This window comes from Lissotriton vulgaris, chromosome 11 (genome assembly GCF_964263255.1).
Source record: "Lissotriton vulgaris chromosome 11, aLisVul1.2, whole genome shotgun sequence".
Classification (NCBI taxonomy): Eukaryota; Metazoa; Chordata; class Amphibia; order Caudata; family Salamandridae; genus Lissotriton; species Lissotriton vulgaris.
Genome location: NC_141699.1, coordinates 1,041,726,372 through 1,042,014,729, shown reverse-complemented (window position 1 = coordinate 1,042,014,729; position 288,358 = coordinate 1,041,726,372). Strand labels below are relative to the sequence as shown.

The 288,358-nt window shown below is 44.4% G+C and overlaps 1 protein-coding gene and 1 non-coding gene across 3 annotated transcripts; one reads left to right on the top strand and one right to left on the bottom strand.

Annotated features, from left to right (window-relative positions):
- The first annotated feature begins 47,815 nt into the window (after window positions 1-47,815).
- KCNMB2 (potassium calcium-activated channel subfamily M regulatory beta subunit 2) lies at window positions 47,816-245,019 on the top strand. Of its 2 annotated transcripts, none has more exons than XM_086944381.1 (5): window positions 47,816-47,900; window positions 100,204-100,323; window positions 142,485-142,634; window positions 163,882-164,077; window positions 243,768-245,019. In XM_086944381.1, exons 1-5 carry the CDS (start codon window positions 47,824-47,826, stop codon window positions 244,050-244,052), a joined length of 828 nt encoding a protein of 275 aa, XP_086800507.1. In that variant the 5' UTR covers window positions 47,816-47,823; the 3' UTR covers window positions 244,053-245,019. The 2 variants fall into 2 exon arrangements, with proteins under 2 accessions (XP_086800507.1, XP_086800506.1); XM_086944380.1 differs by having other exon boundaries at window positions 47,824-47,900; window positions 142,464-142,634.
- On the bottom strand, window positions 84,520-84,710 carry LOC147684040 (small nucleolar RNA snR46). Its single transcript, XR_015302021.1, has one exon. It is a non-coding gene; the product is annotated as a small nucleolar RNA snR46 (small nucleolar RNA).
- Window positions 245,020-288,358: the final 43,339 nt, after the last annotated feature.

The following is a 288,358-nucleotide window of genomic DNA, read 5'->3' as shown; positions in this document are numbered from 1 at the left end:
CACCCCCTCAATGCAGGCACCCTTGCACCATGGTGCAAAGTTGCCTGCGTTGGAGCACCACAACCCATTGTGCGCTGGTGCAGGGGAAAAGGACAGGAATGCGCCGTATCTTATAGATACGTGTGTAGCAGTGAAGTTGGCCAGGACCTTTGTTATTTTGATGTTTCTGAGTTAACGCTAGACCAAAATATTTCTTTTCATTTGATCTGGTACTTTATTTATACCTTTTTCTTTAACTTTTTTAAAGACTTTGTTGCATATTTGAAACAGAAAGAGACCTTAAAGCCAATATACAGAAAATATTTATATACATGTGAAAATGATTAGTGTGAGAAATCATCAAAAAAACATCCTAATATCTTAGAAATCATATATTGTCTATTGCATCTAAGACAAAATCATATTTTACATATTGATATTATTTCATAAATATTCTATTTCAATTATGAAAGAATAGGAAAATACTGGGAAAACATTAGTATCAAATACATGGGACTTCTCCTCTATATACAGACAAAAACTTAATTCATAATTTCTCCATGTTCGTATCATGAATCCTAATAAAGCCTTTATTAGGATTCATGATACGAACATGGATTTTGTCTTAGATGCAATAGACAATATAAGACTTCTAAGATATTAGGGTGTTTTTTGATGATTTCTCACACTAATGATTTTTTCACATCCTTCTTTATATAGGAAAAACAATGGTTCCTGTGGAATAATACAACCTATATTTGTAAGAATATGCACAATCGTGATAAGGAGGGTTCGACTAATGTGAGAGGGGGACGAATCCACATAGATTGATGATTCAGTAGAAAAAAATGTATAAGTTTTCAGGGGAGAAAAAAGGATATATGTTCCAAATTCATTCAAAAAACACTTGTGCATAGTGTCCCAAGTGAACAAGGGACCTAAAACATAAGTGAGAGTGTGATAATTATATACAAGGTTTCCACAATTTCATAGAAGTCGACCTTTATCAATTATATTCAGTGTGAACAGCAGCTATATACAGTGATATGCGCTAGGTAATGATTCGCTTCTTCTATATGTCAATGGCGTTTCAACCCTCTAATCAATGTATGGTCTCTTCAGGACTGAATGATGTAGGGACATCTATGAAGGAAGCAATAAGAAAAACATAAGGCCCATGTATCGGCACAAATGAAAAAAATGAGAAAAAATTGTGGTAGAAAGTACCTGTTAGTTCAAGTGTGCTGCCTTGGCCAAAATGTGTGCCACAGGTGAGAAATGAAAGGGAAGTAGACACTCACATGAGGACCCGGCCGGGTACTGGTATTGTGAGGAGAGAAGAAAAGGGAAACAGTCACACATTGATTGTGATGTTGAGGGGAAAGCTGGATGGAGTGGAATAGGGGATTACAATCATTGGCATTATCGGGACAGCCCTTACCCCAATGTGAGTGAGGGAAGGCTGACAATTGAAGGATTCAAGTGGCCTGTACGGCTTGTAGACAACTCACTACAGCCGTAGTGGTCTGGCGATTCCAAATGGACTTGTTGAGGAGCGGTGTGAGGAGCAGAGATGCTTTATTGTTTAAACAGTGTTGGCCCATTGTAAATATTCCTGGGGAAAAGATTTTAAAAGGGCCGGATATCAGTAGTAAAAGGGCTTTGCGGCTAAGGTGAGTGTTGGGAAATGGTGGCGTTACGGCCATTCCTTACCAGGATTTAGAATTCTTTCCAACCAGCGTGACGATGCTACGCGTGTGCTTCCCCAAAGCTGTGTGAGTCAGCTTTGTCTCCGTAGCAGATGACAGTGATTCCCTGGGTACGCTGACGTTATATGCAGTGTTTTCCCGCAGTCATGCAGTATTTGCGATAACCACTAAAGCACTTCATCCGGTTATCGGTAAACGTGAAAAAGTGAGGAAAGACCTCAGTTTGGGATGAGTGGGTAAAAAAAGAATAGAGGTGTGTGGTACACAGTGGAGTAGGCTTGCAAATGCTTTTGAGTAGATTAATCACATGTTTACATAATGTTTCAAGGGCATGGGACTTACGCATGCATATTCACATATTATACGGGGAGCATGGGACTCTTGCGCGTGGTGATGGTTAATGTTTCTGTGATGGTGCTTACTTATTTCTTACTGTATCTTTAAATGTACCTGGAACCATTCCTGTAGTGGTTCTGGAACCTTGCATTGATTGTGTTCTCTCCTTGTCAGTTGTTATGTTGTCTCCTGTGGCTGAGGTTTAATAAATACCTCCTGACTTATGTTCCTGGTTCCTGAGCTTTTATTTATGCAGAGGACACTACATTTTTATGGCGACGATCGGGTGAACCCACATCCCACCTCAACACAGAGAGAGAAAAGAAGAAAATTTCCCCTTCTCCTCCAGCGGCTGTTAATCTAAAGAAGAAGGAAGCGGAGTCTTCCCAGCGGGCGTAATAAACAAAGACGGTGAGGAGTAAGGCGGGAGGCTTCTCGAGGAGAATAATTAAATAAAAAAAAAAAGAACAATCTTCATCTAAAATCGTCAAAACGAGCAACGCTCGCGCTTGATTTATCTTGCTCGCGCTACTCGCGCTGTGTATATGAAATTGACACAACGAGAAATGCTCGCGCTTAGTTTACTTTGCTCGCGCTACTGTGCTCGTGCAATTCTGATGTAACAGCGCCCTCTGACGTCTCGTTTTAAAAACGCAGCGCGCTGAAATAAAAGAATGTTAAACAGAATCTTCTTTGACATATAATTAGACTATTTTATGTACAAGAGAAGAAGACAGAATCTAGACAACAAGATTCTACTCTAACCATTCTGGAAGGATTCTATATTCTTCTTGGCTCAACAATCTTTTACTCCAGAGGAAAAGAACACGGCTGGAGAGAGTAAGATTCTGAGAACAAAGTCTGATTGTTGTGAACATTCTCTCTTCTAAAAAAAAAAGAGGTTCCATTCTTCTCTTAAAAAGAAAAATAATAAAGATTTTGATATAATTACAGCATAAAAGAGATAAAAAGAGATCATCAACATGCAAAATGTAACTCAACCCGCATTTTTTTTAAATACTCCAGGAGAACCAAATATAAAGTGGAAAAAATGGAAAAAGATTTTTGCCAACTATGCAAGAGTTTGTGGTACTAACCTCAGTGCAGAAAGGAAGCTAGCCCTTCTCTTACATTGCTTGGGAGGAGAAGGTCAAGACGTCTTAGAGCATCTCCCTGATCTTTCTGCTGGGGAACAGCGTAATTTAAATGAATACGAAATTGCGATTGCCCAACTAGATAAGCACTATCTTCCAAGGATAAGTACCATTATGGAACGCTATCACTTCGGATTAAGGGAACAAAAGAGAGATGAAACTGTAGAAGACTATGTTTCTTCATTAAGAAAACTAGCTTCCTCTTGCAATTTTGGCTTAACACTCGATGAAAGGATTAGGGATCAATTTGTGCTCAGATGTGCTCATGACGAAATAAGAAAAGAACTCTGGTTAAAGGATGAACCACCCCTCGAAGAAGTTTTAGCAATAGCTAAACAAGTAGAACACATGACAAAGTGCGTTGGTGAATTAAAAAAAGAAAAGGACAAAACATCTATTGTTGAAAAGAAAGAAGACACAAAGGTTGAAGAAGTTATATGTCAAGTCAAAAAGCATGAGAAGAATGAAACTCAGTCTGTTCCAGGAAAAGATGATTTTACTACAAATCCTATGTCTCAAAACTATCTTTCAGGACAAAGTAATAGATTTGCATGTTTTAGATGTGGCCAAATTGGCCATCTAGCTAATTCTCCAGGTTGTCCTGCTTTAAGAATCATATGTAATGTGTGTGGCAAGAAGGGACATTATGGTAAATGTTGCAGAACAAAAATGTTTAAACCTGATATGTCTAGAAAACGTTGGAATCAGTCCCAACCACAAGTCAGAACTGTTACATTTGAGATAAAATGTGAGGAAAGTGATCATCCAATTCATCCTGTAAAAGTAGGAAATGTAATGATTGATTTTAAATTCGACTCATGTTCTCGTATTACATTAATTGATGAAGAATTATTCAATAATCATTTTGCTGGTAAGGTAAGACTAATGAGATCGGATGTTAGGCCTCTTGGGTATTCAGATAATCCAATTAAAATGGTTGGTTGTTTCATGGCGGAGATTGAACTTGGGAGCAGAATTATTGTAGGAAAAATATATGTGGCAAAGAAGGGTGACATTTTGTTGGGTTGGGTACATCAAGGCCAACTTGGTGTAACTTTAGATCCTAATGCAGATCCTCAAGTACAGATTCATCAAGTAGATATAGTGGAGAGGAATGAGTCAAATAAAGAATTGGGAGAGGATCTAGCTAGTAAATTTCCAAAAGTATTTAGAGAGGATTTAGGTTGCTTGCAAGGTTATAAGCATCACATTAGATTAAGAGAGAATGCTGTTCCTGTCATAGCGAAAGTTAGGAGAATACCATTGATGGAACAGGATAAGGTAAAAGAAGAAATAGACAAATTGTTAAAGAATGATGTCATTGAACAGGTGGAGGCTACTGAGTGGTTGGCTCCCGTTGTCATAGTTAAGAAGCCAACTGGTGAGATTAGGCTCTGTGTAGATTTAAGAGCATTAAATAAGGAAGTAGTTGTGGACAAGTTTCCCCTTCCGAATATTGATGAAATGGTTAGTACTCTTGAAGGTGCCAGATACTTCACCACACTAGATCTTGCATCAGCCTACCATCAGGTTGTATTAGATGATTATTCTCAGGACTTAACGGCCTTTATCACTCCCATGGGCACTTTTAGGTATAAAAGGATGCCGTTTGGCCTTGTGTCAGCGGCTTCCGTCTTTCAAAGGATCATGGCAAGGATTTTAAAGGGAATATCTGGTGTAAGATGTTACCAAGATGACCTACTTATTTACGGAAATAGTTCAAAGGAACATTTTGGTCGTGTGTGTGCTGTCCTTAAACGTTTGGAGGATGCAGGTATGACACTAAAAAAAAAAAATGTAAGTTTGGTGTGAAAGAAGTAAACTACTTAGGACATAGAATAACTGACAAAGGCATTTTTCCAAAAAAAGAATTAGTTGACACCATCAACAAAATAAAAGATCCAGAGAATAAGGAGGAATTAATTTCCTTCCTTGGTATGGTGGAGTTCTTGGTATTAGAAAGAAACTTTTATCCCATGCTCACTCTGGGCATCTTGGAATTGTGAAAACCAAAGAAATTTTACGAATGCAGTTTTGGTGGCCAGGGATGGATTTGGAGATAGAAAGGTTAGTGAGAGATTGTCCAGAATGCTCTGCAAGTGACAACATTTTAAAAACTAGACAAATGCCAATGGTTAAGAGATCTCTTCCAAGGCATCCTTGGGATGAACTAGCCATAGATATAGTTGGTCCTTTGTCAGGTGTAAGTGATACACCTTATCTTTTAGTTCTTATGGACCTCTATTCCAGATGGATTGAGGTGAGCGCTGTAAGGGAGATCACATCTGAAGAGGTAATAAAGTTTCTGGATTCCATCTTTAAAAAAGAAAGCTTCCCTAATAGCCTCTTATCAGATAATGGACCACAATTTTGTTCAAGGGTTTTTGAAGAATTTTTGGAAAAATCTGGTATTGTACATAAAAAATGTTCTTTATATCACCCAGAAACCAACGGTGCTGTTGAGAGGGTCAATAAAACCCTGAAGGAGGCTATACAATTAGCAAGATCATCTGGGTTAAATTGGAAATCTGTCCTTCAAGACAGAATAAATGCTTATCGCTATGCTCCCCACACGACTACAGGTAGATCCCCCTTTGTTTTGTTTAAAGGAAGGGCTCCCAACACATATCTGTGTCCTGGTTGGATGGATCTTAATAAAGGTCTTGTCGATAATGGAATAGGTGAATGGCGAAGGAGGGAGGAGAAGAAGCAAGATGAGAGAAAGATTTATTTTGATAAAATAAAGTGTGTAAATGCTCAGAGAATTCTTGTTGGTGATCTAGTTCGTATCAAAGCTCCTGTTGGTTGTAGAACTTGGTCCAAATTCTCTGATGTGAAAGCAGTTGTGAAAATATTCAGGAATGCCATTAAAACAGAGGATGGTAGAATTTGGAATAAAAGCAGGATTGTTGTCGTTAAGTCAAGATTACCCGTACCTGATCTCTCTCATGATAAACAAGGTTTATCTCATTCGTTTTCCAATCCTGCCAATGATATTAACTTATCCTTGTTTCCCTCCAGATGTCAAAGAATACGTAGACCACCCTCTTATTTGAGAGACTATGCCTTATGACTCTTTCACCTTTATCGCAGTTATGGTTTCGTTTCCTTTTTATTCATTGTTCTTATTTTCTGTTGGGGGGAGATATGTGATGGTGCTTACTTATTTCTTACTGTATCTTTAAATGTACCTGGAACCATTCCTGTAGTGGTTCTGGAACCTTGCATTGATTGTGTTCTCTCCTTGTCAGTTGTTATGTTGTCTCCTGTGGCTGAGGTTTAATAAATACCTCCTGACTTATGTTCCTGGTTCCTGAGCTTTTATTTATGCAGAGGACACTACAGTTTCTCATAGGCTTAGGCAACAGGTTGCCAGTATCTTATCTCAGAGAGCGCTAGAATCGGGTTTTTATATTACCGCAGTCAACATATGGTTACACGGACAGTGTGTTTGGAAACATAACAACTGTTGCATCCTGTCAAACCAGACTTGTGAAATAAAGAGGCATCTTAGTATAAACGATCTTATATATCATCAATGGTATGTATACAAACATTGGAACCGAATAATACTGCAATATTTCCAAATAAATCTCTATGGGGCACATGCATCATTGTAGGAATTTGCATTTCCTAAATTGCGAAAATTAAGGAATAACAATTTAGGAATTGCAAAATCCTATGCATCAAGAAATCCTACATTTTTTTAGGATTTCTTCATTTTCGGAATTTGCGATTCCTTAATTGCGAATCGCAATTAAGGAATGGCATTACATTGATTCCTATGGGCCTAGAGGCACAAAGGAATCAATGCCGTTTTGCATTTCTATTTTTTGGAATTCGCAATTTGTTGATGCATTGCAAGGGTGCAGGGGGGGTCCAAAGGACCCCCCCCTGCACCCCTGAAATTTATTTTAAAGTGCATGTTTCACACACACATGTCCTAAGGACATGTGTGTCTGTAACATGACACTTTCCAAAATGCATTTTTGTGCTTTTTTAAAGAATTTTGCAAATTAACACGAGGGTCAACCTCGTGTTAATTTGCACTTCCTATTTCAAAATTTGCATTTTAAAAAAAAATTGATGCAGCGAATTTTGAAAAATTGTTTCATGCATCCCAAAAACGTATTTAGGAAGCGCAAACGGCCGAATTTACCGATTCGCACCGTTTGCACTTCCTAAATAGGTTGATGCATGTGCTCCTATATACCTAAGATGTATTAAAGCACGATGTTAGATACACGGGTACTGTTTCTTGACATAGCATGCCAGTCAACAAAGTAGCATTAGTGTTTCAGTGAAGTGTGGTGACATAACCTCTCCATTCTTCAGCTGAGTTGAGTCCTTCTTCTATTGAGTTAACTCTATCTATCCAGCGGCATTCGCTGCTCTGTAGTATCTGTGAGATGTCTCCACCTCTGTCAGGTAAAATGGCGATTTCAATTACTTGCCATATTATCTCTTCAGCAGTGTGGTTCTTGTCCTTGTAATGAGATACTAGGGGGGCATTGGTGACTGATCTCTGTATACAACTGCGGTGTTGGCCGATACAGGCCTTGACCGGTTGCTGTGTTTGTCCAATATAAGGGAGGTCACATGGACACCATATACAATACACCACATTACGTGTGTTGCAGTTGGAGAAAGATTCTAAATTGTGTCTGACATTACCATGTTCAAAAGTATTGGTGTTGAATGTGAAATTGCACGAGAAACAATTACCACATTTGTGGTGCCCTTTCATTTTAGGAAGACCCCATGCAGTGACTTACGTATTAGTTCTGTGTGTCCTTATATCTGTCACTGACCTGACGAGATGATCTTTAATGTTTTTTCCTTGTTTGTAAGCAAACAGAGTGGTATCTATTGTGGGATCAATGCTCTTGATTATGTTCCAGTTTTTTGTTATCATGTTGTGGACTTGGTTAGTGTGAGTACCATAGGTGGTGACACATACAATTTTTTCAAGAGTGGGTTTGTCTTTGGTTTTGAGGAATTCTTCTCTGGGGCAATGCAAGGTGCGTTTCATAGACTTCTTCACTAATCTGTTGGGGGAACCTCTTGCGACCAGTTAGGTTTTGAGTATTTCAGCTTCCCGCATATAGTCATCCTACTTTATAACCTAACCTACTATCAAAGCATGCGTGGAGTTAGAATAGTAAATACACACTTTATTATAGTCAATGGCCAGTCCTCAAAACAATAGGTATGTTATTATAGAGTGTGTGTGTGTGTGTGTGTGTGCGTGCGTGTGTGTGTGTGTGTGTGTGTACGCGCTCTGTGCATTTCTTTAGCCCGCAAGGATAATTACAGGCAATACTAATTCATTAGACACCCAGTGGATGCTATCAAATGTCTATGAAGCAGGTTACAGCTGCAGTTAACTGCTGTCTTGTCCTTAAGTGAAGATTCCTCTGTGTGCTTCCAGACTGTGATTCAGAGAACTGATTGCCGGTTGGAGCATTGGTGCCAGGGCACATTTCATCCTTCAAACTTGTCAAGAATATGTGCCATGTGGTTTAAGAAGCTCCCAGTTTCCTTGAGGTATATAAGTGGCCGCCTGCAGTGTTTGTTTACATTCCCAGATGCCCAGCCTGTCCCACACTGTCAATGTCACTCCCACACACACCAGAACGCATGCGGAGGAGGAGGGGATGGTGACATGCTGGCATTGGGAGCCAGCTGTTAATGTCAAGATGGGGAATATATAATTCATCCTCATGTTTTCAAGAAAATAATATGTTGTGGATTCCGAGGGAGTTCAGCATCTAAAATGTGAGTTGGAACAAAAGGAACACAGTAAAGGGGAGAGGCTAACAAAAAAAAGAAAAATGCATCCTTGAATCACAGACTTCAAGATCTGGCAAAGTATTTAGAGGGTGGGAAAGAAAAATGCTCTTTGTTGCTTTGGAAGTGTTGGGGCATATTTAGAGTTTGGAGGACAGGATATTCCACCACAACAGCGGTGTAACAAAGGCCCCAACATCCCCGCGGTGTGGGGGGCTCCCAAGCTCCAGAAGCCCCCTCAGCACAGTACCCTGACCTGAGAGCTCCTGATTAAGACCGAAGGGGGGACCCTCCATGTACCTTGCAGTGGGCCCCCTCAAGTTTCGTTACGCCACTGCACCACAAATGGGACGGTTGATGCAGTCCGCCAAACTTGTGGTTCTCCCGCTTTATTTTTGGTCAGGAGAACCAACATGTTCCTGTCTGCTGAGCCTTGGCTGGCTCTACTGGTGGTTCCTATAAACCACATCCTGGCTGTCTTTGGGCAGCCAGTCAAATCTATAGAAAGATCGGACCTATTGATGGCAGGTGCTCCAATATAATTTTGCCATAATGGGACCCGAAACAGGACTAATGACCCAAATGCACTGGGTACAAAAACTCCCTTCATGTCAGGCCCATTGTTTTATTGCTTTTCTGCAACAAATTTCCACCTTAGGAGTTTGTTTCTGGCATGCAAAAAACTTTGTTGTGCTGGTGCGTTGAACATGGCACCTCTACAGCAATAATTCAGGCATGTTGGATGGGCCTCCAAGCAGGAGCTCCTCTGAAGGCACAGAGATCTTAAAGAGAGAATTTAAATATGATGGGATGTTAATCAACAGGGTTGGAGCACTTCCCTCCGCTGACCTGGCAGATCAGAGGAAAACCCCCACAATCTAAGTAATCACCCTTGGTTTCTTTTTATTGAATCCAACAACTCATTTTTAACATCAGAGCTGTGCCTCTCTTCACCAATATTACATTTCCTTTAATTTATCTCACATTTTAAAGAACAAGAGAAAAGTTCATGAAAGAGTGGTCCTTAACATATTTATTGAAGCAGACAATATAAAGTTCATGACCGTGGTGGACACATGTTGCTCATGTTGGACTTGAAAGCATGAACAGGCATATGCATCAAAGTAAATACCGGGAGCAAACGGACAGATTCTCAGAATCTGGCCGTTTGCTCCCGGTATGTTTGCATTTGGGATGCATCATCCCAAATGCAGAAATCGCAATTTAAGGAATCTCTAAAAAGCGATTCCTTAAATTGCTCTTGCATTTAAGGAATCCCAAAATGAGATTCCTTAAATGCAATGCATGAAACACAAAAAAATAGTGATTTCGCTAATAGGGGCAGCAAATTACCATGAAGTTGAACTTCGTGGTAATTTGCTAAAACTTTGAAAAATGCACTTTTGTGCATTTTTCAAAGTTACATGTTGCCCACACACATGCCCTTAGGGCATGTGTGTGTGTAACATTTGTGCACAGGTCCATTTCAGGGGTGCACCAGGGTGTCCTTTAGACACCCTGGCACCCTTGAAATAGCGGAACATTAGCGATTCGGTAATAGCTAATCGCTAATAAGGAATGGCTTTCCCATTCATTCCTATGGGCCTTTAGGCCCATAGGAATGAATGGGAAAGCCATTCCTTATTAGCGATTAGCTATTACCGAATCGCTAATAAGGAATCTGCAGGAATCGCTAATAACATTGCGATTCCTACATGCATCCCGTTTTGCGAGTCTTTAATAGCGATTCCTTAAAATTCGCTATTAAGGACTCGCAAAACATAACTTTGATGCATCTGCCAGGAAGTGCTTTCTGCATTTGTAGTACATCTTATGTTTGTGACTGATACCTAAGACACACTGAGTACAATGATGTTTCTGAGGAATTCTGCAGTTGAACTATCCAGGTCATTTTGAACATTGCTTAAAAGTGTTTCATTGATTACCTGTCTGTGAAGGCAAAGATTTCCAGCTGTGCAGTTTGGCATTTAGAGCACTGTGGGCCAAAAGTCCAGATTGTACAAGAAGGATGAAACCTTCAGTATCAATCAGGAACCAAGCACATCACATCACTTATCCAATCAATTTGTTCCTGGAATCCACATATTGAGAAGGAAGGAGAATATGAGTCTTGAGCTCCCCTTTCACACTTGCAGCTAAAAAACAAAATGGCCCCCGCAGACTCTCTGGCAGTGCTTAATTTGTAGAAAAATAAATACCGGCCCCTTGTCAGAAAGCCACTGCAGTTTGCTCTACACATTGCCACGGCACTTACGTAACTAATAACCATCAGACTGCTACAAGTGTGACAATTCAGACTGTTCGAGGCCGCCAGAACTTTAAGAATGACTTGGGTGGCAGGAATTAGTTGCTTTGAATGTATATTGAATTAACAAGCAACCGTATCTGCTCATCTTCAAAGTACACAAACAGCGCCACTATGTGGAAGTTGTCATAATTGCAGGTTCCAGCAATTAAGTGCTGGTGTTGTTCACCCGAAACTACTGGCTCAAATTAAGCACTGCTCTCCAGCAACTTGGCACAACGATTAACAAATTGTCGTGATGACTCCCATAAAATGCACTCGAGGAGGCTCAAAGGGGCAGCAGAGATAGGAAACAGGCTGCAATGAAAAGGCCACCATTTTGGGGATGGTGTGTTAAAGGGTTTTATTTTGTTATTTATATTTGTTTATTTTATTAATTTTTGCGATTTTATATACATCGGGTACATTGCCCGAAGGCATCAGAGCGCTTTACAACAAGCAGGAAAAAAGCATTACAGCGGGTTACAATAACGGTAATTGAACTTGGACGTTTACATCAGCGGGAGTGTGCCAGAGTTATCACAAGAAACAATTACAGCAAATGAGTAGGAGAAATACACAGTTAAAGAATCGATTTAGATGGTGGGTTCATATACCGAGGGCAGGTCAGATCGCAGCTTCCTGGCACCCTTTTCTGGGAGCATTTTTGTGCAGATCTGGGAATGCCATCAATCGATTGTTGCTGTTTGTTGGTGTTTGGTTGACTGGTGAAACTTGAAGTGTGTGGATAGGGAACACAACACGGCACTGGCTACAGACAGGTAAGTGGGAGGCAAATGGAATTGGGGCAGTAGCCAGGATCTAGGACCAGGTCATTGGGTCAGGGATGGCTTTGTGAAGGGTAAAGATGCCCGCAAAGGAATTGGGAAGGGCCATGTGAAAGTAGGTAAGACAGGTGAGGATGGAGAGTAGAATTCATGCTGGTGGCCAAAAGCTAGGTTAAGCCTTGGAACGGAGAATTTGGACAAGACAAGAAATGAGGGGAATAAGTGGGGCAAATGGAACAGTGGAGTAGTTGTGCTGTGGATTAACCCCTTGCGCGCTAGCGGTTTTCCCGCTGTGTGCTGGATTTTTCAAAAACCCCGCGTTACATGACGAGCTCAGCTCGTCATAAGCATACGACGCCGTAGCTGATGACGAGCTGAGCTCGTCATCAGCATCAAAGGGGTTAAGATGCATGGCATGTTAGTGTGAGTTACTGGTTTTAAAATACACAGTGTAAACGGTTGTATGACGCTACAACGCATGTTTTTACCCCCGCATGCCGTTAGAATGCAATTTTTTACCCCGACTTCCTGTCGGGGTGCGCTGGAGTTTGGACTAGTATAATTTACTATTCTAACTCCAGTCCGTGCAACAGTAGGGAAGGTGTTGGAGTTAAATCCAACACCTTATACCCCCTACAGCAAGCCATTTTCGTTGTAATGGCATGCGGGGTAAAAGCATGCGTTGTAATGCATGCGTTGTAACAGTTGTTTCCCAGTTCACAGGTGGAATAATGGGGTGGGTGTGCAGACCACTTTTCACACCGTTCAAACCATGCATTCAGAAGCGCGTCTTCTGGTGGGACGTAAACCCTTTTACCCTATTCCCAGCACCACATCCTTCCAGATGCAAACACCTGGCCCTCTTGTTATGTGGAAATTGCTTCTATGATCCATACTATAAGCACTATCACTCGGAGAGATGTCCTTGGCGAGCATCACAGCAGAATCGCTGTTCGTCTTACACTCAAGACCCTAAGGTCTCATGACAGTGTTCAAAGATGCAACAAGTTAACTATGACCATAGAAAAAAAATCCTTTTATTTTTTATCATCCAAAAGAACAGGAAACAAAGATTGGATCTGAGTCTGTTCTATCCTGAGGCACAACATAGAGGGAATTATATGTTTTTTATTAATAAAAATCATTGCATCAGAACAAACTTAATACATAAATGTGTCCATCACTGATGGTATATTTGCCAGCAAGAGATGCTTTCATCAATAGTGTGATATAATGACCTGGGACAGAAAGCAGAGCAATGCAAACCACACAAGCCAGAATAAACAGGAAGGTTGCCAAGATGACGTCTGTGGTACTGAGGGCATTTAACATTGTCTGTGGCTCGGGGCAAGGTTCTGCAAGCATTTCCTGCCACCCCAGCCCTTCCTGTTACAGACACCCAATGCCACCCAGCCCTTCTTCCTGCAGATAGCCACTGCCACCCCGGCCCTTCCTGCTGCAGCCACCCACAACCACCCCAGCCCTTCCTGTTACAGACACCCACTGCCACCCAGCCCTTCTTCCTGCAGCCACCCACAGCAACCCCAGCCCTCCCTGTCCCAGACGCCAATTGCCACCCCGCCTTTCCTTTACCAAACACTGACTTCAAACCGATCACTTCTTGTTGCAGGCACCAATTGCCACCTCATCCCTTTCTGTTCCAGACACCCACTGCCCCCCAGGCCTTACTGTTCCAGACACCCACTTCCACCCCAGCCCTTCCTGTTCCAGACGCTCACTGCAACCCAGAATTTGCTATTGCTGACAACCATTGCCACCCCGGCCCTCCCTGTTCCAGACACCCACTTCCACCCCAGCACTCCCTGTTCCAGACACCCACTTCCACCCCAGCCCTTCCTCTTCCAGACACTCACTGCACCCCAGTCCTTCCTGTTCCAAACGTTCAATGCCACCTATGTTCTTCCTGTTCCAGACACCCATTTCACCCACAGCCCTTCCTGTTCCAGACGCTCACTGCAACCCCAGCCCATCCTGTTGCTGACACCCACTGCCACTGCAGCCCTTCCTGTTCCAGACACCCACTGCCACCCCAGTCCTTCCTGTTCCATACATCCACTGCCACCCCTGTTCTTCCTGTTCCAGACACCCATTGCCACCACAGCCCTTCCTGTTTCAGACACTCAATGCCACCACAGTCCTTCCTGTTCCAGACACCAATTGCCACCCCAGCCCTTCCTGTTCCAGACACCCACTGTCACCCCAGCCCTTCCTGTTGCAGACACCCATTGCGACCCCAGTCCATCCTGTTCCAGACACCCATTGCCACCCCAGCCCTTCCTGTTCCAGACACCCACTGCCACCTCAGCCCTTCCTGTTGCAGACACCCATTGCCACCCCAGTCCATCCTGTTCCAGACACCAATTGCCACCCCAGCCCTTCCTGTTCCAGACACCCACTGTCACCCCAGCCCTTCCTGTTGCAGACACCCATTGCCACCCCAGTCCATCCTGTTCCAGACACCAATTGCCACCCCAGCCCTTCCTGTTCCAGACACCCACTGTCACCCCAGCCCTTCCTGTTGCAGACACCCATTGCCACCCCAGTCCATCCTGTTCCAGACACCAATTGCCACCCCGGCCCTTACTGTTCCAGACACCCACTGTCACCCCAGCCCTTCCTGTTGCAGACACCCATTGCCACCCCGGCCCTCCCTGTTCCAGACACCCAATCCCACCCCAGCCCTTCCTGTTCCAGACGCTCACTGCCACCCAGCCCTTCTTGCTGCAGCCACCCACAGCAACCCCAGCCCTTCCTGTCCCAGACGCCAATTGCCACCCCGCCTTTCCTTTACCAAACACTGACTTCAAACCGATCACTTCTTGTTGCAGGCACCAATTGCCACCTCATCCCTTTCTGTTCCAGACACCCACTGCCCCCCAGGCCTTACTGTTCCAGACACCCACTTCCACCCCAGCCCTTCCTGTTCCAGACGCTCACTGCAACCCAGAATTTGCTATTGCTGACAACCATTGCCACCCCGGCCCTCCCTGTTCCAGACACCCACTTCCACCCCAGCACTCCCTGTTCCAGACACTCACTTCCACCCCAGCCCTCCCTGTTCCAGACACCCACTTCCACCCCAGCCCTTCCTCTTCCAGACACTCACTGCACCCCAGTCCTTCCTGTTCCAAACGTTCAATGCCACCTATGTTCTTCCTGTTCCAGACACCCATTTCACCCACAGCCCTTCCTGTTCCAGACGCTCTCTGCAACCCCAGCCCATCCTGTTGCCGACACCCACTGCCACTGCAGCCCTTCCTGTTCCAGACACCCACTGCCACCCCAGTCCTTCCTGTTCCATACATCCACTGCCACCCCTGTTCTTCCTGTTCCAGACACCCATTGCCACCACAGCCCTTCCTGTTTCAGACACTCAATGCCACCACAGTCCTTCCTGTTCCAGACACCAATTGCCACCCCAGCCCTTCCTGTTCCAGACACCCACTGTCACCCCAGCCCTTCCTGTTGCAGACACCCATTGCCACCCCAGTCCATCCTGTTCCAGACACCAATTGCCACCCCAGCCCTTCCTGTTCCAGACACCCACTGCCACCCCAGCCCTTCCTGTTCCAGACCCCCATTGCCACCCCAGATCTTCCTGTTCCAGACACCCATTGCCACCACAGCCCTTCCTGTTCCAAGTACCCATTGCCACCCCAGCCCTTCCTGTTTCAGACACTCAATGCCGCCACAGTCCTTCCTGTTCCAGACACCAATTGCCACCCCAGCCCTTCCTGTTCCAGACACCCACTGCCACCCCAGCCCTTCCTGTTCCAGACACCCACTGCGACCCCAGCCCTTCCTGTTCCAGACACCCATTGCCACCACAGCCCTTCCTGTTCCAAGTACCCATTGCCACCCCAGCCCTTCCTGTTTCAGACACTCAATACCACCACAGTCCTTCCTGTTCCAGACACCAATTGCCACCCCAGCCCTTCCTGTTCCAGACACCCACTGCCACCCCAGCCCTTCCTGTTCCAGACACCCACTGCCACACCAGCCCTTCCTGTTCCAGACACCCATTGCCACCACAGCCCTTCCTGTTCCAAGTACCCATTGCCACCCCAGCCCTTCCTGTTTCAGACACTCAATGCCACCACAGTCCTTCCTGTTCCAGACACCAATTGCCACCCCAGCCCTTCCTGTTCCAGACACCCACTGCCACCCCAGCCCTTCCTGTTCCTGACACCCACTGCCACCCCAGCCCTTCCTGTTCCAGACACCCACTGCCACCCCAGCCCTTCCTGTTCCAGACACCCATTGCCACCACAGCCCTTCCTGTTCCAAGTACCCATTGCCACCCCAGCCCTTCCTGTTTCAGACACTCAATGCCACCACAGTCCTTCCTGTTCCAGACACCAATTGCCACCCCAGCCCTTCCTGTTCCAGACACCCACTGCCACCCCAGCCCTTCCTGTTCCAGACACCCATTGCCACCACAGCCCTTCCTGTTCCAGACTCCCATTGCCACCCCAGCCTTTCCTGTTCCAGACACCCACTGCCACCCCAGCCCTTCCTGTTCCAGACACCCATTGCCACCCCAGCCCTTCCTGTTCCAGACTCCCATTGCCACCCCAGCCTTTCCTGTTCCAGACTGTCACTGCAACCCCCGCCCTTTCCTTTTCAGACACCCACTGCACCCCAGTCCTTCCTGTTCCAAACGTTCACTGCCACCCATGTTCTTCCTGTTACAAGCACCCATTGCCACCCCAGTCCATCCTGTTCCAGACACTCATTGCCACCCCAGCCCTTCCTGTTCCAGACACTCACTGCCACCCCAGCCACATGTTGTGTGTGACACGTTCAGCCAGTCCTGGTGTTTTAGCCAACTGCATATTGCATTCTGGGACTTGAAGTTTTGCTTTCAATATTATGTGTGCTCTGAAATCAAAGCATTCAAAGTACTGTATGGTAAAAAGCCAGGACTAGATGAAAGGGCCACAAATGGCATTGGGAAACCTGGCAGCTGTTAGTGGCTCAACGGTGCTGGATTACACTTGTACCTGCCCGGTATCCAGACAAACCTGTGCCACCTAAAATACATGATATCACTATATGTTTCGATCATGTGACATTGCGATTGATCAAACATTTTAAAAATATCAAATATTAAAGGACATTCTAGGAAATGTGTGTGTCACAACCACAAGGCATGCATTACAATGTGGATGGTTTCCAATGCACATATTGGTGGAGATTCATAATAGTATGAGCATAGGTTAAATACATTTACGTAAGGCACAATAACAAAATTGATTAAGCAAGAGATTAGATGTTAGAACCCTAATAGTAAGGATCAAGGACAAATGTGTTTCCTGGCATACTACCATGCCTTCCTCCATGGATTGATTAGATGAAAGAACATTAAGTTGTGCTGGCAGGCAGCCTCAGGGCACTGCTCTAAAATCCTCGACAAACTGAGATGAGCCAGAAATTGCTGAAAGGATGGAGACTCCATGAGATAAAAACTGGTGGAATCAGTATTCACATGCAGGTAGAGGTGGGAGAGGTGTGGCATGGTGGCAGGGTGACTGACGCTGGACTCTGGGGCTCAAGGTTCGATCCCTGGCTCTGGCAGCAGGGGGTCTGCCCAGCACCATGCAACTCTGGGCAATAGCTTGCTTAATCTTCCCAATGGCTCCCAGCGATGTGATACCCCTTCGAGGGTGATTTGTGCGCTATATAAGTACTGGATTTACATTTACTGAGTGGTGAGCTCGCTTGCACGTTGGGTTGGCCCCCAAGGTTACCTGTTTTGTCCTGACTCTAGCAGCTTTGAGGTGAAGGAAAAATGGAATGAGAAACTAATTCTGCTGAGAATCCCTGTTTAGGAGGGCCATTTCCTTCTAACATACAATCAATTTATTTATTTATTTTTTACTGCTGTTAGGTGTGTTAGTTTATGGCACTTACATGAATTGCACTGTAGTCTTACAGATACTTCAAATCTTGGGGTGCCCTTGAAAAGAGGAGACACACCCTGCTTTCCCTAATTACCAATCCGAGGACTGATAAGAACAAACAATTCACTATATTTCAAGGCACACGCCACAATATCACAACACAAGTGTGTATAAATTTATTCAAGACAAAATTAACTCATTTATTCCGTTCTTCTGTGTGTTCAGTTGTATTTCTCTTTAGCCACAAGCCAAGCCAACGCGTTTCCTGGCAATGGAATTACCCATGTGACTTTATCGGGCTGCCAAATGAGTAACTCTAACATTGATGAAGGAACCTCCTTAATCCTGTATTAAACTGGAGGTTCCTTAGTGCTTTCCAAAAATATGTTCCTGTCCTAATTCCAAAATTTCACATCTGCGTCTTGGGTGTTAAATCATCGTAGTATAACTCCACTAAACCGGGTAAGTCCACACCTTCGCTATAGGAGTTTACCAATATAGACCATCCCCTGGACCCTGCTTCTTATCGTAAGTTGAATAGCTCAAATCGCCACGAATATCCTGCGGTAATCCTCGAGTGCCCGAATACAGGTGAAAAGCACCTGTATTCCTGTGGAAAGCACTATGGAACCTCCAGTTTATTAGAACATGGGAATGTTGGGAGCTCCATTGCAGACAATGGAGTGCTCCCTGCTTCTACGGGCCGGTAAAGGCCTGCAGAGCAACATTCCAATGTTCTACAAAGGTATCTCGAAGCTCGAGGGGCTTTATAGTGGCTCGAGCTTCGAGAACCCTTTGTTTAATTTGTTAGAACATTCTGCCCTCTAGTGGCAGAATGTTCTAATAGCCTTATAGCCCTTTGTAGCAGGGCTATACCGGCGATTAAAGTCCCGCTGTCTCGTTAAAGTCCCTCGCCTTCGGCTCGGGCCTTTAACCACATCGATGCTAGGCATTTTCCCCTGCTGTGCTGGGGATTATCCAAAATGATGGTTTCATGACGAGCTCAGCTCGTCATCAGTGTACCAGCAGTACACTGCATGACGAGCTGAGCTCGTCATGAGTGTCGAAGGTGTTAATGATTCAGCCGGCCTTTAATAGCCGGTTTAGCCCGCTACGGGGGGCTATAAGGCTATAATACAGGATTAAGGAGTTTCCTTCATCATTGGTAGAGTAACTCATTTGGCAGCCCCGACGAAGTCGCATGGGTAATTCCATTGCGAGCAAACGCGTTGGCTTGGCTTGTGGCTAAAGAGAAATAAAAGTGAACACACAGAAGAAAGGAATAGTTGAGTTCATTTTGTTTTGAATTAATTTATACACACTTGTGTTGTGATATTGTGGCATGTGCCTTGAAATATAGTGAATTATACAATCAATCAATCATTATTTGTAAAGCTCGGCTTGTAACCCGAGAGGGTATCCATGGGCTTGCTGTAGGTCTCATTCGAAGTCGGTCAGTGGAGGCGCGGTGTGGAGGTGGAGGGAAGGGTGTTCCAGGCTTTGGAGGTGAGAAAGGAGAAGGAGTGTCCGCGGGCGCTGCAGCGGCGTATACGAGGGATCTGCACAAGGGTGAGGTGTGCAGAGTGAAGGTTCCTGGGGAGATGGTGGAAGTGCAAGCTGTGGTTCAAGTAGGCGGGTCCTTGGTCATCATAGAGTATTGTTGGCTAATTGACACATGCTATTTCTCACCATAGGCACACATATGATGGATGATTTTGACAGACCTCACAGAATGGAAATTTGTCTAAAGTAGGAAGCTACTAGAAGTATGTTTGACTTTAGCATGCAAGCCTTTACCATGCATCCTTAACTACGCATGCGTTTACCAAGCAGATGCCTTCACCTTGTATGGCTTTGCATGCATGGTGAATGCACCTGCATGGTAAGGCCATGGAAGTAAATCTATGTGGTACAGGCATCTCTGTGGTAAAGGCACTGGAGGGAGGGGGAGTAATGTTAGTAAAAAAACTGACTTACCTTTAACGGCCAGCCGTCGCCTCGCCTCTGTTCTCTTTCCTCGTCCTCATCTGTCCCGCCGGTGGCAGCAGGAAGCACCCGGGCAGACAGGCTCCCCTGGGCCAGTCACAACACTGCAATGCAACGTTATGATTGGTCTGAGCGCTGTGAATCAGCGCTCAGACTCGAACAGGGAGCCTGTGCATGTCCCTGACCAGGGTGTGCAATGCAGCCTCGTCGAAGCGTGCAAAATGCGCATTAACTCTTTGGTCGGCCCAAGAGAGCCAGCCAAACAGTTCATGCGCACTTCGGGAGTGCACAGCACTCCTCCCCTGCTCTGGCCAGCCCCGCCCGCCCCACACTGTACGCAGTCAGTAGGAAAAATAAAATGACAATAACGATACGCTAATGTCATTTTATTTTTCCTTTTTGCGCAGGGGGGCAGCGCTCCGCCACTGGTCCTTCATAACATTTCTGCTATGGTTTTCTTCCTTGAATGTCAGATTCGCTGGTTCGTGGTATGGATTCTTTTTAATTATATGAGCTTACCAGTCGTTCGATGGTTTGGTTCTGATGGTGCAAGGTTTAAAGTAATGATTTTGCTGTGACGTTGACTTGTTTCACTATTTGCAAAAGTTACACTTTTTAGTTTGATTACCCTCTGGCATTTGTTTCCGACTTGATGTACATTTTTTTGTGTTTCACATTGATCTACACGGTTTTCCCCCCATCTTTCTGATGGGAAGTAACATTTGTGTTTGCCTGTTTCTTCTGTGTTTTTACAGTCCTGTGGTATTTGATTGACTCCAAGTAATGTAAATGTGGCGTATTTGTATAGCGCGAACAGTGACCCGGAGGCATCCCACTTGTACTCCTACCACAAGGGAACCCCTCCTGGCTTTTCCTTGTGGGGTGTCCACTCCTGGGCATCCCATGGTGAAACCAGGCATCCCTTGTGTATCAGGGGCCTTTGTGGAGACTAAGCAAGCTATTGCCCAGAGTTGCAGCGTGGGACCCATGCTTAGAATCGGCACGGAGGCGAGAATATCCGGTCAGAGGAATTTAAGCCCGAAACCCGCCGAGGCAGGAATCAAACCCTGGTCCCTGGCCAGCTTTCTGCATCAAGGTCTGCCGCTCTAAGCATTGAGCCACACTTCTCCACGGTTAGATAGGAGTAGCTTTCTTCAGCCAAATGTTGCTGTACATGTTGAGTGAGTGTGTTTATTTTCTGTGAATCAGCAATTCTCTTGGCTTATTTCCGCATTTGTGGGTGTATACTCGATGCATTGTCCTTGTTTTGCTAGTCTTTGATTTTTTCCCCTATAATTCCTATTTCTGAAGTTAATTTTCCATTTCTGGTCTCACCTATGCCAAAAAAAAAACTACTGATATTCAGGGCATAGTATTACAGGTCCGCAGGTACGCATTTTAGCACCATTTATGTCTGAAGTGTATATATTTCACATACAGAACATTTTAGGCTCACATATAGGGCTTTTTCCAGGCATTATATTCCAAATGGGCCCTGTTCTGCCGCGACCTTTTGGGGCCACCAGTGGCCTTGGTGATTTGGCGCCCTTGCGCGGGGGTTGGCAGCGCCGCGGCAGCAAGGAGGCTCGGACACAGGGTCACTGTCGGAAGTGACGTGCTCGAGCGCACGCCTTCCTTTTATTCTACGCCGCAGGCCACGCCTGGCCTGCGGGTGCATGGATGCGTGTGCGTAAGATAAGCTAGAGCGTTACAGGACACTACATCCCTATCCAACTTGCAAATGTTTTTTTCAAAACAGATAACGATAGAACAGATTCAGTCTTATAACATGTAAGATGGAAGTGCCTGAGTACTTGCGTGTCCATTGGTGTGGAGCTCAGGACATCAGTCGGCAGGCATAGTCTTTGAGCATCTGGCTCGGTGGGGGATTAGGCCTCAGATTGTATTTTCGGGCGTTGCCTCTACCACCTTCATTAGTCTGGTAAGTGTCTCTGCTTGCAGCCGCCGGTGTTTGGGGCGTTGCTGCGGAGTCACGTTCTTCCACTCGACATTCCGGGGCATTGACGTTTTCTTCGCTGGTCGTTGCCACTCCAGTGGGTCGGGCTTCCTCTCCTGCCGCTTCCGGTTGCTGACTGGATTCCTGCGGAAGCGACTTGAACCATGACGCATTCCGTGATATTTCCTCTCCTCCTCTTTTGGCGGTGACCATGGTACCTTTGGTAGACGTGACGGTCCACGGACCTGGTTCGTATCGGGTTTGGAACTTTCCACCCGGACGTCTGTTGCGAATGATCACTCTGGTCCCCGGGCTGAGACTCCTCGGCTGGGCCCTCCTGTACGTGCTGGCACGTCGGTTATCTTGTCGCCTCTGTGACTGGGCCTCTTCCATGTCAGCCGGGGGTGGCGCCCATCCTGGCGCAGTCGGGAGGAGGTCCCTTCGCGGCCCTTGGAACATCAGGCTCCATGGGCTTCTTTGTGTAGCACAGTGGGGTGTGCCTCTGTATTCCCTCAGGAATTCGTGTAGTCTCTGCTCGGGATCAGCTTGTTCCACCAGAGCAATGCGGAATACCTTATTGAGAGTCCGCATAAACCTCTCCACATCTCCGTTTGCTTGTGGCCACTGAGGGGTGATGCGGCGGTGTTGAATTCCCCTGGTCGTGAGGAACGTGGCGAATTCTGCCCCTTGGAACGGTGGCCCATTGTCGCTGCGGATTTCTGATGGGTAGCCAAAAATGGAGAAGATCCTTTCTAGCGCCGGTCCCACGTGAGCGAATGCCGTGGAGGCAACTCTCTCCACTACTGGATACTTAGAGTAAGAGTCAATGGCGACCAGTGTGTGTCCTTCTCCCGGAAAACTTCCGAAGTCTATACTGATTTTGGTCCAAGGGGAGGTGCAGGCTTCTTCTGTGATGATGGGTACAGGTCTCTCCAGGTCACTGGTCAGCTGACAGGCCATGCACCCACGTACGTATTCCTCTACCCTGGTCTCCAAGTCGGGAAACCAGACCTTCTCTCTCATGCACGCCTTCATTTTCGTCGAGCCTTGATGTCCTCCGTGGGCCAATTGTATTGCCCGGTGTCTCAGGCTGTGGGGTATGACTAGTCGTGAGCCCCTCAGTAGCACTCCGTCTTCCGTGGCACTCAACTCATGCCGGATCCGCCAGAACATTGTGAGTGATTCTTTGTCTTCCGCGCCCCAGGATGTGGGCGGGCGCAGGTATTCTGTCCACGAGCCATCCTGGACTGCCTGGATCGTCCTTCGGTATACGTTGTCGTCTGCCGCGGCTTCTTTTATCTCATCTATGGTCATGCTGTTCGGGCATGACGCAAGGGCCACCCACTGAGCATACTCCTCAGGGTCATCCTCCGTTGACTCCTGTTCCTGTGGGGATGGGTGGCGTGACAGATAGTCCGCGGGATTCTTGGCTCCCGGGCGATAGGTGGCTTCCATCTCGTAGGACTGTAGTTGTATCACCCACCGTTCAATGCGAGGTGTGGGGTGTGGAGCGGTTCCTTTGAAAAGGGGCACGAGTGGTTGGTGGTCTGTGACCATTACAAACGGGTGTCCTTGTAAGTAAAGGTGGAAGTGGCCGCAGGCCCACTTGATGGCAAGAGCCTCCCTCTCGATTTGGGCATACCTGGTCTCCGTCGGGGTCAGTGCTTTGCTGGCAAACGCTAGCGCTGTCCATTGACCCGGTTCATGTTCTTGGGTCAGGACCGCGCCGAGTCCCACCGGGCTGGCGTCCACGATCACCTCTCTGCGCTTCTTGGGGTCGAAGTAGGATAGCGTGGCCTTTTCCAAGAGCGCTTCTTTGATCCCCCGGAAAGCCTCTTCTTCCCTCGGGCCCCACTGCCACGAGACATCCGTCTTCGTTAGCGCTCGCAGCGGTTCACTCCTGGTGGCTAAGCCCGGTATGATCCGGCCACAGTATGTGGCCATACCAAGGAAGCTTCTCACCTCCGTCGGAGATCTTAGCGAAGGGCGTCTTTGATGGCCTTGGATTTCTTTGGATCAATCTGAATGCCCTCCTGATTGAACACGTAGCCGAAGAATTCTATCGAGGGCTGCAAGAATTGGCATTTCTCTTTATGAAGTGTTGCTCCATAGGCGCTGAGTCTTTTCAGGACGTCTCTCAGGTGCTTGTGGTGTTCTGAGGCGGTGGCCGAGTGTATCAGGATGTCATCGCTGACGTTGATGACTCCCGGTAACCCTGAGAGGAGTTCACGAATGGTATTTTGGAATACCTCCGCCGCTGACGAAATGCCGAAGTTTAGTCGTTTGTAACGCCGGAGTCCCAGGTGAGTGCTGAAGGTGGTTATGAAGCGACTCTCCTCCGCTAGGTGCAGTTGGTGGTATCCGGCGTTTAGATCTATCTTCGAGAACCACTTCGATCCATTTACGTCAGCGACGATGTCGTCCATAGTTGGGGTCAGATGTCTCTCTCTCCGGATGGCAGCGTTTGGCAATCGCATATCGATACACAGGCGGATGGCGCCGGGTTGCTTGGGTTTTTCAACAATCACCACGGGGGACACCCATGGTGTGGGCCCCGTGACTTTCTCGATGACCCCGAGAGTCTCTAGTTTCTCCAGTTCTTTTTCCACCAGTGGGCGCAGATGAAAAGGCACTCGGCGGTGTCGCAAGGTGGTGGGAGTGACAGATTTATCTATGTGCAGTTTGATAGGCTCGCATTTGATACAGCCTAGGCCTTGGAACAGCTCAGGAAACCGCGCCAAGAGTTCATCCAACTGGTGCGATCTTATCCGGTTGGCGAAGGCGATGAGCTTCAAATCTTCTGCTGTGTGACTGCTGATCAAGGTATCGGCTTCACGGTTGATGATGTGGATTGTTGCCATTACTCGTGTCTCATCGGCCTGAATTGGTATCGTTATCTTTCCTTTTAGAGGCAGAGGAGTATCCGCTCCATAAGCAAAAATCCTGGTCTTGGACGGTAATATGTCGGGCCGTGGGCGTAGTTTGTTGAATTGTTGCAAACCCATTACGTTTACCGTAGCTCCAGTGTCAATTATGGCCTTAACTTCGTTTCCCGCCATGTGCACAATGCACGTGGGCTGAGGCCGTCGTCGCTGTTTTAGCTCTCGTGCGAACGACACTATGTACGCCTCTTCGTCCTCCGACTCTGAGTCATCGTACACCGTGGGAAGGTGTTTCTCTGCTCTGGCCGGTGCTGCCCCTTCCAACAACAGTTAAGGGACGGCTTTTGTGGGTGCCCGTGGCCTCCGAAGTGGTTTCGTCGTGTTCCTTTTGCGGCACACCGAGGCGAAATGATTTGGTATCCCGCAGTTCGCGCAAGTTTTACCTTGAGCGGGGCAGTCTTTTGCCCCATGAGGTTCATGTCCGCAGTACCCACATCGCGTCCGCGGTGGGTCTCTCCGGTATTCCCTTTGCGGTGGTCCCCTTGGCTGGGGTCGTACTGCGTCCGCCCGTTCTACTTTGATGGCCTCTGCTTTGACCTGTGGTGGGTGGAGTGCCTGTTCCATGGTGGAGGCCCTGACGCTCGAGAGTTCATGGGATCTAGCAAGGATCAAGATGTCTTCTAGCGTTATGCCTGGCTTGCGTAGGATCGATCCTCTCAGTGTTTTGTCCCGGCATCCCTGGATGATCTGCCGTCGTATGGCCCTTGGTTGGTCTTCATCAGTGGAGCTGGCCAGCTCCCTGACACGGGCATGGAATTGGTCCATCGTCTCACCTTCTCTTTGACGCGCTTGGCCCAGTTTGAAGACCTCGAAGTCTACGTTTAGCTGGGGGTCGAAATGGGCGTTCAGCGCGGCGACCGCCGTGTCGTAATCATCTACCATATTGGGCAGGTGTTTGAACAAACGGAATATCTCATCACCTGCGTAGTGTAGTAGAAGTGACCGCTTCACCGCTTTATCTGTTTCCCTTGTGACGACGAAGTAATTTTCCAATCGTTCTAGCCATATCTTCCATCTTGGGGAGGCCGTAGACGGGTCCGCCGCCTCGCTAAATGGTGGAAGTACCCCTGTCGCAGCATGCTGGAATGGGATGTTGATAACCGGCCCCGGTGCGTCTTCGTTCGCCATGGTGTAGGAACCCCGGAGTTGCTAGTAAGTCTCTCTTGCTATTTTCCTCCCTTACGCACACCCTGTGACGTTCCGCCGCTCACCTCCATGCTGCCGTCGAGGTGGTAGGCCTCGGGGCGCCTCGTGATGACCCAGCCGTAGGGCGTGACTCTCCCTTGATGACAAAGAGCTCGAAGAGCACACAGGGAATGGCGCCGGTACCACAGCTGCACTGCAGCTGGACACAGTAGGGGTCACTCAGGGACGGGGTAGGTACGCCCTCCGCAGGAGTCCTTAATCCTCTGGCACCACCGACCTTGGTTCCAGGCTGTTGCAGGCTTCACACGCTCAATGCGTGGGGAAATCGGGCCACCGGCCGGTTCACGTCTCACGCGAAATGCGTGAGAAACAGCATGCTGTCGCACCAGGCAGGCTGGCTCCGCACCCAGAAGTCGCTCTTGATACCCCTCGCTGCAGGGGGGTCCTCCGCCCCAGGTGGCCTACGCACAGAGTTCAGAGGGGGGGGCAGGCCTGATTTGAACACCCAGACAGGCACACAGGTCTCCAGCGCGGCCCGCAGCAGAAGGCCGCAGGAGCGCGGTCGGCACCGCGGGAAGGAGCGAGCCGGCTCCGAGGTGTCGCGTGTGCGCGAGCGAGGGTTGGGCCCCCTCCGCTCGTCGCCAGTGTTCTGCCGCGACCTTTTGAGGCCACCAGTGGCCTTGGTGATTTGGCGCCCTTGCGCGGGTGTTGGCAGCGCCGCGGCAGCAAGGAGGCTCGGACACAGGGTCACTGTCGGAAGTGACGTGCTCGAGCGCACGCCTTCCTTTTACTCTACGCCGCAGGCCACGCCTGGCATGCGGGTGCATGGATGCGTGTGCGCAAGATAAGCTAGAGCGTTACAGGACACTACAGGCCCCATATTTGTGTTTGGCAGGTATGCAAAATATTTATAAATCTATTATTCTGAAGTTAAAAGCTAATCCTTTGTAGGGGCCGCAGATATGAAATTGAAAGAGATCAGAAATGGTAAATAAATGTAATTTGAAATGGAAATAGAAATTTCCATAACAATTGTTTGAAGTGAGTCTGCTCAGAGCTTTCTTTGAAAGATAACGTTCCGCGCTGCAAAACAAGCAGTCGCGGGAGAGAAAACTGATGACAAGGTTTAAAATAAGCATTTTGAATATAATGCTATGCACAAACGTGTTATCTGGCTCTGAATAGAAGACGTCCTTTCTTTTTAGCAGATATGCCTGATGCGGACTTCAAGGTTGTTTCCAGGATGTTTGAAGACAAAAAACAGGTCTCCCCTTCCAGGCTCCCATGTCAACGATTTGCACCCCAGCATTTTACAAGTTGCTGTGTTTGATGACGTCAGCTTGGGTTTTGAGGTGCATTTTGCAATCATTCACGAGATGGCCACTATAAATATTATGGTTTGGTGGTAGCAGGTAGCATGGATCATAAATTAGGCTCCCGGTTTTATGGTATTTATTTTTTTTAGGATTTCCATCTGCATTAAGCCATATTCATTTTTTGCCCATTTTATTGGTATTTGACAATATTTATTGTAAGTTTAGAGACGACGTTGAGATGTAAAATGGTGTATTTCCACATTTATTTATTTAATCACCATGAACTCATACTTTGGTGCCTTTCTAGTTTTACACATTAAGCTTGCAAATATACAAAACAAAACTATAGCGTTATATACAAATATATGTGAACATATGCTGGGATTTAAGGGAATCTCATCTGTTTTTAAATCCCCATGGTGTCTATCTGCAGAGCAGTTGTCATTCAATTCATGAAAGACAACAAGGAGAGCCACTCACAAGATGCACAATTTTCTGTATTTTTCCGCTTTAGAAGATAAATACAGACGGGAAATGGATTGTTTTCTGTTTGAAGTATCTGTAAAAATCTGTAAAAATCTGTAAAAACGGAAACCTGGAAAGGACAACATGTCGAAAGATTGCAGCAGAAAAGGTGAGGAGGACCTAGGAACTGGTACCATGCAGCATGAAAGATGAGTGTTGGAGGTTGGAGCGAGTGGGAGGTGGGTTGATGCAAGGTGGATGATCATGTAGGAGGTAGTAGTAGTTTGACTGAATGTTGTAGTTGAAGGTTGACAGATGATCAAATCGGAGCGAGGAGGAGCCTACACCGTTCCGGAAGGAGTTAGTAGAAGCGGTACAGAGGCATAGAAAACGTGCAACATGTTGTCTGTGCGTATATGTGTGTATTTTCTGTTATGCACTTATTTTAGAGAGCTATCACCAGGTGTGCATGGCCTTGTATTTTGTAGTGTCTTGCAGTTGTCCTTTCTCTCCTGAGTGTGACGGTCACTTCATGCACATGTTGTGCCTTGTCTGGTTGGGAGTGGGATTTGTACAATTTAGCCACACATTCTAATGAGATTAATTTGTATTAGCTTGCATCATTGAATAATTGTCTTTTCTTATTAAATTCTGGGTCACAATACTATGTGTGTGTTAGTTATAACTTTGGACATCGGTGCTGTTGTACTGCATTTTCGCTCTTCCCTTCTCGTGTATGCATTGTGTTAGAGACAGGATCCTTGTTGCTCATGTTATGATAGACTTATAGCCCGGCGCCTAGTGCTATACCTATTGTTAAACATCCTGAACCCATTTTATAGACCTGATCTGCCGACAAGGGCCGATTCGAGGGAGCAGGCCTTTAACAACCTGAGACAAAGGGCTGTAAGGCATTTTAGAACATTACTGGTTGTTAAAAGACATGAAACCCAAGCTCCCAAGCTCCCAATATTGGTGAGTGCAACATTTAGAGGGTCATTAGGATCCGCCCGCCATCCTATCGGGACTAGGGACCGACCGCCATAAGGGCGGGGGTCCCGTGGGTGGAATTAGGATGCGACCCCCACAGTGGCAGCCGCATCCTGCATTTATAACATTGTGGCGGGCGGTGCGCTCTGCATCATCCGCCACAATGCCCTGCCGCATAATATTTGCAAATGCAGGGGGGTACCACAGGTACCCTCCGTGTGCGCCCCCCACCCCTCCTTCACTTTGGGGGCCCCCAAAGTGAAGTCCGCATGCCTTTCCGTGGTGGCCCAGGCCCATCGTAATATACCTGGCGGTGTCTAATAGACACCGCCACCATATTATTCCTGTTCCGCCTCGGCCGCAAGGCGACCGGGGCGGAAAAGCGGCGGACGGTCCTCCCCGCCATACTAATATGGCGGGGGGAAAACGAGCGTGGATGTCGGGTGGATTGCCCCCGCCAGGGCAAAATGCCCGACATCATAATGGGGCCCTTAGTATGGATGCTATTTTTTTTCTTTAACTCTCAGTGATAGCATAGCGCCAAGTGTCTTTCGCCGACTTCTTGATTGTGAATGTAGTTTGTCAAAACATAATGGTGACATGAATATCCTAATAAAACATTGGTATACAATATGAGAATACAGCAACATTCATCATTTGTTGAAATTTCCAAAACCAGTTATCAGAAAAGGGGCCAACTTTCTGAAAAAGCAGTGTATAATTTGTATCATTTTTAAAATGCCTCCTTCATGATCTAACCCCCTATTTTTTTTAAACCACAAATGTTATTGATTTTCCCCTGATTTTAATAAAAAAAGTTTGAAAGTATTAAAAGCACAGACCCTTCAATCTTAGTGGGTACCAAACTTAAAGCATACCACATTACTTGGAGACTACCCTTAAGATTGTGAAATGAAAAAATGTGATGGATGTTACGTCATAGCCAATGAAAATGCTTCCATATGTGTTTTCTTAACTCCATGTTCAATGGCTATCATTCGGTAGATGCTCAAGTAGATATCTGATCCTTGTTTTGGCACTTGTAATGTGTCCCCGACTTTACCGTCCCCGTTTTCCTTTTTTATTCTCTGAATTTTAAAGGGGTTTCCTGTTGCAATGTGATTGGTTGCCTTTTAGGGCAATACGCCCTGGGTTTTTAACTTCTTTCAGTGTTTGTTTGTGTTTTAGTTGCATGTGTAATTTTTCTCTGGAAATATCATTTAACCCCTTCGGTGCTGATGACGGCATGCACTGCGGTGGGCGTGCTGATGACGGCTGGGGGCCGTCATGAACCCGCCCACTACGGAAAACGGCGCACAGGTGCAGAATCGTGGCCGCACCCAAGGGGTTAATGGTTTTTCTGTGTTTGATGATAACAAAGCTGTTCTTGCCAAATGTCCTAAAAATGCATGTGGCTGTGATTTCCAATTCCCAGCTTGTATTGACTATGATGGTGGATGTGCTCGCTGTATAAACACAATAACGCTGGTTATAAAACAGAATGTATGTGGCTAATGAAGCCGAGGCAGTATTTACTGCATAATCTCTATCTTGATGTTAAGAACACTCCTTTGCACTGAGGTATTGTATTTCATATTGTACACATAACTACAGGTTCCCAATGTATTTCTTTTCTTCTCCCTCAGAGGGCAGATTTATGGAACTCAAGATGAGAACAGAAAGTGACTGGATGCCAATAAAATTCTCAGCAGTCAATCATTTTAATTGATTGCGAGTGGATGAGGAATTGTATCACTGAGAGCCTGGAAACCCCTTACTGAAGGCAATCTAGTACAGTAAATCTTGTGATGTGTACTTTGTGCAATGAGGTCATTTGCATAAATGATTTTATGCTCTGAAATTGATTACTAAACAGGAAGTAATAACCTGAAATGCAGCAGCCATGGATTCTTGTTTCTGGGACTCAAGCTTCTTCTTTGAGCTTCTATTAAAAGTAACAATGTTTGGCTGTGTTTCATATATCTACCATTACTTCGAGTACGATTATGAGAAATTGGCATTTATACAATTTTAAGTCCAGCTCTACATGCTTTAAAGCCCTTCCTTGGTAGAAATCGTGGATTTACAGCTACCCAGTGCTAACATAGTGTTATTGCCTTTCTAGAAGGTGAATGATTTTTTGCCAAAGAAATAAATACAACTCACATTTCAAGCCTTTGCTATATTTACTCCTCCTAGGAGTAAAATCACCCATAAAATGTCCATTAAGGATGATGTGTCCCAGGGAGCGATTCACGGTAGCTTGGCTGAATTTTGAAACCCGTTCCGCTGCCATCGCCAGTAGAGACCCATGTGGTACTTACAGCTCACTGGGGTTTCATTAGACAAGGAAATAGCTCAAATTAACCAAAAATTAGGCAGGAAGTGGGTCTTTGGGGGCATGTGTTGGAAGATGGCGACTAGAGGGATTTATGAGCTGCACTCTCACCGCGCTCTAAATGAAAATGCCAGAGTGAAAGATAGCAACAGAGGGCCATGAGGTACAATGCTTGGGCTTGAAAATCTTCATAAAATGACAGCACACGCTGAAAACCCTGGAAAGGCACTCAGACAAAATGGCCACCGGTGACCACTAAGCACCGAAGAGGCAGACATATTGTAAAGGTGTTCCGCAGACAGCAGAGGATAAAAAGCCATTTGATTGGTATTTAAGGACCTTACTGCAATGGCAGTACTAGTGCGGGAGAAGGAGAATATCTGTAGAGGAGAAAGGAAAATGGAAAATTAGCATCAAATGAGGAACCAGAGAAGAAAATAACATGTTATCCTTGTAAGTACTCTTCCCAGGTTGGTAATAAATTTGAGAAAAGTCAAAACATTTCAAATACATAGGATTATCTACCTTCAAATAATGTCTATACAACAAGTTAAGAAAAGTACTATAAGTTTATCCTTGAAAAGTTCTTTAACTTCCACTCTCATAAAATAGTGACTTTTTTGTGTATTCACAATTAAAAGAAGAGTTTAACGAAAAGTGTAAGTCTGCGATCCCTACGGAAACCGGATACTGATAGGCAAGGGCCTGCTCTCCCAAGCTCTGGAGCCAGACTTAATATTAGGAAGGCATTTATTAATTATGGTTATGTTGGAATATACGTATATGTGGATCGCACAAATGAAAAGAATAACAAAATAATGATTGCACTCACTGGCACTTGGTTGTGACAGCAGGTATATCGATAATGGAGAACATCAGTGAAGGTGAGATACCACAGCACGGTATTGAAAGTTGTAGTACTTACAAAGAAATCATAAATCCCTTTATGTTGAATATATAATGTGGCGGTACTCCAAAGGTCACGATCAGAAGCTATATAGGGTCGGAACGCTTCATTTCAAGGCATGGGCTTTTCCTGTATTCACTGTCATCACATGTGTTAATGCCATTAAAGGTCTCCAAGATCACAACTCCCACAATACACTGTCAAGATAAATGAAAGTCATGGACTGGAAACGTGGTGTCCTTGTGACATACATGGATCTGATTATCCTCAACACCTGATTATCCTCAACACAGTGTGGGTAAAAGCATAAGCACGTGCCGTTCCATCTTTTCTAATGGAAAAGTCAGGATATACATGATGTGAGCTGTCCTTGAAGGTAGCACAAAATGTGTTGTGTTCTGTAAACATCTCCACACATTTGACCACAATCGACAAGTGTTCGTAGCATACCAGTGTTTACCTTTATGAACATTTTCTTTCACTTGTATTTCTAAGACACTTTCTGGTGCAGCTAAGATTGAACATATCGGCCCAATTCACAAGGGTAAACGTAGACCTAAAGTCTAACTTTAGGCCTGAAGCCAAAGTTGAAACCTAAAGTCTAACTTTAAAACTGAGGTATAATTTTAGACCTGAAGTCTAACTATAGACCTAAAATCAAACTTTACACTAAAAGTTTAAGTTTAGACCTAAAACCTACTATTAGAAATTTTAATGTTACTTATGATATTACTGGTAGCACCATTCTTATTATAATTATAATAACTATAGTTATTATTATTTATTATTAATATTAGTATTAGTATTAATCTAATTATTATTATTACTGCTATTATTATATAACATGGAATTCTGCAATCCCTGGATAAAAACCTGTCTCTAATTTCTTTACATTAGACCAATTGTGACACATCCAGTCTCCTAATATATATGAGTTAAATTACCCACTGATGTACATTATAAGGATATTGCAAGTCTGCAAGGAGTTCCATGAAGAAGTAGAGGAATGAGGCCAAAGGCTGTGTTCCTTCATAAGGTTTTGGCACTCAAAGTTGACTTGCAAGACTTTTATCATATGCAGCAGGGGTACTTTAGTGCTTATAATACATGATCATATCATCACCATCACCCAAAACACTTAAGTCATTGGTGTAGCTCTTTCATATGAAAGGTAGAACATGTTTACTAACATAAAGAACAAAAATTAAATATCTAGTGCAAAAGTAAACACATAAAAAAGCTGTTAGATTGCTGTTGCAAAAAGATATTAGAATCCGTTTAATACACGCATTTTTTTTTTAAGGTGCAGTAGCATCCAACATAGAGTATACTGAGGATCGGTAACTTGATCTGGTTAAAAATCCACACTAACCTCTACACAATTATTTACTTTGTGACTGGAATGCTCATATTTGTGATAATACTATGGGAATGCCCAGTCCATTCTTTTCCGCAGAAGACACATTCCCAAAAAAGAGAGACTTTTATCTGCAACTTTCTTTATCCAACTCCAAGTTAATTCCACAAGAGATCTCTGGGTAACCAATTTGTTGTAAAAACTGACCTAAGGTTAAAGCAAGAATTGTCTACCTGGACACAAAAACTGGCAACATTTGACAGCCATTCAGCTATAATAACTGAGACAGGTAAATACCACCCTAGTGGGAAGTATTACAAAACCACTGCTGACATTCATCACCCACCTCCTGCAACCTAGCAAACTAGAAATATTGATTCAGAAGTAAAGGAGACTAATAAAGTCTGGTGACAGCTTCTCGAATAGGATGGTGATGTAGAACTTAAGCTGCAGAGCGTACTTGGTATGTTTCAGTTGCAAATTTAGAGTACCCTTAGTTGGCGTCTGCTGTTTATAAGGTCTTTTCTAATTTCTCTGTGGTCCGCACTTCCACAAATACGCATGAGTGAATTCGAGTACTATATTGGAACAGAGAGCATCTCCAATATGTGATTCACCCATGGTGAATAGTAATGGTATTTGTATGCAATATCAATCAACAGACAGGAACCCTATTTTGCCTGTGATACAATGTCCCAAATTCAGATTTAAGACTAGAAATTTGAATCTTTAGACTATTTTATTTTTGGTATTTTTAAATAGTGATTCAAATTTGTCAAGGCTGAGACCCCTTTAATGTTCTATTGTATGCGTTGGTTGGATATCTCCTGCCAATTTTGTGGTGGTACTAGTTGTGTCGCCCCATGAAATGTACACTACCCATAATTCATATGGTTTGGTATTTCAGTCCATGTCATCAGGAACCATAGTTTAATTCAGGGAAGTTTATCATACAAATCCTTGATATCACATGAGTTAGTCCAGTTGGTTCTGGTTCTGGTACTGGAATCAAAGCAATACGAGCAGTGGCGGCTCCTGCGCTAAGGTGGAGGAGTGTTGTCCCACTGTTTTTATCAGCAGTATAAGAAAACCTAAAATGATAATAACTCAGTTATTATCATATTATATTTTCCTTTTTCGTGCAGGGCAGCGAGGCGGGGCGGGATGACAGAGTAGCCAAGGAGTGGTTTGCCCCCACTCCTAAGTGCACATGACTATTTGGCCAGCCCTCTCGAGTCGACCATAACAGTCATGCGCACTTGCCCTCTTCTCCACCCAGGTTGCATTACGCCCTAGGTGGAGAACATGCCCAGGCCTCCATGCTCCGTCTCAGTGCCAAGGCAAGGCGCTCAGACCAATCACAATGCTGCATTGCAAGGTTGTGATTGGCTAAGGGGTTGCCTGGGTGCTTCCAGGCTGCCTCCTGTTCTGCCGACGAGAGGAAGAGAGATGCGACCAGGAGGTCATGGCAAGCAGGTACGTTGATTTATTTTTAATTTCACCTCACACCCATGTCCCCACCACCCCCGCCACTGCCCCTCCACGTCCGATCGGTGCCAGCTGAAGACGAGAGCAGGTTATCAATAAATGCTGAGGTATAGTGGTCCTGTGGACTAATGCGTCCACTCTTGACACCCTACAACCACAAGCTCAATACCTGGCATACCCACTCAGCCATTCATCCTTCCTAGGTCAATAAAATGAGTAACATGGCTTAGAAAGGAATAAACATCTGTTATTTAGTGCCAAAATACCCTTCTGGGTGAATGTGTGCTTTAAAATACTCACCTGATCTCCCTGCATTGAATTAAATGCCTTTCACATGTTAATGACCCTTCTGGGGATGACTGTAAATATTCTGTACAGAAATCATTAAAAGAGTTGACTCACATTAATAAAAAGAGATCAATCGCGCAGGAGAACCAAATGAAGTGCATTATCAGTACAGTTGGGGAATTGGAGCAAAGGGTAGATTTTCCCAACAGACACATATTAGAGAACAAAATGCTTGTCTACTCGGCCAGCCTAATAGATATAAACCCATAGGGAGCTGAGGAAATGTAATCAATTGAAACTGCAAGGCCTGTTACTTTTTTTTGTATTTACTGTTTCATTAATGTGTAGGGATTACTGGTCTACCAGAAAAGATATATGCAACAAAATGTAAAGAAAACAATTACGTACCATAAACACTGAAAATATTGAGAAGTTTTGATCAGAGAGTACCTGTCCAATGATTGATGTGCCCTACTTTTGGACGAGGTTCCAGGACGTTTGCACTGGTGCAAAAAAATGGAGCACACTATGTTTGCACTGCTTTTAGCTGCTTGCGTAAAATGGAATGGAGCAAATCCTCCAATGCTCTTTGCATAATATTTTGCACCAATTCAAGCTGAATTTGGCTCCATGTGTATATCCAAAGGAATGGAACAAACTCCTGTGTTTCCTTTTTTTAAACGTGAAAGTCTGAGTCAAAATCAGTTTGACTCATTTTCTATCACAAAAACAGAATTGGTTCTGCAATATTATGTGCCTGGTTTTCACAAAGTTTTTTTTTTTTTAACTGTAGTGCATTAGACAACTGATCAGGTGATCAATTATGTTTGAAGGGTTTAACGCAAATAGTTTCCTTCGTTTTCGTCCTGTTGAAAACCGATTTTCTATATACAGACTGTCGCAAATCTTACTTGAAACTTTGTCACACAAGCAGGAAACCAGTTGAGAATAAAGGGGGATATGTGCAAGGAAATAGCGCGGCGCTGCCCACAATTGCGCGGTGTCATTTCCAAAGCACAGGGATGCGCCGTATTTACAAGAATATGGCGTACACCTGTTTTTTCCCTAGCGCTGGCGCTAAACAAGCTGCCTAGCGCCAACAGAGACACTCTTATGCCACAGTGCAAGTGTGTCTGTGTTGCGCGTATGATTGTTTATGTGCAGGTAGGGACCCCTGCACATAAACAATCTTTAAAGGCGATTTGCTTTTTCTATGTGTGCAGCAGAATACCTGAGCGAAAGTGTACCATATTTACAAAGCAGCATTAAGCCATGCTAAGTGGCTTAACTCAGTTTTGTAAATTTGGAGCAGAGCACTGGACCACCAGAACGTCGGTAAAGTGACATTCCTGTGGCACAATACCCTTGTAAATATGACCCCAAATGTGTCTTTTTTCGTACTGCTACAAGCTTTGAACAATCATCCCTTGCCTGTTGCTTTATTTTGCACATCCCTGTCACTTTATTGCGTAATACTTCTTTGGGTGTAGAAAAATAGTTACCATTAGATTTTTAGGAACTTGAGGATTTCATAATTTGATCCCACTGGGTAAAAAAGAAAAATACGAAAATATGAGCCCTGTACAAGCAAAAATGTGTCTCGCATGACGGAGAATTGACATATGATGCACTCTTTGCCCACAAAAGTCATGGTTTTGCCTAAATCTCCTATAATCCGCCTGGCAAATGGCATAGTATATATTGGAAGGTCAGCCTTGAAGAGAGATGAGCATAACGTGGAGCTTCTCTTATTCAATAACCTACCAATCTCAGAAGAGTGTTTGTATTGCTGACTTCTTTCGAACTACAGCGCAGTGACGTAAATGCGAATCACATCATAAACTGGAATCCTAATTCGCATTATATATTTTATTAAACATATTTGCATTTTTATGTTGAATTTAATGTGTGTCATTTATTTAAGTAGTACTTTGCAGAGTCATTCTTTTTTATCTGCAGATTTATAGAGCGCAAACTCGACCCGAAGGCATCAGAGCACTTTATACGAGCACCAGTTGCGTTACAGATGGACACACTCATTTTGTGGGAGATTTAGGGCCATATGTATCATCAACCTGATTTGAGATTCTGAAATAGCGAATTTTTAGAAATCGCTATTTTAGAATCGCAAATAGGGATGTATGTACAACTCCTCAGTTTTTTTGCGAATTCTTAGTATTCCTTAATTGCGATTAGCAAATTGCGAATCGCAATTAAGGAATACTTTGCCATTCATTTCTATGGATCAGGAGGCCCATAGGAATGAATGGGAAGTTATTCTCAATTTGCGATTCGCAATTTGAAATCGCAAATTGAGAATAATTTCAAGGGTGCAGGGGTATCCAAAGGACACCCTGTTGCACCCCTGAAATAAGCATGGGTGCACATGTGGCGCACATACATGCCCTATGTGCATGTATGTGTGTCACATGGCACTTTGAAAAAAGCAGAAATGTGAATTTTTCAAGGAATTCGCAAATTAGCACCAACTTGAAGTTGGTGGTAATTTGCGATTCCTTAGGACAATTTGCATTTTTTTTTGCTTCATACATTGCATTTAAGGAATGGCAAAATGTGCGATTCCTTAAATACAATTGCAAAATAAGGAATCACAAATTTTGCGATTCCTTGTTTTGCACCAGATTTTCCTTAATACATACCATTTGGCAAATTTGCATTTGCAAACGCTGAAATTCTGCGAATTTCGGCGTTTGCGAATGTGAATTTGCTTGATACATATGGCCCTTAGTGATTTGCCAAGAATCACAGGATGTTGAGCGTCGCTGCCGAGACTCGAACCTGGTTCCTCAAGCTCCGAGGTTGACCGTTCTAGCCGTTAGGCCACATCCTCGCAGCTAGACCCAGATTAACTATGATTTTGGATAGAGATTGCATCATTATGGTGCAAGGGTGTCTGAGTTGGTGCTAGGTTCACACAGTGGGCTAGTGCAAGGAACGAACAGGAATGCTCCATATCTTTGTAAAAATTGACACTTTCTGCTTTCTCCCTTTCCCTTGCTGTGCCGTATTGCGTGAAACAATAGTAAATGTGCCCCTCAGTCTATTTCAAAAGCACTCACAGACTTTGGCAAATGTGTGATCCTTGCCAACACATCTAAATGTATTTTCCCTGATTGCTTTTGAAAGTTGAACTTTGCACACTTCTGTGGAGCTGATTTTTGTTTCCACTTTAATCATTCCTCTGGTAAGGGCGGACGGCGGACGTTTCAGGCTGCTGACTTCTGATTTTATTGCCTATTAATTTTGGTTCATGATAAATGTGAGTTCTATTAGGGAGCAGAGATTGTCCAGTACATTGCGCAACTGGGACCTTCTCGGCTAGCGAGAGGTCTAATTTCGCTCCATTGGATCTGTATCGGGTTGACAAGGCAGAAAAGGTCTGTGGTTTTGATTGAAAATATTTTTATCCAGTGTCCTAAGCTACAAGACTTGTAAAGGATTCTGCGATGCATTATGCTTACTCTGTGTGTGAGTGTATGTGTGTACGGCCACAAACCTACATTTAGATTGCGTGTATTTGTGTGTGTCAGAGGCAGTGTGTGTACAATAATGCAAGAGAGCGCACGTGTGCCCACATGTTTGTGTGTCCTTACATCAGGCATCCACTTGAGCTTTTTTAGGTTTCGCCTGGCAAACAGCTGCGCAGCAGCGTTTCGCGCAGGCGATATCGTTTGGGAATAGTATGTGGGCTTTGTCCCGCCTCTGTCTTCCATTGGCTAGCTCCATAAATGGAGGATAGCCATTGGAAGAGAGAGGCGTCCGTCATTGTGCGAGGCGATTCGTGGGCGTTCCGGCAATTTTTTCCCTCTCCACCCCTTTTAAAACGTCATGCGGCGGTGGGCGGATGTTTTTTTTTTTTTCCCCGTGTTGTTTTGTTAATTTTCGAAGTGCCCTTATCCGGAGTGGTCTGCGAGATTTGAGTTGCCAGGAAGTTGTTTTTATTTCCGATCAGGTAAGCAGCATTTTGTTTATAATTTTGTTTTCCCTTTGTACGTGTACCCCGTTTCATGTCGTCTCCCTGTTTGTTTTACGTTTTTGCGTGTTTTGTTGCTGTTCCACAGTATATTTTTATGTCCTTGTGTGTCTAGAACCCCGTTCCCGCCCCCACTCCCGCTGTCCGTGAGCCCGTTCCCGCCCCCCTCCCGCTGTCCGTGAGCCCGTTCCCCCTCCCGCTGTCTGTGAGCCCGTCCCCCCTCCTGCTGTCCGTGTGCCCGTCCCCCCTCCCGCTGTCCGTGTGCCCGTCCCCCCTCCCGCTGTCCGTGAGCCCGTCCCCCCTCCCGTAGGCTGCCACGACCGTGGTACTCCTCTGAGACCTGTACTTGCACCATCTTCGGTATCGGTAAAGATGAGGAAGGACACATTCACAACTCCTAGGGATCAGCCATTGGGTTAAAATAAAAAAAAAATCCCCAATTAGATCATTAGGTGTACCACCGCTTCCTCTTTCCGGTAATATCTAGAACTTCTCACAACTTTTCTCAGTGGTTTGCTAGGCAGTCCACAAAGTAAGCCTGTTACATCTAGAACTTGTTACAACTTTGAGGGCTACAAGTAGCTTTAACTCTTATGTGATCTCGGTCCTTTTCGTTCGCGCTGTTTACCCAGGAGGCCGCACTGACCTGATTGGAACACTTGGGCGTGCAGTGTGGAGGAGCAAGGGACACGGGAGTTGAATGATCTCGCCCGAAACAGCTAAAGCATAAAGCCAAATTGATTTGATTAGAACATGCAACTCGACCCCTTCAGTCTCTTTTGTGATTTCCTAACTATCCAGCTCTGTCCTGGGTCCCAAAAAAACAACTGCAATCAGTGATGCATGTTTTCCGGCCGATGGTATTTCGCCGTACAGATCTGAGACACCACCCCATCATTGTTGAGCTAAGCCTTTAGTTATTTTTTATTCATCAGAATTGGGTTGTTGTAAAATTGCACACTTTCCAGTTCACGAGTGACTAGCAGAAACAGAGAAATGTGCTACTTATGCTTTTACCAGCAAATGTACTTTCTAATACAAATGCAGCCCACGTGTTGGCTATATGAAGCTGCTGAAGTAATATACGGATGCCAAATCTTTTCTTAAACATAACTAAAAATTTTATTAATAAAAAGTATGTTTTATTCGTCGGATAAGAAGACTATTCTGTTCCTTACCACATACCTCCTTTCTATAAAAGAATATCTTTACATAATAACAGATGTGAAATACATTGAATCCAAAGATCGAAACCGGCATGATCATGGTTGTAAGTGACAAGGGGTTTACTCAGAAATGGGTCCCGTGGTCACTGAAAACATGCTACACTCAATGGAAAAAACCCTATTGGGCCGAACCCGGGCTTGGGTAGCCTGTGTTCAGGTACAAAGAAGACCTGGTTTATCAGTTCTGTTTGAGCTGTTCCAATTGGAGCAGGACCAATGCTGATTTGTATGTGGCTGGATCTAATCTGAAGTGAGGAAAAAACACGATGGGCTGGAATTCTGCTCGAACAATTGCCTGTAGCTGGACTTTTTGTAAGCATTCATCCATCCTCTTTTGTTCTTTAGCGTGTAAAGTTGACATTTAACAACCTTATTCACTGTTGGGCTTTATTTCCCACCCCCTTTCTTCTTCATGGTAGTCTTGTCAGTTGTGGCCAGAAAAAACACTTGTCAACCCCGACCTATACGGTAATTTAGATTTTTATTTATGAATGCATGCCGATTATCAGTTCGCTTATTTCAGTAACTGAAAACTTGACCGTAAAACCATACAGCTAGGATCAATACTGGTGCTAGACAGAAATGCAGAGCACAGAATGTGACATTTTTACTTACAAAATACTGTGACCATTGTGTTGCCTTAAAATGCATTGCCTTTGTTCTTTTTAGCTTTTCTTTCTGTTGGCATTTTAAGCGAGATTGATGTAGTGCTGCATATGTATACACAAATATGCTTTATGGTTTTGGTATGTTAGTCCTTGAGAGTACATAGAATATACTGCTAGTCCTAAGCCCTGAAACCTTTGCCTTTATTGTAATTGTTAGGCTTACCTGCCTGGGTTCCGTCACATGTAGCGTGTTCACTATTTAATTATATATTTGTCTGACTGCAGTTTAAAAATACACTCTTGATGCATCATTTTATGTGCCTAAATGGAGTATGCTTGCTTCCCTGCCCCCTGGCTGTGCTTGCTTCCCTGCCCCCTGGCTGTGCTTGCTTCCCTGCACCCTGGCTGTGCTTGCTTCCCTGCCCCCTCGCTGTGCTTGCTTCCCTGCCCCCTTGCTGTGCTTGCTTCCCTGCCCCCTGGCTGTGCTTGCTTCCCTGCACCCTGGCTGTGCTTGCTTCCCTGCCCCCTCGCTGTGCTTGCTTCCCTGCCCCCTTGCTGTGCTTGCTTCCCTGCCCCCTCGCTGTGCTTGCTTCCCTGCCCCTCGCTGTGCTTGCTCTCCTGGGTGGGTGGGTGTGGCTCTGGGTGGGTGTGTGTGGCTCTAGGTGGGTGCATGTGGCTCTATCTCTGGGTGTGTGTGGCTCTGGGTGTGTGTGTGTGTGTGTGGCTCTGGGTGTGTGTGTGTGTGGCTCTGGGTGTGTGTGTGTGTGGCTCTGGGTGTTGTGTGTGGTAGTAATTGCTGTCTGCTGAGCTCGTCCAGTAGGGTACAATAGGTCTCACATTTGCGAGAGATTAAGCTATTGGCAATGTAAATGACAATGCCATTTATTTATCTGTTTTCAAAACCAACACATAAATAAAAATGTTGTCATTTACAATGCCAATAGATCTAACATTTGCAAAGGCGAAACCATTGCATTGTCAATGCTTGTTATCCTAAGCCTTGTTCCAAGGCCGGACTGGCCATACCGGGCATTGGGCATTTCCCCCGGAGGCTGGAAGGGTGGGGGGGGGGGGGTTGTTAGTGGTGCAGCAGTTTTAAAAGCACTGCAGAGTTCCTTGTATATCCAACAGTTTTCAGGCAACAATAAAAGTGTCAAGATAACTCTGGTGATTAATGTACCTGTTGGAGAAAGATGGGAGTTCACCCAAGGTAGCGCAGAGGGTTAATCCGCCTGCTGCAAAGAGTGTGCACTATGCAGATCAAAGAAAAGTATGTTAGGTGCGTAGTTCAGAGGGTTACTGCTTTTGTAACAGAGATCCTTTTGTCACTGTGCAGATCATACATTAATCCCGGTTAGAAAGTTGTGTTTTTATCACAGTCTTTCATTATCCTAAGTTTGCTGAAAAGGGTTTGTTTGGGTAGAAATACATTCTTATTAGTAAAGTCAACCCCAACCACCCCAGCCACTGTGTTACATTCTGAACCATGAGTTTGTGCTTCCCCAGACCAAGCACTCTTAATAAATGCCTACCAGTATGGATGGCATGTGAATCCTACACCTTGTTGTTCCTTTTGTCTCATGTAACATTTTCTATACACTAATTTACACATGTATTGTTTATTGTCTCTGTGTGTGTTTGTGAAGTGAAATGCTCCAATATCCTACACTGGTATGAGAGGAGCTTTAAAACAAATGAAATACATGTGTGAGAGTTGTTATGGAGAGAAGAGAGGCACTGTTGGAGGGTGATACTGAGAGAATCATTGAAGAGCCCTAACAAAGATTGTTGTATCCTGGTGCACTGTAAGGTCATCATTTACTATGCTTTAAAAACTAATACAATTGAATGTATAATGTAAAATGTGTTGTAGAATGCACAATTTCCCCCCAGATTTTCTTGGGGGGAGAACCCCACTCCCCAAACCCCCTAGTAGAGGTCAGGCTCAATGGCTGTGGTCGCTCACAATATACCTTATGGGGCTGGTCTGACAAAATTTGCCAGGGCTGCTTTGGGTTCCCAGTTCAGCCCTTTCTCTTTCCATGCTCCCTCACTTGTCTTTTCATATACATAATTTACTATTTTACTGTTCTGCAAAAGCAAACTTTTTTTGTCCCCAGTCTTTTCCACTTAAATTTCATCCTATTTTCCCACTATGTTGGCGATGTCTGGCATACGCAGGGTGGGGTCTACTCATGCCACATGAGATAAATGTATTTGTTAATCTGATATAAACTCGTTGAGATAGTCTGTTTTTGTCCTAAGAATCTGGAGTCACTCTAGGTCCCCTGCACTTCTGTTTTCTCTCTTTTCGTTCAGCTCTCAGTCTGTTTTTGTCCTAAGAATCCTGAGTCACTCTAGATCCACAGCCCTTCTGTTTTCTCTCTTTTCGTTCAGCTCTCAGTCTGTTTTTGTCCTAAGAATCTGGAGTCACTCTAGATCTACAGCCCTTCTGTTTTCGCTCTTTTCGTTCAGCTCTCAGTCTGTTTTTGTCCTAAGAATCTGGAGTCACTCTAGGTCCACAGCCCTTCTGTTTTCTCTCTTTTCGTTCAGCTCTCAGTCCTTTTTTGTCCTAAGAATCCTGAGTCACTCTAGATCCACAGCCCTTCTGTTTTCGCTCTTTTCGTTCAGCTCTCAGTCGGTTTTTGTCCTAAGAATCCGGAGTCACTCTAGGTCCACAGCCCTTCTGTTTTCTCTCTTTTCCTTCAGCTCTCAGTCTGTTTTTGTCCTAAGAATCTGGAGTCACTCTAGGCCACCAGCCCTTCTGTTTTGGCTCTTTTCGTTCAGCTCTCAGTCTGTTTTTGTCCTAAGAATCTGGAGTCACTCTAGGTCACCAGCCCTTCTGTTTTCTCTCTATTCGTTCAGCTCTCTGTCTCCGCCTTTTACAGTCCTGTGTTCCTCTCTAATTGTTTCATACTCTTCCCTCTTGCTTTCTCCATCAGTCTGTTTCTTTCCATATCATGCAGACCATCTAACACACACATATAGGTTCTCTCCTTCACTGCTCCTTCTATTTCAGTGTTACTGTGTCCAACAATTGACTGCATGTTACTGCTGATTAAGCGAGTGTCTGCAAATCGATTTAATGGTTAGCAATTAACTAACCATTGGATTGGTGATACCTGCCTCTACAGCAGTGATTAGTGTCTAACCTATCTAGTTTTCACATTCAATACAAAGCAAGGACAAAGCCAATAGGTGTGGCTTATGTTCAATGCAGCACACAGAGATACTCAGAACACATATCCACATTTGCACAGATCACACACATACATGCACATATGTAGAAAAACAACAAACATACAAGTAATATAAAACATGTATTAGTAAAGGGCATGTTCACTCCTTAAGGCATACTGGAACTCATTTTATTCGACCTCGGAAGGATACAACATGAGTTGATTTTGGGCCTTTGGCTACACAGGTTTCTGAAATAGATGCATTAGTCTACTGAGCTGCTAGTTCTACCATGGTATCCATGCACACATAGAGGAACACCTCTACAGATGTAAACAGATGCACACAAATCACCAGCCACATAGACCCAAGTATGCAACCCTGCATTCCAAGGCACATAAGCCACCAGACAACTTAAAATGCAGACACCCATACATACAGGCGAACAGATATACCGGCTCTGAAGTACACATCAGCACACAGTCTCCTTGTCACACATGCATTTGTGCACACTCACACAAAACACACAGAGGAACACATCTACAGACATTTACAGATGCACACAGATCACCAGCCACACAGGTACCCATGTATCCAGCCCTGTATGCCAAGGCACATAGGCCACCAGACCACTTGACATGCAGACACCCATACACACAGACAAACAGATATCAAGGCTCTGCAGTACACAGACCAACACACAGTCTCCTAGTCTCTCGCACATGCATGTGTGCACACTCACACAAAGCACACAGAGGAACACATCTACAGACACACACAGATGCACACAGATCACCAGCCACACAAGTATCCAGGCATCCAGCCCTGCATAGGCCAAGGTGCATAGCTCCCCAGAACCACTGGTATTAATGCACACAGGCCACTTGACATACAGATTAACAGACATACAGGCTCTGAAGTACACAGACCAACCCACAGTCTCGCTGTCCCTCACACATGCATGTGAGCACACACACAAAACAAACAGAGGAACACATCTACAGACATTTACAGATGCACACAGATCACCAGCCACACATGTACCCATGTATCCAGCCCTGTATGCCAGGGCATATAGGCCACAGACCAATCCTCATCCTCCGGGCGGCGGAAGCAACCGCCGGCCTGGATGATGAGGATTCACCGCCGCAGACATTGGAAACACCCACCGCCACATTAGGATGACGGTGGGATCAGCGGCGGACGGCAAGTCCGTCCGCCGCTAATCCGAGGTGTATGCACGCAAATATGATGGCGGTGTCTGCAAGACACCGCCAGCCATATTAGGATGCAGGCGGAAACATGCTTTTCCACAGCGGCTTTTCCGCCGTGGAAAAGCATGTGGTCTTTTGTGTTTGGGGGCCCGTTGCGGGACCCCAGGGTGTTGGGGGGTGGGGAATGCACATGGCTTTGGCATGCACAAGGTGGCAGGCACCACGCGGTGCCTGCCAAGTTGTGCATGCCAAAGTTAAACATGCATATTTTACATTGCGGCGGGTGCTGCTCAAAGCAGCACCCGCCGCAATGTAAAATATACGGGATGTGACCGCCAGGGTGGCGGTCACATCCTAATTGCTACGGAGGGACCGCCGCTGCCCCTGCGGTCGGTCCCTCCACCTCGGGGTGGCGGACGGACGCAAGTCCAGGAAGGTGTCCCTTCCTGCACATGAACAATCATTAAATAATGATGAGTGGCATCTTCAATATGTGCTGCATTCTACAGCACACATAGACTTTACAATTCTCCATAACTAGGGACACCTTCCTGCACATGAACAATCATTCCCTGCAACATTGGCACCCTTGCACTATGGTGCAAGGGTGCCTGCGTTGGCACTAAGCAGCTAAATGTAGCGCCAATAAAAACGCATGGGCGCGCCTTAATATGGTAAACACTGCGCATCCATGCATTTTCAGAATATTGGAGAGCGGCCTTATCAATTGTGGCGTAACACCGTGCTCCACATTCTGTTGTAAATATGCCCAAATCTCCTGTAATGTCATAGGAAGCCCCAATACTGGTCTTTAGCAATTATATGGGACGGTTAATATTTTTCTTGTTTGATATTGCTATCCGAAGAATATGGCTAACATGTTTCAGCAGCAGCACGATTCCTTTTTTCTTTGTTTTTTGTGGCACACGCGTGCCATTTTTTAGAATGAACTATTTTACCAGATGCCAAGGCAGACCCGTTCCTTGCCTTTCTCAATGCTTGTATAGAAGTAGCCTTGCATTTTTACTACAAGAAAAACATAACGTTATAATGAAGTGAAATGGATTGTAATGCAGTGGCGTAGCAAACGTGGGGGTGGGGGTGGCACGGATTCTGGGGGCGGCGGCCACCCGCCTCTTACCTGCAACTGTCGCGGGGTGGCCGCTGCAGGAATCACCAGCACCTTCCACCAGGGGGCGGAAAACGCAGGGGCCGCCATGGGCGGCTTTAGGTCTAGCTATGCCACTGTCGTAATAAGTCACATTTATAGATAATCCTTACATTTTACAGGAAATGTCAATTTCTAGACTAGCAGAAACATGTATAACAAATATGGAATTTCAACAGCAGACCTCTGATGGTTAAACACTGCAGTGACAGGTTTTGAGGGTTGAAGTTTCAGACAGCATAAACAGGGGGAAAAAACCTGGGGAAGGAGCTATCGCCTGAAGTCACTTTTCACTCACTTATATCTGTGAGACCAGCAAGGATGCCCTTGAGAGACATCACAGCCCTCTTCGACCCTGTGTCTCTCGTCTGCGTTATCAGCTCGGCGCAGTAGGCCCATGGGCATGTACAGCCAGCTGCAGTGTGACCGCACACATTTCATCCCCTGTACAAGCACAGTTCAGGATATATTTAAAAACACTGGAGCAAATCATGCTTTTTCCTGGATTAGTCTCACATGAATACATTAAAAAAACAAAAATGAAATAAAGAAATATTAGACCAATTGACACTGATTGCACTGGAACTGGTGCAGTTTTGCACCAGCATTTATGTGGTACACAGATTTGCACAACAACGCCTTTACGACTGGGGTACCGGTGCAAAATTTCCCTTTTAGATTTGTCAGCGTGTGCATTGTGTTTTTTCTGCACTTGTGTTCAAATGTGAGTGCACTATTGCCCTAGTCTGAGCATTCTAAATTAGCTGACCTTAGCAGAGAATGAAAGGCCTTCTTGGTCGCAAATAATTTGCCTAAATCCAGCCTTACAATACAGGTTTTCGTTTTCTAAACCTATATATGAAATACAAAGTTCTTTCTCAGGGCCAAACATTTCTGTGTAACTTCCCTTTCCCAGCAGCACTGTGTTGTTTTAGGCATTTAAATGCCATCTGGAGTCAAACTGTCCCCTCTGTGATTCTTGGAAGAAGACATTTCCTGCCAGGAAATGACCCATGTCGGTGATTACTGCTCAAATCAGTTTAACAATTAAAGAATGCTCTTTAATCCAATGTACCGCCGTTTTCATATATGTCATAAAATGCCTGCCCTCTTGAAACAGAAATAACACTGAATCACGCAAGGGACAGGTTGATAGAGAGAAAGTAGGGGGGTCACGTGCTTATAATTCCCCCCCGGTGTTTTGGTGGGTTTTCACGTATTTTTACAGCGCTGCTGTTGTTAAGAAGTGGTTGGGCTGATTCTTGAGTGATATGGAGGCCCCGGCCAGGAGGGTGGGAAGGGGCCGGAGGGCCGGAGCTGCCTTTTCTCCCCAGCACTTGGATTCGCGGTAAGTCACGCGGCTTATGCGGGATTTTTACATTTGTAGATATAAGTAGAAGTCGGGTCTTACAGTTTTGTGCGGGGAGGGGCGCTTTTTTATAGCACCGTATTTCCTGTGCTGTTGCTACAATTCAGTTAAGGAGGAGATGTGGCCTAAAAGCCAGACCTGGCGTCTTAGGAAGTGGGGGCCCGATTCACAGAACTAATTTAAGACAAAATCCTAAACTTACTACTTTTGGTATTCACAGAAGTTAGGATTTTGTCTTAAGACAAATTTAAGACAGACTTAAGACAGACTTAAGTTAGGATTTTGTCTTAAGTCTGTCTTAAGTCTGTCTTAAGTTTGTCTTAAGACAAAATCCTAACTTCTGTGAATACCAAAAGTAGTGAGTTTAGGATTTTGTCTTAAGTTAGTTCTGTGAATCGGGCCCTGGGTGTCGAGGTTAGAGTCCCAGCGTCGCCTCAACATCCTGCGATTCTGGACAAATCTCTTAAATTCCATGTACATACATTTTTTTTTTTAAACATGCATCTGACTTGGTGTAATGTAATGCGCCGCTTTAATGGCCTTGATCCATGTTCTCACTACATAAAACTTCAAAAAATAGATAAATGAATAAAACACCTCGGTATAAGTATGCCCTTGAATTATTTGAGGTTGACATATTGAGTTGGGTCATAAGGTTTCACGACAGATGGGTGCCTCTTTCATCATCCAGTCTACAATTGTTCTCTCTGCCCTAGAAGTGGAAATCTTCATAGCATTATTGATTTTTCATCTAGCCTTCTTCTGGCTTTAACCCCTTCGCTGCGGCGGCTATTCCGCCGCAGCGGTAAGGGGAGGCGGGGCCACGCGGCGCTCCCGTGCTCATGACGGAACCGCTCCGTTACGGGCCGCGGGTGAGCTGTGCTTGTGACGGAAGTGCCCCGAGTCACCGCAGAGGAGAGCTCCAGGACGAAGAGGGAGACCCCAACCAGAACCTGTGTGCCAGCAAGTGCAACATATATGGTGAGTTTTTTGGGCATCACGCCTCACCATATTTTAATGTTGCTGGCCGCCACTGGTTCAAAGACTGAGCCTGTACCATCCATGCTTCTAGTTCCTGCTGATCTTCCAGTGCCCTTTGAACAGCACTAGTCTACATATCCCTGCAAATGTCCTGAGTTCTCAGTCCCTGTGTGCTTGTCCGAGCCTGCTGCATCTGTTCGTGTGGGCGAGAGCTCGTTCAATATGTGACTTGAGTCTGAGCCAAAGGCAGAGCTAACTATATCGTGGAACATTTTCCTGGATGGAGCCCAAACCCGATCAATCATTTCTTGTCCCACCAGCTGCTCCCCATTCCATGAGCAGCCTGTCAGACGCGAAGCAGAGGGGCTCCCAAAAAAATGGTAGATAATGTTGCTGCCTATTTCAGAAGGACCCCATAGCATTTAAAAGAACATAGAAACATGGCAGGGAAATGTGACAATCCCAAAGATTGTTCTTGGATCAACAGGATTGGTATTTAGCTGTAACAAAGCTGTCACGAAGAGGCTTCTTTACCAGGATCATTGATAATAGGTAAAGACTGAAGATCAATGTGCTGACAAAATGATTTTGATGTACACATGCTGGGTGGCGATGAGCCGGTTGGCAGAGGTACCATAGGATATAATGGAACTCGTAATACAGCGGACGGAATATCTGTCACATTTGTGATGGAGTAGCCCGTCCGCCAAACTCATAGTCTGGCCCTTAAAAGCTACTCGAATGCAAGTGTTGTCCTTGTACAACTGGAGTGTCACCATGGGCTCCAACCATAGTCAACGAAGACCAAGAGGATGCACAGTGAGTTAGACCACTGGAGTTTACCCCAATATTTCAAAAATCGTAATTCTTTTTCAATGTGCCTTGTAAGGAAGATCACTGTGTGCCGGATTCACAGAACTAACTTAAGACAAAATCCTAAGCTTACTACTTTTGGTATTCACAGAAGCCATTTAGTAGTAGTAAAGTTAGGATTTTGTCTTAAGTCTGTCTTAAGTTTGTCTTAAGTCTGCCTTAAGTCTGTCCTGAGTTTGTCTTAAGTCTGTCTTAAGTCTGTCCTAGGTTTGTCTTAAGTTTGTCTTAAGTTTGTCTTAAGTCTGTCCTATGTTTGTCTTAAGTCTGTCTTAAGTCTGTCTTAAGTTTGTCTTAAGTCTGTCTTAAGTCTGTCCTACTACTTTTGGTATTCACAGAAGGCATTTAGTAAGTTTGTCTTAAGTCTGTCTTAAGTTTGTCTTAAGTCTGTCTTAAGTCTGCCTTAACTCTGTCCTAATTTTGTCTTAAGTCTGTCTTAAGTCTGTCTTAAGTTTGTCTTAAGTCTGTCTTAAGTCTGCCTTAAGTCTGTCCTAAGTTTGTCTTAAGTCTGTCTTAAGTCTGTCTTAAGTCTGTCCTACTACTTTTGGTATTCACAGAAGGCATTTAGTAGTAGTAAAGTTAGTATTTTGTCTTAAGTTTGACTTAAGACAGACTTAAGACAGTCTTAAAACAGTCTTAAGACAAACTTAAGACAAACGTAGGACAGACTTAAGACAGACTTAAGACAGATTTAAGACAAACTTAAGACAACATCCTAACTGTACTACTACTAAATGCCTTCTGTGAATACCAAAAGTAGTAAGTTTAGGATTTTGTCTTAAGTTAGTTCTGTGAATCGGGCCCTTCCTGTTTCCCTGCCGAGAAAATGGTGATATGGAACAGTGTCTCTTGGCAATGATCCTTGTACAGCTGCGGTCCGTGCAAGTAACAGCGGTGGGGCAGTGGGGCCGGGTGGGGGAGATTTCGACGGACGATGCAGAGGGAAAATTAATTATTTATTTAATTTTCCCTCAGCATCGTTCGTCAGAATCCCCCCCCACCCGGCCCCACCACCGTGTCTTTGTAGAATATATAATCACAGTGTCTAGAAGAAAGAAGTGATTAGGCAGAATTCCTTTCAAGTGCTGGTAATAAATGGAGAAAGGGAAGAGTTAGTGCCAGAGGAAGAGAGATTGTAGTATGGAAATTTGAGTGCAAGAATATTGTGGCATACTATAGTAATAGCCAAAATACAGAGGAACAAATAATCAAAAGGTAAGTGCAAATATGGAAGTACAGATTTCCAGGATGGCAGGCCCGTTTGGCCTGCCATCCTGCGACGGATAGCTACACATGCACACTTTGAAACCTCTGACCTGGCTGTCTTAAGACAGCTGGGTTAGCCCAAGCCCATGCCACCATTGCTCTTAGGAGCGGTGAGAGTGGTTACACCCTCCAATCCTGGCGCTGCTCTCAACATGAGAGCAGCGCCAGGATTGGTTAGCGGAGGTTGAGAGCCCCTTGTGAAGAAGAAAAATGGATCAGAGCAAGGAGGATCTTGGTAAGTGAGTATTTCTTTCTTTATTTGATTTAATGTGTCACCCGCCCACCACCCATTTGCCTGCCCAACTACCAGGAGCGGCCCGTGCAGGTAAGAACGGTGAGGCAGGGTGGGACGGGGACTTGACATACAACGACGAAGGAAAATGAAATAAATAATATTTTTCCCTAGCCATCGTCTATCTATTCCCTCCCACACTGCTCCACCGCTCTCACATGCACGGGCCGCTCCTGCCCGCCACCCTCTAGTGCTGCCAGCCGCCACTGAAATGGTGTGTCATTCCCCAGTTCTCAATAGGGCTTGCCTTCTTATTGCAGAATAGGAACAAGGTGATGAGGTCGTATGCAATGGCATCCTGTACATGTGGCGAAATGCCTTCACCTGAAGCATAAAAATATGAATAACTTGACTTTATAATCAAATCTAAATGTGAGGCCCAGACGACTGCAATTTCTTTCTGCAAGTATGATAATTTCTTTTGCCCTTCATATCCCTTGAAAAGAGCCATATTACTTTGCTACATTTGGGAAGCAGCAGGCAGTTTGAAGAGTGTTTGATTTACATATAAATACTCAAAATGAGGTGCTTAAATTGAAAGTGGCAATGAAATCTTGTTTCTGAGAACATTGCTGGATGTCCCATCTAGAAAGGTTTAAAGTTACTTTCCAATCTCACATCATAACATTTGGCATTAGGCACTGGTTAATGACACTTTTTGCTAAATATATCCGCATTGCATTGCATGCGGAAGATAAAGGTTTGAGTGCCCTATTGAAAAAGAGCTGCTTCCTGCAAAATTCTGCACTTTCGGAAAAAACTAAAAACCTTTCTCTTCAGCAGATAAAATTAACCCGCCCCACACACCTGTATTTGGCTAAGCGCTAGGATGCCTGCGGGTAGCTATCGCGCTATACAAAAACCATATCCAATCCAATGTACACTGCACAGATGGAATACATTTCTGTGCCTATCACACCCTGTGCAGGAACAAAATATTACCCAATGGCACCGTTATGTGCTGTACAAGTGCCTGCTGATTGGAACCAGTCTTTGAGAGTCTTCAGGAAACAGCCCATGGGAGGACTATATAACTGGAGCAGGCCCAGGCTGAGCTGCCTCTTGGCTCTATGCCAAGGAACCACCAGCATGACCTGAGGAGTATTTGAATTGTGTTGGTGTGCACTTAGTGGCGGCTCCTCCTTTATGGCAGAAGAGCGTCGCCCCCCTACCGGCACAGATGCAAAACTTGAAAAATAAACTAATAATTACACTGGTTTATTATCATTTTATTTTACTTCATAGGACCCAGTATAGGAGTAGGGTCATTGTGATGGCGGCATAGGAGGAGTGGTGGGCATTGCTGCTCAGTGCACGTGTGGGTTTGGCTGGGGCGTCCTAGGACGGCCAAACCGACATGCGCACTGAGATGTATCCAACCCAAGCTGTTTTGCCAGGTGGGTTGGAGAGAGCAGGCACAGGCTTGCAGTCCCCGTGGGCGTGCAAATCCAGGGTGCTCAACATCCAGATTGACCGCAGGGGTGTCTGGGAGCCTCAGCCTGTGCTGCAGAGGATCAGAAGAGCGGCGATGCGGCGGACGGCAGGTAAGTTATGTTGCTTTGGTGTGCTGTTGTCGTCATAAGTCCCCCCGCCTACGCTGCACCGTCACTTTTTGTTTAGAGTATCCGCTCCTGTGTGCACTACTAGACCCCTTCCAAATAGTTGCCAGCAGCTCAAACAGTAGACATCTTCCTGACTACTCAACATTTTCCACCTCCTTCAAAGTTGTTTCAGCAGGATGCATGTTTCCTAAAGGGCCTGGATTCCCTAATGTGTGAGGCACATGCAAAGTCAGAAAAGCTTCCCTGCTCCCTTGCCCCATTCATATTTCTTATTATAGAAAATGACTTGCAACCTCGTGCCTAATAGGAAATAATAAAGGGACTATCTTTTGCATTGCAAACAACAGCCATTCTGTTAAATCTATACTTATTGATATCAATAAACGGCTAACCCCACAAGTCAAATGGCAGTCCTATTTTGCCCATAGCACCATCGACATAGAAGAAATACTATCTCCTGCAGTGGAAAAGAATGTTCTTCTTCTAAGTGCACGTTCTGCTGGGCGATAGGTGGGCCATGATGCTCTCATCCTCTACCAGATTAAAGGATAGATATTGCAGGGTGTGCACACCTTCTAGAATCATCCACATGAATATAGATGCCATGGGCAATCCCATTGCACCAGGCTCGGCTTTAGGGCAGTGCGACCAGTGCGGCCGCACTGGGCGCTGACCTATGGCAGTCTGACGAACTGACGAAGATACATTGTATGCTGCTTGAATACTTGTTTGAAAATATTGGGATGTCATCTTCCACCTGACTGATAACTTAATCGAAATTTGGCTAAACGTTTGTGGCCCGAGTTTCTCAAATCCCAGTTTTACTCCGTGGTTGACTCTGTGCCCCACGTCACTGCTGTTTCCGTGTTCATTCGGCATTCAGTTGGAAATTCAAGGGAGTCTCTTCAGCATAGAAAAATATCGTCCTGATGATGGTCTATTTGACGACTGCCCTCTAGACCGAAACGTCGACACTCCATCATCTCATTCAATGTTGTTTTGACACTAACTCACAACCATTTTTTATTATTTAATTTAGGTTGCGTGGTTTATCATTTGGAGTTGATGTTTTCAGTTATGAACTGTAGAGAAAATATTATTTATCTCTGTTCATGACTTCTTGCTCTAATTAATTTGTTTGTATTTATCTCCTCAATTTTGTCGTAGTAAAAATCTTTGTGCCGCAATACAATTTTTGCTCTATGTGTTCTCTTTTCCTTCCATCAATACATTTACTATTTTGATTTAAGACAGTTATCCTGTGGATACTCCTGAGTGTGTTACATAGGTACAACTCATTAACCCCTTCCACGCTGATGACGAGCTGGGCTCGTCATGGCGTAGCCTCCTCACACGCTGATGACGAGCCCAGCTCGTCACGTAACATGCGCTTTTAAAAATCTCAGCGTACGAGCGGAATTCCGCTAGCGCGCATGAGGTTAAACAAATCTAACCTCTCCTAAACAAGTCCCTTGTAGCACATTTTGACCTTAATGACCTCTGGAGGGGGCACTGAACTCAGAGGGGGGGTTGTCTTTAGGAATACCTTGAAGAATTGGAGAGATGTAAATGTAAATCCATATTTGTAAAGCGCAAACTACTCAACCTTATGGGTCTCAAGGCGCTGAGGGCGCTTGTGGAAATGAAGTGAGCTATTGCCCAGAGTCACATGGTGCTGAGCTGAGCTGCCACGGGGATCGAACCGTGAGCCCTGTGCTCCGAAGTCAGCTGCCCTGGCCGCTGCACCACACCGCTCCAGATGAGGGGCACTTTTGTCCGGTGGTAGTGAGAGAATCCGAGGAGGCGGTCACGGGGTTTGGGAGCACCAAAATTGATTGTCGCACCGGGCGCCACCAGCGCTAAAGCCGGCCCGCATTGTACTGGCACTTATTTGAGATAATGCACAAACTGGGCTCTGCATGGATTTGTGTACACAGTATAATCTATAAACCTGCAACTTTTATTTTTACTTGGATTTATGCATTTTGCGCAATTTTATCTTATAATTGCATGTGTTCTAAGCAAGCCCTAGTAGAACAAGCATTTGCACTGCAATAGGGCTCGCATTTACTAGAGTTTGAGCTATTGGCATTGTAAATGACAATGCCCTTTATTTATGTGTTGTTTTTAAAACAGTTAAATAAAAGGCATTGTCATTTACAATGCCAATAACTTAAACTCTCGCAAATACAAGACCCATAGAATTGCAAATGTGTTCGGTGACTGTGCTATAAAGATTTTTTTTTAAAGCATCAGGAGAGAGAGTGTCTTGGCTGCAACAGCAGGCAGGACAACGCTATTTGATACAAGGGGCGTCCAGCGCTCTTGTGAGAGGTACATGGGGAGTGCACTAGTAATGCGCACAAGGGGCGTCCAGCGCTCTCTAGTGAGAGGTACATGGGGAGTGCACTAGTAATGCGCAAAAGGGCGTCCAGCGCTCTCTAATGAGAGGTACATCAAGGAGTGCACTAGTAATGCGCACAAAGGGCGTCCAGCGCTCTCTAGTGAGAGGTACATCAAGGAGTACACTATTAATTCGCACAAGGGGCGTCCAGCGCTCTCTAGTGAGAGGTACATCAAGGAGTGCACTAGTAATGCGCACAAAGGGCGTCCAGCGCTCTCTAGTGAGAGGTACATCAAGGAGTGCACTAGTAATGCGCACAAGGGGCGTCCAGCACTCTCTAGTGAGAGGACATCAAGGAGTGCACTAGTAATGCACAAAAGGGGCGTCCAGCACTCTTGTGAGAGGTACATCAAGGAGTGCACTAGTAATGCGCACAAGGGGCGTCCAGCACTCTCTAGTGAGAGGTAAATCAAGGAGTGCACTAGTAATGCGCACAAGGGGCGTCCAGCACTCTCTAGTGAGAGGTACATCAAGGAGTGCACTAGTAATGCGCACAAGGGGCGTCCAGCACTCTTGGGAGGGTACATCAAGGAGTGCACTAGTAATGCGCACAAGGGGCGTCCAGCACTCTCTAGTGAGAGGTACATCAAGGAGTGCATTATTAATGCGCACATGGGGCGTCCAGCACTCTTGTGAGAGGTACATCAAGGGCTGCACTAGTAATGCACACAAGGGGCGTCCAGCGCTCTCTAGTGAGAGGTACATCAAGGAGTGCACTAGTAATGCGCACAAGGGGTGTCCAGCGCTCTCTAGTGAGAGGTACATGGGGAGTGCACTATTAATGCGCACAAGGGGCGTCCAACACTCTCTAGTGAGAGGTACATGGGGAGTGCACTAGTAATGCGCACAAGGGGCGTCCAGCGCTCTCTAGTGAGAGGTACATAGGGAGTGCACTAGTAATGCGCACAAGGGGTGTCCAGCGCTCTCTAGTGAGAGGTACATGGGGAGTGCACTAGTAATGCGCACAAGGGGTGTCCAGCGCTCTCTAGTGAGAGGTACATGGGGAGTGCACTAGTAATGCGCACAAGGGGCGTCCAGCGCTCTCTAGTGAGAGGTACATCAAGGAGTGCACTAGTAATGCGCACAAGGGGCGTCCAGCGCTCTCTAGTGAGAGGTACATCAAAGAGTGCACTAGTAATGCGCACAAGGGGCGTCCAGCGCTCTCTAGTGAGAGGTACATCAAGGAGTGCACTAGTAATGCGCACAAGGGGCGTCCAGCGCTCTCTAGTGAGAGGTACATCAAGGAGTGCACTAGTAATGCGCACAAGGGGCGTCCAGCGCTCTCTAGTGAGAGGTACATCAAGGAGTGCACTAGTAATGCGCACAAGGGGCGTCCAGCGCTCTCTAGTGAGAGGTACATCAAGGAGTGCACTATTAATGCGCACAAGGGGCGTCCAGCACTCTTGTGAGAGGTACATCAAGGAGTGCACTAGTAATGCACACAAGGGGCGTCCAGCACTCTCTAGTGAGAGGTACATCAAGGAGTGCATTATTAATGCGCACATGGGGCGTCCAGCACTCTTGTGAGAGGTACATCAAGGAGTCAGGGCTCGACAAATGTACTCGCCCGCTCGCAAATGCGAGTGAATTTTGTTCAGGTCGAGTCAGTTTCAAGGCCTACTTGACCGGCCTGGCGAGTGCTATCTGATAGGTGCAGTTACAGTTGAAGGCTCTAGGTGGCAGCGCATTGCGGTGCGGTGCGCGATGAAGGCTTTAGGGGGCAGCATGTTCATGCACGCACGCACGATAGGCGGAGTGCAGGTGGTGCGGTGCGCAGTTAAAGTCTTTAGGGGGCATCACACTGCCTATTGTTTGGAGGCCAGGGCCGTCAATCTTGTAGCGCGCGAAAGCGCTACCAATGACAGCCCTGGCCTGCCCCCGCGCTGTGCTGCTTAAAGTGCAGCAGTGACGTAGCACGCCACCACACGCGCTCTCCTCGGTGAAGTCGGGACTCAGTGGCAAAGTGCGGGACGATTTGGCAGAGGTGAGTCACTTTTAAATTTCTTTTCATTTACACGAGGCTCCGTCATGTTGTCTCACCTTAGGTCAGCCTCCGAGTCTACGTTTTCCTTTTCCAACAGCGTTAGCTTTCCTTTTTCAACAGCGGTAGGCTGGATGGGGTGGGGCCGGTTTTATGAGAGGGGGCCGGTTTTGTTGCAGGGACCGATGTCAGTTTAGTAGTATTAGACTGTTCCGTGTCTCTCCTCGTGAAATATTACATGACGATTTTTAAAAATCTACCTGGCAGTGCACTATTGATGAATGTCTCCGCCGCGGTCTTATGTTCACCCTTAGGGTTGGGTCTGGAGTGGACCTGGTGAATGTTATCATGCGCATTGGGGCGCGCTGAGTCACGCAATAATTTTATTATTTATAGCATGCTACCCGCAGGTGAGTCTCCTGAGTGTCCGTCCTGTTGTATGCATGTAATCCCCTGATCATGGCACTGTCTGGGGGCGTCGCGACCCGGCCGGTATCAAAAGCAAAAGGGTAGGCCCCGGCACTTTTACATTGGATCGTCTATTCTTTTTTTTGTGTTCATCTCTGATGGAGTGCTTAGTGTTTTTCAGCTGGTTCCCTTGTGTACTGTTGCTACCACCTGCCATCCTGCCATTGTCCGTGGTGTTGAGTGTTTTCCATGTTTCTTGCCCCAGCCACTCCCACCCTGTTGTCCGTCACTTGCCCCTTCACCTGCCGTTATCTGTATGTTTGCTCCCATCCCCTCTGTCCCACCCCTTGTTGTCTGCGTTGTTCTCTTGTAGGTCAGGCCTGCTGGGTGAGTCCGTGCCTGTTCGAATGCTTGGTGAGCAGTGCAGGGAGTTGAAGGTTATCATGGCTTGTTGTTTTTACGTTATAAGAAAAATTAATTCTGATCATTTTTGTGAGCCTTCATTCATAGGACTAGCTGAATAACTGGTGAAAGCTTGTGCAGCAAAATCCTCGTTTGCCCATTTCAATCGGTAGAAAATTGAAGGCAGTACATCTTACAACCACGCTCCTTCTGTGTGTTTTTCACGTCACCAGGGAACCATGTGTCTATATTTGTATTTTTGTAACTTGCATAGAAAGTTATTTTAATGTCTAGATACTGTGCTGGTGGGGGTCTGAAGTTGCTATCTGTATCATGGCAGGGCAAAGAAGTGCTCTGAAGATGGCAGACTGCCTTGACTAACTCGACTTTAATTTGGGTCCTTATTTTCAAAAGTGGTAACCTAGTTGTCCAACAATTCGTGTAGAAGAAACGTGACCTCACTTTGCAGCACCAACATTTTTAAAAATCTTTTTAACTAGAGTAAACTACTTTCTGGGCGTTGCACACCTTTAATGTGGTATACGTTTTGTAAAACGCACTTGTTAAACCTCTGCACATTCTGGTTACTCCGATCACCTGGTACTGCATTGATAGAAAGTGGTGCGCTTCTGAAGCATTACATTCCGGCACTGGGACATTAATGATTCAGACAATTGTTCCTCTTCTTTGCCGCAGACATTTTCTAGAGTATCAAGTTGACTTTCTTTGTGACCAGGGTGTACAAGTTGCGCAAATGAGCTCCTAAACTTTCCTTGTCGTCCAACCCACATTAGCAATGTGAATGTTTTTTGTATACCGTACATGTGCAAAAGGGCGTTTTTTTGGTGACTGTTCTGTAATGGTTGAGACATTGCGGTAAAAGATTGGCCTCTTTTGTAGTGTTACATTACTTTTTCTGAATGTAAGTGTGATCAGTTTCTGCCTATCTGTTGTGCCAGTTACCACCTACCCCTACATGACATTTGTATTGAGCACCGTCGCACTGCTGCTGTTCCTGCGGTTCCTGTAGCATGTGCTAGAATAGCGTGTTAAAACCTTTCTTTTTCTTTTTCTGAGTGCATAAGACGCATGAAGGTGCAAGGGTCTGCCGTACACCCAAACAGTAGGGAGCATTACATTGAAAGGTGACTGTCTCCTGCAGACGGAAAGCCGGCCACATACTTAGGGATCCATGCAACCTCACTCCTGCGTTTATTTGGGTGGCCAACGTTTTCCTGGGTTGTTGGCGCTGCATATGTTTTGAAAAAAGTCCATTATGCGATCAATTGTGGGTCGAGTGCATTGCTGTTAGGTCGAGTAGAAAAGTCTACTCACTCGACCTGCAGGTCAAGTGAGATTTTTTAGATTTGTCGAGCCCTGGGAGTGCACTAGTAATGCGCACAAGGGGCGTCCAGCGCTCTCTTGTGAGAGGTACATCAAGAAGTGCACTAGTAATGCGCACAAGGGGTGTCCAGCGCTCTCTAGTGAGAGGTACATGGGGAGTGCACTTTTAATGCGCACAAGGGGCGTCCAACACTCTCTAGTGAGAGGTACATGGGGAGTGCACTAGTAATGCGCACAAGGGGAGTCCAGCGCACTCTAGTGAGAGGTACATGGGGAGTGCACTAGTAATGCGCACAAGGGGTGTCCAGCGCTCTCTAGTGAGCGGTACATGGGGAGTGCACTAGTAATGCGCACAATGTCCAGCGTTCTCTAGTGAGAGGTACATGGGGAGTGCACTATTAATGCGCACAAGGGGCGTCCAGCACTCTTGTGAGAGGTACATGGGGAGTGCACTAGTAATGCGCACAAGGGGCGTCCAGCTCTCTCTAGTGAGAGGTACATCAAGGAGTGCACTATTAATGCGCACAAGGGGCGTCCAGCACTCTTGTGAGAGGTACATGGGGAGTGCACTAGTAATGCGCACAAGGGGCGTCCAGCGCACTCTAGTGAGAGGTACATGGGGAGTGCACTAGTAATGCGCACAAGAGGTGTCCAGCGCTCTCTAGTGAGAGGTACATGGGGAGTGCACTAGTAATGCGCACAAGGGGCGTCCAGCGCTCTCTAGTGAGAGGTACATCAAGGAGTGCACTATTAATGTGCTCTCGTGACAAGCACACCTCTGGAGGGGAAACATTAAGAATGACAGCTGGGGTTGCAAAGGAGGGGCGAAGCACAGCTGGGGATGGGTGGAGGTACTCCTGTGGTAACACAGCTGGAGTGGACGCTGTTGGTGATACGCAGAGCTGGATGTGGATGGAGGTACCCCTACTCCAATTAGCAGTACATCAGAGGATGGAGGTGGGCGAGAAACACGCTGGGGTTGATGGAGGCATGGGAGTCATGGCGGGCGAGAGGTGGTGATGCTCCAGCAGGGATTGCTTTAGTGGAGCCGCCTGCTACCTACACAAACCACTTCATGCCCTGTGATGCCATAACTATAGCATTAAGCGCTAAACAAATGCCAAGAACTAACTCTAGAAAGCAGAAAGAAGGAGAGGGCTCCAGTGTGCAGCCAAGCTGCATTACTCCGAGATGTGTTTGTAATCTCTGGGGTCAGTGGGGAAGACAGCATTATAGCCCGGCAGAGCAACAACCCCAAGTACTCGCACTGACAAGAGAACACGGTTGGGACGGGTAGAGTAGAGAGGTTATTATTATTATTATTATTATTATTATTATTATTATTATTATTATTATTATTATTATTAGTGTACTGTTAGGGTGGATGGGCTAGGAGCCAGGTGCCCAGAGGGAGGAAACAGGCTATGATTGGACGCAGCGGCAGAGCCCTCTTGCGAAGGAAGGTAAGAGGCTGGAACAGCAAAGCCAAGTGGGTGGAGCGAGTAAGTGGTTCAAACTATGGGTGCCAAGCCTAGCGCGTGCGTATGTGTGTGTGTGTGCAGTGGGGGGTTCAGGGTTACAGGCATCAGAGCCGGGTATGCACAGACATACAGTACAAGGCTACAGAGTGTTGAGCCAGGTGTGCAGAGGCAGGGGAGGGGTTAAGGCTACAGTGTACGGAGCCAAAAGTGCACAGGAAGGGAATCAAAGGCTACAGACTGCGGAGCCGAGAGAGCACATGCAGGGGAGGAGTCAAGGAAGAGTGTGGAGCCGGGAATGCACAAGCGGGAGAGGGGATTAAACTATAGACTGCGGATCCGGCTTTGCACAGGGCAGTAAGAGGGTAGAACTAAAGGTGGCAGAGCTGGGTGTGCATTGATTGCAAATCCGGGTGTGCACATATCGGTAAAGGTTAGGTGTGCACAAGGAGGTAAGGGGATAGGACTGTAGGCAGCAGGGCCTAGTGTCCACTGGGAGTGGAGGGATTAGGGCTTCAGACATCAGAGGGAAGGGACGATTTCAGGAATGCTTAGGGAGTGGCAGTGAACGATGGGTGGCACAGCGGAGCGATAAGGGGTACAACTAAGGGGGGCAGAGCTGGGTGTGTGCAGGGTTGTAAGGGGGTACAACCAAATGTGGCAGAGCCGAGGAGTGTGCAGGGTGGTAAGGAGGGTACAACTAGCCGTGGCAAAGCCGGCTGTCTGCAGGCGGTAAGGGTGTCACTGAAGGGCGGTTAGGTATGCAAAGCACGCAGAGCCTTGTCGCCGAGAAGCCCTTACCTGCTTTCTGCAGCTCTGTCCGCAGCCCCTCCGGTTTGCCCTAGCCGGGCTGTGTGTTCCGTCCCACAGAAGATCACCGGGAGCTCTCTTGCATGCTTCCCAGGGCTGCGGCAGTGCTGTGACTGCAGAGGGATCTTCTCGGTCCTGAGAACCTCGGTCATTGGCACTTCAGCGACTCATCCCTTGACCCTGGAGCGGTGAATTCGTCCTGCACCGGGTCGCCCGCCATCTCAAACTAGCAGCCTACAGTCGGCAGGGTCTGCCGAAGAGCACCATCGCCCCACGACCACAACAACTTCAAACCCGGCTCCGCCTGATGACATCACACGGGACCGAGTTGTTTTTTAGTAAACAACATTTTAAAGAAGACGCGTGGCATTGGTGAAGCGAGCGCGTTGCTGCTGTTATAAAGAGCCATGTGGGCTCTAGAAACCTGCAGATCCAGGGTAGGAGCAGATAAATGGATATTGAACAAGTTGCGTGGCGTCAGTGCAGCCGATGCGGTGCTGTTGTAAATATGCAGCCACATGGTGGAAATGAAATTTAAATATTAAAGCAGACTGGTGAAGCCAATCAGACGTGTGGCGCTGGAAAAGCGTGAGGGGTGAGCGAGCACGGTGCTGTTTTTAAAAAAACCGCGAGGGGACGCAATCGAAAAGGCAACAAAAACAAACTAGAAATGCGTATGAAAAAAATACATTCTAAAATTAACCAGCCAGTGCCTCCTCAGCTCTTCAGAGGGGAAGGGTGTGATTCTAAACACATCACAGACAAAGAGAGCATAACTTTTACTCTACATCCATGCCAACAGCCCGATTCTGGCGGGAAACACCCGTTTGTAAAGCCAACTAGTGGTGCGCACGCACCACAGAGGAGCAGGGGAGGGAGCGCGGCAGCATGGCGAACACGCGCTGCTGTGTGTGTTAGCCACCGTCGGGAATGGGCGGAGGAAAGACGGGATATGGGCCTGTGGCTTTTTTTTTAAAAAGCACCCGAAAGCCAATGGCAGTCACGGAAAGCTGCTCACACGCACGAGCGTGTGAGCAGCTTTCAAAACCCCATACAAAAGGGCTCTCACTCTGCGCGACAATGCTGCGCACTGCAACACAGGTGCGAGCCCTAAAGACTGTTTTGGGAAAGTATCCCCCTGTTCTATTAGGAAGAATCAATAGCTTTCCAAAGTCCTTAGTTTGAAAGGAAAGCATTGCAGCAAGAACATTCTGAAAAGGATCTGCCCTCTTGCTGTGACCTACAATGGATTTAGATATAGGTTAGATTTGGTGTCATGCACTAATCCTGATTCTTTCTAAAATTTAAACAGTGGTCTGGGGGACACATGCCTGCTCTCAAAGAAGTTTTCTAAAACAGAAAACATTTTTATTCCTTGAAAAAAATCCAACCTTTCATTTTGGGAAGCACTCATACGGATGGTTGTCTGCGGTGCCATGCACCATCACAATCCCTGTGATGGTGGCCAATCGCAGGGGCCACAAATGGTGACCTGACTAATTAATATGAATTAGGCAGGTTGTTGTGAAACCCCCTGTGAATGAATATTTTGTGAACTGATCTATTTGTGCAAAGGTGGTCTGCAAAATCAGATGGCATTTGCAAAAAGGCAGTGCATAATTTGCAACCACTTTTTACAATTGTGAACTTCGTACATCAGGTCCAAATCCTTAATCTTTTAAGATACATCGAAATAGCTGCAACATAATCGAAATAGCTGCAAGAGAACAGAGGCAAGGAAAGAAAGCAAAACAAAAAACTAATCAACATGAAAGAAAAAGCATCAGTTTCCATTCTTCAGCCAATGGAGTCTGAGGCATTTGACACACTTCATCCTGGATCAGCACCATCCGCCCTTGGATACCCCCACGGGTGATTAGCCACTCTCTACAAATTCACAGAGCATCTCATAGCATCCTTGTAATCTCACTAAGCATGTGAGCTTCATTAGAAAAAGATTTAACGAAATCCATGCCGTTCGTCTATTGCAATGCCCCTACTATAGCCCTGATTACACATCACACAATGAGAAATGATGACATGTTTTAACAGCGGCGGCCCTTGCAGGTAAGAGCGGTGGGGCTGGGTGGAGGGGGATTTCGACAGATGGGGACGAGAGGAAATTCATTATTTATTTAATTTTTCCTTGTGGTCCTCTGTCGAATTCACCCCTCCCCCCAATCCGGCCCCACCGCTCTTACCTGCACGGGCTGTGGCTGGTTTTATGCATTCATTTCACTCAGCATAATTAGGACCGGTTTTTCCGGGTGTGGGAGAATCTGAAATGATTTTTCCTGTCGGCAATTCAGGGCGTGAAAAATCACAAGAGGCTTTTGCTACCAGGGCAGTGAGACCAGTGCCCCTGCAGTGGGCGGCCACTTCGGGTGGGGTAGTTGTCGTGTTTGCAAGTATATTATGGTTTTAAAAGCACCTGCTGCAGCCTTTCTTGCCGCCAACAATTTTCAGGCAACAATAAAAATGTAGAGATAACTCCAGTGATTAATGTTCTTCCTGGAGAGTGATTTATCTAATGGAAGTTTTGACTGCTCATAAGGTAGCACAGAGGGTTAATATGCCTGCTGCAAAGAACGCATGTAGATCCCAACATATGATGTAAATAAGTCTGTGAGTCACTGCTTTTGTCAGAGTGTTACTTGCAGTTCATAAATTACAATCCTAATATAGAACAGTGAGCTATTAACTGTCATCAGAGAGCTGCCTTCAAACTGCAAGGTATAGGTTAGAGGTTATGAATTTTCCCCACTCTTTCATTATCCTAATGTTGCAAAAATGCTGAATTTGGGCAGAAATCAATTCTTACTATTGAAGAGAACCCCAGACCTTGGTATTATGTTTTAAATTCTGAGTTTGTGACTCTCTAGACCAAGCAAATTTGTTTAACTATGCTGCCTACTAGTATGGATGACGTGTGACTTCTACACCGTGGAGTCTTCTGTCTTATGTAACATTTCCTATACACTGATTTACATACATATGAATTATTGTTTCTGCGTGAATGTGTGTCTGTGTAATGTGTGTGTGTTTTAAAGGACTCTGACTCTCTACATAGGGATGAGTGGTACTATGAAGCTAGTTAAATGCATCTGAGCCTATGTGATAGCCTGGCAACCTTCCTTGTGGATAAGATTAGTAATATCATTGATGGAATCAAATTGGATAACACACCCAAGGAATCAACGCCTTCAAAACAGGCAGGGGTGGACAACTCTTACTCCCTATATCATTTTAACACACTCTCTGTGGAAAAGTTCTATAAAATGGCCAAGGGGGTATCTTCAGGTTCCGCTCTGGATCCGCGACCATATAAAATCTGGAAGGAGTTGGCCCCTGAACTCTTCCTGGTACTACGGCAAATTTGCAATCAATCGTTGACTAGTGGTTCTGTGCCAACTTGCTAAAACAGGCGTTTGTAACACCCCTCCTGAAACAAGCATCACTTGATCTGGCATGTTCAAAAAGCTACAGACCTATTTCTTTCCTACCCTACCCAGTTAAAATCTTGGAACGATTAGTTAGTAAAGCAGTTTCCCAGTTCTTAGACATGAACAACATCCTGGACAAGGTGCAATTCCGATTTCGCCCCGGCCAATGATACGGAGACTGTCTTGGTGGCCGTCATGGACGATCTAAATTTGCGTGCAGACAGGGGACAGTCAGCTATACTGATTCTTCTTGACCAGTCTGCTGCATTCGATACGGTAAACCATGAGATTCTTCTTTCCCTGCTGCAAGAATTGGGGGTTTTGGGCACTGCCTTAAAGTGGTTCCAATCGTATCTATTCAATAGACAACAGCAGAAGCCCTCCTCCCTTTTCGCTCCAAGTTTTCCAATAGCTTGCATGGTGTCCCACAAGGATCGGCGATTAGCCCCTTATTATTTAACATCTATATGAGCCCTTTACTTGCTTTTATAAGGGCTCATAACATTAATTTAGTAAATTACGCAGAAGACACCCAGCTTATCTTGTCTTTAGAGGGTGAGCAATCTGTATCCCTAGAATACTTCCATGCCTGTCTTCAGGACATAGCACTTTGGCTTAGGGAGAATTCTATTCAATTTAATTCTGATAAGACAGAGATCCTACACTGTGCAGCAGGTAGAATTCCCCCTACACTCCCGTCTGACTTCTGGCCTACCTTCACTACTACTTCATTGGTTCCCAGCAACTCGGTACTTAATCTGGGAGTAATGGTTGATAATAAACCGACACTTGAAAATCATGTTAACAAAACAGGTGGGAGCTGCTTTACCTTGATTAGAGCATTCCGAACAATTTTCCCAATGTTGTCAACACAGGCTAGGACACTGATAGTCAGAAGCACTATCCTCAGTAGATTGGACTACTGTAACTCTCTGTTGTTGGAATCACCAAAGTATCTGATTGAGAGATTACAGCTAATATAGACCATGGCGGCCAAGCTGCCATTGATGAGATCACACTGCTCTTCCACCTCCCAGGCACTCTCAGAGTTGCACTGGCTTTCAATCTCGCAGAGAATACATTTTAAGGCATTGTTCATAGTGTTCAAAGCCTTGCATGGCTGTGGACCCAAATCACTGCAAAAAGAATTTGCATGGTATGTCCCCTCCCTAACGCTTTGTTCCTCCTTGGCCAATCTGGTAAAGGTTCAAACAATACCTCGGAGCTCAGAGGGAATACGGAAAGGGTCGCCCTCCACTCTAAATCTATAATACAACTAAAGACCCAATCCAATGGCGTAAAGATACATCAGTGACTCAGAAAAAGGGGGGTCAAAATGTCCTGCTCCCAACTACTCTCTTATACACGTTATAAGGAGGTGATGCACTGTACTCCGCCCACATTAAAAAACCTGTTCTCCCGGACAACACTACAGAGCACCACAAATCGTGAACCAAAAACGAAGTTGGTCACACAAGTCCACACCAATTGTTGAACTACACTCTTAATAGAGGAAAAAAAAATCTGGTAAAGGTGCCTAGAGTCAGAAAAATTAAATCAGGAGGCAGGGCCTTTAGTACGGCAGCCTCACGCCTCTGGAACAAACTTCTGCCTGATATTAGACAAATAGATGATCTCATGCAATTTAGAAAAAGGGTAAAAACATGGCTTTATCCTCAAGTCGGCCTTCTCACATCCTGTAATTCTTCCTTTCAGTAAGTGCTTTCTACTGGTATCTACACTTAGCCAGGCATTCGTATCACAGCCCCAGAGTACCCGTAGGGTGTTAGTTGCGCTCTATAAATGCTGATAATACTAATAATAATAATAATGAGCGAGAGTGGTCATGGAGGCTTGAGGTGCACTGTTAAAGGGTGTTAGTGAGGGAATCTGTGGAGGAGGTGGTCACTGGGGGTGGAAACAAACCTTGTCACATAGGGGGCCACCAGCGCGAACGCCAGCCCTATTGGCTACCATAGCATACAATTTTCTTTGCTTGTTTTATTTCTAACGGAGGGAGCATAACTTGCTCCCCATCTTGAAAAATGCTTCCCTTTCCCTCTTCTACTACCACGGATTTCAGTACCCAAAATCAGTGATATTCCTGAAGCCGCTTTTCTCTAGACCTCAGTCGCTTTAATAAAATCCCCCACTAAATGCAAACAATCCCATCTACCCCGGAAGCATTGGGACATACTCCAGACTGAATTTATTGATTCTTACAATATCATGTATTCTCCAGTCGAAAATATATACTAGATATGCTGAACTCTCAAACTATGCAAAACTTTTTTACTATTGAAAACAGTCACTTACATACGTACAGTATCCCATGTTCCTTGAACCCTTTTGTATGTTGTCATGCATGTCCTTTGTTACACTGAACATGTTATTAACATTCTGCACTGACTGATTTTTGAAGAAAGAGCTCTCCACTACTCAACCTCTCCACCATCGCCTCAAGTAGCTGTATGGGGCTAATGGCGGACATGGAAGGCAGAAAAGGGACACAGTGGGGAGAGATGAGGCATTAACTCCTCTCTCACCATTGCTTTCCTCTTCTGTACACCATTTTTAGGTCGATCCTGGGCAGCGCATGCGCTGCGTGGCATTCAGTATTCAGTTTTGGACGTGAAGCTCCGCCCACTCTCCACCCATATTTTTCATTGGCTTGTGTCATTGTCCACTGTAAACTGTGGCTTTTTATTGGTCAAGAGGCTTAGCAGTCTCTCCTTAGTAACGCCTTGTCTTATTTTGTAACCTCCCTTGAGGACACCCCCTCATGAGTTACATGTGTTGTTACTCAGTAGGATTTAATTACAGCCTCTGACCATTACTTTCTCAAATCGCTTTGTCCTGCCTGCAGTTGCAGGCCGGACAAGCTCTCTCCTAATGCTTTAAAAAAAAATCTTTATAACACGGGCGCTGAGCACATTTGCAATGCAATAGATCTTTGCATTTGTGAGATTTTCAGTTTTTGGCATTGTAAATGACAATGCCTTTTATTTATCTGTTTTAAAAACAACACATAAATGAAAGGCATTGTCATTTACAATGCCAATAGCTCAAATGCATATAAATGGGAGACATAGCATTGCAAATGCTTGTTTGAATTACATTCTTTTCCCTAAGACCCACCCTCGTGCTCTTACTTTCTGCTCCCCAATGCATCCCACCCTCGCGCCATATCCCTGGCTCCCAAGTGTGCCCCTTCAAATCCAGATCATTTAGCCCATTCTTTTTTAAATAATTTTCTCTTTTTTCTGAAGACACAACAGCTGCACAGCACTTGTCATGCTCCTGCGCACTTTTCATATTTAAGTAACCATTGGCAAATGCAAAAATTAACAAGTGAAGTGTAAATCTACACCAATTAAAACAAGCATTGGCACAGCCAATAGGTCGGCAAATACCTTTTAACCCGTTTACCGCGGGGTGCGGCCGTTTTTTATCGTGGGTGGAATGTCGTCGGCCAATGGCCGACGGCAGCACTGGCGAGGTAGCACTGCTGTCGGCCATTGGCCGACGGCAGCGCTTAAAGGGTTAAAGGTGCGGCGTATTGGTTTTGTATTGCATGTATTAATAGCTGTTGATATTTTTATCTGCATATGTAACTTACATAGATTTACACTGGATGGCATTATGTCAAGGTATTTAAAGCCAGGCACATATTTGCATTTCCTCAACAACACACTCCCAGGCTCCAGGGCAAAAGCTACCCTGCTTACTCAAGTAAACAAGCATTGGACCAGCAGTCAATTAGGACAACACATTTATGTCCACCACCAATCTGTTTAATACATAGCATTCGAAAACTGGAGACTGTGGACACATTTCTAAAATCTCTTGAATCTCGTTGAAATCCTGCTGAAGCCAGGAACACCCAATTAGGCAAAGTACAGAAGACTGTGTGGGTGGCTGAGTCTCTGATCAGTTTTTGGAATGCTAATGCCATCAGTTTGAAACACAACATCAAAGTAGTTCACAAGAGGCAGGAAGTACCAGCCCCCAAGAGAAGCAGTAATTGCCTTATTTAATCGAGGCACCAGAATGTCAGACATTTTGAAACATATGTCTGGCTTGCAAAGTTGTACACATATGGCCAGATTGTTAATTAATGCAAGTGTACACATTCCAGAATTTTCCAATTTCAAGTAAAAAAAAAAAAAATCTGCATGTAGGGGCAGACCAGCAAAGGGGTGGACAGAAGATGCATCTGCCTATTTGGGGATTGTTTTTATTACTGTTTTACCTCAACACCAGTACCCTTCAATTCACATGCCGATTTTAGGGTTAACATCCTTTACGACGCGGATTTTACTCCTCAGTGCTTTTACGACGCGTCCGTTACAACGCAAGTCATAACCACGACTTGCACTGGAGGGCGCTAGAGGATTAAGAATAGTATATTTACTATTCCAACACCTTCCCTAGTGTCCACGGGGACTGGTGTTGGAATAGTAAATAATACTATTCTCAATCCGTGCCCCCAACGCAAGTCGTGGTAACGACTTGCGTTGTAAGGGACGCATTGTAAAAGCACGCGTTGTGACGGTACGCATCGTACCGTCATACATCCAGATTTTAGATCCCAATTCTATTAATTTTTGGGTCAAATGCACTTTAATGTCTTTAAGTATACAAATATTTATGTTACAAACCATGGGGAGGCTACTTCTGTTCTGAAGAAGTGAATGATGGGTTGTGCAGTGGGCAGAGACCACTAACTACCCCTAGATCCAGCTGGGCATGGCTTAAGGCACGGCACAGCAAATGCTGGAAGCATGGATGCTTTCCTCAGGGTAAGGTCCGAGGTCAAGGCGTGCACCCAGATTCTTTTGTGCAAGGCCAAAGTCTCAGCGGCGGCTTCTCTGGTAAGGCGGAGGAGCATCGCCCCACAGGAAAAATACAATTGTAATACCACCATATTATTATCCTTTTATTTTTCACTACTGTCTCTGTAGGTGCAGGGCGGCGGCGCTGGGCTGCCCAAAGAGCACTGGGAGGAGTAGTGGGCACCTTGTAAGTGCACATGATGGTTTGTCCAGCCGTCCGTCCTGTGCCGGCCAAACAGTCAAGCTCACTTGGCATTTCTTCACCCGGCTGTATTGCACAGGCTGGGTGAAGAACATGCACAGCCCCCCACTTCCTGTCTGAGCGCCAAAACAAGGGCGCTCAGATCAATCATGACGCTGCTGCCATGCTGGTGATAGCAGTGTCGTAATTGGCTTGGGGAGACTGGTAGCCCGTGCACTTCCTGTTTCCTGCATCGACCAAAGAGGACAGAGGCCGGCAGCTAAGTGAATTGTTATTTTCTCTTTTTTTAACCCCACTCCATCCCCGCCTCACCACTACTGCCCAGTTGCAGCCGCTACTGCAAAGTCCATGTCCCTGGATTCCAGCTTCGTCCATTACAAAAAGTATACCACTAAAAAAACTATTCATAGAGGAAATGTGATTCCTTTTATCAGCCATCCACATTCCTTGAAAAATTCAAATAAGATTAACAGAAAATGTAAGTTTGGAAACCATGATTTTAAGCGGTATGCAAAAGTTGTAACCCTTTCAAGTCCAGGCAGTATCTATTTTAAATACTAAGTTTACAAAAACTACTGAATGGAGTTAAGCCCACAAGGAACTGGAAAGCCATATAGATGGGAGTGGATCTATCTGACGAGGTGGAGAAGACTGTAATATGCATGGTTTTTATTACCTAAATAAATAATAATAATAATAACCATCATTATTGGCCCACCCACGCTAACTGGCGATATCTGTTTAGGTGTTCTAGTTGGCAAAGAAAATAGATGTGCCGATTTCTGATTTATAAACTGGATGGATTTTGGCAATTTTTTCCCTAATCAAAGCAAAATAAAAGAGGTGCAAACGTCTTGGGTATGAAGTGAAAAACTGCATGCAAGCTATCATTTACATTCTTATCAACCACAAGAATTATAATGCATTCGCAAAATAAAAACGTTTGAATGCCGCACACCTTCAAACAGTAAATGAATCAGGTGCGGGTGCACAGTTAAGTGGGGTGGGATGGTGGGGAGAGACACAGGGAGTCGACAGACAACAGATAGATAAAAAAAATTAAAAATTGAAATAAAACCACTTACCTTATGCTTGCCGCATTGCCAACTCAGCGATGCGGCAAGAGCAAGGTAAGTGGTTTTATTTATTTTTTGCATTTAATTTTACCTATCCCGTCGTCTGTCGACTCCCTCTCCCCTGCTGCACCCCATCGCCCCACCGCTCTTACCTGTGCCACCCGCGCCTGACTCATTAAGTGTTTGAAGGTGTGCGGAATTGAAACGTTTTTCTTTTGCAAAACAATTATCAGAGAGATATGAGCAGCGCCATACTGGCCATAGCGGGCACCGGGCAATCCCCCTGTGCGCCGCACGGGTGGAGGCCAGTTTTGGGCCCCTGAGCGCCGTTTTTGTTACCGGGCCGTTTTAGATGCAAAATCGGCCCTGTACCAAAATCGGCCAAAAACCGGCCTTGGCAAAGAGCTCCGCGGCACCTCCAAACCTCCCCGAGTGGGGAGGCGGGGCCTGCCGAGCACTTTGCCAGGGCCGGTTGTGGTTACCAGTCCGGCCCTGGATATGAGAGCAATAGTGTTGGGTGAGCCCAGGACGGAAGCTACATGTAAATCGTTGTTTGTTTATCTAAAGTAGGGTCAGCCAGTTCTTGTTAGGCTTGGGAGCCTCATTAGGCACAAACATCACTAGGGGGTTGATACACAAAATAATTTATGAGTATATGAAGTAGTACCAAAGAGGAACTATTTTACGTGCTCTTACATGTCTTGGTGAATCGCCCCAAAACATGCAACTCCGATCAGTAAAAATGTGTAAAGGGTAGAGTCCTTTCAATTTGTACTAATTGTATATAAATATTTCCTTGTTATTCTTATTTTATTCGTATTTTGTTCTTAATTTAGGTCCTTTGGGAGACAATCCAAAAAAGACATGTAAAAGTGAATAGGAAACTTTTGTTTCTAGCCTTCCAATCTAAACTACTATTATAAAGGAAGAACTTTGAACCTTTGAGGCGGGTAAACTCGGGAACCACAGCGTAATCGTCAGGGTGTGCAGATGGACATAGGCTATATAAACTTAATAAATATACATTTAAAAAATTTACCGAAAAAAAAGTAGTCCCTTGGAAGAAGCGCCGGCCGCGACGTGCGTGCTGACGACGTGAGGAGCGCGGGGAGGAGCGGCGTCCAGGAGCGCGAGGAGACCGGCGGACATGGTGCGGGGAGGAGCGGCGTACAGGCGGTGAAGAGCGGCGGACAGGCGGTGAGGAGTGGCGGACAGGCGGTGAGGAGCAGCGGACAGGCGGTGAGGAGCGGTGGACAGGCAGGGAGGAGCGGTGAGCGGCGGATGAGGTAGGTTATTTATTAATTTAGTTAGGTGCGGTGAGCGGCGGAAAAATGAAGCAAAAATGACAATCGTGAGCAAGAGGAAACAAACGGAGCATTACAAAAGTGAGCCAAACGGTGCATTACAGGAGGAAAAAGTTACGTGTGCAGGTTACAAAAGCGTAAATCGTGAGCAAGAGGAAGCACACGTAGCATTACAAAAGTGAGCCAAACGGTGCATTACAGGAGGAAAAAGTTACGTGTGCAGGTTACAAAAGCGTAGAAAGTAAGCATAGAGGTATAGGAGGAAAAAGTGACGTGTGCAGGTAGCAAGAGGAAGCAAACGGAACATTACAAAAGTGAGCCAAACGGTGCATCACAGGAGGAAAATGTTACGTGTGCAGGTTACAAAAGCGTAGAAAGTAAACATAGAGGTATAGGAGGAAAAAGTGACGTGTGCAGGTTACAAAAGCGTACAAAGTAAACATAGAGGTATAATACTGCAATATATGGAGGAAGGCTCCGGGGGACCCACGGACAACGTCCGGGCGGGCGGGGGCCCTGAAGCCTAATTGCTCCCAGACAACGTCGGGACGGGCTGCTAGTGTGAAATACAACAGAAAAATCAGAAGCCCATTACTGACCAATTGTTAATAATTTCGCATAAGTTAGACCAAGCTTCTTACTTGGCTGGTATTCCATTGCATTTTCCCCCGTAAAAGTGATACATTTTCCAGCATAGCCACTCACAGTGCGGTAGATGACACCACCTCCTGTAACTAAGTGCACAATCCCTTTTCACCTCAGTCCCATCCAGTTCCCATTATGCGGCATCTTTGAAGGTCGCTCTCCAGAAGTTAAGTATGTGAAGAGCTGATGACCCCCTACTTCTAAAGAAAGTAATTAATTTGGCAGCAGTGAAGTGACCTTTGGAGTTACTGCTATGATGTCATTAGTGTGGCAATTTTACAGAAAATTAGGCATGTAATCATGTGTTAAATGGCTGAGTTGGCAGGGATTGTCTGGTTAATGAAGCAGACAGCACTAATGATACCACTAATGGACAGCCCAAACTGGTGATGCTAAAAGAGCGTCCAACATGGTTCTACCCACCTTGAGCTAGCATTATCCGCTGCCCTTTCCCCCAAGAAACTTTTCCTTTTGGATGTTCTCCACCTCAGGCCTGCCCGTGACTCCATTTCACTCATCGCGATTCCTGCACATCAACACTCCCCACCCCCACATAATAGTAATTCAAGTGAGTAATTTTCTGTAAGACACTATACATGAGCTGCAATTTTTTTCTTAAGGTCTATTACTGTACTTGTTAACCCCTTCGGGGCTGATGACGAGCTGGGCTCGTCATGGCGTAGCCGCCTCGCACGCTGATGCCGAGCCCAGCTCGTCACCTAACATGGGATTTAGTAAATCATCGCGTAGGAGGGGAATTGCGCTAGCGCGCATGTGGTTAAATCCACATCATTACATTAGTGAGTTGATGTTGTATCCCTTGAATCTCTGCCAGAGGTTGATATGAATATTTGGATCTCTAGGATTTGTCGAGGGGCGTCCGATCTGCGCACACGTGGAATTCGCCCGCACAGCGGGAAAATCTTGCGCCAAGCAGTTATTGCAAATGATCCTTAATCATATCTATCGGATCGCACCCTTGGTCAGAGATCTACTGCTCTCTAGCAAAGTTCCCGTCTTTCAAGTACACATACACCATTGGTACTCACTGGCAACACAAGCATAACTGATAGAGGAAAGGAAAGGTCTCTGTAAAGCAAGTGCCAGGAGTTCAAGGCTAGGAGTGCCATTGAATAAACTTGTCAAGTCTGAGGGCAGCTATGATCATGAGTACAGGTCATGTTTTATGTTATGTAATTGATTATTGATTGCTAATTGCATCTTCAGGCATGATCATTGTAAAGCAATCTTTTACGCCTGTTGGTGTAGGTGTTCTATATAAAGTTGCATAAATGGTTGCATAAACACATCAGGGCTAATAAGGAGCAAAAGTGCTACTAACTGTAAATAAAACTACAACCTTACAAATAGGTTTGGGCAGTGAACTGCGCTCCATTCGCAGGATTTATTACACTCCCGGGAGCACACAGAGTTCTGCCGAGTGCAGTTTTTTCCTCGCTTGCGCTCGTCAACATTAAGTTTGCGAGTGAGGAAAATCCAACACCAGACCACCTTCCAGCGAGATTTCTCAACGTGGCCGTTGCGGATTGTCGCAATCACTCATGTTGAGAATCCTTCCATTCGCGTTGAAGTAGCTGCCACTCTAGTAGAACATCTACTTGAGTGGCAGAAAGAAGCAGCGCCCTCGTGTGCTGCAATGGTGCTGTTCGCGCTGATCTTCGCCCAGGCCTACTTGCAAAATGAAACAGTAAGTGCAAGTATTGGCCCATACCCTGTGCTTGACACAAAAGAGCTACTAATAATTGGCAAAAGAAAAACCAGAGTTCCATTAAGCATTGGAGTCTTTTCTATACTGACCCCCAGATTCATCATGCCCCTCTTTTGCGAGTCCTTAATAGCGATTATTAAGGAATCGCTATTAAAAACTCGCAAAACGGGATGCATGTAGAAATCGCAAAATTTATAGCGATTTCTACATCTTCCTTATTTGCGTTTCGCTAATTGCTAACCGCAATAAGGAATGACTCCCCATTCATTCGTATGGGCCAAAGGCCCATAGGAATGAATGGGGAGTCTATAGGAATGAATGGGGAGTCAATCCTTATTTGCGACTAGCAATTAGCGAATCGCAAATAAGGAAGCGATTTCAAGGGTGCCAGTGTGTTCAAAGGACACCCTGTAGCACCCCATAAATGGTGATTTACACTGGTGTTGCACACACACATGTCCAAAGGACATGTGTGTGTGTAACATCCAACTTAGAAAAATGCACTAAAGTGCATTTTTCTAAGTTTTCGCTATTTACCACGAAGTCAGACTTCGTGGTAAATAGCGGCCAAAAATTGCGAATTCGCAATTCTAAAATGGTTCATAAATTGCATTTAAGGAATCTCAAATTGCGATTCCCTAAATGCAATTGCAATTTGAGAAATCGCAATTATTTGCGATTTTTCAAATTGCGAGTTCATGAACCATTGATGAATCTCAAATGCCATTTTTGCGGGCGTAAACGGCTGAATTTTCCGATTCGCACCGTTTGCGCTCACAAAAATGCTTGATGAATCTACGTGTAAGTCTATTTGTTTATTAATTTGTCTGTTTAGCTATTCTCGTGTAGCTGACATGTTTCTTTATGGCCACTTCAGGGAGGAGCATGTCTATTTTAAGACGTTTGCACTGGTTAGTGATTTGTGGTTGCAGGATTTGCTAAAAGGATTTTAAATCCGACAAGAATTGGATGAGTTAGTTAAATGTGCTCCCGATCCAGTTTGCCCCATGTGGAGCTGCATGGTACTGTTCTGGGATTATAGCAATACGTGTAATAAAGAGATGTTGCTAAACAAGAGGCTTTTGGGTTATTTGATATTGCAGGTTATTTGCAGCTAGAGTTAAATCCACATGAGTAAAGGGTCACATTTCCTGCATTCTTCAACTTCTGTTTTCTTCACAGTCTCTAGCATCTTGCTTAATTTCCATAGGGTTCTCCTCTGTCTTCCCATTGTTCCCCTGTATATTGGTGATTGTTGGTTGCTATAGTTGGTCAGGGTGTTCCCTGGGGGAAGGTTGGTGGTTCAAAATCGCTTGTAGTAGGGAAAGGGAGGGGTCCTTTGGTGGTATGACATATTTGCCCGCTCTGATTATCGATGTTAAATATGTCCTCATACTTTCTCTTCTAGTCAAATCCTTGTGTTAATAAGTCATCTGTAGGTGTTTGCCGAAAAAGAGATGGTTTGATCCACCTCTCACGTCTGAACACAGGACCTTCTTAGTCTCAAATGTTAAACTCTAATGGGCCCGCCCTCAAATGGTGGTTCCTGAACTTTAGCGGATAATATGAATAGTGGCTGATTAAGGTCTTTGGGCCTGATGTACAATCCTTTTTTGCGCTTGCAGAAGGTTCAATTCACCGAATTGTACCATTTATGACTACAAAAAGCCTTTTGTTATGTATGAAACACAAATTGTGATTCAGATACACCTCCCCGAATCGCGATCAAATACCTAATTGGTATTTGGAAGAGGCATGTTTAGGGCATCCCTTCGAAATACCAACTCGAATTGCTATGTATTAATATTTTGCAACCAAAATCCTGTTGCAAATCCTTAAAATGTTGCTGACTACAGATATGTAGTGGAAACCCATCCGCAACCAGGAAGGGGTTCCCAAGGGATCCCTTCCCCTTTGTGAATGTTGACAAACATTTTTTTAAGGGTAGACAGTGATACTCATAAAAAATTTTACTTAAACTTTCCATTTTTTTTAAACATACTATTTTCCTTTATGCAAAATGTGTTGTATTTGAAAAAATTTACCCTATTTAAAATCAATCTGCTTACCTCAGCAGACTAACCAGCCCTGTGATGGCTGTGATTCATTGTGGGTCACAATTTGCGACCTACCTCATTAACATTTATGACAATTTGTGACCTACCTCATTAATATTCATGAGATAATTGTGGCCCACTACGAATCAGCTTTTTGTGAAACAACTTATTAATACATAGAGGATGGTTCGCAAAACAGCATAGATTCTGTAAAAGTCGGTGCACAATTGGTGACTAGTTTATCAAATCTATTGTTAGTACATCTGTTATTTAAAGAGGCCACAGTTTCTGTACATAACGTACCCTTGCTACGAAAGGCCTACTGTCGGTCAAGGTAAGAGCGACGGGGTGGGGCAGAGGTTGGGGGGAAGTCGACAGATGATGGAATAGGGAAAATAAAATAAAAAAATAAATAAGATTACTTACCTTGCACTCGCTGCTTCGTCGAGAGGGCGATGTGGTGAGCGCAAGGTAAGTGGTTTTCTTTTTCTTCATTATTATTTTCCCTTTTCTGAATTTGTAGACTACCCTCACCTCCCCCACACGCATCACCGCTCTTATGTAGACCGGCTGCACCTGGTACGGTGCAAGGACTTTTCATGTACACATCATCATTAAGGGAAGCCAGTTGAAGTATTTTAAGGTTCATTTTGTATGATCAAGACGTTTCATGCAAAATCACAGCCCGGTAATCATCGCGACCTTTCAGTGAAAGGAAGGACAGTGCAGACTATGTTGCCGTAAGCAAAATTAGCCTTAAACTGAATCTCATTGTAAATGTATGGAGCTTTGCAGACCGACAGGAACCTTTGCAGTTTAGATCCATTGAAGTAAATTGGAAGTATGCAAAGTTATTATCACCTGAGCAAATTGTGTAGCTTAAGATTAGTGACCGAGAAAGAGGGAGGAGAGCAGGAGGTAGAGGAAGAGGAAGAGAAAGAGAAAGCGGAAGAGGAAGAGGAAGGGGAAGAGGAAAGGGTAGAGGAAGGGAAAGGGGAAGAGGAAGGGGAAGGGGAAGGGGAAGGGAAAGAGGAAGAGAAAAGGGAAGAGGAAGGGAAAGGGGAAGAGGAAGGGGAAGGGGAAGAGGAGAGAGAGAGAGAGAAGAGACATTATAAAGAAATAGGAAAGAAAGAGACTGAAAGAGAGTTCGAGTTTGCGTTGACATTTTTTGCCATGGCTGCTTTTGGTTTCAGCCCAGTCTGATTCAGATGTGAAAGTGAGGTTTGAATTCCGCCTGTGCATAAGCTGAGTAATGTTTCCCAAATTTTTGGTGCAGTTACTCAGAAGTATGTGAAGTACCCAAAACGCGTTTGCCCCAGTTTCTTGCATGACTTTTCTATGTGAGAGCAAACGTCTCATAGAGAAGTATGTTGCACTATGTAAGAGACTGGTTTGAGCAGAACATTCACCTGAAATTTAGCATTATTTGAAATTGTGAACATTTTGCTTATTTCACATAATATAAAACTCAGAACTACACAAAATTACTCCCACATAATTAAAATTACATACAGGACTAGCCTGTATTGTAAACTATTGACCGTTTCCTTACTTTCTGTGATGGAATTAGATTTTTTTTCCGGTCTGAGGGTCAGCTAAATGGGGGAGTCTAAGCCTCTGCACCACTCTGCTCCATGAATATATAAACATCTTTAAACACCACAGTATATGATGCAAACTATTGCTTAATTTGTTGTTTTTTAAAGTGTAGTGATCCAGTGTCTTAGGAGCACACTGAATGCAGCAACTACTGAGCAAGAAGGCTGCCTAGTCTTGATCTACATCAGGGCCCTTTCCCCACCCCCTATGGCTTCAGTTGCTTTATCTCGCTCTTGTGGGTTCTATTGAATCCCGGCTCTCTCCCTTTGTCACTGTTTTCCTACACATTGCATCTTTATCATTTTTTTTTCTGTCTTAGTCAATGTCTGATGATGAAAAATAAGACTCGCCTCCCCAAAAATGAGTCTGTGCCCACCACCTAAAGCCGTGGCACAAAGCTTATGAAACAGTGTTTGATTTTAAGCTGCTTATATGGATGATAATGTTATAGTATCTATGACTGTGAATATGTGATGCTGTTCAATAAATACATTTAAAAAAAAGAAACACTGTTTGATGCTCCAGTGGCATAACGCCAAGTTGTGGGGCCCCCTGCAAATCTCTCAGATATTCATTGGCTTGGAGCAGTCATAATGCAATGCAGTGCATGCAACAACATTTTTTTATTTATTTTTATGTTTACTTACCTGTATTTGTCCGTATTCCGTAGTTTACTACCCCCCACCCTGTCCCTCCCCACGTCATCACCCAGCAGCACTCCCACTACCGGCCGCTACTGAGGTACATATATGTGGAGTTAAATATAGAAAAACTTTGCTTACCTATCGAAACTTACCTTCATAATATTTTTGTCCTCGATTCTTGACACAATCTTTTTTCCACACAATATATTTTTTCTCTGATGTTTTGCCTACACACTGTACACCCCTGCATTTCTATCATTCTGTGTTATTCCCTTCTGTGGAAATGAGTTACTGATTTCATTGTAGAGTCACTCTGTCTGTCCTATTGCTTTCATTTTTAATATCACTGTGTTAACATTTTCACAAAGCTTCTCTCCTTGAGACTACAAATGTTATCAACTGGGGCTCTTTCGGCAACCACAGATTACATGTTTTTTCCAATAGCATGAGTTGTTCATGCTACCAATGTAGCTTATATGCATATATTTTCAACTCCAGACAGTCTCATTTTCCGGAACGTGACACACAATGCTGAGGTATATTTACAAGACCACACAGAGCCACCCCGCATGGCTTTTCATGGTCTTGTTAATATGGCCCCCTTTCACGCATTACTCTGCGTGAAAGGGGCCTTCCATGGGTGTTGCTGTGGGTGTTTCCATGCAACTCCCATGGATTATGATGCAGTCCCAGATTCAAGATTTAGTAAAACTGGGAATGCGAAAGATTCTGCTGTACACTTAGGAGGAGGAAAATGCCATCAATTATTGTTTTTCAACAAGAAGGTGTGCCTTCCTGCACAAAAACAAACATCCCTGCAATGCAGGCACTCTTGCACAAAGGTGCAAGGGTGCAAGTGTGTGCAGAAAAAACAATGTCCCAACAGGTAACAATCTTAAGGCAGTTTAGGTATGCATGCATACAGCATTACATTTGAAGGAAACAAGGAGACTCAAGTGATTAGTACATGGCTTGTAATTCACCAATTTGTGGAAGAAGTTGCACATGGAAATACAGTTAAAGACAGCACTGTACAGAGAGAATCACGTGACAACCCGAAGGCACTTGGTGAAGGAGTGATATATATACAAGTGAACAGTGACGACGCAAGTAATAAAGGTGAACAGCGTGAACGGCGCAAGGAGACCAATATATGTACAATGGTGGCTCAGTGAGTAATCGTATCAGTCAGTCGAAATACATGTTATCATAGTTATGAGCCAAACGCTAGAGTGCGCCAAACGATTGCGCTGTGATGTCAACGGCGTTTCGATCCAAGGTTGATTGGGATCTTCTTCAGGACAGGGTTGTCGAGTTGGTAGTGTGCTGATGAGGCTCGGTGGAGGGGGAAATAGCTCCAGGGAGCTCGAAACGTGGGGGGTTCTGCGCTTGTTATAATGATGAAGGACGCGTGTCTCGGAGGGCTGAGATTGTCGTCAGGGGAGGCACATCTTAAAGGACGCTCGGAGCGGCGTCTGTGGCAGGGTGAACGAACAGGCAGCGTCTGAATGAATCCGAGCTCCTAGCATGACATAAATCATAGGCAGCGTCTGAATGAATCCGGGCTGCTAGCTGGACATAAATCACGGGCAGGGGTACGAATTGACTGAGCGGAGAGGCAACTAGTGCAAGTGTGGGCGTATTTTATACCTTGAAGGTGCCGAGTTTGACGTAAGGTTGGACATAATAACGTCATTAAGTGTGAGCGGGAAATCCGTTACGCTCGCGGATTTTGCGGATTTTTGGGAAATCCGCACTCCGCGAATTTTGCGGATCTCCCGCAAAATCCGCAAAAAAAATCCGCGAGCATAACGGGTTCAAAAGTTGAACCCCCACTCATGCAACTATTTTACAATGGCGCCAGCAAGCTGCCAGCGCCGTTGTAAAATAGTTATAAAGTTAGCTTGCACAGGAACCACTAGATAAAACGAAGCAGGTGCTGCTTTATTTTATCTCAGTGCTTCCTGTGCAAGCTAACTTTGTAACTATTTTACAACGGCGCTGGCAGCTTGCTGGCGCCATTGTAAAATAGTTGCATGGCTGGGCACAGGTCAGGTCTGCAGCTCACTCAAGGGACCCCTGCGCCCTTCGGGGCGATTGCATAGTAACACACACATGGTCGCTCGAACTAGTTGATGCTCAAATTCAGTGACTCATTCATTAGCCCAAAAACAATTGTGAGCGTCGTCGAGGCTGGACAGGTGTGCCTTCTTCCCAAATCTACCGTGGAAAATCAGCTGTGATGCTGGATAGGCTTTGCATCCTTGACTTTCACGAGCGCAATACCCGAGCTTCTTTCTCTTCATCTGCTGAACTGATCTTTCTCTGACCTTTTATTCACACAAGAGGCACATACCCTACTGGGCACATTGTGTTCGCACGGGTTTCTGCAAGTTCGCACGCGTTTTGTACAATTTCGCAATTTGCGAAATTGTACAAAACCCTCGCGAACTTGCAGAAACCCGTGCGAACGTAAAAAAAAAATCGCAAATTCGCGGGAATTCGCAGATTTTGCGGATTGCGAGTTCGCAAATCCTCAAAATTCGCGAACGCGAGATTTGCAAAATTCGCCCATACCTAAACGTCATCAAAGACTCCGTTCGTTGAAAACTCCATGAGTTCTTGGATAAATCAATATTCAAGCGAGGGGAAGTCCCTGACTGCTGAAGGCGGGTTTTTCCAAGAAACCGTTGTGGATTTTCGGAACTAGTGGAAGTAGCCATGCCTTATTTGGACTGCATAGGCTAAGTCTAAATATGGTTATGATTTCTATGCCTATATAAGGGTAGGGTGATTTATACCTATATATGGGCATGAATCAGGAAAATTACACTAGGGTCCTAAATTCATATACAACAACTTCGAGGACTCTTGCATATGACCAACAGAAACAGCCATACACAAACAAAACAAAACAAATCTGCCTGCACCAGACAGTTTTTCACCAAAACCATTGAAAGAATCAGTGGTTAAAAGTCATACAGCTTAATTCCCAACAGGATGTAATAACAGGAAAACCCCAAGGCAAATCCCTTTTGTGCATGGCATTTGGTTGGATTTTTGTCTCCCAGGGCCTGAGCTACAAGGTTGCAAGGTTTGCAACCAAAAAATGGCTTTTTAATATATACCAATCCCATTTTGCGAGTCTGCGATAAAAAGGTATAACAAATCGCTAGGCAACCCTTCCAAATATCGATTTGTTATGATATGTATGTTTGGCCAAAAAGCATTGAAAAGCAAAAGACTTCCTAGTTGGGGTAGTAACACATTTTTAAAGGAGAAGGTGTAGGTAAAAAATGGTTGTTTAGGAGTAGGCAGTGGCCCATTGGACCAACTCTCAAACAAGCTTAAAAAAGTTAACTTTTCTTTTTAAATTCAGCTCTGTTTCCATAAAGAAAATGAGGCTGTATTAAAAAAGCTATACTTTGTTTAAATGCAAACACAAACATGGTGGTCTGATATTCCCAGCAGGCTGCCATTCCTGTGATGGCATCCAATCATAATGAGTTGCAATTTGCCACTGACCTCATGAACATTGTTGAGGTAGGTTTGATTGCAGCCACTACAATTTGGAATTTGGTGACCCAACCTATTAGCACATAGGTCGATTCTCAAAATTCTGTTGCAGTCACAAAAAGTCTGGGTGCTGTTTGCAACCACTTTTTTTGTACATCAAGGCCGAGGGGCATATTATCAAGGGGTTTATGTCCGCTTTTTTGGCTTTAAAAGCCAAGAAAGTGGAGATAAAATTATCTCCCTATTACCTAGCTGTCGCTAACACCAGTTAGCGTCAGCTAGTAGGAGATAGCGACCATCTTGGGCCCCGCTTTGCATGTCAGTGATATTTATCACTAATGATATGCAAAGTGGGCGTGCCAAGATGTTAGCGACTGGAAACAGTCGCTAACATCGCTATCTCCTATTACCAACTCTTGGATTAGCGCGAATATCTCCAAAAGCTAACACCTGCCCCTGAGCAGTTCTTAGCCATGTTATCCAATGGTAGGTGGATAACATGGCTAAGAGCATTAGCTCGGTAATGAATGAATATCTCTGACTTTACAGTGATATTCATGCATTTCGGCCGATTTTTATCGCTTAGGAGATAAACCTTGATAATAGCAAGGCTCCTAAGCGATAAACATCGCCGCAGCTCGGTGATAAAAATATCGCCGCTAAACCAACATAGCGATAATTATCGCTAGTTGTTGGTAATATGCCCCCGAGTTTTTACTTTTGCAACAGGTAACGTGGAATATGTTGATGCATTCATATTTTTCGCACTGGCGACGAAGCTTGTGTGGTTTCTAACACTAATGTACAATATGACCTTTGTGCTTACTTTGTGGGTCGAATGATAGGTATGTCCCAGTGTATCTTACCTGCAATCATTTAACAGCTTCCAGAAATCCTGCATTGTAATTATCTTTTGGGCAGTGAAATCCTAAGAGAAAGCAAGCTAAGGGCGATTCCCCTCAGGCTATTAACCAGGGGAAAGCGTAATTTATCCATGCGTCACAACCAATACACTGCTCTGTCAGAGAAAAAATGCAGTATCTCCAAAGTTAATGAAATACTGTCCACAGCAAAGTAATCAAGCACGCACAGGTCATTTCAGAGGGGAAAAGGGGTTGGCGAACGCCTAAAAAGACAGGATTGCACATCACACATGAGTATTTATTGCAGGACTCAACAGGCCCAAACACCGAGGTTATGTAGCCAGGAATGTAAACTTGATTACTCTCTCTTTCTGATTAGCTGTTTTTTCTCTCTCTTTCTCTCTCTCTCTCTCTCTCTCTCTCTCTCTCTCCCTCTCTCTCTCTCTCCCTCTCTCTCTCTCTCTTTTCTCTAGATCTGCCTCTTTTTTTCTCACTCTACCCCTCACTCTTTCTCACTCTACCCCTCTCCCTTTCCCTTTCTCTCTGGCCTATTCTCTCTATCTCGTCTCCCTCTATTTCTCCCTACTCTCCATTTCTCCCTCATGTTTTCTCCATTTCTCTCACTACTCTTTCCAAATTCCTTTTCGTCTTTCTTGCCCTTTTTTTATCTTCCCTATTGTCGCTCTCTTCTCCCCACTCTCTCATTCTAAATCTCTTGCTACATATATTTATTCGTCGCTGTCTCTTTTTTCCTATTTCTTTTCCCCTCACCCTCTCTGTGGGTCTCTTATTATGGCTCTCTCTATGTGTCTGTTTCTCTAGGGGGTAGATGTATCAAGCCTTTTGCGATTCGCAAAAGCCGAAATTCAGTGATTTAGCATTTTTTGAAATGTATCACAAAATCGCAAAATAAGGAATCGCAAACATTTGCGATTCCTTATTTTGCTTAAGCATTTAAGGAATCACAAATTTTGCGATTCCTTAAATGTGATGTATGTGGGTTCTAGAAATTGCGAATTTGTGTTAAGAAATCGCAAATTACCACCAACTTGTAGTTGGTGGTAATTTGCGATTTCATTCAATAATGCCCTATTTTGCATTTGTGAAGGTGGCATGTATGTGCGCCATATGCACATACATGTAAATTTCAGGGGTGCAGCAGGGTGTCTTTGAGACACCCCTGCACCCTTGAAATTATTCTCAATTTGCGAATTCGCAAAATGCGATTCGCAAATTAAGAAATATTTCACAATCATTCCTATGGGCCTCCTGGCCCATAGGAATGCATGGGAATTATTCCTTAATTGCGAATTCGCAAATTGCGAATTCACAAATAAGGAAGACTAAGAAATCGCTAAAAAATAGCGATTTTCTACATACATTCAATTTTGCGATTTCTAAATAGCAATTCCTTAAAAATCGCTATTTAGAAATCACAAAATTGAATCTTGATACATCTCCCCCTAGGTATTTTTCTGTACTCACAGCTGCATCTAAGTGTCCTTAAACACTTCATTCTCTCTCTTTCTCTTTAGCTATTTCTCCCGCTCTCTCTCTCTCTCTTTTCTCTAGATCTGCCTCTTTTTTCCTCACTCTACCTTTCACTCTTTCTCACTCTACCTCTCACTCTTTCTCTCTCTACCTCTCCCTTCACCTTTCTCTCTGGCCTTTTCTCTCTATCTCGTCTCCATCCATTTCTCACTCAGTCTTTTATCTATTTCTCTCACTACTCTTTCTATACTGCTTTTCGTCTGTCTTACCCTGTTTATCTTCCCTATTTTATCTCTTTTCTCCCCACTCTCTCATTCTAAATCCCTTGCTTCTTCGTCCTTGTTTCTTTTTTTCTATTTCTTTTTCGCTCCACCTCTCTGTGTGACTCTCTCTATGTGTCTGTTTCTCTAGGTCTTTTTCAGCTACTTGCACAGGACACTTGCACCAGTTGTACGAGGTGGACGTGCAAGGGGTATGTGGCACAAAACTGTTTCACCTTATATATCTGTATGAATAACTTTTTATAGGTCAAAACTTTCATTTACAGCTTTACAAAAATGCTGGCTAAGGTGAAGCAATTACCTCTGACTTCTTATTGAGGGTCACTGCCCATATCCAATCAATTGAAACCTTTCAACCTTAGCAGACCCGATGCAATAAAAAGCACATCATTCCATTTTCCAATTAACTACTTAGAGCCCGAGTCACAAACCTTTTATTGGTGTAAGTCAAAACTACATGTGTGAAAGTGGAACCTCCACTCTTTAAATTCCTGATTTACAGTAGTACAACATTGGGACTTTTATAAACGAAGATGTAACTGATAGTACTGACATTTATCGAAGTGTAGGGAAATCCGGCGAGGGCTTTGGGGAAACATTGTTGTAGATGCAGGGGGGCTTAACAAGCCCACAACAACGGGGTGATATATGCTACCTTTGCCACTGGATTCAAGCAAGCCGGACTGAAGACGGCTGAAATGCCAGAAACCGGTCTTCGGAAGCTTGTTTACGGTCCAGGGAAGGCATGGCTTGGCAGTTCGGGCTGGACTGTTCCCATGAGGCACAGGGTCAGACTGATTTGCATATGGCCATGTCTGAACTGGGGTGGCAGAGTGGGCTAAAGAACGGTGATGGATTAAACCCAGATCTGTTGATTGGGTGTGAGTGTTTGATTGGTTCAGATGCTCCGTCTATCACCACCCCCTTTTGTACACCTTTGCTGCTAAAGCCCACATGGCCTGATCTACAAAAGGGCTTTCTGACGCATGACGGAGGCACCTTGGTCGCGGGGGAGTCTACGCACTCAGGTCGGATCTCATCGCGGAGATTCTCTGCCACACGTGTGGAGGTCCTTCCTGAGTCAGGCCCACAATGTACCCCTCCTTCTTTAATAGACAGTTTTCATGCTACATTGCCCATTTGGATGAACACTGTCCCAATATTTAAGTGCATGCCTTCCCTGTGTCATAATATATTCTGACCTCCCTAGCCAATGTGATATATTTGCAATCAAACACGATTTGTAAAGCGCTCCTTATCACCTGTGAAGGTATCCAGGCGCTGGGGGGTATTCTGCTGCTGGCTGTCATCAGTCGTACCGCCAGGTCTTAAAGCTGTTTCTGAATTTTTGCAGTGTTGGGGAGGTCTTGAGGTGGAGGAAGGGCTGTTCCCGGATTTGGCAGCCAGTAGGAAACGGAGCGGGCACCTATCCTGCTGCGGTGGTACCAAGGAAGGAGTGTGAGTGAGGGCAGCAGATCACAGTTGTCTGGTGGGTTGGTGGAAGTTCAGCCTGGGGGTAAAGTAGGCTGGTCCCACGTTGTGAAGGGCTTTGTAGGCATGTGTCAGCATTTTGAACTGACATCTCTTGTGTATGAGGAGCCAATGGAGGGATCTGAGGTGAGGGGTGATATGGGCTCACCTCAGGAGGCAGAGGATGTAAATGTAAATGTAATGTAAATGTAAATTGATACTTGTATAGCGCACTACTCACCCGCAAGGGTCTCAAGGCACTTGTACGAATACTGCTGTGGAACCCATCCTGGCTTTCCCTGTGAGGCTTCCACTCCTGGGCACCCCCAAGGTGGAGGCCAGGCATCCTTAGCGTTGTGGGGGCCGTTGTGGAGATTAAGCAAGCTATTGCCCACAGTTGCAGAGTGGGACTCCATGAATGGAATAGGCACCGAGGCGAGAATTATCAGGGCAGTGGAATTTTGAGCCCAAGACCCACTGAGGCAGGGAATTGAACCCTGGTCCGGGGCTAGACCTCTGCATCAGGGTCTGCCGCTCTAACCATTGAGCCACACTTCTCCGCAGGATGAGCCTGGCTGCTACATTCTGGGTGGCTTGTAGTCTCTTTAGAAGCTGGGTGGTTACCCCTACGCAGAGGGTGTTGTCGTAGACCAGTCGGCTGGTGATGAGGGCCTGGGTGATGGTCCGCCTGGAGCTGATGGTTATCCACTTGAAGACTTTCCGGAGAATACTTAGGGTGAGCAAGCAAGCTAAGGATACGGAGTTTATCTGGCTTTTCATAGTAAGTGTGCTGTCAAGTATGATGCTCAGGTTTGTGGCATGTTTTGAGGGTGTTGGGGAGGGTCTAGTTCTGCTGCCCACCAGTTGTTGTCCCAGGGGGAGGTGTTTCCGAAGATGAGTACCTCCTTTTTGTCGGTGTTAAGTCTGAGGCAATTATTTTACATCCAGCTGGTGGCGCTGGTAATACACCTTTGGTAGCTCGCTTTGATGTTGGTAAGGTCAGCAGATAGGGAGAGTATGAGTTGAGTATCATCTGCATACAGGATGATGTTTATACCGTGGGCTCTGAACAAGGTGGCCAGGGTGGCCATGTATGTGTTGAACAGGGTGGGTCTCAGAAAGGAACCTTGGAGGACACCGCAGATTATGTTTTTGTGGTCAGACCGCAAAAACAAAATCTGTGGCAGTTTGGGGGTCAAAGTTTTTTAGATGGTGGAGTTATTTCTGTAGAAGTTTGCAAAAGTGTTGCAGAGTTCCTGGGAGGGAGTGATGGCGTTTTCGGCTGCTTGGGGGTTGGAGTACTCTTTGACGATGCTGAAGAATTCATTATTGTGGTTGGAGCTTGCTTCGAGGTGGGCAGTCAGGGAGGCTTTTTTGGCTTTTTTTTCTGGAGCAGGTGGTAGTGATTTAGGGCCTTTTTGAAGTTGGCTTGGTCGTTGGGCGTTTTGCTGGTGCATCAGTTTCTTTCCAGTCATTTGCAGGTGTGTTTGGAGGATTTGAGTTCCGGGGTGAGCCAGCTGGTGTGTTTGGTGGGTCATGACCGGTCTGGCAGGTTTGAGGGGGGGGGGGAGACTCTGTTGGCACATTCAGTGATCCATGTGTTGAAGTTTTTGACAGCCACCTCGAGGTTTGAGGTAGTGTCAGGGGTGGATGTATTAAGGGTGTCATTCCAGAGGTCCTCGGTTAAATTGCTCCAGATCCTGTGGGTGGTGCAGCAAAGGGTGCTGTGGAAGGCTGGTGGCTGTACTGGAGAAGTGGGCGATCAATTGGTCGGACCAGGTTATTTCAGAGGCGTGACTGAATCTGATCCTGTTAGTGGCTTTAAAGATGCGGTCCAATGTGTGCAATGTTTGCCAGGCTATGTGTGTGGGGTTGGTGATTAGTTAAGTGAGGCCAAGGTTATTCATGCTCTCAATTAGGCTGGCTGTGTTGGGGTCACTGGGGTTCCCAAGGTAGATGTTTAGGTCCCTGAGGAAGATGAAGATTCTAGATTTAATGGCCAGGGGAGCATTAAAGTCAGAGATGGTCTCGCAGACGGTGAGCCATGGCTCTGGCGATCTGTATGCCAGGGTGCTCCTAATGGCGGTATTGGAGTCAGGGTTAAGTTGGAAGTTTAGGTGTTCCATGATGAGGTGGTGTCCTCAGTGGATGCTGTGCAGTGGAGGGATTCTTTGTGGATGATGGCAATACCACCTCCGTTTTTGTTGTCTCAGTCCCGGTGTATGATCTTGTGTCCGTTTGGTTTGGCAGTGGCGTTGTCTGTTGCTGAGACAGGGTTGATCTATGTCTCTATCAGAAAGACGACGTCAGTTGTGAGGGAGGTAATGATATCTCAGGTTTTGGTGGAGTGTTTGTGGAGGGACCGGGAGTTGATCAGGGGGCATTTGATCCCTCCTGGGTCTGTAGCTGTGGGTTCTTTGGACGGCAGCCAGATGCTGCAAGAAAACAGGCAGTGTTAACAGGAGAGGGTTATGCCATTGAGCGTGAGGATCTGCAGTTGTTGCTGCTAGATTCGGGGTGCAAGGCTGTTAATTTGGCACAGGTGTAGCTGTAGGTGGGGAGAGATCCAGGGATCCCCCTGCTGTGCGCAGACCAGGCGTGGACGGGTTCAGACAGGCTTGCCTTTGGTGCGCCTTTGCACAGCCAGCATTAAGTAGGTTCCTGGGAGGGGGTTGGGCTCTGGGTGGGGTAATAAGAGGGTGGGAAGTGGGAGGGAGAGCAAGCAAGCTGGATAAAAAGGCAACAAAATGAGGAGTTAGGTGGGAGGAAATAGATTAGAGTATAGGGGAAGAAGGAAGGAGGAAAAAGGCAGTTAAGTGGAGGCAAAAGTCAATGAAACAATGGGAGGAAAACAAGGGGAAAAGGGCAGTTAAGTGGAGGCAAAAGTCACTGTAAGAAAACGAGGGGAAAAGGGCAGCTAAATGGCAGCAAAAGTCAATGGAAGGAAAACGAGGGGAAAAGGGCAGTTAAGTGGAGGCAAAAGTCAATAAACAAATTGGAGGAAAACGAGGGGAAGAAGGTAGTTAAGTGGAGTCAAATTCTTTGGAAGGAAAACTAGGCGGAAAAGGCAGCTAAGTAGAGGCAAAAATCAGTTTACAGTGTAAAAGCTGGTGGCATGGTGCAGGTTTGAGTAAACTCGACTTGAAACAGTAGTGGGGAGCAGGCCCAGGAACCTGCTTAATGAGGTCGTGCTGTGACCAGCATTAAGTAGGTTCCTGGGAGGAGGCGGGGTGCTGGGTGGGGCCGCAAGAGGGCAGGAAACAGGAGGGAGCGCAAGCAGGGAAAAAAAGGCAGCAAAAATGAGTGGAGTTAGGAGGAAGGAATAATATTAGAGTATGGGGAAAAAGGAAGGAGGAAAAAGGCAGTTAAATGGAGGCAAAGGTAAATGGAAGGAAACCGAGGGGAGAAAGGCAGTTAAGTGGATGCAAAAGTCAATGGAAGGAAAACGAGGAGAAAAAGGCAGCTAAGTTGAAGCAAAAGTTAGTGGGAGGAAAACGAGGGGAAAAGGCAGTTAAGTGAAGGCAAAGGTCAATGGAAAGAAAACAAGGGGAAAAATGCAGTTAAGTGGATGCAAAAGGCAATAGTAGGAAAAAGAGGGGAAACAGGCAGTTAAGTGAAGGCAAAAGTCAATGAAACAATGGGAAGAAAACGAATGGAAAAGGGCAGTTAAGTGGAGGCAAAAGTCAATGGAAGGAAAATGAGGAGAAAAGGGCAGTTACGAGGAGGCAAAAGTCAGTGAAACAATGGTAGGAAAAGAAAGAGAAAAAGACTATGAAGTGGAGGCAAAAGTCAATGAACCAATGGGAAGAAAACGAGGGTAAAAAGGCAGTTAAGTGGAGGCAAAAGTAAATTTTCAGTGTAAAGGCTGGCTGCGTGGGGCAGGTTCGAGCGGACTCGACCTGCAGCAGCGGTGGGGAACTGGCCCAGGGACCTTCTCAATGAGGTCAGCCTGCGGCCAGACTTAAAAGGTTCCTGGAAGGGAGCAGAGATTTTGGCCCTGTAATCATCAATCTACACTGTGCACCTAGCTTTAAGGCCGTACACTGTCCCATGTAAAGTGTGGTAACTATTATTTTACTGACCCCAATTTCAAGGATGTATGACGTAACAACGCGTGTTATTGCAACGCGTGCTGTTACGTCGCAGTCGTTACAACGACTGCATGTTGCCACGCTATGCCTTTACAACGCAAGTCTTTACATCGACTTGCGCTAGGTGGCGTGCTAACATTAAAAAGGGGTAATTTACTATTCCAACTCCAGTCCACTTATAAGTAGGGAAGGTGTTGGGATAGTAAACTACAGCATTTTTAATGTTAGCACGCCATCTAGCGCAAGTCGATGTAAAGACTTGCGTTGTAATGGTATAGCGTTGTTACATGCGGTCGTTGTAACGATCGCGATGTAACAGCATTGCGGTGTAATAACCACGTTGTAAAGGATGTTTCCCCAATTTCAATCACTAGAAAAATCACTACCTATCCAACAACCAGATTATATCTGCTGCCTGGTTTAATTGTGCACTATTTCTATATTACAATATATACTTCTCCCCTTAGTCATTATTTAGTCATTGGGATACATATCTACCACCATTTGTGACTCCATGTCATGAGGAGTCCACTTTCTAGTAGGTAAACAAATCGTTGTTTTCAAGTACGTAAGTTATGTTTTTGGTCTACTACTACTGCAATTCTCACAAGACACCAATTTGTTAAATGAAAGCCTAAGACTGGAAATAGGACGTCAAAGTGAAACAGAATCAGTTGGTAAGCACAAATCAATAATTATCAGTACACTGCCAAACTTTTAGACTGCCAAGGTTGGATGACAATGCCATGGAATTATGACGCAATGGCATCAGGGGCACTAATCACTTAGGGCCAGATGTAGGTACCTAAATACCGGTCGGTAACGGACGAAAATCGGTGAATTTCCTGTTACCGACCGGTATTTAGCTCTTCCCAATGTAGGAGGCTGTAAATAAGGATTCAGTAATTTATCGATTCCTTATTTTAAGGAATCGGTAAAATGCTGATTCCTTATTTTAAGGAATTGGTAAAAAACCGAATCCTTAAAACCTATGTAGGTAGAACTTAAATGAGTGCATTTTTGCTTTAAGGGTTCGTTATTTACCACCAACTACAAGTTGGTGGTAAATACCGAATACCTTTAAAAAAGCAATCATTTGCTTTTTTCAAAGTGCCATGTGGCAGACATACATGCATTTAGGGCATGTATGTGCGCCACATGTGCACACATGTACGATTCAGGGGTGCAACAGGGTGTCAATGTGACACCCTGCTACCCTTGAATATGCGGTAATAGTGAATAGCTTCCCGTTCATTCCTATGGGCCTCCAGGCCCATAGGAATGAATGTGAAGATATTCCTTATTACCGAATCGCTATTACCGATTCGGTAATAAGGAATATTACAGAATCTGTCAATGTTACCGTTTTTTTGCCTACATCATATTTACCGATTCGTAAATACCGAATCGGTAAAATTCGGTATTTAAGAATTGGTAAATTGAGATTACCTACATCGGGCCCTTAGTGGCTCAATGGTTAGAGCGGCAGACCCTGATGCAGAGGTCTGGCCCGGGACCAAGGTTCAATTCCCCGCCTCGGCGGGTCTTGGGCTCAAAATTCCCCGGACCTGATAATTCTCGCCTCGGTGCCTATTCCAATCATGGAGTCCCACTCTGCAACTCTGGGCAATAGCTTGCTTAATCTCCACAACGGCCCCCACAACGCTAAGGATGCCTGACCTCCACCTTGGGGGTGCCCAGGAGTGGACGCCTCACAGGGAAAGCCAGGATGGGTTCCACAGCGGTATTCGTACAAGCGCCTTGAGACCCTTGCGGGTGAGTAGTGCGCTATACACGTATCAATTTACATTTAGTGTACTTCCTTTTAACAACCGAGGGCCTGATTATGAGTTTAGGTGTTAACTAATGCACCTGATAAATAACAATGTCTCATGGTATGTTATTTTTCGGGTGGGATAAATAACACCTATTACAAGTTTGTGGGGAATAACATAAAGATTTTGGTGGTTAATGCACCAAAATATGCATGATACAGTAAATACCTTATCTATTTTACCTGTTAACTTTTGGCAGTTTTGACCTGATGAAATTTAAGAAAGGTTGAGCAATTTAATGCATCCAGTAAATATTGGCTGCCTTAAATACCTTCAAACTCGTAATTCTGTCCCAGGCGTAAACAGGCGTTTAAGCATGGATTGGAATTAACCGACCTACTCGTAAACAGGCCCTAAATGTATTCTGGGATTTGTAATATTGGTTCTTTCCAACAAATTACAACAAGTCAATTGGATTGAGAATTGGAAATTATGATTTTAAAAGTCCAGTATTGCATCCTAGTGTCCCAGATGTAACGGAGCCCTCTGAAACCCTTACTTTATGAAGGTTGGTATGTCTATATAGTGCAAACTTGGCAGAAGAAACACAAAATACTGGGGATAATTAGACACATGTTGTTGGGTTGACCCTGAGGTAGGTGTTCAACACCCATGTTTGGCAGAGACAGTGAGGGGGGTCTATATCATTGATTGTGGAGACTTTTAGGTGAAGGTTGGTGTTGTGTGCTTATTAGTGAATCTTCGGTCCATGATTGGCCATCGGGTCTCTGCGTGATCCCATGTGCAGGTTGGTTATCACTCGGAGAAAATGAATCCTTGCGTGACACTGTCGGTCATGGCTGTTGGTATCAGCACTTGCCCATTTGGACTGGTTGGTGTTAATTGAGGAAGGAAGATGCAAACCAACAGAGTGGTGAGGGTGAATCCCTCGCTGTTGACAGGATGTTGACGAGGACGTCATCATTGGTGGTGTCAAAGGCAGCTAGGAGATCAACTTAGGACAAGGAGCTATAGGTCACTCTTCTTTGTGAACAATATCTGCATGTCCTTCTGTTTTTAATAAATTCTGCCCCATGCCTCTTCAGTATGTCTACACTTTTATTAGCAAAGATATACTGCCTTTAGCAATCAAAATATATACTGAATATCCAGCTATTCCAATGCTCACTATTTGCATTCTAATCACCTAACCGCTGAAATATATATTACATGATTATCCACTGCAACATCTACTCCCCAAAACAGTTGTAAAACTTCTCAATTTAGATTTGTCTTTCCATAAAATCAAACCCAAACGTAAACATATACAGCAAAATAACATAAAGACTACTAGCATGTAATAGAAATAGATAAAAATCAAATAAAAAGTAAATCCTTAAAAGGGAGAAATAACTGAAGCACAATTTAAGCCAACATATTTCACATAGTTATTATCAACTTTTCTTAGAAGCTATTGCAATTGTTTCCTTATCAGACTCCAGGTCTGAAAAATATTCAAAGGCAGATGTACAAGTGTATAGGCCTAGTAAATAAAGGTTTAAGGCATTGCATCTTTATTGCCTTACATGGCGAACATAAAACATAATGTGTGCCACTTCATTTGGCCTACACAGTTGACAGCGGCACTCTGATTGGATTTTAAACCTGCTCGTATAATGGCCATTGGTGTGGACCCACATCCAAAAAAAGTAAGGGGCATATTAGCAAGAACCTCGTTAAAATTATCGCCGTTTTAGCGGCAGGAAACTGCTAAAACAGCAATAATTTTAACGAGGTTCTTGCTAATATGCCCCTCAGATTTGTTATCTCAACTTGGGTTTGGGCACATTCAGAAAATAGTTTGCTACCCCTGGGGTCTCCTTGAAATTATAAGAAAACTTAAGGGACTTTTTTTTCTCAGTGAAACTTTTGTCAGTAATACATGACATGCACTTCATGTTCTCATTCAGTTGCTTCTCTGGTCCTACAAAAGTTTGAACCTGAAGAATTGCTTTGTGATCAAAATGCAAGCCATGCCTTCGCCATAAGGTCTTAAATTTCTTTCTTATCTCAAGGGCAAATCTTATTTCGCTCTTGCATAAATCCATAAGGCAATCATCCACGAATGAATGAACGTCTCCTCTATTTAAAGACGATATAAAATGTATGCGGGCTGACTCATTTAACAGCGCAAGAGAGCACAAGCCCAGCTCTAGGCTCGGCACCGGTACTCCGACTGCGGTGTACACACTGACGCCTCTTTCCAATGCATGTCCTTCAGACGTTTTTAAAACCGGCGGCTCCTTTCAGACTAGTCCATGCAAGTGATAAGGGGCAATTGAGACAACTTTTACTAAGGCAGCCATTAATGTCAGTATGTCAGTCAGTATGAATTTGTAGAGCGCACGTTCACCCCAGGGTTTCTTGGCGCTGTGTGCCGCTGGGAAACCCGTCCTGGCTTTCCATGTGAGATGGTCCCTGTTGGGCATCCCCAAGGTGAAGCTAGGCATCCCCGGCAGCGAGGGGGCCGTTGTGGAGATTAAGCAAGCTATTGCCCAGAGTTGCAGCGTGGGACCCATGGTTAGAGAGGCACCGAGGCGAGATTTATCAAGCCCAATGACATTGGTTCCGTACCCTGCCGCGTCGGGAATTGAACCCTGGTCCCGGGCCGACCTCTGCTTCTGGCTCAGCCGCCTCTAACCGGTGAGCCACATTTCTCCAAGGGATTTACTGAGTAACCTCCAGATTGACAATTAAATCGACATAGACCAGACATCACAGTTGCAGCCCTAAGAACACTCTATGCAGCTGAATGTTGACTATCAATTTATCAATGACAATTATTATTAGGTATTTATACATTCGGTGCCATCCTAATGCATGGGCATGCTGGGCACTTGCCCAGGGACCCCAAGAGCATGGGGGCCACATGCAGACCAGAATTTAACACAAATTGTCTGTTAAACATTTTTATTCCTTTGAGTGGGTGTGTAGGCAGGGCCCAGTGCAATGCTTTGCCAGGGCCCTATAATACTGCAAAGACAGCCCTGTATACATAGTCACACACTATAACTTTAAGTCATTCATTTGCATACATACATGACAATTTGTGTTTGCAAGATTGCATTATCTTTGTTTTACTTACAAAAATACTCAGATTATTTGTCATGCAATAGTGTTCTTAGGCTTCCAGTGGCTGTTGTAGCCTGATAGGTGTACAGTCTAAGATGGCTGAATCATCTGCATGAATCAGTGAATCATCTGACAAACCATTTTAATTTAGAAGTTGCCCTTAGCCTTTTGTGGGAGTCTGGGATTGTAGAGGTAGAACTGCACACACCTACTTACGGCCATTCTGTACTGCTACCCTCACTGCTCGTTTCACTCCGCTACCGATCTTCACCTTAATCTTTGCGTCTGCATGAAGAGCCCCCATCACCTTCAGTACACACATTAGAGACCCAAATCAGTCATTTTGTAACTAGTAGCTGGTAGGTCACTGCATTATAAGCATGTTTAAAACCTACAAAGCAAATGTTTAAATCCTTTGCACAAATATTTTGATGAGTAACTAAATCATTTCAATATAAACTGGCCCCTCTTGCAACTGACACGCATACTCCTGGCCTGACCATTGGAATACACATTGTTCACCTGTCTTTGAAATATAGATTCACTGTTCAACCATTGGAATAAGTGTTGGCTCCTCTAAACACTGCTTTGTGTACTGCTTCTCAGGTAACTGACAACAAATTTCCAAGTGGGTATGTCGTGTAGTTCCTAGTAATCCCTGGAACCTGTGTTTTTTGGATGACCTAAACTGAGGGCTTGGTGTCCCAACCGCTTCCGGAGACCCCCCCCCACGATATGTCAGCCTTTAGACCAGCTAGCTCTACAGTGCCACTACCACCCCTCCTGTATTCTACAGTGGAGGAGGTAGTCTCTGGCAACCACTGAACATGACAACCCTGATTCCTCAGGGATCGTGAAGAACAGTACAGTACGTTTCGCTTAGACACTCGTGCTTGCTTTCTCTCAGAAAATACACAGGAGAGTGAATAGGATGTTTCAATAAGTATTTATCTATGGGATATTTATTGACTACACCCACCATGATTTCCCTTTAAGTCATCTTCAGTTTGCTTTGTGGACTATGTAGGCTGTATAGTGAAGATGGAGGAAGTCTTATAACGTACCTCACTGCTTGTTAAACGTCAGTACAGGCACAAGGTGGCACCAGTGCGGATGAGGTAGCAAAGGCCCAAGGATTTCAAGGCTTTAGACAACACTTAAATAAGTGTGGTTAGTTAGTGGATGGAGACACACTCGAAGCTCTGGACCTCTTGGGCTTCAGGGTTAGGGAAACAGTTTTGAAAAGTTGTGAGTGTGATCTCCACATAAAATTGGTTTAATTTGCCAGGATTAATATCCGTTTTCTTCAGCTCGTGATATGAAGGACAAAAACATCTCTGTTTGCAGCAAGATTTCTTTATTTTTATTCGTACGATAAGGACAGCCGACACGTGTTTCGCCCCCTCTTGGCGATTTGCGCCGGGGCTTTCTCAAGGCTAAATGAGTTAGTTCACGTCGAAAATTCCTGTTTCAAGATGTGTACATTGTCCGTAGTATAAAAATATATAATTCTTCAGTAATAAAACATTTCTTTTTAGGCTAATGCCTACGATCCTAAAATCCTCCCGGCATGGCGATTCCTTGGTCAGGTCCTTCCGCCGCGGGAGGATTCGCCATGCCGGGAGGATCGGGCATGCTTTGCATAAAATAAAACATTCTGGTAGAGAGATAGATAGATAGATAGATAGATAGATAGATAGATAGATAGATAGATAGATAGATAGATAGATAGATAGATAGATAGATAGATAGAATGATAGATAGATAGATAGAATGATAGATAGATAGATAGATAGATAGATAGATAGATAGATAGATAGATAGATAGATAGATAGATAGATAGATAGATAAATAGATATTGTACAGAGTGATATGATATGTTCCTTGCATTTAAAACATGATGTTATGACTAACATTTTCACCTAAATATAATATCACTTTAAACTTTCTTTTTTCAGTAAGTTTCTAGAGGTTTTTTTACCGTTAAGTTACATATTATTACCATACCTTACTATAACATTACTTTATCCTGGTTTTTTTTTCCAGTGAATTAAGTAACATCTTATTACATTACCTAACTACACTACAACATCACTTTAACGTTTGTTTTTTCAGTGATAAAATATATATAGATAATATATTATATATATATATATATATATATATATATATATATATATATATATATATATATATATATATATATATATATATATATATATATATATATATATATATATATTTTCCACCAAGTTGCCCAAGCATTTCGACGTTGCACTCAGGGACAGATAAACACCACATTTGCTTGCTCAGCAGTGTTATTTTATTTGGGAAAAGCCGGCGCTGCATCCAGAGCTTAGTACAAAAAGCCCTACGCGTTTCAGAGTTAATCCTCCTTGTTCACGGGCGTGTGCATATCATTGTGGCAGAGGTGAGGAAACAGTCACGAGTTGCTCTTTATTGCCCTCTGGTGGGCCCCCTGCATTGTGGGACTCGTAGTCTGGTACCTCGTTAGTGAAATCCATTAGTGGGTTCTGCCATGATTAATTAGTGCATTTTAAACTTACAGTAAGTCTCTAATGGAAGGCTCTGGTTTGTGAATTCGATTCCCTTTGTCTGTTCCTCTGCATGGCACCTTAGACAGTCTCGATGCCTCAGCCCTCTCTTCCGTGGCGGTGCAACCTCCCGACCAGGACTGGCCGGTATATTTATTTTCCACCAAGTTGCCCAAGCATTTCGACGTTGCACTCAGGGACAGATAAACACCACATTTGCTCAGCAGTGTTATTTTATTTGGGAAAAGCCGGCGCTGCATCCAGAGCTTAGTACAAAAAGCCCTACGCGTTTCAGAGTTAATCCTCCTTGTTCACGGGCGTGTGCATATCATTGTGGCAGAGGTGAGGAAACAGTCACGAGTTGCTCTTTATTGCCCTCTGGTGGGCCCCCTGCATTGTGGGACTCGTAGTCTGGTACCTCGTTAGTGAAATCCATTAGTGGGTTCTGCCATGATTAATTAGTGCATTTTAAACTTACAGTAAGTCTCTAATGGAAGGCTCCGGTTTGTGAATTCGATTCCCTTTGTCTGTTCCTCTGCATGGCACCTTAGACAGTCTCGATGCCTCAGCCCTCTCTTCCGTGGCGGTGCAACCTCCCGACCAGGACTGGCCGGTATATTTATTTTCCACCAAGTTGCCCAAGCATTTCGACGTTGCACTCAGGGACAGATAAACACCACATTTGCTCAGCAGTGTTATTTTATTTGGGAAAAGCCAAATATACACACACACAATACGTTTCGACTCGGAGTACTCACGGACAGGTAATTCCATTTATTCAAGCAGACGCGTTTCGGCGAATAGCCTTTCTCAATGCATAATAGTAAATGAAATGTCCACAATCACGTTTGTTTCCTTTATATTTTGAAAAGTCACATGGGATGTTCCTGCATGGAAATTGGAGTGTGGAATATAAATATATATGTGTACATATATATATATATATATATATATATATATATATATATATATATATATATATATATATATCACACACACACACACACACCCACACACACACACACACACACAGGTGGCACAGTGGTGCCGTCTGACAGCAAACCCTCTGAGGGACCAAAATTGTCCTCCATCATAAAAGCAATAAAATAGACCCTCAAAGGTCACACTTCGCTCTGCGTACATCAGTATCCATTAACAGCCCTGCAGCACCGGTTCAGGTTGCTATGCGTTTTTCAAGAAGGGCCAATCACCGCTGCAGAAGAGAGACAGTTTGAGCAACAGGTGCACTTAACACCTGGCTCGGTAACAGATCAAAGCATTCTGGGCTCACCAGGGACGCTTGCAATTATGTCAGAGCCAGCACTCTCCAGAACAAATATTTGATAACTGAAATAATGCGGGGGTGGGATTTAACATTAACATGCTAAAAAACTAAAATGTACGGAGTAGAAAAATAGATCGTTGAAGGGAATGGGGCATTTGTGTAGACTAGCTTCCCGAGAACTTATTCTTAAACATACATTTCGATTTTAAAAGAAATTCTGAAATGCTTGAATGTTTGATGCAAAGTCTTAGCAAATGTTAGTAAAACTGTGAAAAGAAAGTGCTGGAGATAAGCCAACATAGGTGACAGCCGAGGAGGAAACAAAACAGAGAGTTTTACATCACCTTAATTTGTGGCGGTGGTGTCGCTGTTGATAAAAAGCCCTGTGACCACTATCGCTGCAGATAAGACAGCCTTGAGGGATTTGCGCAATGAGCTCGGGGTGCTTGGATGTGTTTCAGAGGTCTGACGTCGAGTCTCCCTTTCTTAGGTCCATACGTCACTCCGCGAGGCCCTCCACCGTCCGGAAAGGCGCCGGTGCGAAGCCCTCTAAGATGTTTATTTGGACCAGCGGCCGGACTTCATCATCGTACCGACCGGATGAAAGAAGGTACCTAAAAAATTTGTTTTTGGTGAAGAAGTGCATGTTTCACTTTGATTCACGCTGACACTCTCTCTCCCCTTGCAACGAGTCCGTGTGATAATCGTGTTTGGGGTGTCTGTGGCAGTGTGTGCTGTGCGCGAGATGTAAGCGGAAGTGGAAAAAAGTGCGTTGTTGAGTGCCTCTGTAGAAGACGAATGTATGGGCTGTTCATGTACATTATTGAAAAAGTTTGCCTGAATGAAGGAGCCAAAATGGTGTATGAGGTTCTTACGCTGCTTGCGTGTTGCATGGAACTATTGAAAGATGTGTATGTACCGTGTGGAGAACAGGGTATTGTTAGTTTGAAAAAAAGGCATACTAATGAGAAACTGATGAATATATTACTAGCCTGAACCACTAACACCGCAAATGCAAATTAATCATCCTAATGAGGCCCTTTCGCCATTTCAGTGTGAGAAATAGCCCGTTAATTGCACACAAACTGCAATAATTAATAAAGGGAACCGCCATTATTCATTTAAATTATGTTTTTCCACTGCTAAATTACAAAAAAAGGCTCCCCCTTGCCCAGATTAAAGGCAATTGTGCTGTACATGTGAACACTTCCGAAATCACAGATAGTACATTTCGCCGTCGTTGTTTGTGTAACAGTTGTCTACACGTGAACCTGGTGCTGTCTCGTCACAGATACTACATCTCATGGTATTTGTGTAGCAGTTGTGATTTACGTGGTACGTTTGGAAACCTTGGCCTGTCACATCACAGGTTTTACAGATCACCATAGCACTTGTGTGGCAATTGTACAATTGTACACATAGCATAAAGTGAACATTTTTGTGCGGTACATGTAGTAAATTTGAACGTTGCATTTAACACATGGCATCTCACTGTGATATTTGTGTAGCAACTGCTGTGCAAGTGGTGACATTTGAATATTGGTCTATTGCATCACATTTAAAGCATCTCATTGCACTGTTTGTGTCACAGTTGTGGTGTGCATTATCCAAGATAATATAAACCACTGACGTTTTTGTGCGACCCCCAATGGTGTTATATATATTGTACTATTCACATCCCACATCATACATATCATCGCAGTCTTTGTGTGACAATTGTGATGTACGTGGTGCACAAGTAAACCTTAGCTTCAGTGACAATTAATATCACTAGGTGTGTGTGTGCCAGTTGTGCGTGCACGATGACCCAGTACACTAGCCTCTGCCATATCTCTAATAGTGCCAATCTCCCCAGTATTTGTGGGGCAATTGTGGTGTACAAAGAATCCTTACCCTCTAGCAGCACTCATAACACATACCACCATGCAACTTATGAGACCGTTGTTGTGTACAACTCTTACAAGTGTAGCTTTCTCTTGTACAGTGCAGATAATACGTATGTGTGTGCGCGTGTGTTTGTGACTATTGTGGTGTCAATGGTAAATAAGTGAACCGTTGTCTGTCTCATCATAGATAATACTTATCAACACATTATGTGTGACAGTGGTGTATTTGTTATCCAAATGAACCTCCTCCTCCTCCTAGAGAGGAGCACCTCATCATCATCATAAAACTTTTATTCGGTTACATCTTTGCGAAACCATAAAAAGTACAAAAATAAAACACTACAGTGCATATAAAAATCACAGTGTCGAAGTACATTTAAAAACAATTGTCACTTAAATCCATTACTAACAATAATTCATTGGCAGACTAAACAGGAGCACCTACTACACATCACTACTGTGCGTGTGTAACAATTGTGATGGGCCTGGTGCATTACTCTACCTTCCTCTCGTGCTGTGCAGATAATGCATATCAATGAGGTATTTATGGGTGAAACATAGTGTATGCAGTGTACATAAGACTTTCTTGAATCACAGAAAATACAGTTCAGTAAAGCATTTGTGTGACAATTGTGTCGTAGATTGTGTACATGTGACGCACCTCCATCACATATATTATAGATCACTGTGGCATATGTGTTACAGTTGTGGTACACATGGTGTACATGTGTCTCTTACTCTGTTGTATCATAAATAATACATTATACAGCTGTATTTGTGTTTTGTAAGACTGGTTCATCCCTTGGCTGGAAATATGGATATGAGATAGATTCTAAAATCTTCATTGTTAAGTCCCTGCTGGTCGCATGACGAATAGTCAAATGAAACTGCACAACACATCAACATTGAATTACACACACATCGAGTTCAACTCACAGATCAATACTTTTGATTAGGTACTAACTCTTGAACAAATAGCTAATCAATTCGCCCTAATCAGAGATGAACCTATTAGGCAAGATTATAACTGTGCACAATACAAGTCAAACAGGACTGTTGTTATGTAAATAAGTAAAAATGTGTCTATTTGCAGATACGTTTTAAGAATTTTTAAAAACCTAAAAAAGTAATTGTTAAGCGATAACGTGATGATTTTCATGATTAACATTGCAGACTTCTATTGTGACCTTTAGGTTACTTGGTGAAATTCTAGGAGGGTCAATTCTGCATTTCATCCTTGTGAGATTGATAAATTGAATAGCATGATAATTGAAAAATAGCAAAATCTGTAATAAACAGCATTTATAAATGATATAAGCTCTGCTAGTTAGCAAGTTATTTTTATTATGCTATTCATATAATGCTAAATGTTGTATTGTCTAAAACATTTTTAAAGAGCAACACAGTTGACAATTGTTTATGTTCTTTTAAGCAATTATTTAACTGTATTTCAGTAGAACGAGAATGCCATTTTAAGGCATTTTTCAGATGTACGGAGGGTTTAATAAATTAAAATGTCATAACATGTTCAGGTACATGAGTAACATTACAATATATTAAAAGATGATGTATTATTTGTTTACATTTAAATACAAAAAGATAGGTTTATTTGAATTCTATGACTCTCATTCCATGGGAATTTATTTTTATATAATTTTTTTTAGGAGCTGAGCAAGCAATCAATGAAATTGACCTGATGATTCTGTACCTTGATGAATCGCAGTTCATTTAAAAACCACATATCCCAAACCTGCATCCTCAAAGGAGTTACCAGTGCTTGAAAACATATAAGATACAGTTTATCGGGTAGCCTCTGGTCAGAAATTAAAAACCTATAAACCTAAAAGTAGCTAAATCTCTAATAGTTATCTAATAGTTATCAGTCACTGTGGTGAAGTAGGATTTTAGTCTGTTGGGTATCATTTTAAGTAGCACTGAGCTTTATAATTCAGCAGACTCATCACATACTAATGTACCCAGTACAGTAGGGCTGATTCCCAAAAGTATTTATGAGGGCAAGAAATAGTACCATAGGATTACTCTTTCACATACTCTTACATGCATTTGTTAAATCGGCCGAAATGTCCAAATCCCTGTTAGTAAAGGTGCAAAGAGGGCATAGCCCTTTCTATTTGTATGAACTGCATAGGAGTATGATCTTAGAAATTCAATGTTATTACAATTTTTAGACGTTTTGGGGTGATTCTCATATGAATTGAAGAGTACATAAAAGAGTACTACAGGAGTACTCTTTTATGTACTCGTATACATCTACGTGATGTAGCCTTAAAATGTCTAACGCCCTATTAGCAAAAGTTCAACGAGGGTACAGTATTTTCTATTTATACTAATTGTAAATAAATGTGACCAGAAAATTCACATTTGAGATATTTTTGGGCCGTCTGCAAAGGCATGTAAAAGTTCATATATAAGTACAACAGGAATACTGTTTTTCATACTCTTAAATGCCGTGTGTATCAGCCCATTATGTCTATATCTAAATCACTGAGAAAAGAATGTTTCTGCACATGCCATATACGTTTAAATTGCTCTCATATACAATCTATATAGTTTTGCATTGAATGGTCGTAAAGAATTTGCTTAATTATATGCCCGAACAAATCTATTCAAACTTGAGTTTAGAAGGGTCACTGTTTGAATTACTTTTTTAAGACGAGGGATTAAAAGCCATATTGTAAAAAGCAGGTTGGTTTTTACCATTCTGTTCAGATTGTGAATATTTTTCCCACCGTCCTAAATCGTGGTACAATAATCAAACTAACACATTTAGGTTTCCAGAATTCAATTAATCTTATACAAGAAGCTTGAAAATCAAACAATTGATTATTGCTGGATCGAATTATTCCTATCAGCATTTAAAAAGGTCTGATTATTGACAGAAAAGATTGCACATAATGTTAACAATCAGATTTTTAAAGATAAGTTAAGTTTAGTTGTCTATGAGATGCACAACGTAGCTATTTTCCAACGGCAGAAAGGTTGGCAGATCGTGTGACTGTATTCACAGCAGATAGGCATGGCGACATACATCAGTTAGGTGAAAAGAAAGGGAAAGGGTGCCCCAACTAACGTTTGTGTGGAGTAAACAAGCAATACAATCAAATATACCAGAGATCCTGCTTCCCAACAAAAAATTAAAAATTTAGAATTATTCAGAAACACATAAGTGGTCTGTGACAAAGTGTATTACATTTAAATAAAATACTTAAATTAAACCACCTCCCATGAAGTAACAGCAAGAATGCACAAAATGTTATTTTTATTAATACATGTAGAAACATATCTATATTCCTTTTTTGTTCACCAATACTATATAGCAATTTATTGTAGAAAAATTAAATTTCCTCAAGACAAATATATTGGCCGGGAGAGAGAGTAAAGAAACCAGATGCTTTGGAATTAATTTCAATACATCTCTGTTGTGTGAATCACCTCCTTTGCTCGAAAGTTTATTCTTTCAGGAATTTTTATTAAGGTCAGTAAAAGGAGACTATGGATGGTCACTTTTGTTTTGGTGACAATGTTTCTAGGTATAGAATCTTCATGGCTGAAGATTTGTCACACAGAGGTCCACCACTATGTAAAGCATGGTAGCACAGCATTCTTTCAGAAATCTGTAATTTTGTCTTATGCCTTTGTAGTTGTAGTGCTGAAATGATTCATTTGATGATATGCGAATAAACCTCCCAGTTCGACTGTGTGAGTAGAAGTTGTTTTATATTAGCTCTTGCGCCCACAGATGTTGTTAACTGCATTTGGTATGCCTTTTTACTATTGTTGTATAGGTGGGCATTCAAACATGCCCAACCATCTGATTTTCCCAACCATCTGATTTTTTAGGCTACCCCAGCTGTAATCTCTACTAGTTAGATCAGTTTGGATATATTTTTTAGGATGGAGAAGGTTTCTGTTTAGTAGAAAGAAGATTGATTTAGTGATCAAGGCTGGAATTGAACATTGACGACTTCTTTCCCAGTTGCTGGGGTCCCCAAGCAAGGGAGGTACAGCGGCATATATCAGTTTGGCTAGAGATTTATATACATGATGTTTTAAGGTGTTTGATGATCAGTTATAGATGAAATCGCTTAGCACAGTGGAGGGCTGAGGCTGGTATTAGTATTGTTGTTTTGGGAAATTCCTCTTCTCCTGAAGTGGCAAGTTAAGAGTTTCTTCCATTTCCTTGAATATAAGAACACTGTGTCTGAAAAGGTGTTTGATAACAGCAAAAGTCTATTTGATCTGTTGCCACTAGCCTGTCAGTTGACCTGCACTCATGGTTATACATGGTCCCCAGTACCTGTGCACTTCTTATTGTATCTAAGTGTGATTTCTTTATTTAAATCTTGAATTTCAACAGTTAGGAGAGAGTTTCTTTTGAGTTCCAATCAATAAGTACATCTACAATAGTTTTTAACGAGTGATTTGTATTTCTTCTCTGGTTCTTATTTTGTTTTGATTGTAAATTGTATGACTTCACATCTCGGTGTTGTTTTTTACACACCCTGTTAGTCTTTAATGACAACAATCTGTTACAAGTACTTTCAGTGGTGGCAGGCACCACCCAACACCTCCAAAAAGAACCAGCAAGCTGAAATTGAAAGTATCAGATCCAGAAAATAGATGTGTCTGTCAAACCTGAAGTTGTTTAGCATTCTTGAAGGATCTAAAAGAAGCTAGAATAAATGTGTGTATAACACCTCCACAAGAAGATGGCTTGATGGAGCTCATATTTTGCACATTCTGTTATGAATTCCCAATACGCACAGGATCACGTTTATTCAGAATCCTCAATCAACTAAGGGAGACCAGTGCTGGAATTTGAATATTCAGAAAAATAATCACTGCATGTTTTCTCTAGGACTTCAATAACTTGATGCTATAGACTAACCATAAATATTTAATTTTAAAGGGCATTAGGCATATTTTCTCCTTAGCACTTCAAGGCCTAGAATTCACTGGGTTTGTGGAAGTGGTTGGCCTGTTCTCATGCATGCATGAATCGTTATTTCCTTTGACCCGCCTGCTATTTCTCGAACTTTCTCTTGGAACCATATTTTCTTTTTAAAGCTACATTATGCTTTTCTATCTGCTCTGGAATATATTCCTATAAGCTGTATGTGCCTAGTGTTGCGGTTCTGTGAGCTTAGCATCAGCAAGATGGTTGTCTAATGAATTACCTGCTTTCCATTCTTCCAGTTTTCTGGATGCTTGAACAGAGCACTCAGCCATGTCTCACATCTTTGTGAATATTAGTAGTGTCACCAAAGCAATTCAAATGCTATATGAGCATAGCTTCAACATGATCAGATATACATTGTGTAGCAGCTACTTACATTTAAAAAACACATCCTGTGTAGATAATTTATCATCTACCATATTTCTAGAAAGAAGATGCACTTGCCTATAGACTTGGGGTAGTGAATCATTGACAGTACTTCATGAAATCTGTAATAGGTGGCTGTTTTTGCCTGTGAAGGTGTCTCTTGAAGGAGAGAAACAACTGACTGGATGTCATCCCTTATGACATTTCCAATTCCCAATGTCTGTTTCAAGTTAAGTAGCTCATTACATTGTTACGGTTGGACTAACCTCATTTTCTATTAAAAAAAACTTCAGTACCTATAACTCTTCTCTTACTTACAATACCATTAGTCTGTTCTCTAAAATGGAGATAGTGGTTCTTCTTCTAATTTTTATTTTGAAATATCGTTTTTAATTGTTGACAGTACATATAAAGAAAAGTTACACTTGATAAAGCCCTCAGAACCAGTACAGCAATCATCTTGTATGATCTTACCATACTGACACCTTTTTTTAATATGCCCCTTTAATAATAATAATAATAATAATAATAATAATAATAATAGGGGCATTTGTAGAGCGCTGAGTTACGCACACCGGCGTGTCCCCGCGCTAAGATGAGAGAGGCGGAAAACAGGGAGTTTAGCTGCAGGGCAGGCAGTTATCTGACGTAGAGGTAAGTTTTTAATTTAGCTCGGAACCTAGTTTCTGCCGGTTCTAAACGTAAATCCACCAGGAGTTTGTTCCAGTGGTTTGCCGCTAAATACCTAAAAGATCTGCCTCCCATGCGGGCTTTCTTCACCTTGGGGATCCTCAGCAGTCCCCCACCCGCAGATCTTAACGCTCGGGCAGGTTCATAGGATTCAATCAAGCTCTGCAGTGGTCGAGGTGCCCTGCCATTCAAAATCCTATGGCAGGTGCAGAGGGCCTTGTACTCAACTCTGCTCCTCACAGGGAGCCAATGTAGCTTCTGCAAGGCCTCCCTCGAAGGCGCCCTTTTGGGCAACCTGAGGATCAAGCGTGCTGCCGCATTCTGCAGCACTTGAAGGCGACCAAAACTCTTCCCCGGTGCCCCCAGGTATAGCAGGTTCGCATAGTCCAACCTTGCGGTCACCAATGCATGTACCAGGGTTTTGCGAGCTTCCATAGGCAGTAATTCAAGGACTTTCCTCAGCCTTTTCAGGACTCCAAAACACATGCCCACCACACGGTTGATTTGGGGCCCAAAAGTGAGACCCGCATCAAACCATACTCCTAGGTTTTTTGCCTCCTGACAGGGGGTGGGGGTCGGTCCTAGACAGGATGGCCACCAAGCCGACGGCCAAGCAGACTGGTCTCTCCCCACCACCAGCACCTCTGTCTTGCTGCCGTTGAGTTTCAAACAGTTCAGAGCCATCCAATCGGCAAGATCTTTCATGCACGATCGGAAGCCATCTGCAGCAAGACAGGGCGCATGCGACAGGGAGATGACCAACTGCGTATCATCGGCATAAGATACCATTTGGAGGCCATGAATCTCTACAATGGAGGCAACAGGCGCTACATACAAATTAAACAGGTCGGGCTCAGAGACGAGCCCTGAGGCACGCCCTGGCCCAAAAGTACCCCTTTGGAGTAGCAGTCGCCCTGCCTCACTTGGAAGCTTCTTCCCGTTAGGAAGACCTGGATCCACCTCAGCGCAGTGTTAGCGATGCCGCCTCTGTTCAGACACTGTAGCAAGGTGGAATGTGCTACAGTGTCGAACGCCGCGCTGAGGTCTAACAGTATCAAGGCCATTGTTTGCCCCTCATCTACACCCTGTTTCAGATGTTCTGTTGCCATCAGTAGGGCAGACTCTGTTGAGTGGCGAGGTCTAAAGCCAAACTGCGTAATATGGAGCAACCCTGCCTCCTCCACATATTCCATAATTTGGGTGTTTACCACCTTCTCAGCCACTTTGGACAAAAAAGGCAGGAGTGAGATGGGCCTCAGATTTTCTAACACCTCAAAACTAATGTGAGGTTTCTTCCGGAGAGGGAGCACCACTGCCTGTTTCCACCCCTTAGGTAACATGCCAGACTTAAAGGAGACATCCTGTACGTGCCTTATATAGGGCTCCAGGACCTCCAAGCTGTCCCCCAACCGTTTATGGGACACCGGATCCAAAGGGGAGCCAGATTTTACAGAGAGACATACCCTGACTAGCTCTTCAGGAGGGGGAGTGATGAAGTTTGTGAGGAGCCCCAAAATCTCCGTGCCCTCAGATGTTACCTCAAACTCAGCCCCTGTGGGGGGAGGATTAGGGAAGGTCGAGTAGATCTTTGCGACTTTAGTGGAGAAATAGTCGGCGATGCGATCGCATGTTTCCGTCGAACAAATCTCCGGGTCTGCAGACGAGTCTATAGTAGTCAAAGACTTATAAATGCAGAAGAGCTCCTTAGCCGAGTTCTTTGCCCCTAGAATTTTTCCTGCATAGAAGGCCGCCTTCGACTTTTTAATCAGCCTATGATGCTGCCGCCTTTTTTCTAAAAACAGTTCCCTGGCCTGAGTGTCATACGCTACCCTCCATGATCTTTCCGCCCGCTTACATTCCGCCTTAGTCCGCCGCAGCTCTCCATTGAACCATGGGGCTGATCTCTTCATGCGGCCGCTCGCGGATGTTCGGCAGAGTGGTGCGGTATGATCTAGCGCCTCTTTAATGCGCCTATTCAGGTTAAAATCAGCCGATTCTATGTTCTCTCCTCCTGGCTGGCCTTCCCGTGTCAATGCTTCATTAAAATCCTCCAAGGAGAATTTTGCCCACTTCCTCCTCAAATAGTTCAGGGGTGCCTGATGTTTTCAATATCAGCCTTTCCCAGTTTGGTGCCCAACCAACATAACAGTTGTTCCCATGTAAAGTGACGGGTATTCTTTCCTCTTGCAACATGAATTTTATTTTCAGATGATTAAAATTAAAATTCCATCACTATTCTCAGTTAGATAATTGTGATTAAAAGTGATACAGTGAGCATGTAGGTGATCCTAATACAATGTGCAATCTCTTGAGCTCCACTAAGTCCCTTTCCTGTAAATATGTTTTATACATTTTTAGTATTTCTTCTTTCAGCTCCTTCAAGAACACCAAATAATTTCAGGTTTGACAGATACATCGGTTTTCTGCATCTGATACATTCAATTTCATCCTGTTGATACTTTTTTGAGTTTATGGATCTGTTGTATAATATCCTACCACTCATTTATTAGTTTCTGCATTGTATTTCTTCAAATGATCAAGAACGTTTGAGAAATAGATTAATTCCTTCTGCCATTGTCGAGTCCCGCATCCACTTTAACGCTAATTTGCCTTTAAATTCCTCATACTCTGGTTTTGTCCATAAAGGCAACCTTTTTGACCACGAATGACTGGCTTGGAGCCAGTGGTTGGTTCAGCAGTATTTCAAGTTCCTTCTGCTTGGAGACATTGAGAATGTATTTGTTTTCCATGAATGGTATTTGTTTGTGTTCCATGGTATCCACTAGCCAAAGCAGTTCAGTAAGGTTGTTGTATACGTAGTTGTTATCCATCGCGTTTAGATAGTCTCTCCTTCGTTATTGTATTTGTTTGTGCTAAGACAAAACAGTTAGTTCTAAAGGAGAATATAGTCGTTGACCTCTGTCCGAGGGCTATTTTCTTTCTGGCGTACACCTTCTGGCACTCTGTGTCAGTGTCCTAAGTTATCAAATAGTATTGTGAGAACCCTCTAAAGAGGTGTTCATTGTTTCTAATTGAAAGAAGATGGATAATATTTTCAATGTCTTATTACAGGCTGTTCTTCACTGGAATATTTGTTATCCTTATTTTTTTTTTACTTTATTGATGGCTGTTCATTTAACACAGCATTCGCCTACAACCCGGAGGCCGACTGCTATATTTATAAACATTTGTGTATAGCATGGCACATCAGTCCTTCGGAGAAGTTATACTTCAGCATAAACATTTCACCATTTATTAAATAACATATCAGCCTGTACCAAAAGTTTCAGTGTACGTCTTACTTTTATGATTTTTGTAAACTTAACTCAACTTGTTACTCGATAGCTTAATTATGCAGTTCATACCGTTGAATTGTACATCTCTAGGTTCATATGAGTACGTTCTGACTGTAATTTCTCTTCACCTTTCCGCCCGGAATTTCCTCTGCCCACCACCCTTCCCCCGATCTCCTTGTCCTTACCCTCCCCGAATGTTAACCCCTGCTTCGAGTTCAATCTATATCTTCCTCATCCTCTGAATCGTCCGTCTCATCTTCTGATAAGGGTTCACAGATATCCCCACGATAGCTGTTCCACGGAAGCCATAGTTTGTTCCATTTCTTAGGGTTAGCCCTTTGCGTGTACACTGATCGTTCAATCACCATAAGCAAATCTACATTCCTACACCACTGTGCTCGGGTTGGGACCTCTATTGCCCCCCATTTCTGCCCTATATCACGCTTGGCCACCATCAGTCCTATAATAGCCCATTGTTGTCCCTTGCGTGTCAGATCATTAGGCCCCCATACATTAAGCAGACACATGCGTGGCTCCGGCGCAAGTGAGACCTCAAGAGCTTGTGAAATCGTACGTAGTACTTGCCTCCAGTATTCCGCAATCAAAGGACATTTCCAGAGTGTGTGGAATAGTGTCCCTTCCTCACCACAGCCCCTGAGACAGTATGGGTGATCAGCCCTGTTGATCTTGTGAAGTGTAGTCCTCGTGTAGTACACCCTATGTAGTATTTTAAATTGCACTAGCCTAAATCGTGTGGAGATACCGGCTTCCCTTGGGGAGGCCGTGGCCTCGTTCCATTCCGTTTCATCCATCTCTGCTACTTCCCTCTCCCACTTCTCCTTCAGTTTTTGCAGTGGATCAGGCATATTATTCAATAATTTCCGATATGTAAGGGAGGTGGCGCTTGTTTGCATGTAGTCTGTCAAGAGGCGATCCTCCAATGGGGATGACTCGGGTACATCCGTACCAGCCTCAATCGCTGATAGTAGTGCATGTCGTATTTGTATGTAGCGGTATGTCTCTGTAACTCCCAGGTCGTACTGCTGCTGCAGCTGTTCAAAGGGGAGTACTCCGTCTCTAGTCCATAGGTCACCTACCGTGGATATTCCGATATTATCTCATTGCATGAACCCTTTGCTCTGCCGTAAGTTCCCTAGGGCCTTAGTGTCCCACAAGGGCGTGAGTTTAGTTATGACACCCCCCCCATTTCAGTTTCGCCTGGGCTTTGTGCCATATCGCTAACGTGTGCTTGGTGGGTCCCATGAGCTGTGGCAACAGGCTCTTGTTCTATAACGGGGCTAAAAGGCTGTGAGTACCCAGCTGCGCTCTGTCTGCCAGATAGGCCGGGTCAGTTTGCGGCACATGGAGCCACTGGTTGATAATCTTGAGGTGAGCCGTCCAGTAATACAGTTGCACGTTTGGTAGGGCTATCCCTCCACTGTACCAGTCTCTGACCAATTTCCCGTGTGCTACTCGGGCCGGGCGGTCACCCCACAGCAGCCCAGTTATTGCCGATGTCACTTTGCGAAAGTATGAGGGCGGGACTAACACCGGTGTATTTTCTAATACATAAAGCAAACGCGGTAGTGCCTTCATTTTAAATAGGGGCGCCCTTCCTAGTAACGTCAGCGGGAGCATTTTCCAATGTCTCGCGTCCGCCTGAAGCCGCCTGAGCGGCAGTAGTAGGTTTAGGTCGTAGAAGACTTTACTGTCTCGGGTGATGGCTATCCCCAGGTATTTAAATGTGTCGGTCGCCACTGTCAAGGGACAGTCGGCTGGTAGGGCCGGGGCGGGGCCGCTAAGTGTATATATTACCGATTTGGTACAATTGATTTTGTAGCCAGAGGTGTGACCATGCCGTTCACACAGTGCCAGCAGCATCGGGATCCCCTGTTCGGGTTCCGACATATAAATCAACATATCGTCAGTATATAATGAGACCCTGTCTTCCCAAGTTTCGACCCATCTTATTCCTCTCAGGAGCTGGGATGTTCTAAGTACCACTGCCAACGGTTCTAGGGCTAGCGCAAACAGTAGGGGTGAGAGCGGGCATCCCTGTCTTGTCCCCCTAGCCAAGGCTATGTCACGGGAGATATGACCATTTGCCGTCACATGCGCCACCGGTTCAGTATACAGCAGACGAATCCACGAGATAAATCTCGGTCCGAAGCCCATATGGTCCAATACCGCAAAAAGATAGTGCCACTCCACCATGTCAAATGCCATCCTGGCATCCAGTTACAGAATAGCCGTTGGTTCCGTTAGTGACGGCGCCCTTGCCAGCGCTCCATGCAATCTTCGGAGATTATGCGCCGTACTCCTGTGAGGCATGAACCCCGACTGATCCGGATGGATCAGGTGTGCCATGTGTGGCATCAGTCTGGTAGCCAGCAGTTTCGCCAATATTTTGGCTTCTGCGTTGAGGAGGGAGATGGGACAATAGGACGAGGTCTCATCCGGCGGCTTACCCGGTTTCGGGATTGCCACAATGGTGGCGACTCTTTGGTCCCTTGCTCATTGCACCATCAGGATTCAAGCAAGCCAGGCCGAAGACGGCTGAAATGCCAGAAACCGGTCCCCGAAAGCTTGTTTCCTTCCCAGTATAAGAATTGGCTTGGTAGTCTGGTCTGCCCTGTTCCCATGATGCACTGGGCCAGGGCCAGACTAATTTGCATGTAGCCAGGTTCTGAGCTGGGATAGTGCAGTGAGCTAAAAAACGGTGATGGATCAAGCCCTGATCTTTGGACTGGGTAAGAGTGGTCTGCTTAATTCAGACACTCTGTTCATCACCACCCCCTTTTCTGAATCATTTTGTCCACCAGAAGCGTGGAAGGGTATACTCAGATGTGAGTCCCTTGCTCATTGCACCATCAGGATTCAAGCAAGCCGGGCCGAAGACGGCTGAAATGCCAGAAACCTGTCCCCGGAAGCTTGTTTCCTTCCCAGTATAAGAATTGGCTTGGTAGTCTGGTGTGCCCTGTTCCCATGATGCACTGGGCCAGGGACAGACTAATTTGCATGTAGCCAGGTTCTGAGCTGGGATGGTGCAGTGAGCTAAAAAACGGTGATGGATCAAGTCCTGATCTTTGGACTGGGTAAGAGTGGTCTGCTTAATTCAGACACTCTGTTTATCACCACCCCCTTTTCTGAATCATTTTGTCCACCAGAAGCGTGGAAGGGTATACTCAGATGTGAGTCCCTTGCTCATTGCACCATCAGGATTCAAGCAAGCCGGGCCGAAGACGGCTGAAATGCCAGAAACCGGTCCCCGGAAGCTTGTTTCCTTCCCAGTATAAGAATTGGCTTGGTAGTCTGGTCTGCCCTGTTCCCATGATGCACTGGGCCAGGGACAGACTAATTTGCATGTAGCCAGGTTCTGAGCTGGGATGGTGCAGTGAGCTAAAAAAAAACGGTGATGGATCAAGCCCTGATCTTTGGACTGGGTAAGAGTGGTCTGCTTAATTCAGACACTCTGTTCATCACCACCCCCTTTTCTGAATCATTTTGTCCACCAGAAGCGTGGAAGGGTATACTCAGATGTGAGTCCCTTGCTCATTGCACCATCAGGATTCAAGCAAGCCGGGCCGAAGACGGCTGAAATGCCAGAAACCGGTCCCCGGAAGCTTGTTTCCTTCCCAGTATAAGAATTGGCTTGGTAGTCTGGTCTGCCCTGTTCCCATGATGCACTGGGCCAGGGACAGACTAATTTGCATGTAGCCAGGTTCTGAGCTGGGATGGTGCAGTGAGCTAAAAAACGGTGATGGATCAAGCCCTGATCTTTGGACTGGGTAAGAGTGGTCTGCTTAATTCAGACACTCTGTTCATCACCACCCCCTTTTCTGAATCATTTTGTCCACCAGAAGCGTGGATTGGTATACTCAGATGTGAGTCCCTTGCTCATTGCACCATCAGGATTCAAGCAAGCCGGGCCGAAGACGGCTGAAATGCCAGAAACCGGTCCCCGGAAGCTTGTTTCCTTCCCAGTATAAGAATTGGCTTGGTAGTCTGGTCTGCCCTGTTCCCATGATGCACTGGGCCAGGGACAGACTAATTTGCATGTAGCCAGGTTCTGAGCTGGGATGGTGCAGTGAGCTAAAAAAAAAACGGTGATGGATCAAGCCCTGATCTTTGGACTGGGTAAGAGTGGTCTGCTTAATTCAGACACTCTGTTCATCACCACCCCCTTTTCTGAATCATTTTGTCCACCAGAAGCGTGGAAGGGTATACTCAGATGTGAGTCCCTTGCTCATTGCACCATCAGGATTCAAGCAAGCCGGGCCGAAGACGGCTGAAATGCCAGAAACCGGTCCCCGGAAGCTTGTTTCCTTCCCAGTATAAGAATTGGCTTGGTAGTCTGGTCTGCCCTGTTCCCATGATGCACTGGGCCAGGGACAGACTAATTTGCATGTAGCCAGGTTCTGAGCTGGGATGGTGCAGTGAGCTAAAAAACGGTGATGGATCAAGCCCTGATCTTTGGACTGGGTAAGAGTGGTCTGCTTAATTCAGACACTCTGTTCATCACCACCCCCTTTTCTGAATCATTTTGTCCACCAGAAGCGTGGAAGGGTATACTCAGATGTGAGTCCCTTGCTCATTGCACCATCAGGATTCAAGCAAGCCGGGCCGAAGACGGCTGAAATGCCAGAAACCGGTCCCCGTAAGCTTGTTTCCTTCCCAGTATAAGAATTGGCTTGGTAGTCTGGTCTACCCTGTTCCCATGATGCACTGGGCCAGGGACAGACTAATTTGCATGTAGCCAGGTTCTGAGCTGGGATGGTGCAGTGAGCTAAAAAACGGTGATGGATCAAGCCCTGATCTTTGGACTGGGTAAGAGTGGTCTGCTTAATTCAGACACTCTGTTCATCACCACCCCCTTTTCTGAATCATTTTGTCCACCAGAAGCGTGGAAGGGTATACTCAGATGTGAGTCCCTTGCTCATTGCACCATCAGGATTCAAGCAAGCCGGGCCGAAGACGGCTGAAATGCCAGAAACCGGTCCCCATAAGCTTGTTTCCTTCCCAGTATAAGAATTGGCTTGGTAGTCTGGTCTACCCTGTTCCCATGATGCACTGGGCCAGGGACAGACTAATTTGCATGTAGCCAGGTTCTGAGCTGGGATGGTGCAGTGAGCTAAAAAACGGTGATGGATCAAGCCCTGATCTTTGGACTGGGTAAGAGTGGTCTGCTTAATTCAGACACTCTGTTCATCACCACCCCCTTTTCTGAATCATTTTGTCCACCAGAAGCGTGGAAGGGTATACTCAGATGTGAGTCCCTTGCTCATTGCACCATCAGGATTCAAGCAAGCCGGGCCGAAGACGGCTGAAATGCCAGAAACCGGTCCCCGGAAGCTTGTTTCCTTCCCAGTATAAGAATTGGCTTGGTAGTCTGGTCTGCCCTGTCCCCATGATGCACTGGGCCAGGGACAGACTAATTTGCATGTAGCCAGGTTCTGAGCTGGGATGGTGCAGTGAGCTAAAAAACGGTGATGGATCAAGCCCTGATCTTTGGACTGGGTAAGAGTGGTCTGCTTAATTCAGACACTCTGTTCATCACCACCCCCTTTTCTGAATCTTTGGTCAAGGGGCAGAATTCCCTTTGCTAGGCTTTTGTTGTACATATCCAACAATGGTGTACTTATCTCTTCAGATATAGTTTTGTACCACTCCACCGGTATCCCATTGGGTCCTACAGCTTTACCCACGCGCAATGCATGGATGGCTAGTTGGATTTCATTCGCCGACAGATCTGCGTCGAGTTCTCCCCGTGCCCCCTGCGTCAGTGTTTGTGTTGGTATGCCGTGTAGTGCCACCGTCGCCTCATCCCGAGTTATGACCACCTCAGGGGTATATACGTCTTGGAAATGCGCCGCTAGGATTTCAACTATCACGGAAGGCCGCGTTTCGGCCTCACCGTTGGAGCCTTTCAACTGTAGTATATGTTTGGCACCTCCCTTTTTCGTATCTAGCCAGGCTAAAAGCTTGCTGGCCTTATCCCCAATATCATTGATTCTGTGTATCGTCGCTGTGATGTCCTCGACCGTCTTCCTGCAAAGATGGTCGCCATGAAGTCGCTGACAGAGCTGCAGTGTGTGTAGTGTGTCTGTCGTCGGGTCAGTCATGTGTGTCAGGTGCGCCTGCTCAAGTTCGAGTTCTAATTTCGTCAATTCCTCCCTCTGGGCTCGTTTGTATCCTGTTACGGACGCTATTGCCCGCCCTCTCAGGACCGTCTTGTAGGCCTCCCAAAGGACCGACGGCGATGTCACCGAGGCCACATTTTCGGCAAAATAATATCGTGTAGCCTTCTTCAAGTCTTTACGTATGGTCGGCACCCTGAGGTACCCGGGGAAGATTCGGTATATCCGTCTTCTAGCTATTTCGGGACAGGATAATGTCAGTGTCAGTGGTGAGTGATCCGAGATGCCCCTGGGTTTAATTTGCACGTCGCTGACTGTGAGGAGGCCCCCTCCCAAGGCAAGAAAATAATCAATGCGTGATAGACTGTCATGGACTGCGGAGTAGTAAGTGTACTGTCTATCATCGGGATGGAAATGTCTCCAGAGGTTCGTCAAACCCTGAGCCACCAGGAAATCACTGAATCTAGACGGGGCCGGGTTCAGCGTGCGGATTGGAAATCTATCCTGCACGTTGTGTACCACTGCATTAAAATCTCCTCCTAGTATAAGGTCTCCTTCTGGGAGCTCCAGTAGGAATTTCCCCAAGTCTGGAAGGGCGACCGTGTGAAGCGCCGGCGGAATATAGATTGATACTAGAGTCAGTGACTTCCCTTCCCACTGGCCATGCGCTGCTGCGAAGCGACCCTGGTCGTCTATTTTAGTGGATTGCAATATGAACCGGGACGATTTCTTCATCAGTATACCCGTACCCCTAGACCCTGAGGAAAACTCCGAGTGTGCAATCATCTGATACCCACGCCTATCTAGTGCCCGGCTAGCTGCACCTACCAAGTGTGTTTCCTGTAGTAAAACCACTGTGGGACCTATCCTTCGGATGGCCTGTAGAACCAGCCCACGCTTAATCTTATCACCCAATCTCCGCACGTTCCAGGTCATCAGTTGTAAAGGTGGTATTGGCCCTTGCTCAGATCCCCCGCCCATCGGACCATCCCACGTGTCACTTGCCATTACTATCCTGTAGTGTTGGAGCGAGGCGTTGCATAGCTGTCCATGTGTCCTCGTGTATGTACCACAATAAACCTTTACGAGTCAAACAGTTCAAACATTTTGCTAACATTGGTAACATTCCCCCCCCAACTCCCGCCCTCCCTGCCCTCCAGCTACATGGACATACAACCGCCCGCCTCCCCAACTAAGCGGAGTGCTCAACCCCTTTCTTCGTACAGTTTATACTTGCTTGATGGGCGAAGGACTCTCCGGAGACAGCCGCCCCTCATACACCCTTCGGGGGCCCCTTGGCCTGGTGTCCAATGGCAGTCCGTCAACCACACCGCTGGTACCGTAAAATGTTCATGATCACCGGCGGTCATTGTTCCTCGTTGGCTTCTTCATCAACACTGTCTCTCAACTGCGAAAGTTCTTCCATGTCTTGCCTAGAGTCCTGGGAATTCCGTAGCCCACCTGTTCTTTGAGTCCTGTTAGTTCTATTGGAGCGGCGTGGTTGGGTAGCCGGCCTCCAACCATTCAGCCAGTCTCGGGCTATCTCGGGATTATCAAAAAAACAGGTCCTGTTATCCGCCACTACACGTAGCTTGGCCGGGAATAGCATCGAGTAGGGAATCTCGCGTTTTCGGAGTTCTTTCTTCACCTCCAGGAATGTCTTTCTACGGTGGGACACCTCAGCCGTATAATCTGGGAAAAAGGCTATTGTGGAGTTTTGGATCTTTACCGGCGGCGACACCCGTGCCGCCTGCAAGATGGCATCCCTGTCTCGAAAATTGAACAGTCTGGCCAGGATCGGGCGCGGGGCTGCACCCGGCTTTGGCTGTCCCCCTGGGACCCAGTGCACTCTCTCAACAGAGAAGAAGGCGGAGAGGCCCTTAGATTGGAACTCCTTCTGAATTAGTTCTTCCACATATCGGTCCATCGCTCTAGTGCCTTCAGACTCCGGAACTCCCAGGATCCGTATGTTGTTTCCCTGAGAGCGCCCTTCTTGATCATCCAGCCTTTCACGCAGTACCTTATTTTCCACCGACATCTTTTCCATTGCTATTTGAAGCTCTGATACATCCTCGACCAGCGACTTCGTTACCACCTCCATGGAGCTCACTTTCACTGACATTTTATGGAAGTCCGCTCGTATGAGAGTGATTTCGGTGGATATCGTGCCTACCGTCGCTTGGACTTGCGTTAGGGCTCTCATGACATCATCCAGAGTTGCCTTCTTCCCGTTCATGCCCTCAGCCGTTTTTCCCGCCGGCGTCTTACCATCCGCTGGGGAAGATGCGCTCTTATCGCAGGTGAACTGCTCCATTCTGGTCTGTGTAGTACCACCTTTCGCGCCCTTTCCTGCCATTGTGGCCAGGTCTGCGTCTGCTCACACCCCAGGCTCCGGGTACTGTAGCGATATGGTAGTTCAACAGGTGTGATCGGTTGTCTTAGTACTGGTCTGAATGATAATCCACCGCACCCACACCGTTATGCTGTTATCCACCACCGTACGGGCACCCGGCCCGGATATTTGCCACTCACGCGTTGGTCTTGAAAGTTTCACTCAAACCGAGGTGCCATCCACTGGTGTGCACATGGCTCCACGATCTGGGCTGCCGGTCATGCCTCGTCCAGTGATCAATGGCACTCCTGAGGTATACTGCGGGAGGGAGCCAGCCCTCACACAGTCTGGGGCTGGGAACAGGTTTCCCAGTGCTGTTCAAAAAGCGGCAGCTATTCATGCCACCGCGCCACACCCCAGGTCTCAGTGGCCCTGCACGTTGTTAATCTGCAACAGTTTCATGTGAAGGAGAGCAGCCTTGTGCCCGGATCAGCCTCGTATTACTCACGCAGTCTGTGTCTGGCCGGCCGGCATTCAGTCAGAGGGTGCCAGGCTGCCAATGACTCATGTGCATTCCCCTGCAGCAGGACCACCTTCCAGGCCAGCCCGGCCCTCTGTATCTTGCCAGTGTGAAATCTCGATCACTGCCTCCTCAGTTTTGTGTCTCCACGGATCCGTTAACAGCTCCTTCCTGGCATTGATCAGCGTTGCTGTCGCCTTTGGTCAGCACCTCCGGTAGTCGCCGGTGGGACACGTCCATGTGACTCGGGACGGGTCGTCCTGTGCCAAGATGGCGGCCACCCTTCACCGTCTCCGTTGTCGCCACCTGCGCCGGAGTTAGCCCGCTGCCCGGCTCGGCCTGCTGCCCGCATCCGCAGTATTCTTTGCCGAGTCTGTGTCGGGGGTGCTGCAGCGCTCCCAGGCGCAGCCCCGCCGAAGTTCGCTCTCTGCCTCCGCGGACTAGTGGGTCGGGCGCTTCCGGTGTGTTGCGCCCCGCTCCGCTGCACTTCTGGTCGGCTTTAGCCTCAGGCGAGTCCCCGGTCTGTAGTCACTGGTCAGGCCAATCTAGTCCCCGGTGATATCTTTACTTTGCCGCTTCTGTAGCCGCCCAGCAGTAGCGTATCAGGCGCCGCCCGGTCCCGGGCGTCGGGTCCCCCAAATAGAGACCTATTCTTGGCCGGATAAGTGGTCGGATGGTCAGAGAGGCAGCTCTATCCCCGGAGCTCGCCTTTTAGGCAGCCGCCATGCTCAGCCGCTAGCCACGCCCCCACCGTTGTTATCCTTATTTGAAATGATAGTTACAAAGCTCTCGTTTACCTATAATGGGAAAGTTTCCAGGTTCCTCTTGAGCATAAACTTGACTTCCTGAAAGTTCTAAATATCTCAACTCTTGCTGTAATTGCCTTTTTAACATATTCAATGTCTTGAAAAATATATGAGAGTTAATATGTACATATAACCTGGTTTTCTTTTGTTGTCAGCTGGACCGCCCTGGCATATTTGTGACTGGGTCCGGCTGTAGGCAAATATAACTTTCTCGAATCTTGCCTTTTCCGTGTCCCTCAAGGACATTTAGCAAATTTTTTGATGCTCTCTTTTTGGGGTTCAGGTCTTGGGTCTATGAAACAGTCTGTAGTGTGTTATGGTTTGGGTTTGATCTTGTGCAAAGCAGGGTTTGATGCTACACAAGCTGCATATTCTCATTGTCTCTGTTCTCATTATGGCCACCTGCCTACAAATGAAGTGAGTTAACTTCATTTGCCAGTAATTTGTACCATCATTACTTTTCCCCTACTGCTGAGCAGTTACATAGTTGGCCTTAATGGAGAAGGGGACTCTGCTCTAAGCTTCATTCTTAATGTAAAGCTTGTGTTGCTCTTAGTGAATGCACTCTAATGTTCATTTTCCATCTTTTACCTCACATATTTCTCCTCTCCTCTCTCTTCTCCTCTCCCTCCTCTCCTCTCCTCCCCTCTCCTCTCCTCCTCTTTCCACACTTTTCATCGCCACTCTTATCCTCTTGCTTCTCTTCTTGTTTCTTCTTCTCCTCTCTTCCCCTTTCCTTTCCTCTCCACTCTTTTCCTCCTTCCTCCCTGTTTCTCCTTGTATCCTCTCGCCTCTCCCCACTTCCTTCTTTTTCCCTTCCATCTTCTCCACTCACTTCCTCTTGTCTTGTGAAAACCCACTGCAGAACCTTGCAGCTGGTGGCAATCAAGCTCTCACTGATGAAGACATTCTACATAATGTAACATCAAATTCCTTTACATTTTCATGTGCAATTTTTAGTAGCAACATCCCCATTCACAACTGTTGGAAATCTGGTTACTGGTTGAGGGGGGTGAATCCCTACTCAAGCAGCAACCACAATCTCTGTCAGGGTGAAACACAAGCAAACCCCAAATTAACGTGTGCGTAACCATCTGGTAGCTTGGCACAAAAGCAGTAAAGCTTAACTTAGAGGCAATGTTTATATTATTTATGCAGCATTTCAAACTGTAATAAAGTGAAAACACAACACAAAAAGAATTCCACGCCAATTTAGAAATATAGAGTAAAATGTAATAATAAATTATGACACCAAAACAACAAAACTCCAATCAGTACAACCGGATATACAGAAATGTAAAGATTGCAGGTAAGTAAAGTGCCTAAAATCACAAAGACCCACTCGCGGTAATCTGGTCGTGCAAGACCTGGTCAAAGTCAGAGGTACAGGCCGAACGTGATGTAGAACGGGCCAGACACAAAGACCAGGTTAGTCCCACTGAAAGAGTTACCTTGAGAAGAGGAAAGAGTTCCATTCGTGGTGAAGGGGCAGTGAGGAACCGGGAGAGCATTGCGGATGTGCATCAATGGAGCGTGAAGAACAGGCCAGGATGCATGGATGGTCTTCTCTGGAGATTGACTTTGGCGATCACCACAAATTGTTGATGTTGTAGTAATGCCGACTATCGCTGGAGGACGCAGTAGAGTCAAGAATCTGGTTCACCAGAGCTTCGAGTTGGCGGGTAGCACGGGCGGCAAGATCTTGGCATTGGAAAGGCTCATTCTTGGTCCCTAAGAGCCCAAAATTTCAGGATTTCTGATTTTCTTTGGAAAGGAGCACAACTGATGCCACACCAAGGGTCCAGGACCTGAGGGGTTCCTCCTGGGATCAGGAACTCAATCTAGCAGAGACCAGCAGAGCATAGGCAGGTCCAGTTACAGGTTCAGTTTCAGGTCAGCTGAGCAGAAGCAGAGAGTCGCTGGGGTTTTGTCCCTGTACCTCAGAACAGGATGTCAGTCAGCTGACCCTTTAATTAACTTGAGCCTGAGATGAAGGGTGCAGGTGCAGTATTCCTTCTCAGCAAGCAGCAGGGCAGCAGAGTAGCTTTGCAGCAGATTAACATGCTTTCTGGCAGCAGAACAGCACAGCAGCCATTCTTCTATAGTATTCACAGGTCCAGATAAGTACCGAAGAGTGAGCCTGAGGTTCATATATTTATACTTGGTGCTAGCTTTGAAGTAGGAGAAGTTTCTAGAGAATTCTCTTTGAAGTCCATTAACAATGCAGTGGTGACAAGTCCTTTGTGTGAAAACAGGGCACAGCATATTCAGTTGCAAGTGGGGCTGTGAACAGCTCCGCCCACTATCCTGCCAGTTGATGGCCATCCAGGCGCACCTAATCCCTTTATTGTGTAGCTGTCTTGGAGAAATAAACAAAGTCTAACTGCCAACTACAGCCCAGTGATGTGACCCAGGATGAGGCTGTGGGCACCAAATAGTTTTGGCAGGAAAATGCCAACTTTCAAATAGTAAAAAGAACAGATGATGGACAGAACGCTGAACAATGCAAACATTCACACCCAGTCATAACATCTGGGTACAATCCATTGTTTTATTGCCCACCACACCATCCCAGTTTGTATGCAGCCATATGCAAATCAGTCTTGACCCTGCTCCTCATGGGAACAGTCCATCCCGAACTGCCAAGCTAGGCCCTCCCTGGACCGGAAATAAGCATCCTGGGATGGGTTTCAAGGTATCAACCCTCATCACACAGGCTAGCTTGAATCCAGTGGTACAGTGAGCACGGGACCCACATCTAGGCATACTTTTCCCACTTAGAGCGACAAAAAGCAAAAAGCACAGATGATGGACGGAATGGTGAACAATGCAAACATTCAGCCCCAGTTAAAAGATCTGGCTTTAATCCATTGGATTTTTGCCAACCATGCTACCCCAGTTTGGGCCCAGCCATATGCTACTCAGTCTTGACCCTGCTGCTCATGGGAACAGTCCAGTTTGAGCTGCCAAGCTAGGTCCTCCCTGGACTGGAAACAAGCATCATGGGACCGGTTTCGGGGTATCACCCCTCAGCAGCCAGGCTAGCTTGAATCCAGAGGCACAGTGAACACAGGACCCACATCTGGGCATACTCTTCACACGTAGGGCAACAAAAGCAAAAAGAACAGATGATTGAGGGAATACTGAATAATGCAAACATTCACCCCCAGACAAAATATCTGGGCTTAATCCATCATTTCTTTCCTCACCACGCCACCCCAGTTTGGATCCAGCCTTATGCAAATCAGTCTTGACCCTGCTCCTCATGGGAATAGCCCTGCCCGAACTGCCAAGCTAGGTACTCCCTGGACCGGAAACAAGCATGGGTTTCAGGGTATCAGCCCACATCAGCAGGCAGCTTGAATCCAGTGGAACAGTGAGTGCAGGACCCACATCTGGGCATACCCTTCCCCCTTAGAGCAACATTTGTTATGTTTGCCCTAAGTGGCCTTAGAGATAAAGGTGAGAAGACATGCAAGGAGGTCTCTGACTTGTGCTTTACTGAAACAAAGGCTTGTAATCTAGTGAGAGTGGCGAAGTATACCCCTTTAATTAGATTAGCATTCCAAGAGTCGCTATAGATGTTTTTAGCCTCACAACAGGCTAAGACACTACACATATAGACATGCATGGCGCACTTTAACCTGTAGGCTAACAATGAGCAGCCTGGAACTAACCCAAGTCTATTGATAGGCCAGCATATGCATGTTTCACTCACATGATGCACTTTAATCTCCCTAAGGTGGAAGTAGAGCAATTTTCCATTATGTGCAGGAGAAGAGCACAATAAGGGCCACCCATCAGTAGTATAAGAATACTAGATTTCTAAACTTTAATCCTATTGGCTCGCACTTGTTGAGCAGCTAAGATTCAACACCAGGTCTGATGGAATAGCACATTGCCCTTTAATACTGCACTTTATGTTTATCGAACCAAGTAGCTGGGAAGTAGGTGTTATCTTGTATAGGAGGAATGCACAGCTACCTGCACCCAGCAACCAGTCTAATTAATTCTGGATTGTAATTTTTTAAAGGATTCTACGATGGGAAATCTTTTATGAAGGGTCACACAGCACAACACATTCTGATGCTTCTTTACTTTTGTATGTGTAATTTACAATGGCTTGAGAGCAGATGTGAGCTGTGAGAATCATTAGCTCTGAGATTCGGGGGAATGGGGGGGCGAATATCAATGCATATTTTACTGTAATGATTTTAGTTAGTCAAACGGTTAATAAACTTTACTTACTTACTGGGTGTGAGTGGTTGAACATTTTCAGCACTTCATCTATCATCTAGTGTGTTTTCTATGTACACCCTAAGTAGCCAGGGTATGCCCAGATGTGTGCCCCTTACTAGTTGTGTACTGGATTCAAGCTAGCCTGGCTGATGTGGGGTGATACCCTGAAACATGTCCCAAGATGCTTGTTTCCGGTTCAGGGAGGCCCTGGGTTTGCAGTTGGGGCTGGAGTGTTCCCAAGAGGAGCAGGGTCGAGACTGATTTGCATATGGCTGGATCCAAACTGGGGTGGCATAGTGAGCAAAATAACAATTGATTTAACCCAGATCTCTTGACTGGGGGTGAGTGGTTGAAAAGTTTCAGCACTCCGTCCACCATCTTGTTGTGTTTGCTATGTTCACCCTAAGTGGTCAAGGGTATTCCCAGACGTGGGTCCCTTGCTCGCTGGTCCACTGAATTCAAGCTAGCCTTGCTGATGAGGAGTGATACTCCGAAACTGGTTGCAGGATGCTTGTTTCCGGTCCAGGGAGGACCTGGCTTGGCAGTTCGGGGTGGACTGTTCCCATTAGGAGCAGGGTCAAGACTGATTTGCATATGGTTGGATCCAACCTGGGGTGGCATAGGGAGCAAAAGAACGATGGACTCACCCACGATCACTTGACTGGGGATGAGTGGTTGAAAAGTTTCAACACTCCATCCATCATCTTGTCGTGTTTGCAACTTTCTAATAGTGCAAATAAAACAATTGTACTTAAAATCCGACTGTACCATCAAAGAAGATTTTTAATCACAATTTCTCAGACACCAAAAATGAAATGTGATCTATTACCTATCAAACATTAGCACTTATTAAATGTAATAAGGCTACCAAATGCTATTCCTATGGGAGAGGTAAGCCTCACAGTAGTGAAAAACTCATTTGGGAGCTTCTACCATTGTAAAACCGAAAATTACATGTCCAACATTTTAAATACAATGCACTCTGCTCTATGGCCTACCTAGGGCCTTCCTTAGGGGTGACTTATATGTATTAAAGCGAGAGTTTAAGGGTTGGCAAAGGGGTTATTTTGCCATTGCGAACGGGCATTTTAAACTGCACAAACAGGCTGCAAAGGCAGACCTAAGACATGTTTAAATGGCTCCTTATGTGAGTGACACAATAAATACTGCAGGCCCACTGGTAGCATTTAATTTACAGGCCCTGAGTACATGTAGTACCACTTTACTAGGGACTTACAAATACATTAAATATATAAATTGGGTGTAAGCCAATTTTACCTAGTTTAGAGGAGAGAGTACACACATTTTAGTACTGGTTAGCAATGGTAAATGGCCCTGACTCCAAAGGCCAACAAAACAAGATATGCAAAAATGGAGGAGTAAGGCAGAAAGTTTGGTAGAAGACCACCCTATGGCTGTCAAGTCTAATAACAACTTTGCCACAACTGGCAGTAGAAATAGAGTATTAGAAAGTGGCCAAATATAGATTGTTTAAAATGTATGTCTAATCATTTTCTTCATAACCAGAGGACCGCAAGAATAGATTTTACTAATATTATGATGAAACTATTTACGTGTAACAGAAACAACGTTTCCAGCGGGAAGTTAGGCTGATCTATAATAATAATCAAATGCACAATCGCAATCACAAAAATGGGTTAAGGTGATGTCAGACAGAAAGAGGGCCTTGCAGACTTTATATTCACATTAATTCTTTTCATCAGATTTGTAAAATTCAAATTGATATATATACACAGACCAAGAAAAAACAATAGTGCTTTTGTGTCCCCATGTGAAATGGAACCATAAAACAGTGAAAAACATGTAACGTGTACAGCTTGGTTTCCACAATTTTTTAAAAAGGCGACCAAAGATTAACTTCTGTGTACAATAGTTAGAGTTGTTCGCTTTCAAACTAGTCAACGGCGTTTAGACCCTTTTACAGTGCAGACTATTTACAACATTGAATATCACGGGATATATGTGAAAATGCATATTGAAAAACGGCATCTCAATATAAAAGTGCACAGATAAAATGAGGAAGTCCTGGGTTTATTTGATTGCTGTTTAATGGGTGTAGTTGCAGATTTTATTGGTAAGCTGATACCACAGCAATCCTGTTTTTTCATTTATTATTTATTGTTTCGTCTTCAGCCTCACAATAGATAAAACTGTAATTAAAAACAACACCTCTTAAAAAAAACATGTGCAATACACTGGCAATCCCATCAATAAATGTACTCTAAGAAGATGAAAGGCTTTGCTTATAAATTGTAAGCAATGAGTACTTAAGAGTGCTACATTGCAGCCAGATCACTTTGACTTTTTTAAATAGGACTGTAAGTCAGAATGAGTGCATTTTTATTTTTCTGGACGCGAGGTGTATGATTTGTGTGTGATTTGCCTCTAGGGGATTTCTTTTACAACTTTACTCCTGTAAGTTAAGGGTTTGGAAAACTGAAGCATGGTTCTTTAAAACTCCAGAATGTTTCATAGAGAGCTCAAGCATCACTTTTTAGGTAGTGTCTGGCTTTAGTTTGTCTGCCAGGGAATGTATGAGGAGGAGATGTCACCTGGCATTATACAGAGGATGAGCATTGGCTAGCTATTCCTTGAATTCTTGTTTCTTTGGAGTGTTCTTAATGTGACCGATTGTCCATGTGTTGAGAGAGCCTTCCTGTCATTAACCCCTTCCATGCTGCCGCGATTTCGCGGCAGTGCGGCACTTCCGCAAAACGGGCGGGGCCACGTCGGCCATTGGCCGACGGCAGCACTGGGGAGGTAGTGCTGCCGTCGGCCAATGGCCGACGGCATCATGGAAGGGGTTAATGTGCCTGTGCTGTGCATGAGCCATTGAGACATTTGAGATCTGATAGTAAAGAAGTTGGAAATCCCCATAGATGTAGATATCTCCCTATGGAACACAGAGATTGCTGAATTCACAAATACTCAATGATAAGACCTTGAAATGTACAGATTTCAATTGGGAATAGAGAACAATGTGCACACACTAGGGGGAGATTTACGAAAATGTCACGCAACGCAGCGCAGCCCCCAGCGAGGCTGCGCTGCATTGTGCGACAGGGAGGGAGCAGGAGAGCACCATATCTTCAGAGATATGACTCTCTCCTCTGCCGCTTTCAATTGCGTCAGCACTGATTTCGGCAGGCGTGCGCCATGCACACAACTTAGCGCCATAGCGATACGGTGTGTGCATGAGTCTAGCATAGGTTTTGCAAAGGGAGGGTACCCTTCCTCTACAAAATTCTACACCTAAACACGATGGAAAGCTTTTACTACTTTGTATACTTTTGGTATGCATCATGCATGCAGCACGAAATGAAAGTATTTCTCCTGTTAGCACCTCCTTTGAAGTGGGATTAACTTTTGGCTCAAAACCATGTCTACAAAGGCATGGGCGTTTGCATGGGAACACCCATATTCCACCCATGTAACACCCCGTCGGTGCTAAGTAAGGGAAAGCAGTGCCTCGCACACTGAGGGTGCTTTCCAGCGCAAAACAAGTTTCACGCTAGAAAGTAAATAGCACAAAAAACATTTTGCGCTGGTTAACGTCACTTTTGCAAATCTCCCCCCTTTTGTCTTCCCTATGATCGTAAATGACATCTGCAACCAAGAATGTGAATCAGGATGTGGATTTAAGGTGTACCATTGGTACACTTTTTGTATGCTAGTCACGCTCAATATGAAAAAAATGGGCCGGAATCGAACCTATGGTTTTTAGTCTTCATTATGAGACAAGATGTTTAGATGAAGACAGACTTAAAAATAGTTCACCCCAGAGAGAGAGAGGCTGTGAGTGTTTGCTGGGACTTCTCATGTGAGGGTCTGACTTCCTTTCAAACCTCACCATGCCATTCAGTTCTTATGGTACCATCACACGAAAGGCACATCTGCCTATCCAAAGGTTATAGTAAAAGGGTTTGATTTCTTTCTTCAGTTTGAGGAGAGAATAGAGGGTGCTCCCAGGGACAAGAGAATTATGACTATAGGTGGGATAATACATGTAATAATTATAAATATGTGAGAAATGTGTTTTTTGATTGAGGGGGGGTAAAAACACTTCTCAAACAACAACCAAAATCTCTGTCAGTGTGTTTCACCTGTTCACCTGTTCTTAACCCTCTGGTAGCTTGGAACAAAAGCAGTCAGGCTTTACTAAAGGCACTGTGTTAAGTATTTATACAGTACACAAACAGGAACGAAGTGAAAACACACCACAAGAAAAATCCAAACCAATTTAAAAAGAAATAGAGTACATTTTGTTAAATTATTTGACACCAAAACGATAAAGGTCCAATCAGTAGAACCAGAGAAATGAATGTAACTTTTTTTTACTGCAATCTAGTGCCAAAAATATATCAAAGTGAGAACTGTGGATATCTAGTCGTGTGAGACCGAGGCAAAGTTGAAATGTATGGCTGACCGCAATGGAGAGCAGTTAGGATATACATTTGGACTAAGAAGAAATTTGGAAGAAAAAATAAAATAAATCTGCAGTAGTAAAGTTCAGCGGGGGAAGACAGCGAGCGGTGTATGAGTAGGAGTGCAGGATGACGTTGCGGTGAAGATTTCTACGTTCTGTCTTTTCCAATTTTTTGGGGAAGTTGAAAATCTTCATTGGGACAAAGCTGCAGTCTGTATCTGACCTGAGTTCTAGGAAGCTGGATACACTTTCAGAGAACAGCCACTGATCAAAATTTGCTGTTGCGGAGAAGAATCTAGCGGGAGGTAGCATGAAGTCAAGCCAACCAGCGATACACTTTGAGCGAATCAGCTACCAGGTAGGTATCAGTCTCCTCTCTGAACAATTTTTGGCAGAAAATTCTGTAGGTCCAAACTTTATGATTTTGGTTGTATGGGCACCTTTAGCGCCATTTCCAAGGGTTGAGGACTGGGTAGGCATCACTTTGAGGATCAGGACTCACTTCAGGCTGGCTCAAGGTGCAATTTAAAAGTTATTGGAGCTTTTTTGTGTCCCTGTAGCTCTGACTAAGAGGCCAGCAAACTAGTCATTGAAGTTATGTTGGCAGTCCTGGGTCCAAGCAGCAAAGCAATTCTCCAACAGCAGGGCAATCCTCTGAGGGTTCAGGCAGCAAGGCAGCCATTGGGGAGCAGCAGGGCAGTCATCTGAAGTACAAAGTAGGCTTCAAGCAGCAAGACATCCATTGAAGAGCAGCAGGGCTGTTATCTGAAGTACAAAGCAGGCCTACAACAGCAGGACAGTCCTCTTAAGTGCAGGACATGCCTTCTGAGTGTCCGCCACAGGGCCAGGAGTAAACTGAAGGGTGGGTCTGATGGCCCTATTTTTCTTCCTGGTGCCAGCTCTGAAGTGGAAGAAACTTCTGATGGTTTTCCACAATACAGGGTTTGGGATGTCCTGCCTCCCTACCCTGTTCCAAGGATGTCTGGGGTCACAAAAGACTGGTATGGAATCTTTTGTGTGTGTGCCGAGACAGCTCATTTGAAGTGCAAGTTGGGTTGTGCACAGTTCTGCCCCTCTCATCCTGGCATGATGGGCCATCCTGCCAATACCCAGCCCCCCTTTGTGTCACTGACTGGAAGGACCCTGGACACAGACTGCAGGATACAAATGGATAGGAGAAGAAAATGTTAACTTGTAAAAGTGCCATTTGTAGAATTGTGAATTAAAATCTGACTTTACCATTAAAGAAGATTTTAAATTAAAATTCTTTAGAGACTAAACATGACCTTTATGTACACTTGTTCCTAACCAAACATCACTTATTAAATGTAATAGTGTAACCCAATGATATCTTATGGGAGAGGTAATTCTTGCACTAGTGAAAAATGAATTTAAGACACTTCACCCTGCCCTACGGACTGTTTAGGGCCTGCCTTAGGAGAGAGCTCTATGTATTGAAAAGTGATGTTTAGGCTTGGCAAAGGGGTTATTTTGCCGAGGCAATTTGGCAATTTAAAGTGTAAAACTACACACAGGCTGCAGTTGGAAGCCTGGTACATGTGTTAAAGGGCTACTTAAGTGGGTGGCACAATAAGTGCTGCAGGCCCGCTAGTAGCCTTTAATTTACAGACCATGGGTACATATAGTGTTTGTTCAATGATTGAGTGCTGTTACTGCCTTTCAATATTAGTAAACACGCAATGGATGCAGTTTTAGTAATTCATCCATATTGCCTGGTACCACCTTCCTAGAACAGACCTATCTCCATATGCACATCCCACAAAGACTCCAAAGGGATCAGGAACCTTTTCTTCAAACAGCAGAGAAACATGCTCCCTCTTGTGTCAGTAGGAACCACCAATCACAGAGTATTAGTGAGATGCATGCCATAATTCTCTCAATCACAGAGAATGGGCAACTTTTTAACACATTTGGTTATGGTGCTAAACTGTTGGAGAACACTGCTGAGTCTATAAAGGGAACTTTCTTGACAACAGTGTCAGGTGCCTCTTTACGCAGTGGTCCCAAAGTTGACGTGCACTTCCTGGACAGGTTGGGTATATAGAGCCCCCTTGATCTTTACAAAAACCTGTGAACTGTTTTTGAGTATCTCTTTATTTTTTATTCTTTCAATCAAAAGGTGATGGTGGAGATATTCTATGTTCTTTGGTGGGATGCACCAACTACATAGGAAAGTGCTAAAAGACATAAGAAGATGAAAAACAGAAGCCATTCAGCAGTTGCTGTTCCCACTCTGGCAATGCCCAAGAGCGCATGTGGAGTGTGGTACCTGTCATTAGGTGTTTCTCCCCTCCAGTTTAATTCCTGATCTTGTATCTATAGAAATTAAAGTGGGCTGATGTATGCAAATTATCAGTGGAGAAGAGGCCCACATGGCCAACAATACAGAGATGAGTGGGTGTGGCCTTGGCAACTGAGAGAGGAAATACGTTTCTACTACCAATAGGTCATGCCAGATCTGGTGTTGCTAGCTACTTGAAGGTGAGGTGGTTCAGAGGAATAGCACTCGTTAGAACGCATGTGTTTTCTACACATGAAATTACAACGCAAGTCGTTACAACGATGCGTTGTTACGGGGCTTGCCATTACAACGCAAATCGTTAGAACGACTTGCTGTAGGGGGGCGCTGTCGTTTGGAATAGTATAATTTACTATTCCAACTCCAGTGTGTGCAACAGTAGGGAAGGTGTTTGATTGAAAATCCAACAAAATCCAGCACATTCTGCCCCCTACAGCAAGTCGTTGTAACAGCTTGTGTTGTAATGGCATGCGATGTAACAATGTGTTGTTGTACCGACTTGCGTTGTAATGGCATGAGCTGTATTGCATGCGTTGGAAACGATGTATCCCGGTTCAGAGCTGTGGAAAGGAAGATCAATCAAGCCAGAGAATGGAGAGACCCCATGGAGAGTGGTGAATACTCAAGGTCGGTAACAAACTCAACTAAATACCCTGCATCAATTGGAAATGCTCTTAAGGGATAATTGGCATCAGTGATTGGATGCCATCAGCCTATGACATGACCCTGCTAGGTACATCAACAAATGGAGTCCAGCACTATTACACAAATGCTAGCATAGGTTTTTTCCTAAGCCATGGGAGGAACCAATGGCAGGGCCAGGAAGGAAAAACAGCATAGCCCCTTCAACAGCCAAAGCACAGGCTGCCATCCTTGGCAGAAAGCCCTTTTGTGATCAATGCTACAGCAAGGGTCCATTAAAACAACTGTAGGGCTCTTGCCAAGGAAACACTCAGCCAAGCCTTGTACACGATTGTTGTAGTCCAAGAATTCTTGGACAGCCCATTGCATAGACAAGCTGCACAAACGTTGGCCATGCTCTAGCTCATGGGTACTCACAAACTTTCTCTCGGGCCACATTTACAGTGTTGTTTGTGATATATATATATATATATATATATATATATATATATATATATATATATATATATATATATATATATATATATATATATATATATATATATATGAACCAAACAATCCACCTCCCACAGTGACACCATGGAAGGAAGCACGGACACGAGGTGGGTAAGGATTGGCATAAATGTATTCGTTGATGTCGCCCTCAATCCCGAGCACAAGGAGAGACGCGTTTCAGCCACTAAATGGCCTTTGTCAATCTAGTTTGGCAGAGATTTTCACAAGTATTATATAGCCCCACCTACTGGATTTATAAACAAACATGGAAAACATACTATCATGTATGCACTCCTATTACACCAAAGTTACATCGTGTGCAAACTCTTTACAACCAAGTTAATAATAATGCTAATGCAGGTACATCACAACATCACAAAATATTGTGCGAAATATCAGATTATAATTCTACATATATATATATATATATATATATATATATATATATATATATATATATATATATATATATATACAACAATTTTTTTTGTGTTTTTTAACAATATTAGTGTGCCAGGATATTTCATTTTGAATATTTTTGTACTTACCATTAAAAGCATGGGGACACAATATTTTTTATACAGTATTTTTGACCCAATATTTTTGTTACACGATGTTGTTTACGATATTGCGTCAGTGAGCCCTTTATTAGTGGCAGTTCCAAACATTATAAAATGGCTTCCTGTTTACAATCCAATTCACATTACACTTTCGGCGTAGTCAGTTTAAGTGTCTTTTTTTTGTTCAATAGATCACAGTGGGGACATTTTAAGATGTTTTCAATCTGCTTTTCATTTTTTGACTGATTCGTTTGAGTGATTTTTATGTCCTGGTGCCATTAAGAAGAGATCACGCTGGGGTTTTTTATAGTCACCGACGGACATGAGTCATGCGGTTCTACTGGGGAATATTCCGGAAGGGTTTAACTACATTACTGCAAAGTATTGGGTAAACATTCACTCCTGATAGTTTCATACATGTGGGATATAGCAGTGTCATTAATAGTATATTATGACAGCGTTTGATGGATGGAAACATTTTTTACAAAAAGCTCCAGAGACAAATAGTTTTCTTAGGAACTGACCATATAATGTTCAGTTAGTTTGAGAAGAAGTAGATTTCATCGTAGGAACATATGGAGCCCTGCCATTGAAATATGTACATTTGGAAATAGCTTCTATAGATTTCATAGGTCCAGACTGTGAGTCCAGGGATTGGGATTATGGGTAATGCAGTAATTACTACATTCTTTTTTATGCTGTGGGGCATTCCTATGACACATTTTAGCAGGCCAAACTTACAAACATTTGTCTGAAAAAATGTACAGGCTAGAGACCAAAATGCAGAATGTGTTGAGGTAATCCCTTCGCAGCGGGGGTAATTCCTGTGCTGGGGGGCGGGGGGGTCGTGCACAGCGCCCCCATGCTCATGACGAGCTCAGCTCGTCATGAGGCACAGTGCTCGTGTGCTCATGACGAGCTGAGCTCGTCATGACCACACCCGTTTCCGTGGAACGCTCAGCACAACAGGGGAATTATCCCCGCGTGTGAGCGTTCCACGGCTCATAACGAGCTCAGCTCGTCATGAGCACCAGAGCACCGTGCCTCATAACGAGCTGAGCTCGTCATGAGCGCGGATGGTGTTAAATAACACATTTCAAGTTATCACTGATATCCGGGGCCATAATTTAGAGTGTAATCCGGTAAAACAGCACACCCGCTATTTACGGATGCCGTAAATACCGCACCTTTTCCAAATCCACTGATATTCAGTGCCTAAGGGCCACCGTTTGCACTCCAAGCACATGCACAAAGGAGTATGTAGTTTTTCTGTAGTCACATGCTAAGATTGTATTGGTGCACCACATGTCAAAACATACTAGCATTTGCGCAAAATGTGTTAGTGTTTGGCCTAATGTGGAATTGTGCACCAGAAGACTTTGGGGTTTATTACGATGTCGGGTGGGACACCATCGCGGATACGGGTCTGACCAACCTCAGGCTGGCGGTCCGACTGCCTAATCACGATGCGACTGCACATTTACATTTCCCTAGGGGAGCATGTTCTATAGCCGTAAACCCGCCGTATCACAAGCTACCATAAGGAAATGGGAGGTTGTGTTCATCCCTGCACCGCGTGGCAGGTACCCTTTGAATTAGCCTGCTTTCATATCAGAGCTAGTGCAAACGCATTTCACACCCACACAGCCTAAATAGGCCTGGAATGATACGTCCTGAAATGGTACAGAAGCGAACAAAGGTTGCTGCTAAAAAAGCCATTTGCACATGAACACCTTGAGCCTCATTTATGAGGCTGTGCGTCACTTTTACGCCGCCGATGCGTCACTTTTTGTGATGCACCAGTGGCGTAAAAAATGCGCCTTGATGCGCCATATTTACAAAGTGACGCATCTAGATAGATGCGTCACTTTGTAAACCCCTGCGCCACATTATACCTGCGCCAGGTATAATGTATGCAAGGGGGGCGTATTGACGCAAGGAAGGGTCGTAGAAGTGACGCAGTGAAATCTATGAGATATTTTACTGCGTCACTTTTAGGACGCCGTTGCGTCAAAATCTTGCGCCTGCCTCACAGCAGGCGTAAGACCGACGCAGGCTCTTTCACATGGGGCTTGCCCCATGTGAAAGGACGCATTGCTGGAGTTGCGTCACTTATGTGACACACTCCAGCAATGCGTCACTTTTGCGCTTACAGATACATCAGAAATACTGACGTATCTGTAACTCCTTGCGACATGATGTCATTCATTAAATATGACGCATCAGGAATGTCGCAAGGAGTGCGCACTGAGAAGTGACGCATCGCTGCTTTCACGCAGCGATGCGTCATTTCTCATAAATGAGGCCCCTTATACGCACCAGTTCATGATGTGACCGTCATCATAAAAGAAAAACTGGTAATTTCTTAACTGGCTTGTTAATATTTCTCTGATGAATATGCTTTTAGTTCCTGGAGTCAATACATTCATAGTTTATATTATTGTTATGTGTTTGTTTTTGGAATCCGTCCAATAAAAGAAAAAAAAACGAGCACAGGCAAAGCGTTTTCATGTACTCGATAGAAAATATGTTATATTTGCAGAAGAGTAAAAAGTAATGTATTTAAAAGGGGAATAACAGGTCCTGTCAACCGCCCCCCCTCGCCCCTAGAGTGGAACTGGGCCCAAGTTCAAACTTTTATGCCAACCATTGAACTGGTCGAACACCTTACCTTGGAGTTGGTCAATGCTAGATAGCTAGGATAATAGCTGATTATGCACATTATTTCTATGTAAATTAATTGAAGAGGAGGAAAGTAATCATTTTTAAAATAATTGTATTTGAAGCTATCTACTGGGCTTATCTTGAAAATGTGCTGGGAATTTTCCCCATTGACTTATTCTCACAACCCTACCAAGACACATCTGGATTAACACCATAAAATCAAAGTAAAGAAACATGACCTGGCAGCATTTTAGGCAAAAAGTTTTTCTGACATCTTGGCAAAATTGGTTGCCAAAAGCTATCCACACCTTGTGCGGTGGACTTGGCTGAGTCTCAATAACATGTGGAAGATTCCACATTGCGAAGGAAGTGGGAAGCAGCAATGCAGATTCCCCAGTGTGGACCCATGGCCAAACTATTTTAGCCAATCGTAGCTGTGACAGTGAAGGCAAATATCGCAAAGCATTGTATGTGAGCAGTCATATCTTAATTCTGTCTGTGATTTCTTTCCTGAATATGCTGACGTTTCAGAAACCATTTCCTCTGAATAATGTGTCTTATTCCAGATTTAGGTGTGATTTGATCACTTTAATCCAGGGGCGTCGTCACCCCTTCTCTTTAGCAGCTGCAGCGGGGGTGGGGTTCTTGATGGTCCTCTTCGGTCAGGAGCTCGGCGGATGGATGGATGAGTGAAACCGTGGACGCAAAAAAGGATTAGTGAGAAGGAGGTACACCAAATGAATGGATGAGTAATGTGTGGATGCATGGATATTGTGAGAAAGGATGAATCGATGGATGGATGAAAGGATAGATGGTTGAGTGAAAGGGTAGGTGGATGGATGAGTGAATGGCTGGATGGACGATGTGAAAGGTTGGATGGATGGATGAGTGAATGGATGGATGGATGAGTCAAATGGATGGTAGATGGATGGCTGGATGAAAGGGTGGATGGATGGTTGAATGAGTGAAAGGGTGAATGGATGGAGGGTTGAATGAAAGGGTGGATGAGTGAGTGCAACAATGGATTAGTGAGGGAAAAGATAAAGGATTGATGGATAAGTGGATGGACGGAAGGATCAAAAGGTGGATGACAGAGTGAAAGGATAAATGACTGAGTGAAAGGGTGGATGGATGAGTGAAAGGGAGGATTGATTTATGGATAGATGGATGAGCAAAAGGATGGATGAACGGGTGAGCAAAAGGATAGATGATTGAAAGTATGGATGGATGAATGGATGGATGAAAGGGGTTGGATAAGAGAAAGAATAGATAGATGGGTGGATGGATTTGGATATGGATGGACAGACTGAATGATGGATGAATGATAGAATTGATGTTACAATGCCAAGATAAAATGGTGGATTTCAGCGTGTGAATGGAAGGATGACAGGATAAATGAATAGATGTTTGTAAGAATGAGGCAAGCAAGCTCTTCTAGGGAGTGTCACAATGACTTACTTCACTTGCTTGGTGCCATAAGGGCTATAATTCAAAGTGTGAGGGGTATTTAAATGTTCTGGCTGCTCCATTGCATTAACCATATGGTGCTTCACCCTTCGGTTCAAAGTTTGCCTGTCTCTCAGCTAGCATTGCTCTACATAAATCCCCCAGCACACATGCGAACTATCATGACTCCTTCTGTACAAATCTTTGCTTCCCTGATTATGTATGATTTACTCCTGGAATTCCATAAGTAAATCACTCATATGCCTGGAATAGGCACAACAGCTCACAGTAAATCATTTGTGACTCATGTCTGACAATTCAGGTGCAACATTTACTTAAGTCTGCAGCAAGATGCAGCTACTCATAGAAATATCTTTGTGAATCAGGCACTTACAGACTGCATAAGTTATGTTATGTTATGAACATTTATTACGCGCACAGCTGCTCCAGCGAAGGACCACTAAGAGAATGTTACCGATAGGCGTAAGACCCAGTACTGAAATTGGAGGGGTTGGTTTTGTAGATTATCGGATAGTAATGATCCTGCTTCTAAAATATAATTTGTTAGATTGTCTTCAGTGATGGTGCAGTGCCCACTAGTGGTGGCTCCCTTTCATGCTACCATGATGGAAGGGCCCAGCTATGACATTTTGACAATCCCCATGCTAAACATGTGTAGTCCTTTTTATATTTCTATAAATTAATAGCCTTACCTTTTTAAGTGATATCCTGTGTCCTTCCTCTACAGCAGTATAAAATGTAACATTCTACAGTTATGTGTCTCTTGACAACAGGCCACATCTTAGTTCACTCTGAAACCAGGGATAAAGTACACTTCCCTTGCTTTGGTTTTTATCCTGGGGCATTCTGTGAGTGTCACAAACTCTGAGAGGATTCCATTTATTCTCATTGGTCCTACTTAGGAAGGCAGTAAGCCTTTCCCTATGGACACCTCTGTAGAATCTTCATTAAGTGCACAAATGGCTTTTTTTCAAGCAGCAGTACCGATATTTAATCAACAAAATGCTACTGGTCGCGAGACGATTGCACGCTATGGGTGAGGTGTTCATTGTAGGCAGGTCGACTAAAATTATGCAGCAGGATAGCTCTAAATTATGGAGCAATGTTGACTAACTTATGTGGCAAGAAAACACAAACTATGCGGTTTAATGCAGCACAGTTTGTGTTAGGATAACTTCATTATTTTGTCATTTTTAACCCCTTGGCTGCAGTGGTAATTCCACCGCGCCACTGGGGCGGAGGGGGGGGCTGCGCAGCGCCACCATGCTGGTGACGGAACCACTCCGTCACGAGCCACGGGCACGCTGTGCTTATGACGGAGTGGTTCCGTAACGGCCCAGCCCACTCAATAGAATGCGTCGCGCAGGCGCAAAATCAGTGCAGCGCAGGCGCGCCGGTCGGGCCGTGACATAACCACTCCGTCACCACACAGCGCGTCCGTGGCTGGTGACGGAGTGGTTCCGTCACCAGCATGGATGTGGTTAACAAATAATAGCACTTTCTGGGAAAAAGTTTCACTTCATTAGTACCAGTTCCACATCCAAATACATAATACTGATACTTGTATAGCGCGAACAGCTACCTCTCGAGGAGGTGTCCATCTGTAAGTAACTGAAAAATGACCAGTCACCTTTGCAACAGACCTTCTAATGCACAAGAGCACGTGTTGCAGCATTTTTTTAAAATAACTATTGAAGTGTTAGAGGTAGAAAGAAAATGATTTTTGGTTACAATCTGCAGATTATGCAGCAGATATTGGATTTTGTGGCAAACTCCTGCAAATTCCTAATTATGCTGAAAACACCGCAGTATTCCAGAATTCCAGTGGCCCTGAATGTAGGTCTAGGCAGCCCCTACGGATGGCAGATTTTCAACAACATCAACACATATGTCAACTAATTCCATTTTTTTTTTCTGTGCAAACCATGAACACCTGGCAATGGTCCAGCCATCCTGGACCAACCTCGAACACACTAAGAACACATAACATCAGAATTTGGGACATGATATTAAAAACCACAAAGGGTCTCACTATAAGTTCACTTTTAATTCCCATTTTGGGTTAATAGGAGTTTCCACCCAAATCAGAATTACAGGTGATACGTGGACTCAGAGGTCTCCTCATCCGCGTCTCACCGGGATAAAACCAGAATAGCACTTGGGTAGAAACACACGAAATGAATTTAAGCACTGTTGAAATTGCTGTGGAGACATCGATTTTTTTGGCTGGTTCTAAATTCATCATAAAATAATTTGCAATACTGTGGTAACAGGTGCGGCTGGTAACAAATAAAAGCGGTGGGGCGAAGCTAGTGCCCCACCGCATCCAAAAACACATTTAATGAAACAATACCAAATAAAAGCACTTGCATGCACTACAATTAGATTACAAATAAAATAAAAGCACTTACCTTGCCTGCGTCTTCTGTGTCCTTGCAGTCCGTGGCTCCGACGGTCACTAGTGGAAGAGGAAACTTCCCTAACCAATCCAGGCGCTGCTCTCATGCTGCATGAGAGCAGCGCCTGGATTGGGTGGAGCAGGCTGGCTAGACGCTCCCTTAGGCCCTTTGCTTGGTCTCCCGCCAGCTGTCTAAGACAGCTGGGGGAGACCTGCAAAGTGCGCATGTCCGTTTGGCCGGCTCAAGACAGTCGGCCAAACTGACTTGTTCACTTTTCTAATGTTTGGCCTGCCTCGTCACCAGTGCAACAGAGGAGACGTCCCTCCTTTATCTCGGCTCCCGGCCAGGCTGACAGCTGCCGTGGCTTTGTGAATAATAAAATGTCAATTAAATAATGTCACTGTTATTTTATTGTTTACATCGCTTTTGCTTAGCTCGCAACGGGTGGTGGATGACGCTCCTCCGCCCTCACGAAGAAACCGCTGCTGGTAACCCTGCACCCTAGGATTACGGTGCCCTGCAGTATTGTTACTTGCTGGTGTGGAATTTGCAGTGTGATTTGCCTGCAGAATGGTATTCTGGGACATGCCTGGCAAGAAGTTGTAAATCAAGGCAAGTTCTGCAACAGTGGCTGACATGAATGTGACGTGTGTGGTGTTGGCTTTGAGTGGGGGAGTGTAATGTTGTTAAACATTTCAGTATTTCTTTTTTTTCCGAACAATAGCAAATAATGTTTGTACAAGTGTATTTGGTAAATATATAATGAGATTTTGCCAGAGGGTGTATTAACATCGAAGACAAAGAGGGACTGAATAGTTGCCCACCAAATTTCTGCTGTGGAGTAAACCTAGTAGTACATTTAGAAATCTGTTATATTGTCAGGCCTTACCTGTGTTGTACAGTTGTTCACATTAGTAACTCAAAGGTAACTAATAATTGTCAAGCTAAGTCTCAAAATGGTATTGTTATCCCCCCAGACAAAAAGAAAATGCCAAATACATATTTAAGGCTGTTAAGACTAGAAGTGTGTTTAATTTTGACTGGAGTCGAACCAAATCGATAAATTCTATTTGACATGTTTCAAATTTCGTAATTTTTCATGAAACCTGTGATTATATTTTCTAGGCAATTACTGGCTAGATAGTCACAAAAACACTTGTGCAGGGGGAACGCTGCAAATTGACTTATTGCAGATTTTTTCATCAAAAAGTTAAACACCTCTGGTGTTTTCCCGTTTATTTGTGTGAAAAAAAGACTACACAGTGACTATGTGCATGAGCGCCTTCCATCAAAGGTGGATACATTCGTTGGGCCCGATTCACAGAATGAACTTAAGACTCAATCTTAAACTTACTACTATTTTGGTATTCACAGAATGCACTTACTACTTTTGGCATTCCGGGAATGAACTTACTACTTTTGGTATTCACAGAAGTTGGGATTTTGTCTTAAGTTTGTCTTAAGACAAACTTAAGACAGACTCTGTGAATACCAAAAGTAGTAAGTTCATTCTGTGAATGCCAAAAGTAGTAAGTGCATTCTGTGAATACCAAAGTAGTAGTAAGTTTAGGATTGAGTCTTAAATTCATTCTGTGAATCGGGCCCAAAGAGTTTTGATTGGACAAAATAAATTCATAATTTTGTAAATTCAAGAAGTGGAGAATGATTAATTTATCCGAGTTCTGCCAGCACAATTCAATTGCGGATGAACTGCACTTACTTAAAAAGTTTTAAATAATTAATTTGTGCATTTTCTTTCTTGGAATATAACCTTTAAAGTTCCAATATCGACTTCTACAGGTAAAAGATGTGAGGGAGGTTTCATATCATTGACATGATGTCACATGACACCCATGTCCTGGCCATGTACCCGCCATACTTCAATTATCAATAATGACCATAGTCCTGATCATGGATCCTTGCTGGTGACTCTCAAGGATGGCTTCTTCCAAGGCTTTCAGATTGGCCAATCAATATGCAAATGTTCTCCATTCAGATCCATTGTATGTGACTGCATGTCATGCATATTCATTGTGGAGATCCTGAAAGCTGATTGGAAGTTCCCTTTGAGGGCCATCATAGAGCATCCATGGCCTTGGCCACAAGAACAAAGATCAGAGTGAGAGTTGGTCATGGAGTTAATTGTTTTGTATTCCATCTGTGATGACACTGTTGATACTGTGTGTTCATGCATTGTGTAACTAAGGTGTTAATTTACTCTCACAATGTTGCTTTGCACCCAGGAAAGCATGACCCGATTAACGCCTGCCTATGTCACAATGTACAGCTCCCAAAAAGCCATAGCCGCCGATTCCTGGGCTGGTCCCACGGCTGGAGTAGGACTTACGGTATCACCCGCAGCCCTACAGCCCGCGAAGCCAGCCTTGGCTACATTCGCAGGATGGGAGGTACCCTTAGACAGGCCCGGCGGTAGGCTGCCCGCCTTTCAGGGATGTTTTGATTGAATTGTAAACTTACTGTAAGAATATACTGTTTTCAATCTCAGAAATATTTACCAAAAAATCAGGGACCACGACCTTCTGGACAAGAGGAAAACTGTGACGGCGCTGAAGGCTGGAGAGGACCGTGCCATACTGCTGGGCCTGGGGATGATGGTGTGCTCCATAATGATGTTCTTTCTGCTGGGAATTACGATGCTTCGATCATATATTCAAAGGTAATTGTCTCTATGTTCACGTTTCTATGATCCCTTCCTCCATTCCCATGTCTTGATCGCCTAATGCTTTTAAGTGCTGGTTTGACAGGTTCATCTGTCTCCAAGAAGCATTGTGATACATTTTTGGTTATATACATAGAATGAACTTAGGCTCCACCCTGAGGAGTATTAATCACTCGCCTCATCTACTGGCTATTTGGTGCATCATTCCATCTTCCCGGAAGTGCTTCAATTGGAATGTATGATGGACCATTGTAATTTGAAAAGACCACTCTATTCCTGCCGGGCATTGGAAAGCGGCTAGGGTAGACTTCAATTTGATAAACAATGTTTGTGCATGCAACACATGTATACATAATTTACAAACATGTTTGTATGCAGTAAAGTCAGACCTGTTGTCTTTGCCAATGCTTGTTTCAGTTTTGGCTTTTAATCCGGAAGTGACACTGCCCATTGTTCTCCATTAGAGAAAATAACAACAACTCTTCATATGTAATATTTTTCTGCTGCTAATGGCAGTGGAAGCAGGCTGCTAATGTGCTTTTAGTATAAAATAAGAGACTGATGTGGTTTAGAATAAAATCAAGAACCGTGATTTACTGAGCCGCGGATTCTGAAAAACAAATATTTGCATAATACTTTATCTTAAAAGGCGCATATTTTTTGCTGTGCTACTTACCATTCACCCTTAGTCAGCATTTTAATACATTTAGATTTGTTGTTTCAGTGTTACACATTGCTGTAAATGTTTTCTTATTTATGTTAATACAGAATGCATGCCAGGCACACTCTTGAGAGGGTTGGAAGCAGTTCCTGAAATAATTTATCATAACTAAACAAAAGAACCAACAATTGTGGATTGCACAGAAAGGAAGGTTGGTGCACAGCATTAGATAATGTGATGGCTCCAGAATGCAACTATCTAAATAGGACTGTGAGATTTTAATCTCCAAACTAAAGAACAGAGAAAAGCGTCTGAATACTACTCTCAGTTAGGTAGATGATTCCTATTGTCAGAAGTTATCTCAGATATGTTGGTAGGGTACCTCTGCCTCTATGTTAATGCTTGATATTTCCCAATCTCTTTATGTATCAATTTCCTTTCATCGTTCTGGGGTTCTGCTTGCCCCTTTTTAATTTCCCTAGGACTCATGAACATTCTCCTTCACTCTGAGGCTTCCACCTGCCCCAAGAGAAACCGTGTTGGCTCACAAAGCCTCACTACTTCAGCCCTTGCATGACTTTCCCTGACCATTCTTTTCCCTAAAGCCTTCAGCTTCCCACATTTCTCCTTGTCAGGTCCTTTGCTTCAAGCCACTTCCTTCTCAACCTCCCTGTCTCTCTCTCCATGTCAAATATCTGCTACTTTCTAACCCCGATCTAGTGGTCTTCTGTGATACCCCCACAAGCCCCTGATGGACATCTTCATTTGTCAGGTCTCTGAATTCTGATCTCATTTCCAAAGGCCCCAGCTTGTAGATTCCCAGCTCTCTGCTTACCTTTCTGATTAGTGAATTATCTGTCTTGCATCATTCTGTCATTCCCACACCTTTTCCTGACCATCTGCAATTCCCATGTGTATGACTTTTCTTGATCTTTCCCAGTCTGTCTGATCCTTGTCCAGGCACCTGAAATTATATGTATATACCCTTCCCCCACTGCACCTAGTGTCCCTTCTCTGTGCTGTTTGGTACATTCCTGCTAGAATCCTCACTGCTGTAATCCCAGCACCTTCCTCTGGGGTCTTCAATGCTCAAGGCTTTATTGCCCTTAACCAGTATATACACTGGTTCAGTAAAATTGGTTTGAATAGACAGCCATCACCATCAATGTACTAACAATTCAGAGTCTCTTCTTCTAATTACAGCACATAACAGCTATGTATGATAATAACACAAAAGCTGTTCTCTGTCAGCAGCTGACATGTTTCCATCTACTAGAACTTTCTCAAGACTGCACATTGTAAATGTACTGTGCCAGGAAAATGTTAGAAAAGAGGTGTGATTGTAAGTTAGAGCCCATTGTACAAACCAGTATATTATCAAAATTCTGTGAGATTATACTTTTAGGAGACAGGAAAACCAGTTGAATAAATTGAGTAATTTGAAGCCATAGTCCAAAGATTGCACTGAATGCCTTTAAAAATTATTTTTTACAATGCAGTTCTTTTTATGAAAGCACATTCTAATCCAGCAGATGCCTGTTGAAAGTTAAAAGTGTCCCTCACAGTGACACCGAATTTAATATTGAAAATCCCTCCTAAAGCAAGACTAAATGCAGATAAATGATAGTTAAGTTGATTTGAAGAAAAGAAGAAAGGTACGCTCAGATGAAGTTTAGAAATAAGAAAGGGGAAGGAACGTACCCTGATGTAATCTGTATTTAAAATGAAATTGTTTTGCAGTTAGGGAATGAAATACTACAAACCAGTGTGGCTGCATCTGGTAATGTCTTACATACATGTCATAGACTCTAAACAGAACTAGACAACTAGCATTGTCAATACATTAATGGTCATTTCTTCTAAATGTAAATGTAAATGTGCTGGACTTGTAAAGCGCACAGCTGCCCGTAAGCGTCCCGGCGCTTGCTTAGGGAACCCGTCCTGGTATTCCCCTGTGAGAAACCACAGCAGGGTGTCCACAAGGTGAAAGCCAGGCATCCCGCCACGAGGGGCCGTAGTGGAGATTAAGCAAGCTATTGCCCAGAGTCGCAGAGTGTGACCCCGGGAGTTGAGTAGGCACCAGAGCGAGAATTGTCGAGTCGTGGAATTTTGAGCCCGAGACCCGCCGAGGCGGGGAATCGAACCCTGGTCCACGGTCGATCTCAGCTTCCGGGTCTGCTGCCTCTAACCACTGAGCCACGCTTCTCCACAATGCATCTTCAACTGGATTGCTTCAACAAGCCTAGTACTTAAATCACTGGACATTGATGGCTAATATATGCTGTCCACAGAAGTTATAAGATTGTTCACATCAGTCTTTACCCTCTTGGGTTGCAATGATCTAAGGTCACTCATGAGTAGCAGAGTGATTTGAGCTAAACACCAGACTCATTTGGTTGTATAACTGTTAGAGTAGGGAAGTATTTCTGGTGTGTCACTGGGTATCCCAGCTAGTCAGTATTGGTTTCGAACTGTGAACTGGCCCTGCTTTCAGTACTGGGTGACTGGTGTCTCTGTTCTGACTCTCTTTCAATGTTTCTCATGACATTTGAGTCCCACCTTAGGGTATGTGTAGTAAATTCACTTTGTTTGCTTGATCCCCCTGAATGTTTTGGCTTCTTGTGGGTTCTAGTTTTGCTGGATTAGGGGCTGTTGACATTGCAGCACTGCTGCTCAGTACTGCAGTGTGTATGATCTGACGCAAAAATAGCATTGGTAAACAATCGTTCCACCCAGTTGATCTCTGTGCCTTTCGTGTAAGGCCATAGTAGATGGTGCAGAACTCACTATAACTGCATTTGAGTTGAATGGCCTATGTAGTCTGCAGCATGCATTTACACCACTCGCATACATGACAAAAATATATGGCTTCTAAGAGCACCACTTTGCTCTGGCTGGGCTTCAGTTTAAACGATTCAGAAAAGGGGGTGGTGATGAACAAAGTGTCTGAATTGAGCAGACCACTCTTACCCAGTCCAAAGATCAGGGCTTGATCCATCACCGTTATTTATCTCACTGCCCCATCCCAGATCAGAACCTGGCTATATGCAAATCAGTCTGTCCCTGGCCCAGTGCATCATGGGAACAGGGCAGACTAAACTACCAAGCCAATTCTTCACCAGAAAGGAGACAAGCTACCGGGGACCGGTTTCTGGCATTTCAGCCGTCTTCGGCCCGGCTTGCTTGAATCCTGATGGAGCAGTGAGAAAGGGACTCATGTCTGAGTAAACCCTGCCACACCTATAGTGGCCAAAAACGATTCAGAAAAGGGGGTGGTGATGAACAAAGTGTCTGAATTGAGCAGACCACTCTTACCCAGTCCAAAGATCAGGGCTTGATCCATCACCGTTATTTATCTCACTGCCCCATCCCAGATCAGAACCTGGCTATATGCAAATCAGTCTGTCCCTGGCCCAGTGCATCATGGGAACAGGGCAGACTAAACTACCAAGCCAATTCTTCACCAGAAAGGAGACAAGCTACCGGGGACCGGTTTCTGGCATTTCAGCCGTCTTCGGCCCGGCTTGCTTGAATCCTGATGGAGCAGTGAGAAAGGGACTCATGTCTGAGTAAACCCTGCCACACCTATAGTGGCCAAAAACGATTCAGAAAAGGGGGTGGTGATGAACAAAGTGTCTGAATTGAGCAGACCACTCTTACCCAGTCCAAAGATCAGGGCTTGATCCATCACCGTTATTTATCTCACTGCCCCATCCCAGATCAGAACCTGGCTATATGCAAATCAGTCTGTCCCTGGCCCAGTGCATCATGGGAACAGGGCAGACTAAACTACCAAGCCAATTCTTCACCAGAAAGGAGACAAGCTACCGGGGACCGGTTTCTGGCATTTCAGCCGTCTTCGGCCCGGCTTGCTTGAATCCTGATGGAGCAGTGAGAAAGGGACTCATGTCTGAGTAAACCCTGCCACACCTATAGTGGCCAAAAACGATTCAGAAAAGGGGGTGGTGATGAACAAAGTGTCTGAATTGAGCAGACCACTCTTACCCAGTCCAAAGATCAGGGCTTGATCCATCACCGTTATTTATCTCACTGCCCCATCCCAGATCAGAACCTGGCTATATGCAAATCAGTCTGTCCCTGGCCCAGTGCATCATGGGAACAGGGCAGACTAAACTACCAAGCCAATTCTTCACCAGAAAGGAGACAAGCTACCGGGGACCGGTTTCTGGCATTTCAGCCGTCTTCGGCCCGGCTTGCTTGAATCCTGATGGAGCAGTGAGAAAGGGACTCATGTCTGAGTAAACCCTGCCACACCTATAGTGGCCAAAAACGATTCAGAAAAGGGGGTGGTGATGAACAAAGTGTCTGAATTGAGCAGACCACTCTTACCCAGTCCAAAGATCAGGGCTTGATCCATCACCGTTATTTATCTCACTGCCCCATCCCAGATCAGAACCTGGCTATATGCAAATCAGTCTGTCCCTGGCCCAGTGCATCATGGGAACAGGGCAGACTAAACTACCAAGCCAATTCTACACCAGAAAGGAGACAAGCTACCGGGGACCGGTTTCTGGCATTTCAGCCGTCTTCGGCCCGGCTTGCTTGAATCCTGATGGAGCAGTGAGAAAGGGACTCATGTCTGAGTAAACCCTGCCACACCTATAGTGGCCAAAAACGATTCAGAAAAGGGGGTGGTGATGAACAAAGTATCTGAATTGAGCAGACCACTCTTACCCAGTCCAAAGATCAGGGCTTGATCCATCACCGTTATTTATCTCACTGCCCCATCCCAGATCAGAACCTGGCTATATGCAAATCAGTCTGTCCCTGGCCCAGTGCATCATGGGAACAGGGCAGACTAAACTACCAAGCCAATTCTTCACCAGAAAGGAGACAAGCTACCGGGGACCGGTTTCTGGCATTTCAGCCGTCTTCGGCCCGGCTTGCTTGAATCCTGATGGAGCAGTGAGAAAGGGACTCATGTCTGAGTAAACCCTGCCACACCTATAGTGGCCAAAAACGATTCAGAAAAGGGGGTGGTGATGAACAAAGTGTCTGAATTGAGCAGACCACTCTTACCCAGTCCAAAGATCAGGGCTTGATCCATCACCGTTATTTATCTCACTGCCCCATCCCAGATCAGAACCTGTCTATATGCAAATCAGTCTGTCCCTGGCCCAGTGCATCATGGGAACAGGGCAGACTAAACTACCAAGCCAATTCTTCACCAGAAAGGAGACAAGCTACCGGGGACCGGTTTCTGGCATTTCAGCCGTCTTCGGCCCGGCTTGCTTGAATCCTGATGGAGCAGTGAGAAAGGGACTCATGTCTGAGTAAACCCTGCCACACCTATAGTGGCCAAAAACGATTCAGAAAAGGGGGTGGTGATGAACAAAGTGTCTGAATTGAGCAGACCACTCTTACCCAGTCCAAAGATCAGGGCTTGATCCATCACCGTTATTTATCTCACTGCCCCATCCCAGATCAGAACCTGGCTATATGCAAATCAGTCTGTCCCTGGCCCAGTGCATCATGGGAACAGGGCAGACTAAACTACCAAGCCAATTCTTCACCAGAAAGGAGACAAGCTACCGGGGACCGGTTTCTGGCATTTCAGCCGTCTTCGGCCCGGCTTGCTTGAATCCTGATGGAGCAGTGAGAAAGGGACTCATGTCTGAGTAAACCCTGCACACCTATAGTGGCCAAAAACGATTCAGAAAAGGGGGTGGTGATGAACAAAGTGTCTGAATTGAGCAGACCACTCTTACCCAGTCCAAAGATCAGGGCTTGATCCATCACCGTTATTTATCTCACTGCCCCATCCCAGATCAGAACCTGGCTATATGCAAATCAGTCTGTCCCTGGCCCAGTGCATCATGGGAACAGGGCAGACTAAACTACTAAGCCAATTCTTCACCAGAAAGGAGACAAGCTACCGGGGACCGGTTTCTGGCATTTCAGCCGTCTTCGGCCCGGCTTGCTTGAATCCTGATGGAGCAGTGAGAAAGGGACTCATGCCTGAGTAAACCCTGCCACACCTATAGTGGCCAAAAACGATTCAGAAAAGGGGGTGGTGATGAACAAAGTGAGAGCTTTCTGCTTAATTCAGAGACTCTGTCCCTCACCACCCCTTTTTGTAAATATTTTTGTCCACCCTAAGCGTGGAAGGGTATTCTCAGATGTGAGACCCTTGCTCATTGCACCATCAGGATTCAAGCAAACTGGGCCAAAGACGGCTGTAATGCCAGAAACCGGTCCCCGGGAGCTTGTTTCCTTCCCAGTGTAAGAATTGGCTTCTGTGGTTTGGTTTGTCCTGTTCCCATCATGCACTGGGACAGGAACAGACTAATTTGCATACAGCCAGGTTCTGAAACTGGGATGGTGCAGTGAGCTAAAAAACGGTGTTGGATCTAGCCCTGATCTTTTGACTGGGTGAGAGCTTTCTGCTTAATTCAGAGACTCTGTCCCTCACCACCCCTTTTTGTAAATATTTTTGTCCACCCTAAGCGTGGAAGGGTATTCTCAGATGTGAGACCCTTGCTCATTGCACCATCAGGATTCAAGCAAACTGGGCCGAAGACGGCTGTAATGCCAGAAACCGGTCCCCGGGAGCTTGTTTCCTTCCCAGTGTAAGAATTGGCTTCTGTGGTTTGGTTTGTCCTGTTCCCATCATGCACTGGGACAGGAACAGACTAATTTGCATACAGCCAGGTTCTGAAACTGGGATGGTGCAGTGAGCTAAAAAACGGTGTTGGATCTAGCCCTGATCTTTTGACTGGGTGAGAGCTTTCTGCTTAATTCAGAGACTCTGTCCCTCACCACCCCTTTTTGTAAATATTTTTGTCCACCCTAAGCGTGGAAGGGTATTCTCAGATGTGAGACCCTTGCTCATTGCACCATCAGGATTCAAGCAAACTGGGCCGAAGACGGCTGTAATGCCAGAAACCGGTCCCCGGGAGCTTGTTTCCTTCCCAGTGTAAGAATTGGCTTCTGTGGTTTGGTTTGTCCTGTTCCCATCATGCACTGGGACAGGAACAGACTAATTTGCATACAGCCAGGTTCTGAAACTGGGATGGTGCAGTGAGCTAAAAAACGGTGTTGGATCTAGCCCTGATCTTTTGACTGGGTGAGAGCTTTCTGCTTAATTCAGAGACTCTGTCCCTCACCACCCCTTTTTGTAAATATTTTTGTCCACCCTAAGCGTGGAAGGGTATTCTCAGATGTGAGACCCTTGCTCATTGCACCATCAGGATTCAAGCAAACTGGGCCGAAGACGGCTGTAATGCCAGAAACCGGTCCCCGGGAGCTTGTTTCCTTCCCAGTGTAAGAATTGGCTTCTGTGGTTTGGTTTGTCCTGTTCCCATCATGCACTGGGACAGGAACAGACTAATTTGCATACAGCCAGGTTCTGAAACTGGGATGGTGCAGTGAGCTAAAAAACGGTGTTGGATCTAGCCCTGATCTTTTGACTGGGTGAGAGCTTTCTGCTTAATTCAGAGACTCTGTCCCTCACCACCCCTTTTTGTAAATATTTTTGTCCACCCTAAGCGTGGAAGGGTATTCTCAGATGTGAGACCCTTGCTCATTGCACCATCAGGATTCAAGCAAACTGGGCCGAAGACGGCTGTAATGCCAGAAACCGGTCCCCGGGAGCTTGTTTCCTTCCCAGTGTAAGAATAGGCTTCTGTGGTTTGGTTTGTCCTGTTCCAATCATGCACTGGGACAGGAACAGACTAATTTGCATACAGCCAGGTTCTGAAACTGGGATGGTGCAGTGAGCTAAAAAACGGTGTTAGATCTAGCCCTGATCTCTTGACAGGGTGAGAGTATTCTGTTTAATTCAGAGACTCTGTCCCTCACCACCCCCTGTTGTAAATATAGGGCTTCAGTTTAAAGGCACAGCAGTAACACGTGACAAAAAATGTCCCTTTGCCATGTAAGGCAACCTATTTTCATATTTTAATAAGTCACTACTAAAGTGTGCCATATAAGTCCACACAACAAAATGCATACTGTATTAAAAAAGCACACAAAAGTAACTAAAGGCCTTAATGCTATTTCCTCTGTGTAGGTTTACCTTTGTTTTCCATACACGAGACAGGCCTGGTTGTGATTAAAATATTTATTTATAGTAAAGTATTTATTTACCAGTTTTCCTTGGGAAAATGCTGGAGAAATACTTCCAAGTTTAATTTTCAAAGTCTGATTTAATAATGAGTTATGCTTTTGCTGATGTTAGTGGAAACGTGCATTCGCACAAATGTACACTAGGCACCCTAAGCCAGAATTGGCTTCAAGTCAGTTCTACCACTCCAGACCTCCAGAGCTGGAATATGCATCTCTGGCGTTCCCAGTTAATGACTTTAGTTTATAGTTAATAGCCTGCATCTGTGCCCAGGGACAACAATGTGGTATTAACTACTGTCCACTCAGAACCGTATTACCCATCCGAGTAAGGTGCAGGAGAGCTGCCTATAAAAAGACAACCTCAATGCTTCTTCTTTTGACCCACAGATCCCAACTGGAGCAGAAAGGATCTGCTTCCATTTATTCCAGGAACCCTCCTAGGCCCTTTGGCTCCAACCCCAGCAGGAAGGAGAACCAGTTCTGACCATGAGACAAATTGACAGGATGGAAGAGAGCTCGAGAGAGGGTTGCCTGGTGTCTGCCATCCTAAAACCAGGGCTTTTCTGTAACTGTACAGAATTGCAAAAAGGAAGTGCTGTATAAGGTGGTGGACAAAGGGCAAGAAAGTAGCCAGAATTGAGTAAGGAAACATCTCCAATCACTGGCTTGTGGATAAGATAAGACTGGCACCTCACCACCACCTGCCTTGAATATTCCTGTGCCTATCAGGAGTCCATCTGAAGAATGCTGTGCTGGAAGAAAGACGGCCTCTGACTCTTAACCCCTTCCATGTGGCCGCGATTCTGCGCCTGTGCGGCAGAATCGCGAGTGGGCGGGTTTATGACGGCCCCCAACCGTCATCAGCACACGAGCACCGTAGTGCATGATGGCTGGGGGCCGTCATCAGCATGGAAGGGGTTAACGTCAGAAGAGAACTCAAGGATACCTGACTTCTGCTGAGACCCATGAACTGCAACTGTTTTCCAAGGCCAAAGTGATGGGCCTTCTGTTTTCCCACTCCAGGTACACAAAAAAGTAGAAGGGCTTTTGAATGCAAGAGTGCCCAGTTGACCACAGAAATCTTAAACATCTGATAACTATTTTATAGACATCTGGTGCCTTGAAGCTTGGCCTGGGGGCCGGAGGGCTATAGGACTGACCAGAAAGAGCTTTCTCAGCAGTTGGAGAAAAGTGGGACAGTCATTTTTTTCAACTCCAGAGGATTAGAACAATGTGCTGAGACTTGACCAGTAAGGTCGCGCTGAAGGCGGGCCAGAAGACGAGGTTTGTCCCAATTGACGCTTTTAGCTGGTCTGAAATTGGGCTCAACAGGAGCTCAGCCAAAAAGTCTAACAAAGTGACCTAGTTTGCTGCGAAATTTCCCTATGTCCCACTCTGAGCTTTTGGCACCAAAACCAATGGCTTCAGTGGGTGATTAGTCTGAAATCACTTGGAGGTCCTGGTTAACAATGTACTGTTGTTTTTCAATGGTGCTTTGCATTTTTTAAGGCCATTTTTACTTTCATAACTTCAAAAATTCAGATCTATGGATCCCCTTATCCACTATTACTGATCGAGGTGTCTATTGTTCATTTAATTTGTTCTTATTTTTTTTAAATTATTGGCAAAAATATTGTTACTTCTGCTCGAACTTAATAGGAACGTCTCTAGGATTTGCTTGGGGCTAGGCAGAGAGTCTCTAAGAACTGCGTTTAGGCTTTACTAAGTTGTGTCTAATTAGTTGGGAGGGGTCACCACCTCCCAAATTAAGAATGCTTGAGTGTTTGTTAGAATGGATATATAGTAGGTGAGAATGTGAGTCTGATCTTCCCCCTCTTATTGGATTGCAAAGTGGCAGAGGTTTGGGACAATGTCAATGCCACCCTCAAAAGTGCCACAAGATTTCTTTCTAAGCTTTGTTAAAAAAGGTAAACCAAATAAAAATTAAGACCTGGCGTCTGAACCGAAAGAGCAAAATGGCAAATCTGCACTCAAGGAGACTTTGGGATAAGGGTAACTTAATCGGCAATATAATCTACACTATATATTTATTTCCCTAGCGATAATGAAAAGAATACAAGGCCTAAAGTAAGAAATGCAATTCAACTGCACCTAGAGATTAAATATTGCCTTGGGGTACTTAACTGTTTCCACAAATATGCCACTCTTATTAGTGGATGTTTGAGACCCTTTTAGCTTTTAGGTCTAGTTGGATGAACGAGTTGCATAAAGCAAATTTAAATGTTCACCTACTTTTCTTTCAACGAGTTACAATGTGCCACGGCTACGCACAATCCTAGGAACTTAAGGCACCTCTTGGGCAGTTTATTTGTGTATTTATCTATTTCTGGACATAATTATTCAATTATATATTTATTTATTTAATTCCATTCGGACAGCCACATATGAAATATTAAAGGTAGTGGAAATAGTTGAGTAAAGGGATTTAAGCTACATGTGAGTTAGTGTAGTTAATCAAACTTAATGGTTCTGAGTAACATTGCAAAAGGTTGTATTGATGTTCATACTAGAGAACCATTTGTGAGTGGTCATAGTTGGCAACCGCTAAGAATCAGGGGATTGAGAAGATTTGCATGTCTCCTCTATGTTATAAAACACTGTCTTAGCTAAAGTCCCATCACTATGTCATAAAACAGTTCATATTTCTAAAATCAATGTTCAAGCCATAGCAGTTTGCCTAAAAAGGCTGTGAGGAGTGCAAGACTATTGATGAAGTGTAAGCAAACAACATACTGGGGCCTCATTCCCAAAGGCAAACTTGCACATTTCTGTAAGTTTATTCTTTTGTAGTATTCGCAAAATTCCAATTTAATAGTAAGTTTATGAGTGTGGAGACTCCTCAGTAGGGCTGGAGAACTACACATTTAAAAAGCTTGTACAGGCCTATCCTTTTAAGTGCAGGTTTTTATGCGCAGACTGCGGAGTATCTGCACTCGTTAACTTACTATAAAATTCAGGGACATATTACCAAGCAATAGTGATAATTATCGCTATTGCTTGGTTAGAGACAAAAATTTACCGCTGAGCTGCGGCGATTTTTACCGCAAATAAACCTTGGTATTACCAAGGTTTATGGCAAATGCGATAAAAATCGCCGCAAAGCATGAATATCGCTGAAAAGTCCGCGATATTCATGCATTACCGAGCTAATGCTCTTAGCCATGTTATCCACCTCCCATTGGATAACATGGCTAAGAACTGCTCAGGGCAGGTGTTAGCTTTTGGAGATATTCGCGCTAAGCGCGAATATCTCCAAAAGTTGGTAATAGGAGATAGCGATGTTAGCGACTGTTTCCAGTCGCTAACATCTTGGCACGCCCACTTTGCATGTCATTAGTGATAAATATCACTGAAATGCAAAGTGGGGCCCAAGATGGTCTCTATCTCCTACTAGCTGTCGCTAACTGGTGTTAGCGACAGCTAGGTAATAGGGAGATAATATTATCTCCGCTTTCTTGGCTTTTAAAGCCAAAAAAGCGGAGATAAACCCCCTTGATAATATGCCCCTCAGTTTTGAGAATACTGAAAAAGTGTAAACTTACTCAAATGTGTAAAGTTACCTTTGTGAATCCGGCCCTGTGTGTAATGTAAAGTACTCCGTTTAGTATGAGTGAGTCGATAAATGTGATCTGCAATCTACAAAAAATCTGCAATAAAAGACGGAGAAAGTAAACCCTGGCTTCCAGGACTGAAAAAGGTGGGTCTGTACCCAAACTTTAACTGAGCCGTAAACAAGCCTATGGCTGTATGGGGAAATCAAATGATCTCATTTTTTGTGCTGTATCGCACCTTCAGAGGAGGGCTGGACTGGGAGCCTAAACACACCCAGGCAATGTCGTCGGATCGACCCCCACCGGGTGGGGGGGGGGGGGCATTGTGCAAGCATGAGGCATTGCTGCTTAACAAAACCAGCATCCAGCAATGTTGCTTTTTTTTACATTTGCAGCAAAACCGCTGCAAAACCGGCCCCTAGTAACAAAACCGCCGCCCGCTGCTACAAAACTGGTCCCCACCATTCTAGCCTCCCAGGCAAACGCCCGATGCCCGCTACGGCCAGTCCAGACCTGCTTCAGAGTCGTTACATATGCCACAACCGTCATTTACTTGTGGACGGGGAATTCACTCAGTTTTTTTCTCTTCATAAAGTATAAAGAATTTACCTGTACATAAAAGAAAAAAAATCCCAATGTAAGAAACCTCTCGGTTACAATTTCCCGAAGAATGAAACTGATTATTTACACATGCAAACGATATGTTGCAGTTGCACAATGTACACAGTTTCTCGTAACTGTTATGTAATGGACATTTCTAGGGGCTTCACTAGGAAAAATAAGGATTGCCAGAAAAGATGACAAGGTCATGTGATTGTTATTTCTTGTGCAGACTCACAAAGCAATAGGCTTGAGGGGAATTCACACAACTTTTAAAAAAATGCACTTACTTGGCTTACACTTTCAGAGACCTTTCTGGATTGTCCAAAAAGTCAGGTAGGATAGAAGAGAAACATACAAGAGCAGTAAAGTAATACATGTAGAGTGAAGCATGCCTGTAAAGTCTACAAAATTCAACCACTTCAAGGCTTAAAAGATTCATATAGTGGAACCACTGGTTCAGGCAGGAGTACACTCTGAAGATATCCAGGCTCTTAGGGCATGATTCACAAAGAGACTCCACACTCGTGGCAGTGGCCCCGAATTCTTGGGGGAGTCTCGGCACTCAGGGCGGAATCAGAGAAAGTTCTCATTGCGAGATCCTCCCCTAGTGCCGAGACTCCCCCACGACGGCAGAGCCTCCAACATTGGTGCGAGGCTCTTTGTGAATCAGGACATCAGTGTTCTATGCAACATGTTTTTTTAATTAATTTCAAGGCTTCAGACCTGTTGATAAGATGCTTTGGAAATTGATGATACAAACTGGAGAGATAAATAGAAAGTGACTAGAGTGGAAACTCTGGAGAATGGGAAGAACAAGTAGAGAAAACTATAGCAAAACCAAAGCGCTGTGACACGTTGCTCAAGCAGGAGCTAGTGGGGTGAGCCTGCATGGAGAACAAGGAAAGTGGGCATGGCCTTTCTGGGTGGCCAGAGGGCCGACCAAACAGTCATTGTGCACTTTAGAGGATTGTACCCTCCTCCCCTGCTCTTAAGCCCCTCCTCCGCATGCAAGCTGCCGCAGCAGGATGACAAATTAAAATGTTAATAAATTAGTTATTATAATTTTATTTTGTCCCTTCCTTTGCTGTTGCAAAGTAGTGGGGCGATTCTCCTGCGCCTTAGCGGGGAGCTGCCACTGATTCAGCTGTTACAGAAATCGAATTTTTATCTCAACTCAGGATGTAATCAGTAATAACTATTCACAAGATAATTAGCAGTGACTCTCTCTAGATAAGGCTGCTATTTTTAATCTATGTGATTGTAAAGTGTTTGAAGAGGCTGGTTGATTGCACTAACTCATTAATACATTCAAATGATGTTATATTTAGAAACATAATTAAAATGAAATTATAACCGACGGTAGTTCAAAACGAGTCTGAGTTTAATTCTATTGATTTTTTCATAGATAAAACGCATTTTAATACCCTTGTAAATTACAACATACAGTTGGAAAGCTAACAGATAAAATGGTATAAGAGTTTCTTAAATTCTACAATAACAACAAATGAACAACTAGGTTACCAAAATAAATGAATTATTGGTTTCTTTAAACCTTTATATTTCAAAGTTCTCTTCCCACATAATACAGAGAATACACCGTTTGCTTACTTTTATGCGTACATAAAGTTAAAAAAAAAAAACTTTCAAAAATGTAGTGGCAAATTATAGTTATAAGAATTTTGTTGAATACCACAGCGAGGACTAATCTCAGCATCTTTTACATGAAACATCGTCATACAGGTCGAACTCTACTCAAGCACTACCGTTATGATCAACACATATTAAGTGGACATTTGTTAATTAATAATGCATATAAGAAAGTTGCATGTTTTAAAAATAATTTTTTGCACAATTCAAATTGTTGAAAAAGAATTTGCATATATATATATTTTTTAATAGGCCACAAACACAACACAGTGTGGTTTTATACATTTCAACTGTTTATCTCGGTACTGAGGCAAACTAAGGGACATATTTATGAGAGCTACGTGTCATGCTTGCACCATGCAACGTGGTACACGGGTGCCCCAAACTTCTAAGTCAGAATTATTAAAAAACGCAGAGCCACTTTGCATGTCTTAAATATCTGGAGTAACGAAACACAGTGCAAATCGCTGCGTTGCCTTATTTTGCGCCAGGGAAGCATTCTCTGGGGAGAGGATGTGGTCCGCCAGCTAGATTGCTGACTATGGGGCTGGAAACCAGGGTTCAAGCCTCGGGTCGCGTCCACATCCTGTGATTCTGGGCAAACCATTTACATCTCCCCGTGCCCTAATGTGTCCTTGTGTAACATAACCGGTGCTCCTGTAAAGCGCTCCAATGCCTTCGGGTTGAGTTTGCGCTATATAAATCTGCGTTTAAAAAAAAAATCATAATCATAATAATTCCATGGGTGTTGCAGTGGGTGTTCCCAATGTTTTTGACGCTTTCCATGAGTTACAAGACCTTTGAAAATCTGAGAATGCGCATAAAAGATACGCCTCTCCGGGAGAGGCGTAACAAGGAGAAATATCTTTATTTCTCCTTGTTCTGTCCTCTTTCTGTGTGTGCTGCATTCTGCAGAATGATGCAAACAACATTTTGATGAAATAAACTCCTATTGCGGCTGACAGTATTGAATTGTTTTCGCATGTGGCGTGTAACTTATATCACATAGGGAGGTTGATGAGTGTTTCCTTTGCCTTCATACAGCAGGAGGTTTGTAAGGAGCTTTTGTTATATCTTTCTCAGTACTATGTCAAAAGGCTGGTTTAGCTACAGAAGACATAAAGAAGAAGGCATTTCCTAGAAACGGTCCATGGTTTACTGCTTCGCTTCAGAAGACATCCACTTATCCAAATATCAAGAGTGAAGCAGAAAAATTCAAAGCAGTGCATTCATGAAATAGCATTTCCTAGTATTTTGAATTCCAAACTATTGAACTTAGCAGAAAATAAAACTTCCAGCAATAAAATAACACCAAGAGTAAGAAAGCAGAGAATATGGAAATGGAAGAAAAGTGCAGTGCGTTGTATACAGCGAGACGCCACTTTTTAGGAATGTAAAATTAGTACAGGGCAAACCTTGTGGAGACTAATCCAAGTAAAACATGTGTCAAGCATGTAGGAATCACCTCCTTGCTGAATGTGGCTTTATTTGTACTTAATCTCTGGAGTAAATATAAGAAGCAGGTATTTAGCCTCCATGTGTCTCCGCTCGTGAGGCACTGAAGCCAGGTGCGTGTTGGAGATGTCCCTCAATAACCACATTTATATCTGGTGGCTTTTACTGGTCTGCTGCCTTGTCACCTTAAAATGTGGTGCGACCGTTGAAATTATTTGATGGAGTTATTTCTTTGTCTGGACTACCAGACAAGCTCTATTAAATGTAAAGTCCAACTATACACAGGTAATACTTCAGCTAGCCTTCTTCAGGGAACCTCTCAAGTCACTAGTAAAAGAATCTGATATGACTCAACAGGTGAGAGATGAGGTTCTCGTATAGACCTGCAGAGACTCTGAGGATAGCATACACACATCCTCAGGGGCGGCCTTAGGCATGTGCAAGCTGTGCACCTGCACAGGGCCGCCAAACCCCAGGGACCGCTACGCCAATATATAATAATCCTCTGAGGATAGATACATATTTGCGTGGCGGCCCCTGGCAGGGATTTGGTGGCCTCCGGCTCTGTTCCACTTCTAAACACCCTGCCCCCCCTCTTCTGGGCCCTGCCTGGACCCCCTTCTTCCAGGGCCCCCTACCTACGCTCCCTGCCCAGGGCCGCCATGAGCCTGGAGCCACCCCTGACATCCTGGATGGCATGTGAAAAGGTATACACCGCCAAGAGCGGCCTGTGCAGGTAAGAGCGGTGGGGCGGGGTTGGGAGGGCCTCAACAGGTGATGACGGAGGTAAATTAATTAAATAATTCATTTTCCCTTGTCGTGGTCCGTCGAGTTCCCCCTCACTCCACCCCACCGCTCTTACTTGCACGGGCCGTTCCTCTACGCCACATGTCCCACAACTCACACAAACAAAAGTCTTTTCTCTCTCTTCAAAAAGTGAGCTGAGCACAATCAAGTAACCCCTTCAAGGAGGTGCTATCCCACTTCCATGAGTTCAATTGAATAGCAAATCTAGCAATGGTTGGCTCCGTATCATGGCATTTGAGAACATATTGGAATTCCCCTGTTTATAGATGGACCTGGGAAAGGTCCGTTCTTTCATTCACAGTTCACTGACAGAGATATCTGAGGCCTTCCAACATCTCAAAATGATGGTTCAGCTCTCCTGGATTCCCAAAATGTCTAGATTTGCTATACTAGACTGAACATGTTCCCGATGGATGGGCTGTTGGGACTGTTACATTTCACAGGCCACCAAAGGCATCAGGTACTGATTTGACTAACCATGGTACGAGGAAAGGAATATCAATAGGGAGGTAGGCAGATCACAAATTATTTATCCGAGTTCAAATTTTCTGGGCATGTTTAGTAATTACTTTGCTTGGGGTAGGTGTTACTTACTCTTGTAATCTTGACCTACTTTCAAATTCCAGGAGTAGGCCAAGAGTACTCCAACAGTAAGTCAAAGCCCTCTGTCTTGACATGGAATGAAGAACTTGGGAATTGGGTGCTGGAAACTTCTCACTTCTGTAGCTTTATGGTCATAATAACAATCAGTTACTCAAACTATATGTCTTGTTTTTGGTTAAAGTAAAAAATGTACTGGGAAGGAAGAAACATAATTTTCCTCCTACCGGAAGCAATTGGGGAAAGTAGAAAACAAAGCATCAAGTAATCCTGCAATTGGCTTGTTCCCTCATCCACTCCTATTAAAGAAAAATCTCAGGATCATGAATTCTCATTAACCCCGCACAGCAATACATCTAGGTCTATCACAATACTACGTGAGGTTATGCTTTTTCTGCAAGAATCATAAAAGGCAGCATAACTTCCCAATTGGTCTATGTAGTTATCCTATATTCTAAATCCTGTTCCTGATCCTATATACGTGCTCTAGCGATTGCTGCTGGGGCATAATACTGCTGTTCATATGCGTTCTGGAATCTAGAGCCAATCACCTAGCCCAAGTTTGACCAACTTTTGAATGCGGGCCTCAGCTGATGTCCGCTGTTGGCCCAACCGTATCTACCTCCTTCGGACAACAGCAAACATTCAGGAGGCTTTCAAAGGATCCTCCTGGGCAAGCACTGGAGTCCACCTTTTTGACTGCCGGGAGCCATAACCCTGCCCCCCCTCCCCGAACAAGTCATGACTGAAGAGGCAATGTTGGGAAGGGGTTATTGTTCTCTTTACAACGCTGCCTTTCCTTAGTGGAAACCGTGCTTGAGGATCACCCTGAGAGGACATCCTCAATTACAGATCTACTCCACTATAGACTAGGGATGCCTTTGGGATGTGAAGTGGCACCCCAGGGCATGGGCTTTTGCAGGTTCAGGCTTGCCTCCATCCTGCTGCTCCCAAGGGCAGTAGAAAGCAGACTAGGCATGAAGGAAATGTAATTAAAAATAGATATGGTGCATCCCACCCTAGCATTTGGCCATACCCACCAGACCAAAAGGGGAAACACAGTCTTTCTGCCCTTCCTCCACCACCCCAATGGACAGATTAGGGTTATCCCAAGTTTGTCCCTTGGGGTCAGAAAACCCACTAGAAACTAGGGATTTCACAAAATGGTGCAAACAACTCATGGGCTGTCTGACCCTGACTTTGGTCCATACCCCCTCCGAAAAGGGGTAATAGAGTTCTTGCTGCTCTCCAGGGGCAGATACGAGGTTTGCCCGATTAGGGATTATTCCCCTAATCTGCCCATCCATGTGTAGGAAGAACACTAGACACCAGGGATTTTATAGTGGGGCAACAAAATGGGTGGGGCATCCTACAACAGCATTGGTCCACACCCCTACACCAGAACTTGCCCAACAGTCTTTCTGCTCCCCTAGGGATTGATTGGGACAATTCTGTAATGGGAAGGGGGGTTGGGGAGGGGGGGGGGAAAATGGCCACTAAACACCAGCACTTCCCAAAAAGTAAATGAAAAGAAAGTGCATGCCACGTGAGGCCTCATGGCTTCAACAAAGGAAGCGACAAGGCCTCTAATGAAATATGCACGCTCCCAGAGATGTGGCCAATAATGCCCTGAGGGGCTTTCAATTGACAAAACCTGTTCTGCTGCTTCTGGTGGCTCCAGGACTATCGCCAATTATCTAAAAAGTGTGGGGGAGCTTCAGGAGCATCACAGATTCCCCAAAAAGGCCCAAAGAATATTAATAAAGTTACTGAATGCAAGTTTAGTGGGACCCAGAAAGGATGACCAAACCAGGATTTTCTTCAGGTTTTTAGGCATTCACAAGGCTGAATCATGTGTTATACAGCTTGGATTGCAGCACCATCTAGGGGTCAAGTTAATGGCTGCGGTTACAGTGCCCTAAAGGAAGATACAGTGCTCTCTAGTGGCTTAGAATAATGTTATATGTTGTGTGATCAAAATGTTATGTCTTCTAGGGGCTGTTTTTATGATTGCGTTTTCATGACTTGTGAGTATATAAAAAAGCACTCAGACACATGTGAAGTTCGTTTTGAAATTCTTTATTGATAAATTAGTGTTGACAGTGATCACTGGTCAAAGTGCATATGCCTTATTAACATTATTAATTGCATTTACACATGCCTATTACTGATTATTGCATTCACTCCTAAAATGATGATATTTCTGTCATGTGGTTTGTTGATCTTGAACCTTTGACCAGGTCAATAGTCTTACCTGATTTGTTTATGTGACCCTTTAGGGAGTCAGAGGTGATTATGCAGTGTCATCAATGGTATTTCCACCAGTCTTATGTATATTTGTAAAGTACTGCATAGTATTTAGTAGTGTGTGTGTAGTAAATGTGCTTTTACTTTTCTAAAGAAAAAGCACATGCTGACAATTATGTATTGAGTGTGCCAGCAAATGGTGATTACTAGCCCACATCACCCCCCTTGAGTAGGCCTTGGACTGCTATGCCTTGCTACCCTGAGAGAGTCAAGCACTACAATGAAATGATTGGTTCCCAGTGGAGGGCAAAAGTGGACCCATTACTTGTGCAGGCCACATAACTAATGGCCTGTTTCCCGAAGATCTCCAAATGCGACAGAGTGCCCTGTCTGCCAAGCCCTCAGTCCACAAGCATCACTTAGAGACAGACTGTAATACTTCTCTTTTGGCGGACCCCCATTGACTGCATCGATGAAAGGCTTTCTCTTATGTCCTGATGGATAGGGGCCATCGGAAGAAGGGTGGACAGAGTAATGTCCATTTTGTTCTGCTTGTCACCACCAGAAAAAACCTGGCAGTGAGGGACCGATAAAACAATAATGACCAAGACATCTTCGAAGAAAACTTTTAAGGCATTCAGGTGATTAGATTTTTTTTTTTTAAAGAAACTCACTCTTTGGGAGCTTTCTTTTAATACAAAAAAAATTAAACGTTTTGTGGACCGCCAACAAAACCGATGACGAACATCCACCATACATTTTAAACCTTGAAGGGAACAGGTATGAAGGTAGTTCAATTCAAGGTATAGAGATGACTGCTGGGCTAGTGATCATCTCTATATCTGATGGATGGTAGTTCACCAGGGTGGCAAAAGTAATGACCTCTGCCACCATGACATACATAATATCATCTGTTAAATTTAAAATCAAGACTTTACCATTTTTTAATTGGCAGTATCAGCTGAATTATCTATTAGTAATTTGTTCTTATTAATACATTTTAAAAGTTAAGATTATGACCCTGATTTAGATTTCGGCAGACAGGTTACTCCATCCCAACCGTCTGCCGAAATATAAATTCCATAGGTAATAAAAGGATTTATATTTCGCCAGATGGATATCCATCACCGTTGGGACATAGCCCCTTTGCTGCTTCTGTCGACCAACATCCGTTGCGAGTACTACCTTCGTAGTGCTGCGCATGTCCGTTGGCCGACGCTGCCCCCCCACTTACTAGAACGTTACGCACCGGCAGGGAATGTTTGAAGCAGCAAAGGTGTTAGAATGAGCACAAAGAGTCCTAATGAAAGCAAGGAAAATGGACCTCCACCCCACAGTCTTAGTACCAAAAATAACTATTATTGATTAGTAGAGGGCCTCTCAAACCCCTGGAACACACATGATTAATATCTATACCCATGATGTATTGTCTGTGGTTTTGTTTTAGTACAGCAACTCACCTATCTTGAGTTATGATGCACTTCACAAGTATCTAATAAATATTATTACTCCATGGGGAGAATTTCTAATCTTGTTAATATTATTACATGTTTTCTTTGCTCAGCGTTTGGACGCAAGAGACGCAGTGCGTACTGTTGAACGCCTCCATCACAGAGACATTTAACTGCTCCTTCAGCTGCGGCCCAGACTGCTGGAAGATCTCGCATTATCCTTGCCTACAGGTTTATGTAAATCTGACTTCTTCCGGGCAGAAGTTCCTCCTTTATCACACTGAAGAGACCATGAAAATCAATTCTGAGGTAAGAGAATATGTTTTGAAGAAGCATTTTATTTCATTTTTTTTTACAAGCTTCTAATTGTTAGGTCTGGTGTTAGCCAAAACCTTTATTGATTTTACAAAAATGTTTTTTTCCAATATACTTATAGGGACTTTCAATAGCCCTCTTCAACTATTGGTCTGTTGTTGTGTCATTCACGTTTATGCTCCACCTACTGCAACATACAGCATGGGGCAGTGGGTCGGCCCACGTCAGTAATTGGTTTACTTCACTCTGAATGAAGTCATTGACCCCTTTCACAAGGAACACATCCGCACACAAAGTAGTTCTCTTCATCACCAGAGACAAATATAGTAATGTGTCCTTTTTGAGACAAAAAAATATATTCTTACTTTTAGGGAATGTTTTTTCTTTTTAGATTTTCGAGTGTCGGGCAGCCTTCGCAACAATAATGTTTTGCACAAACCATGACAAAGCAAAACAACCACTGACAAAGCAAAAAGACTGGCAGCCAATGCCTTTTATTTATGTCGATGTATGTATGTAATGGCTTTTATTTTATGTTGATGTATGTATGTAATGCCTTTTATTTTATGTTTATTTTGGCAGTGGGTCACTTGACTTATAAGGCTGCCTATTCCTATATGTTGCTATTTAAACACCCCACTGTGAAAATAGATGGTTCCTTCCTAAAGAAACTGTGTACCCACCATGAACAGCGCATTTCTGTGTATTTATGAGGGCTGAGACGAAGGACGTAGGCCTCACTGGTCATCAGAATGAGAGTGCTTTTAGTTGGGCAAACACTGGGTCTGTTGATAGCTGTTCCCATAGCACAGCAAAGTGCAGTCAATAAACCACCCGCAGCACTCGCCATCTGCCAGAGAGGAGGTTTTTGATAAGCACACGCGTCAGAAGTGAAGCTTGCCTCCGTTCTGAGGCTCCCTGCTGGGATATTTTAAAGGGCAGCTCACCGCCTTTCAGATTAGAAGCCCCACTGAAGTTATCAACACGCCTTTTTACCACTGATGCAGTCTGTTGTCGTTAACATGTATTCGTCCATCTTTAGAATTAGCTGGATAGGCGGTATGGTTAACCCAGGTAGGGCTGTAGCAGGTTAAACTCTGGAACTCGGTGATAATGAGGGCCTTGGAGGGCATTAGAGTGTCTGAAGTATGTGCCCTTAATGTATGGCGTTACAATGCATACATTTACAATGCATGCCTTTACAACGCAGTTTTTACATCGCAATATCCTTTACAAAGCATTCTTTTACATAGCATGCCATTACATCGCATTTTCAGAAACTACCTTTACAACGCATTCCATTACATCGCATTATTCCTCTGCAACGCATACCATTACAACGCATACCATTACATTGCATTTAAGGTAAGTGTTGGATAGTATAGGGGTAATAATTACTATTCTTACTCCAGTGAGTGCAACAGTAGGGTAAGTGTTGGTTAGTGTAGGGGTAAAAATTACTATTCTAACTCCAATGAGTTCAACAGTAGGGTAAGTGTTGGATAGTGTAAGGGTACCATGCATTGTAATGATATGCGTTGTAATGACTTGCAATGTAATGCCTGTGTTGTAGTGACATGCATTGTAATGACATGCGTTGTAGTGACATGCAATGTAATGGCTGCGTTGTAAGGACATGCTATGTAAAGGATGTTGCGATGTAATGACTGCTATGTAAAGGTTATTTCCCATGTGCCCTATTTCAGGCCCCTCACCAGCCTCCTTTCCTTCACAAAATGCCCTGAAAATGGCACTTTTTAAGGAACCCCTGTACAATCCGCCTTTTCTGGCATCACCTACCCTGTCTACCCCCTCTTTCCCTTTACTTCAACTGGTTTACTCTTCCCATAGAACCAGACTTACCCCAAACCAACGCTGCCCAGCACCCAAGAGCTTGGCCGTCAGTAACTACACCAAGACAGCTGTCGCCGCCACTAGGCAACATGTGAGCATTCTACAAAACAAGTCATAACAAATCCCTAGTCCATACATGTATTTTGAAGTATCTGGTCTTACATGCAGTCTGCAGTGCTTTTAAGGGCATCCCCTTTTAACCTAGAAGAGGGACTGTGATGCTAATTTTGCCCGAAATATGTGTTGAGCTGTAGCAGATAGTTATTGTCTGACCTGTAGTCAACCTATGGTTATTTTTCAGTATTTTTCCTTTTTCCTTTTTATTTTCTTATTATTGTCCTTTAGTTTATTTATTTATTATTTATGTATTTATTAGGTTTTTAGTGTCCTTTAGTTTTTACTGTCCTAAAAGTGAGCAACGGTGCCTGAGCAGTTTACTTGAAGCAGAGAACAAGTTCAGAGCGTGAATGATAATCAAAGGAAGAGAAGGACGTGCATGCAAAGTGCAAGAGGAGACAGATGGCGACCAGTTAGAAAGGTCTTCATAGATAACGTTTGCAGGGAACCAGTCAGCCTTGTGTCTAACATGAGGTGCCTTGCAGGTTCAAAGGAGGGTTCGATTGGCAGGGACTGACCCCCTGGGGTGGATATGAGCAATGTAAAGGAAGCCAGAAGTAACTCCATTGGTAGAGAGTTCTGGATTCTTGAGATATTCCTGGAGATATTCCTGGAGAAAATGTGTTTCCTGATGGACTTCTAACCATGGTCACTTTATCTACCAGCACACTTGGACTTCCGAACCTATTATGTAGAATCCTGCTTTATTGTATCAACCCCAAGACAATGTGCACTCTATAAGGTTATCTCGGGACTCACGTACTACCTCAGCGCTGCTCGGTACACTTGGACTGCCGAACCTATATGTAGAAAACTGCTTATTGTTTGAATCTTGCTCAAAAACTGTTGTGAAGCGCTCCGATACCCTTGGGTCAGGCTAGCACTATATAAAGCTCCTTAATAAATAAATAAATAAAATCTCCCAAATGTATTTGGGGATGTCCTTTTGCAGTGCCTTGTAGATCATTCAGGCAGTTCTTATCGCCTCACGGGACACGCACTTCAGTGATAGCATGAAAAGGGTGATGTGGTTGAATGTCTTTGTACTGGAGATAAGACAGGCAGTGGAGTGCAGGATAGCTAGCATTGGGGCAAGTCATGTCCTGGTAAGGCCTGTGACTAGTGTCATGCTGCCTTTACATCTGGGTACCGCCATGGGCTGTGACTAGCATCCTCAGGTCTGACATTGAATAAAATGTCTGATGCCCTATATGGTTCTAAGATGGTAATTGACACTCTTTGCTACTGCCTGCATGCTACTGTCTGCCCTTTAATTGGTCAATTCAAATGTCCTATTGGGTAGAAATGGTTGTATATAGGTAAGCTGTCACAGATCAGTCTGCTCTTTAGCTCCTTTTTCACAGGTAAAGCTTACAATTCCCTCGATTTTATTTTCAAAATATTAGCATGTGGGTTTTCATGAAAATTATTAACAAGGAAACATACCAATCAATGTGTACGTATAGACCTGTACATTAGCTGTAATCTCTTTAGTTACATCAAGAAACACATAAAAATACTTGTTCGGATGCTTAGCAGAGTAACACCTCAAGCACAATGATGGGAAACTGGTGACGTTTTCTACAGTAATACACTGGGCAAAATTACTGTAATTAGCTGTTGTAAATAAAGAAGTCCTTGAGCCAGGTATATGTAACACGCTGGATTTAATAAAGCTTAGTTCCAAGTTAGGTTTCAAGTAAATAAGTAAAGATGACAAAAGCCTCTCCAGGAGCAGCCTCCCTGCTGCTCAGCCTGCATCCACCAACTGCCACTCCACACATCCCCTGACCCCAAGCATCCCGTGACATCACACACATCCAACATTCCAAACATCATCAAGTACACCAGCACTCACTCTGGCTGAGCAGTATGGAAGAGACAAGAAAGTTATAACATTAGCTCTAGTTATTTCATCAGCCAAAATCACACAGTAAACTTTGTGACATCATTGCATGTGTAATTTCTCAAACCTATGATCTTCTCACATTATTTTGACCATCATAAAGATCTAGGGCCATAGACGAGAACAGTAAGAGGACAGCCACCACAAAAAGGTGGATGTTTTGTCCCCTCTCCTCTTCACAATTTCACATCCATCTTGTGGTCTGATGCAGCAAAAAAAGCTGAAGGACTAGATGTTCAATATAGGATGGGTGAGACCACCCCCATTTCTGCGGCATCTCTTTTATGCAAGGTCCCCTTAGCTGACATGGTAGTCCCGCACAGAAAAATGAAGAAAATATCCCTGACTTTGAGGGACAAGGGCCAAGGGCATTTGCAAATGTGGGTACTGTATATGTACACCCACTTTTGGGGTATGTTTCCAGGACACTTGCTCAGTTCAAAGACCGAGTTAGAGCAGGTTGAAAGAGGGTAGGTCCCTATGGATGACGTCCGTGACATTTAACCCAGAAGCAGCTCTGACTGTTACGGTGAGGGTTGGCTCTGGAGAAAAACCTGGGTGCAACTGCATATAGGCCTTATTACGAGGTGAAACAACCTTTACAACCCAACTTTTACAACGCACTACCATTACAACTAAACTTTTACAACGCAACATCCATTACATCGCATGCCATTACAACGCAACTATTACAATGCATGCCACTACAACGCATACCACTATAACACATGTCATTACAACACAGTCATTACAACGCATACCATTACAACGCATACCATCACAACACATAGTACCCTTACACTATCCAACACTTACATTACTGTTGCACCCCCTGGAGTTAGAATATTAATTTGTACCCCTACACTATCCAACCCTTACACTTCTGTTGCACCCCCCTGGAGTTAGAATAGTAATTGTTACCTCTACACTATCCAATACTTACCATACATGCAATATAATGGTATGCGTTGTAATGGTATGCGTTGTAGTGGAATGCGTTGCAAAGGTAGTTTTAAAAAATTTGTTGTAATGGCATGAGTTGTAATGGAATGCGTTGTAATGGATGTTGCGTTGTAAAAAATGTGTTGTAAAGGTATGCGTTGTAAAAGTTTGTGTTGTAACGTCATACATCCTATTACGAGAGTGTTGGTCCTGGACCACTGTTCCGTCAGTGGCGGTCCAACGGCAGTGAGCCATCTCGCATATTAGAGTTGGGCATATTGGATTGAGAAGACCGGGGCTGGACCACTGGCATCACCAGCATACTGTCGGGGTCACGATCGGTGATGGCAGCCGCAATTGGGTGGTACAGAGGTGCAACACCGTCGTCTGTATTTAGAGTTGGCTTTCTGACAAGCTGACTGCGGAGGTCGGACTGCTCCCTGAAGGTCGGCGGAAACAAAGAAGTTGGGGTGCATACTCACCTCTATCCAGGTATTCCCAGCAGATATCAACGTGGATCCCTTTCTCCATGTCCCCCCTACCCAGGAGAATCTTCACCCTGAGTAATACAATCCTGTCTTGTGCGGAATACAGGAAAGTGCTTTGGTACCATGTGCCCATTACCTGGACTGTCCGCATATGGGTCGGACTCCCGCAATGGTTAGGTGGTACTTTTCCACATATATCATGCATATTTGTGCATTCGACACACACATTCAGTTGGAATGTACACACATGCATAAATATAGGAAATAAATTGCCCTAAGCTGCAAGACCGCCGCAGCCACACCGCCGAAAACTTGTCATACGGCAGTCGAAAAGCCACAGGCGAAGTGGTGTCCTAACGGACACGGTCCTTCGGCTTTCAGACCGCCAAACTCGTAATAAGACCCTAAGTGTTTAAATGTGGTTGGCCATTCACATTCTGCTACTGTAGAATTTCCTCTGCCACACAAGCATTAAATCATACTTTTTATTCTAGCCATGAACCACATATGTTCTCGGACAAGTTAGAAAACAAATTAAGCCAATTATCTCATTAGATCACTGATTTCAGTTAACATTGTAAGAGTTAGCTCACTGTATAAAAGTGGATGTATTATATTAAAAAATTCATTTTAAAGCTAAAAAATGTGTGTAGGAATAGAACCAGTTTTTACTTCTTTGTGTCACCATGTGTGAGTGGATCGTCAGATACATGTTTCAAGGGGTTGTCACAAATAGGCTTTATCCAGGCCTTGAGCTCAGTCAGCAAAGATACGGGCCACAGTGGCGAAGGATCCTCCTACTGTGGGCACATTGAAGCCCAGAGGTGGGTTAACTTGGGCAGCAGGAAGTTTGAAGGAACTTTGAGCAGTGCCAGAGGCAGAGAAAACACGAATCCTACAATCCTGTTTGTGGGGCGAGTTAATTGACTACTGCGTTCATCAATACTAACCCCATGGGCCAAAGCCAAGGATGGAAGACTGTTTTAGTGGATAGAGAGAAGAGGGCTATCAGTGCTCTGGTGGATCAATAGTATATGACCATTCAGAACAATTCATAAAACACTGGAGTCCATGGCTGAAAATAGCAACACATTCCTATTAAGAATGAGGGTCGGATTAGGGCGGCCATTGGAGCTTTTTTGTCTGCGAAAGGAATTCAAAGGAAAAAGGTAATGCCATAGATTTTTCTTTTGCAAATAAAGTATGGCATTCTGGGACAGTAGAGTAGAGGTCTTAGGTTCTGGGGTAATCCTTTTTCAGTATTCACTGACCCTCACCTGCCAAGGTGGCATGCTTCCTTATTGAGTTGTGGTCGTTTGGTGGTTAATGGAATATCAAGCAGGCTCCTTACGGAGCCGTTTGCAGAGATCTTTTATCGTGTACTCGTGTGGCGTTAGGTGACAATGGACACCCCCATAGAGAAAAAGGTTTTTTCAAAGGGAATTTAAAAAAAAATAGAATGGACGATAGTAAGCTATATGTTTCTCTCCTGAAAGTTGTGTCATGTCATTGCACTCTCTTGAAAGGCAGGTGGTAAAACAGTGATCCTAATCTGTGATGCAATATTTCCCTTGTATAAGAATCTCAATAAAGCGTCATGCAGCCATTCTGCATTGCCCAGCATTGTGTCTACATTTGGCCTCTCTGCAAACATGTCAACCTTTAACTCATCCTATGGTGAATAGTGCTCTGGAATTGCAAACCAATGGAATTTGTTAGAGCGCTGGTACAAATAACATACTAAGGTTATCAACCTCTTTCCATTTGCATCCAGAATGAGTCCTGTTATTGTAAGGCTACTTGCTGGTTGGTGATTCTGCTTAATTCTTTTGTGTTTGCATGCATAGGTTTGTTTGAGAACCAGACTAATCTGAACTCCAAATCCAACCATGTCTTGTGAGAGGTTTCCAATCCTCTGCAGTTGGCCAGTTGCTAAGCATTTTGCTATCACTGCTGTTTGTAACATTATTATCTACTAGCTAGTTTCGTGTCCAAACCAAAGTTATCCAGACTTATTTACCGACCCTTGAATGTGTTTGATTAACATTTCTGAATAAAACAGTTTTCTCAGTGACCCCCCCTTTAAGGACCAGGTCATCAAGCTAGCAAGTGGAAGTGGCATGATATATGTAATTTAGATTACAAGAGCAAGAAACTGGCTGACTTTCCAAATGCCTCCAAACTAGCCTGCCAGCCATTAGCTACTTGATTTCATAAACTAAGCCTTGGGATGGAAAAGGCCCTTCTGGTGCACACCACCATAGTCATGAGTTCCCAGGAAGAACTACAAGATCCGGGGGGGTGGTTATGGGTATAGCTTCTGCTGTTATGTTTTTGATATGATCCCCTCATATTCAATCTTGGTTTGGTAGTTGTGTCTGCAGGACCTGAGTCAGGTCTGCTGTGTCTGAGCCGGTTTTTCTCATTTCACTAAGAGATTTATATGTGTGTGTGTATATATATATATATATATATATATATATATATATATATATATATATATATATATATATATATATATATATACAGACAACCTTTCCCGGCTGTTCCTCGTCTCATATCACGGCGAGCCTGTGTGGGTGCCGGACACCGTTTCTCCCAATCCGAAGAACAGCGTTTCGCCAACAAGACTTAGTGGCGAAACACGTCGGTAGGGAGCTGCTGTTTTCGTGCCTCTAATAAAAACACTTTGAAGCATCCAGAAAGTTGCCTGTGCTGTTCTTCGGATTGGGAGAAACTTTGTTCATGCATATATATATATATATATATATATATATATATATATATATATATATAGTGACCAAAAACAGTAGTAAAACTGTACCTATAAAAGTAATCCTTGAATCGGTGCAAATGAAATGCTTTTCGGAATTCAAAAACATTGGCAGTAGAAGGCTTGGAAAGCTGCATCAGTCTTTGGTTTCCAGTCATAGTACTGGCAACCAAACACCAAAAATTGAGGAGATACTTGCAAATTGTCTAACCAGTTGGAATCTCTCGGAGCAGCATTCCAACCCTTCATCTTTCGCCCATTGTGCCTCTCTGGACAGAGACCTACCTAATTCATATCAGTACTTAGCCTGTTCTTCATGGAAACGGTCTATTCCAAACCTTGGTCATCTGACCTCACTACCCTGAAGCCCACTGTTTTTGTAGTTGAGAAGTTTAAGATTCATGTCCCCGAATCTCACTGAATAAGCAATGCCTGTGAATATTTGAGACTCAATGTAGGTGTTATGACCTAAATGCTACTATTTTTGATAGAGTTAGGAGGCTGTTACAGGAGGCAGGGGCAGATGATGTTTGGCCACTCGGTTTGTCTCTGGGTCTTTAAGCTAATTTTAGAACTGAAGAGGTTGCTTCTGTTCTTGTTGTATTGCAGCCCACTAGGCAAAGTCTGTTTAACCCCTTCTGTGCTCATGACGGAATGGTTCCGTCATGAGCACAAGTGCAAGTGTGCTTATGACGGAATCATTCTGTCATGTGCACACTTGCAGAAATTCTCTGTGCTGTAAACAGCAGAGGGCTTTCCATTTTTTTTGTTTTGCCTTGGAAGGTAGGGAAGTACTTTCCCAACCTTCCAAGGCATGGTTTTAATTTTCCTTGTATTGACGATCGTGCGCATGCCGCGCTGTCGTCATTACAACAAAAACAAAACTGAAACTTAGTTTCAGTTTCACAGTTTCTGTGCTTATGGGGCTATCTCAGCCCCCCGAGCACTGAAACACATGGGAGTGGTATTTACCCTTTCTAATGGTATACCCTTCCCAAGCAGGTATCCACCCAGTAACCACCAGGGAGGGGGGAGCAGCCCCATGGGCAAGGGCTTTGCTCCCCCCATTAATTTTTGCCACAGACAGTCTTTCTCCCCCCCCCCCCCAACCAAAAACGCAGATGCCCTCATCTATCATAAAACAACCTGGTTTTGCAAGGGGGGGGCACCTGCGTTTTTGGTCCCGCTCTCCTCAGCCATCTCGGAAAACCTACCAAACCCAGACATTTCTGAAATCTAGACACCAGGGGAGTTTAGGGTGGTATGGCTTGTGGGGATTCCCAAATGGTTTCCTACCCAGAATCCCCTGCAAACCGCAACTTTAAGGAAGAAAATCACATTTTTCTTACATTTTTGTCTGGAATCACCGCACCGGCACAAATGTCCTACCACTCAGTGTTCCCCTTAGTCTCTCGAGTAAAATTATACCTCGCTTGTGTGGGTGGGTCAAGTGCCTGCAACAGGGAAAGGCGAAAAGCATAGGGATTGATGGTATAGCACCGCAAACTCTATGCGCTACATTTTTTAAAAAAACGTTTTTAGCTGATTTTGCATTGGACAGCCACACACATTTCAGAGCAAGACTTGTAAGTGTTTGGCTAGAAGTTCTACTTTTGTCTGATTTGAGGATTTTAAGGCAGCAAAGTCTTTAGCTGGACATATTTATAAATGAAAATACAAGAGACATATGCACAACTCATGAAGTGCCATCTGTATCAGGTAATGGCCAAAATCTGTTCTGTCCCCTGAAAATATCTCCAGCTGAAATCAAAAGAAGCCCCCACCAACATATAGTCTCATGCTTCATGATGGGTTTTCACCTCACAACAACCTGATATATTTGGGGGGGGGACCTTCCTGCACATAAACAATTATGCATGGCATTTTGCTGTTTTTATGTGCGCTGCACAATGCAAAAACTAGAGGAAATAAAGCATTTCTCCATGTTACGCCCTGTTAGGACCAGGTTTTTCCTGCCCCTAATTCTGGCGCTGCCCCATATTTACGCCACCTTTGTAAATATTAGGCAGCATCAAAATCGATGGGTGTTGCAGCCGAACGCACACCACAACACCCATTGCTCACCCCTTTCACGTTAAGTATATCGTAACAGTGTGCCCTATTTACAAGGCAGCGTTAAGCCACGTTTAGTGGCTTTACACTGCCCTGTTAATAAGGAGAAGCCCCACAATGTCAACAAAGTGACTTTCTGGTGGCGATAGGGGCTTGTAAAAATGCCCCCAAATTTCTTTGTGTCTCTGAACTATATGTACACCAATAGATATGTACACAATTGGAAAGAAAGAGGGAATGAACCTTGACACGTCTATCACGTTACAACATAATCACAAAGAATGCCAGGTGACCACAAAAAGATTTTTTTTAATTCGGAATTTGCCCTATGGGAATCTCAAAAGATTTTGAAAAATCTTCTCACCTACATTTTGTCATTATATTTGCATAGCATGAATGTGAATCTGAAGTCTGACCGGCACATATGAGGCTATTTAGGTGTGCTCACAGGGACATCTTGACAATGTGTGACTACAAGAAAATGTCTTTCTGATCTGGCTGATGTAATTAGTAATGCTTAGTGTAGGGTTCTTCTCTCAGATCAGAGGTTCAGAAAGGTGAGAGCATTAGGGCTCATTACATTTGCATGCCATGAATGCCTCGCCAGGCAGGGATCAGAGTGGTCTTGATAAAAGCTGGAGACCCATATGGGGTTTTTGAACAGCCGAAACGTGTTGGCACAGTTACGCGGGTGGTCGAAACATTACATTTCATCCTATACCCAAAAGTATAGGAGGATGTCACATCTCAAGCACCCTCACACCCTAAATCTACGCCTATGTAAATACTTTTCTCAATATACACTAGGTTACCTCAATGGGGTTTTAACAAAATACCAATGCACATAGCCTATCATAAACTAACATAATAATTTCAAAGTCCATAATATTTTTATTAATTTGTTTTAGTGAAGAGAATCTGCAGTGGTAAACATTTTATTTGAATTCATAAGGAGAACAAGTCTTAATTAGTTTGCAAATGTAATTGCTGGCTGCAGCTAACGTCCTGAACTTTAGCAAAATATAATGTGATGGATTCCATGAGGAGAAATTCAATGCTCCATTTTTAATCAAATCGTAACTAGTAGAGAGTACCAGTCTTGTGCTGTACTCCTGAATGCCTCATGCCTAGTTCATGCCTTTGAATTATCTGTCTTTTACAGTCCACATTTTCCTTTGTATTTAGGTTTCATTGCTTCCAGGAACCCAGGAGCACATTTAGCTCTTGCTGTAAAATGCCACTGGCAATCCTTCTCTGAAAACTGACATCAAATAGTCCAGACAGGGAGCTGTGAGGTGCCAGCAAGCCTCAGTTCAAAGCTGTTGATTAGATATTTCGTCTGCTGCCACCTTGCATTGCCCCTCTTCTCTGCAGGGTCGACATCATGCAGATGACGCAGATCCCAAATAGTACTGACAGCACTGAAGAAACAATTGCACATCCACCATGGATGCAGCAATGCGCGCAATACAGTGGCGGCTCGCAGAGGGAGCACTGAGGGGGCGGTGAGGGGGGCAGGGTGGGGGAGGGGTAGTGGAGTCAGACATACGACAGCAAGGAGTAACGTAAGTAAATAAATAAATAAAGCTATTTACCTTGCACTCGCAGCATCTCAGAGTTGGCTGTCAAGCATAAAAAAACTGGTATTACCATTTCTGATGCTCACCGCTCATTTAATGCCACATTGACATTTCAAAAACAACAGTTGATGGACAGAATACAGAACCCTGTCATACATTCACCCCAGTACAGAAATCTGGGCCTAAATCCATCGTTTTTTTGCTCACCATGCCATTCCAATTTGAACACAGCCATATGCAAATCAGTCGTGACCCTGTGCCCCATGGGAACAGCCCAGCCCGAACTGCCAAGCCAGGTCCTCCCTGGACTGGAAACAAGTCTCCTAAGACCAGTTTTGGGGTTTCACCCCTCTTCAGCCAGGATAGCTTGGTTCCAGTGTCATGGAGAGCACGGGAACCATGCCTGGTCATACCCGTCCCACTCAGGGTGACAAATGCAAGAACAACAGTTGATGGACAGAATGCAGAACAATGTCATACATTCACCCCAGTACAGAGATCTGGGCCTAAATCCATTGTTTTTTTGCTCACCATGCATTCCAGTTTGAACCGAGCCATATGAAAATCAGTCTTGACCCTGTCCCTCATGGGAACAGTCCAGCCCGAACTGCCAAGCCAGGTCCTCCCTGGACTGAAAACAAGCCTCCTAGGTCCTAGGATGCTTGTTTCCAGTCCAAGGAGGACCTGGCCGGGCAGTTCGGGCTGGACTGTTCCCATGAGGCACAGGGCCAAGACTGATTTGCATATGGCTAGGTCTAAGCTGGGGTGGCAAGGTGAGCAAAATAATGATGGATTTAACCCAGATCTCTTGACTGGGGGTGAATGTTTTGATTTGTTCTGCATTCCGTCCATCAATTGTGTGCCTTTTGCTTTCTCGCCCAAAGTGCGCCAGGTATGCCCAGACATGGGTCCTGGGCTCACTGTGCCACTGGATTCAAGCTATCTTGGCTGAAGAGGGGTGAAACCCCGAAACCGGTCCTAGGGTGCTTGTTTCCGGTCCAGGGATGACCTGGCTTGGCAGTTCGGGCTGAATTGTTCTGCATTCTGTCCATCAACTGTGGTTTTTGCATTTGTCACCCCGAGTGGGATGGGTATGCTCAGACGTGAGTCCCATGCTCTCCACACCACTGGATTCAAGCAAGCCGGGCTGAAGATGGCTGGAATGCCAGAAACCGGTCCTCGGAAGCTTGTTTCCGGTCCAGGGAAGGCATGGCTTGGCAGTTCGGGCTGGACTGTTCCCATGAGGCACAGGGTCAGACTGATTTGCATATGGCCATGTCTGAACTGGGGTGGTGTGGAGTGCAAAAAAACGATGGATTTAGGCCCAGATCTCTGTACTGGGGTGAATGTATGACATTGTTCTGCATTCTGTCCATCAACTGTGGTTTTTGTATCTATAAGATACGGTGCATTCATGTCCTTTTCCCTTGCGCCAGTGCGCTGCCGAGCGCCAACGCAGGAACCTTTGTACAATCATGCAAGGGTGCTTGCCTTGCAGGGATGATTATTTTTGTACAGAAAGGGAAACCTCTCTGTACAAAAATAATCACAAGAGGCTTTTCCTATTTCTACGTGTGCTGCAGAATGCGGCACACATAGAAGAAGGAAAAACGAGGAGAAATAAAGACATTTCTCCCCGTTGCACCTCCCTTACCCCTCCCCTGGGGAGGCGTAAGCTTTTGGCGCTGCCTCAGATTTATGATTTCTTGTAAATCGGGGGCAGTGTCAAAAGGCCATGGATGTTGCTGGGAACCCCCCCCAGCAACGCCCGTTGCACTCCCCTTTAACGCAGAACACTGCGTTAAAGGAACTGATATTTATCAGGCAGAATTGAGCCAAAAAAAGTGGCTTAGTGCTGCCTGATAAGTATCATGCAGGCTTCTGCGCCACGGAACGTCACAAAAAGTGACGTTCCGATGGCGGAAGGGGCCTCATAAATGAGACCATGAGTTTTTTCCCATGTTTGGTAGCACCTTGGCAGCAAATGCCTGGAGGAGATTAGGGAGATCAGGTAAATTGTAAAATTGCCATTGACCTTGAAGAGTACTGTACAGTTTTATTTATTTATTTATTTTGTCAATTTGTAGGGCGCGACAGCTACCCAAGAAGGGTTTCCCGGCGCCTAGACACAGCTAGAAGCGAAAAGACAAGAAGACGGAGGGGGGATTTTGAGTGGTTTACTGTTCATATAGCCAGGTCTTTACAAGCTTTCTGAAGCTATGGTGGTTATCTTCCTTCCGAATGTTTGGAGGAAGCGAGTTCCATAGGGTCGGTCCAAGATAGGCAAAGGATCTGCCCCCTGATCTTGCACGTTTGAACCTAGGTATACAGAACCGTGCTGCTGTCTGGGACCGGAGGTTTCTCTTTGGTGTGTAGAGGCAGGCAAGGGATTGGAGGTATTTTGGGGCTCCTCCAGTTTTTATTTTGAACATATAGTTCAACGCCTTGAAGCGAACTCTGTTCTCAATCCTGAGCCAATGGAGGTCCCGGCGGTGTTTCGAGACTCCAGCGTTCCTGGGAATCTTGCATAGGAGTCTGACCGCGGCGTTTTGTGCCACTTGCAGGCGTCCAATGACAGATTTATTTGCGCCTAAGTATAGGATGTTGCCGTAGTCAAGCCTGGATGTGACAAGGGCATTGACTACGGTCTTCTGTGTTGACGGAGGCAACATCCACAGGATTTTCCTCAACAATCTGATTATGGTGAGGCACAATCCGGTAACTTTGCTGGCCTGCTTATCCATGGATAAGGCGTTGTCTAGTATGAAACCCAGATTACGAGCATGGGGCACCGGGATAGGAAGGATGCCCATCTGTTCTGGCCAATGCGTGGGGTTCCAGAGTTCTTTGTCTTTTCCCAAAATCAGAATTTCCGTCTTGTCCCCGTTCAGTTTTAACTGGTTTGCTGTCATCCAGTTCAGTATTTTTAATAGTCCTTCCTTGAGTAGCGACGGGGAGTGGGGACAAGAGTTAGACAGGGAAAAGATGATTTGGGTGTCATCGGCGTAGTTCATGAGAGTTAGCCCTAGCTTCTCAACAAGTTCTACCAATGGTTTTAGATAAATATTAAAAAACAGAGGGCTCAGGATGGACCCTTGTGGCACTCCATGAGCTACAGGTAGGGAGTCTGACTCGGCCTGTGCTGATGCAATTTGAAAGGTTCTGTTTGCCAGAAAGGATTTAATCCATTCCAGAGCCTTTCCTCTTATGCCATTTGTGTGTAGTTCTCTAAGGAGCGTTTCGTGGGAGATGGTATCGAACGCCGCACTTAGATCCAATAGCACAAGTGCTACCGTTTGGCCTTGGTCAAGGAGTTGTCGGATATTTTCAGTGACACCTAACAGGGCGGTCTCCGTCGAGAACCCAGCCCTGAAACCAGATTGCGAAGGGTGGAGTAAGCAGTTTTCCTCTGCAAAAGTGGCTAGCGTGGAATGTACATGTCTCTCGAGGCACTTAGAGAACGCAGGGAGCAGAGATATAGGCCTATAGTTGGCCAGTATTTCTGGGTTTGCATTAGGCTTTTTCAAGAGGGGTGTCACCATAGCGTGCTTCCATAAGGCCGGGACAGTGGCGAGGTCGAAAGACAAATTTAAAATGTTGGCAATGATGTTCAGGGACTGGTCATCCAATTGTTTTATAATTTTAATAGGGATGGGGTCCCTAGGGGAACCAGATTTGACAGATTTAAGGATTCCTTTAAGATTCTCCAATGAGAGATTCGGCCAGGATTCCAGCAGGTTTTTGTCAGCAGCAGTGGGTTGAGGTAGGCAGGGGTTAGATGGAAGGGGTGGGTCAGCGTTAGATATTTTGATGTTGATGTCTGAGATAATTTTGTCAATTTTCTCATTAAAAAAGCAAGCTAATGCCTGACATTGTTGAGTGCTTAAAGGGGGTGCAGCGGCTGCAGTATTTGCGCCTGCCAATTCTTTAACTGTAGAAAAAAGGGTTTTGGGCATATTAGTTGCTTCGATGATTGTTTTTGAGACGAAGGCAGCTCTTGCCTTTGTACACGCCGTATGATATTTGTTTCTGGCTTCATGGTAGCATTTTTTTGCATAAGGGTCGTACTTTTTACGCCACACATGCAAAGTTTGAAATCTTTGGAGAAATAAAACCATTTCTCCAAGTTACCGCCAGCCTCCTTGAGCGTTGTTTTTTGGTTCATAGCCTGCCTGCAAATTGTCCCTCACACGTGTCTGCATAATCATAGGGTTTAGTGGTTTATGCAACCTCCAACCGGGAGGGTCGGTGGGGCTTTCATCAGGACCACGGTGCAAAGTGTAAAGAGACCTCTCACGTCTCTATATGTGAATAAATTTGGTTTTAAAGGAACATGTCGTTATGCTGTTCCTAAAAAGGTCAAATAGTACCTGTAAAGAAAAAAGACACACTGGACAATGGGAAAGGGTATGGGAAAACACTTATGACTAGTCAACTGGTTTTAATTGCCAGGAACACATATAACGCACAATGGCGTCACAACTAAAAAATGACAATACTTTGAACTGACTACCCTAAATCTAGATTAGGGTCAACTCTCTCATGGTTAGCGCTTCAACGTATGGATTATATTATGAGAGGTCTCTATACACTTTGCACTGTGGTCCTGATGAAAGTCCCACCGACCTTCTGGAGATCCAAGGGCTGAAACATGTCGACCTATACCACAATCCTAGTGTGAAAGAGTCATAACCACTTTTGTTCACCTACATCAATTTTATACTTTTGCCTCCAGAAACCAGAACTATTAAAAAATTTGTCTGGAAGAGAGAGACTTTTTACTAATTGTCACTTTATCACGTCACAGTCACTGATCACTACTGTTTTTAACTGAGGGTATTGGAGGTTGCATAAACCACTAAACCCTATGATTATACAGCGGAGAACCAAGATATACCGCTTAACATCGCAACTCGCCAACACGTGCATGAGGGTTTTTTATTGTGACTAGTAAGAACCATTCCTGCATACCCGATGTTATGCAGGACAAGTGATCCTTCCCTCTTTGATCAGATTATATGAGTACAGGAAACTGAACGGATCACGAATTCCTCCCCTCCCCCTACATTGATCTTGCAAATTGTACTAGACAGCACTTTGAAGCAAAAACCATGGGTTGTTGCGTGGGAACGTACAGGTGCCACCTATGATACATACTCTTACTTTAGGGCTACTTTCCAGTGCAATACAAGTTTTGGTTGAAATGAAATCCCAATTCTACACTTTGTGCTGGTTTGCATCACTTTTCTGATGCAAAGCCAGAATAAAGTGTTAGTAAATGTACCCCTTGATGTTTGTTTCTTAATGTGCTGGTGAATATTTGATGCATAAAAACTCACAACACCATATCATGTATTGTAACCAAAGAGTGTTGCATCCAAAAAAGAGGTAGGGTCTCAAACCCAACCAGGACCAAGAACAAAAAAGTGACATTAGACATCCTGGAGCACTGAAAGAGTGATAGATCAAGTCACTCTACTAGCAGTCTGAGTCCCTCTCCCAAAGACATTCTCTTCCCATCTGTCATTGTTTAACCACAGTGTGCAGGTAGTCGTAATTAGGTAAACATCAATTTAGCCTGATCAGATGATCTGTAATTAATGCTCTCAAGGGGCTTCTGGCTGGAACCCTGTGAATGTTTCTTTGAACCTGCAATTTCCAGCAACAGGCTCACCATAGTGTTCCGCGTCCCACTGCCATGTGGGCAGGACACGCTTGACTGCCTTTCGCACTTGGCGCAAATTGGAAATCTGATCACCTGAGTTTACCTCATTTATACTCATCACAGGACTGTGCAGGTCCCTATTCTCTACACAGAAGGCTCAGTCACTGAAAAGGCAGCTGTCACCCTGGCTGGAGGTCTGTGAGAGCTCAGAATTGCTTGAGGACACTGGGACTGGAAAGGGATATGAAAAGCAACTGGCTTCAATATGAAACAAATTCCTTTCAAGCCTTGCTGCCTTCAGGTGGTAGGCAAAGCTCCAAGAAAGTACAAAAAAGAAAAAGAAAACAGAGAGTTTCTTTTCTACAGCACTAAATATAATGCTCAGACCATTTATTATCTACAAATGAGCTGCCTCCTTTATTTTGAATTTTTTTTAACTGTTTGTTCATGTTTCTGTGTATTTTGGTAATTGTTCATCCTCGTGTATAGACTACAGGCCGTAACTCTGCTATGGTCACTGGCACTTGAGTTATCAGTTCTATAGATGCTTGACTCTAAGGGGCATATTTATGAGGGCCTTGTGTAATGCTTGCATCATGAAACGTGGTACATGCATGACGCAAAGCCCCAAGTCATATTTATGAAGCAACGCAAAGCCACTTTGCATGGCTTTGAAACGCTTCACAAATTTGGAGTAATGCAACACATTGCAAATCGCTGAGTTGCCTCACACTGCGTAAGGGAGGTGTTCCATAGGTGTTGTGTTCCCAGGCAGCTCTCTTGGTTTTTGACACATTACTTGATTTACAAGGACTTGTAAACCTGAGAATGTGTGAAAATGCTTCATCTCCCCAGGGAAGACGTAACAAGGAGAAATATTTTTAATTCTCCTCGTGTTCTTAAAGGCCTCTATGGATTGTCTTGGTGCAGGAAGTTGCCCCTTCCTGCACAAAAACAATCCTTCCTGTAACGCTAGCACCCTGGTACTAGGGTGCAAGGGTGCCTGCATTGGCACCAGGCTGCCGACATGGCACTAGCACAGTAGGATAGGACAGCAGTGCACAGTGTTGAATAAATAAGGTGCATTCTTGTGCTTTCCCTGTGGCTCAGGGTAGTACAGCGCAGCAAGGTCCAGAAATAATTTAAATTTTACAGAATTTTTTAAAAACTTTATTAAAAACACATTAAAAAACAAAACTTATCTAAGTAAAATCTGTGCTTAAATGGCCTTTTTATGTTGAGCCATTGCTTTAGAAAAATACTATAACACTTGTAGAACGTTTAAAACAAATGTGTACTGCTTATCAAACTACTAAGATTTATATTAAACTTTTCAATTCCTATTTAAATATTTCACACCTACAACCCGAAACGAAAGCTAATTGATGTGTAGAACTACTTATCAAACAAATGCAACATTTTGGAAGCCCCATGGATGTATGACGTTACAACGCATGCTTTTACCACGCATGCTGTTACAACGCCAGTTTTACAACGCAAACCTTTACAACGCATAGCACTTTGGGGTGCTGGATAGTGAATTGTTTAATTTACTATTCCAACTCCAGTCCCCGTGGACACTAGGGAAGGTGTTGGATAGTAAATTAAATCTATTCCCTATCCTAGAGCCCCCCCAGCGCAATGCGTTGTAATGGTGTTCGTTGTAAAACCTGCGTTGTAATAGCACTGCGTTGTAAACGTTTTGTTGTAAAGGATGTTTCCCATGTTTTAAATGTAACATTGTAACTTAGAACATTGAAAAAAATGTTTTTGTGTTTTTTATGTGTTCAATGCTTAAACTGGTGTGTTTCAAAGTCCTTCACTTTGACACTAAATGATGTGTAGTCCTGAAAGTGCTGTTGTGAGTATTCCGTGGTGTTGATTGTACTACCGAATATCGACTCCAATAATATTGTAGCATACTTATATCAAGCACAGATTATCGAGGGACAAAATATTGAAAGGTAAGTGCACATAGGGAAGTATAGATCAACTATTCCCTGATTCACAAGTACGTACCTTGAACACATATGTACTGCTTAGGTAACTATATTATAGAGTTAGCTGTAGGAAATCTAGACTTACTTACCTGTCGATATTTTGTGTTTGATATTCTGTCCCCGCTATTCTGTCTCATTGATATTGCTGATTCGATATTCAGTGGGCACACTTGTGGTGTTGAGATAAAGATGCATTTTTGTTGTCAGAGCCAAGGCAGGTTTCAGTGATCTGATGACATCAATGGAATTCCAGATTTATTCTGTGGTCTAAGAGTTTGCAGCAGCTGATACATTTGAAATTGAACACTTAAAGCAGAGCTGGTTGGTGAACAGGTAGATCCAGTGCTTTATTTGAGTTGGTGGTTGCCTTTGGGTGCCACCGGCACTCATTTTTAGGGACCAGCACTTGTTTTTCCGTTTCAGACATTGATCCAGAGTGAGACCTGGACCATTCCCAGCACTTGGAACCCTGGGCCTCCCTCCTCCCTCCACTACCAGGCTGTGACCTTCTGCACTGCAAGTTTGGCAGCTGCTGCCTCAATAAACCACACAAAACGAGGAAGCATTCTCCTGTGCTTACTGAATGTTTTCATGCACTTACCCACACTCATCACTCACCGCACTGACAGCACCCAATACCCTGCACTCTGACACTCACACAGTCCTTCAACCACGCACACAACAATCAACAATCCACAATCCACATTTGCAATACCTGCTCACTCACCAAACACACTACAGAGATCTGGGAGTTGTTGCATAAAAATTATCCTGACCTACTTTTTCTCATGGATGCTTGACTGAACCCTGAATCGCCACCTGCCATCAGCACATCCATACCCGCTGGATAAAAGATTGCCCGGCAAGAACGACTTCACTAGCATGGAGGCAGAAAAGCCACCATCCACAAGAATACCATCAGCTTCACCACATCCACAGACGTCATCCTCCAAAATGAAACACCTGTCATTCAAGCTCCACTTCACAGCCAATCAGGCGGTCAACTAGAGCCAAATTTCGGGGGGGGGGGGGGGGGGGGGGGCTGAAAAAGATTTCAGGGGGGGTAATTCTACCAGCCATAGGCAGAGTGGCTCTAAGCAGGGATGAAAACACAACAAAAGCCTCATTAACAAGAAAATGGTCTTTTAAAGACCTGTGAAGTACTCGGGTGCGGCTGCAACTAGACGATCACCAGCCCGCGAAGCTGTCTCAGCCTGGGCTGACACAGGTGATGGGGGGGCTGAAGCCCCCTGAGCCCAGTGGGTGTTGCGCGCCTGCATCCAACTTCACCATAAGCGGCGCTGTCATCTACAGACCACCAGGACCATACATCAACTTCATCAACACCATCACAGACTTCATTGCACCACTCAGATGATAGCAATTACATTCTATGCAGAGACTTGAACTTTCACCTGGAAGACCTCGTCAACCCCAACTAAAAAGCACTCATTGAAGACCTTAAGCCTGCGCCTCACTCAATAAGTAAACACGTCAGAAACCTCCTGGATCCTATTTTCACCAACTTTGCCAATATTCAGATCGACAAGCCCACAGAAGTGCCATGGCCATACCATGCCGTTGTCAAGTTCACCATCATCGTTCAGTTCCAACACACACACAACACCATCACCAGACCAGACCAGACCACCAAAACTGGAACAGCATCACTGACAAGGACTGGAACTCCACTGTCAAGACCCACTGAACCAAACACAGCAACAGCCTTCCTAATGCCATCAAGAATTTCAACAATTGGATCACATCCTGTGCTGACTTCCTGGCCACTTTTAACCCCTTCGCTGCTCATGACGAGCTCAGCTCGTCATGAGGCACACTGGAGCTGTGCTTAGGACGAGCTGAGCTCGTCATGAACAATGGGATTCAAAGCCTCCCAGCACAGGAGGGGAAAAGCCATAGCAGCCAAAGTGTTAAACCTAACAATACAACTAGATCCAGAACCCAGGCCAGTTAGTACATGGAGGAACTCAGACTGATGAAATGGCACTGCAAATAACTGGAGCACAAATGGAGAATGAGCCAGGACAATGCATACAGGAGCACGTTCAAATTCACTCTGAGATGCTACCACCAAATGATCTGGACCCCCAAATGCACCACTCTGGAGAACCACATCAATGCCAGCACCAACATAAGCAAAATAATATTTGCCATTGTGAAAGATTTCACCTAACCATCAGCCACCTCCAACTCGATCACTCCCTCGCAAACCTCTGCAAAAATCTTTCTATATTCTTCAGCAACAAAATCACTACCATTTACAGAAACGTCAGCCCACAACCGAACCCAACAGACCTCACCCAAGTCCTCCCGGTCTTATCAAAAGAACCAATGATTACCACATAGCCTGTCATCACCCCAGAAGAAAGTAAAACCAAAGGGGATGATGGACGGAGTGTTGAACATTGCAAGAACTCACCCCCAGTCAACTGATCTGGGTTCAATCCATCATCATTCTTTAGCTCACTCCGCCACCCCAGTTCAGACATGGACATATGCAAATCAATCTGACCCTGTGCCTCGTGGGAGCAGTCCAGCCCAAACTGCCAAGCCATGTCTTCCCTGGACCACAAACAAGCATCCTGGGAATGGTTTCTGGCTAATCAGCCGTCATCAGCCCGGCTAGCTTGAATCCAGTGGCAAAGTGAGGAAGGGACCCACATCTGGGCATACCATGCCAAGTTAGGGCGAACAAAGCAAAATCAAAGGGGATGATGGACGGAGTGTTGAACATTGCAAGCACCCACCCCAGTCAACTGATCTGGGTTTAATCCATCATCATTCTTTAGCTCACTCCGCTACCCCAGTTCAGACATGAGTGGCCAACATAGCTCGGAACGACACCCATCTCACCCCCAACGCCAAGAACCTCAGGATCATCATTGATGTGAAACCAAGTCAATGCCATCACCACTTCATGCTGCTATACCCTGAAGATGCTGAGGAAGATTTTCAAATGGCTCCCAATCACCACCCAGAAAATCATCATGCATGCCCTGTTGAAGCAAGCTGGACTACCGAAACACCCTTTATGCCGGTATCAACAAAAATCTTACAAGAAGGCTGCAGTTTATTTAGAATTCGGCGGCCAGACACTCACATCACACCACACCTGAAGCAGCTCCACTGACTACCCATTTTCAAACGAGCACAATTCAAACTCCTCAACCACTCTTTCGAGGCACTGCATAGCACTGGTCCAAAATACCTCAACATTCACAAATGCTTGCTCAAACCTTCCAGACACCTCTGCTTTTCCGGACTCAAACTTTCAATCCCATGCATAGGGAAAACCAATACATCTGTCGAGCTTTCTCCTACGCCGCTCCTTAATCACTGAACGACAGGCCGCTACATATAAGAGCCCCCCCCCCAACCTTCCCCCGAATTCCACAAGAAGTTGAAGACCTGGCTTTTCGAGTAGTTCCACTAGGCCCTAGGTGTGCCTAAACTCGCAACTGCTCAGTGCTCTGATATCTTCCCGGGTGATACTGCTCTCCACAAATCTGCAGAACATAACATTTGTTTCCACGTAGTATTGGATGTTATCAGTTTTTTTAGTTATGAGGATCATTGCTAAGAACAAAAGCATGGAGATGGGTCTGCAGTTTAATGGAAGTGAGGTATGGTCAGACAAGGATTTTCCCCCTCATGAATAAGGTTAGTGACTCTTTAAACTCCAAATATTAGCACAACTCTCATTCCCATTCAACCAGAAGTTGTTGTCTTAAACCTGCTCTTGTGTCATACACTAATGGCATATGATACCTCATCAGCTTTCTTCTTTTGCAAGGTAAGAAATGTTCCCTAATTTTATGAAACCTCACTGCTGTAGCCTTTTCCGACCACCTTGTGAGCCCACAGAATTTTAAAGCACAGACGTGCCCCACAGCAACAAATGTGGTCCTGTCCTACTGACATATAAATGTTTCGTTGTGGTCTATATTCTTTTACAGTGGATGTGTGTGTTCAAGATCCCCAAATTAAAGCAATCTAACTGAGCTCCCATCAACGCAAATGTCATGGGTATCTGTTGTACTTTCTCCACTTTTATATTGAATTCTATCCTGGCCCCTCTCCAAAATTCAGGAGTGTTTGCTGCTATAAGAACAGTTTTCTGCCAAACAGGCAATCATAACATTGGGTCTCAAGCAGGAGGGGACAAAGTGGAAACACATTATTGTGTTCAGACTGCTATAAGGACACATACAGCCATCAAGGAAAATATTACAGAGCCTTGTTAAGGAGCCTATGGCAGATGCAAATATTTTCTGAGGGTGGTTGGTACAGTGAAACACAAAGACCTTTCTCATTATTCATTTGGAGGAATACAACCACTTTGTCTAGACGTATTTACTCAGTAAAACATTTCAAATAGAAGTGTCACTCTTGTTGCAACATCACATTGAGTGTAATCATATATAGAAACACAGAGTGGTGCATGGAGAATGGAGGAGACCTGCTCAGAGAAGCTTTGTTCTAGGCAATATCTGAAGGAACCTCATAAGCGATGGAGGTTTCTGTGGGACCCCATCATGTGTATCTATATCAGGGAAAAAGGCAAAAATGCCTCAGTAGTCCATAGTGGGCAGAGAGAACCTCATTAATGTACTGTGCAGATGAAGAAACACCCCAAGAACTCAATTTGCCTGGAGACCATCTGAACTTATAGGATGTTTACACAGTTCCTGGGTAAAAGGCTTACTTGTTAAATATACAGGTTCGCACTCGGAAACCGATACTCGTCGACCTCGCTATTAGGCGCAACACTGCCTCACCTTCCTTGAACCTGTATATTTAACAAGTTCTGAACTGACAAAACGGCACCGGAAAACCATTTGTTGCCGCCCGTTCATATCTTAAACCACCCGATCAGGACCGGGTTGGAATTATCACCGGTCCCCCGACCCCGCCATTGATTATTTATATCAGCCCTGAAGAGTCACAGCCATATGTTGTGACGAAACACATGTCGGCTTGATTTGTAATTACAGTGATTCCCAAGTGGGGAATACTGTGGGTGAATAAAACCTTTGAAAGACTATACGCTTTGTCCGGTTTATCCCTACTATCGCTACTCTAAGACAAACCAGTCTTAAAACTATTCTTACATGAAACCTCATGTTAAATGTTTGTATGTAAACTTCTCTGTGCAAGTTATTACTGTACTTATGAAAAGCCCTCAGATAAACCAGTGGGTCTTGTTCTTGCTATAGACAAGTGTATATAAATAAATGAAATAAATAAAAAAAATACTTGTACCACTAAGTGTGGCTTACTCACAGATATGTGGATATCAAAATATGATGGTTCAAATTCTTGATTAAAATATCGTGGCTCAAGTAACGATTTGGAAAATCACCGGTGGAGTGTTATCTTTTTTCAACTAAAGATAAGTGTAAAATGCTTTCTCATACTAATCAGTTGAGAGATGCTTTGAGCTATGAAAATAAACTATGTACAGGGTTTCATACCTTCCAATGTATGAGATACACTTAAAATATGTACATCCCACATACTTCATAAAAAAACTAATTGCTTGCAAAACTCCATGAAAACAATAAAGTCCCTTGGCAATTCAACCACTCTCCTAACAATGTGTAACATGTTCTAGATCCTGATTTCAGTGAACTCTTTGATAACACAGTCATAGTGCCACCTCTCTGACATACAGAAGTTGTGAGTTTAGTGCTACCAATGAAAACAGAACCCATCAGAGTTCGGAACATACTGACATATTGCACGATTTCAGTATGACGCCTCACTTCCACAGACATGCGGGTGGATACATGTTTTTTTTTTGCCTTTAGTAGATTCACAATAATTTAAATAAATGAATGTGAGAATCACATTTGTTCAGCATTTTGAACTTTATCAATACTGTATCAAGAAATACAGCACTTCATCTCATCTGTTGGTCAAGACTGTTTTCCCTTAGCCGTGATCAATTCCTTCAGTATGTAAACTCTCTTATACCTAACTCCCTCATCAACATGTGTACTTCAAGTCAAACAGGTGAGAAAAAAGACTGCTTAGCTTTGGTAGCTTGCCCATAGCATCTTACCACAGGGTAACACCCAGTCAAAACTTGTGAATGGGCACTTTCAGAATTCAAGGTGCTGTTGACATCCATGACCTAATTGGTAATAATGGTTTCCATGTTGCCATATTGAAAAGATTAACTTATCCGAAGTCATTGTGAGGACTTAAAATCCCAGTCACCCTAACCATTCAAACATCCTAAATATTTCTTCTTGATGTAATTTAGCAAGACTCGAAGAACGAACTATAATCATCCTGCAACTACTACATAGGTTGGAATTTGATTGGGCAAAAGGTGTCCCTATTGTTGTCCCATATTACCAAAAAGAATAACACTTATCAAACAATAACTAGTTGTGGGTTAACAGAAATTGGACCATGTTAATAATCAGCACAAAGTAAGTTACATTTAGCAACTGGAAGTAAGCGCAGTAACATGACATGATGTGTTGCGCTAGTCTAATTTATACCCCTGATATTTCTTATTATTGGTTTCTGATAGAAGCTTCTAGTGACAGATCCCTCACGTTTTGAATAGTCTCCTGGTGTCAAACTTTTGAGTAGTACCTCCTCATGCTGGTAGGTAGTGTCGTGCGGCTCTGCACTGATCCCGTTCTGCTCCAAAAGGTACGTGTGGAACCTATAAAGGTGCCTCTCCCACGCACTGGTGTTAGTTGCTTTTGACACTGTCTGCACCCCCAGATGCGGAGCCTCAAAATCAATTTGGTGTGACAAGACAATGTACAGATGCCTAGACTTACGATCTTTTTAACGTATGGACCTAACCACAAAACAGAAAGGTTGAGAGGGTAAATGAGAAATCTGTGGCTAGATAGAATCTCTATCAGAAAGAGCATTACTGAAGGTAAGTAACTTGTTTTTCTGATAGAGACATCTAGCCGCAGATTCCTCACCTTTTGAAAAGATACCAATGCAGATCAACTTGGAGGTGGGTCTGCGATTGGACCAGTCCTGAAAGTTCTGTGGGACCGAGCAGATAAAATGCCCTTCTTGGCGAGCCTGACAGTCCAGAAAATAGTGCTTTGTGAATGACTGGAGGGACGCCCACATAATTGCCTGGACTATGTCCAGGACTGGGACTTTGCCTGCTAATGTAGTGGTGTCAGTATTTGCCCTGGTAGAACGAGTGTGCAAACCTTCCGAAGGCTGCTTTTTAGCCAATGCGTAGCAGATCTTTTCTTACTCCAGAGAGCCCTACAAAGAGGTAATCTCACCCAGCGTTCTTTGGTACCATCTATGTAAAAGCTCAGCGCTTTCTTGGGGTCAAAGCAATGGAGTCTTAGGAGGATCAGGCAGAGCATAGAACATCCCCATGATGGTTTATGACTTTTTTCTTTCTATTTGGATAAAATCTGTGGAGCTACAGTAGCCTTCAGCTTTGAGGTTGCCTTAAACTATTAGAATAAGATCAAATATAAAATACATACATTGTTCTGTCTATTGAACCACCAGCTGATCTTCAAAGATCAGCTGGTGTTCTCAAAATCATATGTTATTTGCACATGTACATGTCATGTGAATATAGTAAATGCTTCTTGCACTGATCACACATTTTAACTCCCTTCTAGTGATGATTACGTAAGTGCAATGGGAGAAACCAACTGGAAATGGTCACATGAGAGAGCCCTCACCCAGAGAGCAGGAGAGTTGGATGTGAACTTTGTATTAAATGCAGGCCGAGATTTACAAAACTGTCACACAACGCAGTGAGGCACCCACAGTTGCTGCGCTGCATTGCATGCAAGGGAGAGAGCAGGAAAGCATCATATCTACTAAGTTATGGCAATAGTATGCTCTCTTCCTAGATCTGGCATACAATCAGCTGCTGAGTATCACTCATATACCTTTGCTGTTTAGTGCATAGCATAGGTTTTGTACTGGAAGGATTGCCTTCCAGTTCAAAATGCTATGACCAGACAAATATAAAAACTTGTTGCATGTTCGATGCGTGCTGTTAGCAGTTATATGGCTCAGATTTACTAAGCCTTTGCACTGTCCTTGCATCATGCAGTCTTCAATAAAATTTGCAAAACCACTCAAGGGCTGATTTGCACCTCCTTATGTGACTTTGTAAACAAATGTAAGGTAACACAGCATCTTGCACTGTGTTACGTTACATTTCGAGCTGGAAGGCATTCCCTGGGTGGAGCATGGACGTTCCCATGCATCCACCCATGGGTTTGATGTCATCCCAAAATCACAAAGGTTTGCAAATCCAGAATGCATCATATTTGTAAGACTCCCAGAGGGTGACATAACAAGGAGAACAATTGCTTTTCTCCTTATTTTTAAGGAGTAACGACCCTCCCTCCGCAGGATAGCAAGAGGAGACAGAACCTCCTCCCTCTCGGCAGCGGAAGTCTTCCAGCTCTGCTGAGAGGCCGGGTGGCGCTGAGCCGCTTACTACATGGAAGGGCCCGAGACCGGCGCATCCAAAGAGCTCAGCAGGCACAGATTGGGAGCCTCCACCACCCCTCTAATTAAACGAGCAAAGCCAATGCATACCGGGAAGAAGGCAGAGGCTTACCCACGAACACATATCTCGAGGACACAGTGGAACACACCATCACAGGTTAATTTACAGCATTCGTTATAAATATAAAAGTTTTTTTTATGTCTTCGCACTTGCCACATGATGCATATGCCGCCTGAATTTGATTAAGGGGCCCAGGCTGGACACCCAACCCTCATCACTTAGACGGAAGACAGCATTACATCCCGGGCATTATCCTCATTATATGCACTCTTGCCACATTGCTAACGTTCACTCACAACGCACTTATGCTACTCCTGACTCTGAAGGTATAAATATCCACCACAGCCTGATGGGTAAAAACCAGGAATACCTCACAGAAACTCCAATTCCTGGTTAGGGGAAGAACATCAGTTGCCTATACAGAATACACAAAATGGCCGCAATAGATTGGTAAATAAACAAAGAAAAAGGACTGCATCCCAAGAGGACCTTTAATGGAAAGAGATAAAGGACTACATTTCAAGTACTGATCTAGTGAGTAAAACAGGGCGTTCATCTTGGACTGATACATCCTGCACGGGTGGGCATCCAAAGATTATAGTCAAGAGCCGCATCTCACAACCCCATCCTGCACTTCAAACCTAGCTACTCCTTCCCCCCAAAGGGCAGTACACTGTGTGCACTCCACACTATCTGTCCCCCGCTTACAAGTGTTACCCGTCACTATGGAGCGCACCGGTCACTACACCTACTCCATCAAATACCCCCCAACCTTTCAAAAAAAGCAGCTAAAGGTTTTAAATACAACTTTTTAAAATCTTACCCTGAAACCCCAATGTCTGATCCATACTTCTCAATGAACAAAGGGCACAATACTAATGACATCATCTACTATACTAAAAGAGGAGCTCAATCTCTTTAAGGTCGCTAACATGAGGAAAACAGCGCACGGATTCACGCTAGCTATCCCCCCATCCCTATTCTATAATGCAGCTGCCATAATCACTATCTATTATAATGGAATCATCCTCATGCAATCATCTGTTCGCAACCTAAATCTGCTAGATCACATTTTTCTGCTCATCAAGGAAAGAGTTATAACAATACACGCCTCCTCACCAGCCAATCACAGCAAAATTATCAACTCCCAACCTGATCTCCAATTAAGTCAGGATACCCAGCTGTCCCCGTCTGCACTTACACCAACTCTAGACCTAACCGACACCCTGGCTAACAACACATTCCACCCTAAAACCATCTTGAACCTTTACACCACCAATACAGACACCATCCCCCCTCACCCCGCACCACCACCCCCATCATCCCCCGCTCCATTACTCCCAGCACCCCACTCACACCCCTTAGCCTAGCCATCAACCATCCTCTTAGCGCCTCTCATTTCCCCAATTCCTACTTCTCCCCCAACATCAACACTAATCATTCGGCTCTAACCTCACATATAACCACCACCTCCCATCAGCCAGACATCCCTACTGCCCCCGCTATCCTCACCTACACCACTTCAGTACCTGACATCGCCGACTTTTAGACCCCCCATAAAGCTTCTTCACCCCCCCTCCTTTGACATACACTCAGAAAAAGCTCAACTCAATGATCCAGACAACCACTCCCCCTTAAACGGCACAAAAGGCGCAACTACTCCTCCTGCACCCACAGTCCATCCATCTAATATGGATTATCACTACAGACCCCAGACTAGACGTGATATTATCAGCCCTTCAGCAAGTCAAAGCTGACATCCAAACCCTACACGACCTGATTGTACAGCAACCCAAGCTCACACGTACTAAACAGTAATACAGATTATTCCCACACTTCAAAAACTCTAGTCGCACACAACATCTACTTGTAAGCTCCCAAGATCATGTGTCCCCACGATGGAGCACAGTGCCTTACACCAATGCTTTATCCGACCCGATCAGGATGGAAAACCCCTTATCAGCCATAGAATTAGAGGCCCTACTTCACTCTTACGAGCTATTTCACCTCCCACATAACTTTGTGCACCCAGGTAACCTAAATACAGATTCCCTAATCCAGTCTATCCCGATCAACACACAGAGAGCCACTAGACACATCTCCAGAGGCATAGTTGAACATAACCTCATGAGAATTCCCCTCACAATCGAACCCACCACAGTATCCAACAAGACGTGGCTAAAATTTAGTCTCCGAAACTGCAGGTCCACAGTTAGACATGCAGCCGATATAGCTGACCTGCTACTCACTAACGAACCAGACACTCCCATCATGGACATTCTGCTACCCCCTAACTATGACATCACCAGACTAGACAGAACTGATAGGCCAGGTGGTGGGATAGTCTGCATACATAAAAGCAATCTTACAGTGACTAACTCCAACGCCCCCGCTTTATCTTTCTGTGAATACCTCTGCTTAAACATCGCTAGTAATAACAAACAAATATGTTCCTTACACACATTCTAACACCCTCCTGGAGATAACCTCACATTCATAGAACACCTCATGGATATTATAGCGACAAATAGCGGCCAACAAAATAAGCAAATATTCCTGGGGGACTTCAATCTTCACTGGGATGACCAGAACGACCCGGGGTAAACAGCCTCAACGCTTCCCTCTCAGACCTTAATCAGCCCTACACACGCCAAAGGCGCAACCCTCGACCTAGTAATCTCCAAGGCAGACTCCACACAGCTCGACTCGATCCTCCCCTGCGATTGGCCTGACCATTACATCATTACATTCCAAGTCATGGAATCAGTTAAACGACTTTCAACACAACCCCTGAGAACTAAGATCTGGAAGAGAAATCTGTAAATGTTGGCTCCGACCTTCTAGCATCCTCTAATTCAAACTTACTATGTCCCCCGGAAGACCTAGCCGATGTTCAAGGGCTGACCAATCATTACTTTCACTCCATGAACAACCTACTAGATAAAATAGCCCCTCTGCAATTGAAAAGGCCTACCACAAAAGACTCAAAGCCCTGGTATGATGGTAGGCTACATGAAGACAGACACTCACTTACAGTAATTGAATTACACTGGAGATCCGCACCCTCAGCTGACCACCTAAAGCTAATAAGAACCACCAGAAACTCCTACTTTAGAAAGATCAGAAGATGTAAAACCGACTTCTTCAGGATTCAACTAGACCAAGCCATGAACTGTCCCAAAAAACTATTCGATCTAATCAAAGTCCAAACCAAGAGTGCACCCATTCACCCCAAGGCTATCCCAGACACTCTACCCAATTGTGAGGAATTCGCCTCCTTCTTCACTTCAAAAACAGAATCCATAAAAACAGACCTACTCAAGGACCTCCTATCCCTCTCGGACATGCAAAAGAACTCATCACTGCCCCTGGCAGGTGCCCAAGCTAACTTCTCCACAAAATTCAACCTAAAAAACAACGCAACTTGGTCCTACTTCAACACTTTCAGTGAAGATAAAATACTAAAAGACCCTAACCGCTCTGAAACCCTCCAACCACTTCACAGACCAGCTTCCCGCTAACTTCTTAAAAGACTTAATTCCTCTGTTACTACCTCTCTGGACCAAGATTATAAATACCTCCCTCCTTCAAGGAACCATTTCAGACATCCTGAAAACAGGTCAGGTATCTCCCATCATAAAGAAACCAACAGCTGTCCCATCGGAATTAAATAACTATTGTCTGATATCCAACATATCTGTGCTAGCCAAGCTCTTAGAAAAATATGTTCACATGCAGCTGATCAGCCACATCGAAAATTTGACCTGCTTAACCAATATCAATCAGTTTTCCGAGCAGGTCACAGTACTGAATCAACCAATGACACACATAATTGACGAGGCTCTAAAAATCCTGGACCAAAACGAAACCTGTTTACTAATCTCATTCGACCTGTCATCAGCTTTTGACACCGTCAAACTTGGCAATTTGCTAGAGCTCCTGAAACACAGGTTGGGATTATCTGGAGCTGTATTTAACTGGCTCGCCTCTTTCCTCCAAAATAGATCTCAATAGTCAATCAATCCTTGTCCAACCCCATGCCAGTCACAGTAAGAGTTCCGCAAGGCTCCTCCCACCCACCACTCTTTTCAACCTTTTCATGGAACCACTCACTGAACTTCTCAGTCTCTCCAAGATTCACTTCCATGTGTATGCAGACGACACCCAAATCTACATCAAGATCCACTCACTAGAAGATATCAAATCTCTCAACACAACACTACAAAAAACCCAAACATGGCTTGCCGAAAACCATCTGAAACTAAACTCCCTCAAAACTGAGTTCCTCTTAATCGCTCCCCCTAACAAAGCATCCACTATCCTGGACTAGATGAAGCACCTAACAGTTCTCAAAGGACAACCTCTCTTTGTCGATTCAGCGAAATCGCAAGGTGTGACACTGGACAGCAACCTAAAGATGCAGAAGCATATCAGCGCTTTCACAAAAGGAGCAAACTTCCACATGAAGACTCTGCGAAAACTGAAACCCTTCCTGCCAGCTTACGACTTCAAACAAGCAGTTCAAGACCTAGTAATCCCAAGAGTGGAATATGGGGCTGTAACCTTATGCGGCCTCCCAAGGTCGCCGACTGGCCTCACTAAGAGCCGCTATCAACTCAGCGACGAGACTCATCATTGGCTGAAAGAGATCCTCTCACATCTCTCCAGACCTTAGATCCCTCAACTGGCCACCATTCGAAGCTAGAAGTCATCTGAAAATCGCATGCATGACGCACATGTCCTTACACCACAATTCTCCTAACTAACTAGCTCAGAAACTCGTGCTTTCTGCTGGTAATAGAGCCTCCAGGAGTTCCAAGACTCTTCTACTGAAACCACAATGATTTGCCAAGAAAAGAACCTACAACCGATCCTTCTCTGGAATGGCTCCCAGGACCTGAAATGCTTTGCCCACAGAAACAAGACTGAATCCTTCCACTGCCTCCTTCAAAAAAGAAGTGAAAGCGATTCTCATGGCTAAACTCACGTGAATTTACTGACTTAATACTGTATTTTAATTACTAGTCTGTTTTATTGAGCTTCGTATTTTAATCGCTAGTTTTATATCTAGTTGAGTATCGTATATCTGAATCACCTATAACTGTGTTCTCTATGTCTATTCTTGTTTCCTTCATCTGACATGTAAAGCGCTCTGATACCCGCAAGGGTCTTGTTCGCGCTATATAAAACCTTCAAATAAATAAATATTATTTCAAATTTCTATGTGTGATACATTTGGCATCACACATAGAGGAGGAAAATGCCTCTAAGGGCTGTTTTTGGGCATGAAGGTATTCTTCCTGCACAAAAACAAGCCTGCCTGTGACACCAGGGCAAGGAGAAAGCAGAAATGTCCATATCTTTGTAAATATGGAGCATTTCTGCCCTCTCCCTTACAGGCAATGCAAGCAAGTTCCCATGCAATGCAGCATTGCATTAAACAATAGTAAACCTGGCCCTAAAAGCATTTGTCATTGTTAACACCTGCTTATAAGTGGCGTCATTTTTGGGTGCAAAACCCTGTATGCTGTTGTTATTTGGATTATTCGACTATTCGATTGAGCGAGTCAGGGACGTATTCTGTCGCTCCAGCTTCTGTTACGCAGAACGAGGAGCAACAGGAGCAGCTGAGTGGGCGTTGGCAGTCACGAAAGGGAAATGCTGGGAGCCGGCAGCTGCCAGGGACCCTGAGAGAGTATCCCACGGCTACACCACTCTAGTTCTGTCCTGCTTCAACACGCTGCCACAAGGCCCTACTTTGGACTGTTTGATCATGAACTACGTCGATGGAGGTGAGCTGAGTGCGCTATGTGGTGCCCGGAGGTTGTAGTAAAAAAGCCTCAACTCCCTCCCCCCTCCCAACTTTATCTTTTCATCGTTGCTTGGGGAGGGAGAAATCAAGGTCAAGGTCTCCCTGACTGGCAGCAGCAATTGTGGTGAATGAGTTAGAGTGCACCCTGAGCGCGGCAGCTCACGTCTCTGCGGAAGCTGTCCAGCTAGGTCTGGGCTCGGCTTTCGGGGACCCTTGTGAGCTCCCGCTAGGGTAGTAACCAGCTCCTCCCGACATCATACTGCATCCTTTACAACACCATCACGCCTAGGTCTCAGGACATACCTGGTATCAGTGTTATCAATCTTATTTCATCTACCTGCTATTTTACCTGCCCACCACTTAATATCCCAACTTATATGAACGTCCTCAACCAGGTTGGGAGGAGAAGCATAAAAATAAATCAGCAGGCGACGCTGCAGGTTAAGGGGGTCCTCTTGTAACTGCAAACTGCCCTAGGACAAGTTGCACTATTTCTCGGGACAAAGTCAAACTAAGTCAATCACGAGGAAAGGGAGCCAATCTGCTGGAAAGGACACTTGAGTATACCTCCTTGAGCATCTTTCTGGGAGGGATCTGTATAGTAAGGTAACTGCCACGATTCGCCTTGAGACCATTAGCAGCAACCAACAACTGATAACAAGGATGAGATCCGGTAAAGTCCGAAGCAAGGTACAAGCCCCTATTAAAAGGAAGCGAGAAAGAGAATCCATATTGGGAAACCTTACTGCGAGAAGGAAACCACAAAACCAATTGAGCGGGACAGTCGTCAGTCATCCCCTTGTTCTGGGGAATTGTAGTGCTATGTGCAACTCGGACCCAGACCCAGAACTAGACCTAGAAGCCAGCTCCAATGCACCATCCACTTCTGTCTGTATTGCAGGCTTGAGGACAGGCCTGTCTATAGACAATGAAATGACAAAATCACTGAATCAGCTCAAAATGTCAAAAATAACAGATTACTTCCGGCCAATATGCAAACATGATGTTACTCTACAACAAAATATGACTGATAAATCTTGGCCGGAAAGGTTGCTGGATGCTATTAGCTATCATTGTACCCCCCCACTTTCTAACTTAGCATCTCTAAAAAATACGCAACTGTCAATGCCAGTGACATCCCTGGAAATAAATCTTATGAAAACAAGTGTGATGGTATGTAATTGTGCCCCTAAGAAAAATAAAAAATGGCTTATTAATGGAAATATAATTGATCAATCAATCAGGGAATTTTGAAGCGCACCACTCACCCTTGAGGGTCTCAAGGAGCGGGGGGGAGCAGCTCCTGTTAGTCGAAGAGCCAGGTCTTGAAGGTCTTCCTAAAGATGTACAGGATGGGGACGCATTTGAGTCCGATCGGGAGCTCCTTCCAGGTCTTGTCGATGTAGGAGAAGGCTCGTTCTTGTTCTGCGGATGCGTGGGGGTTCAGCGAGGCTGAGGTCGGCGAATCGGACGTTTCTCTTGAGTACGTGAAAGGAGATTATATTGTTGAAATATTAGGGTCCGGTGTTGTGGAGGCATTTGTAGGCGTGGGTGAGTATCTTGAAAGTTACTCTCTTCTCGACGGGGAGCCAGTGAAGGTTTCACAGGTGTTAGGTGATGTGTTTGTGTCGATGGATACCAAGGACGAGTCTGGCTGCCGTGTTCTCTATGGTCTGGAGTTTGTGGAGCAGTGGCTTGTTGATCACAGTGTAGAGTATGTTTCCGTAGTCCAGTCTGCTAGTTATGAGTGGGTGGGTGAAGGTCTTTCTTGATTCGGGGGATCCATTTGAAGGTCTTCTGAAGGATGCAGAGGGTGTTGAAACAGGTGGAGGTGACGACATTGACCTGTCGGGTCATGGAGAGGGAGGAGTCGAGTACGATGCAGAGGTTCCAGGAATGGTCTATGGGACTCTGGGGATGCTGAGGATGGTGGGCCACCAGGTGTTGTCCCATGCACAGGGGAAGGGTCTGAGGACGAGGACCTCTGTCTTCTCAAGTTGAACTTCAAGCAGTTGCTGCTCATCCAGGATGCGACCTCCATCATTCCTTCCTGAAAGTTCGAGTCTGGTCGTGAAGGGCCCTTGGTGAGGGGGAGGATGAGCTGGGTGTTGTAAGCGTAGGATACTATGCTGAGTCCATAGTGTCTGACGATGGCAGCGTGAGTGGCCATGTAGATGTTGAAGACTTAGATCTGAGCGACAATCCTTGGGGTCCTCCGCAGTTGATCTCTGTGGGTTCAGAGAGGAAGGGTGGAATTCTGATTCTTTGGGTTCTGCCTGTGAGGAAGGAGCGGAGCCAGTCGAGGGCGGCTCCCTGTATGCCGGTGTTGTGGAGTCTGGGGGTGAGTGTGAGGTGGGAGACGGTGTCAAAGGCAGCAGAGAGGTCGAGTAGGATCAGGACCGCAGTGTGTCCTTGGTCGTCTTTAGCGGCAAGGAGAGCAGTCTGGGTGCTGTGATTGCTGCGTAATCCATATTGGGAGGGGTGAAGGATGGAGTTCTCTTCTATGAATTTCGTTAGTTGGACGTTGACGGTCTTCTCTGGGACTGGCCGCAAAGGGGAGAAGGGAGATGGGTTGGTAGTTCTTAAGGTCCGTTAGATCCGCTGAAGGCTTCTTGAGTAGGGGCCTGACTGCCGCGTGTTTCATTCGTCGGGGAAGGTGCTGGTTTCGAAGGTAACGTTGATGGTGAGTTGTAGTTCCAGTGCGATTGCGGCGGCGGCTCTGTAGAAGAAGTGCGGATGGCAGGGGTCCATGGGGGCTCCTGAGTGAATGCCTTTCATGGTCAATGCAGTGTCTTCGGTGGCCACTGGGGTCCAGGAGCAGATGGTGGGCTAGCTGACGTTGCTGGAGGAGGGAGTGGTTTCGGAGCCAGGTGTCTGGTCATTGAAGTTGTTGTAGAGGCACTTGATTTCCAGATGGAAGTAGGAGCCGAGCTTGTTGCAGAGGTCCTGGGAGGGGGTGATGTCCGTGGTTTCGCTGGGGGATTTAGTGAAGTCCTGGATGATGGTGAAGAGTTCCTTTGAGTTGCTGGAGCTGGCGAGAATCTTGTTCTGGATGATGGTCATTTTGGTGGATCCAGGGTCCCTGGCGCTGGTCACGGTCGGGTCATGGATGGGTGCAGACGGGTTTGCCTTTGGCGTGCAAATGACGCGACTGCTGTGCACGGCCACCATTAAATAGGGAAGGAGGGAGGGAACGGGGACTGGCAGGGGTGGATGGCCCGCGTCGGCAGCGGGAAAGGGAACGGCAGAACAACAAATACCCCCAAAAAATACAGAGGCACAATAACAGCAAGACATAAAACAGGCACAATAACACAAGACAGAAAATGGGCCCAGTCACAAAAAGACAGAAAACTAGCACAATCACAAAAAAGACAGAGAACGGGCACAATCAAAATGACAGAGAACGGGCACAATCAAAATACAGACAACAGCTGGACCAGCAGAAGAGTCAGGCTCTCCCACTGGACCACCAGGAATGAGGCGCAGGCAGGAGCCTGCGGGTGGAGAAGGGCCTCAAACACCTGTTTGCACAAGGCAGCGACACAACAGTGGAGCTGTGGGGGAGAGAGCAGGTCTCTGATCTCTCCCCCTAAAATCGACGTATACTTAGGAGTGAAAATAGACCCAAACGCCTACTTTGTACCCAGAAGGCGGCGATGAGGGCGAATGCGCTGGCCATTAATTATGGCTTCTCGTCACTGGCTAGAGCCACATGGACTAAAATTAAGTCCCATTTGGCGTTTAGCTTTGAAAAGATAAGACTATGAATATCAATTTGATTGCGAATTAAGTTATATTCGCGATATGGGGAGTGAACATAACTTTTGCACTCTTTTAATCACCCCAAATGTGGTTTTTTGTTCCATAGCACTAGAGAGTGAACCTATGTGCTGAAATAAAGTTTGTTTGGTACACATGCATGGGAATGTAGTAGTCATAGTTCATATGACTGAAAGATCAATATATGTGAATGAGTCTATTAATACTGTGTTTTATTATTTCACAGATTTTGGCCCCTGGAAATACTAGGAGTGCCCACACGGAAAATTCCGGTAGATTTGATTAATCTATATTTTTCACACATTATATCCACCTGGGATGGACGAGCCTTAGCGAGCGTGGACCGCCGGGGATATTTACTTTTTTGGTCCTAAAGAAAGCTGCATTAATATCTTTGGACAGCTGAAACATGTCGACCTAATTTTTGAAAGGATACAAGGGTTAATAATATTACCTCTAGGAGCGTAACCTCGGAATCCATGGGGGGCAGATTTATGGAAATTAAACAAAGACCATCCCTAGAAAAGTATTGGGACAGTATAACTGTCCCATTAGACAGGAAATTATTTTTCCAGTTAAGGGCAGGCTCTCTCCCCCTGAGGTGTTTGACGTCCAGCTGGAGAACTAGTAGTGGTTTGTGCTGTCCGTCATGTGGGGCCCCCAATGAAAGCATCGCACATTTTCTTTTTTTATGCGAGGCCTATGTAAATCCAAGAAAATCTTGGTTGGCTCCAGTATGTAGGAATCTTGGTGTCCGAAGCGGTGTTGAGGGGTTGAGAATTATTTGTTCCTCCACTGAAATGTCCATCGTAGTTGGAACAGCAAAATATCTGGGGTGGGCATGGTCCATAAGGAGGAGGGCTCTATCCCCTAATGTGTTTTGAATTTTACATTCTCCTTTGTTTGACTTATCCTTGCAAACATCTACTGGGAGATATATATGAATTTTAACCACAGAATGCGGCTAATATGTATGGTATGAATTTTTATTGTATAAACTTTGGGAATGGTCCGTAACGCGGAGGTCTCTATACCTCAACATGCATCTAGTTTTCGCATATTATGAAAAAGCTTATTTTATCCTAATTGGTAACAATTTTAATGCTTATGTATTATGTATTTTCAATTATAAATTTATTGTAACAGAATGTTTGAAGTTTTAAAAAAATGTATGAATTTATATGTCTGTGCTTTTATGAGTGTATAACTCGAATAAAGCTTTTTCAATTCAATTCAATATTACCTCTAAGGTATCCAACACACTGTTTTTATTAATATTAGCTGACCACTGAATAAAGTTGGTTCTGGTACAGCTGATATTTTTTAACTCACTATCACTTTCACGCAACACAAATTGCAAACAACTTTTTTCACAACAACCAGCTCCGCTGTAATTCAGGCGTTGAAGCACACTGGAGGGACATTCGGTTCCTCCAGTGGGAACCCCATGATGAAGCATGTCACCACTAGGGTGAGTGAGGGTTCTTCTTAAAAAATAAGTTTTTTCTTTCTTCCATCATTGCATGTGTTTCACTCATTATTTGTTTTTTCTCTTGTCTAAGTCTCATCACTGATGGTGTGAGTCTGTGTTTTTTTGGGGTGGTTTGGTTTTCAATTTCTGACCACAGCACCGACCAGGCACTCTTTAGTTGTTGTTCCATAGATCCATTCAAGGCCATGATCGTAAACCAATGGGAATAGTTATGAAAGCCTAATTGATGTCAACTCTCGCATATAGAAAAGAGAAAATGTTGAGTGACAAGGCTCTTCTGCTAAGCAAACTGTTGATAAGAGCCTATAAACAAATTTTTAGACTCCCCAGGTTGGCCTCACCTGCACAGCTCCGGTTAGAAAGCAGACACTTGCTAGGCCGGTGGCATTTGTAAAGCTATACAGCAGCTGACAACACCTTGGCTAACTTAGTCTGAACCGAAATCAACTTACAATGGGGAAATTGGTAAATAAATCAACCAAACTGCAAAGCAGGATAACAGATAAGGAAAGCCTGTCTAGATGCCGTCATGGGTTGCTGGTGCTGAAATCATATTCCATTTTAAGAGAATCACCCCTGTTCGCAGCACTTTTCCACCAGAAGATCAAACAGTCATGTTTTGCCATAAGATTTGGAGAGAAACCAACATTAGACCTCATGCCAAAATGGAGGGTGGTTGGTTTAAGTGAAGACCAGTCCTGCCGCTTATGTCATCAGGGGAACGAGACTCTGCTCCACATTGTTTGCATTTGTCCTGCATAGATGGACCAATGAAGAAATTTATTATGGCTGGAGTTCCTCAACCGGGGAATTAGGTCATGTAGGTCTGGACTGGTGGAGTCTATGGACCCAAGTAACATAATGCTGAACATTAGACTAGCTCAGTTCTTGAACATTTTCAAAAATTTGATTAGCATGTAGGGTGAGCGCTAAGTAATCTGGAGGGGCTCCTAAAATTGGATTCTAGGACGTGACAAATCTGAAGTTTTTAAGGTAAACTTTACATGACTAGGCAATCTCTAAGGACGGGCTGCTAGGGACTGACATAATAGTTGTTCCCTATCCCGCTATGCTTAGGTAACAATCTGTTTAACTTGGCATTTTAATGGCACGTAGTTTTGCACACCTGCACTTTTACAGGGGAAAGGCCAAGGTCCATCTAGCACTGCGGATGACATACAACTAGTCTTTACCATCGACTCTTCGGCTGACTCCATATCCACTTTCCAAAACACCCTCTGCTTCATTAGTAATTGGATGAGCTCAAATCATCTGAAGCTCAACCCCGACAAGACTGAGCTGGTTCTTGTCGGGGGTCCCTCCAATCCCTGGGATTCCTCCTTTTGGCCTGCTAGCCTTGGCAGCCCTCCTCACCCGGCCAACTGTGTCAAAAGTCTGGGAGTCGTCATCAGTAGTGACCTCTCTATGACGCCCCAGCTTAGCGCGGTAGTCTCCTCAAGCCATTTCCAACTCCGGAAAATACGGAAAATCTCCCGCCTAATTACTTCTGAGGCCCTTATTCTGGCCCTGCTTCCGCTAGTCATATCTAGGCTCGACTATGCCAATGCACTTTATGTAGGCATTCCTGCTTACCAACTCAGGAGGCTTCAGTTGATCCAGAACCAGGCTGCCCGCCTGATCTATTCCCAACCAAGAGATCAACATGTCCGCCCTCTTCTAAAAAGCCTTCACTGGCTTCCGGTAGCTGCCCGCTGCAAATTCAAGTTGGGCTGCATCATTTCCAAATCCCTTGCTGGCCATGGCCCCCTCTTCATTTCCTCCCTCCTCCACCCTTATGTTCCTTCTCGAACTCTCCGGTCATCCCAATTAGCTCTGCTGTCAGTCCCTAGATACAAGAGGAAGAAACACGGTGGTCTAAGTTTTCTTTTTTGGCCCCTACTTTCTGGAACTCCCTCCCCCTGTCTCTTAGGTTCACCTCTTCTTATCCAAAATTCAGATCCTCCCTTAAAACTTTTCTTTTCACTGAATCTTACAAATAACTGGTTCTTCTGTTCCGTCATCTGCTCTCTCCATTTACAGCGCCAAGAAACCTAACGGTGTTAGTTGCGCTCTAGAAATTTATTTAACATAACATAACATAACTGTGCATAAACCCACCTCAGTTCAGCATATAAGCACCTTAATTATTTATAGCGATCTATTTATGTAAACTTCAGCAGCCCCCATGGCAATTGTGCACTTTCCACATTAGGGAAAAGATCAGCCCCATGATCAGCCATTTTGATCCACTTAACAGCTGTATTTGGCATCTTTTTTTATATTTAGGAAGGAAAGTAAAAAAAAAAAAAAAGTGAAGGACAGGCGATACGTTGCACAATGGCTGAAGTACATGTATGACACATGTTTTTGTCTTTTTTGTATGCATCTTTTCAACCTTGTTGAATTGTATCTTTGATCATGTTTATGGTTTTAATTGACTAATAAACTATTATACACTATTGTTAATAGACAGGATTTTGCATCAAAAATGATTGGTGGTTGCAAAGGAATGCCCATGTACCACCCATGGAACGCCCCCTTGATCCAGATAAATACAGCGCCGCCTTTGTGCTGCTTTATGTCACCTTCAGGCAACTTTCCTGCACAAAACAAGTTTTACACTGGAAAGTAAATTAAAAAAACCATTTTGCACAGGTTTGCTTCACTTGTATGATGCCAACCCAGCACAAATATTTTATAAATGTGGTCACAATGTTTTGTACCTGAGCCCCATGATGCAAAGTAGAGAAAAGCGTGTGTGCTAATAAAGAGTGCTTGTCTAGCGAAAAAAGTTTTGCACTGGAAAGTAAATACCCCTTGAAGACTTTATGCCACTTTGCTTGACTTTGCAGTGACACAAAGGGGCATATTACCAACAAGTAGCGATATTTATCACTAAACAGGATTAGCGACGATTTTTTTTATCGCTGCCTATTACTGGATATGTTAGCGGAGAAAACATGCTATTAGCAACGTTTTTCTCCATTGTGGTAAAATATCCAGCGATAGCGGCGAAATGCGTGAATATCGCTGAGAATACAGCGATATTCACGCATTAGTGGCAAAATGCTCTTAGCCATGTTATCCACCTCCCATTGGATAACATGGCTAAGAACTAGTCTGGGCAGGTGTTAGTATTTGCTTCTTGTTTCATGACTCCTATGGCAAGGGGTAGTAAAGGGAAATTAAGGTTTGCAGCAGCTTCCGTTGATACTCCGCACTAGCATGAATGGCTAGATGAAGCATGATTTTGATACACTGCTGTATTTTTTAGGTATATTAATTAGTAGCATGATAAAAACTGCGGGGGAGGGTTGGCACAGGGAAGACTTTTCTTTTCAATCAATGTAGGTTGTTCTAATCTTTAGTATGTAAAATTGTTTTGCATATCATTGTCTTTTCATTGCCCCTATTATCAATTACTTTATTGCATTTAATAGCTCAATTTAAAAGCAGTAAAAGTCCAATCATATACTATCATCATTTGTGAATGGGAACATTTTCATAAATGAGTGCTGTTACAAAATGTCAGCACACCCGCTGCTTATTTAGGCTGAGCGATACGCCGCGGGCTAGCACAGTAGGCTACTTACTGAGAGAGCGTTGAGCGGGACAAGCTATGAATTAGAGGGAGGCGGGTAATAAGGAATCCAGGATACAAAGCTTTCCTCCCATTTGATAATGACTCAAAGTATTCCTCTCCATATGGTCCGGGATCCCCGCCACCCCTTCCACCACCAATCCCAATGGTAGGAGACAGACACAGTTTGATCTTTTGGAAGGCAGGGGGGCCTCGCGACCCCCCCCCGGCCGTATTTATTAAAATATGAAACAAAATTTAAAACTTTAAATTAAAACGTTTCATGTATCATGTACAAAATTCAACTTTCATTACACTTGATGAAGACAGGTATCCAGGCTAACCTTAACAAATCTCTAATACAAAGATTTTCCTAACCGAGTCTAACATCATGACATAATGCATTGCATACGAATTTTGTACATCCTATCGTTAGGGGCCAACGGCAAGGTCTTAACTGGTGTTAGATCCCTATCACCAAATTTCCGCCCTCACATGTGAGTGGCGCATGCGCAGAGGGCTTTACCCTCGTAGCCAACTGTAACTTCCCTTGTCATGGGGGCCCCCTTTCACTCGGAGCCATCTTAAGGTCGACCGAGTTTCCGTGCAGGGTATCCGTAAGAAGGACAGCGTGGACTCCCCCCCTTTCCCCGCACTCTCTTCCGCCGGAGCGGATATCCGGCCCCCGGGAAATTTGTGGGAGGGGCATATAGCCGTCTCCCCCTGGGAGGGGCCTATGGCCGTCTCCCCCTGGGCGATCCCATCCGTAATGGGTGCCGCCCCCCCCCATGGGAGGGGCCAATGGCCGCCTCCCCCCGGGCGCTCCCATCCATAATGGGTGGCGTCCCCACTAGGGACCTTGAAATCACTGCTCACCGATCATGACCTTACCGCCACAGTCCAGATAGTTGACTGACTATCTGGCCCCCCCACACCTCCTATAGGTCATGTCTCCTCAATCCCACTAGCCAAGCTATCATGTCTCCTATCAATAAGTCATTCCCCACCCTGGACAGGTGTACCCCATCGAATAACAGTGGTCCCCCCAGATGCACCCGTGAGATATGCTTTGAAGATAAGCAGAGCGAAACAATTTCTACATTTTATTGTTGACCCTCTTTACCGAATGGTTCAACGCTGTTGTGGACAACCCACCCCTCCATACCCTCCGGGGAATCATGTGTGACCAAGCTATTGTGCACCCCGGGAGCGTCTTTGCTAACCAACTAACTGCTGAAAGTATGTGCTCGATTAAAGCTCGTCTGCCCAACCTTACCAAGTCATTGCCCCCAATGTGCACTATGACTACTGATGGCAGTGACCTGTGCCGCCCTGACAATTCTTCGGTCGGTCAATACATAGGCCGCCCTTCCCATGGAAGGACACCCTGAAACCATATTCCTCAGATGTGTGGATCGCATCCCCTGCCTTGAATATGTCCGCAGCACGCCTCACGTATGAGTGGCCCACGACCCAGACCACTCGTCTTCCATTCCTTGTTCCTGAAGTGGTGGTTAGCTGATACTGGGCTGGTCCCAATTTCCGCCCTGCGTCACAGGCTCGTGAAACTATAATCCAAACAAAAGACAACAAGCGTGAGTGTACTTCTTCAGTAACTTACAACATGTGCAGCCGCACGTACCATTTGAAACAATCCGAAGACCAGCGGCCTAATTGTTTAACATTGTCTGCCCGCAGACCCCCAGCCGTTGCTTCTGTAGCGGCCCCTATCCTGAATGAATGAGTCCCAAAATCACTCGGGTTCAAGCCCGCGGCTGCAATCGTGATTGCCAGCACCCTCTGGAACTGAAACTTTGTTAACGGGGTGCCGTCAGCATGTCGCAGCAAGGCCCCCCCCCCCACGTCGTCGACCTTTGTTTTAGGTAGGCCCCAACATGCCTCACTGGACAACAGGGACTACCCGGAGCGCGCTGCAACACAATGCTATTCCCCTGGGCCTCCTGGTCTGTCTTTGACCTGGCTATCGTGATCAGCAGGGAATCCCCCCTCACTTGCGTGTGGTCCCTGCGCGGACCCCCCTCGGTATCCCTTTTGTTGGCCAGCCACTAGTTCGCTTACCCGCAGGGCCCCATAGAACGCCAACGCAAATGCTGCCCGGAATAGGACGACCTCACTAGGTGAGGAGCATACCTCCTCTAGTTTAGCCAACAAGGCGGTCAACCTGTCAAATCCTATCGGGTGCCTGGTATCCTTTTTGCGACCCTCTAGGCGCTGCCAGCCGCGCAGCGCCTTTCTGACTATAAAGGAGTCCGTCGGGTCCCTGATCCCCTGGAGCTGAGCCATAAACGATATGGCGGCCTTATACCGACTGGCGGTTGCCACCGACCGGCCCTCCTCATGAAGTGCCACTAAAAATTGGGTAAAGGACCCCTCCTGACTGTGAGAAGTTGGCCTGGTATATAATGCTCACTAATTCTAGTGATCACTTTGTACCATGCCAAGCAACCCTTATGATGATTGGTTGTAAGTCAACCTTATAGACCAGTTATCCTAGTGGTAACGTGGACAAAGCAGTCTTAGGCTAAACTCTGAAAGGCATGTGAAGCCAGCTGTATTACCACACACAGCCCCCTTGAATACCAAATGAAAGGACACCACACAGATATATATTGAAAATATAGATTCATTTATTAACTAAAATTATCCCCTGGACTCTTTATGAGCACAGAAGCACAAGCGTTAAACACAAGACAGTTTAAAATACACAAAAGTTGCACAATATGGATGAGCCCTAGGGGCCACCTAAACCATATACTAAGAAAGTTGTATAAGAGATACCAATTGGAAAGGAAACAGGCCTAGGGCCTTGGGAATCGCTGGAGCTATTCGAGACTAGCAGTGACTAAGTCGGGAAAGGCCCGCGGGACTTGGGTGCAGTGTTTAAAGTGCACGCACTCACCAATGCAAAGTCTAGTTCCAATCTGGTTCCACGGTAGTCACTGGCTAGTGACTTTGAACATTGTCCCCTCTGCTTTCAGGTCTTCACATCTTCAGATCCACCCTTGGATCCACCGGAACTCTTCACCTCGAGCTGCCTGCAGCCTCTTCAGCTCCAAGCACCATCGACCAGCGTGACAAAGCCCGACACTACGTCAACCCCGTGCACCCGCTTCCTGTGGGTGAGGTAACTCAGCTCCGCCGGTGTTCCTACACTGAGACACAGGCCCTAGAGATGTGTACCAGTGTAGGAACACCGGCGGAGCTGAGTTACCTCACCCACAGGAAGCGGGTGCACAGGGTCGAAGTAGTGTCGGGCTTTGTCACGCTGGTCGATGGTGCTTGGAGCTGAAGATGCTGCAGGCGGCTCGAGGTGAAGAGTTCCGGTGGATCCAAGGGTGGATCTGAAGATGTGAAGACCTGAAAGCAGAGGGGACAATGTTCAAAGTCACTAGCCAGTGACTACCGTGGAACCAGATTGGAACCAGGCGATGTCGGGTGCAAACAGGCGTTGAGGTGTAGCTTCTCTCTGCAGCCACGTGGACACCGGGGGTCGAGGACGTCCAGGAGTCGGTCACGAGCTGTCCCACGCAGGCTTCTCGCTGTTGGCGGTGTCGGCAACTTGATTGTAGCAAACAGGCTTTGGCTAATGCAAGCCACGCAGGAATCGAAAAAGGCTTGTTACTCGGACCAGCAAGCTCAGAGCGGGTGCTCCTTTTTACAGGAGCTAGGGCAAGTCTGGAGCAACCAGACCCGCAGTGTAGTTCTTCGGTTCGTCGCCAATATGGCCGCTGACAACGTGGCTAGTAGCCGGGATGGCGCATCGAGTGGCACAATGCAAAAGGGCCCCACGCAGATCGTGGAGATGCTGGGGGCTGATCTTCGGTGCAAGGGCTGCTCGGTGGTGGGGGTTCTCAGTCCCCAAAGCACAACGTCGAGGATGCCCCTGGTGCTGCGCTGTCAGCTCTTCGGGTGTCTTCCAAGAAGTCCGGTCCCACGTCTCTCGGTGCCTCCACGGGTCCCTTCTTTACAGGGACTGTGGATCGGGATGTGAGAAGTCTGGGAGTCTGGGTCTTGTCAGGCTCTGGGCTCGGGCTCCGGCGGGAGGCGGCGGCAAAGCAGACGTCGATTCGCTGGTTGGTACCTGTATTCACAGGGTGGCCACTCCTAGGCCACAAAGGAGATTCTCTTCAGTCTTCTGTGCAGCAGAATGTCGAAGTCCAGTCTTCTTCTTCGTGTAAAGTTTATTCAGGATGATCTGCCGTGCAATGGCACTGCTCCCACTCTTATTCCCAATCTGAGGGGTGGATCACCTACTAGGTCCCTCCTCTGGGAGGAACCAGGAAGGGGGGCGGTTACACCCCCTTTCCTTTGTCCAGCTCCTCACCAGGCCGGGGTCTGGAAAGTCCCAGGACCGGTTTGGACTGGCTTATGCACGGGGACACCTTGTGTGCCCCAGGCATGTCTGAATCTATTCAGCCCTGTCCTACCCAATACACAAAACCCTGTCTGGGGTGGTGCTCGCACCTCCCAAGGCAGGAAACCCTTTGTCCAAGCCTCCCTTGCGGGAGGGACTCCCAGCAGCAGGAGGTCAGACTTGTGTCTGTGGTGGCAGCATCCATTTTGCGATGCTGAGGCTCTGGTTAACTTTAACTGGGGTTAAGGCTACACACATGTCGTGTCCCTCTAGAAGGTTGGAATGCTATCCCCGTCGACAGAACTGTCGAGGGGATAGTATTCCAATTCGTATGACACCTTACTCGACATGTTTTGATAAAGCCAAACCAAAGATAGCATATAACCGCGAGGATTATAATGCACTTAAGAGTATATGGTATGGCAATATCCCGGAACAGCTTAGGGAGTGGTTCCCGACAGCTGCAGACGGGCTCAGCTCATGCTAGAGCACCCTCTCACATATTTCCAAGCACTCTGCCTCCAGGATTGATGAGGCCTTCCATAGGAGTGGCTGATAGGAACATATGTGTCCAGTTTAGGGTTAGATATAGGGATACTATATCTAAGTAAGAGGTGATTACACCAACTTACCCCAGCTGAGTGATCAGCCAGTTGTGTCAAATATGGAGGCCAGGCCAGGGGTGGCACAATACATGCTGCAGCCCCTGGTAGGCCTTGGAAACACCTATGCCCTGGGTACCTATAGTACACTGTTACAGGGGCCAATAAGGTTAACCAATTCCAATTGTGTTATGCACCTAAGGTACATGGAGTCCATTCTAAGGAGAGAGCAATCAGCCTGAGGTCCTGAATAGCAGGATTCCAGGCCAACTAAGTAAAAAACCAGCTAAACACCAGGCAAAAAGTTTGGGGGTAACCATAGTCAGATATCCACCTTCCTACAAACCCCCCCCCCCCAAACGAAAGGAGATAAGGCTATCCTTGACCAGGTAAGCCTATATTGCCTAAGTGGCCATATAAGGAAGTACCAGCTCTGGCTTGGTAACCCCCTGTCTCATGGTCCACTAAGCAATCCCTCATCCTAAGGGTATCTGAGGGTCTCCACCATAGGGAATCTCTACCTGTGGTGTGTCTTTGCAAAGTCAAAGGCTGGTGTTGAGATGGAGTACTGAAGTGAGTTTCCTCTGTAGGGCTCAGCTTCCTCCAATCACTCTCCACCATGTGTGCCTTTCTTTCTCTGACTGAGTTGCACTGTGCTCTCAGGGTCAACCTCTGGCTACCTAAAGCTGGAGGCTGAGTCCCTCTGTTTGGCTTACTGGAGGGACAGTTCGGGTTTGGGCCCTTAGGGTCCCAGGTTTGGCTGTGCCCAACAATATCCATCTGGGGGAGGTCCCTAACTACTTTTAAGGGGTATCCCTCAGGCGTTTTTAAAGTTTGCACCTCACTAGGGCTACTAGTTTCGATGCCCCTAATCTGTTGATGGGGGTGCTTTATTTGACACGGGGCCCTTTGGGTCTCACTGTCCTTCTTGTCCTCTGCAGCCCTGGGCTGAGTAAGGCAAGGTAGAGAGGGGCAGGTTACCTGCTCCAGACTGGGTCCCACCTGAGATTGGTCCACTGCCATCAGAGGCTCTGTCAGGCCAGGCCTAACAACCTCTGGGACAGTTCCTTCATCAGGGGTAAGATCAGTTCCCTGAGGAGGCTGATCCTTTCCTAAAGTCTGGTGGGAGGGATATTTCTCTTCCTCCTCAATGCTCTCAGTTTGGGTGGAGTGATCCATCATTTCAGGCTTCACTACCCATGTATCAGTTTGAGTTTGGGCTGTGGCCATCACAGCCCCACCAACCTTTTCAGGAGGAGACTCAGTTTGGGTATGGGCTGTTACCATCACAGCCCTGCTACTCTTTTCAGGAGGGAAGTTAGCTAAAGATGGGGCTGAGGTTTGCTCAGCCCTACCAACCTTTTCAGGAAGGACATCTTGGATTGGGGCTGTAGCCATCACAGCCCCACTAACCTTTCCATGGAGATTTACCATTCTAGAATGGGTTTGTTGTTCAACCTCAGCCCAGGCTGAGATTTCCAAATCATTACCAAGTAGGCAATCTACAGGCAAGTTTGCTGACACTGCCACTCTCTTTGGGCCAGTGACACCTCCCCAGCTAAGATTGACTACTGCCATGGGATGTTTGGTTTCTATTCCATCAATGTTTGTCACCTGATATGTGGCATCAGGTAAAATTTGCCATGAGGGGACTAGACATCCAGCCACCATGGTGATGCTAGCCCCTGTGTCTCTGAAGGCCTCAACTTTCAAGCCATTGATGAGGGGCTCCTGTCTATACTTGCTCAAAGTGTTTGGGCAAGCAGTGAAATTGGCAAACCCCATGCCAGTCTCATAGACAAGAGTATCTGAGTTAGGGGACCTGGATAGGCCAGAGTCCACCTGTCCTCCAAAAGTAAACCCACCCAAATTTTTTGGGGGTGCTCCCACCACCTGGGGGACCACTGCTAACAGTGACAGGAGGTGTTGGAGCCTTACCTGGAGGTATAATCTCCTTATTACCATTCTTTGGACAACAGCTGTCTGATTTATAATGTCCAACCTGTTTACAGGTATGGCAGTAAGGCTTTTTCTCTGTAGAGGAAGTGTTCTGGGGCCCACCCTTTCCATTGGAGTTTTGGGGCCCTGGGGGAGTCTTCTCTTTGAATGTATCCCCACCTTTCTCTTGAGGCTTGGTAGTCTATTTCTTTTGGTCACCACCCTGGTTCTTAGGCCTGATCCTGGTTCTGACCCATTTGTCTGCCCTCTTACCCAATTCTTGTGGAGAGGTCAGATCAGAGTCAGCCAGGTGCTGATGTAGAAGCTGATTTTGACAATTACTTAAGATTTGCTCTCTCATAATTAAATTATACAATCCTGTATAGTCAGTAACCTTACTTCCCAGCAACCAGCCCTCCAGAGCCTTAGTGGCACATTCAACAAATTCAGACCAGTCCTGAGCCTGTGTCTTCTGGGTGTCTCTGAACATTAACCTGTACTGTTCAGTGGTTAAGCCTAACCCATCAATCAGAGCACTCTTTAGGACCAGGTAGTTTCTAGAATACCCATCACTAACTGTGAGGAGTCTGTCTCGGCCTCTACCTTCAAAGGAGAGCCACAAGATTGCTGCCCACTGCTCCTGAGGGATCTGCTGTACTCTGCAGGCTCTCTCCATTGCAGTTATCCATTTATGGATATCATCCCCAGCTTTGTAGGGGGGCACAATCTTACTCAGGTTTCTGTTATCAAAAGACCTGTCTTTATCCTTGTGGATATTGCTGCCACCAGTGGGTTCTATTATCCCACTCTCTCTAGGCTGTCTTGCTCTAGCAAGTTTCTCTTGGGCCAGGGCAACCTCTAACTCTTGTCTATGGATCCTCAATTCAGCCTCTCTCATTTTGGCCTCATGTTCCCTTCTCTGAGGGCTAGTCATCTCCCTTCTGGAGTGACCATGAGAACCTCTAGAAGCATGGGAGTTGTCAGAGTCACCTGAGTGAGTCCTTCTCCTCCTAGGCCTCTGGTTAAGTCCACCTGGGGGTCTGAATGGGTTGTTCCCAGATTCAGTCCCAAATAGGCTTAAGTTAGCCTGGTTCAGTCTACTGACCAGTACCTGACTATTTCTGTCATCATCAGACTCACTGCTCCCCCCTTCTGTCTCTTCTTCCTCTTCCTCCTCCTCATCTACATGAGGAGCTCCAGTGATGGGGGCTTCCTCATCTACCAGGACTATAGGGACAGGGGCTTCTGCAGTGTCATCCTCAGAAGGAGAGCCTCCTTCAGCATTCCCTGTGGGGTCTGCCTTAGAGGTCTTTAGAGTCTCAGACTGGTCTAAGATCTCTCTAAGGTAGTCTGTAGTAGGGGAAGGCCCTGTCTTCAGACCCCTTAAGACACAAAGCTGTCTTAGTTCCTTAAAGGAAAAAATTGCAAATTTGGATGGTGCCCTTGGAGGGTCACTCTCAACAGAGACATTCCCAGTGGAACCCTCTGCTCCAGACATTGCTCTAGTGTGGGTGGATATGTTGCAATCTACCTACACTGGTGTTTACCTACTAAACCTATCTAGTAGTTGTAGTCAGGGTGTGCTACTCCCTTTCCTCTACAACAACTAAGTTCAGTAGAACTTAAGTATACTAGTCTTGTTTTATATGTACCTAGCAGGTACCTGTATGATCTTTCAAATGATAATCTCAAAGATTGTACTGGTAAAACAACAGCAAGCTCAGATCCCAATCCGCTGCTCACCAATGTGAGAAGTTGGCCTGGTATATAATGCTCACTAATTCTAGTGATCACTTTGTACCATGCCAAGCAACCCTTATGATGATTGGTTGTAAGTCAACCTTATAGACCAGTTATCCTAGTGGTAACGTGGACAAAGCAGTCTTAGGCTAAACTCTGAAAGGCATGTGAAGCCAGCTGTATTACCACACACAACCCCCTTGAATACCAAATGAAAGGACACCACACAGATATATATTGAAAATATAGATTGATTTATTAACTAAAAGTATCCCCTGGACTCTTTATGAGCACAGAAGCACAAGCGTTAAACACAAGACAGTTTAAAATACACAAAAGTTGCACAATATGGATGAGCCCTAGGGGCCACCTAAACCATATACTAAGAAAGTGGTATAAGAGATACCAATCGGAAAGGAAACAGGCCTAGGGCCTTGGGAATAGCTGGAGCTATTCGAGACTAGCAGTGACTAAGTCGGGAAAGGCCCGCGGGACTCGGGTGCAGTGTTTAAAGTGCACGCACTCACCAATGCAAAGTCTATGGTGCGTAAAAAGTACAAAGTTAGTTAGTTCGGAACCTTCCGAGTGACCTATAAAGCTGAAACTTGAGACACAGGCCCTAGAGATGTGTACCAGTGTAGGAACACCGGCGGAGCTGAGTTACCTCACCCACAGGAAGCGGGTGCACAGGGTCGAAGTAGTGTCGGGCTTTGTCACGCTGGCCGATGGTGCTTGGAGCTGAAGATGTTGCAGGCGGCTCGAGGGGAAGAGTTCCGGTGGATCCATGGGTGGATCTGAAGATGTGAAGACCTGAAAGCAGAGGGGACAATGTTCAAAGTCACTAGCCAGTGACTACCGTGGAACCAGATTGGAACCAGGCGATGTCGGGTGCAAACAGGCGTTGAGGTGTAGCTTCTCTCTGCAGCCACGTGGACACCGGGGGTCGAGGACGTCCAGGAGTCGGTCACGAGCTGTCCCACGTAGGCTTCTTGCTGTTGGCGGTGTCGGCAACTTGATTGTAGCAAACAGGCCTTGGCTAATGCAAGCCACGCAGGAATCGAAAAAGGCTTGTTACTCGGACCAGCAAGGTCAGAGCGGGTGCTCCTTTTTACAGGAGCTAGGGCAAGTCTGGAGCAACCAGACCCGCAGTGTAGTTCTCCAGTTTCATCGCCAAGATGGCCGCTGACCACGTGGCTAGTGGCCGGGATGGCGCGTCGAGTGGCACAATGCAAAAGGGCCCCACGCAGATCGTGGAGATGCTGGGGGGCTGATCTTCGGTGCAAGGGCTGCTCGGTGGTGGGGGTTCTCAGTCCCCAAAGCACAACGTCGAGGAAGCCTCTGGTGCTGCGCTGTCAGCTCTTCAGGTGTCTTCCAAGAAGTCCGGTCCCATGTCTCTCGGTGCCTCCACGGGTCCCTTCTTTGCAGGGACTGTGGATCGGGCTGTGAGAAGTCTGGGAGTCTGGGTCTTGTCAGGCTCTGGGCTCGGGCTCCGGCGGGAGGCGGCGGCAAAGCAGACGTCGATTCGCTGGTTGGTACCTGTATTCACAGGGTGGCCACTCCTAGGCCACAAGGGAGATTCTCTTCAGTCTTCTGTGCAGCAGAATGTCGAAGTCCAGTCTTCTTCTTCGTGTAAAGTTGATTCAGGATGATCTGCCGTGCAATGGCACTGCTCCCACTCTTATTCCCAATCTGAGGGGTGGATCACCTACTAGGTCCCTCCTCTGGGAGAAACCAGGAAGGGGGTGGTTACACCCCCTTTCCTTTGTCCAGCTCCTCGCCAGGCCGGGGTCTGGAAAGTCCCAGGACCGGTTTGGACTGGCTTATGCACGGGGACACCTTGTGTGCCCCGGGCATGTCTGAATCTATTCAGCCCTGTCCTACCCAATACACAAAACCCTGTCTGGGGTGGTGCTCGCACCTCCCAAGGCAGGAAACCCTTTGTCCAAGCCTCCCTCGCTGGAAGGACTCCCAGCAGCAGGAGGTCAGACTTGTGTCTGCGGTGGCAGCATCCATTTTGTGATGCTGAGGCTCTGGTTAACTTTAACCGGGGTTAAGGCTACACACATGTCGTGTCCCTCTAGAAGGGTGGAATGCTATCCTCGTCGACAGAACTGTCGAGGGGATAGTATTCCAATTCGTATGACACCTTACTCGACATGTTTTGATGAAGCCAAACCAAAGATAGCATATAACCGCGAGGATTATAATGCACTTAAGAGTATATGGTATGGCAATATCCCGGAACAGCTTAGGGAGTGGTTCCCGACAGCTGCAGATGGGCTCAGCTCATGCTAGAGCACCCTCTCACATATTTCCAAGCACTCTGCCTCCAGGATTGATGAGGCCTTCCATAGGAGTGGCTGATAGGAACATATGTGTCCAGTTTAGGGTTAGATATAGGGATACTATATCTAAGTAAGAGGTGATTACACCAACTTACCCCAGCTGAGTGATCAGCCAGTTGTGTCAAATATGGAGGCCAGGCCAGGGGTGGCACAATACATGCTGCAGCCCCTGGTAGGCCTTGGAAACACCTATGCCCTGGGTACCTATAGTACACTGTTACAGGGGCCAATAAGGTGAACCAATTCCAATTGTGTTATGCACCTAAGGTACATGGAGTCCATTCTAAGGAGAGAGCAATCAGCCCGAGGTCCTGAATAGCAGGATTGCAGGCCAACTAAGTCAAAAACCAGCTAAACACCAGGCAAAAAGTTTGGGGGTAACCATAGTCAGATATCCACCTTCCTACACTGACCCCATCTATGCTCCCATGTAGGGCCCAAAAAGGCGCAGTACGAGCGGAATGCCCCTTCATAAGCTTTTCTTGTCCTGGGCACTAAACTGGCTGCCACGAGGTTTTGTAGTCCGGGGCGCCGATTTGCCATAATGCTTCGGGAAATGGCGCTGCCACTAGCTCCGCTGAGGGTAAACAATCCCTGAAAGCCTGCATTTTGAAACGAGAGAGCGCATCAGCTGCATTATTCAGTACTCCTGGCACATGTTTTGCCCTGAATTGTACATTTAGCTTCAAGCATTTCAACACAATTTCTTTCAACAATCGCAATATCCACTTGCAGCGTGCTGCCTGCTGGTTAATGCACTCGACTACGGACATGTTATCAGACCAAAATATCACCGAGCGGTTTCGGAACTCTTCTGGCCAGGCCGACAACGCTACCCAGATGGGGAATAGCTCTAGAACACCAATGTTGCTCGTCAACCCACTTGTTTCCCACCATGCTGGCCATTTCTGGGCCGACCATCGGTTACCAAGGATCGCGGCAAACCCCACACTGCCCGCAGAGTCGGTCCATAAACCTAATTCTGCTGACGAAGCCAGGGCTTTGCTCCAGACGTTGAAATCCGCCAAGAATGCCAGCCAAATGAGCATGTCCTGGCGAACCTCTGCCGACAGCCTCGTACGATGGTGCCCTTCCTTTAGGCCAACCATGGCCTGGGCAATGGATCGGGAGAAAGGGCGAGCCATCGGTATAACCCTCAATGCAAAATTAAGCTGTCCCACTGTTTGCTGTAGTTGGTGTAGTGTCACTTTGTCATTCCTGAGACATTGCAACAAGGAGGCCCTGAAATTGGCGATCTTTTCCACTGGCAGACGGAAGCAACCCTCCACGGAGTCTAGTTCGATACCCAGAAACTCCAGGGAGGTAGTTGGACCCACCGTCTTACCTGGCGCCAACGGTACCCCGAAACCCCGCATGAGCACGCAGAAATCCTGCAATGCCCGTGCACAGTCCCGAGAGCCCGCAGGGCCGAGAAACAGGAAATCATCGAGATAATGCATCACATGTTGGTGCCCTGAGGCCTTCGAGAATGCCCACTCCAGAAATGAGCTAAACATTTCAAAATAGGCACACGAAATTGAACAACCCATCGGCATGCACATATCCATGTAGTACTTCCCCTGAAATGCAAAACCCAACAAATGCTGATCCTGGGGATGCACCGGAAGCAACCTTAATGCGGATTCAATATCCGATTTTGCTAACAATGCACCGGGGCCTAGGCGATTCAACATTACCACTGCGTCATCGAATGATGCATACCTCACACTGCACATGTCTGCATCGATCGCCTCATTAACGGAAGCCCCCCTTGGTGCAGATAAATTATGAATGAGCCTGAATTCTCCCGGCTCCTTCTTGGGAACTACCCCTAATGGGGAACACACAAAATTGACCGTTGGAGGTTCACCGAACGGCCCTGCTACCCGCCCCAAGCGAACCTCTTTTGCGATTTTTGTGTCGGCCACAGTCGGGTTGTGCGTAACGGACAGTTGGTTTTTGCATAAGGGAGCCCCCCGAAAATTACCCGCCGGGATCCTGAAGCCATACGAGAAGCCATCTCGCAGGATCCCAGCGGACACATGATCAGGGTATTTGCTCAGCCAGGGAGTCAAAGCCAGAATATCCACGGGCGATTGCTTGGACCTCGGAGGCACCGTATCAGTCCTGCTTGGTACCCCCTTTTCCTCCAGTACTACTGCCTCTGGATCGGCAGCTAGTTTCGGGGTGGGAGGTGTTACCACAACCTGCGCAGGCATGCCTGAACCTGCATGTTCCCTGCGGCCTGCTACACGTTCCCTTGTTAAAACCCCAACATACTCCCCGCTTATTCCCATTCCCGCCTGATCTAGACTGAGTATCACCCCCGTGAGCTGGTCCAAAGGGCTGCGGATGTTTCTGCTGAAAAGCCCTGGAGCCGTTTGCACTCGACCCTGATCAACCCGCCGAGCCCGGCGTGAACTGCGCATGCCAAGATACAGTATCCAAACAATCCCAAGTCAGTGTTTCATTAAACTCTTTCACTTTCTAAATGATACGTCATACCCTTTCCATGCGTCTCCTCCATACTTCTCATGGAAGCCCGTGATCCTGCTCTGGTAGCAAGCAAGGTCTCCCAACAGTTCTGGTGTTCGCTCACCCATAATTGCTACAAAAACAGAAAAAACCCTGATCCAGTTCATCATAGACTCTTCCACCCTGAATTCTGCCATTTTTGCCCTCCATTCACTGGGGTGCCATAAATCCTTCTGAGTCTTGGCATATTCTAACTCACGATTGTCTGTCAACAATGAAAACATATTAATATACTTATTCGCCCACACCATTTCTTTTGTGGCCATAGGAACATGTTGCGCCAAGCATTCCCGCCTTGAGGGTACAGCGCCCTCCCCCATTATTGGGAGCGACCTCTTACCGCCTTCTGTCGTACCTCCGGTCGTGTCCGTCAACTTATTCCGATTTTCGACCGCGGCCAGGTTCGCCACCTGCGGAGAAATAGAAGGCACGTTCGCTGCTCCAGCTCCCCTTGTCTGCCTGAGCTGCTCGATAATCTGCCTAGCTTCTTTGGCTGGGTCTTCCACAGCCGCGGATCCCCCGCTCCCTTCTTCAACCAGGGTAACACAGCCGCCAACTGAATCGCTAGTTGATCGTTATCCAGCGTTTGATAACCACAGGGATTGGCAATCCCCCATCCGGTGTGGGTACCGGGCGGGACACTGGTGCTACTGGGACCAGCGGGACCTCCATCGGGACTGGGGCCACGCTAGGACCCACTTTCCCCTTCTTCTTTTTCCCCTTATCCCCCCTGGGGTAATGTTTGGCAAAGCAGGCCCCACGATCCTCTTAGGTCGCCCTGAGGGCCCCGCTTGGGCCTCCACTTGTTTCCGGAGCGCCGCTAAGCCGCGACCCAGTTGGTCTACTTTACCGAATTTCCTGTCCATCGCCGACACATGGTTCACCAGTGTGCGCAGCATTCGTTCCATCTCGGAGCTCTTTCCACTCTTCTTACCAGGCATATCTGCGTTCTGTTTTATCTCTGCCTGTTTTCCAGTAGTGACTCTGACTCCAGCTACGCCTTGACGACTGAAACAGAAAAACAACGATTACACGTTCAAAAACTGCAGCTTGTTCCCTTGAGGGCTCACGAGCGACGAGTTGTGCAGCCTTCAGAGCGCTGGAACAAGAGGACGCCTGCCTGGATTCCAGCGCCTTTTATCTTGCAGCAGGAAGGCGGGGCAGCATCCCCATCCCGCCCAGAAGTGCACGGACTTCCGGGCGGGTGTTAGGACAACCCTTTTAGGAGGCGGGGGCGTGCTCCAACCACGCCACTATGGGCATACCGGCCGGGGACACCCCCCCGCCAGCAAAGGTTTCCCGGGGGATCGGGGCACCCAGCCATACGTTCGGGGTGACCGAGAGGTCTCCCCTTTCCACTCTCCATCATAACCCACCTAAGAAATCATTATCTAATTTATAAGGTGGTAAAGGGAATAGGTAATACATGCTTGCACAACTCCAATAAGATCTTAAATCTAGAGTGCTTTGCTTCAGGTCACTTGCTTTAATTCTATTTTTTGGGATATCTATTAAATAGGAAATTAGCTACCATTGCATTTTGAATGCTTATTAATATTATTATTATGTTTCTTATATAGCGCCAGAATCGACCCCCGAAGGGGTATCTCCGCGCTTGCCTTGGGAACCCGTCCTGGCTTTTCCCTGTGAGATAGCCCCTACAGGGCATCCCCAAGGTGAAAGCCAGGCATCCCGCCGCGGGGGGCCGTTGTGGAGATTAAGCAAGCTTAATGCCCAGAGTTGCAGAGTGTGAACCCATGATTAGGTCTGGCACCGAAGCGAGAATTATCGAGTCCATGGACATTTGAGCTCAAGACCCTGCCACGTCGGGAATTGAACCCTGGTCCCGGGTCTGACCTCTGCTTCAGGGTCTGCCTGCTCTAACCAGTGAGCCACACTTCTCCACATTCTCCAATGCTTGTATGTGTGAATGTTATACACAGGTATAGTGCCTGACAAATATATCATGCAGTGTCATCCAAAAGATTTTGGGGGCCCTGGGCAAGACATTCTTTAGGGGCTCCTGCCCAGAATACTTTTTAATGTTATTACCCATTTTCTGCTAATTAATACCCATGATGCCAAATAATGCTGAATAAGACATTAAAGGGTGATATTGAGAAATAAACAGATGCAAGACAGAAAGTTCTCTGGGCAATTGCCCACTTTGCCCAAGTCTGAAAACGTCTCTGATATCATGCCCTAAATATTTACAAACATGTTGTCAGTTGGGTGTCAGTGTTTTAATATTAACTTAAGGAGGGAGATATTTCTGTAAGCAATAGTTAGAAACAGTATTGATGTTTGACGATATTCTGGCCACGATATTCTAGTACCACCCTACTGTGAAAAGCGTGAGAGCAAGATTCCAGTCCAAAAGACAGTAAGCAGATGGATTGGTTAAGACACACCAGAGTGTTTGATTATGGTATGGATCAAGGGTCTGCAGTTTTAAAGACAGTATCTTATTACATTCCTAATAGCAAAAAAGTCACATTCATCAATATACATATTTAGAAAGTTTGAGGGCCATATGTGATATTTATGGTGATTCAAGTTTAAGGGCTATATGTAATATTTATCGTGACAGGTTTGAGGCCAATATGTGATATTTGTCGTGATTCAAGTATGAGGGCCATGTGTGATATTTGCTGGGATTCAAGTTTCAGGGCCATATCTGATAGTTATTGTGATTCAAGTTGGAGGGCCATATGTGATATTTATGGTGATTCAAGTTTAAGAGCTTTATGTAATATTTATCGTGACATGTTTGAGGCCAATATGTGATATTTGTCGTGATTCAAGTTTGAGGGCCATGTGTAATATTTGCTGGGATTCAAGTTTCAGGGCCATATCTGATAGTTATTGTAATTCAAGTTGGAGGGCCATTTTTGATATTTATTGTGACTCAAGTTTGAGGGCCATTTGTGATATTTGTTGTGATTCAAGTTTGAGGGCCATATCTGATATTTATTGTGATTCAGGTTTGAGAGGCATTTGTGATATTTATTGTGACTCAAGTTTGAGGGCCATGTATGATATTTATTGTGATTCTCCCTCCCTGAGGGATTAAGAGGCATGGCTTTTTGAAGTGAGTCCCAATGGAAGGATCCAAGAAGGCACAGGCATTTGGGTGAGACTAGTATGGCCAACCTAGGTTATGGTTTGGAGTATCGTAGGCTACGGGACTGAGTCAGAGTTGGCGCACGGGCACTCAGTCACAATAGGGATGGATATCCCTTCCACCTTACTACAAGTGCACTAGGATAAAAGTACCACAACCAAACTCTGAATCAGGCTTTAAGTTATTAGCGATGTAAGTACAACAGTAGTTACTCGTTAAAAGCTTAAAGGTCCAGGCCATAAATACATAAACAAGTGGTCTAATTTGAAGAACAAAACAAACCTGTAAACGCTATCAATAGTTTATCATACTGCTGAATAAATTAAAGACACTTTGCCATATAACTACTTTATCTATATATATATATACGTACATATGCGTTGGTTTGTAACTGGTGATGTGGAAATGCATTGTGTAACTACTGATGGTGATGGCTGAAAATAAATGGATTTTGTGGGTCCCAAGCAAGCTCCTGCTGGAGTTTGTCTCTACTAAGGAAGAGGTTACGAACGGGTGACTTTCCAGGGTGTCACCCGTCTGTGCGCATAGTGAGACTACGAAGCGGGGCAGCACCATGAACAGTTTTAGCAGCTTCAGTCCACAGAGACAATACATGTGGGAACTTGGATAACAGCGCGCCCTAACGGGACACCTTAATGGACTTCACATTCCAGAAGGCCGTGGTGTCGGCCACGCCTCCCCTTTCTGGAACCAGGTGATTAAATAACGGTGCATCGGCACCAGCGCTTTCATCATTTCCACTCCTGCCACTGAAGAAGAGAGCGCGAGGCTCTTGAAACGCGTCTGGCTAAAGATTACAGAGAAGGAGTTGTTTGCTGTTATGTATGCTGCCACGCAAGCTCATTAAACCGACTGCAAAATAATATACCTCTCGTGGCAGTCTTCAATTGGGGTTCCTGAACTGTGTGAATATATATATATATATATATATATATATATATATATATATATATATATATATATATATATATATATATATATATGGTACATATCATAACTTACCTTTGCAACAGATGTGGAGTTAGGAATAGTTAATCTTTACTTATTTATATGCAATCAGCACATAAGCAATCACAAATGGCGGTGGCGGTTTGAAACTTCTATGTGTGTTGCATTGTGAAGCACACATAGAAGTTGCAAATTGTCATTTTTTTGAATGATTGTTCATGCACAGGAAGGGACACCTTCTTGCACATAAACAATCATTCGTGGCGTTTTGCTGTTTCTATGTGTGCTGCATAATGCAGCACACATAGAAACAGCAAAAAGGAGGTTTCCCTGGTCTTAATTTTGTCTCTGCCTCCTCTTTATGCCGCTCTTGTAAATAGGGGACAGCGTCACAATCAATGGGTGTGGTGGCAGAATGTCCACCCCAACACCCATAGCCCACCCATTTCATGTTAAGTATAATGTGAAAGGGTGCCTTATTTACAAGACGACATTAAGAGGCTTAACAATGCCTTGTAAATATCGCCACAGGAACATTGTAAAAGTGACATTCCTTTAGCGATAGGGGCTTGTAAATATGCCCCTATGTCACACTGATAGAGGTATAATGACTCCCACTACCCCACCGTATCTCGAAGTAAAATGCAAAGCACCACGTAAGATCGCTCCAGCACTGCCATGCTCTTAGTGCTGTGCGCTCTCCAGCAGGGGAAATAGATAGCTAAAGGGTTTTACCACAGGATGGACTCAGGAATAGACCTATCCAGCTTACGGGATTTCTTCAGGAGAAGTTGCTTTACTGAAACCAGATACTTCGACATGAGTATCTTATTACTACCTTTTCACAGCTGGGTCCTTGCATTCCTGGCATTCAGTGTCATATCATCTGCCAAGAGTAGAAGGAGAAAGTACGCCCTAGACCTGTGGCATATCCATGTAGTGATTGGTTTATATTGTTTATATATACATTAAACAGCATGAATAGGACATGATACAACACAAACATATACAACGCATGCCTTTACATCACAGTTTTTACATCAGAACATCCATTATAACGCATGATTGTACAACGCATGCCATCACAACGCATTTTTTGGAAACTACATTTACAAAGCATTCCGTTACAACGCATAACATTATAATGCATAATACTTTTAGGGCAACAGTAGGGTAAGTGTTGGATAGTGTACGGGTAAAAATTGCTATGCTCACTCCAGTGAGTGCAACAGTAGGGTAATTGTTGGATAGTGTAGGGGTAAAAATAACTATTCCCAGTGAGTGCAACAGTAGGGTAAGTGTTGGACAGTGAGGGGATAAAAATTACTATTCCCTATTACTTACCTTATAATGCGTTGTAATGGCATGCGTTGTAGTGACATGCATTGTAATGACTTGCATTATAGTGTCCTGTTGTAATGGCTGCATTATAATGGCATGCGATGTAAAGGCAGTTGTGTTGTGATGACTGTGTTGTAAATTTAGTGCGTTGTAATGACTGCGTTGTTATCAGCATGACCCTAATCCTGAAGCGCCGAGACGCTGTGAGGGAGTACTGCCCCGTTTGTTTGCTGACCTGTGTTGAACTCTGCTCCTCGCCGCTCCGGCTGCGCGGGAGCCGCTTCGCTGTGGGAGGACATCTGTGACCCGCCAACGCTTCGAACTCGCCTGGACTCTGCCGCCGAGAGGAAGGAACATCTGTGGAGGCTGCAGGGGTAGCACGGCAGGGACTCACTATCCCAGGAGTCCCTGCCTGACCACGAGACATCCGGTCAGCGCACCCCTGCGTGCCCCGCCCCCACCGGCAAACCAGCCAAATAGTGAGCAGTAGTGCTTCCCTGTGTGACCCTAATCCTGAAGCGCCGAGACGCTGTGAGGGAGTACTGCCCCGTTTGTTTGCTGACCTGTGTTGAACTCTGCTCCTCGCCGCTCCCGCTGCGCGGGAGCCGCTTCGCTGTGGGAGGACATCTGTGACCCACCAACGCTTCGAACTCGCCTGGACTCTGCCGCCGAGAGGAAGGAACATCTGTGGAGGCTGCAGGGGTAGCGCGGCAGGGACTCACTATCCCAGGAGTCCCTGCCTGACCACGAGACATCCGGTCAGCGCACCCCTGCGTGCCCCGCCCCCACCGGCAAACCAGCCAAATAGTGAGCAGTAGTGCTTCCCTGTGTGACCCTAATCCTGAAGCGCCGAGACGCTGTGAGGGAGTACTGCCCCGTTTGTTTGCTGACCTGTGTTGAACTCTGCTCCTCGCCGCTCCCGCTGCGCGGGAGCCGCTTCGCTGTGGGAGGACATCTGTGACCCACCAACGCTTCGAACTCGCCTGGACTCTGCCGCCGAGAGGAAGGAACATCTGTGGAGGCTGCAGTGTAGCGCGGCAGGGACTCACTATCCCAGGAGTCCCTGCCTGACCACGAGACATCCGGTCAGCGCACACCTGCGTGCCCCGCCCCTAACGCCCATCCTATAACAACAGAGGAGAGACCGTCTTGCGGGACGCAAGCGGGACGCCGGGCGAAGCCCGGGCAAAGGGCGGGCCGTCTGTGGCCGTCCGGGGCCAGTAGGGGCCGGGTCGGGCCATCCCCCCAACAACCTCGGTAAGCCCTCTGATTATTGTGAAAAGTGCTTAAACCGCACATTAAACTGCGCAAAGTTGCTGCACATGTCTACATTTTCCCCTATGGCTACACGCTCAGGCAGATGCTCACGAAGAGGGGGAAACACCACGTTAGGGACTATGGACAATTTCATAACTCGTGCGGTGTCAGTGGTAGAAAAGGAGATTATACTAGCTGAACGCAGACTGTCACGGGAATACCTGGCACACAAACGATCCTCTATGGGGTCTCTTGCACAGGCCAAATCGCCCTCTAATAGCCTCACACCAGCTGAATCAAACATTGCCATCATCCCTAGCGATACACAACCATGTGTCGTTGATACACGACGGGCCAGTGACTTTTACGAAATTACATCTGACCAGGCACCCCTAAAAATAACTCCAACAAACGCCCAAATCAAAAACACTATAACCTCAGTACCACCGTCTTTGCCTCTAGTAAAGATACATGACGCTCCCTCAGTCCATACCCTTAAATCACCTTCCAAGACGACAGGGCGGGCAGCTGTTAAACGGAAAAGACTGGTCACCCCACGTAAAGCATACAGATTAAAAGCCTTAAAAAGAATACGTAAGAACTACATGAATGCGGGTGCCCAGAGTCAAACAGTAGCAAATGATCTTACGAACAACGGGAATGATCACAGAGAACCCCTGGAGTGTAATCATTTAACAGATCCTGTTGACACAGTTGTGACTATCGAATCAGCTATCAATTCCGCAGATACACCGGCACCCGGAAAGCTGATGGAACAGATTCTTTCCCTCATGACATCATTATTGCAGCCAGTAACAGAAAAACTGGAAGGGTTAATAGACCGCTTGGACAAATTTGAACAAATATCTCTGGATAACTTTTTTGCCCTAAAAACGCTGGTAAAACTTCACTCAAAGATTGATCAAGAAACTGTAGGATCGGAGAAAAGTCCAATGTCACCTAGACCAGCTCAACAACCTTGTCCAGCTATGAAAGACAGGGCAGTGAACTCAAAAAGGGCAGTGGCCTCGTGCAGGTCAAATACTGTGCAGGGTGGACCGAGTACGGAGTCCCGGAAAAATCCAACAACCAGTGATAGATCGAAACTGGCTGATCCACCAAAGCCGGCTCCACGCAAAATAAAACAAACATCAAAGACTACCACCCTGGAAACGAAGGCACCCACTAAACCAACAAATGTAATGCAATCTACAGCCACTAGCAACAACACCAATGCCCAAACATCTGACTGTAGCATTGTCTCGCAGATGCCTAAAAGGGTCCACAATGCACACCTTCCACCAGGGTGCCAACCGTATGTGGTAGTTCTCACTGGGGTCCCACCACTGAAACCCAATAAAAGGGAGTCTTACGACGAGTTAAAAAACAAGACTTTATATTGGCTAAAAGAAAATAGACCTCTACCCTATACAGTAAACTGCCAGGTCATCCATGTCCGAAGAGTCAGTTGGGTGGGAACAAGATCAAAAGACATTGAAGGGGATTGCATCCTGGTGAACTTTAAAGATCCTTCTGTTGCCCAACTTGTATACAGCCAACAGCCACGAAGTAACAACCGAGGAATTGGGACCTGCGATCTTAGTTATTTCTACCCAATGCAAGGGGAACAAGACAGCAGAGTACCACTACAACAAGGCTCGATGGCCAACAAATATTCCTTTTTTGACCCTCCGACACCACTTGAAAGAATACCACCATTAATCGCAGGGTCGGACAAGAACTGGTCATGGTGGGGCTACTGACAAACAAATAAAGAGGATGCACCCAAAGGTCTGCCTGCCCACCCATTCGATAAGGATCAGCAGGTGGGGGATGAACACTCCAAGCTACAGCAAACAAGGAAAGCATCCAGAAGTATCATAATCAACCAACAAGGGCCAACCGTAACTGCTAAAGGCAGCACTGAGGCCTATGGCTCCTCCTCACGTCGCTTGCACAACCAAGTTCATTGGAATCAGGTACCTGTACTGACAAACCCGGAGGTTCCCAACGAGGGATATCCCTCGTCTACAAGCCACTCACTTGATCAAGATCCAATCAGCCAAGAACCCTGCAAGCCAAAGCGTGACTTAAAGATCCTGTCATGGAACATCGCAGGGCTGTCCAGAAACCTTTGCGACAGAAATTGGAGCTCCTTTATTGAGGAGCATGACATCATACTCTTGCAGGAAACATGGGCTATTAATATTATACTTAGACTTGGTTTTAAAACGTTCTTCAAGGGGGCAACTCCATCACTAAGAGGTAGACCCTCCGGGGGTCTAATAATATGGACAAGCATCTCCCTGGATGTTGTTGTATCATCTCTGTATTTTGCTTCTAACGATTTACTCGGCGTTAAGTTAACCACGAGAAATGTTGGAGATGTTCATATGATAAATGTCTATAATAGACCTTCCCGACAAAACAAGGCATCAATGGTTATCGAACAACTCAGTTCTTATTTAGTTAACATAGAGCCGGATTCTAAAATATATATAGGTGGGGACTTCAACTGCCAGTTCGAGCCCATAATGGGGCTCGAAAAACTAATGGAAAATGAAGATAGAGCGCTTGACATCCCCCCCTAGATAATGCAAAGCATGTAAAATGTTCAGTGGCTGCTATGCAAATTTACGAACTGACTGTATCTCATGGATTGCGGGCATGTAACGGTCGATTAGACCCAGATAAACCGGCCAATTTCACCTTTAGTAAAGGTTTGTCTAAATCCCTGATCGACTTCATGTTAATTTCAACAAACCTCTGGTATTTACTGTTGGCCTTTAAGGTCGTGAATAGACCAGAGAGTGACCACTTTCCTCTACAGTTAGGACTAATATCTGACCCTTTTTTGGCTCAAGATTGCGGGACGGAAAGTGAGAGCGGGGTAGCTGAGGTTGTTGTTTCTAACAACAGGAAGGCAATTAAATGGCCCCACATTCTATTAAAAGAAGAGACACTCATGGGAATCTACAACATTTTCTCAGATATCGTCCCCCAATATGCAAATCTAAGGCTGGGATCCCACGAGGTTTTGGAAATGCATTACCACCTAGTGGAATCACTAACTCCCCTCCTGAGCAAACGTTGTACAACTAAAAAAGTTAATGTAAACAGGCATCTGGAACTAGCAACGCCTTGGTACAACAAACAGTGCAGTCTAGCAAAATCCAACTTAATTACTGCCGTGAAATCTAAAGACCAGTTGAGGGTTAGAGAGTGCAGGAAAGCCTACAAAATCCTTATGCTTAATGCAAAAAGAGAATGGGACGATCGAATCTGGGAAGACCTTTTGAGTGCCGCCAGGAGTCATGATCAATGTACATTCTGGAATTTAATAGCCAAAAACAACAAAAAAGGCTGTTCTAATAGGGATTTCTTTCTGGAAGAAAAGGTTTGGTTTGACCATTTTGTGGGTTTGTATGATCAAGCAGGGTCCCCCGGTGAATATAATGACCCCGGGTTTTTTACCCAGTGCATTAATCCAGTGCAATTTAGTACCAATGAAACTCTCTGTGCAATAAAAGCAGTAAAGGCAGGAAAAGCTCCAGGTCCGGACAAACTACCTGGTGACCTATTCACCCATAATATCGAGGTATGGTGCCCATATATAAACTATTTGTGCAATTCAATTCTACTGGGTACCCCGATCCCTGAAACGTGGAAAGGGGCAGAAATAATAACCATCTTTAAAAAAGGGGATTGTTACAACCCAGGGAATTACAGACCGATTAGTTTAATCGATATTTTACAGAAAATTTTTGCCAGACACATTTTAAATCGGCTTTTAATATGGATTGATGACTCTGAAATCCTCTCCAAATACCAAGCAGGGTTCAGATCCAAGACTAGCACTGTGGACCAAGTGTACAGATTTATGTGTATATGCTGGAAATATGTTAATATCAAGAAGAGTAGCATATATGTTGCTTTTATGGACCTACGCTCAGCGTTCGATCTTGTTCCCCGCCACTTACTATGGGAATGTTTAAAGAAGTTGGGTGTCCCGTACGATTTGTTGGGTAATCTCATAAAACTGCATACAGGCAACTTTGCTAAAGTAAGGTGGGGTAGAAATGGAGAAATTACTCGACCCATTCCAGTGAAAAGAGGTGTGAGACAAGGGTGCGTCCTGGCCCCAACCCTCTTTTCATTGTTTGTAAATGATATTCCCCACTACTTAGCTCAATGTAACCATGATTCACCCAAATTGTGCAATGAGGCAGTCACAGCACTACTATTCGCGGATGACACCATCCTTATATCCCAAACTCCCAAAGGCCTGCAAAATTTAATAAATAAATGTAACAGCTATTGTGTAATGAAGGGGTTAGAAATTAATTCATCCAAAACGAAATATATGGCAATTAATCCCTCCAAATCTTTTAAGAAGAATCTGGCCCTAAATAATAATAAACTCGAGTATGTGGACTCATTTGACTATCTGGGCATTAGGCTGGATAGTAGAATGTCTTGGGCCAACCAACTCGACAAAAGCAGGTTAACACTTACACAGAATTCACTGCCCATCTTAAAGATTCATGGTGGGAGCACATCCAAAGCTATTACTCCTGCGATCGACGTGTTCAAAGCAAAAGCCCAATCCGCCGCCTTGTATGGGGCCGAGATTTGGGGGCCTCACTCCAAAAAAACATTTGACGTTGAAGAAAACAAGTTTTTTAGACGCTTACTAAGATTGCCCCAAAGAACACCTTTAGTGTCGGTCTACCTAGATATTGATGTAAAGCGCACCGAATTTTTATGCCAGTTGCGACCATTGCTCTACTGGGTGCGACTATGGTCTACCCCGGAACTAGCTAACTATAGAGCAGGCTTACTGGAAATCAGGGAGTTGGATTCATTCAATACAATTAAGTGGCTGAGACATGTATCTTATTGGTTTACAGAAATAGGTCTATCACATTTCTGGGAAACACCAGCTGTATCTATTACTTTGCCTAATAGCTGTAAGACCCAAGTAAAATCTGCCTACTGGAACTATGTGAATAGTCACGTATATGAACGTGCCACCGGACAATTAACGTCCACATTTTTGCAATTTAAGGATCACCCCTCATTCGAACACTTTATGGACGAAATTGAGCCACCCCTGGCTAAATCTGTCTTCCTCAAATTTAGATACAGGGTTTTACAGATTAAATCAAATTCCTGCCGGTGGGGAGGTGTAAGTAAAGATCCTTATTGTACTTTCTGCGACTTAAAACTGAAAGAAGATGAGGCACATATCCTCTTTTTTTGTCCATTGTATGTTTCATCTCGAAAAAAATGGATCATACCTCTGTGTAAAAATATGGGGACACGTTCATTCAAAGAGGCAGAACGCATATTTAGATCCTCGAACAGTAGACTAATAGTATTTGGTTTGAGTAGGTTTCTTCATGGTGTTTGTATAATTAGAAAGAAGCTTGGAATGTCATTGTAAGATTAATTGTTTTTACCATCTGGCTTTTTAACTATTTATAATTTTAATTGCATATAACTGTTCTTAAAAATTGAATTGGTCTAGCATAAAAAGGAAAAAAAACCCTGGTATGTACATTCCCCTTAAAACTCACGACTATTGAACTTGCTTAGAATTGCATTTCGACCGATCAGCGTTCTCTTGCACAATATGAATGTTTGTAAAGTTTTATTCATTGTAACAAATTTTCTTTTAACAATATGTATGTGTATTATATGTGTGTGTTGGCTTTATTACAAAAAATGTCGAATAAAAGCTTTTACTACTACTATCAGCATAGGCGCAAGAATTAACCCCTTTCTTAACTCCCACTGCACACAAAAGGGGCTAAGTAATTGGCAAGCAGTTCCCTATAAGACTTTCTCAGATACAGCTTCATGAAACGCTTGTATGATGTGTAGAAGAGGACCTCTATTTCCCTATATTGTAGTTTCTTCCACAGTAGACCCCTGCTGCCTCATTCAAAAGCCACCCTCCCTTCTCAAAACACATTTTTGTAGGGGTGGGTTCCCTGGGGCTTCTCGAGGCACGGGGAGGAAGGCCACGCTTACACTTTTATGAAGTTAGCTGCAATCTGTGGCAATATAAAGACAAATACCATTTACAAGAGCAAATTTACTGCAAGGAGTAGTTAGTCATATGGGGTGTTAGACCTACTCTAGGACTGAGCTAGAGTACATTTACTACTGTTTTTGGTCCTTTTCAGCTGTAGTAACTTTAGAATTGCAGTTTGTAAATAGGAGTGGGCTTACTCCTTTGTAGGTGGGCTCAAGTCCCTCCCTACAACTTTCCATAGTACTCTCTTTTCTCCTCCTAATCTCCTCCCAGTTAGTAGTAAATATTCCACATTTTCCAGCCACTCCCCCTTGACCCTCAAACATTGACTACTAAAACGAAGGTGTATAAGCAAGGAGATCTCTGCAGGCAAGGCGGAGTTCTTTGCACATAAAAGAAAAGAGAGGCTGAGACAGCTGCATGTAGGTTAGTGAAGAGCATTGTGTAGTAAATCTTTAGTACTGTTGTAGAACTACTAAATTCACTATGAAATACAATTCATGTATAGGCCCCTATGGTTTAAATAAGGTCCTGCTTGTCTTCTTTGTCTTAGCCAATGTAAATTGGTGGTCAGGATTGCTTTTTGATCCTTTTTTCGGCTGATAGTTGTCACTCCAATCACGTATCAATAAGCATTTCTTATCTTTCCATATAAGTATGGATTTACAGTAAGTCACAAGATTAGACCTCTTATGGGGACTTCCAGGGTGGAAATACACAGTTCTTAGTCAAGGTGACAGAGGGCACATGGAAAACTGGAGCGTGACCATGCAACCATGATGACCCGCACATCTTAACAAAGTATAACATAGGTTTAAGCATATCACTCAAGCATATTAATATTAATACAATTTTTTCCAGTTTTTTTTACTACTCTAACTACTGAAAGACAAGCTACCGTCATCCAAAGATAAAGAGTGTACTATACCAAAGGTAGATTTGAGGATGGATGTAGAAAATAGTTATTTGTATTTTTGAATAAGTTGAAGCATTACAGTGCACAATGCAGGGGCCAGATTGTCTTCAGTAGGAAGATTATAGTTTATGATTTCATCAATTTTCTCTAAGTGATGCACTTGAAATCTTTGATGGTGGATATTGATTTGATCCTCAGATTCACTATCCTTCTGTAATTTCTTTCTGAAATTGTGTATAGATTGTTAGCAATTTGAAAAACTATTTCACCAGTTCCGTCTCTGTGGCAAATATATACAGCGATTTCAATCTGTGCCTTCAACATGTAGAAAAAATCTTTAAATGCTGTAATCAGGCAGGATATGGGGAAAGCTTAAAAACTTAGATAATAGTCATTATCGCCCACTGACAGAAATACCAACCACAGGAAAGGTCTTATTTCTGAACAATCTTCACATTGCTCAGGAGTCCTGACAGACAGAATTTATCCCACTGTAATGTTAGTTTTCGAAAATAAAATGTTTTAGTGATTATTGTTTTTGTGGCTAAAAGTACAACATTTTCATTATGGCCTGCTGCTGAAGACTATACCCGTTGTTAAAGGACCTGATTCCAAGTTATAGGCCCAAGCAGCAGACAAGGGCCTATAAAGATGGTGATGCCCTTTAACAAAAGCTATAGCTTAAGGCAGAAGCGCTATAAGGCTATTAGAACATTCCACCCACTTAAAGTAGAGTGTTCTAAATTAAAAATGGAGGAAGACAAAGACAAATATTGGAATGTTGGCTTATACCATTTATTATAAAGAATGAGCCACTCCATTGTCTTCGATAGAGCGCTCAAGATTCCAATGTTCTATTTGTTATCACAAATGTATGACTTTTCACTTTGCAGCTATTGATAATTGGAAACGACAAACAGAATATGACCTACACACATAGCCTTAAAATGATGTTTTCCACTGAGAGGTTAACAGTGGCATCAAAGACAAGACAAGTGTGGCAGACAGTGTGCCTTGTCGTCTGCCATTTTCCCATACTTTTCACTAGCCCCAACGCCATTTTTTTAAATTGTTTTGTTTATTTGTTTATGTATTGAGTTTTATATAGCATGAACATGAACCTTGTGGGTATCAGAGTGCTGTTCATCATGGAGGAGAACAGAAAAGCTTATACAAGTGGCCCTTTCAGGGACCAAGGAGATATACGTCAGGAAGAAGTAAACACATAGGAGTATACAATTGCGAGAGAATAGTAAAAGGGAGTTTTATGATGGACGTAGGCTGGCGTACGTAGAGGCTTAATTAAAGTCATTATAGAGAGTAACAAAGGGTTTATAATGCAACCCTAATAGCTTGTAGATGAGCAGGAGGGAAATAGTCGGTGGAAGGTTAGTCTTCAATGGGAAGGAATCTGGTCATTAGTAGATGTTTAACACTTTGTTTGAATAGGGCAGTTGAAAGCTCGGATCTGGTCTCGGGAGGAAGTGAGTTCCACATTTTGGGGGCAATTCCAGAAAAGGAGCAATTTGATGGTTTTCTTTTTTTTTATTAGAAGGGTTTCAGTAGAAGGCAGCCTTTGCTTCTTAAGGGTCTATTCTTGCCTGTTAGGAAAAGTTTCTTGGCAAGGTAAGTTCAAGTGTTGTGATTAAGTGCTTTATGAGTTAAGCAGGCAATCTTTAGGTGTATCTTTACTTCACAAGGTAGCCAGTTCAGAGTTTTGAGATCTGTAATATGATCACTTTTTTTGAGCTTGTGATGAGTTGGGCTGCTGCGTTAATAGTGGCCTTCAGAGAAGCCAATTTTCCTTTAGAAAGACCCACAAGGGTTGTACTACCATGCTCTAGTTTGGAGATCACTAGTGCTTGAACCGCTGTCTTGAGATCAGCCGTTGGAATGAAAGGTTTTAATTTCCTTAGAACCTGCAGTTGGTAGTTCACTGATTTAATCCTGCATGGAGAAGTGATTGTCCATAATTAGTCCTATCGATCTGGCTGAGGTTATGATGTGTGGAGTGCAGTTCAAGGCTGTTAGATCTGCAAGTTATTCTTTGATGTTCGAATTGTGGTTGGGAGGAGAGATTAGGAGGAATCCAGTTTTGAGGGCGTTAAGTTTGAGGTGGTTACGTGTCAGCCAGTGTTGAGTTTTTGTGAGTGCGTTGTTGAGGATGCTGATATCTTCTGGAGAAGTGATTTTAGGTAGAGTTGCGTACCCTCATGCATATGGTATAAGATTTTAGAGAGTTAGAGGATTTCAGTCAAGGGTTCCATGAGCAAGTTGAAGAGGGTGGGGGAGAGTGAGGAGCCTTGGAGGACGCCAGTCATGAATGGAGTCTGGATGGTAGAGCGTGGTTGAACTTAACTCTTTGAGGTCTGTTGTGCAAAAATGAAGACAGCCTTTGTAACACGTTATCAGATAAGCCCCTTCTGCATTCTAGGAGGTTCAACAGGTTCTTATGTTTAACAGTGTCACTGGTCGAGGAGTTTGAATTGTTCTATGTGGGTACATTACTGTTGGTGTACGCATTTTTCAAGGAACTTGGTCAAGTTGAGATATTGGTACCAGGGTGGTAGCTGTTGGGCACTGACGGGTCAGCGTAAGGTTTTTTATAATGGGGTTACCTCACCACCTTTTAGACAGTCTGGGATGGAGCCTTGTGTTAAAGAAGTATATTTGAAATATAAAATCACTATGTGTTACCTTCAAAAATATATAGGAGGACTCACAGCATCCTCTGCCATACTCCTCCTCCCACCACTGGCCAGGTGGTGTCACACCAAGGTCTTTAGCACATAAAGTGAGCTTTGTAAGTGCTAATTTGAAACGTGTGGCTGAAACCTAAAACATTCTTGACTGGCACTATTGTAGAACCTTGGTGCAGATGACGGCAGTGCATAATCCAAGCAACCTTTATCACTGTATTTTGACAATAGTATTTTGCAAGTGTTATTGTTTTACAAGAACACTGGTGCATATTTGCTGTGTGGCATTTTGTTGTGGGGGTGATGTGTTCAGTATTTTTTGTGCTGCTGTGTAGTGCAACATTATTTTGTTGTTTTGTACTGCAATTGTGTTGATTTCTGTTCTGACTGAATGATTTGTTGTGATGTACCATGTTATTAGTCAATTTTATGTTTCTTTGCGTTATTTTTAGTTGTTTACCTTAGATATATCCATAAATGCTGCTACATTAGCAGCCAAAAACAGCATACACCCTCAAAGTTCTTGTGACAAACAATTATTTACCACTCTCTAAGGTGGTTGAAAATAGCTCTGCTGGAGCTCTTCAACTATTTAAGACACCAGTGAGCTCAGCACTGTAGCAGAGACTGTCTCTTAACTTAACTCTCCCAGTGCTCACTTAAAGTAATAAGGCTCTGGGTTTATGTCACAGTTTTGGGCAGCCAGGTGTCTAAAACATTTGAGACCTTGTTCAGCACTGTTTTGCCACTGTACACTGTGGTAAATGGTTGCTTGTCACAGGAACTTTAAAGGCATGTAGTGCTTTTGGCTGGAAATGTAGTAACATTTGTTGACATATCTGAAATAAACAATGTAGCATAACAAAATAATATACACAAATAGACATAACTCCAAGATAAAAGCATAACAGAGAGCCATAATGCGACAACGTAACATCATATACTAAAATTATAACACAAAAACAACTGAACGCAAAATACAGCACAACTAATATTCCTGTCACACAACACCACCTCCAGAAATTAAATCTATTCCCATAATATTGTGGAAAAAGCTGTTTGCACCAAACAGTGTTCTAACTTACCACCAGGGACATGGAATAATGCTATTCAAAATATTTTGTGATCCAGCCCCAGGATACAATCATTTTGGTTGTTCACTTGGCACCACAAAAGTTCAGTGCAGATGCAAAATATGCTGTTTCGTGAAAAGGTTATCTATGGAAAAAATGTAGAACTTTTATTTACTAAACCCTATCAACCAGACTTAGGGGCCGATTATGATGGCGGACGGACCTGAGTCCGTCTGCCACCATAGAGTAGGAGGGACCGTCCGCAGGGGCTGCGGAGGTCCCTCCGTGCAGATTAGGATGTGACCGCCAGGGTGGCGGTCACATCCTCAATCTTTAACATTGCGGCGGGTGCAGCTTGAAGCTGCACCCACCGCAATGTTAAAAAAGCATGCACAGCATTTGCGTGCACAAAGCGGCAGGCACCGCGCGGTGCCTGCTGCTTTGTGCACGCAAATGCAGGGGGGTACCATAGGTACCCCCCATGTGCACCCCCCACCCCCCCTTCACCTAGGGGGCCCGCAACGGGCCCCCGCAGTGAAGTTCCGTATGCTTTTCCACGGCGGAAAACCCGCCGCGGAAAAGCATATTGTACTGCCCATCCTAATATGGTGGACGGTGTCTGGAAGACACCGTCACCATATTAAAGCTTTTCCGCCGCGGTTGTAAGCTGACCGCGGCGGAAAAGCTGCGGACGGAAACCAGGACCCACCAGCCATCCTAATGTGGTGGTGGGTCCTTGGTCAGTCCGCTGCGGTTTTTCCGCATCCTCGGGGCTGGCGGTGGCTTCCGCCGGCCCGAGGATGCGGAAAAACCGCAATCCTAATGACCCCCTTAATGTGGCGGTGGGTCCTTGGTCAGTCCGCTGCGGTTTTTCCGCATCCTCGGGGCCGGCGGTGGCTTCCGCCGGCACCGAGGATGCGGAAAAACCGCAATCCTAATGACCCTCTTAATGTAGACTCCAGAAAATCCGTTGAGAAAGGACTGCTGTAAAAGCCTTGATTAATAATAGAGTCATACAAAGAGCCTACACAAGTGATCAGGACTATTAAAAAGAAGCAAATTATAGTGTTTACTCAGAAAGGATATTAGTAAATTGAAGTATATTTTTGGTTTCTGTAAAAAACCTCAACCCACAATGGTTTTTGGGAAGTTCATGCTACAGGTGGCACCTTATTTTTTCTTGCATCCTTTGCATCCAGAGTATGGTGTGGCGAATAATGCTCGGACACTTCCCACTTGTGTCATGTGACCAGAAGATGGCGGTGGAATGGTGTTTGGTCGTCTGCCATCTGAGTGAGGCATAGGAAGGTGAATGCTGCTCTGGGACCAGCCAACATGCTGGTCTCTGCAGATACACATATCCATTCTGGCAGAAGGCCTCTGATGTAAAAAATATTTCTAAATGCACCCAAAGTGATGATTGTTTGGGTGTTAGCTTGATTAAGGTTGCATTGTCCTGACTATGCTCTGGCCACTCTCTGTGGAGTGCCTGTTCCATCTAATTGATTGATCGCTTATGGATGTGGGAGTTCTGCATATTGTAGAGTAGTTGTGCATGTGTTACATGAATCCTTCTTTGTTGATTGGTGCAAAGCAGGGATATGTGATTTCTGACTTATTAGCTTTAGTGATGAACTGTGCTAATAAACACGGCCTAATACAAACTTGGTCAGAAGCTATAGTGGTCCCCATTTTTTAAAAAGGGGACAGGCACGATCTGTCCTGCTACCGTCCAATTTCATTGATTGATGCCCAAATGAAAGTAGTGGGGCGAATCATCTTAAAACGCATGCAAAATTGGATTGAAGAATCGAATATTCTTTCGTTTTTTCAGTATGGTTTTCGTCAAGGTATGGAGACGGTTGAGCAGAGCCTTAATTTACATCTTTTAATTTCCCAATACACCATAGCAAAAAAAAGGAACCTTTTTATTACATTTATAGATTTAAGTTCAGCATTTGACTGTGTTGAACACAAACAACTGTGGGCTGTGCTTAAAAATCTCGATCTGGACCCTTCCATTTAAAATTTTATTAAAGAATTATATAAAGATGCTGGAGTGAGGGTTCGCTTTGGACAACAGGGAGAGTGCTCATCAATGTTCTCAATTAGGAGGGGGGTAAGACAGGGGTGCATTTTGGCACCCCTACTCTTTTCACTCTATATTGATGAAATTGGTGATCATCTCAACAGCTTTCCTTACGATTACCCTGTTGTGCAGGGCTCCCCTGTACCCATCCTCTTATATGCGGATGCTGCCGCAATTTTATCGCAGACCAGACTGGGACTTCAGAGGGCAGTCTCTAAGTTCAATCTCTTTATGAGGGAGAAGGGACTGAAGGTCAACATTAGTAAAACCTACTCTATGTCTTGTCGACAGGGAACAAAGAAAATACCCTGCCCTGTCTTTATAGATAACAAAAAAATAGAGATTACAGATCAATTCCTGTACTTGGGGATTTGTTTTCATCGTAAATCTACTTGGAAACAAGCCATTCTAGCGAGAAAATTAACTTTCTCCAAGGCCATTGGTGCCTTGCAGAATTTTGCAAGCAAAATTGGTGGAAGACCTGTTAAAGAGTTGATTGTCATTTATAAAGCCAAATGTGTGTCTACGGCGATTTATGGTTCAGGGGTGTGGGGAATCGACTCCGCAGTTTGTATACAACAGACCGAGAATCGTTTTCTCCGGTACCTCTTAGGGGTACCAAAATCCACCCCAAATTATTTTATACACATAGAACTTGGCCTTGCATACATTTCGGACATTATTATGACGGAACCCATCCTTCTATGGCATAAACTCTGGCTGACCACTGAAACTGTCTTTAATCGTAACATTATATACAACTGCTTACAACTGGATGGCGTTAAGCGTGTTAAGTGGTTATCGACAGTTGAAAATATCATGAATGACATTGGCCATCCAGAGTTTTTCAAGAATCCCTCTACCATGGAATCAATATCTAGGAAAGGGCTACGCAAAATGGTTATGGACCATCTAGAGAATAAAAGATGGGAGACGGAGAAACTAAAAAAGTCTGTCCTAGCCTATCAAAATATAACTCCTTAGCGGGGCCCACAACTATATCTAAATAGTGATATAAATAGCTATGCTAGAATGCTTTTATCCAGATTTAGAATGAGTTCCTTCTTTCGACTAATCACATTTCCATCTTGTAATGATTGGTCGAGACATATCTTGCCTTGTCCCTGTGATGATGTGGCCCTCCAATCAAATTTGCACTGCACTTTATTCTGTAAATTTTATCAGGTTCCCAGAAAAATTCTGTTAAGACCAATCCTTAAAGAGTGGGGGATCCGTTCTTGTAGAGAGGCGTTCTTTAAGCTACAAAGAATGGAAACCCCGAAAATAATTTTTACTGTAATTGAATTTTTGAAACTATTGGTGAAATTTAGAAACTCAATGAATTGACTGTATATATCTTTTTATATAAACAATGTTTTAACTCATAGGGCTCGCTGAACTGTATAATCTTAAATAATCTTTTAAAATATTTATTGCATTTTTTCTGTATGAATATGACCACTATTTCCCCCTTTTTCTTCAAAAATTGTAATGATACTGGCTTTTTTGTGATTTATAGTGAAATCTGTATGGTGATCTTGACGTATTTTAAATGTATGCTTTTATGATATGAAATCTTATATCGAAATAAAGCTTTATTTGAATTGAATTGAATTGAATTGACTTATTTAGTGCATAATTCAGACTGAGGCATCTACAGCCGTATATGATCCTAGCCCATGCGCCCTTATTTTGTGTATGGGTGTCCTTTGAAGTTGGAGAGACCAATTCCACCCCAACCAGAGAGATTATGAACACTTTAGTGCATTCAATGGTTCAGATTGTGCAATGAGGAAGTAAAAAGCCACAGAGCAGTTCTATGCATAACCGATGAGTGGAACAAGGCTGCAGAATACGTGTCTTTATAAGGTCATTGAGCTCGGACCACACGGGGTAGTTTATTCTATTTTGCTAATCATCACTCAATACTGTATGTAAACATGGAGATAAATATCAAAAATGTTGAGTGTTCTCTCTCTTCCTCCACATCCACTCTTATATATACACAGTTAATAAGCATCATTAGACAGAGTGAGCAATGAAAGAGAAGAACATTGACCATTTAACGTAGAATGCTTTTGAAGGACAACATGTTTTCAAACATATTGACTTGGTGTGCTTAGGACACCACAGAGTTGCAATCTTGGAATTAAGAAATCTAAGCATTTCATACCAAAATGTTGCAAAAGAAATGCCTTGATTGTAGTTTGCAGCAAGCAGCTTCTGTAGACTAATCTACGAAATTGAAAAGGAAGATGGCAATTTGAGTTTTGAGGAACTAAAGAACCTCCAATTTCTGGAGGAAACAATAAATATGGAGAGAAATCCACTTTAGTTTTTTGAAGCATAGGGACAGTATCGTGGGGGAAATTCCACCAGTGATTTCTACTCCATATTTCCAGTTTCCTCCTGAAATTGGAGAATTTTCAGTCCCTTCCAAATTCTAAATGAGGATGTTTGTCTCACCAGACTTTGGCAGATCATTCTGTGTATTTGACTTAACTGCTGTCGCACATGAGGTAAGGTCATTTATTTAGCAGTGTTGTAAGGTTGTTACTTGCAAACATTTTAGATTTGTTTCTGTAGGCCTGTTTTTTAGTTTGTCCAAATATGAAAGGCACCGGGCCTCGATAGTCAGCCCTGCACCCCCCAGTCATTTCTCAGCTGGTAGAATTTGTCAAAAACATAAGTGCTGGACCTCAAAGGTTTTCTTAGGAGCTCCCTGCTGCTACTGTATACAAATGTCCCTTCAGTGACGTAACGAAACTTGAGGGTGCCCCCCTACAAAGTACATGCAAGGGGGCCCCCATGCTTCGGACCCAGTATGAAGCTCTCTGGCCAGGGGCCTGGCAGTGCTGACAGGGGTCCCCGGAGTTCGGGGGCACCCGCACCACAAGGGCTGCAGGGGCGTTTGTTATGCCCCTTGGGTCCCCTACTTTTGATTTCACCTCATGCTTCTATCTTCCAGCATCCTACACTTCCTGTTTATTTATCTGGCTCTTGTAGGTTACTTCCCATCCCTTACTTCACCTTTTGTCATTGTTTCTATATTGGCCTCCTCCCTTTTCAGCCCTTTTCTTTCTCTTGCTCTGGGTCAAAGCCAGATAATGAAAAATAAGTCTCAGACCCACAAAGATGAGTACTGGTGCCTACCACCTGCGACCACTTGCACTAAATAAATAAGATGACAGGAGTGGTGTGCTTTTGGGGTCCTCCGAAGCAATAGCATACAACTAGACATCTTAAAAAAATCATCACCTAGACCTATCTAGAAAACAGGTTAATATTATCAGTAGTAGTTGGATTATATTAGGATTGTGGTTATTATTTTTAGTATTTGTATAATTTTTTTATTGTTATTTTTTCCTCAGTTCACCCTTATTGCCTTTTTTCTTCTTCCTTTCAACCCCCCCTGTCATTGTTTTGCTTGTGATAGGGCTTAATTATGATTGTCATATTTCCATTATGTAATGGTGCTTTAAAAATAATCCAATAAAAATAAATAAAAATATTGTTAATGAACTTTGATTTTAAGTACACAGAGGCAAGAGCCCTTCCAGGACACTAATCCTGACAGTGAAAAAAACTAAGAAAAACTTGAAACAGAGTCCATTGTAGTGCAATTCTTTGAAACACATTGAAAGTCAACACTGACTTTCAGCACAATCTTATGAGACTAGTTGTGTATGTACTACATGTGTTAATTCTAAGTGCAAGATATCTTTTTATTCTCAAGCGCCACAAGTAGGGTAGGTCTGTATAAATCTAGTGAGCTGCACTCTCTGTCAGACTGCTAATGTAAAACAGTCCCTTCCCAAAGGATGCATATCTCTGAGAAATATTCCTTTTAAAAGAAGTAAATGTGGGGATTCTCAATTAGAGCCTGTGGAACTGGAAATATGTTTTTGCTAATGAAAACCAAGGCCTATGTGCCTTCCCTGTGCTTTATGTTTGCAATTATCTTATGAAAATGATTCTCTGTGTATAATTTCTACATTTTCTTCCATTTCTTGCAGTGCTCTTACATACCCAAGTGTAGAAAGAACTATGAGGAATCCATGTCACTTGTGAATATAATCATAGAGAACTTCAGAAAATACCAACACTTCCCTTGTTTTTATGACCCGGAAGGAGTTCAGAAAAATGTCATTCTCACCAAACTTTACAGCTCCAATGTGTTGTTCCACTCGCTTTTTTGGCCCACCTGTATGATGATTGGGGGCGTGGCCATTGTCGCCATGGTGAAGCTGACGCAGTACCTCGCCTTCCTCTGCGAAAGAGTCCAACGGATCAGCAGATAAAACAAACTTATTGATTTTCAACAAAATACTGTTTTTCATTCTTCACCAAAGAACCTTAAGTATGTAACGTGCAAGTCTGTTTCTAAGTTCCTTAAAATATTCTTATTCTTATAAGTAGAGCAATAATTACAAAAGCTGTTCTTTATGCAAACATGATGTCATTATTATGCAGAAGAAACGGATACTTGTTTTCATGATATTGTTTCTTGCGGAAACTAGTACTAATTTGTGTTTTAGCCACTCTTGGGCTCAGTTTGCCATGCTTGTTTTTCACTGGATGCAGTGACCGCCTCTGTACCTGACTGCTATACAGCATACTGTGTTCTATCCTTTATAGGGATCGCTTGAGCTGCTGTTTCAATGTCATTGGCACTGCTTCACAATAAACATGCAGCAGTGCTGCACATCTTGTGCCATCCATCCCCCCTCCTGATGTTAACACTGTTGTCTCCTCAAAATGCACTTTACAAGGAAGGATGGAAAAATGAAAGGAAGGAAGGGAAAAGAAAGACAAAGGTTGTGGGAATGAATGAGAAAAAGAATAAAAGATGAAAAGAAGGAAGGGAGAGAAAGAAAGAAAGAAAGAAAGAAAGAAAGAAAGAAAGAAAGAAAGAAAGAAAGAAAGAAAGAAAGAAAGAAAGAAAGAAAGAAAGAAAGAAAGAAAGAAAGGAGAATGGATGAATGCAGGAGTAGATAAGGAAGGATTGAAGGTTGAAAGTATGGATGTTAGGGAATGAGGGAGAATGAATGGAATGTGAAAAAGTAAAAAAGAAAGAAAATAGAAAGGGAGAATGGATGAATGCAGACGTAGATAAAGAGGGAATGCTGGTTGGATGGATGGATGTTAGAGAAGGAGGGAGAATGGGTGGAATGGAAGAAAGAAAGAAAGAAAAAAAGAAAGAAAGAAAGAAAGAAAGAAAGAAAGAAAGAAAGAAAGAAAGAAAGAAAGAAAGAAAGAAAGAAAGAATCAGAGAAAGAAAAGATACAGATTGGTATAAAAACAGAATGTAATTCAAAATTCTGAAAATTTATAAGTTGCCACTGCCACAAATTGATTTAAAAGGAAATGTCTTTAACACATTTGCAATATATTTCCTTACATATTGTTTACTAAAGCTATAGCCAAAAACATTTAATTTATTAATCAAACTGAGCCCTACACAGTCGAAAGAGACGGGACCAGAGTGCTATTATTTGTTTGGTATAACATTTGTCCTTTAGTGCTACCATATCACTGTAAAGAAGAAAAAAACACTGTCAGCTATTTTTATTTTCTTTTTTTTTACTTGCAAAGTTTTCTATTTTTTACTGGATTAAAAAGCTCTCCGATATATAGTCAAGTATTGTAATTTTAAATGTTTTCTTTATACAACGGGCAGCGAGCATCGTAGCAATGTATATCACTTCTATCTGGAAAAGATCATAGTATCAATTGATACAGAGCAACGTCTGCCCCAAGAAGCTTCGACCTGTGGTCCTCAACCTGATCAGACCTTTGGTGTTGCATCATCGGACTGAAACCCATTGCTGCTGTATATAAGACTCATGGAAATATTAGGGAATATGAACTTTTATACACTTTCTGATCTTACTCAGTGTGCAGGGCTGCTGAATTGTGTAAATTCATATGGGTGGTGGGATCAAAGGTGATCAGCCAATGAGAAACTGAGAACATCAAATGTAGACTGCTACATTACCTTGTCTGCTGTGGACACAACCACCATAGAGGGAATACAGTTCTGTTTTTTTTAAACCATATGAATATGTTACATTCTGTTTTAAGTTACAATTTAAGACATTCTAGAGATTTCTCATCTCGCACTTAAAAAAAGAGGAACATTTTTAGGAAGTCTTGCAGAGTACCCATTTCATTTAGTTTTATCTGCTCAAAGGGAATGTTGACATACTCCTCACAGAAGCAAAGACCATGATTTCCAGATGATAGAAAATGTAGGTTTTTTCTTGTTCCTCCACATGTACTATTTAATCACCTTTTCATTTGGTGAAGTTGTGAATGTTAAGATGTTCCAAGATTTCACAGATCCTGGCAGCCTCATTTGGACTATAAAATGAATTTACAGACTGATTAATCAAATGAACTTCCTGGACAGAATGACGCCTGGGATGTAACCAGGCTTCCAAGTATGTAATAGCAGTTTTACAGCTTATCAAATAAATCCTCAAGATTTAAATATTTTTTTTAATCAGAACTGCTTGTTTTGACAGTAGTTGCGTCTATTCTAATTGTCTTGTCAACTGCTCTTATACTGTTTTAGGTTTTTCTGTTCTTTTTTTATAAAAATAAATTGTGTAAAGTTTCCTAAAAGACAGGAGACTGCATCAATGTTTCTTGTGCAAAATGATCTGACATGATGATATGTCCTGTTTTCAAAAGAAACAAGTATTTGCAAAGACCATAAGTATGCATTTAATGTGCTAATGTATGAAAACAAGACATGCAAAGACTGAAAAGAGGAAATTGTGTTTCCCTACATTAATGCATTAAAGTGAGATCTGTTGTCTAAGGTAGTACATGCTTAGAAGTGCAATGATAACAACTGTGAAAGAAAGAAAAACAAAACTATGGACAAATTAACCAAATATGTATTTATGTTTAAAGCACAAGCATGTATTAAAGAGTGAAGGGTGTATTCAGAAAAGCAGGACCAAAGAAAACAAGCATAAAAGGAAAAAAATGGTATTTGGGGCAGTATTATGTTCCACAGTACATTTTCCATACTTAAGGTGTGAAAATGCTGCCATCTTATGTGTTAACAATGTTTGCAGGAGTTTGATCTGAAATGTAAAGCTGTATGTGTACGGCCTGTAATAGGCAAATGTGAGGAGCATTGACTTCAATTACATCACTTATCTGTGTGGCCAGGGTCAGACTGGCACAAAAAAATAGGCCCAGGCACCAAAATAAAAGTGGTCCCTATGAGCAAATCAGATAGCTAAAAAAGTGGCCCACATTTGCAAACCAGGCCAGTTTTGGATTTGTAAAGACACTCTAGAAAGGTATTTTGCAGGGTATGGGAGACTGCATTCATTAGTGATTGCTACAGGCAATGTTTGTGGAAATATCAGCAAAATCATTAGTAAAAAACCAGTCCAAGAAACCGTAAAACAGGCCAACAAACTGCTATGAAAACAGCCCATACGCTGATCTGTCAGACCAACACATTCTGCACTACCTGATTGCCCTATATGCCAGTATGACGCTGTGTGTGGCCCAGCGGCAGGAAGTGAAAAGTAAGTGGTAGCAGGAACAGTGAGTCACTGGGATGGGAAATGTAAAGTGAGCAGCCTTGCCCCAGAAAATGTCAGGGCATCAGAACCAGCAAGAAAGCCATTGGGTGCCTAAAATGTAAATTAGTAGGTAAGTAGTAGTGGATTTTCGGTCCCAGGTCAGGTGGCCTGACTTCAAGAGGGCCACTTAAAATTTCACAAGATGGAGGCTTTTGTTGTAGATCTCGCAAGACTTTGGACAGCCATCTTGGGGGTCATGGTGACCTGATCAACAAAAGCATAAAGCCAATAAGGCGGCCACCATAGGTTCAGGCTCAGACTTAAGTCCTGAAAAACCATTAAAAATATCTGCTGCAGTAATAATAAATTATTACATTCTGTGTCGAATTCATCTGCGTAGTACTCGGTTGAATGCAGCTAAACCTTTGATGATTGATTGTACTTTTAAAATGTCAAAAATCCCTTATGCATTGCAATCAAAGACACTTCATGTGGGTGGAATAATACATTAACCTGCCCATACCATGAGGTGTAAGATGTTTAGTCCTCTGAAGTCTACTCTCACAGAAGAGTAGTAGCAAAAACATTGGAGGACAGCTGCGCCGTCAGTCCAAACCTGAATATTAGAGTTGAGATGCACTCACCCCCATAAGCATATGACATTTTAATCAAATCACTGTATTAGCAATCTGTAGAAAATTATTTGAAATGCACACCTACACACTGGAATCTCACATTTAGAAATCCAAGGTCCTGTTGTGGATTGCTCCGGACACCCAAAATTGTACCTCAGTGTGGGCATCCTCCATCCATCCTGGATGTCACACACTGTCCTTGCTATCCCGACAATTACTATCATCGAATTAAAGCAACTAAAAGCCTGATATAAATGTTGGCATATAGGTAACTTCATAGAAACTGTGACGTAGTTCCCTCCCCGCATGATGGTCTACCAGCCGATTTAGAATCGGGTGGACCATAGGTCTGGCGTCGGTGGAGACTACTCGGTCTCCACTGTGGTCAAACCACTCCAATGGCACGATGAAGTAAGGATCGTTGAAGTTTTGGCTGTATCTCCACCCACCCAATTTAGATGGGCAGAGATACAGCTGATTTTCTATACCCGTTATTGCCAGCAAAAAACTGAATCGCCATGCCGGCCTCATTTAGGGGGGCATTTTTTTTCTTCTATATCCTGCTCTATGATTTTCTTTTTGAAAATACAACCATTGTAAATTTGCTGTACGGCTCCATCATGTTGATGGAGCTTTCTGTCAAACTTACAATGCATTGACAGGAACCATTATGACAGCAGTTCTAGTCAGTTTTAGAAATGTCTGCTGGGTCAGTGAACATTTCTAAATTTGGCATGTGGCACCTCACCAGGGCAATGGACTCATGATTAAATAAGGCCCTGAGGGACTATAAATTATCACTAATTCCTGAACCTCTCACCCCTGGAATCACCTTCTATTGCTCCCTGCCTTTCCTCATGATGTGGCTTCCCAAATACGGGGAACAACTTTTCTAAATTACTACGGGCCCGATTCACAGAACTAACTTAAGACAAAATCCTAAACTTACTACTTTTAGTATTCACAGAAGTTAGGATTTTGTCTTAAGTTTGTCTTAAGACAGACTTAAGACAGACTTACAACAGGATTTTGTCTTAAGTCTGTCTTAAGACAAACTTAGGACAAAATCCTAACTTCTGTGAATACCAAAAGTAGTAAGTTTAGGATTTTGTCTTAAGTTAGTTCTGTGAATCGGCCCCTACGACTTACAAATGTTTTCTCCAAAGGTAGAAATTTACCAAGCATCAAGAATGTTTCTAACAGCAGTAGTTTGTGTGTGGGGGAAACAAAATCCTATACATAATGTTTATTGTCTATTCGATGTTTATGGCACTGCAACATTAGCCTTCATTGGAGAGGACTATGTGATACAACAGTCATACGTGTAAGGCCACATGTTTGAGATATGAGATAAAGTTCCCTGGTTTTACAATATAATAATATTGTAAGTCACTGAGGAATTCCATAACCATTTAGAAGAATGAGGCTGAAGGCGGAGTCGTTTCTGGGGTTATGGAATTTAGAGGTGACTTGAAATATCCATTTAATATACCACAAAGGGTACATTTTATTTCTTATAAAACATTGTTGACATTATCACCCATCCATCAAAGAACTTAAATCCTTGGTTTCATGTTTTTGCACACAAGAAGAATTAGAAAATAATCTGTAGTAAGAAATGTAACACAACAACAATCTGTTAGTATCTTTTGCAATAAGCTGTGAGTATCCATTTAATGTAAGTCAGATTTATAAAATGTAGTACCTCATACTGTGTAGAAACATACAGGAATTGCATTTTTCATGTAATGGTCTATGTTGCCATACATATTTCCTTTCTACTGATCACATTTTCCCTTTGGAAAAAGATATCTGAAGAAGGAAAAGCCAGCTCTCATTTTCCTTGTTTAAACTGCTGCTGTATTTGTCCTCTCTGAAGGAAAATGTAAATTCTTGAAGGTTTACTGTATCGTGATTTTATTAAAGACAAGGAGGCAAGCATTATGCAAAAACTTGTATGCGCTTCCTTCTGAGCAGCAACCATTAAATGTTCCAAGCAACAGAATGTAAACTACATTCCAATAAAACAGAACTCTCAAGCCCATATAAATCTCCCTATACTTCATGTCCTTCCTCTTGTGTTTCTCTTCTCTGAACTCTCCTCTTCTTCCATGTTCTTGTATCAACATTTCTTTACTTGTTGGAAAAAATGCAAACACAAGTGTATCTTTCTTCCCGTCTTAATCTGTACATCAACCTAACACTCAAGTATTCTAATTCACTAATCTATGTTATCAACATTGGAAAAAACCAACTTCCTCCGAGTAATTTGGGAGGGTAAGGTGGGATAGTGCTAGCCTCCTTGTCTTTAATAAAATTGTGATACTTTATACAGTAAAGTATCACAAGTATCAGTTTTTTTAAAGCGCAGCATGAAAAATGTTTTAATATAAAATGTCCTAAACGTATCTGCATTAGACCAGTCCGCTGCCTTCATAATTTCATCCAACCTTCCTCCTGACATAAATGCTTTACTTGCCATGGCACCTCTTACCCAATGTGTGTAAACTTAATCAAGTCAATACCTGCTTCTTTCATTACAGACTTCACCCACCTTGCAATAGTTGCATTTGTAACCGTGTGAAAAGGTTTTACATACAAAATCTATAACTGATCAACACCAGCACTCCATTTTTCCAACATTCTACACTCATATTCTCTAATACATTTAACCACACATAATTTTTTGTGAATTATCTAAATTTGATCAAATATAGATGTCAAAATAGTTTTTGTACTTTTCCAGATGTAAACAACACTCACGTTGATTGGTAAAATCTGCTTAACACCTCCTTCCCTCCCACATCTGAATCTCTTCTAAGCACAACACAGTCGCTAATTTCCACGATAACTCTCTTACTCCCAGATACTTATTACTTGGCCATTCCTGAAACAATTTCATCACTAAATATATGGCCCAAAGTGACTGATACTTAAATGTCGGACCTCTTTCAACCTTGTCCCTTTCATCACCCTATAAATTAAAGGGCTCTATCCTACTGAAAGCAAGTCCCTTATTAAATAATTCAGCAAAAAAATTAGCCACCTCAATTTCATCAGCCTCGACGGGATCCACATCCTTTGCCACCACATGCATAACCATACTCCGGATGCACTCTTTCTTTTCTTAATTCCTGGGGCCCATGACTCATTGAGCAGCCCTGTAGCCAAGTCTGAACCTGTTGTGAATCTCCCTGATTCCCTGAAATTTCCCAAACTAGAAGGTTCAGCAAACCTGATAGAATAAACTGATGCTTTTTCTGTTCTGCTCCTCATAACAAGCCCCTTCTGGACCTGCTCAAATAGGTACACTTCTTAGCCATCTCCCAAAATATGTCAATAAGACAATACGACAATTCTGTTTCCTGCACTGTAACAAAACTCCCTGTATCATAGAGGAAAGACGGAACACATACGCTTTCATCCCTGACCAATCCTGCATAAATGCATCCACTGCCATTGTGTCCAGATCTTGTCCCCAGCTGATATAGTTTGTTAACAGAAAGGTCAACCTGGAGGCAAAATATCCACCTCCAATGGGTCCATCAGATTCTGAATTTTTGGAAAATAATCGATCTCCAATTTCCAATGGCTGAATTCTGTTTGATGCCTCAAATTCCAGTCTGTTACTATATTGTGGAACTTGCAGAAAATATTCTGCTTTCAAACCAATCTTGTGTTCCATCAGAAATTTCACATTTCTTTTGCTGTCGCTAAGTCTGCTAATCTCATTGACCTGCTTCCACCTAATTTGCTGATAAAAGTCACTGCTGTCACATTGTCCATTTTCAACAATACTGACATTCCTTGCAACAGTTTGAAACTGTGAAGGGCAAACAATCCTGCTTTCATCTCTAGACAATTGATATGTTGCTTTCTCTCTAACATACTCCAGATGTCACATGTCTCTTGATCTGAAAAGTTTGCTCCCCATCTTGACATTCTAGCATCTGTTTCCAGAACAAAGTCCGGTCTTGCCCTAAAAATTGCACGCCCATTCCATGCTTCCACTCCACCATCTCAATTCTTTCTTTGCCTTTGTACTCACAGCTACTCTGTCCCTATACCATAAACCTCCTGGTAAATCAGCTCTCTTTAGTCTCTGCACAGCCCTGTAATGTAATGGACCCAGTAATACTGCTTGTATTGTCGATGAAAGAAGTCCAATCATCGTGCTAAATCCCTTAGGTTTATTTCTTCTTTCCTCATTTTAATCTCCTCTCTTATTTTCTTTATCTTCCTTACCGGAAGTTGAAATTGACTCTTTATTGTATCCTCAACAAAACCTAAACATTCTAAAGTCTGGCTCAGAATGAAAACAGACTTCTCTATGTTGACTAAGAATCCTAACGACTCCAGTAAATTCCTTACCATTGTCAAATGTTTCTTCAACTCTTCCCCACATTGATTCATTATCAAAATGTCATCCAGATAAACGCTCAATCTCAATTAACCTACTACTTGCCTCAATACCTTTATTAAAAACCAGCGAGCTGACAATAGATCAAAGGGAAGACATTGAAATCGGTACAACTGACCTTTCCATCTGAATTGTAACACCTTTTGACTCTTCAGATGAATTGGAATAGTGAGCTAAGCATCCTTGAGATCCAACTTCATCATCGAGTCTCCTTTCAACAATATGTCTCTTAACAGGTAGATACCCTCCATCTTGGAATGTCTGTATGTACCGCATTGATTTAATCCTCTCAAATTCATCATTGGACTCCACCCATTGTCTTTCTTCTCCACTAGAAAAAGTGTACTGACATAACATATCCTTTCCTCCTCTATTTCTACTATTGCGTTGTTCTCTGAAATCTGCACCACTTCCTCTGTCACAATCTCCTCCAAATTTCTCTGAAAACTTAACTCTCTTGGTTCCTCCACTTGACAACGTTCCATATCCAATTCTATCAGATAACCTTTTACTGTTACTATAATCCATGGATCGTCTGTGATCTTCTCCCATTGTTCTACAAACTATTTTAGTCTTCCATCAACCCCTTCTTTGGTAGAACCAAAAACTGTCCTCATACTCACCTTGACTTGCAGATAAGCTCTAGCCTTGACCTCTGGTTCTTGAAGCTCTAGGTCTATTTCCTGTTCTTCTTTGGGGATAAAACCCTGATGGCTGTCTATAGAAACATCCTCCTTGGTAATTATTTCCTTGGTTCCCCGAGTAATGGATCTTATAGAACTCCATTTTGGGAGGTTGCCCTCTCCTCCCATCCCGTCCATAAAAACTGTTCCTTAAGAACACTTTCTGAATATAATACTGAGCCTTACCCAGGCTGGTAAAAGTTGAACATATTTTCCATTGTTCTTTACCATGCCGTCTCTAAATAACAACCCCTTTGCCTCATCATTGGACTTTTTACACAAATGTCCTCCAGCTTTGGATTTATTCGCATCCAAATAGTTTTGTGTCTCTCTGATAGTACCCCAGCATTGGCATTTCCTAAAAGCAAATAGCCCTTTGGCTTTTGTATATGCCACCTTGCCACCGGACCAGTGATGCCCAAACCATTATCTTGGCATGACTTCAGGAATTTCTTCCACCCCTTTCTTGTGTCTTTGCCCATTTTAAATAAATACGTGATCATCTCAGGATCAATACTAGGGGTCATAGTAACCTTCTCATAAATAATAGGATGTGCGCATTCTGCTCTCAATATGTTTTATCCTCCTTCTGCCTTTGATCTCGTGGCCACAATGTTTTGCATAGAGGGTGTTTTATCTCCCTCTGATCAAGCAACCTTTTGCCCATGGGGCCCAACACCATATTCTTTCCTTTATATTTTATTCTCAAAATTGTATTTAGTTCTTCATCTAAACTATCCTTATAGTCTAAGTCCAGAATATATTAGACAATATCCTAATGCTCATTGGTCTGCTCAAACGCATATAGTTTGTCTTCCTCAAATGCAGTGCTAGACTGCCCATCTTGGTTGTCGCTTACAAAATTTAATCTCTTTGAGCAACTAGAGACTTCTCTCTCAAAGCCACCTGTTAAGTGCTTTCTCTTTTTCACACATTTACCTCCTGGACCCATGCAGATTTCTCCTCCGCCTTCCGAGATCAAGAAAAACTCTTCCTCATCTTGACCTCTACCTGTTCTCTTAGTCCTCAAGACCTCCTCTACCGTCTCCTGAACTGCTAGTTGCAGTTCTTGTGAGACAATCTTTCTAATTAGATCCTCCTGTAAAGCCTGCACTGGCTCCTGCCCAGATATGTTACTAAACCTTTAAAATATAATTCACTCTACTTACTGTATTAATTTTTTTATTATTATTTCTTAACTTGTTATCAAAATTAATAAATTTTCCTACCGTGCTCTGGAAAACCTGCGATCGCTCCAACAAACTAACTGCCAGCACTGAGTGTCGCTAGGAAACAGCTGACCCCAAAGCGCGTGCACTGCTAGAGTGCGTTGTATCATACTGAGAGAAAGGTTCTAATGCTTTTAGAGACATGCGTGCTATCGCGGCACGCCTTTGTCTATTTCCACTTTTTAAAAAAGCTGGACTGCTCTGGTTCTTGTTATGACCTATGCGATGCATCACTCATTTACAAGATGGTGGTGCATCGCGACAACCCGTTCTAGTCTTTCAAACAATGATCTATGTTGTGTTGATGATGCATCCGTCTGTCTCGTGTCAACCTGAGAATACTTGTGGTCATTCTCAGAACTCTAGTGGTTCCAGGTTCTCATGATTCCGGGATAGGCGGTTGCTGAGGCAGGAAGATTACTGCTTGATTCCTGATCTTTTCTCAAGAATAAATAATTTGAATACCTGTTGCTGTCATCTGTGTATCTCGAATTTCAACAATCTGCAGCGATACCACTGACTTGATCGCCTCCGCGAACCTGACTCACAAACCTGTTACCAACTGTAAAGAATTACTTCCTTCGGTGTTTAAAACCGTATATGTAGAATTAGTTCTACCTATACAGTTTTGTCAAATATAATTTTTTTTAACCAAAAACTCGCCGTTCCACTGATCCAGCACATCAAACTCTTAGCAATTGCTGATACAATAAAGCGCCGGGAAACCCACTGCGGGTAGCTGTGCGCTTTATAAGTTTAAATAAATAAAATAAATAAACACACTGGATATGACATTTAAATTCACTTTAAATGAACGTATTATCCTCAAATAAACCCCTAAAGCCCATAGATTGACTTTATAAATAGAAAAAATTCAACAATCTCTGCAATCCTTTCTAAATGTAACATCTAAACATAATAAATAAACAATCTTGAGTAATACTTATCTGCTCAGAAGCAGCAAACATAAGCGACGGAACATGAAGGACAGGGAGATTTATATGGACAAGAGAGTTTTATTGTGATATACTTTGCCTTCTGTTGCTTGGAACTTTTTATGGTTCCTGCTCTGAAGGAAGGGAATACAAGTGTATGCATAATGCTAGCCTCATGTCTTTCCATAAAATGAAGGTGTACAAATGTAAGCATTATTTCAACAGATTGCATGTTGTGCGTAGGGTTATTTATATGTGGACGTCAATATCCCATTAAATGCAATTCCAGCAAAACAGTACTGAGGCGTTGCAAGGGTGCCATGGACCAAGCAAGGAAAGGTGGCTGACCTGACCACTGGAAGAGTAGTAAAAACAGCTATAATTTGGGTGTTTGACTTGTTGGCATAGCACCAGATTTACAATTGGAAACCACACTTTTGGCAGTGTACGTCCCTTAAAAGAGACCATGGAAGAGATGTTGCCTATTCAAAAACTTGAGTACTGCATAGAGTGAGGGGATCTGATAACGTGACGATGGAAAAATGTACACTATGCGTTTTTAAAAGGCAACAAGATCGAAAAGCCTGCATCTGCAGAAGGACCTACACTACACTGATCTGTTTGTGATAAGGGCTGAGGTAGTGAGACCACTGATTATCACATCACCAGATTTCAACTTGGAATATCAATTAATGTTTATCTGATCATGCAATAAGGGTTTGTGCTTATCAAATAGATGATTTAGAAGAAAATGCACAAATTGGCAATAACAGCCAGTTTTGACAACTCTGAAGCTTGTGTTATAATAATGCTCTCTACTCAGAATGTGGCACATCTTATTTTCCTCCACCTTTTGCTATGCCTGTCTCATGAAATTCATTATTATGTCTCACCAGGAAGCCTGTCAACTGACAATGATTCTTAACTAAAGCCTCGGTGTACTACTGAGAAGTCATTTTAGTAAGACAGACATAATTTGACAGATTCATCACTTGCAACCATGGTAGGTTGGAACCTGGTAGGAAGGGAAAGTGCAAAAAGCAAAAGGAGCTATGAATGGACAGAAAGCTGAAAGCCATAGAATGCCTCCAGAGCGGGCCAATAATGGTAGGTATAGCCTGCAAAGGAAGCACTGTGATTGGTTCTCTAGCTCCCAAAGCTCTAGACCAGGTGCTAACTTATACCAATGTAATCTAGATCATCTAGTTTGTACTATATTAATACTCTATCTTGTTTGACACAAGATATGGGTAAAATAGGAATTTGAAATATATGTTCTGCCATTATCAGTGTCCACAACACCCTGTTTGTTATGGAATTATTTTGATACAAATATCTCAAGACCACTGACTCATTGTCAGTGAAATTGCTCTCTCTCCCTCGCAGTTCCACCAATAAGTGAGGCCTTCCTCCGAGCCCCTGCACTCTCGAGCGTTGGTGTTCGAGGCCCTCCTCCACCCGCAGGTTTCACCTGCGCCTCATCCCTGGTGGTCCAGTGGATCTCTGTCTCCATTCTCTCGCTCCGCTTTTTCTCTCCTTTTTCACTCGTTTTTTCCTCTCACTTCTATCTCCCCCCTTCACTCTCCTTCTGGATGTTTCCTCCATTTTCTGTTGTTTTCCCCTCATTTCAAGCTCCCCTTCACTCTCCTCCTGTATCTTTCCTCCTTTTTTCACTCGTTTTTTACCCTCATCTCAATCTACCCCTTTCACTCTCCTTGTGTGTCCTCTGTGTCTTTCTCCGCTCTTTCTTCCACTTTTGCTGCCTTATTTGCACTTTTCTCTCTCTATTTGCCAGTTTCCTTTTGGCTTTTTCAGCTCGTTTTCCCCGCAGCCTCTTCCCCTCAGCACGACCAGTGCGGCCGGCCCAATCCAGCTCCCCTCCCTGCTCCCACCTCTCAGCTGCCCATCTGTGCCCGTGGGCGACCCAACTGCGACCAGCGCCAGGAACCCTGGATCACTGCACCGCCAACGCTCTCAACCCAGGCCGCAACAACAACTGCAAGCTAGCATCACCAGCCAACACCCACGGACACTTCAGCTTTCACCGCTGTCGGCACACATGCAGCACCGCCAAGACCATGGACCCAGCGCAACCCGCCCGCAAGAATACAACCGTACTGAAGGCCCTGCAATGCATCCTCCTCAATGTCCGATCCCTCCATAAACACGGCACCAATATCTGGGTCCTCCTCGACTTCACCACCCCGGACGTAGCATTCTTTAAAGAAAGCTGGTCCAACACCACCTCGGAAGCGGACATTGCCATCTCCATTCCCCAAGAATACATGATCTCCAGGAAGGACCGCCCCACCCGCCTGGGAGGAGGAATCGCCATCGTCCACAAATCCACCCTCCGCCTGAGCACACTCTCCGACGAGCCCACAGACCTGATGAAACACCTTCACTTCAAGATACTGGCCAGCCCTACCTCCACCCTCTGAGGAACCCTCATCTACCGGCCCCCTGGACCCCGCAGACTTTTCGCCAACTCCATCACGGACATCATCTCCTCGCATGCCATCGTGTCCACCAACTACACTCTACATGGAGACCTCAACTTCCACCTCGACAACCAACTGGACCCCAGCACCACATCCCTCCTGGACAACCTCCACAACATTGGACTCTGCCAGATCGTGACCGAACCCACGCATTCAGCAGGACACACCCTCCGCCTCCTCTTCACAACAGGAAACTCCATCACATTCAGCCACACCTCCAAACTCCCATAGACTGACCCTCAATGCGTCCACTTCACCTTCAGAACACCCACCATCCACAGACACCAGCACCCACTCCCACGAAGAAACTGGACCGGAATCACCAACGATCAGCTAACCTAATCACTCAGCAACTCCACCCCAACCATTGCGGAAAACGATGACCCCAACACCACAGCCCGAGCCCTGCACAGATGGATCTCTGACAGCACCAACACCTTAGCCCCCCCCCCCCCAAGAAAAACAACAACACCCACGCCAAGAAAGCTAGATGGTTCATCACCGAACATCAAGAGTCCAGACGCACTTGCCGCCGCCTCGAAAAGGTCTGGAGGAAAACTAAATCCACAGAAGCCCACAACAACTTCAGAGCCGCCACCAACGCCCACCACCAACTCATCAGAAAAACAAGGAAAAAAGCGATTGAAGACAGAATCTCCACTCATGCACACAACAGCAAAGAACTCTTCGACACCATCAAGGAGTTCACCCAACACACCAGCGAGTCCACCGACATCCCTCCCTCACAAAACCTCTGCGACAAACTCAGCACCTTTTTCCACGACAAAATCAAGAGCATCTATGACAAATTTGACGAAGACAACCAACCCACTAACCCTCACCAACCATTCCCGACACCCTGAAGCCAGCGATCAACAACTGGACAGCCCTCACCACCGAAGGCACACAAGAAGACGATGAAGAACATCCACTTCGGAGCCCTCACAAACCCCTGCCCCACCACATTTTCAACAGAGCCGCCGACACCATCGCACCCATGCTCTGCCACACCATCAACCGCTCCCTTGCAACCGCCTCGTTTCCTGATGACTGGAAACACGCTGAGATCAACCCCCTCCTGAAGAAACCCTCGGCGGACCCTACCGACCTAAAAAACTACAGACCCATCTCCCTGCTCCCGTTCCCATCGAAAGTCATTGAGAAAGCCATCAACAGCCAACTCGCCACATTCATCGAAGAGCATAGCATCCTCAACTCCTCCCAATCCAGCTTCAGAAAAAACCTCAGTACGGAAACCGCCCTCCTCGCCGCAACAGATGACATCCGTACCATACTGGACAAAGGAGAAACAGCAGTCCGCATCCTCCTGGACCTCTCAGCGGCGTTCGACACAGCCTCTCAGAGCACACTAATATGCAGACTCTGCGACGCAGGGATCCAAGACAAGGCCCTCGACTGGATCCGCTCCTTTCTCTCCCGCAGAAAGCAGTGGGTCAGGCTCCGCCCTTCCTCTCAGACCCTACACCTACTGCCTGCAGAGTCTCCCAGGGGTGCTCCCTCAGCCCTATGCTCTTCAACGTCTACATGGCTCCGCTCGCCCCATCATCAGAACCAATGGACTCAACATTGTGTCATACATAGACAACACATAATCATCCTCTCCCTCTCCAACAAACCCAACACCGCCAGACACAACTTTCGAGAAGGCATGGAGCTGATGCCAAATGGATGAAAAACAGCTGCCTACAACTAAACACCACCAAACCGGAAGTACTCATCATGGGCCAAAACCTTGACACCTGGAATGACACCTGTTGGCCCCCCGCCCTCAGAAGCCCGCCTACCCCCATGGACCACACACGCAACCTGGGAATCATCCTGGACTCAGCTCAAAATGGACCGCCAGATCAACTCTGTCTCGTCCTCCTGCTTCCACACCCTTCGCCTCCTATGTAAGACCTTCAAATAGATCCCCCTTAAACAGAGAAAGACCGTCACTCACACCCTGGTCACCAGCAGTCTCGACTACAGCAACGCACTCTATGACAGAATAAACAAAAACCTCACCCGCAAGCTACAGAACATCTATAACGCCGCCGCAAGACTTGTCCTCAACCTGCCAAGAAACTGTCACATTTCCCAGCACCTGGGCACACTCCACTGGCTCCCCATCGCAGCTAGAGTCACCTTCAAGATGCTAACCCATGCTCACAAGGCCCTCCACGACACCGGACCAGCATACCTGAACACCCGACTCAAATTCCACGCACCCCAAAGGACCCTACGATCAGCCCAGCTCTCCTACACCGTGGTCCCCCGCACCAGAAAGACCAGGGGCCTTATTTATGAAGGCCTTGCGCCGCCGGTGCGTCACTTTTCCCATTTTAAAAGTGGCGCACCGGCGGCGCAAGGCCTTCATAAATAAGGCCCCAGGTCAGGAGGCTGCTCCTTCTCCGTCCGTGCGGGCCAGAGCCTGGAACGACCTTCCGCTCCACCTTAGACAGATAACATCGCTCCCCATCTTCGCAAGAAACCTCAAAACCATGGCTCTTCGACAGACCCCCCTGATGGACTGGAACCTGCGACCCCCCCAGCGCCTTGAGACCCTTACGGGTGAGTAGTTACGCTTAACAAACACCTGATTGATTGAAATAAATTCAACAAAAGAATGCCTTTTAGAGAGTAAACTTCTTGATGCTGCCAATATTGACAACCCAAAGCAGGTAAGTCATTCTGGGAGGATGAATCTTAATGTAATCAGAAATTTCCTGTGAAAACTCGAATGCCAAACAACATTAAGGGAAACCAAGTATAAAAACAATCTGACTTTTCAGAGTGTATATATTAAGTAGCACTGGGGGTTACTCCGTGAAGTTCAATCACGCAGAATCACCTGAAAATTCTGCAACATTATGCCTAATTATGTGAAAAGAGTAATTCTGCATTTAGTGCAATTTTCTTAACACAAAAATGCCTTCTGAGGCCCAAAATTGATGCAAGGATGCTTTTGGTGCTAGGAAACAGCATTAAATGCAACATAACATGTATAGCGAGCGCAAGCAGCCACTCCCGCTTACTAAAGGTGCACCTCGGGTAGGTTTTGCCCACACTCACTCCCAGCATTTAGCTCTAGTTTCTTAGGGCCAGATTTTTGCATGCACAAATGGGTTTTAGACCCGTTTGCGACTGCAAAAAACCTATAGCCCATGTAGTAACCCTACTTTGTGAGTCGTTAATTAAATAGCGACTCGCAAAATAGATTTAGCGACTCGCTATTAGGAAGGGAAGTTCCGAGGGAGTCCCTTCCTAATAGTGAGTCTACACACTATGTAAGAATGTTTTGCGACTGCAATTGCAGTTGCAAAACACTCGCAAAACACTCGCAGTTCACCACCCCCTTCAAGAGGATGGTAAACTGCGATTCCCAGGGGACCCCTTCCCCTTTGTGAATTGGTGGGCAAAAAAAATTTCAGAGCAGGCAGTGGTCACAGGGACCACTGCCTGCCATTAAAAAATGAAACAAAAACGTTTCATTTTTTTTTTAGTGCAGCCTGTTTTCCTTTAAGAAAAACGGGCTGCATTAAAAAAAAAATGCTTTATTTAAAAGTAGTCCCAGACATGGAGGTCTACTGACCCCAGCAGGCCACCATCCCTAGGAGTGCCAGCTATTCCCATTGGGGGCGCAAATTGCAACAGCCTCATTAACATGCAATTTGTGACCCCATTGGGAATCGCAGTGTCTCAGACACTGTTATACATTGGCAATTGCGACTCGCAAACTGCGTGTCCCAATTTGACGTAATTTGCGAGTCGCAATTGCCAATGGTCGTACATCTAGCCCTTAGTGCAAAATGCCCCCTCGGGTCCAAAATATACGCAAGGATGCATTTTGCACTAAGGAACAGCATTAAATGCAACAAAGCATGTACAGTGAGCGCAAGCAGACACTCATGCTTACTAAGGGGTCGATCCCGATTTGGGAAACGAATCCGGACGATGATTCGTATTCGTAGCCGTTTCTGTACGAATCTTACTAATCCGTCCGAATCGTGTAGTATGATCCGTAGGTAAAAAATACGTCTGAATCATTGCGAACCGTATGAAACACAAGGTTAAATCCGTACGACATAGACCCTCACAGTGAACCGTACGAATCGTAAACATGCCGCACGACCCAACAAGTACGATCCGGACCGGGGAATGAGTACGCGATTTGTACGGAACTCGTCGCGTAGAAGCAATTTGTATGGGAAGCCACACATTCACATACACACCGTACCCCTAAACTCAAGGGGTGTACGCACGGGATGTACGCACCGTACACCTACAGCCTTGGGGAGTACGAACCGTACCCCTACACACCGTACACCCACAATCATGGGGTGTACGCACCGTATCCCTGAAATCCAGGGGTGTACGTACCATACACTGATGCATCGTACCCCTGCAATCATGGGGTGTATGAACTGTACCCGGGGGGGGGGGGGACCGTTTCGTACGCATTTCGTATGGACGTTTTCAGCTCCCGTAGCAAAAGAGTTGTACGGAGTATTGTCAAGATGAATCGTACTTGCTGGGTCGGAAAATGATGCTTTGATCCATACGGACATCGCGTACTACGTGTTCTGAATGCGATCCATACAGATTATTGAGTCGCATGGTCCTTGGTACGATTTGTATGGAGAGCTGCTTTTGGTGCACATCGTACTACATCTAGCGTATGGGGACGGTACGGGATACGATTTGTACGGGAAAAATGCTCCTTACGTCGATTCGGACAGGATTTTACCGAATCGGAATTGGCCCCTCAATGTGCACTTGGGGTAGGATTTCACCCCAACTTACTCCCAGCATTTAGCTCTAGTCTCTTAGTGCAAAATGCACCCTTGTGTCCAAAATGGATGCGAGCATATATTTTGCGCTAACAAAATTATGCTAAGTGCAACAGTCCATAAACAGCAACGTGAACTGTTGCACATTCAAGCTAAATACGCTCTTGTGTTAGGAATTGTTTCCCCCAAATAACTCCAAATTAAAAAAGCAGTTGTAGTCATATTATTATTGTAATTCTATGTCAAAGAGTTACGCAGGATTACCAAAATTAATTTCAAAACTTCAGCATAAATAAAAAATACTCCCAGGCCCATTATTAACCTGTGTTTCAGTTGAAGGTTAAAGCAAACCTTTTTTTCTGAATGACCTTTAAATTGTGTTTACTTTTCTAGTGCTTACCTGGAGGAAATGCATCAAATTGTGCAAGTTACTTTTGATTAATGTCCCAGTAGCTACTTCTGGGAGCTAATAGAGCGAGGATGCACCTGGGGCCTGGAGATAGCAATCACAACACAGACAACCACACATTGAAACTCAACTTCAAATTAAATTATATTTTTGCATACAACATTGAATCATGTTGGCATGAAAGAAGGACTACATATCTGTTTTTTTAACATGTTGCAGTCTTTTGGCCTCTCCGTCATCCTCTAGAAGTTCATAGTCATTTGCATATGTGAAAATGTTCTCTTCGTCCCATACCCCTTATACTGGCATTTCAGGTGGCATTATGTGGTAGCTGAGCAACAGTGCATCTTAATGCCTATAGGAATTGTCAGCAAGAATCTTAACAAGTTGACCTTTGCCCTTTCACTCCAGCCCCTGCTCCTAAGGTTTATTGCCATTCTTGCTGCCTTGAATTGAAAAAACACAGTAGCTGTTTTTCACACCCTGCATTGATTTTTCCATTCCATTGCTGATTTAATGTTGATGGCATCTTTAGTTGATGGTAGGTGGAAAGTGAGTTAAAATGGTTGGTTTTAGTTTCTTAACTAGTATTAGTTGTGACGTTATCCAAGGGGGATTGGTTAGTTAAAAATAAAATTTTATAATCACCTATTGAAGATTGGTGAATGAATGTGTAGCCTTACTACAAGAATGGCAATAAAATGGAACTAAAAAAATACAAGCAAAGAAGGAAATAATTGTGCATCAGGTCAGTACAGGTCGTGCGGTGTTACTAATATTACAGAAGTAAAGTAGTACAAAAAGACAGGAGTTGGCACGGAAGGAGCACTGTGATTTTACAGGAAGTGGTCACATGAGACTGAGAGCTAATGTACTCTACACCTCCCACAGAGGAGGAGCAGGAGGAACTTTATTGGTTTGAGGATTGTGATACTCTTGATTAAAGGAACAGTTTAATAGGGAATTTCTCGACCATCAGGGATCATGTAACACCAAAAGGAATTGGCCTAAATATGGCAATGGCAGAATATTAAATGGTAGGGGTGAAAATGAATTGAATGGACAGAGATTCCAAAGGAAACCCCATTGCCAGGAGAAAGGATTAGAAAATTTTAAAAGCTAAAGCAGAGACTGAGTGAGAAAAATTATATGAAAAAAGTGGCATTTTTGGGCTAATGAAAGAGAACTTGAAAAAGGAATGTGGATTTGTGTATAATGTGATATTACCAGTAGCATAAAGGATGAAATCCCATCATGGCTCTCCGGGTTAGAGCATTATCACCAGAGCTGGTTCCAGTCATGATAATGGAGTAGTGATGTACAACTATATCACGGTCGAAATATCAACCTACAAAAATATTGCATCTATAATATCGACCATCCGATATTTTGCAAGGTAAGTCCAGGTAGATGGACCTGGAAGGTAAATATTGGTAGCTACATACTTCCTAGCAATATAGGGGTAAGTTCAATGTTGAGAATGCAATATTTTCATGGGTCAATATTGTGAACACAATTTAGTGACCCACAAAAGATTTTGAATTTATCAACCAGAGAATTGCAGAATAATATTGCAACAAGCCATACTTAACGAGGTTATTATATGAGTAAACTATTTCAGTCAGTCAGTCAGTAAAAACTGTATTCGGCCAATAAGGCCATAAAAGAGGAGCAGCAATACACAAACAAATAAAAGCATGATGATAATGCAAACAATAAGATAAAATAAAACAAATAGCAATTTGTGAATAGCGATTCGCAGATAACCTGATATTTTATGCAAGCCAAGTATTAAAAATGGATAAAACTGCAGCAGAGGCAGACAGGTAAAAACAGTTTAAAACAATGGAAAATGCAAAGAGGCATGTCAAAGCTAGCTGTTTGTCTGTACCATGGTATATCTTCGAATCCTCAGTGAATGATGAATGAAGCCAATAATAGAATGACAGACATATTCAGACATGAGGCACTGCAAGGGTTTAAACCTTCACTAGCAGATCTGCAGTTCATGGAATGTAGAATAGGATGGAGAAATTGATTGCTAGGAACTGTATAAAACCTACAAACATAAAGTGTGTGGTGAGTCGCTGGCTGGCATTGGCTCTAGGACAACAGGTCAAAGACGAAAACCAATGGCCCTGTTGAGGAAAAGCAATCAAGAAATGCACGACACATCCTAAAGTGTGTTAAATATAATCTGTGGTCCTGGTTAGGGATCCAGGCTAGATATGGTTCTGCCTGCTCAGGTCCTGAGATCTCCAAGTGGTGATGTGCAGTGGGCATTGCCCGGAACATGTTAGACCTCTTTAGCTTAACTATTTGCATGAAAGAGGGAACAGATCAGGGACTTTGTGCTACTATTCATCGTGGTGGGGGATCGAAAAAGATTTGGAATGCCCAGGTCTCAAAAACTTTTTCCTAATGTATGCTAGCCAAGCAATGTCATTTCCACACAGTCGGCTAGAACAAGATGGGAGAAGTTAGTAAAATGTGAAACTCCAGATTTTAGCCCATAACAAGAGTGGGGCCAGTTTTTTCACATCTTAGGTGAGTGGAAGACCAACTTCAGTGTGGGTAACGGTGTTAGCAGTACTTTTAGGAACTGCCAGCAATCTGGAGAGAAATGTGTTTTCGGTGGCTTGCAGGTGGCCGCAGATCCCTAAATAATTAAAAGCTCGAATTTTTGTGATCACGATGTTATCCGGAATGAACCTGCGTGAGCGAGTATTTCTAGGAGCAAATTTCATGATATATAATTTCTTGTGGTTGCCCTTAGCTTTAGGTTCATCGTGAAGTTACTAAAAGAATCTAAGAGGAGCTGTAGCCGAATTGCAGTACGCAACAGTAGCAAAGCATCGCCAGCGTAGAGGAGTACGGGCACGGGCCGATCCCCTTAAGCTGAAGGGTAAGATCAAGGGAATTAATATAGAATAGAAAAGGGAAGAAGGCTAAAATGCACCACTGCCTAACACCCTTGTCTATCCTCAAAGTGGATGTAAACTCACCATCTGTGCCAAAATGCCTGAGCTAGATATCACAATGCAGGCGCATCAGGAGCTCAATCAGGCTTGTATCGACCCCGGCTTGGTGCATTAGTTCCGACAACCTGCCCCTGTGCACGAGGTCGAACGCAATAGACAGATCCATGAAGGCAAGATGAAATGAGCCTCCCTTGGCAGCCTTGGAGTACTTCCTGGTGATCAGGAGCAGGTTGATGGACTGCTCCACCGTGACCACACCCGGTCGGAAGCCACACTGAACCTCAGAGAGGAAACGCCTGTCTTCCGCCAAGGCCTCCAGATTCTTGAGGCTCACTCCACCCAGAATTTTGGCAGATGAGTTCAACAGCAAGATTGGTCGGTAGCATGAAGGATCCCCTCTATTGCTCTTTTTAAAAGTAAACTATTTATGTGGTGGGTTGGACATTAATAATAGCCATCTGCAATATGGTACGACCATCCTGGAGAGGTTTACCGACAAAGATTTAAGGAGAGTTTCCTGACGATTACATTGCATCAGCATTGATTCCTAAGTCAATTCCAAACCACCTAGAACAATGTAGAATTACACCTAACGAGATTCAGATTCCCTCCCTGTAGACAATTTAACAGAAGTATAAATAGGGTTTTCAGGTTAATTCGATTTTTACCCATTAAACATCACCGAAAGGAATATTGCTTTTCAGTTGATACTGGAGAACACTAGTGTTTGCGGCACTTTTACTGCTTCAATCTCTTCTGTTGTCAGATATGTATAAGTGCAGCCTCTACATAAATATTTGACTCAAGGGAACATTTCATGTTAAAAAAAAGTGCAAAAAACACAAGTGGCATGAGCTACAGCCACTCATGTTCTAGTCATTCATGCTCTTCCTGAGCAGGCATGTCATAATGTTCCAGTTTGGGGAATTTCACTTAAAAAGCATATTATAAAATTACACAAATTATGCCGGAGTAATTTAAATTTCACCTGGGCCTAGTCTCAGTCCAAGTCGAGATACCACCTTGATGTAATTATCCTTCACTGAGAATTGGAGGGAGCTTTGCTTCCTGAAAGCTCGGGTATCAAGATTGTGCCAACAAAAATCACTGTGCCCTACAGATGCTTCTAAAATAAATGTCCACCATTTCAGGGCTATACCTAACATCCCTGTTCTTGGTTTAACATTGTGGGTGGAATGCTATAGTAGCTACATCCCTTCTTACAGAAGGCCAAGAACATTGTCCGCAACCATTTGCTACCCCTGAAAGGGTGCATGCATACATTTTGCTGTAACTATGCAGCTTGAAGTGCAAATATTAACTCAGAAAATCTACAAGATAGTGCATGAGCTGTAAACAATGCAGTTCAGAATCATGCACAGTCACCGTTCTGTTTTCCCCAGTACGTGATGCAGGCAGCACAATTTGAGCAAAAGCAGGTGCACATGCCCATTCTGGGCCCTCTTACAGAAGTAGAATGTATTCATGATACAGCCCCAGAATCTCCAAGTTCAACTTTTTATTCCTACTGGCTCCAAATCAAAATGAACCATGAAATGTGTGGTGCCGAAACATGTATAGACATTTATCAAAAGTAACCCTGGGCTAGGACTACGCTACGCTCACGGAGCATACGTAGTTTGCGCTACTATGCACTACGCAAATTGCACGTAGCACAGTGCAAAAAACGGGTAGCGTAACGTACCTGGCATTTTCTGCTTGCTCGTGGTCTTTAACGTCAAGTTGCTGACCACCAACTAGCAAAATCAACATCTGGGAGAGACTTTTTCCTCATTCGCGATCAGCAACATCAACTTGCCGATCGCGACCGTGGAAAATAAACCACCTGGCGAGATTCTCAACGCAGGGAGGTCAGGCTTCTCATTGCGAGTGGTTGCGTATGCTCGCGATCGCTCGCGATGAGAAACAACCAGTCCGCGTTGGGAAAACTGCCGCTCGAGTACAAATCTCCTCGAGCGGCAGAAAACGACCACTTGCACTGTGCAAGATGCCATTTGCAATGATTGCACGGTGCGGACAAGCATCCGGCACTGTGCAATCAGTGTGAACAGCATTTTTCCTACCGCACTAGAGCGAAGTGCATTTTGCATAGCTACGCGTAGCGCTACTACGCAAACAACGCCCAGGGTTAGTCAAAATCACTTGTATAAACCACAGTGACCATATTTAAGGGAAACATATGGAGCTGTTTTGGTTCTTCCTCCTCCCCCCATCCACCCCCCAAGAAGGAAAATGCGCTTGTGTACCAACAGCTGCACAGAGCACAAAGGTAAGGTGCCTTTGCTAACTCTCACCATTGCCTGGTAGGATCGCAGTTCCAGCACTAGTTTAAAAAAAACAATGGCCTACATGCTTGGTATCAAACAGTGCTTAGCGGTCCTTGCTCTGACCTTCAATTATACACAAAACCCCATAGGCATGGCCCAAAAATGTAAAATAGATTTAATTTGTGGTGTACACTGCTCTGACAATCCTGCCCATGTAATAAAGTTTCTTTTCTACCTCATCTGATACTTTACACAGCAGAAAAGATGCCTGTCGCCAAAGATACTATAGCTAACTTTAAGCATGTTAATTACTTAGCAGACATCTTCCCTACGACCAGGTTCACCAGGGATAGGCCCAGAAGAGACACTAAAATACCTCATTTCTAGAGAATCTCAAGATAAAGAATACAATAGAGTGAAATGGGCTTAGAATAAAAGCGAATTTAAGCACCCACAATACATATCTCATGTCCTACATAGAACATTTTTATTCAACCAAGCTTCACAATTTGTTTGCAAAATAAGGAGCAGAAAGTTGAGTTAGACGCTCACCATTACCTTTTTATGTTCTACAATCAAATCTCAGTGAGGAACAAACTTACATGCACATCCTGGACATAGGATAGAACGAGGAGCTTGAGTGGTGGGAAGTAGGATGGGCCAGGAGGTGAAGCAAATAATGAAAAATTACTTGTAGAAGTAAATTCAGAGTCATTGTACATAAAGGCAAAATAGGAACAAAAAAGAAAGAAGGATGTACGGAAATGGGAATGAAAGAGGGAAAGAAGAAAATAAAAGCCAAACTCTTTATAAGCACTTGAATAACACCATCTCCGTGTCTTTTACAGATAAAATGAAAAAACACACTGATAAAAACAGATTTTAATTTTTTTTTAGAATAGTGAAAAACACTGAAAAAGACACTTGTAGATGTATACCAAACAGACACTGAAACCCCATTTGGCAGCTAACACTGGTATTTTATCGTTCTGGAGATAAGCGTTGCTGATAACGCGCTATCTCTGCGATAAAAACAAGCAATAGCCGGGGATAATTATCCTAGCGCTAAGTGCGCTTAGCGATAATTATCGCCTGTTGTTGATGATATGCCCCTTGGTGTTTACTTTTCTTTCTCTGACTTCAAACTGAGAGGACTTATGTGAAAATCAAGCTGAATACTGGGGGTGTGCTTGAAGAAGGCTTTGTCCCTCCTGTGGAGCATTGCCAGTTTAATGTGTTATTTCATATAACTAGATCTGTCTCCCCATCTCCTTCTCCCCATCAGTCTCCCTATTAGCTCCATTATAGCTCCATTATATCTCCATTTTATCTCCATTATATCTGCACTTTATCTCCATTTTATCTCTGCTTTATCTCCACTTTAGCTCTGCTTTATCTCCACTTCATCCCCATTTTATCTCCACTTTATCCCCAATTTATCTCCACTTTGTCCCCATTATATCTCCATTATACCTCCATTATATATCTATTTTATCTCCATCTCTCCATCCCATCTCCATCTAAAGGTGTTTAAATTGTGTTCTTATCTTCTCACATTTTCTATGCATTGAAAATCGGAGGCCAAAAGTCGGGCTCAGTCTTATGAGGGAGCTTAGTGTTTACTTTTCTTTCTCTGACTTCAAAATGAGAGGATTTATGTGCCAATCATGTAGGATACTGGGGGTGTGCTTGAAGAAGGCTGTACAATGTAATTTTCTTCGAGCACACAGCAACATTTAAATGTATGTAAAGGAAATCTGCAAGTGTTTCAGAATATATCACAATTAGGAGTACTAATCAAGCACATTTAAAAGGTAATTTCAATACAATCACAACTAACAGTTCATTAGGTGATACCCATGGTCAAAATCCAGTCCCTCCATCCATCTGTCCAACATTTTAGACCAGTTATGCAGGCACTCAGCCACCCCCTCATCTTACTACATATTGCCTCTGCTGTTTCCCACTCTTGGACATCAGTTTTTCATGCAATCATATAGTTCCTACTACCAGTGATGAGGCATTGAGGCACTACATATATAGCATACTGGATGGAGCTTGACATTTTGTCCTGGATATTTGTATATTTGTGTTATGCAGTATACATACAAAAATATGTGTCCTTCTCAAACCCACTCCTTAAAGACAAGTGGGGTAGTCCAGCATATTGCCTTTTGTTCTTCCAGGCTCAGTTCGACAAAGGGAGAAATATCAGTTCATGACCGAAATATGCATTAAGTCGAATTGGCTTTTAAGATATGGGAAGGTCTCCACATTTTAAATTATTGTTTTTTATCCAATGACAGACAAGAGAACGAAATCCTAAACTCGTTATTTGAAACCCATATAAGTACTTTGGAACACGCAGAATGAAATGAAAAATGGGCTGAAAATAAGACAAAAGGGAAACATTCCTGTTAGAAGATTTTTTATATGTGAATGCCAAGAGTGGACAGTGTGGATCAAAGAATTGATAATGAATGTCACTGTCTATATTCTGATGACTGAAGAGTCACTGTCATGGAACAAGGACATACTTGTGTTTGAGTCAGAGGTGGTTGCAATTCGATACTGGCCAGAATAGAGTTTGAAGACAGACTTTAAAAGTTAACAAATGTCTTGAAAGCATGGAAGATACAATTGTGGCCAAGATGTAGTTGAGGGTTGGTCTTCTTTAAGAAGGAAAATAAAATGTTGACATTTGGATGACAACTGGCTGTTGTGTAACAAAAAATAAGAAATAAGGATCTATTGGACGATTAGGCCTCATTACGATGTTGGGCAGAATTTCTTCCCGACACTGTCTTGGAATTGTGACCAACTGACTTGCGGTCGGCAGTTCCCCCCTAATAATTACGATGCAACCGAACACTGTGCGGTCAGAGTCCCATTGTCCCCTATGGGAGCCCTTGTTCTGCCCGACAACACAGGTTCCTATGGGGAAATGGGGGATGTGTGTAAAACCCTGCATCCTGTCGCAGACACCCCATTGTGCCTGTAGCACAGTGCAGGGTTTAACTGGGGTTCCCAACCGGAGGCTGCAGGATGAAGGAGGCCTGGCAAGGGGCCTCCAAAGTCACTTTCCGACCACCTTTTCATGTCGGGCAGGCTGACTCAGAAAGGATGTTGGAAATCGGCATTGTAATATGCCGGTCAGAAACGCTGTCCATAGAGGTGCACGATGCGGTTCCGACTGACACGGACGGATACTCTGAGAGCCAGTAGGAACCGAACCGGAATGACCGTGCAGTTTACTTTCCGACAGCGAACATCGTAATTGGTCAGGCGAATTGTGAGCCGACCAAGTCAGTCGGAAGGGTTCCGACGCAGTTTAGTACATTCTGACCGTCTGGAGTAGGCTTTCTGCCTGACATCGTAATGATGCCCTTAATGTTTGTTAAAATTACATGAGATGGGCTGAGATTTGAAAATGTCCTTTCAATCAGTGACCTGTTGTCCAATTTTTGACAAATGCTGCTAATATTCTTGCCGAAACCCGAACTGATCTGAAAGCGGAGAAGTTACCTGCATTTACTCCTGTGAGTCTGAAAGATTCCAGGTGAACACGCTCCTGTCAAAGGAATAAATCTAACAGAGTAAGGAAAATGGCAGAAGAAAAACCTCACTAAAAATGCAGCAATAACCCCACCCTTTTAAATAGCTGGAAATCTCCATGTGAAGTGGCTTTTTAAAAGTGTCAGATTAATGGGTTATTCGGACTTGTTCATAAGGGAAAAGAGGCAAAATGAGCTTTAATTAGGCAAGTAATAGAGAACTACAGAAACTAAAGATGAAATCAATATTCAGTATCCATCAAATGATAGCCAAAGGACTAGAAAAACCGCTCGCAAATCCCTTAGGGGTTTTTGATTGGTAGGCCAGTTAGCAGACCTATCAAAAGGTTTTTTGGGGCCAGGCACCCTACGTCATGTGAAGCCTTCCCTGGTGCATAGGACCTCGAACAAAACGAAAAACATAAGACAATAATCGTGAACAAAATTCGAGGATGTCCAGTAATTGCTGCCATCTAGTGGTGGGTGGGGTAACCTGCGTCATCATGAATACATCACAAAATAATTATTTTATTGTATGTAAATACATTATATCATTGGCACGGTGGGCCCATGTGAAGAGCTGAGTGTGATGCAGTCAGTCCTGGCTGCTTTCCTCCTGTGACAGACCCGCAAGTTTGCAGCACTGTATTTGGATAAAAGGACAGTTGAAGAAAGGGATGCAGAAAGGTGCATTTATCCAAAGCTTCTAGGTAGGTCTCATTACATACATTACAGAAATTATGGGGCAGATTTACAAGCCCCTTGGGCCACTTTTGCCCCACTGTTGCATTACTTCTGTGATGCAGCGGCTGCATAAAGCTAGCGCCATGCTGCAACGGATTTACAACGTGACGCATCTGCGCCACATGAAACCTGCTTCAGGTTTCATGTGGGCGTTCCGGCGCAGGGGGGGGCGTTCCAGCACAGGTACGCCGCGGAAAAGTGCCTGAGTGAAATCTACAAGATTTCACTCAGCCACTTTTCTTATGCCGTTAACACCAGAACCTGGGCTGCTATGGGAATTCACAAGGACATATTATCAAGCCCATTATCGCCACTAAGCGGCGATAATTTTATCGCCTTTCTTGATAATATGCGCCCTAGTCATGTGGGGGGTGGGACAGATCCCAAGTACAAGGCCTGCAGAAATGAATTACGGACTGTTAATTTTAACACTACTGCTTAATTTGCAAAAGAAAAAAGTAAGTGGAGTGGCTCATAGATTTCCTTTGGAGTGTGCCAGCAGTGCTTCCAAATCTCGAAGTTGCTGAGTGCCAAGGCTGCCCATTCTCGATTCCACCTCTTGTCTCTTTTTCCCACTACCAGACACTCCCTGCCTCTTTTCTCACTCTTGCAGGTTCATTTTCGTCCATGCTTTCTGCCCTTGTCAATTTTTTCTATTTTATCTTCCTCTTTCATCCTTTCTTTTCTGAAATTTTGGGTTAGATCTGACACAAGCTATGAGGATCATTGGTGCCAACACCCAGTAGCAGCTGCAACCAGATTCGGGTGGTGGGGCAGGAGGAGAGTGGGTATTGAAAGACAGGGGACAAGGATGAAGAAAAAATAAAAAATAAACCACTTACCTGAAACGTCCGGCAGCCATTGCAGATTTTGATACCCGTCCCAAGCCCAATGCTGTCAATGGATTGGACAGGAAAAAGACTTCTTTCGCAAAGCCTTAGGCAATATCCTTCCAACATCTCAACACTAACCCTCCCTCAAGTGGGATTACACTGTCATCACTCCACTTGTCCCATTCACTTCCATTCCCCTTTATCATTCACACTGTCGGTCTCTCATATCACCATTGATTAGTGAAATCTCATTAGGCTGTGCAACTCATTTAAACCACTCATGGCTTTAAGCAGCGAAGTATCTAGAACTGACTTTGCAATGGATCACTAAAGGGCTCTATATTCAGGTCCTAAATTGCAAGGCAAAAGCATGGATCAATTTCTCAATAATACTCAAAGTGTGAACCAACAAATATATACACCTTTCTCAATAATGGCCATAAAATAAAACTCTAAGGTAATCCATGCCAGCAAACGCAGTTCATGTTTACAATACAAGGCACTGCGTCATTGACGTAGATGTTTACAGTTTATCTTCATTACATCAGTCATTACCTAAGAGTATTTTCAATTTTGCGATTTATGAGCTATATTTTTCCTAGATAACAAATTTGCTTCTATTCAAATTAAAAGGTGCCCTGTACCTTTCTTCTGACTAATATAATTTATTCTACACAATTTTTTGTTTTGAAATAAGATTGAAGGACACTATATAAATTAGTCCAACAGGACTATTTTTGGAATATAATACGTTTACCCTGGTTCTCATGGGCATGTAGGGTTCTCTTTGTTCTGTTTAAATGCAAAAAGAATGGGGGCGGCTCTGGGGATTATAGAGTTGCATACTGCTTCTGGTGCATGTTTTACATGAGATCCCCATCATTTAGAATATATGAAAGAATACTATTGGCTAATCTCATAGACACCCCTGCCAGATACTGTAGGGGAAGAAAGATGGGGCAAACAGAATGGGGCCAGCTCTAGGGAGTACTGTGTGTGCATAGTACTTATGGTGCATGTTCTACAGGAGATCTCTCAAAGCAAGGGTACCATTTAGTGTGTACGGACGAATGCCACTGACTAAGCTCTGAACCACTCCTGCTTGCTGCTGCCCTTGGAGAAAGAAGATTCAAACAGAATGGGAACAGCACTGGAGAGTGCTGTGCGTATATACGGCATAGGGTGCATGCCGCTACATAAGAGTGTCAAGGTAAAGGTACCATCTAGTATGTAAGGGATCATTCAATTGGCAAGGCAGAGAGACATCTATTACTGTCCTGAGACAGTGAAGATAGAAACATTAAATTGCTTGAAGATGATCTCACAATTGCAGCAACTAACCTTAAGACATTGCCTCCACCTAGTAACGAGACCAATATCTCCCCAGAGAGTCTCCAAACTAAAAACAAGGCAAAATGGGACACATTTGATCTATACGACCAGGAAAAGATCGCCAGAACGCTGGCGGAACTTAAACCGAATAACCACTTTCAAGACCCTTTACCAGGAAAGTGTGTAAGAGAAATCAGCCACACTCTAGTTCCAATCTGGACCGAGATAATAAACACCTCACTGGCACAAGGAACCCTCCCGGACTGTCTAAAAACAGGGCAGGTGATGCCCATCCTCAAAAAACCGACAGCTGATGCTACAGACCCGAACAACTATCGACCAGTGACCAACATCCCTCTACTGGCTAAACTCATTGAGAAATGCGTGCAGGGCCAACTAAGTCAACACATCGCTAAATTCTCGCTTCTGGATGATTGCCAATCAGGTTTCAGAACAGGGCACAGTACTGAAACTGCGATCCTGCACATTGTCGATGACGCCCTACAAGCCCTAGACCGAAATCAATCTTGCCTACTGATCCTCCTAGACCTATCATCAGCATTTGATACGGTAAAGCACGAAGTGCTAATGACCAGACTACAAGACAGGATGGGTCTGTCTGGAAACGTGCTGAAATGGTTCAATTCTTTCCTACAGAACAGATCTCAGCGATTCCTGGTTAACCAAGCAATCTCTTCCCCGAGCCCCAACGCAATCGGGGTACCACAAGGCTCAACCCTATCACCAGATCTATTCAACTTATACGTAGAACCTCTCACGGAGATCCTTCAAAAATCACAGGTATCCTATCATATGTATGCGGACGACACGCAATTATACATAAAGATCGCCTCCCTTGAGGACATTGACTTAATGAACAAGACACTAAAGAGTGCTTTGCGATGGTTAACAATGAACCATCTGAAACTAAACGCCCAGAAAACAGAATTCCTACTAATCTCACCAACAAGGAGCCAATCTGAAGTTAAAGAGTGGACTAAATTGGTGACAGCGCTAAACTGCACCCCGACCCTAGTTAACTCAGCCAAATCACTAGGAATTACACTAGATAAGAACCTCGACATGAAAAACCATATTAACTCGTTGGCCAAGAGCGCCCGCTTCCACTTGAATTACTTAAGAAAACTGAAACCCTTTATCTCTGAGACAGATCTAAAACTGGCTATCCAATCACTAGTAAGCATGAGCGAATTTTGCGGATCTCGCGTTCGCGAATTTTGCGGATTTGCGGATTCGCAATCCGCAAAATCCGCGAATTCCCGCGAATTTGCGGATTTTTTTTTTTTTTGTGTTCGCCCGTGTTTCTGCCAGTTCGCGAGGGTTTTTACAATTTCGCAATTTGCGAACTTACCTGTCGGGTCGCAAGTTTTGCGAACTTGTTGTTTCTACGTGTCCAGCCTGTTTGGGACACTCTTCTTCATCACTGCCACTCTCTGTCACCACTGCCACTCTCTGACTACTCATGCCACCCTCTGGCCCACCCATGCCACCCTCTGTTTCATCACCACACCCTCTGGTTGTCCAGTGTACATTATTTTCGGCAAAGCAAAGCACACCTTCCCTGCCTCAAGTGACCTGAATTAATTTGGGGCTGATTAATGTGTCACAGAATATTTTTTTAGCTGGCACCTGCTTCCTTAGTGCGCCCTGATTAGTGATCTTTTGCACTTGCTAAGTGCTTTCATTGTTGCAAAATTAGTTACAACACCTGCCCTGCCCCAACTGACAATAATGAATTAGGGGCTGATTAATGGATTTTAACTTCCAGCCTGGCTCCTGCTTGTCTCCCTTAGCTGTAATTCAGGACCTTTGTGGCATATGTGTAACTATTCTGAGGTTCAGAGCAGGGTCACATAATAGTTTCAACTGGCAACTGAACTCTGGAGGGGCCCCTCAGGAAGCACTACAGGAAATGGCTACTAATGATGAGCCTGAACTTTTGAACCTGGTAAGTAGTTACTTTCAGTTTTGCTAAGATCGTATTTCTGCAATTTTGCACTTATTCGCGGGGCGCGAACTCACGCGAACAGTGCGAGCAGTGCGAGCAAAATCCGCTGCTCGCGGATTTGCGGATTTTGCGGGAGATTCGCGAATCTCGCGGATTGCGAATTTCCCGAAAATCCGCAAAATCCGCGAGCGGAACGGATTTTCCGCCCATGCCTAATCACTAGTCATCTCGAGGATCGAATACGGCTGCACCACATTAGCGGGCCTGCCAAAATCATCCACAGCACCACTAAAAGCCTGCCTCAACGCAGCGGTGAGACTCATTACGGGAACGAAGAAATTCGATCACATATCTCCTCACCTGAAAGCACTAAACTGGCTACCCTACGAGGCTAGAATTCAAATGAAGATGGCCTGTATTACGCATAAAGCGGTACACTACAACACGCCTAGATACCTAGCCAAGAAACTTAAGCTCTCAGGAGGTAACAGAACAACTAGAAGCGCAAAAGATTTGCTATTACGACCAGCCTTTTTCCACAAGAGAAAGACCTACAACCGAGCATTCTCCGGAGCTGCCCCCAGAATCTGGAATTCACTCCCTCCAAACATCAGGAAGATTCAAAATACAGCAACATTCAAACGAGAACTGAAGAGCCACTTGATGAGTAAATTCCCTACTTAGAGAAACCTACCGATCACTGGGATGATCAATTTAACTAACTAAGGGCCGCCCTCTTCATGGAAAATTGGAAGATCATCATCGGATAATGAAATGATGCCGTGCGCAAGCCGAGACTTGACACATTACTGCTACCTCATATATGTGTGAACTTTAACTATATCTCACAGTCATACTATAGAACTTCTTTCTCACTTGATTTATTTATCCATATATGTGGAACCTTTAACTATATGTCACAATCATACTATATATCTTCTACCGCACCTGATTTATTTATACTTATTATCCTTGATATGCACTGGGACGCCTCACAACCCTACCTCAACGAGCATGGTTTGTTACTATGACACAAGCCAAGCCTTGCTCGCCATTTAATGCTAATTGCACAGTCATTTTGAATATATATATTTAATCTCGTCCATACAGTATATTGCCTTCTACCTCATTTTTCTCTTGTGTCAGTACTGCTTTTATAATGTCTATATGTAATTCTTTCCTTGTTAAGCGCTCTGATACCCACGGGTCTTGTTCGCGCTATACAAAACACTATAAATAAATAAATAAATAAATGCACCTCGTTGGGGAGGTGTGTGTGAGGCATATGGTACCCGCCTCTACATGAGTTCTCACAGCAGATGTACCGTCTAGTACGTATGGCATCCCATACATTATTGCGCTCTATACATCATTATGCATTCATTCGAAATGTATCATATTAAACTTTCTTAAGTGCATTTTCAACAGCCTACCCTTTCTCATAGTCCCACCATCTTTGCATGTGCTGTCCTACCAATCTTGGTCTCTTCAACAAACATGGTGCCTCAAAAGCAGATCAGAATTAACGGCGGTATAACATAGTGTGCCTAATAGTGAATCGTGTGTGAAACATACCTCCTCGGCAACAAACATCTATTCTAACAGCCAGAATGCCCAAAGGCAGGAATGTTCGCTTTACAAATGCAGATGTTACGATCCACATTTTAAAAATTACTCTATTAATCACTGGTCCTAAAGCAAACATTTCCATATTTTCAAAATCCATCACTCACACTTACAGAGACAATGAATCATACATTTGTAAATCAGTGTATAGAAAATGTTATGTATAGTAAAGGAGAACAAAAGGTGTCAAATTCACATGCCACCCATACTGGTAAGCACTTTTTAAGAGTGCTTGGTCTGGAGAAGGACAAACTCAGGAATCGGAACATAACACAGTGGTTAGGGTCGATGCAGCTCTTAGATGGCAGTTCATAACTCACTGTGCTAGAGTACGAATGTAATTTATGAACTGCACAGTAACAGCAAGCAGTAACCCACTGAGCTGTGCTACTGGTTCTCCAACCCCGCAACTAGGGAGCGTATAACTGACTCTGCTCTGGCTGTTAGGGAGCAGCATTGTGACCTATAGTGTCAAAACATCTCTGAAAACACACATGACTTCTGCCCTGCAGCTAAAATAAATTTGCACCAGGCCCGGCCCTCCACTTCGTCATCTGGTGTCATTGCAGAACATAAACAACAGCCAGGATCTGGCTCTTCTGTACCATTGTTAGTAGCACCACGCAATAGTGCTTGGTGTCCCCCAGTTGTGATACTCCAATTCACACGGACGCAGAAATATTCAATGTGGGCAGTGTAACCAACGCTCTGGTAAAAACAGCGTATCCCCGATTTTATCCGAAGTCGTGGAAGTTCTCATATTTCCGCTTCCGTGTGAATCGGAGGACCACTATCCCCTGATGAAGAGTCATTGCATTGGGAATAAGGAAGGGATTATTCAACTAAACGCGGAAATGAAAATATGTTTGAACATGTACACTCATCTATGAGAAGGATCAGGATGATGACAATAAAGTTGGATTACTTGTACAACACAACGATAAGTTTATCTGTGAAGTTTGTTCAGGTCCATCGGGACCATCTAAGGGAGGGCAACTGGGGAACACCAAGCACTATTGCGTGGTGCTACTAACATTGTTCAAATACACTCCCCACTGGTCCGGGGGGGGGGGATACCCCGTTAGCACCCAAATTGTTTGAACTGTTGGATTAAGTTATTTTTTTATTTCAGTAAAATTTTTATTGAAATTATAAAAACTACCAGTGTGTCCCACTATCATAACTTTTGATTGTCTTCTGTACCATTACCAGAAAGCCTGCAATGATTATCCCAGCCAGTGGCTGAATTTTGATTTCCTGTTACCATGCTCACCACACAAACGGCATTGTGTGACTCTCACAGTGTGCTCTCTATGGTCGTGCAGCTGGCAGGCAGCTGGCACTGGCACAGCGTAGGGAGATTTTTCTGCTGTGCACAGTCCAAATTCTGCCCCATGGACAGTTCAGCCTAAAAATAGCAAGCAACTGAACCCTCTTCTGCACCTGACCTTAGATCATGGAGGGGTCCCTGTAGACCGTCCAGTGGGCGGTGGCAGGCACAGGTTAAAGGGTGCACTTAGGATCACCTAGGAATATGGGATGTTATTTCGCATGCCATTACTTCGCATGCTAGTACAACGCGGTTATTACTTAGCAATAACCGTTACTACGCAAGTTTTTACTTCGTATACCATTACATTGGAAGTGTATGCGAAGTAAAAACTTGCATAGTAATAATAATGGTATGTGAGATAACGTCATTTTTTAAAAGAAAATGTTTAAAACAACTTTCTGTCCTTTCTTTTTGCATTTTACCCACTACTCGACCACTCCCCGCCCATCCCACCAATCATTGCTAGTCCGATTTTACTCCGTATTTTGCACACCAATTAATAAAACAGAATCATTGCGTATCCAATAATATTCCCTACCTTCCAAAGCCTAATTTTGACATCCATTGTCTATTGTTTTTGTACATGAATTGCGTATTTTTAATTTTGCATTTTTGTAGAGATTTCTGGTTACACTACTGCGGTGTCGAGAATTGTACTGTGTAAGACGAGGTGTATGCAGAGACATCGTACACACTGCAACAACACAACACTATTTAAAGTACACTACCCTACACAGCTAAACACTAAAACACTACCTAAACACTACACTACCCTACACTACTGAAACACTACTACACTACCCTAAACCCTAAATCACTACCCCCATCACTAACATACACATTCCCCTACTCCGCTCCCTAACCTCATTCACTACCCATCACAACCCCCGACACTACACTAAACACTAAATCAGTAAACTACACTACACTAACCCCACAACACTACCCTAAACCCTAAAACCCTACAATACACTAACCACACAACACTACCCTAAACCCTAATACACTACCCCCACAACCCCGACACTACTGCACACTACACTAACACAAGTAAACAACCCACAACTCTACACTAACACAAGTACACAACCCACAACTCTACACTACAAAAACACTAGTCCCACTTACATCTTAACACGCGTTGATCAAATGTTCTCCCCCTTCCGGCTTCCTCCGTCGTGGGCAGGCGCAGAGAGTGGCACCCGGAAAATCAGCAGCAGATGTCCGCCATGAAGAGCTCAAAGAGCGGCACACGCCCCCTACCTATGCGGCGTTACTACGCATGCAATGTAACAGAATGCGTTGTTACATCGCATGCGTAGTAACGCTTGCGAAGTAACAGCATGCGTACAAACAGCCGCGCAGTAATGGCTGTTCACCTCACCTAGTGTAACAGCAAGGGACCGTGACTAAGGAGGTCAAAGAGCAGCCTTTTCTGGCAGACCTTGGGCCTGTAGGTAACCTCAGCAATGTCTGCAGCCCAGTCCACCACACTGGGTTTGACCACGCACTCTGCAGGCTCCGCCTGGCAGCACCTTCAGGATACCACAGTTGAGTCCAACGCACCTGATCACTCTACAAACTTGAGTGCTGCCGGGGGGGGCAGTCCCAGGCCAGAAGAGGGTTGGGAGGGGCAGGAAGTTAAAGACATAGCTGAAACGTCAGAATATGTTTATTCAGTCAGTTTTGATTGTTTTCACCTTCAGGTAACAATAAAGGTGCACTGCCTGTTTGAAGTATATAAGATAAATCCAAGTTAAAGTAATCAGTAGGAAATTTGTTTGCATGTCGAAACCATTTCGATTAATTCAATCACTGCAGATGTCTAAGAGTGTATCCAGACGGTAAAGGGATAGTGGGCATATTATCAAGCAGGGCGATTACATTATCGCTGCTTAGCGGCAGAAAACATCCGCTAAAACGGCAATAATGGGCTTGATAATACGCTGTAGAGAATTCCCATAGAAGCCCATGTTCACACCAGAACATGGGCTTCTATTGGAATTCACAAGGGCATTTTATCAAGCCCATTATCGCCGCTTTAGCTGCAGTTTTCTGCCGCTAAAGCGGCGATAATGTTAATGCCGTTTCTTGATAATATGCCCCTAGATTCTGTAGTATTGAAGTAGGCACCACAACAGGATAGCTTGTAGTCTAGGTTTATTCAGCTTAGGAGAAGCACAGCGACATGGGGCAGGGACAGCTATCAACTGCCAGAAGGCAACATTCTACCACAAAGCATAGAACATACAAGCACAGAGATTCTAACTACAGGTGCCTGGGAGGCACAACACAGTAAATACTACATTATCCTCTTTCCTGTAAAACAAAGGAAGAAACATTAGTAGAAAGAGAAGGAGGGAAGAAAGGAAAAGTAAAGGGAAGAAAAGAGGAGAAAGAAAGAAAGAAAACCAGAAAATGAGATTGATAAGAAAAGGAAAGAGAAAACACAACTGGATATGAAGAGTAAAGACAGAAGCAAAAGTTTATCTGAACCTGGCAGGAATCTTACACACTCTACGACTCCTGCGAGGCCCTGGAACAAAAGCAGCATCAACATTACCACCATTTCCGTTAACAACAGTACTAAAACGTTTGTCATTTGAAACAGAGATAGGATTGGACTGAGGAAAACAAGTGAAGGCATCAGTACTACTAATCTTCACAATTTTACAGACGTTCCACCAATCCTTATTGTTCACACGTACAGCATTCCCGCAGACCTTATCAACTACAAGTGGCTGAGAGAATTTGCTCCTACCCTTGGTGACATGAACAGGATTTTTAATACGAACCACATCTCCAGTGCAAATATCATGGGGAGCAGATCTCTTCCGTTCATCAAAATAAGTTTTTTGCTTCTTTTGAGCTTCAGATATGTTGTCTCTGACAAAATCATCGATACCATCCATTACATTCATCTTTACCCATTTTGACATCCAGCCCGGACAAATTTTAGAGGAAGGTTTCCTACCCCTCAGGAGTTCAAAGGGAGAAACCCCGGTAGAAGAATGAGCTGTTGTACGGTAAAACCATAGCATGGAACGCACAGCATTCTCAACCACACACTTGCTGGCAATGGCCCATTGGACACAGTTGTTGAGAACACGGTTCATCCTCTCAACAAGGCCATTGGCCTGGGGGTGGTAAAGAGAACTTTTTTTATGAGTCACACCACCCTGTTTAAGGAAAGATTCAAATTCACAACTGACAAATTGGACACCATTGTCAGTCATGACAACTGTAGGAAAGCCCTCTCTCAAGAAGATGTCTTTCAAAAAGGAAATAACACTAGCAGAAGAGGGTTCACTGATAAAACGAATTTCCGGCCATTTGGAGTAATAATCAATGGCAACAATGGCAAAACGGGAACAAGGAGGTAAAAGATAGAAGGGACCAACTAGATCAACTCCAATCTTTTCCCACGCCCTTTCCGGAAATTGAACAGGTTCCAAAGGGGGCGACCTAACCTTGTGACTTTTGTCTGAGGACTTGCAAATGACACAATTGTCAACTAAAGTATCAACACAAACGTCCATCTGCGGCCACCAAAACACATCTCTCAACCTACGTTTGGTGAAAGTCTTCCCTAAATGTCCTTCATGTGCACCATCCACCAGACGCTTCCGCAAGCTCTCAGGGGGAATAAGCCTACCACACCGCATGAGAATGCCATCTTCAACAGTGAGCTCATCAGCAACTTTGACAAAAGTTTGGAAAAGACCAGAAACATTCTTTTCTTTGGGCCACCCAGACTTCAGATAATTCACAACCTGAAGGAGTACCTCATCCTTTAATAACTCCTTCTTCCACTCAACTTCACTGATTGCACACATACCTTCAAGATCCAAAGCCGCAACAAAACAATCTTCAAGATCGTCTTCCTTTTCAGCCTCAGAATCACTATCAGCTAAAGGGGCACGAGAAAAATAGTCCGCTCTGACATTTTTCGAACCTGGCAGATAAACGACCTCAAAGTCATACTGAAGAAGCTTTGTGGACAATCTAGCAATCCTAGGGGTATGCTCCTTAATCTTTTCTCCGGACAAAATAGAAACTAGAGGACTATGATCCGTACGAATCGTGAAATGACTACCCCAAAGATAGGGATTAAACTTCCTGACCGCCCACCAGCAAGCTAAAAGCTCCTTCTCAATGACGGAGAAGTTAACCTCTGCCCCACGCAATACCCTTGAAGCATAAGCAATGGTATTATCAATTTGCCCACACCTCTGAGTGAGAACAGCTCCAAGTCCAAACCCACTCGCATCCACAGTCACAACACATTCCTTGTTGGGATCGAAAGGTTTGAGGATACTGTCCCCAACTAACTGTAATTTGATCCACTTGAAAATTTCTTGGCAATTTTTATCCCAAACAAAAGGTACATTCTTTTTCAACATATTAGTCAAAGGTTGAACTTTTGACGCATAGTCTTTGATAAATCTTGAGTAAAATTCACTGAGTCCAATGAAAGACTTTAAACCAGATTTGTCGACAGGTGGCGAAGCATCAACAATGGCTTTCACCAAACCAGGACGTGGTTCCACACCTTCATGTGAAACTACGTGCCCCAGAAACTCCATTTTTTTTTCAAGAAAACACACTTCTCTCTTTTTAACACAATCCCTTTTTCTTGCATGATTTCCAGAACCTGATTCAAAGAAAAGTCATGATCCCCCTTGTTCTCGCCAAAAATCAAAACATCATCCTGGAAAACAATTACTCCAGGAGTGTCTCTAAACATCTGACTCATCAACCTTTGGAAAACTGCAGCCGCTGACGCAAGGCCAAACGGCATTCTGCAGTATTGAAAACTTCCAAAGGGTGAGACAAACGCAGTCAGATGTCTAGAAGATTGGCTCAACACCACCTGGTGGTAAGCGGAGGCCAAGTCCAGCTTTGTGAACCACCTTGCTCCTCTGGTAAGGGACAGCAAATCTGTGATTTTTGGTAAGGGGTGTGAATCAATCCAGATGTTTTTATTGAGACTGCGCAAGTCCACACAGACGCGCAAATCCCCATTCCTTTTTCTGGCGACAACAAGAGGAGACAACCACAAGGACGACTCAATAGGTTCTATGACCCCTTTCCTGCATAACCCCATCAACTCCTTTTCCAAATCATCCCTCACGCTGAAAGGAACACTCCTCACCTTATGTTTTATGGGGATAGCACCATCTTTAACTCTAATCTCATGGTTGAAACCTTTAATGATTCCAAGACTATTCCCGAAGACAGTAGGGAATTTAGAAATTAATTTCTCAATATAGTCATTAGAAACAATGACAGCCAAACTCTCTACATCATCACAGGATTCCTCAATACTAATCTGTTCTTTAGAACCAGGTCTAAGGATCATCTTAAACAATCCTTGGTGGAACCACCCCAAAATGTTTAGGCCTTTCAATGAGACATATACTTTTCCAAAAATCCTCCTACCCCTGAACTGAATGATGTCTTCAAAAAACCCAAGAAGAGCTATCCTGCGCCCTTCATAAGAAACAGGAGTTCTGTCAGGTGGTAGGAGGTTCCTTTCAGGCCAAGTCACATCAAACAATTCTTGTGTGATCATAGTTACTCTAGCCCCAGAGTCTACTAACAAGGTAATTATTTTGTCACCCACACCAAAATCCTCAAGAGGATCAACACAATCAGAAGGATCCCCAATAATGACACCATCATCCCGTACTACCACAACCATGTCCCTAAGGTCGTCTTGGATGCAGTTCATTGAGTCAGAGTCATCACCAGTATTTCCATAGGATTCTGAGACATTCCCAATTATGTTGACAGTACTCAGACTCTGGGATTTGTTACTGAAAGTAGAATTTCCTTGTCTTGAGACTTGGCAAATTTTTGCAAAATGACCAAACTTTCCACAGTTCCGACAGGTAGAGTTCCTGGCAGGGCAAAACTTGTTATTTTTGTTATGAGAAGGATTTCCACATCTGTAACAAATGTCACTTCTAGAAAAAGCATTTCTCTCAAAACGCTGTGAACCAGGAGCATTGTTCTTATCAAAACGTTGACTAAAAGCCACTTTGCTGTCCTTGTTCTCCTTGGTTCTAACTATGGAAACTCCCTCGTCACATTTCTTTTCAAGTTCCTTTACTTCTTTTTTTGACAGTTCTATACTCTTGGCCATACGAATAGTTTCTTCAAGTGTAGGGTTTCCCAAAGTTAGTAGTTTCTGTTGAATAGACTTATCAGAGCACTTACAGACATATTGATCTCTGATTAATTGCTCTCTAAAACCCTCAAATTAGCATTCAGCACTTAGTTGTCTTAGACAAGAAACATACGTCTCATATGGCCGAGATACCCGCCACCCCCTCGCAACACAATCCCCAAGGATGGGAAACCGGAAACAGTTCTGAACTTTTGGAAGACGGGAGGGAGTGACCCTCCCGGCCGTATTTATTAAAATATGAAACAAAATTAAAAACATGAAAATAACAGTTTCATATTATGTACAATTTCATTTCCACATTTGCGATGTTTGGCTAACCTTAACATATGCTCTAATACAAAGGTTCTCCTAGCCGCACTAACATCCTACAAAATATTAACTTGTAATTTGAAATTGTACATCCTAACGTTTAAGGGCCAACGGCAAGGTCGTAACCGGTGTCAAGATCCCTAAACCAGAAATGACCCCCTCACTTGTGAGGGGCGACCGCACAGAGGCGTACCTCAAGTGCCACTACCAATTTCCCTTGACTTGACGGGGGCCCCATTAAACTCGACGCCACTTAAAGGTCGTTCGAGGACTCGTGTGAGGTATCTAGAAGGTAGCGTAGACCCCCCTCCCAAACCCCACACAACTTACCACATCTGCCGTCGCAGATGACCTGGCCCCGGGAAATTCTCCAGGAGGGGGCTGTAACCCCTCCTACCCAGGAAGGGGCCTTGACCGCCTTTCCTTTCCTTCCGGCGGCCCATCCTTAGAAGGAACCGCCTCCCCGTTGAGGGGCCAATGGCCACCTCCCTCGAGCGCTCCCATCCGTAATGGGTGACGCCCACTCATAGGGATCTACCAATTAGTGCTCACCGATCATGACCTTACCGCCCGACAATAAATACGACAAACTATCTAAAACTAACTTACTAAAGAATTATATATTATAAGCATGATTATTGATCAACACTAGTGCAAATACTTTATTTGAAAATATCCCATACATGACCATCTTTATTGCAGATTCAAAATATCACGACAGTCGTCACAACCTGAAAGAAAATAGAATCACCACATCAAAAACTTTATTCACAACAAGTAGCTGTCCTCAGGGGCTGGTGGGTGGGTCAAAATTGGCTCTTCGTTCCGTCTCGAGCTCACGTGCAGCGAGGAGGTGCAGCTTCAGAGCACAGGAACAAGAGGATGCTTTCTTGGCTTGTTGCTCCTTTTATCCGTCTTCAGGGCGGGCGTACACCCGCCCCTGCCTGCCCCAAAGGGCGTGGCCGGCCGCGTCAGTGTCTAGGCCAGCCCACTCCAGGGCGGGAAAAAGGCGCGCCCCGGCTACGCCGCTTCGGGCATACCAGCCGAGGCTCGCCTCCCGCCCAAGATGGCTTCCCGGGGGGATCGTGGTACTCAACCATACGTTCGGGGGGACCGAATGGTCGCCCCTTTCCATATGGCCGAGATACCCGCCACCCCCTCGCAACACAATCCCCAAGGATGGGAAACCGGAAACAGTTCTGAACTTTTGGAAGACGGGAGGGAGTGACCCTCCCGGCCGTATTTATTAAAATATGAAACAAAATTAAAAACATGAAAATAACAGTTTCATATTATGTACAATTTCATTTCCACATTTGCGATGTTTGGCTAACCTTAACATATGCTCTAATACAAAGGTTCTCCTAGCCGCACTAACATCCTACAAAATATTAACTTGTAATTTGAAATTGTACATCCTAACGTTTAAGGGCCAACGGCAAGGTCGTAACCGGTGTCAAGATCCCTAAACCAGAAATGACCCCCTCACTTGTGAGGGGCGACCGCACAGAGGCGTACCTCAAGTGCCACTACCAATTTCCCTTGACTTGACGGGGGCCCCATTAAACTCGACGCCACTTAAAGGTCGTTCGAGGACTCGTGTGAGGTATCTAGAAGGTAGCGTAGACCCCCCTCCCAAACCCCACACAACTTACCACATCTGCCGTCGCAGATGACCTGGCCCCGGGAAATTCTCCAGGAGGGGGCTGTAACCCCTCCTACCCAGGAAGGGGCCTTGACCGCCTTTCCTTTCCTTCCGGCGGCCCATCCTTAGAAGGAACCGCCTCCCCGTTGAGGGGCCAATGGCCACCTCCCTCGAGCGCTCCCATCCGTAATGGGTGACGCCCACTCATAGGGATCTACCAATTAGTGCTCACCGATCATGACCTTACCGCCACAGGCCGGATAGTTGACCGGCTATCCGGACCCCCCACAAAACTCCTACCTAAAGGTCATGTCTTAAAGTCTTTAGCCAAGCTACCACGTCTCCTATGAGTAACTCGTTCCCCACCCGGGACAAGTGAACACCATCCCCCAAATACATACTGTCACCAGTAATACAACCATGCAAAATCGAATGCAGTGTATTGGAACGGAACAATCTACTCACTTTGTTATTGATTTTTCTTACTGAATGATTCAGAGCAGAAACAGAAATAGCCCCCCGCCATACTTTTCGTGGGATCATATGGGACCATGCAATCGTGCACCCTGGAACTCTCCTCGCCAACCAACTTACAGTGGAAAGCATCGCCTCAAGAAGAAGTCGTCTACCAGTGGTGACCAAATC

Coding starts and splice junctions, on each gene's coding strand:
- KCNMB2 (XM_086944380.1), top strand. CDS start 47,824: ATGGAGGCCCCGGCCAGGAGGGTGGGAAGGGGCCGGAGGGCCGGAGCT. Junction 100,324..142,463: donor TACCGACCGGATGAAAGAAG/GTACCTAAAAAA, acceptor TTTCAATCTCAG/AAATATTTACCAAAAAATCA. Junction 142,635..163,881: donor CTTCGATCATATATTCAAAG/GTAATTGTCTCT, acceptor TTCTTTGCTCAG/CGTTTGGACGCAAGAGACGC.